This window comes from Anas acuta, chromosome 3, assembly GCF_963932015.1.
Source record: "Anas acuta chromosome 3, bAnaAcu1.1, whole genome shotgun sequence".
Classification (NCBI taxonomy): domain Eukaryota; kingdom Metazoa; phylum Chordata; class Aves; order Anseriformes; family Anatidae; genus Anas; species Anas acuta.
Window position 1 is genome coordinate 78,294,469 of NC_088981.1, and position 288,358 is coordinate 78,582,826.

General features: G+C 36.4%; 1 protein-coding gene across 8 annotated transcripts; it reads left to right on the top strand.

Moving 5' to 3' along the window:
• The first annotated feature begins 47,552 nt into the window (after nt 1-47,552).
• EPHA7 (EPH receptor A7) lies at nt 47,553-214,496 on the top strand. 8 transcript variants are annotated; one of them, XM_068677922.1, is made up of 17 exons: nt 47,554-47,944; nt 52,027-52,091; nt 56,370-57,039; nt 102,792-102,947; nt 103,828-104,163; nt 168,690-168,814; nt 172,437-172,605; nt 178,702-178,810; nt 179,503-179,558; nt 183,659-183,772; nt 187,962-188,147; nt 188,711-188,772; nt 189,756-189,965; nt 191,007-191,156; nt 195,809-196,002; nt 197,146-197,301; nt 210,678-214,496. In XM_068677922.1, the coding sequence occupies exons 1-17, from the start codon at nt 47,848-47,850 to the stop codon at nt 210,889-210,891; spliced, it is 3,069 nt and encodes a 1,022-aa protein (XP_068534023.1). In that variant the 5' UTR covers nt 47,554-47,847; the 3' UTR covers nt 210,892-214,496. The 8 variants fall into 8 exon arrangements, with proteins under 8 accessions (XP_068534030.1, XP_068534023.1, XP_068534029.1 ...); XM_068677921.1 differs by having other exon boundaries at nt 47,555-47,944; nt 183,647-183,772; XM_068677924.1 differs by lacking the exon at nt 210,678-214,496 and adding an exon at nt 198,474-210,362 and having other exon boundaries at nt 47,555-47,944.
• Nucleotides 214,497-288,358: the final 73,862 nt, after the last annotated feature.

Consider the following 288,358-nt stretch of genomic DNA (forward strand, 5'->3'; position numbering starts at 1 on the left):
ATTTGGTCTCCAATATAGGAAGGATAAATTGTCCTTTGGAAGTGCTCATCGCTGTTGCTAGTTACAAACTGTGCTTATCACACCTACAACATGGTGCTGAACTTCAGCAAATGTGAGGGATACAGATCCAGTGTTTTATTTCTGTGTTAGCAGTGAAACTTTCACAAAATTATCTTAAAATGCCATACAAATATTAATTAATTTAGGTCACAATATCTCTGTGAAAGAAGGAAATAAAGAACCCATCTGTTCTCCATCATAAAACAATGCTACTCAGCATTACAGGATAATAAATATTTTACGCTTAACTCAATATATGGACAGAATAGAGAATTATGAGATATTCAGAAAATGACCTGAAATAAAATTAAGAAGGCCTAAAATAAAATGTAATTATCATTCAAACTTTAACTTCTCTACTCTGAAAAATGTAATCTGTCATTTCTAATGCAAAATCATTTTGAGGATTTTTTTTTTTTTCTGCTGCTTTTTAAACTATGCAGTTTTAACACTGTACAGGCACTTAGTGTCTTAAAAAAAAAAATCTAACACCTGTAATTATTCATAGTTATTCATTCCTTGTCACTAATAAGACAGTTAGAAATTAACTGTTTTGGTGAAAACCTGCCTTCTTAATTCATGCATATATGGGAGACGTGTTCTATACCACCACCATCAATTTTTGCCATATCTGTATGATTATTATGGAACTCTTATGCCTCAGACATCACATTTTGATTTTCAGAAACAAAGAAAGAGAAAAGCGAAAGATTATATGTCTGAACATTATACATATAATTTTGTTATACTATATATGTATAACATATAATATATGTAACTATAAATATATAAATATTAACTATAAATGCTAACTAGAGAGAGAATTATATTTAGAACTATATATATATATAACTATTAAATATGTATATATATAAAACTATATATATAACTTATTTATATCTTTATTTATATTTATTTATATATATATCATATATATAAAGAACCATTTCTGAATACTTAGTATTAAAGACACTTGTGACGCACTATTCCATAAATAGGTAAAATATAATGTGTTGCATACTGCAAAACAATGCTTTCCAGCTTAGGACAATGTATTTGCTGCTGAGCATTATGAGACTACCTATATGAGAACCTAATTGTTGGTAGCTGTCTTACCCATGTTTTTATTAAAATATGCCACTTTTATCTGTTCTGTTGATTAAAGATGCTTTTGTAGGGCTCACTTTTAGGGATTGGATATTTACAGTAGAAATACATGTCCATCAGATAAATTCTATTTTCTATACAAGGACATATATAAAACATTTCACAGAAGAGGCCTCTGGTTATGTACTCAACATGTTCAAATCTTTTCTCATCCAGCTGAGTCCCAGTGGAACAGGTGGCAAGGAAGGTGAAGCATCTGATATTGTTAAGAGCGCAACTTTGGCTGTAGAATGTTTTAGAAAAGAATGCTCATTATGAATGGAAAGTCAGTATAGCCCAAATCCAGAGCAAAACCACTGCAATTTGCATTCTCTTCGGGAAAATGGTGAGATTAAGGAAAAGGGAAATCTTGACATAATCTCTTGAATTTCACCCTCAGGCAAAATGCTTCATAGTGTCAACAAAGTGTTGGTGTCTTTCACAGTGTACAGTAGAGTTTTATTTTTTAATTTATTATTATTATTATTATTATTATCTGTGCAAGGAGACCTTTTGGAACTTACTCTAACTTCCCCCCTTGCCCATGTACCATGGTTTCCACTACTGTCATTTCACCCATGCAGATATCAGAAAGTAGACATCCAACAGGCACTGACATTCCCTGCATGTATTCATATGTGTATTAGCAAAAAACATTTGTGAGTATCCTGAACTACCATAGCTAAGTGCACTAGAACTCATGAGTAAAAACTTTCCATCTCTATAAAATAAGATAATAAAAAAATCATGTTTCTGATGTGTTCTACAAGGCTCAATTAATTTTTGCAACGTTTGAGATACTATATTTTAAACAAAGATTAATATATTTTTTCACCAACTGTTATTATCTCAATGATTTTTTGTTTTAAATTTTATGTATGGTAATATTGTTTTATAACCCAAACACAAAATATATAAAAAATAGATCAAATATAATAAACTTTGAAAGATATAAAACCTAGTGGGTGTTCAGAACATCAAATGATGGCAGAATTTAGACCCTACAGCTTGAAGCTGATAAACATATGTACAGATTTTTAGAAGCAGGCTTCATATTTCAAAAAATAAAATTTAAAATAGAAAGAAAAAAAAATGAAAGAAAATAGATATAAAACCCAAATAAATGGAAAATAGAGTTAGCTGATCTGCACGCTGCAATCATGTATCTGAAATGGTATGTGCCTGTCCACCCACTATTGTACAGGCACTCAAGATACTAGTCATGAAACTATTTTTACCGGCATGAGCTTGGTCTTTTAACTACCCACATTTGTCTTTTAGGTTCTCACTTGTCAACAATGTAATTCGCACCTTTGCTTATGGCCCTGACCTAAAGCCAAGAATAATATGAAACTTGCAACATTTTTTTTTTAATTACTATTTTCTTATTTCTCTTTAGGATATATTGGCTTCTGTATTTTTCCAGGAATGCTTAAATGAAATTATTTCTTAAACAACTTTCTTAAGAAAACCAATATTTCTGAGAAAAAGAAAAAGAGATTATATTCAAAATATTCCTCTGGAAGTAAAATGAGTAAGTTTTATATTGATCTGCAGAAGGAAAGAAAACTGGTTATTATTATTACTATTATTATTATTATTATTATTATTATTGCTGTTTACAGCATGGTTCTTGCTTTACATTGATTCTGCATAGGTCCTCTTCAAGAATTAAAGTAGCTGTTCTACTGTGACGTGTCCATCTACCATTCAGTGCATGGTAACTATCAGGATCCTTTATTTACTTGTCTGAATTCATTTGCTGTCCAACTGATCCATTTTCAGAGTCTTTAGGAAAGCTTTCATGATCTACATGTTCAGATATCCTTTCCATAGCTGTTCGCCTATTTTACAAGTGGCTTGAATCCGTTAGCAGAGATGGGAAATTTTGGCAACATTTACACAAAGGTATCATTAATTCCCTCAATGTCCCAAGGGAAAGAGTTTTCTTAGAAAGAAGGCTACTTGATTACCATTCCCAGAATGATCCCTTGAAGTTTATCTTGGCCTTTCTCCAACACTGATATTGACATATTGATAAAGAACCACTGAGATTATCCAGTCTGGCTTTAAATTAGGAGTCTTCCATTAATTGTTTTTTAAACTATGACAGTGGCTAGTAACCACAGTCTGAGAAGTGTTACTGGTCAACCAGGCTAAATCAGTACATTAAATATGATTCTCAGAATATATATAATGTGTCAAACAAACAAACAAACTAACTAACAAATAAAAAATTGTGTACTGCAATATACAAGAAATTTTACACTTCACTAGAAAAGACTGGTAACTTGGTAACTTCTGGACCACAGTTTTTTGGTTGGTTGGTTCTTGTTGTTTTTTAAAGTCTTAAAGAATTCAGAGTTCGGTGACATCTACCATAAAATCAAATTAGTCCACTAATCAGTTATTTCATTGATTCTATTGCCATCACTGTTAAGAAAACTGTCTTGTTTCTAGAGTAACTGTATGTAGTTTAAACTTCCAGCCACAGGCAAAAAGCCCTAGTGAATTGTAATTATGTTAAATGTAGCAATCAGCTGTGAGCATGTTCATATATCTCAAAGGAATTAATTCAGGTGTTCTAGATGAACATGTACCATCTTCATTTTTGCTAAGTATGTGGGTAGTTTGTGTAGGACTGTAACATTTATCTCATTAATTTCTCTTACTATAAAACATTTTTAGCAGACTCCAGATTCTTTCTAGTTACTATAAAGATACAGACTGTGACTCTTACAAACTGTCTGAGGAAAGGACATTGTAGAAGAAGTTGCTCTCTGGTTTCTTAGTCTGCACTGTAGGCTCATAGCCTTCACAGTGGGTGGAGGCTCTATTGCTCATTTACATACATGCATAACAAGCATTAAATATCTTTTCCCTCCTATCCAATGTGTGCTAGTTCTAAGATAAATTCAAGCTTTTACGACCACCTTTCACATAGTATAAAATGTCCCATTACTACCCATAGCCTGCGGTTGAGTGATATTCATGAGAAACAATTCTTTAACTATACTACTTAGAGAGGAAACAACTTAGTTGCTATCTTGCAATTGTCAGACACAACATAGCTTTTAGAGTGGACAGCAATATGTCACAATACTAAAGTATTTCTGATAATACCTATGCAACCATTGAGGAGCTATATGCACCAATAGCAGCACAAGCACTTTGTCAATCACTGCATACAGAGTCATCCACAAATCTTGATGGTTCCATGTCAACAATGCTCCTTCAGAAAGGACATGTAAAGATTTGCTGTCACCATAAAAACACTTTTGCATGAATTACAAGCTATATGCTTGCTTACCAGTCACTCACTGCTGTCAGGTGATTTGAAGAGTCTGTCCTTTAAGACTGACATATTAAATAGAAGTACAGAAGGGAATAGTCCTAGAGAGTGTGTACAAATAACATAGTCACATACTCTGTTCATCAGGGCTTGTGATGTGGTTCCATACATGCTTATGGCAGAAATGATGTAGTGCATGTAGTGCACGTGAAATGTAATGTGTCAGTTTCAGTGCCTCTTGTGGCACTGAATATTTTGGGCTTTTAATACTAAGACACACATTCAAGATTCCATCAGAAAAGAAAAAAAAAAAAAAAAAGAGAGAGAGAATTTTCACCTTTTTCAACTACACAGCAATCCATTTCTAACACAGATAATGATACGAGATTGAAATTATATGTTACAATTACCTCAAAGGAGGTTACAGTGAGGTGGGGATCAGTCTCTTCTACCAGTCAACAAGCGACGGGACAAGAGGAAAAGGCCTCAAGTTGCACTAGGAGAAGTTTAGGTCAGATATTATTAAAAAAAAAATATTCTTCACTGAAAGGGCTGTGAAACATTGGAACAGACTGCACAGGGAATTGTTTGATATACCATCACTGGAGGCATTTAAAAGATGTGTGGTGCTTAGGGACATGTGATAGACTTGGCAGGGCTAGGTTAACAGTTGAACTTGATGATATTAGAGGTCTTTTCCAACCTAAATCATAGAATCATAGAATCTTTAAGGATGGAAAAGACCTCCAAGATAATTTGGTCCAACTATCCCCCAACCACCAATATTACCTGCTAAACCATCTCCCTAAGTACCACATCCAACCTTTCCTTCAACACTCCCAGGGATGGTGACTCCACCACACCCCTGGACAATCTGTTCCAATGCCTAACCATTCTGTTTAAGAAATTTCTCATAATTTCCAACCTGAACCTCCCCTGGTGCAACTTGAGGCCTTTCAGGTATTTGTAGAGAGCAATAAGGTCTCCACTGAGCCTCTTCTTCTCCAGACTACACAACCCCAGTTCCCTCAGAGGCTCCTCATAGGACTCGTGTTCCAGACCCTTCACTAGCTTTGCATGAGACTGTTGTGACCAAAATTCAGAGCCTGGCATTTAACCATGTTGAACCTTATCCCATTGGCCTCTGCCCATCAATACAACCTGTCCAGGTCCTTCTACAGGGCCTTCCTACCCTCCAGAAGATTGACACTGCCCTCAACTTGGTGTCATCTTCAAACTTCCTGAGGGTGCTCTCAATTCCCTCATCCAACTCATCAATGAAGATGTTAAAGAGGATGGACCCCAACACCGACCCCTGGGGAACACCACTTGTGGTGGTTTTACTCGGGTGGGCAGCTGAGTACCACCACAGCCACTCTCTCACTCCCCCTCCTCAAAGGGAAAGGGGGAGAAAATACAACACAAAGGGTTCAAGGGTTGAGATAAGGATGGGGAGATTGCTCAGCCATTATCATGACAGCAAAACAGGCACAGAGTAGGGAGACAGTAAAATTTTTTGCCTATTACTAACAAGCTAGAGAAGTAAGAAACAAAGGAAAGAAACCAAAAACACCTTCCCCTCCATCCGCCTTCTTCTACCTCCTCCCCATGAGAGGTGCAGGAGGTGCAGGGGAATAGGGGAATGGGGATTGCAGTCAGTCTATAGCACTTTGTCTCCACCGCTCCTTCTTGGACACTGTTCTCCTGCTCCAATATGGAGTCCCTCCCACAGGATGCCATCCTTCCCAAATGGATCCTGCATAGGCTTCCCACAGGCAGCAGCTCCTCAAGAACAGCTCCAAATATGGGTCCATACCATAGGGTCCATTCATCAGAAGCATGCTGCTCCAACCTGGTTCCCCTACAGGCAGCAGCTCCTGCCAGGTCACCTGTTCCTGCATAGGCTCCTCTCCACGGGCTGCAGCTTGGGCCCAGAGTCTGCTCCAGCAGGGGTCCTCCACAGGCCACAGCCTCCTTCAGTGCAAGTCTACCTTCAGTGCACCAGGGTCTCTTCCACAGACTGCAGTGTGGAAACCTGCTCCACCATGGTACTCCATGGGCTTCAGGGAGGCAACCTGCTTCACCATGGCCCTCACCACAGTCGCCAGGGTAACTTCTGCTATAGCACCTGGAGCACCTCTTTCTTCATTGACCATGGTGTCTGCAAGGCTCCCTGCTGCTGTTGAGCAGCAGCTGTTTTGTTTTGTTTTGTTTTTCCCTTTCTTAAATATGCTTTCTCACAGAGGTGTAAACAACATCGTTTATTGACCCAGCTCTGGCCAGTGGTTGGGCCCTTATATAACATGGATTCTTCCCAATGAATCCAGCCAAATGGCCCCCCACTACCAAAACCTTGCTATGTAAACCCTCTACACCACTCATAACCGGTAGCCATCTGGATTTAACTCGATTCAACACTACTCTCTGGGCCTGGCCATCCAGCCATTTTTTAAAGCAGCAAAGCGTATACCTGTCCAAGCCATGGTCTGCCAGCTTCTCCAGGAGAATAGTGTGGGAGACTGTGTCAAAGACTTTGCTGAAGTCTAGGTAGACTATGTCTACAGCCTTTCTCTCATCCACCCAGGCGAGTCACCTGGTCATAGAAGGAGATGCTATTGGTCAGGCGGGACTTGCTTTTCATGAACCCATGCTGTCTGGGTCTGATCCCCTGGTTGTCTTGCACATGTTGTATGATTGCTCTCAAGATGATCTGTTCCAGAACCTTCCCTGTCACTGAGGTCAGGCTGACAGACCTGTAGTTCCCTAGATCTTCCTTATGATCCTTCCCATAGATGGTTATCACATTAACAAGACTCCAGTCATATGGTACCTGTCCAGTTGACCATGACCGCTGATAGATGATGGACAGTGGCTCGGTAGTCATGTCCATCAGCTCTCTCAGCACCCTCTATGATTTTATTTTTTCAAAATCCATACCTCATCTAGCACGTGATCTTTAAGAACAACACAAGCAAACTGCAGTTAAAAACTCACAAAAATACATCCAGGTTGTATTTTAAACATGCCCGCTTACTGCATAAAGGGGAGCCCTAATAATATACTATTACATAGACATATATAGTTAATTATTTTGATCCCCTACAAGCCTATTAATTACCTCTCAGCATTCAAATGCTTTGCAGCTTCCCGCAACACCTTGCAGTTTCTCTATAGCACATTGCAGCATGAATGAATGTCTCCTTTGGCACCTTCCTCATCCTCACTCTGCAGCTCCCAGCCTGCTGCTACTGAAAGTTCTGCTCAAAAATGCTCCTCTTCCTTCATGGTCTGCCTTCACCACAGACACAGTCTAGGTCTTATTTCATTGAACTTTGCCTACAGTATAATCTACTCTTACCTAGTCAGTAAGGATTTTCCTAAGGTCAATGAGACATATAATCTGTTTAATAAAGACAGTGATATTAAGTCATCCTGGATCACCTACTGCCAATGCCACTTGAAACAATAGAGACTGGATGAGAAGGCTAAGGCTACAAGTATATCCGTTAAAAATAAAAAAATAAATAAAAATAATAAAAGGACATGGACTGCTTTCTGGCCTGATCCCAACTGTTATGTCACAGTGTGAGTCCTCCAGTCAATTACATACAGTCTTATGCTTGCCAAAAGAGGGTGGAATAGGGTGGTTGCACCCAAACTGAAACTGGAGTGGTACCTGGCTTAGGTTGTCTCCCACACAGTGCTTGGATATTGTCTGGAAAGTTAGGTTGAGAAAAAAGATGTGTCAGGATATGTGTTTACAGCTGGACACTATGGATGACTGCATGCCAGAGGTAAGACCCACATTCTGGTCTTCTGTAGTTTGCCAGTACAGGGGTAACTAAAGTACATATAAGTATCTAACCTTTACAGAGCTAAAAGGGAGACAAATGAATACACATTTTTGTCACTGAATATATTCTGTCCTCTTTGTCTAAGAGTATTAAGAGTTACTGTAAAAGAATTCTATTTTTTTTTCATGAAAAAAATGAAACCTCATTACCCATCACACTAAAGATATCACTTACAAAGCATTTGTCTAAAAGTTATATATTTGGATGTTGTTTACACCAGAAGAGCCTTTTTCAATGTAATCTTGCCAGTTACCAAGATAGGTACTGGTGGTACTGGTACCTAAATCTACTCTTTTGTGTAGATTTGGCTTTACTGACAAACAAAACTAAACTTAATGTCGTATATGCAGAACAAAATTTAGAAAGTTACTCAATAGAAGTAAGCTATTTGATTCTACATAAGGATTCTTACTTGAAAAATAAGTACTAAGATATATTTGTATGCAAAGGGTAATTGAGATACACCAGCAGTTATCACTATTTACATAATGTAATAATAATATTAAAAAAAAAGATTATTTTTTTCTCACACACACCTACCTTTTGAATTTTTTTTCCACTTCTCTTGAAACACTTATAGATCCCTTTTCTGAACAACAACTATGAAAATGATATTGTCTGATTAACAGCTGTGTAGCTTCCCAATAACCTAAGAGCTCCTTCTGTAATCACAGAAATAGTCTTTCTGAGTGCAATAGGGCTATTTGCATGAATAAAGACTTTCAGGCTAAGTCCCTAAATTTGTATTTATAGTATCTTAAAGTACAATAAAATTAAATTACAAATGAGTCACTGATTAAGTGTTCTTTCAAGTGCTATAAAATTTTGCATTGAACTCGATGTCACTACAGTTGCTGAGATAAATAAGTGTTCAGAAAGATAACACTAGAGGGTTTGGTAGGCATGTAGATGGTGGGATATGCTTTATTGCAGTTTTTGATAGAAAATGTCTTTCAGGGTCACATACCACCTGAAAATGTACCTGGGGGCACTAAATCTCAGTCTAGCTCCTCTTCAGGCATTGCAACTATGGCTTTGGAAATGGAGTCTGGGAGGATTTGAGGGGATGAATTCTCTTCTGGCACAAAATAGGGGACAGTTGGCCAAGCCACCAGCCCCAGAGAAAGAACAGTCTCTTGTCAGGACACCTTAGTGTGCTGACAGTAAGTCAGTTAGTTACAAAGAAATCTGGTAAGAAAGGAAAACTCCAAGGAGATTTGGAAGCTGTTGTGAAAATGTCCCAACAGAAAAACACAGGGTAGGCAGTGAGGACCTTGATACTGTGCTGGAAGTGCTCCTGTCAGTAACACCTTTGGTTATAGCACAGATACTCTTTAGTTTCCTCTTTCTATCCTATCATATTTCTCCCTCCGAATTTATCTGCATTTCCTGCTCTGAAAATAGTCTCCCATCCTGCCTACACGTGAGACATGGCATGTCTCTCATTTCATTTGTTCCACTCCAAAATACCTTTCTTTCTCCTCTCCCCTAATAGTAGGTATGAAGGGATTCTCTCCACCCCCCTCACCTCCCACTCCCCCTTTATCACCAAGCTTTTTTTCTCTGCCTCCCAGCTGAAGCAGGCTCTGGGGAGAAAGCATGTTTGAAGAAATGGTGTGTTTCATTCTTCTTACCCCCTGTCTTCTCCTGCTGGCTGATCATCTGTCCCACACCCCTTAAACAGTTCCCAGCTGAGAAAACACAGGCCAGTTATTTTATTTTTTATTTTTTAATTTTATTTTATTTTATTTTACTTTTTAATTTAATTTTATTTTATTTTACTTTTTTATTTTATTTTATTTTATTTTATTTTATTTTATTTTATTTTATTTTATTTTATTTATATTTAACACAAACCTGTAGAGTTCTTCTTTTTGTAGCCTTAAACTGTGGATCTGATTGGAACCAGCATTCAAAACACATCATGTTATATACAAACAAATGGAAAAAATACAATTTGCTCTTGATCTCAGTTTATCCATAGGAACATTTTTTTTTTTAATTATTTTTTTCCAGTGAATTAGGAAAATAATCAATTAGAAAAGTGATTAATTTAATATTAATCTCATAGTAATGGGTGGGGAAAAATATGCCTAATGATAAGAAAAAGATCTGTACAATACAGAAAAAATATGCGATGCATGCACAGAAAATATACATGGATATGTATATACAAGGCTGAACTTTATTCCCATTTTGATTATTATCTTACAGCTATAAGAATATAATTAATGCTAAGTTGAAATATTTAACTAGGATTTCTGGTTGGAAAGAGGGGCACAAACTTATGAAGCTCTTCCATAAGAATCCAATTCAAGGCCTGTCATTATCATTTCAGAGCCTGACAGCAGTTTTTGTGGTGTTTAGATCATGCTACAAGAGCAGGAATATTGTATTTTCTTGGTTCACTTCAGGCTGTTGTAGCAGATCACTCCTTTGATTGTACTAATGCTGCTAGACATGTATATATATATAAACACCATATCTCAGAAAGGACTGTGCAAGTAAACATTACTTGCTGAAAAAGTTCCACTGCCTTCAAAAATGACTTCTGTTATAGCAGTGCCCTGAGGTGTGAAGGGACTGCTCCCTAAGGGTAGCAGGAGTTAACACTTTGTTGGTTTTTAACAGGAAAAAGTAGGCAGGGAAGATTCAAAACTGATTTTCCTGTGGATGATAAGTGCTTTGCACTTCCCAAATTCAAGCAAGGTTAAAGTTAGAGTGAAAGCTGCTCAACATCTCACCTTAAGCTTTACCTTCAATCTTACTTCACTCCATCTTGGTATTGATGTGAACACAAGTAGATTAAACTTGTCTGGCTGAAGCAGCTGTTTCCTGCTATTATTCACCTTGCCTCTTGCAAAGGTGTCAAGTCTCACGGCTGGGAAGGTTGGTCACGCTGTTTCTTGACCAGAACAGCTTGCCACCAATATAGTAAGTCAAAAGGCCATCTGTAAAATGATGTCACTCAGGACTCACCTCATGCAGACACAGCTGTCCTAACCATGAGGACAGCACACTCAGATAAAAGGGTAAGGCAGAGTGCTCCAAACCACTTCAGCCACCTAAGTTTAATCATCCTGTATTTATGAGACAACATCCTTGATCACTCTGAGTATCTTTTAGACTTGTTGCTCTTATTAATTCATTTATGCATTGAGACATTTTCTGTGCCCTGCTCTGAAACCCCTTGCACATGTAATTTCTCTGTTTCCACTTTCAGCCTTAGCAGAGACCACAAAATTTACTCTACGTTATTTAGCACCTCAAGCTAGACAGCAACTTGGCCATAGAAAGGAACAGTCAGTGTTTTATTCACCATTAAACACAGACACCTCTTAAACTGTTCACAGTGCATTTTTATTAAACAAAAGGCATATTATTGGCATAGAGCCATTTTACATAAATATTTCTTGGTCAAGATCTAATAATGTAAAACATCCTGAATAACACTAAAAGAATCATATAACAAGATTTGTATGTCAGATCACATAAAACAGAGAAATTTAAGGTTGGTTAGTTGGAAATTATTGTACTATATGAACTGAATGTTGCTGAAATCTATACAAATTCTAACATGAATATATAAGCAAAAGTTCTAATATCTATTCCAGATGTATCATTTTAGTCTGTTTTCTTGGTGTGGAGAGGCTTATGCTACCATACTGTCTGTCCTAAAAATAACTTTTAAAGTCACTTACAAATTTCTGCCAATCTTATAAAGAATTTAATTTTTCAAAGTTCATATGATAACTGGAATCTGGATAGAGGAAAGAACCTCAGATTACTATCTCTCTTTGAGCAAAAGCAAACACTATTTATCCCTTTCCTCCCTTGAGAGGAATCAGACATTAGGCCATTTGGTATCTGTATACTTGCAAGCATCATCACAAAAATAACATCAAAACAAGTAATAAAAAACACCTAACTGAAGGGAAGGAAGAGGGAAATATTTTTTGTGACAAGAAGAAAGGAAAAATTCACAGGATAAAATTCACAGGAAAGAAGGCTTTGCTGCTTCCACTATCTGTTGAATAACTTTTCCCTTTAAAATCTAAACCTTTTGTTGCTGTTGTTGTTAAAGCCCATCAGCTCCTCTCCCATTTTTAATAAGGAAGAGGAGTTTACATTTACATGCTAGTAAACAGCCACTGTGAAATAAAATGTACTTCAGAGTCTCTCCTTCCTTCCTTCCTTCCTTCCTTCCTTCCTTCCTTCCTTCCTTCCTTCCTTCCTTCCTTCCTTCCTTCCTTCCTTCCTTCCTTCCTTCCTTCCTTCCTTCCTTTCTACCCCTGAATCTTGCTACAAATTGAGGGAAGATTTTAACATATGAAATAGCACAGTATTAGCACTGCAAACCAGAATGAGGTTCATTCAGAAAGTAGTTTGTGGATATACTGAAACAGGATTTGAAGTTTGTTGAATTTATCATGATTTGTTTGATTTAAAGGTTAACCAACTTCAAATGCAGAATATTTTTCTCATGAAGATTAAGAACAGAGAAGTTTTTTTAGTGTTTCAACAACCATGCAAGTTTGAGACACTTCCACAAATCACTCTCTGCAGTGATAATAGTAATCTCCTTCTCTTCACTGGCATAGGTACCAAATAACTTTTTATATTTTTTCCAGATAATATTGGGCATTTATTAGGTTTCATATGCTTTTAAGAATAGCTGATCTCCTTCATCTCCAGTGCCAGTAAAAGACCTCAACAAAGAAGGCAGTGAAATTGACCGGAGTGGGAATTGAGTTATTGGTCACCAAATGACCTGATTTTCCACAACGACTATGGTTCAAGGCAAAACTAATACTGGAAGATGTACTAGAAAGATGTACGTAGACACAGTTAGAGAAGCTAAGTGTAGTAATTAACAGCATAGTAGGATATGAATTTAAAACACATCAGTGTGCCACAAAACCATTCTGTGCAAACCTTTAGACTGTATCTACAGTATTAAATTCAGTCATGCCTGGGATTGTTTCCAGATGCTGGAACACAATTGTCTGTATGAGTAAATGCTTAAATGTTCCTTGGCACTATTTTGATTCATGCCAACTACCACAATCCAGACCTTTCTCAGAGATGGTTCATGAGCTTGTACAGGCTAGCTCATTTCCAATAAACAGTTTATATGAAACACCCTGCTCTGGCGGTAAGAATGTTTTCTAGCAGAGATGTGGGCAGCATAACGCCAGTTGGCTTCTGTGCCTAAAAATGTTCTCATGCACACTTAATTCACCGGTATAGACACAGCAGTCCTGGTTTCAGTTAGAACAGAGTTAATTTTCTTCCTAGTAGCTGATAGAATGCTATGTTTTGGCTTAGGATGAGAAGAGTGCTGATAACACCCCGATGTTTTAATTGTTGCAGAGCAGTGCTTATACTGCCAAGGACGTCTCAGCTTCTTGTTCTGTCCTGCCAATGGCCAGGCTGGGGGTGCAGCAAGAGCTGGGAGGGGACAGACCCAGGACAGGTGACCCAAACTAGCCAAAGGGGTATTCCATACCATCTGACGTCATGCTAAACAATATATAGGGGTGGCTAGCTGGGGGAGGGGGCCGGACTGCTCGGGGTTAGGCTGGGCATTGGTCAGCGGGTGGTGAGCAATTGCATTGTGCATCACTTGTTTGTACACATTACTAGTAGTAGTACTATTCTCATCATTGTTATTGTTATTATTATTATTATTGTTGTTATTATTGTTATTATTATTTTCCTGTCTTACTAAACTGTCTTTATCTCAACTCATTGGCTTCACTTTCCATTTCTCTCCCCCATCCCAGAGAGGGAGGGGGGAGGGTGAGCGAATGGCTGTGTTGTGTTTAGCTGCCGGCCAGGTTAAACCACATCAAGTGTGCACTACAAATAATGTTGTGTGTATTAGGAGCTACACCACCTTGAAGAGTGAGTAGTTGGTGCCAGACAGAAATTGTTGTGCATATCCTTAGTGGGAATCAATGAAAGGCAGATGCTATTATTATACCTGATTCTTGGTCTCTGACTTTTCTGTACATACAGGTCATAAACTGTGATGTCAGTGCACACAATTTAAACCATACATTCCAATGCAATTTCTTGTATTTCAGGAGAAAAGTAGTAATCAAGGATTTCTCACAGTAGTTTTTTAATGAAAACTTGAATATTCATTTAAAAATGATCTTTTCACTAGCAATCAGTAAACATGAAAAAATAAGGCTCATCCAGTAAATTAGTCAGTACAAATTATTCTTCCACTCTGGTTATTAATGACTCAACATCAGCTTGGCAGAAGATATTAAACTGGGTCTCTTAGGAATTTATTCTGGCTTCAATATCATTCAATATTTTCATTAATGACTTGGAGGCTAAAGTTGGGAATATGCTAATTGCATTTGTATATAAATACAGTGCTGAAAGTAATCAAACTATCCTGATGATACAACACAGATGTAAATGGCAGAGCCTGTGTCTACCTCATCAGTATAAGGTATTGCAAAAGGCTAATAACCATGACCAGGGATTCTGGGTATGACTGTCCTACCAATAATAATAATAAAAAAATCTATAATGATGATAAATGGGGTATAATTTCTGAAAATGAATACAGAATTCAGTAAGATTACATGAAGTATTCCTGAATATTTAGAAATAAACAACTAATATTTAGAAATAAACAACTAATGCATACATTCAGAATATGAGAATCAGTAACTTCACTGTTAAAGACAAGATTCTAGGTATTTTAGAAGATGATGAATTAAATGAGTCAAAACCATGACATATTTCAAATATAGTAAACGGTATCTGGGTTGTATTATTAGGAGTGTCATGTTAAACACTCTAGGCAATTATGCTGCATTGCTTAGCAGTACATCAGTGCACTTTGGAGTACTATTTTCAGTTCCAGTTATTTCTCAAAAAAGTGGAGGAAAAATTAAAAAAAAAAAAAAAGGAAAAAAAAAGGGGGGGGGGGGGGTGGGAGGGAGGAGAGAGATTAGAGCATTTTTCCTAAGCAACAATTTAATCAAGTTTGGAAGAAAATCTCAAATGATGGAGTTTGAAAATCTGTAAAATATACAGATTTAATAAATGTTAAGTTAAAGAAGATTGATTCTGTAAATACTACATGGCTCGACTACTTTTGCATATTAACCAGAATTAAAAATAACATTACAGGATAAATTTAAGGATTAAGACAGAAATCTGCCCAGAAATATTTTGTGAATCTTTGACTTTCAAAGTCACAATAGAAACAACCACCAGTATAGTCAATGAAAACACCAATCAGTGTCAGAAACTAGGCACATTATGTGGGGTTGACAGGAAAATCATTCCTTTACTATAGGACTTGGGAATCTGGAGACTATAAGCCAGATACATGTGTCTTTGGAAGAAGCCACAGATATTCCCAGCAGAAGGACTAGAATTGGTATTACCAGTAAATCTCATCACTATTGAAAGTGTCCCTGGAGGAAGTGCATTAACAGGTACAGGATTAATGAGAAAGGATTCAGATAATGTGTTTGTATATTATCTTTCTACAGGGTTATTTATTCAACTACAATTATCAATCTTTTTACCTTGCTATATAGAACAGAGAGCTCTGGAACAAATAATCAAACAGTGTGCTGCAATGTGAAACTATGTATGTAAACTCACCATATTTTCCCTTGCATCTGTTTTGAACATTATTCCTCTGACTGAGATTTATCTCAGATCTTTTTTTGTTGTCTACCAATTAGGTATCTATTCTTAGTCAGTTGTTTGGATCCCACTCCAGTCAACCAAAAAACACTCTCAGAGGACCTTCTCTTTCTCATTTTCTCTCTCTGTCTTTTTTTTTTTTTTTCCTCTCACTCTTTCATTTCTTCCTTCTTTATTACTTTTATCTGTCTTTCTGTGTTTCTTGTCTGGGAGAGTTTTCTGTTAACTGTGTGTTGAATTGACTCCAGAGGGATCTGATGAACATCGTAGCTGGGTACAGTTGCTGAGTGAGAAGTGAAGAAAAATGTCTACATTGGAGCCTTTCACCTGTCAGTGGTTTGAAGCTGTCAGGAGTCTACTGATAGCTACTCAACAGAAACTAATGATACCTCTATCTTAAGAAACCACAGACTGAGTATAAGTTCCTGATTTTTTCTTTAAACATTTCCCGAATACATGACCTCTGTCTTCTTTTACCAGAAGAACACATTTATTGTTTGTTTGTTGTTTTTGTTTTTCCTAATAGCATACTCTCTAGACTGGAAACTTTCTATCATAGACAGCTCACTAGGCGGCACATGTCTTGCACACATAATTATATGTTTTAATTAATACTAAAGGGATTTGCATTTGGAACTCTGTTTAATGTAAAGCTGGTAGGTTACTGAACGTCTCCTCCAATAAAACAAATGAACTATTTCAAGAAAAAAAAAAGGGAGGGGAGGGGGGTGTTTTCCTTTAATGTTAAAAACTTTTACTTACATTCCCCAACACAATAAGCTGTAATAAAGTAATGATTCTGTGAGGAAGAAAGGGACTTGGCTTCACTGAAGAACAAGTTATACTTGTGCATTTATTATCAAATGAGTGATGTTTTCTTTACATTTAAAAAAAAAAAAAAAGTGGAAAAATCTGATATCTGATTTACTAAGTGAATAAATATGTATTTGAAAAATCCTTATGATCTCCTAGAATATTTATTATTCTAATTTATTGCAATCAGAAATGTAATTCATTGCTTACAGTATTTAGAGGTCATAATATTGGAGAAGAAAGCAAAAGCAAGTTGACAAAAACATTGGTGTATTCAGAATACAAGGGTAACCTTGCATGTCACAGATTAACAGAAAGGATTACTAGATTATGCTGTATCATTTGATAACGTGTTTTCTATGCATTAAAATAATAATAATAAAATAATCTAGGTACCTTATGTGATGAATTGATGTAGCAATTTAGTTCTTCAGTGCTATGTGACTACTTATTTGGAGAAAAATGTTAAAATTCACAAGGGAAAAAGTGTTCTTATATTTTTCTTTTTATTGTTTGTTTGGCTGTTTTGTTGTGTTTTTTTTTTTTTTAAGTTAGAAACTGAAGATTAATCAAAAATATAAGTATGCTTAATAGGTGATAAATTCAGATGCTTAACAATTTTCGTAAGCAATCTGAATAGAGAGAATTACTCACATGGTTTAGGAATAAAGCTTACAAATTTTCTCTTACAAGTTTAAGAAAGAAATCAAGTCCTTTCTTGACTGATTATATGTTGAGATTTTTTAACCAGCATCTACTGGAAGCAACTGATTCTGAAAACTAACCTTATTGTATGTATCCCATTAAGCTACAAGAAGAAATTCTTGGATATATCACAGAAAGACCCAATTTATCAAGCTGTAGATGCATTATTAACTTTAATCACAGTACTCATACACAAATGTTTGCAAGATCAACACTCAATTAAGTATTTTAAACTACAAGGACAAAAGCCACATGATTTTCCAATACTAATTACTTTTCCATTTACAACCGTGGAATTCATATGTGATATTTTCTCAATTAATGTGGATAGGTCATTACACTGGAAAAAATGTTTGAAATGTCTTTCTCTTGTTAAAAGAAATATAAAGTAATTCAACTTTTGGAATTTCACTAAGCTTAATATATAAGTGACATGGGTAAATCACATCTGACATTTTACAGATGAAAGGATTTGCCAGAATGTGAATTGCAACTATAAATCTTCTATGTATGAATAGGATACTAGACACTGTTAGGTTCAGTTTTCTAAGCCATGATTTGTTGACAGTAATGGCCCTGATAATTAGCAGCAAGTTTTTATAATATTTAAGCAGCAAACTTCAGGGGTCACTGCTTTTAAATCATACCACAGGGTTATTTGGTTTACCTTGTGTAGTAGAATCAGAAGGCTGACACCTCATAAATCCTCTCATATTCTTAACTCGTCTTGACAAGACTCTGTTGCTGCATTACATGACTTCTGATTTTTGTATAGGAAATGCAGTACTTACTCTGGAAGTATTGCAGTACTGGAAATTCTCAGAGGGTGGCTTTATTGTATTAATAGAGCAATACAAATAGAGTTTAAATTGTCTATTGCCCTATAACTTGAAAAAGAGGAGCATGAAAGTGTGCTAAATGTTATGCATATATATATATATATACACATATATATATATGTAAAATGTGGAAAAAAAAAAAAAAAAAAAAAGCTTATTTTATGACTACAGTCTGACAGCTAGATCCTCTGTTATTAAAGCTACCCTTACAGCACATCAGAACCAAGTCAGGCAATTAAAACTTTTTTCTTTAATGTTTGCTATAAGCAGGAACTGCTTCTTTCTTACCCAGTCTTCTCATAGGAAGACTCATGGGAGGGGCTCATCCATGTTAACATCAGAGACAAAGACACTTCTGAAGAGGAGTGTTGAATATCTCTCTCTCCGATATCTGTTCCAAAATAAAATAAATGACCCTCTGAATGTAGCTGCTCTGCCCCTAAACTGGACTGGGAAAACACTTTTTCAACACACAGTTTTTTCTCTGTTTCCTCACTTTTGTGCCCCATATAGATACTAAGTGATATTCTCTCCAAAGATGGTAAAATATGGTTGTTGGGAGCATGCTCCCGTTTCAGGTCATGAACAGTGAACAAAAAATTGACCAATTGACCCATTTGTGGAACCTCCTCATCACTTTCCTGCTGGCTTTGGCTGTTCCTCATACCAGGAAAAAGATGCTGCATAAGGAAAGGAGGACAATTGAAGATTCTACTTCTGTCACCTTGTACTGTCCTATCTTCACAAATCATATTCACAGGCAATATTCATCCACTTCTTTGATGACTCTTTCAAAGACTAATGAGTGTTGTTGGAGGACTCAGTGTCTTCTGGTGTTTCTCCGTCCTATGTTTATGTTGTTTTTTTTGTCGCACTCTGTACTTTTCTCATTTTCCTCACTCATTCTACCAGCTCCAGAGGCTTATTTTTTCTTATGTTTGGGAACAGAAAACAGAATATGGGCTTGGTGGAAGACTTTCTTTTGGTCAGGCATGAGCTTATTCATAAGAAGAATGAATAGAAATGGTTCTTCAACTGTTAATTTATGCTAAGGGAAGGTTGCTAACGGAAGTATGCATCCCTTATGCTAAGGGACGTATGAACTTTCTTCTGGTGGTCTTTATTATTTCTTCTCTTGTCCCTAAGTTGCCTCTTCTACCAGCTGGATTCTGGCAGTCAAGTTAAGGGATTTTCAGACTTGACATCTGTGCTAGCAGGTTTAAAACTCTCAACTGATGTCTTCATTAATTTTTCTCAACCCATTTTTGATCAACCTTACACTTTCAACTCTACAATTGGATATAACAAAAAGTAATGCAATGTAACAATATGTTGTGGGGAAAAAAAAACATCTTCCTTCGCTTTGTTTGTTATCTGAATATTTCATTGAATTGTCCCTAACTGCTACATTGTAAGACTTGGAGAATAATAGTTTCTTATTTAATTCTGCTATATCATGCGTGATTTTAAGGCCTCCTTTAAATATACTTATTTATATAACATCCCCAATTCCTGTAATTTGTCTTCTAAATGAGAAGTTTAAAACTATTCAGTTTATTGCATATTGTAGTGATAGCTCAGGTTTATCCCCTCTCCCCCCACTCTACCTCCCAGGTAGGATAGAGTAGAAATTAATATGGTATTCATTTTGGAGTCTCACTATTTATTTTTTGCAACACATGAAGTGTCCTGTTTATTTTCTTACCATTTATGAATAATTATCTCTTTCTCATTCTAGCCTTTTCCCAAATCATCTCAATCACTATTAGTTGCTTGATTAACGTGAAGAGAGATGACCTTTCATATAATCACAGTCTATTGGTAGTGGTGGGCTAACTCTCCTATATAATTATGGCAAAATTATAAACAAAATAATTACAAATATTATAAACAAAATAATTCAGTGCCAGTGACCTATTCTAATTTACCTTTGAAGATATTCTTACCAAAAATTTTCTTTAGTTTCTTTTTGGTATGTCTTCTTCCTTTCACTTCTTTAGATTCTTACTCCATACCTGATTTGTCTCAGTTTACTCATGCCCATATTTTGCCAGATTTGCTCATAATGAGTTTTCATATTGGGTAAAATGTTACTGATCAGTCCTAGTAATATAATTCATTGGAGCACTCATGTCAGCATTCAAAACGGGATTTGATCTCCCTGTGTTGTAAGTTCTTGAACTCAAAGAAAGTATCTTACTCTGTTTTTGTTATTATATCAGCTTTCAGAAGTGTAAGAAATAATAAATAGCGTATTTAAAACAAACAAACAAAAATAATACTGAACAATGTTATCAATACAACTAAAGACTACTAGTATCATTAGTTTGTGTCGTAATGGTGTAAGAAAAGAAACATAAAATGAAACCATGATTTCTTCTCACAAGTCAAAAATTCATGAAGCAATACTACATCTCCTGAAAGAGTTTAGGAATGGCTGCATTCCTCGGGGGCATTGCAACTTCATACCACTTTCTTCCTCTGAGCTGTGCCTAAGTGGAATAATTGAACCCATAATTTGCAGTTACACTAGCGGGAATACAATTATAAAGATTCTCACTCCTAAAACACGTATTTTTTTCATTTGATTTAGGCACTTAGGAGTCTAATTCCTATCGACTTTCAAATGTGATTTGGACTCTTGTGCCAGATTTGTAAAGGTATTTAGGTTCCTAATTCCTGTAATCAATGGAAGATAGTAGCCTTTAAAAATCTGGCCCCAAGGTGCATAATTTCTATTGACTTTCCTAAGTGTTTAAGCCACTTTCAAACTTATGAGTCACGCAGGTGTTTTTGAAAAGTCACTAAATAGTGTCTATCAGACCCCTCCCCCAGTCACTGAGCTAGTAGTAACTGCAGCTACAGTGTGAATACTCTTAGCCTTTTATGGAGGGAGCTGAAACTGCCTGCAGTTAAAGAGATGGCACAGAACTAAGTGATTCATTGATTGGATTCAATTACTATATAAGGCACAACTCCCAAACTTATCTTGCTTGCATACCATGGTTGCCACTATTGCTGCTAGTGGCATTCATGTAAGCAGCAGCTTATACCCTTGTCTACACAGAAAACAGAACTGGACTTTTAAAGCACTAGTTACATAGCCCTTTGCTCTAGTAGATTTAGTTCTTTGATAGCAGTTATTTTCTATGCAAAATGTCGATTATTAGTCTGCCTGAAAGCTCAGTAAATATATATATATATATATATATATATATAAAAGAAGATATATATATATCTTTTCTTTTTATATATATATATTTATATATATATAAGAAGAAATCTTATATATATATAAGAAGAAATCTAAATCTTTCTGGAACATTATAGAGATCCAGGTGAAAATAAATAAAGGACATTTTCTAATCAAATTGATTACATCTTGCAGCTAACAGAAGTACAAAGCACAGGCCCTATGTGTGTGTCCATGTGTGTGTCTCTTAAGAAAAAAAAGTGTGGGTAGAACACTTGTTTTCCACAAACTGTGGACCATATGCTAGTTTCATTGCATGCACTTCTATTGATGTCAAATGGATTTTCTGATTCATATCTGAAGATATCTGTGGTTCTTTATATGCAAATGAGAATTGATTCTGTCCATTTTTTATATAAATTATGCCCAGATTGAGTTGGTATGCTTTGAAGCCATATGTGTCTTCAGGCATTGATTTACAGGCATATATTCCATAGCAATATGTTTGCAAGGTTCTGCACAGAGAGGTAGTGTGGATGGAAGGTTAGACTATTAGTCTTAGTAGGCTTAAACTGGGCCTATACTAAATATTTTATAATAACTGTGACTCTGAAAACTGAACAAAAAAAAAAAAAAAGTGTTTCAGACACATATTTCCTTTTCTCTAATGGATAAAAACAAACAAACAAACAACAAAATTGCATGCACCAGAAAACAGCTGTGATTTTTATAATGAAATTTTGCAGGCAATTAGCCTGGAATGTAAAATAATCAGCTTAAGTAATTTAAATTGGACAAGATGTTGTGGTTTTAAAGCAACTACTGCACATCTTCAGAAACCACTTGCCATTGGGATGTTTAGTTTACACTGAGTACTGCAGTTTCATAATATGCAATCTGTACTATTATTGCAACACAGTCTGTCCATGTTCAAAGGGGTCATTACCTTAATGCTGCAAAGCAACAAAAAGTAGTGATTGTTTTCCATATACATATAACATAAGCAATACAAATGGAATTAGTAAGCTTGTTCTGTAACTGCAGTAAGTATAGCAGAACTCCTGTAGCTATTTTGAATCGTTACGCATACACATTCATACATCTGATAATGACCCTTGGGAACAGCATGAAAATTATAGCTCTGTATTATAGAAAATATCAACATTGAGATGCCTGTAAACCCAATGCATTTTAGCAGAACATCCCCGTATTTTTTGTTGTTGTTGTATTTTCATGAAAAAAGAGAAAAAATAAACAATTAAAAATTACCCCCAAATCAGGTTAACATGTATGCCACATACACAAAGATAGAGAATAAAAAATACATAAATTATTTTAATGGGCTGTTTTCATAGTTTGTTATTCTGATTATACTAGGGCTGCCACATGTTCAGTTTTTTTTTTTTTTTTTTTTTTTTTTTTTCCTGACATCTTCCTTTTCATCCTAAAAATAGTGTCCAGGTGGAATTTCAGTATTTTGGACTTTTATTTTATTTATTTATTTATTTATTTATTTGAGAATTCCAGATTGCCTGGCAGCTCTGTTGGAGGAGCAGCAGATACATATTGGCTACATATGGGCAGGTCAATGCATCTGATTTTCTGTGCACATTCAGGCAATCTGTATAGCTCAGGCACAGCAAGACCATTGCTTCCTGGAAACATATAGATATATTTCTCCTGGAAAATCCTGCAGACAAAGAAGATAAGTCTAGAAACTACTTAGGCTGAAAGAATACCTCTATTTAAGTTAGAGAACTTCAGAATGAAGAACTCAGTCCCAGGCCTTGCTCTGGACTATTGCCATACTATACAGCTTTTCACCAAATAAAGTTCAAATTGTCATCTCTTGCAGTGCTGCCTCTGCAGTCCTACAGAGGTACTTAAGAAAATATGTAAAGCATAGTGCAAAGCCAAAAAAAAAAAAAAAAAGTTGACCTGTGTAAAGCAGCGGATAGCCTTTTTAAACCATCATATCACAAGGGCACAGCCTGAATAGAACTGTATATCAGGCATGGTTGAAGGCATACCCTTAACTGGTACTTCACTGTTTTGCTGCTTCACTGTACTAAGGCACTGTGGCAAAGACTCAATACAGTATACTACTATTCAAGACCACTTTAGTACTCAGTCAGAAGAGTGTGAGACAATTCTTTATTAACTATGACATCTTTAGTCTAAAGAAATGTAAGTCATGTTACATATAAAGCTAGGAATCTATTCGCCATTGACATCCCATACCAAATCTAGTTTGAACTTTAACTTTCCTGACTGTAGTGGGTTAAGTTAACACCAGCTTTACACAACTTTTTTAACTTAGTGATTTAATAATGCATGGGGTCTTCAGCTCCAAAATTAGTAACAGATGGTGAGGCGGGATTCATTCCCAGTCCTGAGGAGCACTTTGCTGCACTTTCTTTGCTTCAAAAGTGATTGAGAATGCAGGCCAGAAACATAGGTGTGCAGATTGCTTCTCATGGGGAAAGACTGGTTTCTGCAGAATACCCTTAACCATTGCTGTGCCTTACTATTTCCTAATGCATAAATCTAAGCTCATTAAAGTTAGGGATGATAAGTAAAGAGACAAACTCAAGGAAAGTTATATACTTCAATGTTTTAGCTACTTCTGTGTCAGAAGCATGCATTCTCAGTGTAGCCATAGCACTCTGAGAAACATTTCAGAACATTGCTGTGAATAAAACATTTTTTATGAATTAGCTGGCTGTGCCTGGCATATACATGTAAAATAGGGGGTAGATTTTTAGTTTCTCTTTTTTTTTTTTGTAGAATTTCCCCAAAAAACTTCATGGCACCATACAAGAAAATTTTTACAACCCAAGAGAATACTTTAAAATAACATATGTTTGAAGAAAATATATACATACATATATACATACATAAATTTGAATTTTATATATAGATTTGACTATCATTAATTTCTTCTAACAAAAGTCTGATAAAATGCTATGTGTTATCCTACCTACCCTTCTATCTATTATCCTGTCACAGAAGAAGCCCTTTTCTTCTGTTCACTGTTTGAATCATAAGTACCCTCCAGTCCCATAAACCTGTCATTCTTATTTGTTCCTTTCTGTTATCTGCAAGATCTCATATTCATATTTTTTTTCACCTAATGACACAAACATGATTTAATCTCCCCACTCAATAAAAATTAAAATTAAAAATAAAACAATAAAATTAATTTAAATTAAAAAATAATAATAATAAAAAGAGAGAGAGAGAAAAATCAATCTTTCTCTCCTCTGGTTTTAAGTTAAATGACCACTTTCTTAATAAAATCTGTCCTAAGTTTTTCTCTAATTTAAACTCTCTGTTTTCCATCTTCTTTTCTATGGACTATTAAACAATATTTATTTATTTATTTATTTATTTTCTGGTGCCCTGTTCTATCTTAATCTGTCAGCTCCGTTTGATAGAACTGACCTTACCTTAAATTTTATCTCATTTGGCTTCTTGAATCCAGAAAAGGTTCACAGAAACCAAAAGAGATCATTTTCTCTCTGCTTCTAAATGTCCTTTCAGCAAGTTTTCCAAAGGAGAACCTTCATCATCCTGCGGTAACAGGATGGTGGATACACACCCTGTGTTCTCAATGACCTTCTTTTTCTCTTCTTTTCTTTCTCTATACAATCTAATCACACTGATCATACACACTGATTTTATTCTGTCTCTGCTATGGCAAGTCACAGTCCTACTTTGCCCAGAACTGTCTTCTGTACAAATCAAAATATTGTTTCAACTCTCTGATACCTTCTTGAAGATATCAAGAAGTCTTGAGGATATCTTGAAGTCATCAGCTCAGACTCCATAAGGATGAAATAGGATCTTGTCCTTCTCCTTAAAGATTTCTTCCATTATTTCCTTTCTGTTGAAGAACGCAATCAGATTCCTGTCTGACAATCAGATCTATCACTCAGCTGTCATAGAAACTGGTATCAACAATTAAGGCTGAGCAGTCATTAATTAATAGTTAATTAAGATTAATAGATATTTTCAGAGCAATTTCGACTTTACTTTAAATCATTATTTCCAGATTGTCTCTAAATATTTTGAACTATCTCTAAGTTGCAGTCTTTTCTAACCTTTCTATCAATTTCAGTTCTTCTCATGTGGCATTCCAGTTTATGTCACATCCTTCAGGCCCTAAGATAGGTATTCTTTCTCTTTAAGTTCACTCAAAATGGTTTTGTAAAGATCACTTTGATAGTGTTAACTACCTCACTTTGTGTCTTCGCCTTGGGTTTCCTGTCTTTCTTGCACTGAACTCTAACTACCTGCTTACACATTCAAGGAAGGGTCTTCATGGTTTATATTAGGCATTTTCATTCTGTTAAGTGCAGCTACTTAATTTTTTAGTTAGTTCCTTTATGTGTTTTTTTTTTTTTTTTTTTTTTCTTGACCCACACTTGGAATGATATCCTTCTGAACATCTGCAAACCTAATTCAATACGTTCCTTTAAACGTTAAAATTCCCCCATTCCCCAGTGCTTTCAAAACACTTCCCAACTGTCTGGCTGCTAGTGCTGAGCCAATACTGACCAATATACCTTATTGTTTCCTTATTTTCCTATTGCAAAATAAATAAAAAAAATAAATAAATAAAAAAATAAAAAAAACACAGAGTTTAAACAATTTCTCTAATGGTGAATTCAGTTGTTAAAAGAGGTTAAAATTTCACAAAATGATATAGTCACTGTTAGGTGGAAGTGGTATAAACGTGGGATTTTATTTTTTTTTTTCAAATAAAAGAGATTTTAATAAAGCTTATCACCTATATGAAGATCATGTTTATTAAATAAAAAGATTGTAATAATGAGAGTTTTCCCAGATAAGTTGTTCTCTGGGAAAGAAGTGGAATCTCTGATTCCAGGGATGCCTCATCACTGGAAGTGTTTAAGGCCAGGTTAGATGCAGCTTTGAGCAACCTGGTCTAGTGGAAGATGTCCTTGAAGTGTGGTTGGAATTAGATGATATTTAACTTCTCTTCCATCTCAAGCCATTTTAAACTTATATGAAATTAAAAATCAATGAACCTAAACTAATAGTTCAAAAAAGGGGCCTGAATATTGAATAAAATGGTCTGAGATAATGGTCCAATCTGTAACCTCACTTACCAGAGCTTTGAAATGAAAATCTCTTCCTTTTGAATGGATTTAATAGTGAATCTGAAGAAAACAAACAAACAAACAAAATAAATAATAATAATAATAAACAACTTTTATTGTCTTTTGTTATTTTTATCATCGTTGTTATCAAGTCTTTTCCATTAAGAACTTTTGATCAAGATGTCTAAGGACACATGACCAGTAACTGATATGGTTACAGAGACTGTTACCAGACAAAACGACAAAATAGACATTCATCTTCTTGCACCCACTCAATGTATTTCTGTATTTTCCTCATATTCTTATTGCCCCGCTTTCTTTAAATAGTCTCTTCCTTTTGCTTTTCAATCCTGAAAGCTATTGTAATGGCAGCAGAAGAGGTAAAGCCCAGACACTTCAGCCTAGCCCTGGCATGAGCAATGATTGACATGTTACATGTCCCTCAGGTCCATGTCACAAAACATGCCTGAGTAGTTAACAAACATCTGGAGCAGAATCTATGATGTTACTGACTGACCATCTTGAAAACGTTTTGTGAAGACAGATCTCTAAAATATCTATTACATCTGCCTTTTATTGTCCCATTCCTATTTCCATTTATATCTTTTTTTTTTTAAATCCCACTTTTTTTTTAAAAAAAAAAAAAAAAGGAAAATAGGAATTATTACATTAATTAATTAAAAATTCACCAGCATTCACCAGTGGAGGTGTTTTCCTCTATGAGAGAATGAGGCTACGTCCCATTTGCTGAAGGTACTCACCCCAGAGAGCAATCCATGGCCTGAAAGCAAAGTCATGCAAAGTGCCTTATGTCCACATGGCTCAAAGCTAGCTTCCTCTAGAGTAGGCCGGTCTTGTTCACAGAGCATAACAGCCTGAATTTCCCATGGGTCTTATTTGGCCTACCTCAAAACAAACAGTGAAAAGACCATTATTTTCTTTTTGTGTGTATATATGTTGTGCATATATGTGTATATATATGTGTGTGTATATGTTGTGTATATGTATGTGTATATATGTTGTGGTTTTTTGTTTTGTTTTGTTTTGTTTTCTTTCTGGTGTTTATCTTTCAGTTCAAAGCACGTTCTTGCACTGGTGATTTTTTAATACAAATCAAGAGTGTTTTAGGCCTTTACTAAACATTAAGTGCTTGTTAGTAATTGGATTATGTTAACACATTTGATTCTCTGAGCCATTCATTCCTTTAAAATGAAACCAATGATTCCAGTGGGTATTATTTGCCATTCCATGGTTCTAGACTATAGCCTATAGTCTTTGAGGCACAGATTTTCACTTGTGATTGTGCAGTGCCTAACCAGGGAGGTCCTGCTCCATGATAACAATAATTGTTACAAATAGCAGCTAATGCTAGCATCTGGGCTTATTTATTCCTCTACAGGATTATTATTGTTATTGTCATCATGGGAACAGCTTCCTATTACAATCAGACCCTCTGTGTTTTTTTCTTTACAAACAGCTCCAAACCTCACCACAGAGAGCCAATACCTTCTTTGCTGAAAGATCCCTCCATCTCCCCACAGCAGGTACAGACACATATGCAAAGCCAAAGCTACAAAAGAACAAGCTGAAATAACTCTCTTGAGTGAAGCAGCCTCAGGTTAAGGAACAGGTGTTTCCAGGATTAGGAATTTGGGAATGGAGGAAGAGGTGAGCTCATTTCCATGAAGAGAGCTTGCCCCCAGGCAGTCCTGTAACTCACTGTTGAAGGCTTTCTCAGGGACTAGACATCTGTCTACATCTGACCTATACACTGAATAAGCCAGTCTGCCACACACTCATGCCTGTAGCCATTGAGGGATTGCTTATATAACCCAAAATATACCAATGCATCTGATTCATCATTACTCCTTGTCCAGAATAAAGACAAAACTTATGTTTCCAGACCACACTGAAGCCTCAAAATAGAAAAGACCATCATAATTTTATATATTGTCAAAGGTGTATAAATCTATTAATCATTCCTTGAATGTATTATTATGTTGTTATGTTTCTTGTATAACCTTGTTGTATAGTGTTGGGCATAATGTTAGATGGTTTCTATAGTTAACTGAATGCTAACACAATCAAATTTCAGAGATAAATTAACACTTAATTTGTTCTAGAACAAATACTTCCTTTAGAGTGTTTGGTAGAAATTTACCTTAACTCTTTTAAGTGTCCTAGAAAAATTCCTCTTCTTCAGTCATGGAGCTTTATTTTTTATGCCTCTTCTGGATTTGTTGCCCACTAGATATAAAATTAGCTATTCACTGGCCCACAGAGAGAAAAGGAGCTGCTAGACAAGGAGACACCCTAGTTGGGATTCAATTCAGCTAACCTTGGCCTACTTGCATAAAGACTTGTTTTAGACAATCATCTAAACTTCCGTTACCATCAACAGAGAGAGATTCACAGATCAATGTATGCTCAGATAGGTCTTAAAGCTGCTTTTCTGTCCTGGCAGAAATGCTAATTCTAACTTCATTCTAGTCTCTCCCTCTCTCTCTCTTTTTTTTTTTTTTTCTCCAGCAAAAACTATTTGTTAAACTTACTCCAAGTTCAAATATTTTTCAATGCTCTAAGGTTTTACTTTTTGTTTCAAAAAATGATCCACTAAAATACTTTCACCTCGCTCTGAAAATAAGTCTGCCAAATATAGCTGAAAGAGGACCAAAATATATTCTATCTTGGAGACATTCCATTCTCCATGTGAAAGTGTAGAGATTAAATCTAAGATTGTATCTGTCTTCCCCTCCCTTCAGAAAAAAAATAAAATAAAAAATTACCCTTAGTTTTACACAAACTGCTATTATCTTGGTTGTTAGTACTCTTTCCTACCTTTTGAACCACAGGAGTTTTTAAACTCATTTGATTCCCTTGTTTCTTTTATTGTCTATGAAGGAGTTTGAATTATTCCATATGCTTTCTTCCTTAGGTAAAAAACATTCTGGTAGCATATCGGATAGATGGACTAAAATGCTCGATAGTGCTAATAGAAAGCACAATATGAACTGCAATCTGTTTGATCATCCTCAGGAGAAGTAGACTGTGCTCTGATCCCTGCTCAAGGACCATTAGTTCAGCGATCCCAAATTTGGAATACCTTCTAAACTCTAGGCCTCAATCCTAATGTTCTCATAATCCTGCCATAATCCATCACAGCTAATTATACTAACTTTCTCCATTTTATGCTATATGCTTCACTATTTCTATAAGAGAAGTCAAGATTTCCAAAGGGCAGTCTCTTATTTAAGGTTGAATGTACTAAATCTTTTCATTTTGTCACTGCATCCCACTTAGCTTATCCACTTAATGGAATAGTCACATTGCCATCAGCAGATAACAGGAAGACTATTTTTTTCTTTCGTTTCTTCTTTGTCTTCTTTTGTAAGACTCAGTTAAACAATGTTTTCCCTTTCATAGCTGAGAATGCTGCGCAATGACATGGCTGAAGTTAAAACTAGTTGAAAGGGAGTGCAAGCTTTTGTTGGGATCTAGCTGTAAGTCATAGCTTAAAGGAAGGCAAAAGTGTTCCTACTTTTTCCACAAATACTTTACAAGGCAAGGAACTTTAAAGAGGAATGACAGCAAAAACTATTGGAAGATTAATGAGGATCCCTGCAGCCTGGTCTTTTATGGATCACCAGCTTTTCTTTCATCAGCTATATTTACTCAGCAAGTAAATCTACTGCTAAAAAATATGAAAAGCTCTTCCACAAGCCTGCTTAAAGGTAAGAGACCCTAAACAAAAGAGTTAACAACATTCTACCAACAAAGGAAGTCCTGAAGGAGGGGAGGGGGGACAAGCCCTTAGGGAAACCTTCGTTTTGCTTGTCAATTAGTCAGTTTGCTATTCACTGCCATGCAGCTCCTGAACTATCCTTTCTCACAAGCAGAAAGAAAGCAACACAGGGTGGTTAATCATATTACTGCATTGATCTTTTATTAAGCAATATGCTGAACCTCTTGGATTGTTATTAAAACTAAAATGCATTTATAAAATACAGCATGTAAATCTAGCCTTTTGGAGCAAAGTGTCTCCTGGCACTGTCACATACTAATGAGGGCAGTCGAGCCTAGCAAACTTTACATTTATCAGGGGAAACAAATTTGTGTATATTATACATTTTTAATCATTTGTCTCAGTCCTGATGTTAACTCATAATAAATTACATTTGTAACTTATTACAGCAAATGCAATTTGTAATGATACAAAATAGTCCATGGAAATAGCATTCTATTGACAGAATTTTCTCATGCATTTTTGCTGTATTCTTGATGACTTGTGGTGATTCACAGTCTATTAAAAATGATCATTCAGAACAGACCACTCGTATTTCAGGCCAAAAGCTATTTCCTGTACTCTGCTATAGCATCTCTGCCATAGTGATGCTCCTCAACATGAGGAAAGCTCTGTAATCACTGTGGATCAAAACTAGTAGCTAAGTTAAATCGGTACCAAAATTTTAGAAGCAATCTATTTGTTTTGCTACATCTTTGCTCAGAAACTAATCAGGACCAGGTCATGGCTTCAAGCAGGGAGCCATGATCATCTGTGATCTGTATCATACACACTTAAGTGCTAGCAGGGGCTCTGGGATAGTATTGGTCAGGGTCAGAATTTACTCAGGCTATGAAGGGATGAAGGAGTCAGCAGAAGCTGGTGAGGACACCCTGTTTCAGAAGATAAAAGAGACAAGCTATTTTTTTTGCCATGATTTCAGGAGTAAAGAACAGGCCACAGACCATTTAATTTATTAGTACACATGTAAATTTTTGAATTTTTGCCATACCCGAAAGCTACATACATAAATGGTGATCTTGCCTACTGTTTTAAATCACCTTTATGCCCATCTAATAATTATTTCTGTAGCACTTTCACTTTAATGTTTTAATATATAATTTGTGTTAGGATTTTTTTTTGAAACAAAAATTCTTTATAATAATTAATAAACAAGCAACAAAAATTTCTACTTAAAATGTTTCTCTTAAAGCAAAAAAAAATCTCATATCCCTGACAAAAAAAAAAAAAAAATCCAACCACCATCAAAATATATATATATATATATATATATTTTTTTTACAGAAAATATGAGAAAACTGGGAATGTGGAAGTGTTTTTTTTTTTTTTTTTTTGAAATATACAAATATATTTTAATAAAATTAATTTTCTGATCAGCACAAACTAAAGCTTGATCTTTGTGAACAACTACCAGAAGGATGTCTTGGGAGACAGAAAGTCATGTTGAGTACCAGCTTCTCTATGAATACATCATCATAATATTTAAAAGCTGCATTGGTGTTCAGGTCCCATGGTCTGGTACAGAGGACCTGCTATGATATTAGCAGAAAATGAGATAAAGTGAGGTAATCAAGCCAGCAAAGTTTATATCATAACATTTTCAGTTACATTACATGGCTGGTGAAACGTGGAAAAGCAGTGGCAGTTTGAAAGTTTTTTGTTCAAAACATGCACAGAAGGCACAGTCAGAGAATCTTCAGTATTTTCTTCAAAGGCACATCAGAGCTTTTCCTTCTTTCTTTTACTCTTTGTGCTACCTTTAGCCTGCACTGTACAGAATGGCATACTGATACATACAAGTGTGTATATGAGAGAAGAGTGGTAAATCAAGAGCAGCCTGCTAGTTATGCATCAAAACCAGCTGAAATCAGACATTCTCACAAGCTGATATCATACTTTCCTACCATCCCAAGCTACCCTATAGGGCTGTCCTCATTACAGTTTTGCTCCTAACTTTAGTCCTATTCATATGCAGGAAATTCTTTAACAGATGTTCATTGATGTTTTTAGTTTGAGGCAGCACGCTTGAGAAATGATACAGGCACAAATTCAAACCAACACAACTCAGCAGCAACTTATACAGTCAGGCTACGGACAACACAGTCAATTGTGGTTGTCTGCTAAATCTCCACTGTCTCCTAATTTTCTCTGAATGTCTATAAGAAAGAAGTAATATCTCCAATTCTATAGGCACACTTATGTTTCCATCCCCAAAGACTTACTATCACACACACCAAGTACTCAGCCAGTCCTGACAACTCATATGCAACTACTGCTTAATAATATACAGCTTGGATCAAGTTAAGCTCATTCAAAAAATGAAATAAATAAATAAATAAAAATAAAAAAATCAAATGCAGCACATTTAAATGAGCTCAGCAGTGAAAAAAAAAAAAAGAATTAAATGATCTTTTTGATAACGTTTTTGATGGCAAGGCATCAAGCAGCTGCAACGCTGAGAAGGAACATTTTTCAGTAATACCTCCTAATTTCTGTCATTTAAGTTATTGGTTAACAATAGTCTGCAAACTTTTAGATATGTTTTGACTAATGAATCACTAATTTCTTTTGTTAGAGTTTGGGTGGATCAATAATTTTTAGGCCAGAAGTGATGTGTGTGAACCTCAGCCAAGTTATGATGTTATTTCTATTAGTCAATAGTCAGTAACTTGTTAGTCACCTAAGTCCCACAGAATTGATTCTACTTCATGGCAGAAACAGTAGAAATAAGAGAATAAAGGGAAACAATTCTGTCTTTGGGAACACTTATATGTATTGAACCTGTAAAGAACCTTTGAAACCAGTAAGGATCTGCACAACTAATCTTTGAATTTTTCACTTATCAGATCTTCCAGTCTCAGAAATCATCTGCACATATTTACCTGTGAATGTGTATGAAACAAGGGAAATTTATTATTTGGCCACTGTTCTTCTGATTACCTACCAGACACAGAGTAGACCCACTGGATGCTGCAGTCAGGTCTGTACTCTGATTCTAGCTTTTACAGATGTATGGTAAGTTTATTTATTCAAAAAAACTATCATTGTTTAAATGTCATGAGAAGAAGAGGATAATTTCTAGAAAAAAAAAAAAAAAAAAAAAACTAAAAAACTATCAAATATTTATTGTTTTGTTCACTTGACTCACTTCACCTTATTACCATTCCAGTTGTTTTCATCTGTTTTCACTTCAGTTTTTGTATTCTCAGATTCATCATATTTTAATTTCTACTGTCCTCAGCATGGCCAATGTTGTATAAAGACAATTAAATAACAAACGGGAAAAAAAATAACAACATAATTACTCTCCTACTGGAGAAAAGGTTAAAGAAATATTAAGTAACTTATTCCTGAGTGAAATAGAAAGTTTTAATTTATTTTTCTCCACAATACCTTAAGCATCAGCTGTCCAACTAAATCAAGTTACCAGCTGAGACTTTAGCTCTAACAAATACTGTCTCCTAAATAAGGCAAAACACAAGAATAATCATTTTGTTATTCACATCTCCTGTCTTCTTCAAAACAAGAGGTTTGTAACTTTAAGTAGAACAGTAGAACATCATTAATAATAATTCCATTGAATACATCTCATCTTCAATTTTTAATACCTGGAAGTTGTTCACCACAGAAGTTGTTTCTTTAGAGGGCATATTCTAGCAATCTGACAAGTTTCTTAGTAAGCAGAAATTGATTTTTATTTTAGATAACCTAGAGTTTGGTCTGAATCTCTGCTTTCTAGTTTACATTTTCTTCTCCCTCCTTTTGCAAATTTTCTTTTTAATATCTTTCTTGCATGAACATTCTCTCTCTCTTTCTCTCTCTGTGTTTCTCTGTCTCTCCCTCTGTCTCTTTTCCCAACCTATTCTTGGTATTGTAGTTTGAATTTTGGTTCTCAGGATCTTATCTATCATCAGCCAGCGAAGCTTTCCAAACAATAGGAAGCAAGGGGTATGTTTAGTGGAAGCACGTGCCGTATTGTTGTACTCATAAAGTCACACAGGGAAGATAAAAAGGCCAGTTTTTTATTCAGTCTCTGAAAGGACTGTCTGGTTCATTTTCACTGTTTGGTAGGTTTTTATAGGTTCTTTTGGTATACTAGGTGGTAGGCAATGATCTTCACAGTACAAGGACGTTAAACTGTTGGAGAGTGTCCAGAGGAGGGCGACAAAGATGGTGAAGGGCCTAGAGGGGAAGACATATGAGGAGCGGCTGAGGGCACTGGGCCTGTTCAGCCTGGAGGAGGCTGAAGGGAGACCTCATTGCAGTCTACAACTTCCTTGCGAAGGGGAGTGTAGAGGCAGGTGACCTATTCTCTGTAAACACCAGTGACAGGACCCGAGAGGGTAGTTGCACACTGGAACAGGCTCCCCATGGATGTAGTCACTGCACCAAGCCTGTCTGAATTTAAAAGGCGATTGGACTGTGCACTTAGTCACGTGGTCTAAAATTTTGGGTAGACCTGTGTGGTGCGAGCAGTTGGACTCAATGATCCTTATGGGTCCCTTCCAACTCGGGATATTCTATGATTCTGAGATCTTTAATATTTGTCTAACTCTGTCAAAGACTACTATGAAAAGAATACAATCTCTCAGCAGCAGTAGCTGAAAAATTGTCTTATACTTCTCTTACGGACACCCAGCACAGACAGAGGAATATTGTAGCTCTCCTCAAATAGTGCCTTTGCTTTCTAATAAAACCATGAATTAGAACAGGTATATCATGTGTTTATTTCAGTGATGTCTATGCACTGGTCATGCAAGGCTACAAGCTATGCTTGTAATATGACCTTTACTAACATGAAGTACTAGAACTAGGAAACTGGATTCTCCCATTTGATGCTAGCAAACTTCGCCTTGATTTCACCTTTCAATTCAGTCAAAACTAGCCTCTACCCTCCTTCTGAGTTTGTGGGGCCCCAAAGTTTATGTCTGTATTAGTAAATAAAACAACACTGGAGAATTTTGTAAAACACTGATTATGTAATACTTCTAGGGCAGAATAGGGCCAAGACCAGCTAGTACTTTCCTGAACAACTTGTGGGCATGAGGAGATGCAATTCCCCATGGACAGCCTGGATGTGGCTGCCTAATTTGATGATTCAGACAGCTGAGGAGTTGGATACAGAATCTTCTCTACCGGATAATTAGTACCAGACAACAGTCACAAACACAACTTACTAAAACACACTTGGACAGTGGCAAAGAAAACTATGATAGAGCTGGAATCTCCTTACAGTGTTTTATGTAGTCCAACTTCATGAGTAGGGAAATTCAGGTTCAAATCAGTAACAGAGAACTACAGGATAACATCTAACATCCTCAGGTAGTCATGTAGTCATGAATCCCAAAACACATTTCTGATCTTCCTCGAAATGTACTTAAGGATTCTCTGTCAGAGAGTTCAAAAGCCTAATAGAACATCTAGCTTCCTGAGACATAACACTGAAGATCCACAACATTCTGAGCTTTATGCTTCTTGGACTTTCTAGAAACACTTATTTTGCACCACATATGAGAGCTTCAATTTTCAAAGGGGAAAAAGGGGATAAAGATTAAAAATAATAACAATAATACTTAAAATAAAATTAAAAAAAAAGGTTAATTTAATGAAACTAGTGAGAACTGCTAACTTTAGTTCAGATAATAAGTTCTGAAGAAATAGTAGAGGCTCTGCTGCCAACCTTTATACAATCCCTGTAGCAGAACATGTTCTGGGCTGGCATAAATTCAGGTGAGGTGGAAAACAGGTGTCAAAACCCTGATTAGTAATGAAATTGGAAGAAATGACCCGTAGGAATTAGAAGGGTAAGCAGAGAATTTCAGCAAGCCTGCTACAAGATTAACTAACACTAAAATACATGATCCTTTCAGGAATGGAAGAAAAAACAATGTGTGAGTTAGGCCCTCTTTATGATGTTGAATCTTCATTCTCATGATCCCTTTTTAAAGCTATACAGCAAAACAAAAAAGCCATCCTGAACTTCTCAATTCTGGTTCCTTTGTAGCCTTCCAGCTCAAAAAGGCAGCATGGATTTTCTTACAGTTTTGTGAGGAAAAAGTGATCCCAGGATGAACACATATGAACCCAGGCTTATTTTTTATAGCCTATTTATAAAACTTTGAAATATATGTTTGTAATGGAAATACTGACATACCCTTAGCAATAGTGCTGCTATAATAAGATTTGCCATTTATGATTAATTGAGGACACTCTTAAAACATCTTTTTTAAAGACATTGTCTTTCCATGTGCTTTATTTTCCATAAAGCTATATCATAAAAATAAGTCCTCCCAATTTTGCCAAGTGCCAGAAATATTCTGCATATTTACCCTTAATGATAATCCTGACATGATTCTGACATGTAATAATTTCCTGTGTTTTACTTCAATCAAAATATTTGTACTGAAAAACCACAAAAGCAGGTTTGAGGAACCTGCAGTTTTTTTAATAATGCGTTTCCAATTGCTATATTATTTTTAAATCTATAGAATACAACTAGATTTAAAATAGATGTTCCTAATTACATGATTAAAACAAGAATACAAAGCCAAAAAAATAATAAATCACTAGCTGAAGACTATTAAAAAAAAAAAAAAAATCATTCTAAATGTTTCAGTGAGTGCATTAATACAATTTTGTGAATGTAGTTCGTTTACTCTAGTGTAATTGAATTTGCTTGTTAATCTGTTTCCAAAAGGTGTTTAGAGATACAGCTGTACAAGCAAATAGAATCTTTCAAAAATGAATATTGATGAAGATCTACATTTCCTTATTCCCAAAGGAATGTTTAAATTTTACTTTAAATCTTTAAAAAGACTTTTTATCTTGCTTGTTGCATATATTAGTGATGTAGGCTGCTTATTAATCAATGTTTAACAATGTAATTACAGCTGGTTTTAGTCTTACCAGATAACACAGATTAATAAATGACCTACAACTAGTGAAGTGTGTAGAAAGGGTAATGAATTCCTTCCATCAGCACGTTAATTTATTAGTAATAAACAAAGAGTATGATGAATTAGAAGAATTTGTGGTGTTTCTGAATATTGCAACAAAATTTCCAGATGAAAGCATTTAATCATGTAGTTTTCATTCATTTATTTCACTTTGTGTGCCATACTGTGCTGGAATTTGCTTTTCTGAGCTGCATTAAGCAGTTCATTTGGGTTTTTAGAGTTTTGTATTTGTATACATTGATTCAGCTCATATTTCTACACACTGATTTTGCCTGTCATTGAAGGTGGTGTAAGTTTTATATGAACTAATTAAATTATTTCCATATAGCAAAACAGCTTAATATAGGTGAGCAGGGCAGTGCAGAATTAACCCTGTTTCTAAAATGTCCTTAACAGTGTGGAATTCCTTTTGAAAACAATATGAAATTGCAGGTAGAAAAAAAACAGTTAGAGATGTAGCCTGATTAATGTGACCTAACTGTCAGTTAAGTGGGGCTATCAAGCGCATCTGCATGCTAGGGAGACATAAAAGCTAAAGCCATAAGCAAATGTCACTTTTAAATAATCTTGTTATTTTAGCCTCCTTATGAACCCTTCTGGTTCTCCATCATTTGGATGCAGATAGACACCTTTAGAAATCAAAGTTGAATTTGAAAAGTAAAGTTAAAAAGCTCTTTTCTGAAAATTGGCTAATTCCCTAAGAATGGCAAAACTGAAGGTGAGAAAATAAGGCAAGACATGGATAACACAGATAACACAACATACCCAATGGCAACATCATAAATTATGTCAGACAGTAACAAAACCATTAGGTGACTATCACAGTATCCACAGAGATAACCTTATACATCTCTCTGCACAGCACAGCAGCCTACTCCTTTTGTGGCTTACCCCTGCTACTCTGCTTCCTTGAGCTGGCTTCCTCAGTTCAGCAGATGGGAGGTCAGGGGAAAGACAAGCTGTACTCCTCCTCTTCTATCACACCTCCCATTTCTTCATCACAGTCTTCAAACAGAGCCGTGAACATGTGGAGTCATGTAGACCTGCTTTGGCCTTGGGTAAGAGAGAGTGCTTTATGGGGACAGGCAGCACTGCATCTCAACAAAGATGGGCAGAAGATAGGTTCTGATAACCCTAGTCCCACTCTATGCTACCATCTCAGCTGCATGGCAGACATCCTTGGGAACAAGTCCCAGTCTCCTCACAAAAACAGAGTGGTGAGAAAGTGAAAAGCTGATGAGAGAAGAGGTGGAGAGAGGGACCTCCATGCCCACAAGATCCTACAGAAATCTTGTTTAAAAAAAAAAAAAGTATAAACAAGATACTTGGTATTATATATATATATTATTATTGTTATTGTTATTTTTAATACCCATAATATAAAAGTTTGAAATGGTATCATTCGTCATGAGATAGAAATTTTAACAGGTGCATAGGGTGTTCACGTCACGTAAGGCTGAGCTCACACTGCTTAGTAATGCGAAGCATCTGCAGATTAATATTAGAAGAGCTCAGAATCTACAGTGCTTTGACCAACATCCAGACCTATTGCATAACTACATTTAAATTCTGCACTGACTTTCTGTGAGAATTACATATATGGAGGAATTGCGAGAGTGACTCTTAAAGTGACACAGTGACAGAAGCATATCCGGGGGAATCTGAGGTCTTGTCTAAAGGGAATCTGCAAGCAGAAATTACTGGGACTGTACAAGCTATGTCTAAAAATATGCTTAGATTTCAGTAGGTTAGAATATGCTGTAATGAATTATGTAACCGGTGTGAATTCTTGCCAAAAAGCCCCAACTAGCATAACACTGTTGCAATTATGTCAATTCACAGGAGATAAGAAAGTAGCTCTCTGTAAGCAGTATTGAGTGCATGAAACTATATTATCTCTACATTCCATTTATCTAAGACTATTGAATTTATGAGCAAATTATATATGTAGACACATACATATGCATATTTTACAAATAAATGTACTGAAAAATCTCAGTCTGAACAGATACAGTTGCAGTACTTGTTTTGAAATCAAAGGATCTTAAAATAATCTTCTAGTGAATCCAAATTCAGATGAAGCTCTTGCCAGCTGACAGCAGTTACTCACAGGTACAGTAGAGGCAGTGCAGACTTAAAGCTATGTACTGATTTCAGCAGGAAGGAATGTGACAAACTATGCTATTTTGCTGAGCCTGATTAAGTACCTAAAATCCAGCTTAATTATGATACAGCTGGTTATATGCAAGGCATATTATATGGCAGGACAAAGGGACTGGAATGGTCATAAGGCCCTAAAATCACTGTTTCTGTCTGAGAGAAGAAATTCCATGCATAGATGTATTAAAAGACAACCTTCAAAGAAAACTGTAGCAAGGGATAAAGCTGGGGGAAGGAGTAGGTTGAGATAGGGCTGGAGAAGGCAAAGATTGAAATTGGTGCTACAGCCCACCAGGCACTTAGGAGTATGCCATCACTTATCCAGGCCCCCAGAGCACTTTTGGATACACTGAGGGCATTTTCAGCTCACAAAATCAGAAAGACAGGAAGGTGACTTAATGCTTTCTCAGGCTTCACTGTAAACTGTAAGAGGGCTCTGTAAGAGGGTGTTTTATGCAGCAACATTCATTGACAACTTTGCCCTTTTTGGGAAAAACAAAACTCCCACTATCTGTATGGGATGATTAGGAAGATATATATGTTAACACTGAAGAAGGAAAATGTAGGGTTTTTTGTTTGTTTGTTTGTTTGTTTTTCTCCTAGAATTCAGGGAGCTTCAATTCTGCTGATATGTCCTTGGCAGATGAGCTAATCTGGAAGACTACTTAAAACTATTTTTTTTTTCTCTTTTAACACGGCAAGTTCAATTAGGTAAGTTGATTTGTTATTGTGGGGCCTCCTACTATAGTAACACGGTAGTTACAGAATTTTCCCTGGTAATTTGTGTACTAATAATGTATGTGGAAAACAAAATAAAAAACTATTACCTCATAGACAACATAAATCTGAATGTTATGTTTTTAAGTTTCAGTCTGCCAGCTATACTAATTCATTTCATTTGCTTCTGTGTAATGTTTGAATATTTGGTTATATTAGTAAATGGGATAAAGAACAAATTAAAAAGAAAAGGGAAATAGAAGATGCTGTTAATTCATATATTAGAGTTTGGTTTTATTTTAAAGTTTTGGATCATTATTTAAAAGGGTAAAAATAAAATTTAAAATAAAATGATGTAAGATAATTTGTTGAGTCTCTCCAAAGATGACTGTTAAGACCTAAATAATTAAAGAGTATGAGGTAGACGTGTCAATAATTATATTCTGGCTATGAGATAGAAAACCAAGTGCATTAACAAGTAAGGGGCTGATTTCAACAGAAAAGAAAGAAAATTATAGGATGTTCCAAGATATGTACTAGAAGTAGTGAAGTTTAATATATTTATTACCTGCTGTAGAAGTGGCAGACAGTGATGTGGCAAAAGATTATTCAGGTTAGTCAGGATTAGGAAAGGTTATGCAGCAGATCAGAAACCCTAACTCTAAGAAACTGGGCAAGGTAATTACAGATGAATTACTGTAGACAGCTGCCATGTTTTCACAAGAAAGAAGAGTTTTTTTTGTTTGTTTTTAAGAAACAAAAAAAGGTTTTGAATAATATTCAGTCATACTGATGGACTTTAAATTTATTGCAACCACTTAAGAGAAAGACATAGATATCACTGGCAACACTACAGCTCAGTGACAACCAGTAATTGTGCCCTCACTTGGGGGAGAGGAACTAAAAACCCACAACCAAACAAAGTAATAAATAAAACCCCAAAACTATACAAACAAGCAAAATTGAAGTTATTATCTTGAGAAAAAAAAAAAAAAAAAGTATAAAAAAACACCCCGCATCCCATCAGTTAACCCTGCTTTCTGCTTACCATTCAAATCACCTCCTCAAAAAAAAAGATGTACAAAATGATAAATAAAGGATTTCTTGAAAAGAAATGTTTTCTCTGTGGAGAATCTTTAAAGATGCTTAGTGCTTACCTAAGAGTGTCACTCTCATTCAGCTTGAGTAGCACCTAACTCTCACCTAGATCAACGCAACCACTTTCAGGAGGAACACATTATCTAGATGGGGGCTTTAGACAGGAGACAAAGAAGAGATGACTGTCAGTGTATGCAAAATAATAAAAACAAACAAACAAACAAAACAGTTAGTAGTGACTGTTTGGGGTCAAATTCTCTGTTTTGTGATGAACATTACCATGGGAACATAGATAGCTAATCTGGTTGCATGAGGGACAGAAGTGTTCCAGAGGCAGTTTTGCAATACTATGATTTATTTCTCAGTCTGCATTTCCTGATGCAGGCAGGTTTTTTTGTTGTTGTTGGTGGTGGTTTTTTGTTTTGTTTTGTTTTGTTTTGCTGTTTTTTTTTCTCCATTATGCAGTTATGTAGCTTAATTTTACACAGGATTTGCAGCAACCCTGCATTTGTATTACATGATTACTGCCCTAGATAAACCAGAGTTGACTGCCTAAAGACAGTTGGTTAGGTGCTTCTATTAACCTTTGTTACAGTATAGCAAATATTAAAGAAATCACATCCTGAAACTACAGTTAGCAAATTCAGGCCAAAATTAAATGTGTTCTGAATAAAGCATTACTTACCTGTGAAACTCACTAACACATGAACTTCCACATTTGCAGGAGATAAAGCATTTAAGGTGTTGGGATTTGTCATATCCTCTAAACATAACTACCTTTAGCTAAAACAAACTACGACAAATCAGTATGTATATTAACTGTCAAGAATCTGGCTTAACTGCATTGGATAATGAGAGATGGATTTGGAGTGAGGATAAATATGCAGACCAGGATAGAAATGGCAGTATATAGGCATAGAATCATGACGGCATACGAGACATGAATGATTGCAGAAATTGATCTGAAGAGGGCTGTACTACTGGTGGATGCAATCCTGAAATTATTTCTCTTTAAGGAATAACTTCTCCTATGTACATTGGCAGCTTTCCTGTCAGTAGTGAAACTCCACATCACTGCACCTCCCAGATCTAGAGGTGAAAGTATGGGAACTCCTGCCATTGCAATCTGTAGTTTATCTTTCAGAACTAAATAAGGGTTATTACATCTGTTCTTTTATCCTCCCTCTCCTAACTCATAACACAGAAAGAGATTGAGAGTACAGGCTTTTTTTTTTCCTTTTTTTTTTTTTTTTTTCTTCCTTATTTGTGCTGTTTCTCAGAGCCATAAGGAGATTGAAACTTACAGCAAGAGAAGGTAATATCTGGAAACAGGAAATCTACCAGGTCTGATTTTTCACCTCAGCTGGGCTGAGAGAAAAGACTAGGACTGTCACAGATGGAAGTGATCAGATGTCACTTGCACTGAGGAAGAACAGAAGACTGGCTCCACTGGAGCATATACTGCTACAGTTTACCTACTACTCACAGTTCATTAACTACAATTAGAACTAGCTACTCTTATGAGTAGGTTTTTCTCTATGCAATTTTTAATATGACACATCTAGAAAACTGAAACTTTGAATCTTATAGAATATTGAAACCAAAAATGTGATTATGTATATGGTTATTCAATGTAGCACCTGGACACAAAGGCATTCCTTTAATTCATAGGCAAGCAATAGAAATTATCTTTTTTTTTTAAGATAACTCCAGATGCTATTGCTCCAGCTTGCCCTGCTCTGGCTTCCCAGGGGAAGATCCACAGCACAATGAGATATCAAACAGACTCTGAAGTGTGATCAACAGAGGGACAGTATGTGCCTTGTTCCTCAGTAAGTCAGTTTGCAAATTCAGATTTATCGAGAGAAAGAGTCCTACAGGATCCAGATGCAGGATATTCTTGGACCTTGTACAATTCTGCTACTGTGCCTTGGGAAAGGCAGGGGTATTTCATGTTCACATATGCATTTAACATGGATTTAATTTGTATTGTCCTATAGAATGTATTTTATTTCCATTAAATGACAAGATGACAGACCATCTTACCTCCATTTCTAGACAGGGATTTTCAAGTGTACTGAAAATATATAGATTTGAAAAACAGAACCTAAATATCTATTTAGCAGACTGTATAACCTTAAATCCCCAAGAGAAAATTTGTCAGTGAACTGCTACTACCATTCTGGCATATTTGAAGACTTCAAAGTGTGAAGCACTAGTTTTGATTTTTGTTAACTAAAAGAGTTAAAATTATAAATTTACTGAAATTTCAGCTAAAGAAAGAACTTTTTATATGAGCATGCCTTTCAAATCAGACAGTTTCAATTCATTACAATTTCCTTATGAACTAGTAGCATTTATTTTAATGCATTGACTTCATTACTATAATAGAGCTGTTCTGACTCATAAACCCATGAGAAGATCTGAAATTGCCACCATAAGGAAAATCCACCTCTGGACCAGATTTGGAATGTATGTGCCACTACATATGGAAGACTAAATACAACATTTCATATAATAATTTATGCACATATTACTTAAAAGTCAAATGTCACAGGCCCACTGCATTTTTGTAGTAAAAATCCCAGAAAAACATCTACAAAAACTGTACAAAAATGTATACTGAATAGAAAATCTTGTGCACAGATAAAGGATTGCTTAGATTATGACTATAACAAAACTTGACATTTAAATTTTATTTTATTTTTTTAATTACATAAGCTTGATTTTCACTTTCACCACTGTGAAACAGTTCAAATGTTTTTGCTTAGAACTGGCTTTAAATCATTCTTGTGTAGACAGACCGAAGATTCAATATCACTTTCACAACCTATGTATAAGGCAAACCTCCAACACCTTTGTGAAGCTATTCAGAATTTGTTTCAGCTTTCTACAAAGTAGCCAAGAAAGAAAGTTTTAATCCTGCAGAAAAGCAATTTTTGAAACAGAATTCATAGCTTCATTCAAGCCACAATCCTTTCCTTGCATCCACTTGTGCAGACTTAGAATTTAGCTCATATTTCTTGTATCACAATTTTGGACTGAGTTATGTGTTGGAGATAGAGTTAACCATTACTACATGGAAGTTAGGCTGGTATCAACATAGGAAAACTAGTATCAACCTACTGTTAGAAAAGACATTCTAAGTACACACATTTAAATAAAATGCAGAACCTGACCTACAGATTTTCAGCGAGGGAAAAAATAGAAAATAAATAAATAAATAACAGAACAAAGCAAAAAGGCCACATTACTATCATTGGTTTTATTGTTCCAGTTAAGCACTTACTTTGATGGTGTTGGAATTGTAACACATTGAGTTGAATAAAAATTCCAGTTTTTTTTTTTTCTCGTCTCAGAGATATAGGTGCCAAAACTGAATGCTATGGTCCATTTAGCTTGAGTATTTTGGTTTAGTTGTAATATTTTTATTTTCTGTTTTTGTTCACAAAAGATCCAACACTCAGCTGGATGAGATACAACAGAGGCTGCACCATCCTAAAGAATACAATAAAGTATTAGAAAACATAAGCTAGATGCAAAGAAAAAAGAAAAAAAAAATAGATTCACTAAAAAGAAGCTCAAGTTCTGAGTCAACTCCACAAAAATTTCACATGTAGGAAGCAAAATTAAAAAAAAAAATAAAATCCATAATATGACTGCTCAATGCATCTGAATTGTTCTTGTGTAAGTGTGAATATATCCACAGCCATTTTTAGGAAGAAGTATGTATAGCATGCCATTTTTAGCTCAAGTTATGATTATCAGGAAGACAGAGCATTTCAAATGAGTAGATCAGAAAGAGAAACACACACTTTTTTTTTTTTTTTTTAATCTATTTTTATAGACTCATACATTCTTTGTATGGTTAATATGTTTATGTAATTTTAAATATCCTTACTTAAGTACACACCCTCTACACATATTAGATTATACAATATTGCAGTATTTCTATATAAATGCAGATGAAGTTGAAAATAAGTGGCTGGCCTAAATTACATGCAGAGCATGAGTATGTCATTGCCACTCATGCTTTTCTCCTGTCATCTTGTTCACTTAGTGACTTCCTGTGTTTTTATGAAAAAAGTCTCAATATGAACCATTTTTAGAAAAAAAGATTACACTCTGTAGGCTGAAAATTGTCTTTTTGGCATAGTTGTCTAGTATTGAAATGCCTCCACTTTATGCTACAAAATTGTAGAGGACTAACTAGGTTACGGACTTCCTAGATTTGCTGTAATCACTGTTACAGCGTGTATCACATGAAAATAAGTTTTATCTATGAAAACTTCCAAAGAAAATGCAAAATACCTGTATGGAAATATTTAAAACAAAACAGTCTTTTAAAACAATAAATGCAAATTCACTGATCTGTACAGCTCCCTTTTCCGGGTATACTATGAGGGTGGGAATGAGAGATGAGCGAGGATGAGGGAATCAGGAGTGCCTATACTCATTGTGGCATCCAGTGTATCAAAAGAGCATTCCGACTGAAACGCACAGAAGTGTCACACTCTATGTAGTGAGCACTAATAGTTCGGCAAATGAAAAGAATACAGTACATTTTTAAGGCTACTTCTACACCATTCTCAGAAGTAATGAGCAGACCACAAGGAAAGTGCTTAAAGCCCGAAGAGTATGGTGGCTGCTTACCTGACAATGCTGAGCATATATTTAAAAAATAAATAAATAATAATAATAATTTAAAAAAAAAAAAAAACATTTTTTTTCTTTGTCTACCGAAAGATCCCATAAAGAACACCTCACAATTTAAATTTCCACCCATGCTTTCTTTTCTGTACCACCATCCCCATTTAGGCGAGGACTGTTTTCGATTCTCGCACCAGCTGGCCACCGCACCGCGACTGCACCCCCAGCGCTTCGGTATCTTCGCCTGCCTCCAAGACGAGCCCCAGTCCTCGGGTCTACCCAGCATTTCCATCCTCTGAAGGGGCACGGCTCTGCGCTTCCAACGGAGCCTTGCGGACCCGGTCCCGCGCCGTGCCGTGCCTTACTCCCAGGTAAAGGCGGCGGCCGGGCAGGGCAGGGGGGCAGCAGGAGGGGAGCGGAGGCGCGCGGGGCGCACTTTGGGAAGGCAGCGTTCGGGCCAAGCCCCGCCGAGGGGACGGGGCGGCCGCAGCGCCCCCCGCTCCGCAGCTCGGCCGGGGCTGCGGGAAGTTTTCGGGGCGCTTTCCCCGTTCCCTCTCCGAAGGGGCGAGGTTGGGCTGGGGGAAAGGGGAAATCGGTTCGAGGGACGGGGGCGCGGCGGATCCTCGGGAAAAGCAGCTCCGGGCGCGTAGGGTGAGCGCTGACAAAAGGCATTTGGCAAGTTTCTCTCCCCCCCTCTTTTTTTTTTTTTTTTTTTTCCTCCTTCCTCCTATTTAAAGCGTCTCATTGTTAGCGGATTACCCTCGCTTCAGGTTACACCCGACGGGAGGAAAAAAGAAAAAAAAAGAAAAAGAAAAGAAAAAGAAGAAACACCAGCCCCTTCCCCGTCCGCCCCACCTAGCAGTTACGACCGTTCAGCAGCTGTTAATATTTGGGGGAAAACCACGGGGAAAAGAAAGGAAACGACACGGCAGGGCAGGGCAGGGCAGGGCAAGGCAGGCAGCCCTCGCGGTGCTGAAGAAATTGACTTCAGGCACAGAAACGTCCTAGGTGCCACCGCGCCGCCCCAACCAAGTTTCCTCGGGGCAGCGGCAGCGCCCGTGGGCGCGACCGGCTCCGGGGCGGGACGGGACGGGACGGGACCCCCCCCCCATTGCTCCACACCCTGATGGCTGCGGGACCTGGACAGGGGGCGAGCACAGGGGGGACCCCCGAGCGCCTTCACCCGGCCCTGGTCCGGGTCCCGGTCCCAGCCCCGATGCCCCGCGCTCATCCCGCGGCTCCCCAACACCAGCGGCAACCCGACCCCGCCGCCCGCTCATTGGTCGACCCCTCCGGCCCCGCCCCTCCGCCCGCAGCCACTCGAGCGCCGGGCTCCGCCCGCCGGGCTCCGAGCCTCGCCGCTGGTTGGGCACCGCTGCGTGTCAATCAGGTTGAGGGACGGGCCGCCCCTCCGCCGCGGTCCCGCCCCCTCGCCCTAATTGATATTATCGGAGCGCGGCGCGGGCGGCCCGGCTGCAGTCGGGGCTCGCGGGCGGGCGGCCCGGTGCGGGACTGGGCAGCGGCGCGGAGGAGGAGGCGGGAGCAGCAGCAGCAGCGGCGGCGGCGGCGGCAGCAGCAGAGGCAGGAGGAGGAGGAGGAGAACGAGAAAGGCAGCCGGGAGGGAGGGAGCGCCGAGCAGAAGACGAGCAGAGCGAATTCTCCACCGTCCTCTAGTACCCAGCAAGCGGCGGCAGCGGCAGCGGCTAGGAATAGATAGGTAGAAATATCAAAACCGCCCCGCTCCTGCACCATGGTTCTGCGAAGTAGGCTCCCTTCTTGGATTATTTTGTGCTCCGTCTGGCTGTTCCGCTTTGCACACACGGGGGAGGCACAGGCTGCGAAAGAAGGTAAGGTGATGCGGGAAACAAAAAGTTTGGGCTTATTTATTGCTTTTCGCACGCCAAGTCTGTGCGGTGGCTTAGCGGAGGACCTGCCTGCCGCCGCGAGCTGCTTGTCAGCCCCCCCGTTAATTTCTTTTTATTTTAATTGCTGCTGGGGGGGGGGAGGAAAGAGCAAGACGTTTACTATGTATATGTGCATGTGAGAGAGAACAGGACAACTGCCTTTGCCCTGGGGATTGAGGTTTGGGAGGTATCTGCACGTGATAGAAAAGCGTGGGGCTGGGGAGACAGCCCCCGGGCTCGGGGATCCGCGCAGGGCAGCCCCGCTCCCCTCCGGCAGCCTTAATCCTCCGGGCGAGGTGCGGGGAGAGCGGCTCACCCCGCTGGTTCCCGGGCAGGGGCTGGGGGCTTCAGGGCTCGGGACGATCCGGGGGAGGCTGCGGGGCAGCCCCGTGCCGCTGCCCGCCGGGGGCCTTCAGCCCTCCGCCCCCCCGGGGCCGCGCACGGAGCGTGGGAAGGGAGCATCGGGGTGCAAAATTGGGGTCTGCATCTGTGGGGCACCCCGGCTGGGTATGCATTTGGAGGGTACAACCCGGCGTCGTGTTCCCGCAACGCGTGTGCTGTTCCCCGGCATCGCTGGAGAGAGGAAGAGGTTTCGGGATGGATGTTTTACACCATCTGCATATCACTACGGGGCTTCCTAATTTCCATTAAACCAACGCTGGGATCTGTAAGGCGAGCGCTGGACATTTGTCTCCCTCCCCCTCCCCTTTCTCTCCCTCTTCCCCCCCCCCCGCACGCAGACAAAACAGGCGATTTTCTATCGGAGACTACTGATGGAGGTGTTTAAAATCCAAGTCCATTCGGGGATCTCTTTTCTCACACTAGGAAAATACGAGATTATTTAAAAGGCGCCCCGGTCACGTTTGACAGCCGAAGGCGAAGGTCCGTCTCCATCTTCGGAGGGGAGAGGGGGGAATGGGGAGAGGTGAGGCAGGGACTTTGTCGGTGTCTGTGCGTATGAAGGTATTTGGAGTCCTACCCCTCCCACCCCAGTCGGATACGTCAGTATTTTCACCAAACAGTTGGCATGCAGTAAAATACCACTTCAAGCCTAAAAAGAACAACAACAACAAAAATCCCTCAATTAAAATGTCCTCTGCTCTCAACAGAAGAAGGAGATGGCGAGGCTAGAGAGGGAAAGAGGAGAGAGCTTTCCCTTGGCTGTGTCTCGAAAGTTTATTTGGAGGGGCTGGGATGCACAGAGCCCCCCACTCGGGGAGCAGTCAGGCGTGGCCGAGTGGCGAGAGGAGGGGTGCGGGCAGCTTGCCCCGCTCTGCCCCGGAGGGTCCGGGCGGCAGCCTGCCTCGTGGCTGCGTGTGCCGAGGCGTTTATGTATACATTTGTATACGGTGTGTGTGTGTGTGCAACGTGCGGGCGTTTGGGGAAAATCAGCCTAGCCACAGGAGGGTCAGGAGGGGGCGAGCGGCAGACAGGGATTGATAGCGGCTGTACCTGCCGCAAGCTCCGAAAACTCCCTCGGCAGAAAGAGACGGGATGGGGGTAGGGGGGAAATAACTTTGCGGCTTCACCCCGGCCTCCATTAAGCGCTAGTCGCGGCTGCAGCCCCTCGTGGTTCCCTTTGCTTCCCTCTGGGGACGACAGGGGATGCGGGGGGCGAGGTTGGAAAGTTTTCCGACTCTCCTTGCTGCAGCTCGATAAAAGATGCTGGAGAGGGGCTGGGCTCTCCGACACTGAGGGTGTCGGCGTTACCTGCCCTGGGCTGGTCCCGGGGCTGCCCCTGCGGACGCCTCCTCCCCAAACCGGCTGCTGGGAGGGGACCACGTTAGGGCCTCTCCGCTGCTGCCCGGAGCGGGTGCGCGGCCGCGGTTCCATGCGTAGACGAGAGGCCGCCGCTTCCCGAGTGCGCGGTATCCCGCGGAGCCCCTTCCTCGAGGCCGCGGGATTTACGACTCTTGCCGCTTTTTGTCCTGCAGAAGCGGGGAGAGGGCGTGTGGGGGGGGTGGCTGGGAGCTGCGCCTCCGCGGAGGGCTGGTCCGCGGGGAGTTGCGCGCTCCTGGGCAGAGGGTGCCCGATGCGCATCTCCCGCGGCTGCCGGGGGTGCACGGAGCGCGGCGCCGCCCCCCCCCGGCCGCCGCTTCGCACGCGGAGCCCCCGGCGGCGCCGCTCCTCCCGGGCTAGGAGTCGTGCACCAGCCGCCCGCCAGGGATGGTTGTTCCCAGTAACTTTCGGGGCGACGAGAAAGGCAGCGTCTTCCAGAGTATTTGCAGAGCAAGCTGTTTTTTTTTTTTTTCTTTCTTTCTTTTTTTTTTTTTTTTTCTTTTTTGTTTGTTTGTTTTGTGTGTCGTCTTTCTGGGATGTGCCTGCCCATTGCTAAGTGCTGGAGAACTGCTGCCAAATAAAAAGTGTAATGAATTGCAGCCGTGGGATTTTGTGCTGGTGCTGAAAAGGTTAAATTTTTCACGGTACCTTTTCTTCCAGGATCGTTAGAAATGTTCTTGTTTAACAAACCACCGCATACACCACCTGCTTTTCTATAGAAAATGTTACAAAGTAAAGCCCCTTGGATCCAAGCTTAATGAAATAAGCAGATAATCTTTCTAGAAAGAGACTATCAAACTTCTTTAATGAGTAGTTCGACTTTATTACTGAAATACAGGCCTGGATGCTACCGTTTGGAGTTCAACTAATATTTCAGATATTACTGGATGAACCTTTAAATACTTTTTTTTTTTTTTTTTAATGTCGTGCCATCTTTCTAGTAATCCAGTGAAGTTTTGTATTAAATTCTACCTGGATAAAGGGCTGAAAGCAGACTTGAAACCAATTCAAAAGACCTGATAAAAGTTGCTTCAAGTTATATATTGAATTTAATACAAATTATGTATTGAATTTAACTATTTAAATGTTGTGCATAAAGTTATAAATAGCTTCAAAGCTATAACCATACTGAATATATTTAAATTAGAGATGTGACATTTTATTTACCAAATAAAAGTATGAAGTTAAGTATGCAGTTTTGAAGAAGGAATCTTCAAAGTGCCAAGCCCAGATACATGGCTGATCACCATATAGCTTTGACTGTTTGAAAAGAAGTATTACAACAAATGATTTCATGTATTTTTTTTGGACATCACAGATTAATATATGTGTCACTTCAAAGTCTTTCAGAAAGTTATAATGATATGTTTAGAAAGAGGCATATAACTGTGATTGAAATATAAAGCTTGCATATAAATGTATATTTGGAGGTAATAGAACATCAGTAATATCCTCCAATATGTCCTGTAAAATAGTTAAGAGCTGGTTTACTAGTCTGTGATTAACCACTTTCTGAAGCAGGGTCACATTTAGCTGCAAATAATTGCACTGCTACTAAAATTGATGTCTTTTTGCAGAAGTGTCACTGGGGTATAATGACACGAAGATTTTAGTAAGCCATTGCTATAAAATGAGTTAGTCTGACTTTGTGTAAGTAGTATTTTGTATACGCAGTGTATGAGGTAATTGCAGAGTCTCTTACTTTCTGTATTCCTGTTTGTCATTTGTTTATGGAATTACTACTTAAAGGGCATGATTTTTTCTTTCTTACTCAAAAAGACCATTGCTTCTACAGTGCAACTCATGGTAAGATATAGACTAGACCTGTCTAAATCAGTTTGGATAAGTATTGAAATGCTGTTGTTTGTTTGTTTGTTTTTAAGCTCATTGTAAATTTCCCAGCATATGGGAAGTGTCCTCCTTATGAGGAGATGGGAAAGGGAACATGTATCTTAATGGCTGATTATTAATAATTTTAGGGCACTAGGAAATGCATTCAGCTTAGACTTAAGCAATGAAATTGTTAAGATCTGTTTATATATGGATGGTATAAAAGCATTTAATCATCTATGTTGTACATAGTTGTACTTGCATATTTTTTTCAATAATGTGAACAAAAATTAATTTGTACAGAAATATGTTTATTATTTTTAAAATTTAGACTTTGTTCTTTGATTTTATATTGCTGCATATTATATTTAACAAATGGTGGATTTTTTTTTTTCTTCATCTTCTTTCTTTTTTAGTAATATTGCTGGACTCTAAAGCACAACAGACAGAGTTGGAATGGATTTCCTCTCCTCCCAACGGGGTAAGTACTCCATGCAAAAATTAACTTCATGAAGATGAGTAGTTATTTTAGCAAAGCAATTGCAACACTTGCTTTAAACTAGCTCTCTCTCATATTTCTCTCATTAATTGTACCAAGTGTTTACGGCTCTTTCATTTTTAGAATGGAAAGAAGTGTACCTTGGGTTATAGTGTACAAACATAAGCTAATTAAAAGGAGTCTCCTCTTTGGAAGCTCACTTAAACATCCTCAGTAGCTTTTCCTTTTTACTGTAATCCTTTGTGGTGTACTAGAAAACTCTCTATATTTACAACAGAGTGTTTTAAATCACTTTTTTCTTTATCCTTTAGGAACAGCAGATATACTTCTGTGTGGAAACTTTCTAAAAATATGTTTTTCATTTTCTGTATAATGGGCAATCATAAATTTGTTTATGATGTTTTCTTTGTAACTGAATAGCACAGATTGAAGTGCTCTAAAATAAAAACATTTATACTGCAGATGTGTTTGAAATGACATTCCAAACTTGAAACATCCCCAAGTCTTGAGGATCTTGATATCTGGAACCAGGAACCAATTATGTGGTTAAGGCCACCTCCAGCTTGCTTACAAATTAATCTCATGGTATTCTGTTAAATGCACCATTGTATGGTAGTACATCATTATAAAAAACGAGAGATTTAGAAACATCTGTACTATTGTCTTATATATTTTAGAAATGCTGCTTTTATACTGAATTAAAAGTGGTATAAAACCTCTTCTTCCTCAAGTCTTAAGGAAGAAAGAATATTTTCAGAATGATACAGTGGGTATATTGTCCAACGTTAGCTCAGTCTGAGAAATAATAAATTATATGTCTCGTTCTTACTCATGGAAGCAGTCTTGCAGCATCCACTGTGACTCCTTGCATGAACAAGGACGTGGGGGATCAGGCCCTTAATCTTCGGCGCATTGAGAAATCTGGAGCCAGAAGAGCGTGAAGTGTGAGTGGGGATATAAAAGTGTAACAAATCCTTTAAATAAGAAGAATGAAAATCTGAAAGTGTCTTTCTTTAAAAGCAAGATCGTAAAATCAATACAAGCATAAACTGGAAACGAATGTAACAACTTCAGAAAGAATGTAATGTGAGCTCAACACTTATGGTGTCTAATAATGTCGGCATTAGTGTTTTACATTGATTGAAGCCTTTACCAGAGGTGTTTGAAAGATTAGGTTGGTGGCAATTACATTATGTTAACCTGTAGATAATGAAAGACATGTCAACACATTACACATGTCAGCATACTTAAAGATGAAAGTAGAGTCAAATTCAATAAATGGTAAAAGGGAACTTTAAGAGGTAGAAGGCAATTTCAATGAAACTAAAAATGAATGAAAACTAGTGACTGGATGTTTGTGTGAAAATGATCAGAAGTATCTGATCAGTCTGTGTATCAACATAGAAATACCATTTTAATAGTGTAATTTTGAAAAAAAAAAGTACTTTCACTTATTGTCTACTACACAAAGATTTCATGAGAATAAACACAGAGAACATATCTCTTGAGTGAAACTACCACTTCACTGTAGTATGGATTATATCACCCAGGCACTTGTTAAATACCTTATTCAACTGCAGATGTTACATCTAACACTGATCTCTTGTTAGTTTAAATACTATATATTGGAATCAATAGAAAGGATACATTTAAATAGGATGGCACGAATATCACCGTATGTAGCAGCAAGTTAAAGAAAAAATGAATTTCCTTCCTATAAAAGCCAACATGGAATTTATCACTTTAAAAATACTAATGAGGTATGATCTCAGGTGGTATATGTGAAGACTTATCCTGAAGTACTGATGTTTTTTTTTTTTTTTAGTTCCACAGAGAAGCAGGTATGCAATGGACTATTTGAAGTAATAGTTCTGTCATTACTGAATTAACTCCTAAGTCATAGTCCCATTTTTTTTTATTTTTTTTTTTAAGACGTGCATATTCCATGGATTCAGGAAAATGTGGAAAGCTAGATTTAAGCCCTCAGCTGAAGATAACGTAAAATAAGGCTTCTTATCTGAATTTAGTGTTTTGTATCCCCATACAATGAGCTCTTGCCTGTATGACAGCTCTTTTATGTCAAAGGAAAACAGTTTGATTTTTGTTAAATATATTTTTTTTTTTGACCAGGATGGGGACATATATCTATTTTGATGTGACAGAATCCCATCGATGCCCAGACTCTGATGAGTCAAATTCTGTTCTGTGTTGCATTAAAGCTGCTTGTGCTTCACGGAGATGATACTTTCCTTAACTGGACTGTCTTATTCCAGAATCTGTCTTGGTGTGTTCAGGGAGAACTGCTTACACAAGATGAAAATGTTCCATGTGATGTGAAACTGAAATTATAAAAATCAGTAAAATTTTAGGCTTCATGCCTTTTTTTGTCACGTTTGGATTGGTGCTTTATTTATTTATTTATTTATTTATTCATTCATTCATTCATCAGTGTGACGGTGCCAGAAACCCTGGTCCCTTTTTTATTTTTCCCTGTTCTTGTTAGTAGTGCTAGTTCTCAAGCACTACAAGCTTGGGGAGAATCTTACTCATTCAGATCTAATAAATTTATTATCAAAATAGTCTGACATGAATACAGGTCCATATGCATTCAGTTCAGTTGACTCCATATGCATTCAGTTGATTCCATGAGCATTTAATATTTCAATAATTTAATCCCATGTATATATATGTATAATACCATAGATGCCACATCTATATTAACTGTAGGTCTTTGAAATATACTTTGATATGTACAACTTCTGTGCATTTCAGCATCTGCAGTCATGATATATTTTGTGGTGATAACTTCCAGCATCAATCCAGCTACATCTGCTTTTTCTTGGAGCAGTAGGCCAACATTAAAATGATCTCATTTGCTGTCAAATAGTTTTGCAAAGTATTGTATACTGCATGGTCCCTAGTCTGGAAAACCAATGCCTTCCATGCTTGGTTACCAGTATGAGGAATGTCAGTGAGTGCTCTGTCCTGCAGAGGTGCTGAATATCCTAGTTCCGCAAAGCACTTAAGCACATGCTTACCATTAAGCTCATAAGTACTGTCATTGATCTTAAGCGTGAGCTTAAGTGCATTATTGACACACGGCCAGAGGGCTAAGTGCCATAAGAAGTCACGGTTGCCTATATCATTGGGTGAGGATAGCTCAAAAAAAACAAACCCTTAATTTATTACAGCTGCAGTTTCTGCAGTATGTTTAATGTTACAAGAAATACGAAAAGAAGTGTGAGATGTACGCTGTTTTGAATGTACCTGCACAGATTTGCCTGGCTGATTTCAGGGGAAGGTTTGCCGTTGCCGGAGGTGCACTTTTCAAAGACACCAAACTCTGTGAAAGACTGCAGGTCTGTTATACACTTCTGGGTTTGTTACACAGTTGTTATCCTAAGGAGGGAGTAACAACAAAAGCCAGTTCTCTGGCTTTGAACCAGAGAACTTTCAATCATGTGGGTTGTTCTTAACTGAATATTTAATCTAATATTTAAACTCCCAGCCAACTGAAATTAGTTTCTTTTAACATGGGTGCAGCCCCTGAACAAAAGGTGAGTTGAGGAGCATCCGCTTATATGTGTTGGTTTGTGAGTAGAATGGAACATGGAGTGAACAAAAAGAAAACTACCAAAGTGTTTTCTCACTTTCAGACTTTTAATTGTCCTTTGTTTCTCGTTGTCTCTCCATGCCACTTTAATCACATAGAAGTGAAAATTGTACACCTCATAAGTTTCAGGAGCCTTCTGCTTTCCATACAACTGAAAGCTCCACCCAATGTTTTTATGCACAAAGGCTGAAATTGCACACTAGGCAATTTCAGTTTCTAAGACTACACTGATTTTAGGTTTCTTCTGGAAATGAAGCTGCCTTTTGGTCTTTGCTTACCCAAAGCTATTATGACCTTAATAAAATGTGGGAGAACCCAGTGTGGAATTAGAGCTTGGTATGTTGAACAGCCTTTTCTAAAGTTTCCCCTTTAGAATTGTATCCATGATGTGAAAATGATTTTTAAATTTATTATTTTTTTTTTTTTTTTATATATGGGAAAGATATAGATGGGGGCAGATCTTCCAGTTGGATTAATATGTATTTTCTTTATTTGGATGTTTAAGAATATTTTAATAACATACTTTTTATGAAGCCTAACTGTTAAAAAGGAGTGAGACTTAAGTTGTGTGAAGCTTTTTTTTCAAATTCACAATAGTTACAATGTCATATTTGTTTTATATTACTAACTGCTTGTTATTATTTTAGTGGGAAGAAATTAGTGGACTGGATGAAAACTACACTCCTATACGAACATACCAGGTATGCCAGGTCATGGAATCAAACCAAAACAACTGGCTTCGGACTAACTGGATTGCAAAAAGCAATGCACAAAGGATTTTTGTAGAACTGAAATTCACTCTGAGGGATTGTAACAGTCTTCCTGGAGTTCTGGGAACTTGTAAAGAAACTTTTAACTTGTATTATTATGAAACAGACTACGACACTGGCAGGAATATCCGAGAAAACCAATATGTAAAAATAGACACTATTGCAGCAGATGAAAGTTTTACCCAGGGTGATCTGGGGGAAAGGAAAATGAAACTTAACACAGAGGTGAGAGAAATTGGACCTTTGTCCAAAAAAGGATTCTATCTTGCATTTCAGGATGTAGGGGCCTGCATTGCTTTGGTCTCTGTCAAAGTCTACTACAAGAAGTGCTGGTCCATCATTGAGAACTTAGCTATTTTTCCTGACACAGTGACTGGTTCAGAGTTTTCCTCTTTAGTTGAAGTACGAGGAACTTGCGTCAGCAGTGCAGAGGAGGAGGCTGAGAACTCTCCGAAGATGCACTGTAGTGCAGAGGGAGAATGGTTAGTGCCTATTGGAAAGTGTATCTGCAAAGCAGGATACCAGCAGAAAGGAGACACGTGTGAACGTAAGTAAACATACAGCTTGTTGTAATATGTGCAAATATGGGTTTATATTATACCATCTGATTATTTCTCTGCAACAGAAATGCATGATCAGTCTGCATCTTAAGTTTTCACATCCTCAGTCTGTAAACTTTACACTGGCCAGTCTAAAGCAGTCAGTTTTTCTAGGCATGGACATTGGCAGTTGTGTACTGCATTTAATTCTATTCTTGTTTACATTTAAAAACTTGTGCAAAGTATAAATAGTGATTCAGGGCTAAAACTCTGAGCAATTTAAGGGGACAGTCCTTATACTTCTTAGTACAGAACATTGTATTAATACCCCTGAGTGGTTAAAGAACTTGTTCTTTTATATGGTCTGTGACAATTACAAGGAAACTAAAACTGAGGAAATAAACTTAGAATGACATGTGGTTAGTAATAGAAATAATGCACACACAAAAACTGCATTACAGATTTGTGTCATGAGTGCATACAAATTGAGAATACTGTTTTAGGTCTTTCAAACAGAATATCAAGTTCCCAGGGTGAAGTATGTTTTCTTTTCTACAATATCTTATGCATAAAACTAACTTTAAATTTTGGTTTGCCAGGGGATCATGGTGATTAGTTTATAATACTAGCAAGTCAGAGACTATTGCATTGTACTTTCTAATTTGGGCTGATTCAGTTACACATTTTTAGAAAAATACTTACACTTAGCATGGCTGGGCTATATGCGTAAGAAGTTTCTGCTTTGTGTAAAAAAAAAGGATATATTACTGTCTCTGCTTACAGTAAAATCAAGACATATTTTCATATACATTTAAAACAAGTTATATATCATTCTTATCATAAGATAACACAACTAATTATTTATGGTCACATCTTTATCACATGATAGACATACATTAGTGAGAAATGTTGCATGTAAGTTGCACAGGTGTTGCATGTAACACCTCTAGCCCCCACTGCCCACAAATCTGTGAAGAGGAATAACCTACAGAATCTCAAAACCAAAGATGGCTGTGGTCAGTGAGTCTGAGATGTTTATGTAAGGATTTCAAAATCTACAGAGGATTAGGGTCACCCTAAAGGAAGGAAAGTAAATGTGCTCATTATTATTAAGTTGTCCTCAGGGAAAAACATGATTGTGTTCCTGATGAGTTTTTTTTACTAGTAAATTCTATATAAGGTGAAGTGAGTAGAATTGATCGGAGGCCTTTGTAGCCTCGCACAAATCTTTCATTGTTTTGTTGGGAAGGGATGAAGGCTTATACAGTACAGAGGGTGATCTCATTAGGAATAATCATGATGTGAAAAACTGCCCACATGAAACTGCTCAGCAGACTGTATTAAGGCTCTGTTAAAAATATTAAGCAGTATATCCTATTCTGAAACCTGTTCTGATGTTTTCAAATGTTTCTTTGGAGTGACTGTCTTTTTTCTTTTTTCCTTGATTAGGGACCTAGTCATGGCTGATACAATGAGTATACTAATTTTATTTGTCTTTCAATTGAGAAGAGAAAGTATCCAAAAAAGACAACAGTACATGTTGGGAAGTGAGTCGGGAAGAGGGGCGTTGGGGGTGTGGATAGATAGAGGAGAAATCCATGTTTGGTAACTGGAAGTCAAGTAACTTATGTATTAAACAGGCTTCTTAATTTCTAACCACACTGATGTTGACAAAAGAATTAAATGATAACTTGTACTTGAGTATAACAGTATGCTCATTTGCAAGAACACTTCTCACTTTTGGCTTGCTTCCAAAGCAATTGCTAAGAGAATACACTACTCTGGAAACAGTCCAGAGGATCATTTATGGTATCTTTTTTTTTTTTTTTTTTTTCTTTTCTTTCAGTGATCCTGTTAAGAGTTTGAAAACAAACTCTGGCTCCATATTGAGGCACGTTAATGTATTTGAGAGAGGAAAGGTGGGAGGCAGCTGCTTGCTGAATGTGCGCTGCTGGCAGCACAAAGTCAGGGTGATCTGAGTGACTGTGGCTCACAATAGTAATTGCAGCCTGTGACGCTTGTTAGCCATATCTGTGCTTGAGGATGTTATTAAGTATGATCAACTATGTAGTGACCGATAATACAGCTGGCACACTGATACAGCATCTGTTTTTTTGTGACAGATATTGAGAGAAACTTATCTGAGCATTGACACTAATGCAACTGGCTATCTGTTACTGTCAAGCTGTGTAACAGATCAAGCAGAAGCAAGTCGATATGTGCTTCCTTAACCCAGAGCTTTTATAGCCCTGTCTGAGGGCTCACTTCTGCAAGTACTTTGTACCTGGCATGCTGTGTGACTTCTTTGGGACTACTCGTGGTAGAAAGCATTGTGCTCTGTCAGGATGGGCAAAAGTCTGATTCCTGTCTCACACATACTATAGCTCAGCTGAATTAATTTAACACAATAGGAAGGCCTTTTAAAGATACAGAATAATGCCTTATCTGTCTGCATTGTATTAAAGGTAGGAGTAGATGGCCACATTGTAGTTCCAAATAGCTCTTCAAACTGTAACACAGTGGGGTTTTTCATTTGTATTAAGCTGGCTTGATTGGCTGACTGTGATTGAAGAATGTGATCCTTTTGCATATAGCTTCTCTCCTCTATGTGAAATTTATTGAGTTCAGATACTAAAACAATTGAATTTTGATTTATTTGAATTCTGCACTGGGTGTGCTGCCAGATGTGTTGTTGTTGCATGAATGTAAGTAACTAGCAGTGTTGGGAAGGATAAGGAAGGAAGCAGTCATGAGTAGTGAAACACATAACCTGGACATTGATCTCCCTTGTGTTTATTCTGCAGTGGTCAATCTTCTAAGTTGAATTCATCTCTTTTTCAGATGAACACTGATTACTTCTCAGTGGTCTAGTGGGATAATGAATAAGAGAGCCTAACTCCAGAGAGCTCACAGTCTTCATGTAAGGCAAAATCTTAAAGTTTGGTGAAACAAGCATGAGAAAACTAGATAAGCATGTGGAATTTGGATTGCAGAGTTGTTTTTTTTGTTTGTTTGGTTGTTTTTTTTTGGGGGGGAGGAGGGAGGGACATTACAAAGGACACTCTCCTCAGTATTGATCGTATGTCTGCTGGTGTGTGGCACTGAGTTGAGGCAGGGAAGTTCTACCTCTTAAAGTACTATACTGAAAAGTACCTAGCAAAGGTACCTGAAGGGTACTTAGCAAAGCTGTGTATCATGTACTGTGTGTCTGTTCCAGGGAAAAAAAAAAAAAAAAAAAAAAAAAAAAAAAAAAAAAAACAAACACCACCACCAAACCCGATGAAATTCTCACTATCTGTAGTAGACTCCCAAGAGATGTAACTGATTTCTTTCTCACAGTGGAGTCCAGTCGATATGTTGCACATGTAAAGACCACACTGGGGTCAGTGACTGGTATTTGAATGAGAAAATGATTCTTTGAGAACTAATTTAATGTATTTTCCATCTGTTTCATGTTAGTTGGGGGTGGGATGAGAGAATTATATTTACTCAATTGGAGCAGTAGAGAAGGTAGTTTCAGAAGGTAGGAAGCATCTCTTAATATGACTGAGCTGAAAAATTACATAGATGATTTGGTGCTAAGTCCAAACAACCGGAATTCAAGGCAAAGCCAAATGGGTACTTTTTACTGTTAAACATTTTATAACACCATATGCATTAACAGTTGTAGCAGTTGTCTTATTGGCCCCCAAAATGGGGAGGGTTTTAGAGCTATTTATACATTTTGTCTTGGTGAGGTAAAAAGGGAGCTAGAGGCTTTTCTTTCCAAACTTTGTTATGTGATATTCTTTGTGCCAGACTACAAGTTACATCTGTTCCTTTTTTTTTTCTTTTTTTTTTTTTTTTTTTTTTTGGGGGGGGGGAGGAGTGGGAGAATGATAAACTTTTGTATCTTGGCTTTGTGAAATATTACTTGATAACAGATGCCAAAACAGAATTTGCCTTATGTTTGTCATATTTGTGGTAAAGTGGTGTGTTTTTCTTTTCCTGTGTGTCTGTTTTTTTTTTGTTTGTTTGTTTTGTTTTTTTAATACTCAGGAACATGCAACATGTTTGCTAGCAAAGGGCAATGAATTGAGAGGGGAATGTGAATAAGATGTCATTAAAATAAAAGTTACCAAAGTTACTTCTCAAAGACACAGGATGCATGATTTGGTATAGAGTTTGGCCCAGGTGGTATGTCTCAAAGCCTGTGGGTAACCTGCTAATTGAATAGCTGTTTTTGACATTCCTGCATTTTCAATTTGAAAATAGTTTAGTGTGTGGAGAAGGAGCAAAATGGTAGACAACTTCATCAGTAGCATGTATATTATCAAGACTTTTTTTTTTTTTTATGAGAATTTACCTTTCCTCCATTTACTTCCAAAATTGCTCTTGTGAAGAGAATGTAATTATTTTCAGCAACTTGAACCAGTGCCAAGAATAAGGACATTTCTGACAGTTTTGCTATTTTCTATAAAGCCAGTGAAAGCTCAAAAGGAGAGTCCCTACCTCCTTCCCACCTCCACATAAGATATTCAGTAGTTTTTTTTGTCCTTTTTAAACAAATGCAATTGCGATCAGATGTTAGGTCCCAGACACAACCACATAGGAACTACTACATTTTTAAATACGTTGCGTAAGTATCTTTCCACAAAATTCAGAAAAATATAACATACTATCATGGTTCCACTCGAGTGGGCAGTCGAGTTCCACCACAGCCACTCTCTCACTCCCCCTCCTCAAAGAGAAATGGGGAGAAAATATGATGAAAAGGGCTCAAAGGTTGAGATAAGGACGAGAAGATCACGCAGTAATTATTGTAACACAGGTAGCTGTGGGGCCAAGAGAAGTTGTGCTTCTGTACCAATAACTTCTGAAGCGGCTTGAATCCCCTCATATGCTGTTAATATTTCTTTTTCAGTTGGAGTGTAATTAGCTTCTGGTCCTCGATAGCCCTGGCTCCAGAACCCCAGAGGTCGGCCTCGAGTTTCTCCTGGGGTCTTCTGCCAGAGGCTCCGGGTGAGCCCATGCTCCCCAGCTGCAGTGTAAAGTATGTTTTGCACAGCTGGTCTGGTACGGACAGGCCCAAGGGCTACTGCACGAGCTATTTCTTGTTTGAGTTGTTCCAAGGCCTGTTGTTGCTCGGGGCCCCACTCGAAAGAGTTCCTCTTTCAGGAGTCACTTGATATAGAGGACTCACAAGCTGACTATAGCCTGGCACATGCATTCTCCAAAATCCCACAAGGCCTAGGAAAGCTTGTGTTTCTTTTTTGCTAGTTGGCAGAGACATAACTGTTATTTTGTTGATCACATCCGTCGGAATGTGGCGACGTCCATCCTGCCATTTTACCCCCAAGAACTGGATTTCCTGTGCAGGTTCCTTGACCTTATTCTGTTTAATGGCAAAGCCAGCTTTCAGGAGAATTTGGATTATTTTCTTCCCTTTCTCAAAAACTTCTTCTGCTGTGTTACCCCATACGATGATATCATCGATGTACTGCAGGTGTTCAGGAGCATTCCCCTGTTCCAGTGTCGTCTGGATCAGTCCATGGCAAATGTTAGGGGCTGTGTTTCCACCCCTGGGGCAGTTGATTCCAAGTATACTGAATGCCCCTCCAAGTGAAAGCAAATTATGGCCTGAAAGACTGTTCGTCACTCCTCTCACTCTCCCAGCTGCTGTGTGGCACAGCGTTTTTTTCCCTGTCTTAAATATGCTCTCACAGAGGCGCAAAACAATATCGCTTATTGGCTCGGCTCTGGTCAGCAGTGGAGCAGCTTCTAGATCCTTCTCACAGAAACCACCCCTATGGCCCCCTGCTACCAAAACCTTGCCATGTAAACCCACTACACATACTTACAGATGAAAACTTTGAGCTAGATGGTCAAGAGTATTGAAGATGTTTAAATACTCTTCAAAACAAATGCAGAATTGTAATCTTTACTTTGATCCTCCTATGGAGTTTCTAGACAGTTAAGTGTCTTGTTTTCTTTCACCCTGGAGTCTTCTGACTACCCTTCTATGTCAGAGGGATGTGGTAAAAATTATTTTTATTATTAGTTTTATTTGCTATAGCTTTCTTTTAGAACAGTCTAGTCTTCATAAAGGAGGTTTTCACAAATTTGTCAGTCTCCTTAGGTCATTCTCGTTTCTTTGTTCATGTCATTCAACCTTATGATTGTATCAGCACAGAGATGAGAAGAACTCTCTCTACCATGATATGTATCTTAAGTTAAATAACAGAAAATGGCAGAATAATAATAAATAACAGAAATTAAATAACAGAAAATACCATGGGGTATCCTCTCAATCTCCTCTTCTCCAGGCTGAACTGAGTGGCTTCAGCTGCTCTTCACTCAGCAACTTCTCCTTTGGAAGCTCTCTAACAGTTTTATGTCCTTTTTACACTGTAGTGCCCAAAACTGAACGCAGTAGTCGAGGTGAGGCCACACCAGTGTATATACCAGGACAATCACTTCTCTCAGTAGGCTGCCAGGGCACACAGTCATCTCATATGCAACTTGATGTCAAACAGAACCCCCATTCTTCATAGCATTTGTTCCAGGTCTCTGTGTTGTGGTTCCTTTCAACCATAAAATACTTTTTTTATTTGTTTGTTTGTTTTGTTTTGTTTTTTTGATTGATTTTTTTTGTTTTGTAGTGTTCCTTTATATGAAGCATCTGAATCAACTTGATTACTGTAAATACAGACCATCATAGTCTTGGTAATGTAAGCCTTTCTCAAGTCTGACATGAAGATATATGACATGCTAGGTGATGTTAAGTTGAAGTGATCAAGAACCACATGGTGGAGGTAATTGCAACTGGATAGCTCTCATCCATGATGCCATCAATGCTCCCTAAAATGAATTAACTGGAAAGCTAATGTCAGAAGAGCTGACAGTGGTTGAAATAGTACATACAGGTGAGCAATCAGGAGCCCAGATCTCAGAAATATAAATAAACCATTAGTTGACATAGTTGAATGTTGAGCTTTTCCCTTCTCCAACCTCTCTTCTTTCCCTCTCCCTATTCCTCTTCACAAATTCTGTTGTCTCCAGGAATTAATTTTACTTTTGCATTTTGCTAGAGCTTTGAGTATCAATTTCTTAGACTCAGTTTGTTGTATTTTTTCCCCATCAGATTCACTGCTGATCATAAATTTTGAAAACAAAACAAAAAGCAAACAAAAAAAAACAGCAATGAAGTCAAACAGAACCTTAATAATTTCTCCTTCAGTTACAGAGGAGTTGTCTTTTTACAGGTCTGAAATACCACTCCTGAATTAGCTGTGGTTGCTCAACAGCTGGGCTGTTAACTCCTCAGCCAAAAAATCTGTTTCTTCTAAATAAAGCTTTAGCTGGTGTTTAGAATTGGAATCTCTTGGTGTCAAGTCTGTTGCCCAGAACCACACGTCTTGCTGCTGAAGCAAACTTTTCTGCTCAGAAAACTTTTGTGAGAAGTTGCAATAAACATGCAGTAGTTTTTGTTATCATTGTCTAAGTACAGAAGTTTCCAAGATGAGACAAAAAAAAAAAAAAAAAAGCAAATACCTTACTTGGAAGTTCTTTTTTTGTTGTTGTTATTGTTTTGTTTTGTTTAATTCTTTTTGTCCAGGGTTTCTGATGATCTCTGACAATGAAGGCACAAAAATAAATTTAAATATTCTTTCATTTCCAAGTCTAAATGGCAGAAGAGTGACACATAAACCTTGTCAGGTTGTATCTCAAGTGTACGTCCATTCCATCAAATTGGACTGTTTATTTTTTATTTGCTTAAAAAAATAAACAATAACCAATTAGGTGCCAGGAGAAAAAATGAGGATCAGCAGAATATGGGGAAGCTGAAAGCATAGAAAATTTAACAGAAGAGCTGATCAGAGAAAAGTGGGAGCATGTAAATATATGTTTAACATAATCTGCTTTAACAGTATCTGACATCTATATACAGATGGTAAAATGTTGACAAAGTTGTTCAAGCAAACTGTGCAGTTCAAAGTAGAAATTGTTCGCTGAAAACAAAGAGCCTTGTTTAAATGAATGAAGCTGAAGTTCTTATTAGAAAAGTGGGACAAACATACAGAGAGATCCATGTTTAGTACTGAAGTTAAAAGAAATGAAATTTATGTGAACAAAATATTTGCTTAATGAGATTAGATTTTGAATTTTGCTGGCCCCCAAACTTCATCCTTTCTCATGAAAATGTTTGTCTCCTCCTAATAGTTCATATATAATAAGCACTATTAAATCTTAAAACTATCTGTCTGTTTTTACTTAGGAAACTGTGGAGACAGTATTTTTTATTCCCTTTATGTGGCTTTTCAGCTGCTATCATCCTTATTACCGCTTGAACTACAATGTAAAAATTAATTGTTGGTTCTTGATTTCTCAGCATTAAATCTCAATGTTTTCCCTGCCCTGTGCAAGCTCTGTCTGCAATACTAATTGAGTTATTAAAAAGAGTAAGCTGTCCAAAGTTGGTGGATTAAGACTTTTTAATTTAAAACAAGTAAAAAATCTTCAATTAACAAAAACAAAGACAATATGGTTCTAAGTGGACTCAATTCTATAAATTACACATACTTTGTTTATGTTTTGCTTTTTTTTTTCCTTTTAGAAATACTGTAAATTGTACTTTGTTAATAAACACTTAAAGCTCTAACCAACTTGAGAATAGAACAGTTTGTAATGGGCTTTCTTAAAATAATTTAAAAAATATTTTAATGGAGTTCATTAAAAATGAAATATGGTTCATGAGGCAGTAAAAATATATTTTCTACTGTAGGCATTCACAGGATATTGTGGCATAAAGCAGAAAAAAGGCAGGTTCACTGTTTAATTTCATGAAGTGACCTCTCTTTATAGTGTGATGAAATATCTAATTCTTTCTATTACCCTGCCTTAATGAGAAAACAGCAGCAATAACATATATATATATATATATATATATAACATTATGAACATTTAAATTTTATGAAATATCCCGTTTACTTACAAAACCTTTTACCCGTGAACACTTTTTATTCTTTCCTTTGCACATATCTGTATCCATGAGTTGTTTCTCAGATTAATGACAAATGTATGGTATGTGTGAAAGTGAATAGTATCCTAACTAGTAGTTCACAGCAGAAATTATTTATTTTCTATGGGAATCATATTTAATTTCTTAATAAAAATCATAAAATATGCCTTTTTCTCAGACATATTGGTAATAGTTCAGTATTTTTTGAGTGTCTCAGGTGAAGGGATATTCTTGTGCACTTATCCACTGATGACAGTTTCTGACTTCACCAAGTCTAGTAAATAAACACAATAAGTCAACATACTGCAAAACAGCTGTTCAGTATTCAATACTTTTCTTTACTTCTGTTTTTCTCCTTTAAGAAGAGATTTTCCTTTTAGGAAAAATATTTTTAGAAGCTATATGCACTTTAGATAATTTGTTTTAATGTTAACCTAATTTATAGCTCAGAGTAACAAAGGCCACCACGTATAAAACTTGGGTGAGATAAGAATTAGGCTCAATTACTATAGTTCTAGAGTCCTGGTCTTGTCAATGTATGTACTTATATAGCCTTATTTAGCTGCATGGCCCCGCTGCGTATCCTAATGAGAATAAAGTTGCTCACATCTGTAAGAAACATCAGTTTTTGTTTTTCTTTGTTTGTTTGTTTGTTTGTGTGTGTGTTTTTTTTTTTTTTTTTTTAACAGTGGGTAAATTGATACTTTACCTTCCTAAATTTTATGGTTTAAATTAGTTACATGTGATTCTTAGCAAGATACAACTCTATTACAGTAATATCAAGCATTTTTCTAATAGAAGTCTAATTAACTGCAATTATTAGTATTTATGACACCTGACAGATCTCAAATGTCTGATTTATAAAAAGGAAGTACTTCATCAAGAAATATAATTACTGCTATTATTTCACAATATGTTCAATATATATAAATGTAGAACAGATCAGAGATTTTTATTTTTTTTTTTAAACTGTAATTGTGAAATAAGTCAAGGATACGATTATGAGAAGCTAGTGCAAATCTAGAGCACTAGCTTTCTGGTTAACTACTGATTTATGAGCAAAAGTATTTCTGATAGTATCTCTTACCATAAATAAGCATGCTTTAGAAAGTATATCCCTGAAACTGGGTTCCTATTTTTCAGGAGATCAGTTTATGACTAATTTAAGTAAGCAATGCCTCACACAGAAAACTATTTGTGTGACTGTGGGCTCAGGCTTAATCCCTAGAGCTAAATGGCAAGAATCCTATGAACTCCATCAGTGTAACACCGTACGTTAATACTTCCCTGTGGAGGAAAGTGCTGAAGTTTTAAGTAACGTATGCATAAACCTAAAGCTTTATGTTGATGGAATGTATTTAAATTAATTTTTGATTAGGAGTGTTTTTCTAAGTTGTAGGCGTTGTGTTGGTAGAAATGTGTTCAGAGAAGCAAATATACATGGGACTCAAAAAGTCTATGGATGGTACAAGAGATATATGAAATCTAGCATGATTAATGTATATAAATTGTTAAATTATTTCCTTACATTTATTGAATGTGAAATATCACCCAGCCTAGATGACTGGTGCTGATTTTCCAGTAGATTGAGCGCACAGTAGGCTGAGCTATGCTAGCCATTGAGTCATGTTCCTGGAACTTCTCCTGTCAGGTGGCTGATACGGTGACCTCAGCTAATATGCACATGACCAGCTCCATATTCCTTTCACTTTACCGTATATGTCCTCATGACTGAATTGCCAAGTGTCCAGTGACAGTTCATACATGTACCGTTTTCTACATGCATTTATTTCTCCACAGCGGTCTAACGCCCGAGTAAGACGTGCAGGTGTTATGAGTTCCTTGTCCACTTCTGCTCATGAAAAAACTAATGGTTGGCTGTTTATTATTATTATTATATTAATATGTTATATTAATATTATTACATATTGTTATATGTAATAATATTATTGACCCCATCCACTCCACCTGAAAAGTTAGTACTCTGTGTCATCCAACTCTCCAAATCTTTCTCTGTTTCTCACTTTAGCAAGCTTCATTTATGTATGATCTGTAAATGCAATATTCTTTTAACTTCCTGAATGTGCCATCTTTTTCAACACTAAATCATTTTATGGGTTTACAATATAAGATACGTAAGTAATGTATCTTATGAATGTCTATCTGGTGCCAATTTGAATTGAACCATTTGTGTCCACAGAGACACACAGTTGGTCTTGAGAACCTCATTAAATCACTAATTCAAACTCTTGAAACCCTTGCTTAGCTACTATGAAAGAGCTTGAAGAATGCTGACAATTGAGATGTAAAAGAAAAGTTTATTGTATTTCTAAAAGTATGGCAGTCTGTGTGCCAAACAGCTCAGCTCTGTTGGTGCTTAGTTTTTACATGTTAAAAAATAGATGTTCTCCAGCTTGTCTGTGGAACGTGGTTTTAGCGGGCAACATGTGTCTGTGATCACTGACCATATTTACATGATCTCATTCAACTCAAGTTTTCCAGACTTATGTCAATTATTTTTTCATGCAGAGGAGAATTTGAACTCGGATCTATTGCTTTAAATAGGGCGTGTCAATTAACCAACATGTAGTCAGCACTTGAAGGTTTTAATAACCCCTGCTAACGAAACTATTCTGCTTTCCATAGTGTAGCAGTTAAAACCATTTATGTGGAGGTATGGATTCCAATCTTTTTGGTTCTGAATTGTGTATATATGTGTGTGTGTACACATACACATGTGTACATTATGTGTACACATACATATATTTTAATATATAGAATTATATATATATAATTGTATTATATCTTTTAAATATATTAAAATTATATTTATATATGTATTTAGATCATCTTTGGTATTTCTTTTTGAATTGCTGACTGGAGGTAATTTTTGAGTACAACTGGAATTTGGCTGAAGACAGGGTATTATTGTTTGATTTTGTTGTGTTGCATAAGACCCATGATACGGTCTCCTAGCTAAAATCAAACATTTAATCTTGCATGTTTGAGGTCTTGTGTTTCAAAATGCTGGCTTTTTTTTTTTTTATTATTTTTTTCTTGATTGATTTATTTGCACAGTAAATAGTATAGATAACTCAACATTTTCATTTTTGTCCAAATTTATGTAATGAAAACTTGTTCTCTACCAGTAGCTCTTCAGTAAAAATTATTACTGATTGTTTTATTTCTTGAGTATAATTGTGGTATTGCTTTGTGCTTATTATATAAGGATAGTATGTTTATATAGACAAATGGAAATTTTTTACTATGTGTGCAGTTTTATTGACACTAGGTAGAAAAAGAAGTGCAGATCATGTCCCCCCCCCAAATGATACCTAGAAGGAAATGGGCATTGTTTTAGCTGTTATCAAATCCCAAAGCTCCATATTGTCACACAATTCCTTCATCTATGGAAGTCTCAGCCAGATTTAATCTGCAGCCTGCAGCTGGTAAAAGTGAAAGTATCAGGTCCTTAAAACCATAAGCAGGGTTGAAAAATGTCCCACAGTGCTCACTTATGAATATAGTATTCAGTCTGTGATCTGAGACTTTCTGTTCTGTTCACTTTCACTTATCATTATATGCATATCATTTAATTTTCTGATTAAAAGGAGGCAATTCTTTGGCTTTATCATGTGTATTCTCGTCTGTCTGCTTTAGTTTGTCAATTGAAATAAGACTCAATTTGGCCTATTAAAAAAAAAAAAAATCTAGTCAGTGGAATTGCTAGTGAATAATGGCAGTAAATGAGGGAAAGAAATAACACCTTTTTAAAACATCCCTTTTCCTGGATGAGTATGAGTATGAGAGAGTAGGATACAATGGCATACCTACTTCTGATCTTTGTATCTTAAAGATTTTCTGTCATAAATCTCCTTACCAGGAGATCTCTCTTTTTTTTTTTTTTTTTTTTTTTTTTTTTTGGTTTGTTTTTTTTTGTCCCAAGGAGCTCAGAACTGGACACAGTACTCCAGCTGAGGCCTAACCAGATTTCCCTGTCAACAGTGTATTTATATTCAGTGAAGCGAAGCCCCAGCTTGTAGCACTCTCACAAACTGTACTCACTCTCAGTGGCACTCTCACAGACTGTACGCTCTCACTCTCAGTGACTTGTACAGCCTCGAGAAGGGAGGAGACAGTGAAAGGCCAGCATTAAGGTCATGGAAAAGGGGAATATCATATGATTGGAACTCTCTATGATTACCCAAAGCAGGTAAAAACTCTTCTTCTGTAATGTAGTATGCATCTCTGTAGGTTAACAAATGGATATTTCTTGTCCTTTTTAAAACTTACATAGCTGTCTGCTTTGAAAAACATTGTGGTTCCACCCAACCCAGATGGAAGTACTACTGTGCTGCCAGAGATCCCTTGCCAATCTCTATCCCTGATAGCGGTTTATATCAGGGATATTTTTAGGCCCCTTGCTACAAGGGCATTGAGGTGCTGGAGCACATCCAAAGATGGGCAACAAAGCTGATGAAGGGTCTGGAGAGCCACTTATGAGGAGTGGCTGAGGAAGCTCTGGTTGTTCAGCCTCAAGAAAAGGAGGCTCAAAGAAGACCTTTTTGTGTAGTACAATTACACAATTTTTAACCCTGCTTATGATTTTAAGGACCTGATACTTTCACTTTTACCAGCTGCAGGCTGCAGATTAAATCTGGATGAGACTTCCATAGGTGAAGGAATTGTGTGACAATATGAAGCCTTGGGATTTGCTAACAGCTAAAACAATGCCCATTTCCTTCTAGGTATCATTTGGGAGGACATGATCTTTTTCTACCTAGTGTCAATAAAACTGTGCACATTGTGAAGTTTTCCTTTTGTTCTTAATGGAGGCTATAGTGACACGAGGATCAGTCTCTTGTCCCAGGCACCAAGTAATAGGACAAGAGAAAATGTCCTTAAGTTGTACCAGGGGAGGTTTAGGTTGGATATTAGGAAAAAAAAAATTACTGAAAGGGTTGTTAAGTATTGGAACAAGCTGCCCAAGGAAGTGGTTTAAGCCATCATTCCTGGAAGTCCTCGGAAAACATATAGATGTAGGGCTTGGTGATACGGTTTAATGTTGGACTTAACTAAGGATACTAAGTGCTAGGCTTAAGGTTGGACTAGATGTTATTGGAGGCCCTTTCCAACCTAAATGGTTCTATGATTCTGAAACATATTGGGAAAGTCTGTTGAGCACTGCTATCATTTCATGCTTACATGCCAGTTCTCTCTCTTTGCTCTTTCCAAGTACCTTCAACTGGAGTTAATGTTTCCTGCAGGGCTGATACAGCACACCAAAGAGGCAAAACTCCTTGCTTTTACCCAGTGGAGAAAGGGACTTGAAACATTTTTGTTGCAAAATAGCTTATTTTCCCTTGGGAAAAATCTTGCTTTATTCATAATAAATAAATAAATAGTCTCATGGGACTACTTGTGAGAGTAACAAAAACACGAATCAGCCCCATGTCATAACCATCTGTTACTAACACAAAGAGTAAGGGCTCAGCCTTGTGGCCCTTGCTAAAGGCAGTTTGTTTAATAGGAGTTACTACAGATATGAAAAATGTGTGTTTTCCTCATTATTGTTGCAATATCCCCACCAGTAGTGTTAAAAAACAAAAAAAAACAAAAAAAAAAAAAAAGGAAGGAATTAAAAAGACAAAAAGTCATCATGACCACTGCTGTATGATCACACAATTACATTATTTTATGTTGCGGTAGGCTGCAATAAACATCTAATTTCAAGAAATATTGCAGATTTTTTTAAATTTGCTTTAGCTACTTTCATGTATATATTTTGTAGTATCTCTTTTGGCTTTATGACTGAATTGTGACTGGGTTTTCTTTTCTACTGTTTTTTTTTTATGATTGAGGTAGACCTCCTTTTTGAACATGGCTAGTGTGAAAAAGGTGCAGCTTTTCCCTTCTCCCTCAGCAGGGAATGTTTGCCTTTTTACTTAGTTCTACTGCTCTCTGCCCTGCCAAATAATAACTACAGGTGTTATTAGAAAACGGAAATCATTTGATCCATACTTCCATGCTATTTCATAGCAGAAGGTTAGATTTGGTGGCTGATACTTCCATTTACTTCTTTGGCTGGACTGCCACACTGGATTGCATTTTTGTTCCCACCTTTGTGACCTCCCATGTGTTTGTCATTCCTATATCAGTATTTTAGGGAATCACTCTACAATACTTATTACAAAGCCTGTCATTCTGTAAAAAATCAATTTTGGTGCCCCCCACCTACTTTTATCATCAGCTTTTACATGCATCATTTTTAGATCTTCCTTAAGTCTTAGAGTTATGCCAAAGAAAGCATTTGAGCCATAGGTTTTAATAGGGGCATTAAGTCTGTGCTCTTTCACTTCTGGTTATAAATGTATGCTTACCATAGCAAGTGTTGTTATAATTCTGTGGATTGCATCTCAGTGGGAGGCCAGTTCCCTGGCTAGCTATACTGCCTTTAAGGGTGGCTATACACAATCATTTTGGCTCAGAGCACATGCAGTGCAGCCCAGAATCTGGGAATATATAAAACTTATGATAGGAGACTGGATGTTTCCATGGTATATGCAGGAAGACAGGAATTGCTGTACTGGATCAAACAAATGGCTTGTCAAATCCATTGCTCTTTTGCCAGCAATGCCCAATAACAGAGGTTTCTATTTTTTTTGTTGTTGTTTTGTTTTTTGTTTTGTTGTTTTGTTTTGTGTTTAAGATAAAAGAACATCAGTATTGTTTTTCTACAACCCCAAAGCATTCTACACAGCTCTGTTATGTTTCTTTTATATTCTTTCTCCAGTCATTTTCATTAAAATGTTAAAAATATCTGATTGTTTTGATTGTTTCCCTTCCATGTAATAGATATGTTCTCATACATTTTAAACCCATAATTCATTTCTGTGTTTTGTTAAGTTTGTGGCCTCAAATTTAAAGTTTGAAAATTCTACTGATGTTTATATTATTAACAATTAAAGCCTTATGATTTATAAAATGCAGATTTTGAACTTGACTGGAAATCCCCTTGAGGATCTAGCATAGAATTATAGACAGACAAAATTGATTTCTGTGCATTTAGAAATGTGCATTTTAAAAGGTTTATGACTGGAGAAATTAATTCATAGTTTGTTAACTGTATATATGACAAATGCACTGGAGTTTTATGACAGCAACTTCTTTTTCTGCATTTATAAACACTTTGAACTATCAAAGGGTTAAACCCTCCAGGCAAACAGCATATCGCTTTCCTTAAAATGCCTTTGGGAAACTGAGATAAATGGTGAAGCATTTTCTGTGTTGACATGATGTTCGCCTGTCCGATCGCATCCTTCCCAACAGACAGCAGAGAAGCAATTACAAAAAAAGACATCTGTGCCAAGGTTTGGCTAGCCAGTGAGGGCAAGCTCTTGTGTTTAAGAGGTAGAGAATCCAATCGATGAAAATGTCTGGGCCTGTTAGCACCAATAAAGCTGAAGGCCACTGGGAAGCTCAGAGAGGGTCTTTTGTTGCGGAGATAGAAAAGAGGCCAAAGCTGTGACACTTGGGGAGGAATAGGGTCAGCTAGTACCATCATCCATCTTCCTCAATGGCAGCTTTCTGTCAGTTTTTAACCCTGCTCAGCAGAGGAGCTAAACCTCTATTGTTGGCACCAGCCAATTCTCAGCCAAGTGTAAATGAAGTTAATATTCACTGACCTTATGCATAGCCAATGAAGGCCCTTGATGTCATCCTGGAAATAATGTTATCTGACACTTCAAAAAGCAGATGTTGGCAGGTTGTTTAGGGTTTTTTGCTGAGCCGGTATGCAAAGACGCATTGTTTAGCTACCTCACATTTAAACTGATTTCCATAATAACCACAAATAGGCCTTTTTGACCTTAAATTGACATAGTTATGGTTTTAGTTTGCATCTCATTATATGCTGCTCACAAAGCCATACTAACCTGCACTAAGTGATCTGGGAGAAGTAGCTTGGTTACTTAGATAAGAAATATATGGGTCAATGAACAAATTTTATTTATGCTGATAAAACAGTGAGTAATTAAAATAGTTCAAATAGTTCAGAAAAGACATTTTTAGAGCACAGTGAAGAATAGTGTTTATTTGCAACATACCTTCTTGAAAGGAAAATATATCACAAGAAGTAAAAAAAACATTTTTGCTTTCCTGGGTATGGTTTTTATTTGAAAGGCCTATTACAAGCAATGGTTAAAGTCTTCCTTTGTTTCCAGTAATACTTTGTAATGGTGAAACATTATTATTCTAATATTGTTTTAATTACAGAAAGTTAAACAGTTTTTATAGATTCTACTTTGCCAGAAGTTTATCTAAGACAGAAGTGCACTGGTGATAACTGCATATTTATACAGTGCATTTTGTCTAGATAGATCTCCAAACTTCCCTCAGACTTTTGCTAACACAATACATCCACACTCTTCTTGTGTCAAAGCCAGTGTCCAACATCTGTTGTAACTCCAGGGAGACACACTAGGGCTTTTTCTAATGTGCAGTGGTGTTTCGCAGCAGACTGTGGTTCTGATTCAAGGAAGCACATGAGTACATACCACACATGGAAGGTGAAAACTGCTTCGGTTTGTTTTTCTTCTTTTAAATTAGCTCAAACTCTCTCGCACGTGTGCTTACCTTATAAGAGATGAGCATAATGTATTATGGGAATAAAGTGCAGATGCAGGATAAGTAGTCATTGTTAATCAAAATTTTCAGCTGTATCCGGCAACGAACTTCTCAGGTTCATGTTTTTCCCACTGTGAGCAGAACACGACAGCAGACAGCAGAAAACTGTTATACTGCAGTGCTGGTTTATAAACTGGTTCTGGTTATAAAAACATTTGAATGATGGTTGTAGCGTAGTTAGCACATTTTCAGTTGCAATCCATACCTGTCCTTTTGAAAAAAGAGCTCAGTGTCATGGTTTCTTGTTCTTGCTTTGTTGTTGTCGTTAAAGAATGAGTTAATGGTTGAACTGAGAGTGCTTGATCAACGGTGTTGCTGGGGAGGCAATTATCTGACAAGCTGGCAAAGATGAGAAGTACCAGAACAGATCTGCATCTAACTGAAATCTCTCAGATCTGATCTTAAGATAAACAGTCCTAGGATTTTTGGAAACTATTTTATTGATTGTGTTCTCCCCATCAGTCGCATTTATTTGTACATGTTAAAGACGTGAGCAAGTTTCCTGGAGTAACAGATTTACTTGTGCAGCGGCTCATCAGCTCAAGATTTCTCTGTGTATGCCTTTGCTTGATATTAACTCACATCAAATGAAATTTAAAAAAAAAAAAAAAGTGAAAATCACCATTTCTGGATGAAATTTTAAGAAACCAATGATTTTTTTTTTTTTTTTTTTTTTTTGAAGTACAGCACCATATTTCATCAACTTCTGGTTATTTGTGTGCTGGCTGTGACATATGAAGGCTCAGTATCATAGCTCAAATGACTAAAAGGATACTTTCAGTTTGGACGAACTTTAATGGGGTGTCTGATAGGACTAATTAGTCCAAATAGATTAAGCAGATTTTTATCTTTATTTTTTATTTTCATCAGTCCTATATTAAGTCCTTTCTACAACCATTCTGAAATTACCTGAAGTTAGAAGAAAATTCCTGAACTACAGAAATACAGACAGCCACTGAACAGTGCAGGGAGAGCAATGAGCCAGAGAGCATTGAGAGCAATGGGGTATCTTACTGGGATTCTAACAAGCCCTAAGACTTCTAAGCAAGCAACTTAATTTGTTTAAGACTTAACAAAGACCCATTTCTTCTGTAAATTATATTGACTATTAACCAAATTCCGAGTCACTTTTTGGTTTTGCTACACAGCTGTAAATCCATTGATTTCTGGCTGAGTTTTGATAGCCTGTCCGTTTGCCAGGCTTTATATTATGAAAAGCATAGAATGAAAAAACATACAAACAAACAAAAACTAAAACTGACACAGTTCTGCCCTCTCCTCCATCAGAAATGGATACTGAAGTACAGAAGTTTATTTCCTGTTTCAGGGACGGGACTGTGAAAGAGAAATTTGCCTTTGTGAATTAAGACATGGTCATATTGATTCATTTCATCCTGTTGGTATTGAACATTGTGTTTTAGTTGAAAGCTTGCAAAATGCTAGCTTTCCATGGGCAGGCTGCTGAAGAAGTGATCCAAAAATAATGTAAATTGAAAGCGCTTGGTTTAATGTAGTTTCCTGTTTGTTTGCGTGTTTGTCTTAAACAAAACAGAACTAACCAAAACATTCTTTCGGACGAAATGTCAGCAGAAGATTCATTAGGGTGACTGTGACACCACTGGCTGTGAACTGCGGGGGTGTAGGGAGATAGGAGCTTCTGGCTCAATTGGTGTCTGAAGGCAGCAATAAGCTCGTCAGTATCAACAGCTGGATTGTTGGTGATACTGTTGCAGTGCCTACCTGTTCTAGAGGAAGCCTGTCCGGTGATAGGAATATGATGGTCTTGCTTGGAGCTAGTTTGATGTTACTTTTGATTAATCTCATCTGTAAGGGGTGAGGGCTTCAACAACAGATTTTTGAGGTTGGTTCTGTGTACAATAATAGACAATTTTTACCTCTGGACTTTGGGCTTCTGCAAAAATAGTCTGCATGGATCTGAGTTCATTTCGTATTGCGTTGTCAGCATAGCTGTGATTTTCTTTGACAGTTATATCAGTGGGGAAGAGAATGGGATTAGGTATGAAAAATTGCTTTGTTCTCTGGAGCTTCTAGAAAAGATCTTTGAAGCTTTACTGTGAAATCTCTAGCACATCTGCAGATGATTTATACTAATAAAGAATAACCAGTGAAATGGTGTTGGAGAAAATAACATTGGAGGAAAAAAAGCACAAAAAATCAATTGACTGAGGAGACAGAATATTCAGTACTGAGTCATCTTCCCTAATCAGTAGAAAAAATGAATTATATGACTAAGAAAGAATCACCTCAAAGAGAACAGTTAAATTATGTACCATTTTGCTGGACAGATCAGAATACACTAAATAACCTGCCAGTAATGAAGTATGTGATTTTACAACAAATGAAATTTGCTATATGGGGGAAAAAAAGTCTTAGTTAAATGTACTGCTTTACTCTTTTGTACATTAACAGACTGTCTAAGTGGCTTTTATTTCTATATTTTTAAAACTGGTAATAAAATTTACTCCACATACACAAAGCACTGAAGGACCTACTATCAAACTGAAGCCTTGAGGAGAGGGAAGGAAGGATGGGGAAGGAGTGTGGGCAGGCATGGGGATGTAATCTGAGGGCACGATTTTGGGCTTCGGGGTTGGAGGTGTTTCCCAGCTTCTACTTCATGCTTTGGAGCACCAGGATGCCCTGCTGCTGTGCAGGGGACTTCTAGACATATCAGTGTCCTCCCTGCCTTCCTCTGTTCCTTCCCTTTGTTTTCTTGGTTGCTCCCTGTTCACCTTTTCTGCTTCCCAGGCCTGGGGCTTCTGCTTGACTCTGCTGTTAGCAGGAGTGAGGTGAGCCAAGAGCAGAGGCAGCTTCTTCTGGGGTGTGGGGAGCACCTTAGCAAGCAACACTGTGGCAACCACTTGTTTGAAGAGTTGGGCTTTGGTTCTTCAGAGTAAAAGCTCTGCTGTATTGTGAGGAAAATGCGTGTTGCAACACTACTGCCCCACAGATTTATGGTGGATGTGTAAAGGGGTGAATGCAACTTTAAAGAAAGACATTTCACCTCTGTGGTAGGTGTATCATTCAACGGCTTGCATACCATAGCAAAGTGGTGTCTGAATGCTGCGCAAATAGCCAATGTCTCTGCCAGTGTCTCTGCTGGGAGCTGCCATTGCTAGCGACAACACAGGATTGTGCATGTATTCTTCGTTTGCACAATGTGTTCTTTACATAGGGCTTTGCCTTTGTTTCATAAAGTCAATAATGCAAATGCATAAGAATAAAGGTGAGGCCAGACCTTGGTCCCTTGAAGTGCCTGGGAGATCATCTTTCCTAACAGCTAAGGCCTACTTCCTGTTTTTATTTTCTTTTCATAAGAGTTTTCAAAATACTTTTCACATGCGCAAAACTAACAGTTTATTGTTTTTAAGTGATTAAATTTCAGTGGCAAAAGTTGAGGAAATAGGTTGCATAAATCAAAAGAGGAAGGACTCATTTCTAAGTGCAGCCATATTGTTATTTAGAGGAGGAGAATAAAGCGCATTCTTCTTCCCTGCTGCATGCTGCTCCTCTCTTCTCAAATGGCAGAGGGTGTGACAAAGGTTGGGCTTTGTGCAATCAATACAGAAGTCTTCACTGTGTTTTTTTTTTTGTTTGTTAGTGTTTTTTTTTTTTTTTTTTTTTTTTTTTTTTTTTTTTTTCCCACACAGCAAGAGAGGCAGAAACTGTGTAATATCATTTTAGGAAAAAAAAATAATAATTTGAATTTATGATCTGGGCCTGAGGCGATCGAGCTCTATGCTCAATCTATGCTAAGAGGCATTAAGTAGGCCAGAATGCCTCTTTTCTCTCTCCACCATCCCAAAGCACCTGCAAACATAGAAATTAAAAGATGAGTTCAGTTGAAAAAGAAGGGTTCTGAATATGAGAACTTGCACTTTTTTTTCCTCCTTTTTTAATTTCTTAATCTTTAGACAGGTTTGCATAGCTTGCTGAAATGTATTCTGTCCCCACAAAATCAGGATTGTTTGATTTCATTATTCTTTAATCTTTGTGTATGCATCTGTTCAGTCTCTGAAATATAATTATGTCATCTTTTCAAACTACGAGGACTGAAAGCATAATTTTCCTTAAGGTAGAGTTTAGATGCTCATTCAGAAACAACAGTTAACAACAGAATTGTGATTTTTAGAACTAAAATTTAAAACAGATTATCAATTAACTTAAAAATTAATTAAAAAAAAAAAGGAAAAGAAATTGGCACTTTATATGTTCAAGCTGACTTTGAATCTGAAGCTCACATGTTAAAATCCACAGTTCAGCAGCTGCAGAGTTTGTTTGCTTTTTTGGGATTCATTGGCTTTTTTAAAAAACAAACAAACAAACAACAACAAAAACATGCTTTTAGCCCTGATCAAGCGATGTAACTCAAAAGAGTAAGACAAGAATCCTAGTTCATCTCATATACCAGTGACAAGACTGATTATGAAGTTCTGCTAGAATAATCGTAACAACTTCTATTAGATTATACCTGTATAAAACCATCAAGGTCACAAAGATTTGGAGAAATGTAAGTATGTTTCATAGGTGTAATAGAGGATATAGCTAAAATTGTGGAATCACTGCTGACATTGATGAGGAAGAGAAGGAAGAAGCCTGTGGGGCTTTGAAAGTCTGTAAGTAGTGATTGAGGTTATATGGCTGGTGAATAGCAAAGACATCCTTTTTCTTGTAAGCTGGAGAATTTGCTGCAGAATTCACCCAGCAGACCATAAGCATGCTGTCTTTTTCCCATATGACCATTTGTAGAGGCCCTTTTGAAGTGAAATCTTGCTGCAGCCTCTGTGTGTAAAACACCCGCGATGGCCAGGCTGCAGAGGACACTGCGCACGAGTCTGGCCCTTTCACACCTCCTTCTACGCACTACAGGGAGTACAGGACTTGCATTCCAATGTGTAACTGGAGTCTCCCTATGGGCAAATTAAGAGCAAGGAAATACCCTTCCACATTGAGCATCAGCAGGTTCCTAGTCGGGGCACACCTGTTCCTTCATGCTCAAGAGTGCAGGATAGAACAGGAATCTAGTTTTAAAAGTGACTTAAACTAAACAGGAACAGGTCTTACTCTGTTAACATGGAACGTTAACATTTAATCAGGAACAACTGCATGTGAAGACCGCAGCAATCCTCAGCTTGCAAATCAGATGTTTTGCTATGAGCTGCCATGTCTGGTCTCTTTACCACTGCTAAATAGAAACAAATAGTTAGATATATAATACCAATATCATTATTTCAGGACTGTGTGCCACTGCATTTTCTACTTTGCATGCCATTTGTTACTTCCACTTAAGTAACACACAGTGCTCTACAGCCCTAGAAGCTTACAACCTTGCTCTGCTATATCATGGCACCTAACCATGGATTTACCGTTGCCTGCCCTGCTGTGTTAACCAAAACATTAGATTCTGTTGATACCCCATCAGTCACTTAATTCCTTTGTGATTCTGGGGAGAAATAGGGTAAATTTTAATTCTGTATTAAAAATGAAGTGCAGGAATTCAGTAAATCTACACTGGATTATAAAATTAGTCTGAATTTGCCACATCATGCAATTATATCTTTTAGTCTTATCATAAGCTCAATGTCTATTTGCTGCTGTACAATACCAGCTCCTGCAGAAATACGTTTCAGTTTTCTTTTCTTGATTTTTTCAAAAGGTAGGCTGTGCACATTTCTGATGTTTGGTAAATGCTAAGGATACTAAAAGAAGATAATAAGTGATAAGGGATGATCAAAAAAAGGAAAATGGAAATGGTCATACTTTAAAGTCCCCACTGCAAGTAAATATAGACCTCCTGTTACTAACTTTTTTGTCTGCCCATCATTCATAATGAGTGTTTTTTTGTTTGTTTGTTTGATTGTTTTTAAATGAGTTTTTCATATGTGAACTATTTGTTTGGAGCTGTGTAAGCGTACAAAGTAATCTGCTTGCTCTGGAGAGGAAGAAAGCAATGCATTCTAGGGAGTACTTTTTTAGGACTGAGATTGTCTTTCTATTTTTGTCACAAAGTTATCACCTTCAGTGCACTTCAGACCTGAAGGGGATCATCTGGACAGAGGAAAAAATGGTTGTTCTTTTATTAATAAAACACAATGTATTATGTTTGTGCCTGTGCATATCCTTGTTGCTGCACAGACACATTCCACTTAAAGTCACTAAAAACTTATTAATATATTTATTCTCACCACAATAACCAATAGTGTTCAAAGGCATTCGTATCTGGCTATTGTGCATTTACAAAAGTTGCATTGCTAGGACAGCACACATACTTGTTTTCTGTGATAAGTGAGCAATATTAACATATCAGGGCAGAAACAGATTAAAAATATGTATAGTGTCAGCTTTCTGTCTTACGTTTCAGTTATTTTTTTCCTCTTGCTAGAATTCTGAGCTAGGTGCTAAGTAGTGCATAATATAGGTATAGTAATTTTACATTATTATTTTCAATTTGAAGTAATGAATAAGCATAATTTTGACAAACTTACAAAAGTTATGTAGTAAAAGATAACCCTCTAGGAGTCTTATACTCCTTGCTGCCTCAGTACACGCACAGCATTAATTTATGTTATTATAACTCTTACAGCACAGTGGCAGAAATTCAGAACAAAACAAAATGATTTGTAATTCAGGGACAAACAAAAGTTATTTTCTGCCTATTTGTAGACTAGCTCTATTAATTTGGCTCCTGGAGCAACTAACAGCTTCCTAAAATCATAAGCTTTATGTGCTTTCTACATCACTTTCTACAAAATATTCAAATGTATGCATGGTTTTCCGCCACACAGATTATTTACATTAGATAGGTTCATCCATGTTTCCATGAAAACAAATGCCAAACCTCCCACTGAATTTATGTATCAAATCTTGCATTAAAAATAGACATGGGTTCAGCTATTCCCACTGGGCTTTTGTAGGCTGAAGTTAAAAGGTGAAATCTTGTCCTTGATGATGTGAATGGCCTGAATCTTAGTTTAATTGGACCATGAATTGACAGAAAGTATTCTGCTTATTATCTCATATTAATTTCTATGACAGCTAATTGTGATGTTACAAAGCAGAATGACTTCAGGTAAGATACCAAGATGAGAGAGATTTCTAAGCACCATAGATAATAATTTATTTAAATATATCCTGTAATGGAAGAAAATGAATGGTAAAAAATCAGTGATGCTCAGAAGTTTTTCACAACTTGCCATTAAAAGGAGTCAGTATTTTTATTGGGTAAGGACCAAAACTAGCATAAACATTATTGATTTCTTCATCAGTTTTAGCATAATTATAATGAATTTTACATGTGCCGCTTTGCTATACTAAATTTTGATCAATGTACAGAACACTGATTGCTACAGGATCATGGTTTCTTTTTCTGTTTTGATCCCAAATGCATTGTCCACTGTCACAGAAGAAGTGAACTTAATCAGACATGACTTGACTTTACATCTGCGCAGGAGGTTATCTCTTGTAAAAGGGTAGACTTGTGAATGAAACCTTTGTCTTCAGCTTCCTTGTAATCCTGCAGTACAGTCGAGCCTGTTAGCTCAGTTGGAATAATGTGCTGATTTTCTGAAGATGAAAAAGAACTTTAACCCCTTACCCCTTTTTAAGTTTTCCATTCTGTACTTCCTTAGATTTCATGTTACCTGCCTTGGTTTTAGCAGCCCTTATTTCAGTCTATCACCTCCCATGGCTAAATATAAAAAATGATATGCTGCTCTCCTTGAAGGAGAATATTCAAGAAATGCAATCCCAGTGAGAGTGCTGTTCTGTAGCAGCAGGGATTCTTTTTTCCTGTCATTTTCTTAATTCAGTCTCTGTTTCAAATCTTTATCAGCACCTGTCCTTTTAAGGAAACAGATTAACACGTCTGAGGGTAGATGGAGGACTGACTTGGTGTGAACGTACCCTTCTGTGCTTTTACAATACATGCAGTTATGAACAGGGATACCACATGCTTTGACATTCTTATTGCCTCTAACTGCTTGCTTAACTTTGTGCATGCTGATTTTAGTTCCCCTTGAAACATATCATGCATAAAGTGCATGCATATATTTGAAAATACTGTTTTTAGGAAAGGGAGAATATGAGGCCATTGCATGAAATGTTGGATCATTCGGGCAGTACTGGACAGGGGCTATCTGCTAGGAAACAATGGACATATAGAAGGAGTAAATACTTGGTTTAATAAAATGATAACAGTATTTTGAAATATTACAGAGTACATTGCTGTTGCTAAAATATATTGATGACTGTCTGACTAGGTTAGAGATAAAAGCAATAGACATGCATTTCGTCTGTTTGCTCTCATTTAATTTCATCATAGTGAGTCACATAGGCATCAAGATTTATATGTGTCTGATAAGTAGTTGGGATAGAGTGTGCTAATGATGGTTGTAATGCTTTCTGGAATTCTATTTCTTCTGACTTTGGTTGACATTGTGACTCTAAATACTGCAGAGTCTGTAAATTAGAAAGTGCAAGAAAGAAGGGGCGAGAACCTGCCTCAGAATTCACACCATATTCATCAATATTTAGTCATCCATAGGTTGATTTTTCTTCTGTGTCGCTGGACAGCCAGAATGCATGATTCTCCTCAGGGAAATTTATCATGAGAAGTTCAGGCAAAGTAGGGCATAAAACATTTTATTTGTATGTGTGTGTACATAAGGAACTTCTTACATTTACCTTTCAATTCAAAGAAAATCTTTTTCATCAGTGATCAGTGCCGAATGAAGGGAATTGGCTGAGTCTTACTGTTTCACATGGGATAACTGTCTCTTGCACAATCTGTTTATGTTGATGGCCCTAGTACTGACATGACAGATACTGGGAAAGCTGCTGTCTCTACTGCCACTGTTGTTGACATCATTACGAAGTCTTAAAGGCAAGTTGCAGTGAATTTTACTCTGGTTGAAAAAAAGACCCATAGGAAAACAAGGCAGACATTTACAGTCTATCCTATGGGTTTTCTCTTGCCATCATGTAGTTTTGGAAGGTCTTAACTAGAAGTATTGCAATTTTCAGCTCTGAAAGAAACTGCAGCATAAATTAATAGGAGAATCCAGAATACTGCAAAGTATTTATACATATCTTACTGTCTTCATTTATATGACTTGTCTGTCTGCTGCTGTTGCAGCAGTGGTTCTTGGTGTAACTCCTCCAGGACATGAACAAAGGCAGGAGTGACAGTATTACAGCCAGAAAAAAACATGGAAAAAGTTGTCTACAGGCAATTTCTGCGGCTTTTAATAAGTAGCAAGAGCAGAAATAGCACATAAAATCCGTAAAAGCCCCTTCCCTATCTACTCTCTTACTTTAACAACCCTCTCCTGAAATCCACTAAAAAACAGATGCAAATGTTTATCTTTGACATGCCTGTATGTTATGTATATCCCACAGTTGACAAGACTCTTTTTCACTTTATCATTTCATACGTGTTTTGGTGGAGGTGTACAGGAGTTGTCTCTTCAATTTCATTCTATTGGTTGATTAGATAGTATTCTCTAACGTAGAGATATTTTCCTTTGAGTATCTTAAGTTCCTCTGCAGCTGCACAGTTTTTACCAAAGACAATTGTTGCTGTTTAGTACTTTAATGCCCACAGAATTCCACCAGACTCAAAGAGAAGTATCAACTGATTCTGAGGTGCTACTGTCTATATGCTCAATGGGAATGTATGCTCATTTGCTCCTGTTCATTATTTTTCCAGAGAAGCCTGAGAAAACAAGAGAAAGGAAGTGAGTTGTCTGTTGCAATAAAGCTGTTAAGTGACTATGCAGTGAATGGACCCCAAATACAAGTTTTGACTTAGTATTCTTGTTACTGAACAATGCTACTTCTAAATAATTCTACTAAGCATACTACTTAGGTTGCAAAACGGGCCAAATGCTTACTGTAGTTAGCACAGTAGCAACATGAAATCTCAAAATAAAATAAAGTGTGGATTTTGTCCACTTCTGCTTTATAGTTCTTCATTGATTGGAACAGAGGTTAAAAAAAAAAACAAAACAACAACAAAAACAAACAAACAAACAAACAACAACAAAAAAAAAACGCCAATTCATTCACGCTATCCTGTACCTCATTGTGACTAACCCAAACTGAAACAAAGTAGTATGTCCATATTTTTGCAGCTCCTTCTGTGAGATCTGCTTTTATAGTTTGATGTATATTATTACCAAAAGGATACAAAAATCAATATTTGAATAAATTAATTTAAAGAACCATCAGTATTTGGAATTTTGCTCACATTTAAACATGTGCAACCAGCTGGAACAAAGGATGAAAGCATGACTAAACTTCTCTTTTTAGGTAATTTTTGTGATGTGATCGACGGATGTTATACATCTGGTGCTATTGTCTACTCGGCCACTTCAGAGTAAGGGCCTGTGATGAAGACAGATGCAGTGAAAAAGTATGTTGTGTCACCTAGAGAAGGAGTAGTCAATTAAAATTGACAGATAGGTTCAGTGGACTGAGTGCTAGGAAGTTAGGCTGAAGAAGATGAGGCAGCAAGATGCTGGAGAGTCTGGAACAGCTTATCTCTTTACTCTGTGAAGAACAATAAATGTTCTCTGACTTAAAAATGAGAAGCTAGAAGAGATAGGATAAATTATCATGATAACAAGTTACTGTGGTCATCTTCTTTCAGTGAATAGGTACCTAAAGGGAGAATTTACCCAAATTTATTGAAAATGTGAAATAATTTTCTTTATAGAGATATGGAGAATAAATAAGAAGACTTATAATAAGAAGGTTTAACCTGGTTTTGATGCCAAATGAAAGTCAAGGAGATAATGCAGATATATGAGGTAGCAAATATTATGTTATTCTTTTATACAGAAAAATTGCTTTTTTGCATTCCAGTGAAATATTTGAGCACAGTTACATCCCTAATAAAGTTAACCTAAAAATACTCACAGAATTAAGGTACTTCACCAGAAATTTTAGGAAGAAAAAGCAATAGAAGTTTCCATCACCTGTTTGACCTTCATGAGAACAGCAGTTCAATCAATCTTCTGAGTTGAACAGAACTGGTATAAAACTTGAGCAGGAGGCATAAATTTTTCTGCATATGCAAAGAGCTGCATGTAAATGGATTATATAACTGTCAAATCTTTAGCTGAACAATATAGACAGATATAACACTAAAAGTCAACCCTTTCGTCAAGTTTTTTGTTACTGGATTTCATTCACTAGTAAGACCACATAAGCCCTACATAATCTTCTTATATTGTGAGTCTGTCTGAGGTTTTTTTCTTTGACCCATGTTCATTTTCTCATTTGAAAGAAATGCTTCATTTTTATTTGCCGAGTCATCCATGCCAGGATGACTTGGCATTTGTTGTCTTCATTCTTAAGTTTTGTTGTTGTAGTTGTCATTTTAAGCAGAACACATGAACTCTATATTTCTACGCAAAATCTTTCAGTCTGCCAACCAGTTAGAGAATGTTACAAAGAGAAAAGGAATAATTTATTTTCATATGTCAATGGACATAAATAAAAATGCTATGTGCTTAAGCACTGTCAGAAACAATTTATACTAAGTTTTAGGACAATTGCTAAAAGATCGATGAGACTATGGGCTTTGCTGCCAAAGGATGTTGTAGAAACATCATCATGGAAAAGGTCAAGAATCTGTATTTCTAAATTGTACAGCAGGAGCCCTTAATTCTGTAAACCAGCTATGGCTGACGGAAAATTTTATATCAGCTTCACTACAAATAAAACACAGAAGATGTAAGTGGATTCAGTATTAAAAATAAATAAATAAATAAATAAATAAATCAGTAGAGCAACTCCAGCATTACCTATTTTCACATTAAATTCCATTTCTTTTTCTACTAGCTCCCATTTTCAGACTTTGATGAAACAGATTTTTATTTATTTATATTTTTTTAATTGCTAATCCACAATATGGGCTATGTTCGGGGCTGAAGGAGGATGTGTGAAAATCCAGTGCTAAGTATTGGCTCCTTGAAACCTCAGGTACTTTGAAGGTCTACATTCAGAGGACAGAGAAGATAGTATATTGGTTCAAGTCCATCCAAAGCTTCTTGTTGGAAATCTTACTGAGGGAAAATCATTATGTATTATGTTTTTTTATGCATTATGCAGTAATGCTTGGGCTCAGGCTTGCAGATATGTACACTGAAGTCACCCTGTGTGACTCTGTATTCACCCTGTGTGACACTGACATCAAATGTATGGGTACACTTAGTCAAAACCGAGAGGTTTGAGGAAGGTTTCAGGGAGATTTGTATTCCTTTTACATCTTAAACCCCCTTTCTCTGGAAGGCATTTTGTTTTGTTTTGGCAAAGTTATCAGTAACTATCAGATATCTTAAAAAGCTGCAGGTTAACTGCAGAGGAGAGTTTGGACCACATATGAACTTTTTGCAACAAAGGAACCAAAAGGGCATAACAGTGCACACAAGTCTCTTAAGGTCTTAACAGAAGATTTAATAGCTGGCACCCTTTGCAGTGCAAGTAATAGAATGCTAATTAGGGATTCCCAAATCTCTCAGAAGTATCCATAATTAATGCTTATTGTAGCTTCATGCATATAGTGGCAGAAAGCCCAATATAAGGCTTTTGCATCTGCTATTTTTGCAATGTCATATGTTAGCTCATTCCAAAGTCTGAAGAAAGGTGAATATAAAAAGAAAAGTAGATTTATTTATTTATTTATTATTCTTTCCCCCCACCTTCTTTTTTTTTTATTATTTTAAGTAGCTATTGGTACTAGATAAAGTCTTTAATAAGTGTTCTGGGGTCAGTAATAACCAAGAATGTTCACTTATTCTTAGCTTCACACCTAAAAAAAGTATTTGCTACTTCTACCATTCATGTTTGAACAAGTAATAGGACAGCAGAGAAGGTTATATCATTCAAATATGTTCTTAAGGCATGCACATGTGTACATACGTGCACATAAACACAGATGCACATGTTGTTCGTGTAGAATTAAGATTCTTCAAATGTGTTCTATCTATACTAGTGCTGTAATGCAGTAGATTGCCAGTTAATGTTTGCATTCATGCCAAACTAATTTTCATCATCTTCCATATAAATGTCGTAATAGCCTAGCATAATCATAAACAACTTAACTTCACTATTTTATCTTGAATTTTGATAACTAGTTACAGTACACCAGTTCTCTACTCTAAGGCTCAAATGTGCCAGCCTCAGCTTGATATCTCATCCCCTGTAGGCATACATTACTCATTTCAGTTCAGTCAGTGAAACTTTGTGTGACAAGCTATAAAAAGCTGTTCAACACTATGTGTATGGATCTATCTGGTGCTTGACAGAGGCAGTTCTGATACAGAGTTGTGGATAATCTACTGCTCCTATTTCTCATCACTACCCACCTATCATAGGATGCCACATAAATTGCTTGTGAAAGCAGGAGATACTTTGTAAAGCTGTGCAGATGGGTACACTCTGAGGATTAATGGTAATTCATGGGATTGGGTGCTTTCTGTGTTGTCATGCTAGGAAAAGTAACTGAAAGTTGGATTTGTTTTGAAGATTTCCCCTGGAGAGCCATTCCACTGACCATTTGCAAGAGGCTGATGTTACTTTCCTAAACATTGTCTAGTTTTGTTTCAGGTGGTGTATAGTATTTGTGGCATCTGTGTGGGAGTCACAGAAGACCTATACTCTTTTGGGCCTTCATCTCAGTACCTGGCAGGATAGCCCTTCCCAGACTGGACTGCACAAATGTGTTTAGGTAGCTCAGAATTGAGCCTTGGGTCTCCATAGTGAGAGCTCATTGCATGTGTAAACACTAACATATACACTGAAATTTAGGTGTTAAATCTTAACAATGAAGAAATCACGTCCTGTATACTTAGTCTGTGGCTGGTTGTCAGCTAGCCTGTGGACATTAAGGGATTATTTTGGGCAAATTCAGCTCTAAAATATCCCTTTTCTATATCACATTACCACAATTTCTGTTAATATTTCTTTCCCAACAGCCTTTCTTTCCTCCCCAAGTCCACAAGGCAGACTCAGGATGCCCAGGTCCCAGTCTGACTTTGAATTTAAATCCAGTGTCAGATCTGGCCAAGCTTTTTCCTTTGTGTAGCTTTCCGGTTGCAGTCTAAGAGGAGACCCATGTGAGATCAGTAGGTCTGTTGGACTAATGTGTTGGCTGCTGATAAGGAGCAATGCTATGAAGTGGAAATGATAATGTGTAATGGAAATTCATCTGGCTGAGCAATTAGAAAAAGTTGTGAAGAGAAGGGGAGGAGCTGAGCCTTGAGTGAAGACTGAATGCCTGTTTTGTTTCATACTGCTCAGCCCAATTTCTCTACTCCTAGTGGACCTCCAAAGCCACTCTACTCTGAATTTTTTCCAACTTTGTTTTTTGTATTAAATTAATTTGGATTAAGGTTTATTTTTATTCACAGGTTTAACATTAAAACAAAACAAAACAAAAACATTAATATTTAACTCAGAAAATTGCAATTATGGAGAAGGACAGTGGTACTAGAGGACCAGTCTGCTTTTGGGTAATGTAGCAGAACTGAAGACATAACTGTATTAGAGTCCAGAGAGATATCAAGGAATGCTTTTGATCAGTGACAATACGTGCCGTCCCCTGAGATATGTTTTATTTCTTCCTTGGCAGTCCATCCTTTTGAGAATAAAAAAATGATTTTTGAATAGAGCTGCCTAATCGAAATCTTTAAATTCCATCCTAAGTGGAAAAATGAATTCTGCCATGGGCTGTGAGGACAGTTCTCCAAAGTGAGAGTGCTTCTTCTGGGATCTGCACGTAGTATGTGAAAACAAACTGAACAAACTGGGCTCCATTACCTGTAACTGGACTTGATATAAATTTTCGCCCCTCCTTTGGGATGAGGCATAAATGCTGACAAAACCCAGCATTTTCCTTTCTCTGTCTTTCTTCCTTTCTTTATTTCTTCCTTCCTTTATTTCTTTCTGATTGTGACTGTAACAACTTGCTTCTATCATCATTTCTCTTTTGGTATCTTGATTTTGCTCTTTTATCAAAGAACTGTGCAGTTTCTTGAGCACTAAGAAACTAATATGTATAATTTTTTCTTTCTAACAAGTTACACAGAACTGTTTGAGTAGTTGTTTGCACAGGAAAAAAATAATTCTGAGATACAAATTGTTCACAGTTAGGATCCTGAGTCAATTCCAGGTATAAGATAACTCATATACTTATTCAAAATCAGCAATTAAAGATTCTCCCAATAAATAATTATTTTTTCTCTTCATTATGGTAATGAAGATCAGTAGTAATGAAGATCATCTAGTAATAAGCATGAAATAATAAGTGTGAATCTGTAGCGCAAAATAGTCCCAAAGGCCTTGGTAAATTATCTATTCATCTTGTGTTTTTGAAAGCCATGCAGAGTTCTCTACTGCTGCTGCATTTCTGTCATTATTACCCAGATTCAGTGTTGGTGTGGCTATATCTATGCAAGCTGCAGCTGTGTGAGGCATTGTGTGGAAACATGCACTAAATATACTTTTTTACTAAGGAATAAAACATGCTTTAACATCCAGGTAAATAGTCACCTGAATGAACTTTGGTAGTTTGAGAAAATATTTTGGCAAATTCACAAAAAGTTTGTCAGGGAAAACCAGGCAAAGAGCTGGAGATGGATGATTGATCAGGGTTGCTAGTGCCTGCACTTGGACACAGGTCCCCTCTGCATCTACCCTACACACAGGTAATGCTACTCAGTTCCCAGAAATGTGTAGAGAACTATGGCTGCACACAATTCCAGTGAACCTGGGCATTGTGTGTGCACAGAGCTGCTCTCTTAGGTTAAAGGATTAAATGTAATAGTACTGTACGCTGAAATGGGAAGTGTGATAAATCTCAATTAAAGAGCTTGATTAAGTGGCAGAAGCAGCACAGAAATTCATACTATTTGCACTGAAAAAAAAGTATTTAAATGGTTAGATGAATATCCTCTTGTCTTCTATTACAAAAAGAAAGTTTATATTTTAATATTACTCCATGCTGGCTCCATAAAGCTTCTTCGGGTATCTTAGCTCCTTTGTTTTGCAGTGGTGTTTAATCACTTGCAGAAAATGCTTGTTGTATCACACGCTCTTCAACCATGCACATTATCCCTTAATTATATACGACTAAGCCCCTCTTGACTATAAGACATGTTTGTTCAAACGCACTTACAAATCCATTTTCTTATCAGTCCTTTGCTGAACATTTACACAATGGGGTACTGTTTAAATATGAAAATAAACCTTTTTTCAAAAAAAAAAAAATGTTTGACCCACCCACCTGTCCTCCATCTGTGATTGTTCTGTCTCCACAATCTGTTGTCTGCTTTTCCTCAGCATGTTCTTTATCTTTTTGGATGACTGCTATCTGTGAGCTGCTTTATTGCCCCTCCCCGTTTTTTCTGTGCTTAGTAGAAAGTGACATTTCCAAATCATAAGGATCTGCCAGGCAGATTTGATACACTCTGCTGTAAGACACAGTTCTGCTCCAAGCATGCAATTAGTAAAGACAACTTCATTCCACTATATCACAACTCATGTTGTACTATTTGGAATTAAAGCATTGTGTGAATCTGGGAAATTTCTCATAAAAACTTGTACCAGATAACTGTCAGAGAATTAGCTGTGTTTTTTCTTAACACAGACATACTGAAGCAAATAAAGAAAAAAGTTTCTCCACATTTTATTCCTTTTTATGCCTTTTTTTTTTTTTTTAATTCTTCATTAAAGGGGAGCTGTGTGTTTGTAATCTCTTAATACACTGATACTCTTATTTTAGATGAAGAGGTTAAATCAATTTTTATTTTGAAAGATTATAGCTAAATACTTACAGGGAGAGTTTAAATGTGCACTGATAAAAATATTGCTGGCTTTATGAACCTGGAAGGGAATCCATTCTTAAAGAAATTAGAGTGTATTTTGCTTCCTTTTTAGAAGTATTTCTATTTCTTCCTCCTCCAAGCCAACTGTAACTGGGGATAACAGTTACTTTGTTTGTATAAATGTTCCTCCATAGGCATCACAGTGCATGTGCATGCATATAGGCATGATAATTTTTTCTGAGTAAGACAGTCAACATTAAATGTTAGAATATCTGAGACCAGCATATGCAACTAAAGTTATTTTTAGATTCAGTAGCACGGTTGTGCAGAAGTGGAGTTTTTTGCTCTTGAGGTTTCTTAGAAACTGGTCTTTTGTTTGGATGGATTTGTCTGCTCTATAATGATAGCCTTGAGGAATGTGTTACAGAAACCTGTGAAAAATTTCTGCTTGATTCAGGCCTGCAATGGTAATGGTAGGTCACTGTCCAAAGGAAACAAAAATGTGTTATTAAGTTATTTTAATTTAATTTGAATTGGAAAGCTTATAGAGATGTCTGCTTCTGTTCTATTTTATGAATAAGCCCTCTAGATTTATTTCTTGCCAGCCAATTATTAAGCACCATTAGAGTTAAATTAAATTAAACATCTCAATCAAGTTGGTTGTGTCAAAGCTTCAAAAGATGTACAGCAACAAATCTATTTCCCCCACTTCCTTTACAGATAACTTTATCCTTAACCTTTATGTTCCACCCAAAAACCTCAGTTATTTCATATGGGACAAAAAGGTTCTATGAAATGATTTCAGATTATTCTTAGGCCTTTATAGGAAATTATACCATTATATTTGTAACTGGATAGTTGTTGTAAGACAACTATATATTTTGGGGCATCAGGAGGGAGTCCTCTGTGTGAGGAGGGGATTGATGGCATAAAAGCAGACAGAATGAGCAAACATAGCACTGTTTTCTCCCTGTAAGTACAAGAAACTACTCAGGTTGTATTTTTGCTAACTTTACATTTTATTAATACCTCAGTAAAGCATTGCTGCTGAAATAAGGGGCTCTATCATTTCTCAGCCCCTTGCTCCTGTGCTATGCCTTCACAGACATTTGGTGGCTATAGACTAAACTAGAATGAGGAGCCAATATAACAACATGAAGTTATTTTTATTGTATGTCAGAAGGGTTTGTAAAAAAGGCTGTAGTGACATATGAACTATCGTGCCTATACCGTAAAGTATTTTTTATGTTTTGCATAACTATATTGCTGTTGAGGAACTCTTTGTCAGTGTAGTTGCATCTACATTGTACTTTGGACATCCAGCCTTTGAGCAACTCAGAGTGTCTGAGTGTATACACTTTTAGGAGTCAAGTGCTAAGTGAACTTCATCGACTCCTGCAAAGGAAAATTTGGCCTGAAAACCATCTGCTGAACAGAGCCACTACTGTTCCACCCACAATTGCCCATGGTTGGGATCAGGCAGACAGGCAGGTTTGCATGTCCTGGAAAGTTGTGGAGGGGCAGCCTGAAGGTAGCCTTGCTGCATGCATCCTTGGGCTGTGGGATTTGTACATCAGGTAACGGCTCTAAAGGATGAGAGGCAGGTTGGAAGTTTCATCCATGTCTCTTTGATCAGACCTTGTAGATATGATGGACGAAATCTTAGTTCTGTTTCCAGTCTTCTGATAATTTAGAAGCACCTCTACCAATAAAATAAAATAAAATAATAATAATAATAATAATTGTCACAAGTCTTCCCTTCACCAGCTACACCAGCTAATGTTTTTTCTCATGGAATTTTCAAAGTGTTGCTCCCAGAAAGGTAGGAAATATGCAACTAGGGTCTTAGCAAATATTGTGGAATGGCTTTTGTGGGAACTGGTGAAAAATACTGTGACTTCTTGATCAGAAAAGTCCAGCAGCTAAACTGTCAAGACTATAACTTGGGGGCTTAATAGGCATTAAAGAACGCCGTGTCAGGGGACAAGTCCACTGCTTCTTAAGAAAGGTTATTGTCTCATAGTTCCAGCAGTGCTGTGTAGTGATGTAGCTCTTTAGAGTGGGACAGTCTTTTTTTTTTTTTTTTCCTTTGAGTGAAGACAGTGACGACAGAAGATTCTTAAACAATGGAGTTGTTTAAAAAAAATCAGGAAAAAGGGAAAAAAAAATGCAGATCCTGCCTAGTAAGTACTACCTCATATTCTGTTGTACATACCTTTAATTTTTAATTTTTAATTTTTTTTCTTTCCATGAAATCCTCTTTACTTCATTGGAAGTTTAGATGAGGTGACTGTGGGAATCCTGTTGGCTTTAAATTAAAGATTTTTTTGCAAATTATTTTCATTTTCCAAGTAATTTATCAATCATTGTGCCTTACTGAATTTTTGTTCTGAAAACAAGCAAGACTGAAACAAAAACTCAGAATTTCATTATTTTCATTACTGCTTGGAGCTCTTTGTGACGTGTTTTGTTCTCTGTAGGAAACAACAGGGAACCTTCCCCAGGACATCTTTGCAGTCAAAAAGCCTGAATGTAAATTAAGAAACTCAAATAATTAAATTGTGTATGTTCTGACAAGGTATGGTTATATAGATCCTGTCTGAAGGCAGAGGAGTTGGGGGGTAGCGTTGCACTGCAAGAAGAGAATGGTGTATAAAGCAAGCTAGCTTGTAGACTATTAGGAATCGTTTGGTGTTTCGTTGTTTGAGCTACACCCAAACAATAGGTAAGCTAAAAAGTTAAAGAAAAAGCTCATTTTCTCACCAGTATTTTTTTCCCTTTCTTATGACTATTAGAATTGAATTTTATACAAGCTAAAATACATTAACAGAGGTTTGTTACATTTTTCACATGATTGTTTCATACATCTGTTTAGAAATGAAAGTAGTAATTTCAGTGAAGTTTGCATAGCTGATTTCTTTTTGTTGAAGTAATGTGTTTTCTGGTGATGCATGTAAGTGATGTGCTATTCCCCTAAGTTAATCATATAACTTTCCTATGAGAATACCCTTACTTCCATAGCATGTTTCAATAATAATTGCTATTCTTAGATTTGCTGAGTAGTAATTTTAACCATGTAATTTTTAATGAAAATATTAACTAAAAAGTTCATAACTATATATTACCATGTCAAAGATAAAAAAAAAAAAAATCCCCCAAATAAACAAAAAAAGACAACAAAAAAAACAAAGATGAAGAAGTTATTAATAAAACAAGGTAATTTTTCCATTAATTCTCCAATTGGTTGAGAACCTTCTGATGAAGACGATTAAAATTTCTACTGCTGACCAAACCGCACGCATGCATTCATTTTTATGATGAAATGTCCTGCAACGTGTGGAGTCTTTAGTCTCCCAATCTGCAGAACTGGTTGAGCTGTCACTTAACTCAGTGCAAAAGCTACTTCAGCACCTTGCAAGACTAATCTTAGGGTGGGCAAGGAGGAAGAAAAAGAGGGGAAAAAAAAAAAAGAGAGAAAAGAATGAAAAGGAAAGCCAAGGTATCATCCTTTCATTTCTCTAACCCACCTTTTACATTTGAATTCTGTGTTCCATAATGGAGTTCCAATCTGTCTGTGGTTTTGTATGTTTGTGTCTCTCAAGTTAATTTTCCCAAAATGTGGAGTGGCTTTGTATTTTTGTTTTCCAGGTAAGTTAATGAGAGGGAAATACTCAAATCCTTGCAAACTCTGAAAATGTAGAGAAACATTGTGTCACAGCCTCAGTACACAATGTTCAATATACTTATTAACTTCCGATACTTATTAATTCTGATCAAAACTGCATTACAGTTTCTTTAGTTGCCAAATGTAGTCTTTTATATACTTAGAATCTCTACATTCTAAATAATTTTGCTGTTACAGTATAGTGAGATTGGGTATTCTTTGATTTGTGGACTATGTACTTCAGCCTGATTGCTTTGTCCTTGTGTGTAAATTAGCCAACAAACCACCATAGAATAGTTCTTTGTGCCTATAAAATTTCTTTGCAACTAGGTAGGTTAAATAGGCGTACGTGATGACATACTCAGTAATTTTTTGAAGCAGATTTGTAGGGAGGTAGAGGATTCATTTCATCTGGTGAAAAAAGTGTGGGTAAGTTACTATTACATAGCAAGCATCCTATTTTGGGATCTTTATTGTGTGAATATAAGTATGGGAACATCTCTCAGAAGACATTAACAGGACTTTAGACAACAAGGGCATGTTAGGCTTGGGGAATGAATACAAGGTCTGTGAGATTCCTGACAGGCAACAGCAAACATTCAGTGGATGATGGTATGCAGCCACAGGACAGCCCTATTTAGATATGTCATTCACACTATAGCTGAGGCACCATTAAGAGTCTTGAGTTTACTCTGGCTAAACCATACAACATAACTCCTCGGTTCAAACATGAATAATCTTTAGATGCTATTGCAGTTTAAAAATCAAGCTAAAATAAACATCTTTTTTAGCTAGACATTTATCATTGCATAGTAGTTAGACAAATAAAATACTACAGTCTGAGATCCTTATAAAACAATATATATTAGGTGCCAGAGAAGGCATAACAGATGCCATCTCTGACTATAAAAGTAATTTACAGTTTCAAACATAGTCATGACTTGAATGTACACAAATTATTGGAAAAGGGGATCAGAGGTTATAAAGTCTGCTTTTGTAACTGGATTTCTTATGTCTACTATTTCACATTGAAATCCACATTTGGGAATTATTTTATAATGGTCTGCTTTCAGTTTATCTAAACTTTTCAGATATGTTGGCTTAAAGGACCTGTGGCTGATATTGTGATCTATCAGCCAAGTATGTCATGAGAGCAATACCCACCAAACGTTTCTCTTTCAAGATTTTTTTTGATACTGTGGAATATTAAGCATTTTGCATTTCTGGTGTCTCCCATGCCAAATTGTCATATGTTTGTAGCAGGTTAATACAAATCTTGCTATAATCACTACCCCATGTTGTTTTCATCCTCCCTGTCTGCTGCTCATTTTCATTGTGAAAAACCCCAATATATCAGTGACAGGAGGTCTGGATTTGTGGCTGACTGTTATAATTACTCCCACTGAGGCATTGTCAATAGGATTAAAATAAAGATTCCGGACCTGTCCATCGTAGATGAGGTCAGCAACACTAGCAGTGGGAGTACTGTTTCTGCAAGCTGTGCTTTCAGTCCTGAGTTATGGAACCATAGACATTAATACGAAGCAAATATTTGAAAGCTCCAGTGGAGAAAGACCAGCCTTTTTTCTGCATTAGCTAAAATATCCATCTGTAATAAATAATCTAACAGCATCCATCTATGTCCTGACTATACACGTATGTATATTAATTTTCAAATGTATCAGAGCCCCAGAGAGTTTCAATTACAGAACAATCCATTTTGCATTTTATAATTAATAAAGTCTTTGCAGCTGCATAACTTCATCCAGGAAACATCTGCACAAACTCCTTGTGTATACATATTTTCTGTGAAAAGGGGGGTTAGCTGAATTGTCTTTAATGTTCACAGGCATGGAAAGGGTATAACTGTAGGGAGTTGATTAAGATAACACAAAACAAATCACAAGAATGGAAGTTTATAACCACACAGTTATAAAACAGACTCTAGCCTATAAGAAAAAATGCAGTGTGTAGGACCACTTATACATATAGTCAACTTATTCAGTCGAACAGGAAGAATGCCTGAGCTCTCCTGAAGTGTGCAGTCATTTTGCCATGGTTCTGGGTAGGACAAGGGGAGAACCCCAACTTCGTATGTTGTTGAAACTCTGTGATTACATCTTTGCCATCCTTTGATGTTGACTTTGAAAATTTTTATCAGGTTTAAAACTTTAGTTTTGTCTTCTTCTGTGTGCATAAAGCTATGGCATATAGGCCACTAGAATTTACTTATGACAGCAAACGCAGTGAGTGGTGAGCAAACCAGAATAAACAGACAAGCTATCAATCTCATCATCAGCGTCATCTTTATTTTTCTCCTGTTGTGCCAGTCTACTTTTTATAATGGTATCAAAGAGTAATTAGTGCAGTCACCTCCTTTCAACTCATTATGTTTCCTTATTTTCATGTAAACTAAAAAATTATAGTCAAAAGCCATGTACAATCAAATGTCTAACATGCTGAAACGATTTTATGCCCTTAAAATCTTATGTTGATATACAAACTGCAAGCCTTGCACTTCTCTTACAAATTGAGATTTCTTTATTTGTTTGTAGTATTGTTGTAGCAAATAAGTTTCTTGACTAATGTGACATTGCAACTGTTTACTATTTCTCCTTTGTTTATAGAAACACCAGTTGTTACATGTCATTCTTAACCCTTACCGTATTTCCATCATCCCTCCCAATTTAAGTCCCCTAGCTCTCCTAGAAGCAAAATGAATCTCCATAGTGTTTATAGTGAATAGGTTACATTAAAAATAAGCAATATCTAACGTCTTTTTTTTTTTTTTTTTTTTTCCTGTCCCACAAGTGGGACTCCAGAATGCTGCTTGCTGCTCTCCACAGCTGCCTTTATCCTCTCTTCTTGGGAATTTGTTGGATTTTTTAAAATTTTATTTTATAAACATGAAAAGAAAAATATACATATTTAATTTCTGCCAGGCCACTAAGGCATGTGATGAGCTCACAGCAGAGAAGTTGCTATTTTTCTACATAAGCTGCAGTCAGCACCTCTAGTTACAATGGCTAATGCCTTGGTATGCCACAGAGGTGGCATCATAGTTCTCAGTAGTGTGTGTTTACATCTCAGTATTTACTTGTGGTTTTGCACTATTCCATTATTTACAGTATTTATGTAAGTCCTTAAATGACTCCAAAACACTTTGTCTCAAAATGTTTGTGATTACACTGACTGCAATGGCATATGCTAAATGCATCTTTGAATGGGTATCCTCCACTGGCACTGCAACTTTGCCCAGCCAGATCCTGCTGTCACAATACACTACTGTTACAGCTGAGTGCAACTTGATGTAGAAGAAAGCACTTCGGTAGAAGCCAAGAAATGTTGTTAGTATCATCTTCACTAGGATCTTTCATCATATGCAGACATAATAGTGTAGGTCTTTATCTAACGCTTTTAGACAAGAAAGTTTAAATATGAAATGACAATGCTCTGCTCAGTTTCAAACTTCAACTCTGCGGTGAAGAAGTCTCTTTCTCCATCTGGGGGCATTTCATGTAATCTTTGTATTTCATGGTGGAACTCTGCCAGCTTCTGAACAGAAGAAATCTCTTTGCTTTGTAGAGAAGGTGGGAAGATTTGCTCTGAGGAGCATCCGTGGCTGTCACAGGCAAATAAAGAAGTCTAAGATGCTGTGTAGTCCTGAGAGGTCATGGGTGATCAGTCCCTAGCAGCTGTAGGGCTGAGATAGTAAGAAAAAATTGTGACTTGTCTGAGGTACAACTCCCTCTTCGATGTATTGTTGGTTTTGTAATACATGGGGAAATAATTAGCAGCTACATTTTGAAGACTGTTTTACATTAGACCAGTAGGTTTTATTCTGCCTCTGTGCTGTCAGTAAAGTATGACTGCTTATGGTTTGAAACCATTTCCTGGAATGGGTAAGACTTTGGAGCAGGTGTTTGAACAAAATAGGAGCTTCAGCTGGGGAAAGCTGTAAATTACCAGCTGAAAATGACACATCACACTGAATGGAAGAAAATTTTGTGCTGGCATTCATTCCCTTTTCCCTCACACACCTTTTCCAGTACCCCAGAAGCCCTTCAGTAACAAAACCTCTCTTGGATCTTACCTTGCTTGGGTGAGAAGGATTGTGGCTACACCTCCACAGTTCTGCCTCACCAGGTACACGACAGCGTATCTCCCATCATTGCTTGATTTACAAGATAGACTCTTTATAGGGAAGAAGTGCTGCTGCTGAGCACTCTCCTGCACCACTGAATTGAAATGTTAAAATGAATAGTATGAAGTCGTATACAACTTGAGTTACCTCAAGTTTTTCCATTAGATACTTTTCTGAAACAGTACACACCTTTTATTTTTAGATTTATTTCCTTTAATTTGCATGTACAAAATTCCAAGTAATGTTTGCCTAATTATTATTATTCTTTTTACAATTAACATTTGTTTAATATTGCTTATGGAGGTAGTGGTGGATATTATACCACCTATCCTTATAATCTTAAAAATATTATGTAAAGAATTAAATTGGGTCAAATTAAGTGGATTTAAAATCGATTAGAGCAAACCAATATATTAAAATTATTTTTAATATCAAAAAAATCACCATGAGAATTTGGCAAAATAGGACAAAAGGAAAAAAAAAATAAAGTTACAAAAAAGATTTTAGAGGAGTTCTTTCCAACCTTTGATCCCCGGCAAGTCATCACACCTTGGTCAGTGGTCCATGCAACAGACTGTCTTGGTAAAGTTTTCAGTTGTAAAGGCAAGGACAATAATATATGTTGATATGATATACATTAAAAACAGTTGAAGATTCATCACACCCTCATTTATGAGCAATAGAAGTGGTCTACTACTAGGCTGAATATTTGTTTGTGATAAATTCAACTTGTGAAGCAAAATGGGAAAATAATTTAGTTGTATTCCTCTAATGAGTGCTTTTAATTATGATGTATACTCTTGCATACACTCCTTTCTAAAGAACTATAAAGTTTCTTAAATGCTTTTTAAAAGCACTCTTTCTACTGTTAACAATTTCAGTGCTGGAGTACTGGAGGATAATGGCAAAAAGGATAATGGAATCATAGCATGGTTTGACTGCCTAAACCTGCCGCCTCTGGTGTGCTTTGTGGGAGAATAAATGGCTTACGGTCATGCAAACTAGTTGCAGACATTCAAATCCTTTGAACTCTAATAAGAGATGCACACTTACTTTAAATAGTAAGTGACTAAGCATATAAATGTCTTGATCAAGCCATCAAAAAAAAAAAAAAAGGTGGGGGGTTCTATTTACGTTTTGTTATTTCTGTCTGAAATCTCTATTTTACTCTGTGTCTTTGCTTTGCAATGTTCCCTGCTGAGAAGGACAGACTGGAAACACAGTAGGGATCTTTGCCTTTTAAGTTGCTCTTTGCTTTTGCAGAGGGCTGTGTGCTGTAAGACCCAGTGTATTTGTCCAGTGTTTTGCTTGGCATGAGAGGAGCCTGACTATTTAAGAAAGGCAGGAAACTATTATTTGGTAATTTTAGCTACATTTCAATTGCAAGTACTGAAAGAGCAGACGGAAGTTTAAATATATGTCTTCAGGTACATGAATACAAATCAGTTCAGCTTTTGTGCTTTTTGTCTCTGACTGGGAAATTTTGAAACTATCTTGAATGAAGGAGCAAAAGGCTAATTCTGAGTTAAGTTTGCCACAATTATAATTTCACTCATTATGTTTATCTGAAGCGCTTCTCTAAGATTCTTTGTCTCCTTTTCTTAATGTTATATGTAACAGCTACTCTGGTAGAATCAAACCATAGCATGTTTTACAAGCAGAGCCTGATTTTTTCTAATGCAAACCCATGCCCCTTTGTCAAAGTCAAGGGATACATGCTTTGCATGCTGATTTTCTCTGCCAGGTAATTTAGCTTCCATTCACTGTTGTTTTTTTTCAGCATGACAAAGTAAATGATATGGCAATTTCTGTCCTTTAGACATGTTTTTTCTTTAGAAAGGCAATATATTTATAGAGAGTAGTACAGAGTCAGAATTTTGTTTTATCTTAGAATGGTGTGATCCAGTGTTGTTTAAACTAATTCATCAATTTTATCTATCTTACCTCCAAGTTTTTCTCTCAGTTTCATAAGATTCAACAGATTAACTAGAATCATGTGGCCACAACTGTGCTGTGAGTCTAGTCCAAATACTACTAAAGTAAAAGACACTCTTCATTGAATTCAGTGAGATTTAGATAAAGCTCATTGTTTTCTTGCTCTTTCTGTCACTGCAGTACCCGAAAACTGAAATAACTGCTCTAAATATCAGTGTCTTCAGATACTTTGCATTTCTGTTCTGAGAAAACATCCAAGCAAATATGAATATAACCAAAGTAAATTCTCTCTCTCTGAATTCAGAATGAGTATTTAACTAGCTTTAATATTTTGATATGCAATGCTAAGTGTCACCCACAGTCCATTTTCTTTACATATAGGTGGAGGCTTAGAAGAAGGTTAGACTGCCTATGAGGGATGGAAAAAAAAAAAAAAAGAACTTCAATAAAATAATATGGTTGAAAAAGTTTCTGTTTTATTAGAAAGTTCTGGAGGACTTTTGTGATCAGTTTTTCATGTCAGCAGTGTTTGTAAGTGTGCCCATAATCTCAATGCTGAAATGAAGTCTTAATCTGTTCCCAGTTTGAACATTGTGTGATCTTCATTTCCTTCTTCATTCTCCCCTAATGCCCACGTAGTTAAGCACTTCTGAAGCTGGCTTTCTAAGTTGCATTCCTCTGCTTGAGAGTGTTGTTATAGGCATGTTTCTGCTTTGGGAAGTGTGACAATAGCTGATAAAAAAATGTTTCTAAATATAAGTTTTGGAACACATCACATTTTTACTTTCATGGGTTCACAGCCCGCAATACAAAATATGAAATGATCTGGCATGCATATTTCCAGTTATCCACCTTCTAATTTTTCCTTGGAGGTTTTGTTAAATCTGGAACTATCTGTGAAACTGGAAAAAAAATAATGTGATTGTGCAGTTTATGATGTCTGCCCTCCCACTCTTTCTGCTTGTTCTATACCAGTGTTGCCTGTCCAACAAGTGTTCACACCTCATTCTTTTCTGGGGATCAGGGTTTGCTAGTGGTTTACAGCTTCTTTGGGTTTCTCAGATCAGGGAAGAGTAACCTTTGCTCCATTAATTCCAAATTAGCTGGTTCAGATACCCGAAATATTTTAGTAGCCTTAAATAAGAGCTTCTTCAGACATTTTTCCCTTGTGTTTCAAACCATTATTGTACTCTTCTTTGGTGAAAAATTATGCCTGTTATATTTCTGTGGCCTTTTGTGTTAAAACACTGTGCTGCTAACTGCTGAGGTTAGCATATGCTTGCATTCATAAAAATGCCACAAAATCATTAATAGCACCAACTGAAGAAAAAGAAATTCTGAATTCTTGACTTTGCCACTGTAATAGAGTGGGTAGTTTAGGTGTTCTCAGCAGCGTGTACTGCATATGACAGGGACAGAAAAAAAAATCAGAATAGTGGTCTGTGCAAATCTAAATCTTAATTTGTTTTGTTCTGCCTTAGCTTGTGGCCGTGGGTTCTACAAATCATCTTCACAAGATCTGCAGTGCTCCCGCTGCCCTACTCACAGCTTTTCTGACAAGGAAGGATCTTCAAGATGCGACTGTGAAGATAGCTATTACAGAGCACCTTCTGATCCACCATATGTCGCATGCACAAGTGAGTCAGTCATGAATTTAATAGTGAAGGACGTTGCTTAACCAACCAGGTGCAGCCATTTGTAGCTGGTAGTTTTGGTTGACTTTTCCTATATTTGAAAGGTACATTTACTACAGTAAATGAAATTGAAAGGCAGAGGGAAAAAAAAAAAAAAAGTTGACAGTGAATATGGAATCAGCATAAATGTAATTTTCACAATTGCTTGATGTAACATTGGAAAACACTACATGTTGGCTAAACGTGTAACTCATTGTAATAGCATACAGACATAGTTTTCCAATGGCTTTAAAATTGTTGTAGACAATACGCTTTATGTGATATAATACCAAAAAAGAGTAACATGAAAAGTAACCTGTGTGGATTTGAGCTTTGATTGAACTGTAATTGGATCTGGCTTAACCTTCCAACTGGAAATAGACTAGCCCGCACAGATTCGTGGTTCAAATAGTGGAAGTCTCCTAAATCCAAAGCAGCGCCAAATATCTATAAATCATATCAGAGCTCATAACAAAGAAATAGATGAAGTTGGTTCTGTATATTTAGAAGAAAGGAAAAAATCCTACACTAGGAAAACTATAAAAAGCAACCTTTAAGGTACATTAACCAATCTTTTTAATTGCACAGAAGAGAAACATCTCAAGTCAGTTGCAGTAAATACACAGACAATTGTTAGCCTGATGCCTTAATGGAAAATAAATAAGCTCTTGCCAAGTGAGTTCAAGGAAGCTTTTATACAGCTTGCAGTAAAAAATAATGAAATGTTTATGTGAAGAAAAATGCTTCAACTATTTTCTGTCTCAGGAATTAGAATGCTAGCTGCATGTCCCATGGTGGTTCTGCGCATGATGCTGGACTTTTTTTTTTTGTGTGTGTTACACAGGACCTCCATCTGCACCACAGAACCTCATTTTCAATATCAACCAGACTACTGTGAGTTTGGAGTGGAGTCCTCCTGCTGACAACGGGGGAAGAAATGATGTGACCTACCGCATTTTGTGCAAGAGGTGCAGCTGGGAGCAGGGCGAATGTGTTCCCTGTGGAAGTAACATTGGATATATGCCCCAGCAAACTGGATTAGTAGATAATTATGTCACTGTCATGGACCTGCTAGCTCATGCTAACTACACATTTGAAGTCGAAGCTGTGAATGGGGTTTCTGACTTAAGTCGTTCCCAGAGGCTTTTTGCAGCTGTCAGTATTACCACTGGTCAAGCAGGTAAGTTTTCATCACTTATGAATCTCAACACTAAGAGAAATTGGGAACACATAAACTGCAGATGCAGTAAATCAGGAACATGTTTGGTGTGTTCTGGCTCATTAGTCTTTTCACCTTGCCAACTAGTTAATTTGAGTTTATAGTATTTCATGATAATCTGTTCTGTTTATTGGCCTCAGGAATTACTTCAGAAAGCAGCATGAAAGACTCAAAGAAAACATATAGCTTTATTATTATTATGCAACATTTTTTTTTCTTATATTATTGTAGGTCATTTCCTAGTACTTGAAGAAAAAGTAGATGCAACGATCTTATGCAGGCTTCATTTCTGAATCTTTTAAACCTATATGGGAGTCCTGGGTCACTGGAAGATGTTTTGGATAACTGATAGTTTTTTTGGTGTTCATGTTTTCCCTCAGGATTACATTTCTTATTTATCTTATATTTCCAGATATTTGATTATGAGATTCAATGAGAATGTGATGATTATTCTTTGTTTCTTCTACTTATCATAATCTGACAGGTGAAATGTCAGGGAAAATAAAATCAAACTAGCGTATCACCCCAGGGGGAAAAGGGCTTTATTTGTCTGCATGCTGAGTTCTCTGATTTGGGTTTCTGAAATGATAGGTTGCTTCTTTTTAAAAATCATAGGCCTCTGGATCTGCTGTAGTTCACTGTAGGTTCTAAGAGAGGATATTAAAACTAAACTTTTGTATCTTTTTTATCTTAAACCAAACATTAATTGCAAGATCTTGCTTCCAAAGAAATGCCTTAAAAGAAAACATGAGCTGAATAACTGATGTTTGCTATAAGAACAGCTAACCAATGTTTAAAAGGATATTTCATAGTTACATCTGGGACAAATTTTTTATTGTGATCAAGCTATTCTTTTTTAACCATATATAATTTCTGGTAGAATTGTTCCCTTACAGTAATGCTTGGCACTAAGGACAAGCTTACCATACACGGACAATGAACGAACAGGGAAAGCTGTAGTTATTTAGCTACTTTAAAGATGGTCACTTAGAAAAAATAATTAAAAGGACAAGAAATTTACTTCAATTCACATTCCCCACTCCTCACCCACAAAAGCAGGATATTTTATGTATTTGTTAAAGTTATTCTGCAATATTTATGTGTTTTTTAACTTCCCCATAGTGCTTACCTGCATACGAAATCCACATTTCATATGATTTTGGAACCATTTCTGTGACTGAAAGGATTGTTCTCTGTGTTCGTTCAGTTCTTGAGGTTTCTGATGAGTTTTTGAGTACAGAGAACTTACCCTGAAACTATTCTTATTCCAAATATTATAGTACTTTAGCATCCCAACTCTTCATCTTTAAAATAATTCTCTGTAATTCTTCAAATGTGCACAGGTGGACAGTGTTCTGCTCTCTACAGCACTGCTACATAAAGAGGATTTGGACTTTTTCCTATTTAGCTAAATCAAATAGGCTTTACTTCATGTTCTTTGATGAGTCAGTGGCACACAGCATAAAGGAAGAGACAGTATAATTCAGTGCCTGGTATCATATCTTGGGAAGACGAAGTCTTATTCAGAACTTTGGCATGTTACCCCCAAGAAAATTCATAATAGTTAATTCCCCTGAGGTCTCGTAGTCATAGATGCATAGGGTTTTTAGAGGCAGGAGACGTGATATTGTTGTCCTGTGTTATGTTATACATGAGTTATATGATTTTACAAAATGATTCGTACGTCAAGTCCAGAGATGTTACTGAAACTATAACTTTCATAAGACATCTAAACTGGACATAGTGATTTCAAGTAATGGAATTCACCTACCTAGACAAGCTATATAAGAACATGCAGCAGGACACCTGACCCTGTTCACCCTGTTCTCTCCAATTTGCTGTGGGATTATGCACAGGCAAGCATTTCCCAATGCTGCAGAGTCTGAACACTGCCACTCTTGAGGAAAAGGGTCCTCGTACAGCTGAAGCTTTGTCTATTTAGCACTTCTGAATATCAGAATTTAAATGCTTCCAGTTGGGCATATAAAAGAAACATACATAAAAAATATGTTTTGAAAAAAGATTGGCTTTAAGTTTTCTTTGTTAGTTTTCTCTATTTCTATAATGAAGATAACCCTTATCTTTCTTCATTAAGTACTTTGAGATTTTCTGATTAAAAGTGCTGGATAAATGCAGCCTATTTAACCTGAATTACAAAATTAATGTTAAAGAAAATACGGTCTTTCAGAACAAATGCATTCACAAAAAGGAAAGACCTCTTTTACATTATTTTTTGTAACAGCTTGTTGTGGATCCTAATACTGATTTCTCTGGTTTCTCAAGGAGGAAAATATTTTAGGTGGAACAGATTGATGACTATAATTGAACAGAAAGAGACTGGTTGCTCAAAGGAGACTGTTATGCTTCTGTGCTTCTATTTTATTTTACCACAGAGAGAAGGAAAATGTTGGATTTATTTATAGCCAAGTAAACTAGAGTTCATGCAGCTCTCATTTGTTACTATGTGACTGTTCAATAGTTTTGGCAAAAATGACTTTTTCTTTGCCCATATTGCTTTTTATGTGTGTAAATGTGTCTAACTAAACCTTCTTCACATGTTATTATCCTAGCACAATAGGTGGCTATATATAATTACTAGGTTCACCAGTTGCACAGAGACTTGCAGTGAGATTTTCCCTTTGTAGTTTTGTTTTAATTGAATTGATGCTTTCTGGTCATATTCAAAACGTTCAAATAATTTTGTAATGATAATAGGAAATTAAATAATAGGAAATAAATAGGATAATAGGATAATAGGAAATAAAAGAATGGGGTTATGGGATATATTCAGTATTTTTTCACCCACATATAACAAGCTTCTGATGTGAGAAAGGGAACATGTCACAGAAAAGAACCAGATGGTTGATTTAAAAAAAAAACCAACAAACAACTATTTGTATTTGTAAAAATAACATAACGACTACAAGTAGGAAGGTAGCATTTCACACTGCTCACACACATACATACATATGACCTACCACTATTCATTTCCCTGTGTTAAAGTCTTTGTGACTAGGTTATCAGTTGTCATATGCCATATTTTTATGCTGCAGCCAAGAACTGTGAGGCTTTCACTTTTTTTTTTTTTTTTTTTTTTTTTTTTTAATTAACAAAAGCATGAAAAAAATGACCGACAATCAGGGTTAAAGTTTGAGTGCCCTAAGTCCCCAAGGAGTAAACCATCCTGTTTCGTATCTTGCTCATCCAGCATCATATAAAGAATACAGGATGTCATCCCAGTAATGCAAGCTGGTCTATGTGAACCCCTGCATCCTCACAGAATTCAGATTTAAATGTGACCAAGCCATAGTTACAACAGGGGGATGTACTGAAGAGCTGCAGCTGGTGAACAGCTGACAAACACAAGCTTTGCAAGCTTATTGAATGGTTGTTTACTGAAGATAAAATTTGCCACTTCCCTACTAGGATATTCATCTTCAGGTGGTACTGGAAGTTCCTTTGATCTATCAAATTTATTTCCAAATTTTACAGTTTTTCCATAAAACACTCAAAAGTCTAATGGAATTGTGTAGGTTTCATGGCAAATTAATATTTTTCAGATCTTGGCACTTACTCGTAAATCCTGAAAAAATGATTCAGTAATAATTGTGTATTTTTTCTCTTGACACTTTTGCAAAAATAATGTATTTTTAAAACCGTCTTTCGACATCCTTTCCTCTGAAAAGTAAATGGACAATGGACTGGTCTCTGGTAAGGGGTGATATTCATGCATCCTACCCTGATTCTGTAAAAGATTGAGATGGGTTGGATGAACCTTGTCATTCAGCAGGGTCTGAGAAAATTTAAAAAACCATACTGAGCCAGTTGTCTTTATTTGACATAATTGTCTTTACTAGAAAGAAAAAAGCATATCCAACCATTTCCAAGGAGACACTCATCATGTCTTCTTACTGTAACCAAACATGACAAACAAAAGTTAAAATGTCTGCTCCTAAGCCTGCTCTCTGTCCTTATGCAGGGAACACTTTCTAATGCTTGCTTCTTCACAGCAAGAGAGAAGTCCCCCACAGCACTGTTAGCTCATGCTGCCCTTTCAGATGCAGTTAATGCTGATAACTTGAAATGGTTGAAATGGTAAAAAAAAAAAAAAGGATTAATTCCATAATTGAAATATAGTCTTTAGTCTTAAGATCATTGTTTATAGTAACAACTTATTTTGCATATGCTGATTTCCTTTCCCTTTTTTTGACCGCTTAGAGTTCATATTTTCTGGCCTTTCCCTACACGAAGCAGATCCCAAATCTCACACAGATACAAAAAAAAAAAAAAAAGAAACCAAACAAGACACCTGTTGTATTATCCCAACAACTTAAAGAGAAAAACATGACATGCTATAAAATCACACCTATTAGCAAGAGTACCAGTATAAATATATGGCAAGAAGAAATGAATTAAAGCATGGGATGGATTCTGCTCTTCTTAGGTACTTCAAAAATCTGTCTGAACAGGAGAGATGCTTTGAATTTCCTCATACTCAGATTATCCTTTGCTCACTGCTGCTCATCATTTTTCTCTTTGCTTCTGTATTCATTTTCCTCAGCTCTCAATTATCTCTACTCATTTTTGAAAGTCTCCTATGTCACAGTCTCCACACTGTTGACCATCTGTTTCCTTGCTGTTCCCTGTCAGTCTCACTTAAGCTTGACTCACTTCAGCCATGTGCTAAAGCAGAGGCAGCAATCAAGAAGATTTATGCCTGTGGTTTTTCCAGTCACTTTGACCTCACTGTTCAGTGCTAGTCTCACTTTTCTCCTTTCCCCAGACCATTGTAGTGTCTTCCCATTCTGCCTCCATGATGTTTTAATCTATTTTCATCTATGCCTTCCATCCAATGTTCATGTCTGCTGGTACATGATGGCTTATTGTAAATAGCTTCAGTGTTCAACTGAACACTGTTGGTATGTTTTCCCATTTCAATGGACTTCCTTTGGCTTCAGGTTTCATTTGTTTTCCCGCTAGTGACTACTTTCTGAGCTATGCTTCATCTTCCAGCTTTCAATTGCAGATCAGCTTTCCCGTATTGATAGGATTAAATTATCTCCATATATACTTCAAACCATTGCTTCATTTAAAAATAGCTCCAATTATAAAAATCATGTTTTTCTTTTCTTTCTAATCAAACGTTTTCCTGGGAAAAAAATTTCCTATAGAAAGACACATTTTAAAACTAATTTTTCCTAACCACCTTCATTAAATTGAGGTTCTTAGAAACACATATGTTACAATGACTGTTCTTTGAGTTTCCGTTTTGCTTGGTTTATTTAATGGGAGCTACAAAGATATCAGTGCCTTTTATTAATAATATTTAAGATACTTTCTAATCTGTTTTGGCTTTTTTCTGAACAGACAACATAGTTCTACTGTACTCCATGTACTCCATGTACTCTGCACTCCATGGCCACCTATTTAAAGGGGTAAAATCAAAGTAAAAATGAACATGTGGTAGTTATTATTCCTCTAGTTTTTATATGTCCTTTTAATACATTTCAAAAATGGATTGGTTTATTTCTGTGTACTAAGACTGTCTGTTGGTTTCAAATCACATTACCCTAGGCTAATAATGCAGATATTTTGACAGGAGGTAGTAACTGAATTTTTGCCTGAATTAAGCTGATGGATAAAAACTTAGTAAAAGGTCCAGTCTCTGTATAGCAAATACCATCGGATTGGTGAAAATAGTTTGTTCATTCACTGGTTTTATCATGTCATATTTAATGCAGTGAAATCCACAAGGTTATAGAAATACTGTAGAATTGCTAGGTTTGGTGTTATTGTAAGATTAGTTCTTTTTATTATTATTATTATTTATTTGTTTTTTAGGATTTTCACAAAGAAGGAAACTGTTACATAGACTATAGTAAACTATGGCATATCTGATACCTAGTTTTGACAATTTTATGCATATATGTAATTAAATAATAAGCAATATGTATTTTTATAAAAAAAAAAAAAGTTTACCACATAATAGTCCATTGATAGTATGTGCTGTTTTTTAATACATTTAGTTCTAATTTTTTCTAATATTTTTCACTGAAAGATAGGAGAGAAAGCAAGAAAAAAAATGTTAGCTGTGTTGCTTAGGGTCTGATCCTGCACCACTGAAGTCAATGGAAGTTTTGTCATTGACTTCAATAGGAGCAGGATTTGAACCTTATGCTCTATCAGAACACAGGAACCAAAGCAATGGGCACTTTGTCATCCTGAAATGAAACTTCTTATCACATTTTGACTCTGACTGTAGCAGGTTTTTACACATCAGTTTGTAGCTGAATGACATTTGATTTTTTATTCAAGTATACTAGAAATGTGATTTAATTTGTTTTTCAAATGGGTATCAAAACTCCCCTGTCCAGATCTACCATAAAAGTTTTTAGAAACAGATATCATTTTTTTTTTTTGCCAAGATACTAAGAGTTCTAGTAGAGACTGTGAATTTTACAATATTTAGAAATAAACATAGTAGGAAGCTACAGTAGAGCTTTCAGCTATACGAAGACAAAGTAAAGCTTCAGCTTCACACAGCCCAAGCTCTGATTTAGGCATAGACAGATCAAGTTGCTAGGTATATTAAATGTTTTGTAACAACCTGCTGGGAAGAGCATAACAACCACAGGGCCGTTACTTTCCCGTGCACTGAACTATTGAAGTAGCAGGTTACATCATCACAGTCAAACATGTGCTACTAAAGCAGACTTCCACCAGTTACAAAACAAGTAACTGTGTACTTGAGGAAGAAAACGATAGTACAATCTATCCAAAGAAATGAGAGATTTGTTTGCCAGGGTGAAATAGGAGACTTGGAGACACTTTTTGTTCTAACATTACAAATATAGACTGAACATCTCCTCAGATGGACATCTTGTCAGTTACCCCAATTGTCTTTTTAAAAATAGTGATGAAAATCTAAACCTAATCCTGAAAAGAAAAATGTGTGTGGTAGCATCACATTTTCTATGACTGTTTCCAGAAAGGTGTGTGAAATAAGAGCTCTACTTCTGACTCCTGCTAGGTCAGTTTTTAGCCCTCTGCTTTTTCTTTCCTACATCCATAGTTAGATTGCATCTCATGGTGGTAGATCCTTTTAGAGTGAATGGGAGCTAAACAGTACTTGTGCTTTATTATACAATTTGTGTAATGTAATTTATTATATGGTTAGTTCTGTAAAGACCTGGACTAACTCAAAGACTTTCAAGATACAGTTCAAAAACAAGAAATTGCTTGATACATTTATATATGCTGATACACAGTAACAGTAACTAGTTATCTCATGTGCAAAGAAAGGTTAAACATAACTGATTTTGGCAGCAAAACTGCATCTCCAGATCTTCCTTTTTCCACTTCCTCTTAACAGTAGTATGATATCTGGATGAAGTATCAAGTGCTGAACACCACCAGTAGGATTTCATGAATGCAATGCTATTTATTTGGTACATTGGCCAAATATGTTGTTCCTTTTCCAAAATAATTTCATGTTGATGACTATGAAAAGGAGGTAAAGTTCTGAAACTTTAGAATTTCCTTAGGAATTTCTGTTAGGGAAAATAGTGGGATGATTATATATAAGCATAAGAATAGAGGAGAAGTACAGTGGAGACACTGGCAAAAGGGAAAGCCTGTTCTGATACTGTCATAAATGTTTTCAAAAATGTCTTTAGTTTGTTTGGTGGAGGTTCTTTTTTCTCATTTGTACCTAATAGTGATGCTTGCCTGTGATACTAATAGCTTGCCTCATAAAAGCATGGGGAGGATTTGTTTTTCAGTATTTACAAAATAGATCTGAACTCCTTCAATTAACAAAACTTAAATCATTATATCAGTACATCAGAACAATATAAACTGCTTAAATTAATCTAAAAAAAAACCTGCTGTACTGATGAGTTCTAAGAACGTATTTCAGTAATTTATTATTAAGATGTTTCATCTTTTTGTTATGTTGCCTAGACAGAATTCAAAGGATTCAAAGATCATAGTTGTTGTAGATCATAGACATTAGATATTTTGACCCTGCATTTCCTAATATTTGATGGTTTCTTTCAGACCTGTTGAAGAATTCCAGTCCCATTGTCACTAGAACAAACAAAATCCTCTAAGTGCACAGATACTTTTCAATGAGAAATGAACACTATTGAAAGGTGCTATTGCAAATGCATAAGTGCCATCATAACTGAAACGCTAATTGAGCTTGTATGTACTAAATTAAAAAATTCTTCAACTGTAACATCTCTGTAGAGTGAAACATTTGATGACAGCACGGCAATGAGCCAGCCCACTGTAATGATTCCTGTGGAAATCTGTAAAAGAGAAAATACAGCTTAACAACAGGGAGAGCTAAAGAAGTTTCTCCATTAAGCTTAAATTATAGAATAGCTAAGTGTGCAGCTTCTATCTAGATGGAGAGATTGCTCACATTGGTGCCATTTAATAGTTGAAAGATCTTTGTGGTGAATCTATGACAGCTAGTGTAGTTAGTATGCCAAAAATTTGCTGCGTGAAGTGGCAGTGAATGTCTCAAATCAAGAGCTTAAAGTAAGGTTCAGTCCACCACTTAGTGTTGAGGTTCAATCTCGTAATTAACTGTCTATCGAGAGATGCCAAGTAGATTTGTCCAGCATTTGAAGACAACGTATTTCCAGTCTGCTTTATGTATATATTCTAATTAGAAATATAGAGATTCTGCTGCTGCTCTTTCAGGACAGATCATATTTTATTCAGCTACTTACTTTTTATTTGTTGCATGTACCAGGAAGCCTTTTTTTTTTTTTTTTTTTTTTTTTTTAAGAAAAACACAGTCTTGGCTAAACTGGCTATTAGGTGAAAAAATACAAATCTTTCATTTCTGGTCCACGGCCTTCCAGCTGTTTTGGGGAGTATTGATAGCCCAAGAATGGGTGGTTCACTTCTGGCAGGCAAGGGTGAAGATAGCCAAGCTCATCTGGAAAGCTAGAGCAAAGTGAAGGTCCATGAAGAGCTGGGCTTGATCCTCCTAATGCTAGTGGGGTAGTAAGAAGAGAAGACATAATAGCGATAGCCATTGGTGACTTACATCTCCGTGTAAGCCATGACATCTCCACAGGCAGCAGCAGATTCTCTAGGTTCTGGAATAGTCCCAGAAATTAGTATGACTAGACAATTTTTGCCATCTCTGACATTTTGCTGCCCTGTGTAGTTTCTTTGGCTTTCTTTGTGATACAAACAGCCCTGGCTCCATGGGTACGTTCCTAATTGAACAGTTATATCTAATATTCTTTAGTTTATGAATTGTTTTGTGCAGTTTTTGTAGTTCTTTCCTAGTATAGTCAAAATATATTGTGTCTATTTCTAGAGGAAATTCGTAGGGCAATTTACTGAGTAAACCATGGTTGAAGCCTGCAGATTGACTACAATAAAAGTGTTGTCCTCAGTTCAATAGTTAACGCTAAGATAGGAGATGCTGATTATTTTTTTCTTTGCTTCGTTAGTGGTGAATAGAAGCAAATTTGATGCAGACAGCAGTCTGGTGGAATGATGCAGAGCTATCTATGAAAACACCTGTACTAATCCACCAATGCAGTAAATTATAGCTACAAGCAAAAGACATTGATCCAAGCGGATCATTAACAGCTTTAACCAACTGATCCAAGTAATAGGGTAAATGAAAGAATGTTATCAAGATCTGATTTTTACAGCTGTCAACTACAATTGTTAAAACATGGTAACCACTTTCTCTCAATTTCAACCATTTTATGACTTAAGTTTAGTATATGCTACTGTGGGCAGCCAACAAGGATCAATTAAGTGGTAAACTACACAGGAAAAAATTGCCCAGCTATCTTGCACTCCATTTACCAGGAGGTCAGTCACAAAGGGAGAGATAATTGCTGCAAGCCAGCAAAATTAATCGGGGATGAGCCAGAAAGGATGATGTATGTTCTGTGACAAAGTACGTGACAGAGATGTATGCACAAACCTGTAGCTGCTTGCCTTGTTGAGGACACAAGGACAAGAGAAGGAGACCTGTGAAAAACAATTAGCATGGCTTCAGAGTGAGCAATTCTTAATTATCCATAACATGTCGACATCAGATAATTAGTGTCCCAATTTTTAACAATATTTGGTCATTAACTACAGTAGAATAGAGAAGATAAAGAACAGAGCCATTTGTCTGAGCTATGTGTTACATAACTATGTCTGCCTGTGAACATAAGTCAACTAAATCATGCTCATGAAAATGATACAGAAATCTTATTGTTCAACCAATATAAATGTCCTAAATTCAAGCTTATAACAAACTGCATTTTATGTTTCCAGAAGGTAGTTTGTTAAGACTGTGATAGCAACCTACAAAATAAATCAGGCTTAAATAACAGCTGTAGTTTAAACCCCCAAACTTGCTTTTTTTTTCATCTGTACTCTTAATTTTTCAGGATAATCTACACAGCAAGCAGGATAATTCATATGACTTAGGCCATTTTAGTATTCATGCTAATATAGAAAAGGCTATTTTTAGTTCCGTTTCCTAAAGAGGCTGTGTGAGTGTGCTATCTGTGTATCTCTTTGGACAATTTTCTTTCATCTTTCAATAATTTTTGATCATTTTTAACTACATTTGACAGAACAGTAGAAATCTTAAAATCCTACTTGAAGTTAGCAGTCCAGTGAAGACCTGTACCTGAATGAGATAAATCCTGTATCAGGTGTAAGTGAATCTACTTGAAACACAGAAAACTGTAAGAAAATTATTCACAAAACTGCTGGAGTTTTTCTAATGTTAATGAAAGAAATCTGCAAAGTGCAAAATGGGATGTTTCTTATCTTTCTTCCATCTTCTTTCAGCTTTGTACAGGCACAAGAAGACAGGAGAAGAGGGGGAGATGCACATACATGCATACATGTATATTTGCAGCTTAATTTTATTTTTTTTTCTCTTTCTTCTACTGTGTTTTCCAGACTTTTTAAGCCAGATCTCACTTCCTCTGAACTGAGCTGTAACAGCAAGTCCTGCCATTGTTATTCATAGCTTTTCTTTTTAAGAATGGCTCTCCTAAACTTTTACCTATGCTTCAACAGTTCATAGTTGTACAGGATTGTCCACTGAATCCAGGGTTTCCACTCATGTTTGCATTTACAGAAGCAGATCCTCAAGTTCATGTATCTTCTTTCTCAGACTTGCTGATGGATGTGTCTAGCATCTCTCCTTTTGACAGTCTCTGTCATCTAAGTGTTTCTCCTTTTTGAGTACCGCATTTCCTACTGTGTCACAGAGTGCTCATTTTTCTTCACAGCACCCAAGCTCTTTTCATAGTAGCAGCTGAGTCAGCAGGCCAGATTCAGAGCCAGTAAACTCGGATGCTTATGCGGAGAAATGCCATTTACTTCGCTAAAGAGTCTATTTAAGTTCATAGAGCCTCTCATCAAGCCTGTGAAATGAGGAATTCAATGGTAATATTTCAGAGCCAATGCTCTAATGATCTGTCTCTGTGGACCTCCTGTGGAATTATTCCAAATATTCCCCTGTGTAGCTGAAATCAGAATTTCACCCTTAGTTCTAAGTATTCGTATTGCAGCTTAACTAGCAATGAAAAGGGAAACCTGTCATTGTGCTTTATATTGTGTAGATTTAATCTCATGAAATATTTTAGGGCTAAACATTCTGCTCTTTGATGTTGGCATTAAACATTAGCATTTAAATCTTTGGTGGATATTTACATTGTTGTAGTCAGTGGAGATTGATAGGTTTCTTTAGGGAGTGATTTGGAACAGAAGCCAAATTTAGGAATTGTGCATTGACTCATCCTTAATTACAGAGGAAGCTTTAGATTACCTTCCCTATTTAGTCACCTAAATTAACTGCCAAAAGTAAAATGCCTTGAATGCCCCCTTCGTCCCACCCCCATATATGCAAATTTTATTTTCTGCCACATTGTTAACAGTAAATATTTACATGATTCTTTTTATTTTCAATAAAATACTTAACAAGTACATTAAAATATAATTTCTTGTCTTCAGGATTTTAAGACTCCTTAAAAAATAGTTTGCTAGTTCTAATAGTAATTCATGTTACTACAACTGTTTGAAGATTTTTTACCATTGGCAGAATTAGCTGAGATATTTAGTGAGGATATGCACGTACAGTTGTGTCTTTAGGGTTATTTCCTTTGATTACAGTTTACAGCACTAATGCTAAAATGTTTCAAAAATATAAATTATTTATTCTATGTTTGCTTTCTACTTTAACAGCAGTTAAGAGCCCCCATTAGGTGGGATGCAGGTGCCTTACAGTTTATCTTACCTACAATAATGCAGTGATGACCACCCATCAGCATTATATACATTTGTGTAGGCAATAAATTAGCTCAGCCATGCAGTGGCACAGAATAATTACAAAGAGATAACCTTCCATGAGCAATAAATTAAAGTGAACTCCTTCACCATCCTCCTGGGAGCAGTTTTTCAACCTTTGCCCTAGAAGGTACCTCAGGCTCCCAGAATATTATCACAGTCGTAATGCTTTGGAGAGTAATTTCTAGATGCCAAAAAGGAAACTACCTTTCACACCTTTGCTGACTACAGCAGAAGTAAAGGATGGAGGTGATCTCTCAGTCAGAAAAGTCTCATCCTGCTTAGCAATTTATAGATCAAAACCAAGAGCTCAAATGCTCCTTGGATACTAGCAGACAGGCAGTGAAACCCTAAAGAAGCGTGCATTCCCTGTTTACAAAAGCTATGCCCACACAGATGAGGCCAGGGTCCATGGTCAGGGCTGATGCTTGCAAAGTTATACCTGTTTATCTTCCCAAATTGTGTCCACATTGAGGTTGCCCACCAGGGAAGAATCTTGGCCCATTCTAACTATAGACTCATGTCTGAACATTGCCTAGCAGGGAGGCAGCTAAGCTGTGCCCAACAGGCTAACCATGCTAATGAACTAACAGCATGAGCAACTCAACTCTACCACAGTTTAGTTTAACAGTTTAAGCTCACTAAGTTTACTGAGCTGTATTTATAGATTAAGAGGTCTATAAAATTTAACTTCTTGGGAAGTACTGTAATAGGCTAATCTTAAAGTGACAAAACTGTGTACAAAATCAGCAAAAACTCCTTTCCTGGGGGAAATACCACATCTGACAAGTATGGTGAAGATAGCGAATGGTTACCAAGCCTCTTTTCTTATAGACTCCTGTGAATACGGAATACTTACACAGATTGGGAATAGTAATGCTCAGTGCCACAAATTCTGTTTAGAAATTTGTTTATGGTTTAATATCGGCCATACAAAAAGGGTTTTGGTTTGGACTTCATATTTTTAAAGTTTACATTAGTTTTCAGTATTCATTTAAATTTTCATTTCAACAACTCACTATGAAGCCTAGGGAAGGGAAAATCAGAGGACACAACAAATAGTTTAGAAGTTATTTATGAAACATGCAGAATTGTTGTTTCAAAATCTGGGAAAACCTTAATTATATTTTGAAGAGAATAAATTAAGTAGAGGATTGCAAAGGTCTTCTTGCTTATTTGTGCTCTGACTCAAAGGCAGTTTTAGGTTTTCTTTAAACCTGGTAGGCTTCTAAGGCCTTCAAAATGGCTATTTACTGCTTTTAAAATAAAGAAAAGGATAGAATAAATTTTCTTTTCATTTAACTTCCACTGAAAAGTTAGATCACAGCCTAAAGAGTTGTGATCTCAAGAATCCATTGAGATAAGAAGGTAATTATTCAGTTATCCATTTTCACATATTTTAATCATCAAATGTTACATCCAGAGAAAGATAGTTTTGACATTTTCTCTAAAATCCGGAAAATACTTACTCATATCAATATTTCTTATTTTTTTTTTTTTTCAATTAGGGAATGAATACTTAGAAATTTGCACAAACAAGCAATAAAATCTGATTTGATCCTGTATTTTTTAGGTGCTCAGAAATGCATTTAATTGAATGTTTTCAACTTAATCAGTACATCTCAAGGGCACCTTTGGTGTAAAAGGAGTGCAGTTTGACCCGTTGCTTTAAAAAGTAAGAGTCACTGATTTCCATTAGACTGTGTATCCCACTGGGTAGTATCAGTTGCCCTTTTGTTATTGTAAGCTCTTTCTCTTACTTTTACTGTTTAAATAAATATATTGAAGTTAAAGAGTTAATGACAAATTCAGGAAGTCTTGACTTAACGGTGATGAAGTGAGACGTATTTTGTGCCATTCAATGTACACAATTTATAACCCCGTTTGATTACCGCAGCATGTCCTCCATCTATAAGGATTGCACCCGGGGGACTAGTCAACTTATTAATTCATCACTTGCTGCCTTTTATGGTTGCAATACTCCTTTATGGGATACAAGCAGAGAGGTCTAGTAATCCGAAAAGTGCCAGCTGACTGGTTCCACTCTAGCTGACCCTTTGTCTGCAGGCACAATGCTGATAATTTCTCTAAAGGTTCCTCTTTCTCAGAGGCTGCATTACAGTCCTGCCTTTTCTCTTACGATGGGAACAACATCGTGGAGCTGCACTCAGCGGCCATATTTGTAGCAACTGGGAGGGGAGAAAGGCCTTTCACAAGTTAACCTGTAGCTTTTTTTAAGTGCCTTTTGATTTATCTGTCACCTGATCCATCAGCAATGAATAATTTTCATGGAAGGTGCACTTTAATTACCTTCCCATTTGACTAGCATTATCATGCCCTATCTAGGTAATTAATCTCACAAAGTATCCAATTTCAGTCTTTATTGCTGGCAGGCAGGCCTTCTGAATTATATGTGCTTGAACGGGCATTGGGTCTGTTTTTAAACTGAATAGGCCATGAAACAAATCTTGGGTCTCTCTCTTTTTTTTTTTTTTTTTAATGTTGTGGTCTGATTGCTGTGGTTGGCGCATCTGAGATGCTGAGATTTGCACAATATAGAGCAGGAACAGGCACTGCTAGAAAATGGTGGCTAATAAAATAGCAAAGATCATAAAAGTCAATCAGTCTCTGAAGAAATAGTTATCATGTTGTGAAACTAGGTAACGAAAATAATTTTTCACTCTTGAATAATGTATAGCTTTTACAGTATGAACTCGGTATGCCAAAGTTTTTTTGTAGAGCTGGTGCATTCCTTCCATTATTAGAACAGGAATTTGCAATTGCATTCAGGTTTGTGTTTCATTGCTCTGTGGGTGAAAGACAGACCTTTAAAAATGTACTTTTGAATAAGCAGTTTAAATATCATGGTAATAAATTTGTAGAAGAAGTTATTTTTTTCTCGTGCCTGTCTCATTAAAAATGGTAAAGAGTTGAGGTATATGGAAAGCTGAACAAAAACTATCTCCATGAGTGAAAATAAATAATACTGTAGTGAGAATGTTTCATTCAGTTGCCTATACTTGATATACTATGTCTATTTTTGAACTTGCTTCGCAATTTTTCTGAAAGTGTCTTATCTCCTCTGTTTCCTTTCAGTTCTCTTCCCACCCAGCAAAGAACATTTTTTTGCAGGTTAAATTTTACAACGGTTTTGACAGAAACATCTTACCTCAAATACACTTGAGAATTCCATGTGAATTTTCACAGGTCCATTTCCTAGACTATGGAAATAAATGTACTCTACAGCAGAAGCTGATAAGAATGTGTGCTTTATTTAAGGCTCATTTATTGAGTACAGAACAGATTTGTTGAATTAGAAAAATGTTTTCCAATAGAATTAAGAAAGTATGTAAGAAAGTAATTTGTAAATTTAGAAAATTAAGAAAATTAAGAAAGTAATTTGTAAAGGAAATTATTAAATCTTAAGATAGCAAGATTTTTCCATCTTTACATCATTTTAAGTTAGCCAAAACAAGCTACTTGATATCCTTAACATCCTTACTAAAACCCCTTAAAATAAGCAGTTTTACAAAGGCAGTATTGACGTTGTAGCACTGCTTCTTCTTTACTGTTTGCAGGACTTCTTTAATATCAAAATTTGATTATCTACCAGAAAATTTGCTTTCACATTTAATTGTTGTTGTTATTACTACTACTACTAATAATAATAATAATTGTATTTTATATTAGTGATAATAATAATAATTATTATTATTATTATGTAATAATGTAATTATTATTATGTAATTATTATTATTTTGATAGTAAGTTTTCCACACATGAGAAAACTTAGTATATTTGTGTCTTATGCTTAGAAATATTTTAAGAGAAAAAAATCTGAAAATATTTAACTGGATGAAAAGCAGAGGCCATATAAGTCTTGCTTCTACCACTTTGAACTTCAGAAAATGAAAACAATGAACAGTATGGAGATTGATCCTGGAACCCAGAAACTTTCACCTTTAGGTCACTAATTCAAATGCAGTCAACCCAAGCAGTGACCAAAAATTGTTACCATATGACAGCTGTTTGTGAACTGTGTGGAATTTAAATGATGATCTCAGTTCATTTTCTTTTTCATAACATCATCATAAGCAGTGCTTTTGGAAGTCACCCAAAAGAGAAGGTAAGATTAAAGGAGTGTGACCTAGTAAACATTTCACTCCTGGTTATGATCCCTTCAGGTGAATGTAGTAGCTGGAGAATTTTACATTGCTGATGTACCATCAGAGATAATTTGTAATTGTACATATTCTCTGGGTAAAGAAAGAACAAACTACTTCAGTAGTTTATTCCTTAAATTCCATATTTTAATTAATTTGTATCCTTAGAGGCAGTTACTGACCCATTGTCCTAGAACGATTGCCAGTCTCATGCATATAAAAAGAAAAGAATCAACTTCCTTGTGTGTTTTTTTTTTTTTTTCTTTTTTCCAGCTTTTTTAATTTTTTTTCAGCTTAGCAAATGATAAACTGATCTCTTTAGTTTTGCTTGAGGTTTGCCAGGAAAGAACGTATTTTAGTACTCAAGTAATGGTTCTTGCCATATATATTTAGATTTCCATAATGCTATTATAGTAACTGTTTTCAGTCACAGGAATATAAAAGCCTTAAAAAGAAAACTCAAAAGGACTTTATTAAAGTATGGTCATTTGCAGAGCATGAGGGATCTTTGCCAGCTGCCAAGCTTTAGCTTTGCTTCTAACTTTGAAGAGAAATACAATATTTGGTCTGAAAATTATTTGTGTTCTTGAGTGTCACAGCTGATGTTGAGACAAGGTACAGGGTGCTTAATTAGCCTTTCTCCAAGACTGTGGTTTTAACAACTTTTAGAATGCTGATAGAGCAAAAAGCATGTACAAAATAGCCATTTTGAAAGGTCATTTAAGGTAACATACAGCAGGTCTGTCAGTTGAGACGAAGAATGGTCTACTGGTTAAAGCACTGGACTGGGGCTCTGGAGATCCATGATAAATTACACAGTCAGTCCCATAGGCATCTTGTGTTACTTTGGATAAATGACTTAATCTCTTCATGCTGCTGTTCTTCATAAGAAGAATGAGGATAATGGGACTTCCTTGCATCAAAGGAGCATTGTGAAGAAAAATCCATTTGTGTATAGATACTATTTTGCTAGTGGCTATAGAAGTGCTAAGATAGGTTGAAGTTATCAATCTTCCTGCTTTTTTTTTTTTTTTTCTTTTTTTTTCTTGTTATAATGTATAATGGAATTAAAACCTTCTTTTCATGTTAATCTAGAGCTGTTGGTCCTCTTTGTTCAGAAATGGCCAAATTCTCCTTGACTGGTATAAACTTCCCTTGACAGACTTTTTTGTCCCTCTATGTTTTCCCTGGGAACTGTAATGAGAGATTGTAAACAGGATGAGTACAGTATATCAACAGCTTTTTAAGAAACCTGGGTCTTGTGGAGTTTGGCTGGAGGATTCAGTGAGCAGGTAGCAGGATTAGCCCTTAAGAATATTTTAACAATATACATGTTTATTTAAAAATCCTGAGATAGTGACCTTTCTGAAATAGTTTGTTCTTGCTGGAACTTCACTTTTAATCACTAATCATTATGACATTTTATTGGCAACCTAATCCTTATGATTACTTATGCAATGTTCTAGATAAGCATCCCATGGGAAAAAAGCAGGTCTTTAATATAGCAGGTTTTAAACTGTAATATTGATGCATTCCTCCATTCCCTAATTGCACCTGGGAAGATGTGTTCTTGTTGCAGTTAATAAGCTGCTCACATAGTACTTGAAAATAACAAGACTGGTCACATTAAAGTTCTCTTTCATGGCTTATATTTTATCTCACCCCACAACTCCAAAGAAGAGAAATAATTTTATGGAAACCAGCACCATTGCTCTATATCTTCGTGTAGAAAAACCTTAGGATTTTTTTTTACTGCCAGTGTTCCAAAACTGAGGTGTCTCCTTTCTGCCACATCACAACACCATTAAAGCTCAAGAGGTTGAAGTGGTTGTTCAAAAATATGGGCATACAATTTTTATCTTTGTTATAATTGCTCCAGGGTAAACAATTTTAAATCTGATGGTCTTCTAAGATCAAACAAAAATATGTGCAAACAACAGACAATACTACATTCCGGGGACCAATTTTGTTATTTTTATTTTTCATTTGGAATACAGCTAAAGTCAGTTGTAGGCCAGAAATAAAACTGTAGACATTCAGCAAATTCAAACCTTTAATAAAAGTGGCTACTACAAAGTAAATTTTAGAGACAAACACTGAACACAGTTTCCCACAACCCCAGGTGATTATGAGCAAAGGCAGAACTATCAAGTATGGATAAAATTATTAAACGAATTCCTTGTCTACACATTCCAGAGATTTATGGCCAACTTTGCACTATCCTGTCACCATAGGACTAAGGGATCCTTACCCTTATATGGGCTAACCTTAAGTTTCAATTTTTTTTTTTTTTTTTTTTTTTTTTTCTAATCTTCTTTCCTTTCCCTTCTCCAGCCCCTCTCCTTGCTCCTTCTCTTCTCCCTCTTCTTGGCATTTTACAATTACTTAACTCATCAATATTGTATAGAAGTTAAAACATTGCAATTCACTTACATGTCAAATTCCAAAGGTTTTCAAAATTGCTCTTATAATTAAGGGGTTTAGCTTAGGGTTTAGTTATAAATAAGGGTTTTATTAATTAATATAGTTCATATTCTTATAAATCAATTAGGATTTGTATGGAATAGAGTTACATCTTCCACATGTTTTTTGAAACAGAGAGAACACATTTTACTAGTCCAGTAAATACTATGGTTGTTTTTTTTTTTTTGTTTGTTTGTTTGTTTGTTTTTTTACACCACTGTAGTAAGAAAATAGAGCAAAACCATTATTTTTTTAAAAAAAATAAGACAGAAAATGGAGCCTCTTTATCTTTTCCTGTGCAGCACAAAAATGTATTCAGTTTAATGTAATTCCATAATGCACTCCTGAACTGTCAGATTTCTAAATATGAGCCATACATCATGACAGTGCAGAACAATGTATTTTGTACCAAAGCAGTTCTATTAGGGAAGGTGAAAATATGTTAATCCTACCTCGATCATCGGGGGCCTGTATGGATTTGCATTACTCTTTTAACCTTGAAGTGAGTAGGTGATACCACTTCTGACTTAACTGTTCAACTACAAATATTATTTTCTGTTTGACAATATTATTCATGACTTCATAGAAATCAGTAGTTGTTATTTGCATGTATGCAAGCTACTAAAAATCTCAGAGAATCTTTTTTTTTCTTTTTTTTCTTTTTTTTTTTAATGGAAATTCTCTGATTTTTTTCTTTTTTTCTTTTTTCTTTTTTTTTTTTTTTCCCATAATTTGTATCCATTTCCAGTCAGAATAATAATTGTTATATTTTACTCTAGAAATTCTGGACATAAAACTGCTTACAGTTTCTTCTGCCCACATATTGCACTGAAATGCAGGCTAGTATAGGAAAACCTGCCATAAATCTGTTATGCTCATTTATAGATTATTGCACTGAATTATTTCAAATGCAATTTCACAATAAGAACACCTAAAATTACCATTATGAAGTATATTTTGACCTTTTGGGAAATGATCATGTTAGGTGACCAACACTAATTATATTATTAAATCCATTGTGGGGGGAGGGAGAGGGTAGAGGAAAAAAAAAAAAAAAAGTAAGGTAATTACAGCTTTTACACTGGATAAAAGCATTTATTATTATTATTATTATTTATTTAGTTATTTATTTATTTTTAGAGGTTATAAATTTGAAGTACTACCAGACAAATCTCTTACAGCAAAACATGCAAGTGGTTAGACTTTGGCATGAGGCTGTGAATTAAAAACTACTCGTGTACATATGAAGCATCTTGGGGAATTTTGATTTTTTTCTTTTTCTTTTGTCTTTTATTTTTTTTCTTGTCATGAGCATACATAGAAAATCTCAAGATAAACATGTTGGTGGTGCAGACTTAATATAGTGTAGTATCTGTGCAGATTACCTGTGAAAAAGTCGAATATATGAGGTTCAGACTCATAAGAGTTGAAAGTAACTTCTTCACTTTTGTGGCATTAGCTGCTGTATTTTTGTTCTTGCTTTACTGTCTTCCATTGCTCTTTGAAAAATAAAGAGAAACTTGAAACCAGAGGATTGGTAATGCGTTGATTAATGGCAATTGACTACAGATTAGTTGAGGTTTGGTTGGTTGGTTGGTTGGTTGTGTTTTTTTTGTTTGTTTGTTTTTTGTTTTTAATGGATATTTATACTTTAGCTTGAATTTCACAAAATAATTTGCTTAGATTTTACTTAAGAAATATGAAGTCATTTATATTTAAAGTTTAACAGAAGTCTTTGGTTATGAAAAGTCCAAGGTTAGCCACATGGAAAATAAAAATTAGTCTTCAGTGTGGGTACAATGTGGACTCCACCAAAGATGATCTTTACTGTGCTTCTTCAGCAGCGTGAGTCCGTGACAGCCTGGAGAAACCTCAAAGAGGTAGTTTAATTCTACATAAAAGTGCTAATTAGCTCCCTTATATAGGTGAAAAAGAAAAGAAACAGAGTGCTTGAAATAATCTGAGTGCTGAGTCCTGCACTCATAATGCAGGCACCAGTGTTCAGAAGGCAAGGGAATAGTTTTCTGCTACTCTGAAGCGTGGTTGTACAGTTCCTAGATCTCATGTAAAGGAAACAATGGGATAGTGTTGTTGTGAGCACAGGGGAAAATAGCTTTATCAGTAGCCCATATTTAGGAGGGAATACAAATAATATTAATTTTCACCCTCAGCTCCCTGTTTGTGGTGCTTGTAGAAAGTCAGGTGTCTCAGGAGTAGTGTTCAGAAGAAACATGCTAGAAGAAAAGCTGTTGGAGTTAGTTTGCTGAAAAGTAACATAAATCATTTCCTTCTGCCTTTAATTTGTTATTGGCATATACTGGGAGCCAAAAAAAAAAAATTGTTCAGAGGTGAGTGTGCCAGTATCCATGCTCTTTTAGAGAAAAGATCAGGCCCAGCTTTTTGTTAATGAGGTGTTATGGGTCACAAATGCTCCCCGTCTTATTTTGTAGCCTGTGATAGGGGAGTCAGGTTTGGTTCCCATCTTTAACTGACGGGTTTAACTGTGTTTCATTCATCCTTTCTCTAGGAATATCCTAGTTTTTAGGCCACAGAATCATGTGCCTAATGTGCACAGAATCATGTGCAGTGCCTAATTTTATTCCTCCCCTGTTCTTACCTTTCTTCGAAGTGACAGATTCAACAGGAACAGCAAAGGGAAACTCCTTGCTGCCACAGATTACTATTCACACCCCATTCAGACCCCATCAAATCTACTGAGAGGGAACGTGGGGAAAAATCACAAATGAAATGCCAGCTTAATTAAATGACTAGTAAAAGCAAGGGGTTGATTTAGTAACATGAGATATTTAGTCTGGAAATTTTAATTTTTCTAACCATCAGAGCAGGGAGATACTGGAGCAGTCTTTTGATGGGAGTAGTGGGAGATATAATTTGATTTTAAGATGGACCTTAGTCATTCTTTTGGAAGGAATTGTACCAGGTGGTTGACTGAGATGGCAGGTAAACTGACAGTGATCCCAAAATACCCTTCCACTTCTACATTTTTAATTAGGAAAATACTTTCTATTTTGTTATGTTCTCTGGTTTCTCAGTAATGTTTCATCTGTAATTTGATGGGGGAATTTTTTATTGCTTAAGAGAGGTTAGGCTAAAAAAGCAAAATCTTTTTGTTCAGATTGCGGGAGTTTAGAAAATGGTATGTGAACTGGAGATGATGAAATAGCTACGTGTAGGGCAAGAAACAAGGGGGACACTGTTCTCATTGAATCAGATGGAAAGGATGTATAAGCAGCGATGGCAGTTTTTTGTAGCTGTTGATATTGATGTCAGAAGTGATAAAGCATAGAGTCTGTGTTGTTTTATTGAATAACATATTTAGAAGGAGAGCAAGGGCTTATCACTGGTTTGTTTGCTTTAAATGAATGCTTTATTTGTTAACTTTTAAGAATCTGTAAATTCTGCATCAGTGATACTAAAAATACTGGCTGTATTCTGACTTCACCATTTTTAACCAAAACACTTATTTTTTTAACAATGCGTAGGAGGACAAATCATTTGATTATGTTTTAGTCAGTAAAAGGAGTACTCCAAAATACTACTTTAGAGTGGTACTAAAGTTAGAAGATTTAATTTTATTTATGTATTTATTTATTTAATCTTTATATTAACACATTAAAGATTTAGAATCATGTTCCCTCGGGCCCTGTTGCTGTCCCCAGAGAGCAGAGCTCAGCACCTGCCCCTCTGCTCCCCTCGTGAGGAAGCTGCAGGCAACCAGGAGGCTTCCCCTCAATCTACTCTTCTCCGGCCTGAACAAACCAAATGACTTCAGCCACTCCTCATATGTCTTCCCCTCTTCACCGTCTTTGTAGCCCTAAAACCATCAGAAAAATATATTGTCCTTATTAGTAACTCATTCTTACACTTATAATGTATTGTAAACAAATTTTGCCTTACTCTGTATTGCATAGGAACTAGATGATTTTCTGTTATATATAATAACAATAGCATAGTCTTAGCATAGTATCTTTAAATACAAGGTACTCCTTGGAAGATTGTGTTTGTCCTAGATTTTAATGTTATGTATCTAACATCTGAAAGGTTTCTACCTTTATATATTGTGCTGCTAATGACTCAGCAGCTTAATGGGAATGAAACAAGCAGCATGTCATTCATAATCAAGGTGCTAAAATGAAGTTTTGAATGCCATTATAAGGAGGTATTTTGCAGCGGGTCATTATCTTGTTCTATGTCATGAAACCCCTGGAGGAGGGTCTGTAAGGTTGCAGATTGTAAGTCATGACATAATTGCCTGTTAATGTAAAAATACAACCAAGGTTTAAAAATGTATTTTCTCTGAATGTTTCTGGTGCTGGATGCCCATGGCCTGATATTCCACAGTGATCTGTGGGGAATTGCTCCTTTCAAAAGCTTGGGCAGGAAACTGGCAATAGGACACAAGTTCACCTTGCACTGAGTTGAATCAGTCAGGGATGCAACAGAGCAGACACCAGCCAGACTTCTTGGCAAGGGTAGTTACCATAAAGCTGAAGTGTCATTGGACATGTAGACAATTAGCATCTCTGACAATCATGATTTTAGACACAGAAAATACAGAATTGAAAAGTAGAGGCTACTTCTGAAAAACGTGGATGTTAACACAAGTTGCTTATGTACATTAAATTACATATCATTCTTAAAGCTTAAATAGAAAAGCAAATGGAGTTCTCCATTGCTGCACATACTTAATGTGTCAAAAAGGTCGAGCTTGAAAGGAATTACCTTTTAAAATATTGTGGGTTTTCTATCCATTTTTCTTTCTTTAACAGATTGATCTGTCATTCTTGAAAGATCAGCAAAATCCCACAGAAATGTAGTAGGTTTCATACAGCATAAAATTGATTATTTATATGTGTGTGACTGTATATGAGTTTTAATAATCTGCATTAGTCTACTTATAGTTCCTATTTAAGCTTAAAGAAACAACCTAGAATTTTTCTGGGGTGTATTCTCCAATGTTCAACTCACTATGTCTTTTTATTTACTTAGCTAGTTAGCTGTCAGGATTAAATTACATGGATATTTGACTCACGCTCATTGTAGTTATACAACTTTAAGCTGTTTCTTTCCACTTATCAAACAGGATAAGGTTATGCTGAGTAACTACTTGAATGGGATACCTGCAGTGAGATCCAGATGTTGAAAGAAGTGCTAAGGATGATTCAGAAGATAGTTCTTTCTCACTGCATTATACTGAACCCATTGTCCCTTGCGGGAAAAAGAATTTTGTGGTTGGATTTGTTCCTTTTCAAATGAAATAAAAACCTGAAGTCCTGTCAGCTATAGCCTTGACACAATTTGCAAGAGGAGAGGTGTTAACCTCAGTGTTCTGAACAAATTCCAGTTTGAATAATTATGTCTCACATCCCTCTCATTCTCCCTGTAGCTTCAGTTGGATTAGCTATTCATTTCCTGTCTGAAACCTTTGTATAGCATTTCCATGTGCTTTATAACAGTTTCCACATTTCACCCTAGAGCTAACTGTAATCATCTCTTTTTGTCTGTCCTGATATACAGACACAGAATAATTGTCAAACTCTTTGCAGGCTCATAGAGAAGCTAGCCAAAGGCCAGCTGCATTACCTAAATTAAGATAAAATCCTAGATCCAGCAAAATCTGAATTTAAACTAGGGCAAAAAATGGCTATCCTGTCATGTGTAATAGGCAATCTACTCCTGCCAGTGCAGAGAGGACATACATTTATTCTCATCCCTTTAGACATATCTGAGTCATTTAACATGGTTGATCACAAGACAATACTTTCTTGCTTGAGAGAAGTAGCAGGATCCAAAGTAATTCACTAAAATGATTGGCATTCTTCCCAGATAAACACATCCAACAAGTAGACAGGGCAGACTGCCTTTCTGTTCTTCTTTCTGGTGTTCTTCAAGAATCAGTTTTATTGTTAGCTCTTTCTGGTATCTGTACTGAGCTACTGTGTGAACATCTTGGATAGTATGTTTGAAAAATATGCAGATCATATGCACTTCCTTTTATACTTTGTGACCTGTGACCATTCCTGTTTTACTATGGTGGCAACTGATTGAAAGAAAACAGCTCAGAGATGAAGAACAGTTAGTTGAAAGTAAACCCAGATGAGACCAAGATGGTACTAGTAAGAAGAAAACATGTCAGTGAGTTTCCAGGCCCAGTACAGTAGCTCTTAGTGAAGGGTACATATCCTCTTTTGATTACTGCAGTCCATAATTTAGGAGTACTTTTGTATTCAGTGTTGACACTAAAGCTTCCACCAGTAACATCTGGTAAATAAAGCTGTCCATCTTTCCTGTTTGGATAGGAGAGTCCACCTCATCCCAATGGATGTTGAACAGGCTTCATGCATTTACTGCTTCTCTGTTGGATAAGAGCTATACAGAGTAACTGAACGTGTTTTCATAGGGTAGGGAAAGTTATCTAATACAGAAGATTGTAACAACTCAGACTACCATGAGCACATCAGACATCGGCTTTTTAGAGAATTATTCTTAACTTCAGTCTCCGCTCTTATCTTCAAGACTCTCTGGTCTGGGTCCAGATATCTAAAAGGCTATCTCAAACCCTAGTGCTTTATAGCTTCACTGCTGGAAGTTCTCCAGTAGATTTCTTCACAGTAAATATAAGGCTTATCTGTAGGAGAGGGCATACAGCATTAGAGTTTGCATCAAAGTCTCTGAAATTAATTCCTGGAGGATCTGATGACTATCAAAATATTGCTTTATTTCTCTGTGTGATGCAAATTTCTTGAACTTGCCTCTGTCTTGATACACTTACATGTATAGTTAAAACAGAAAAGGCATTTCCAACTTGGATGGTATATTACTTTTTCCTCCAGTCCTTAAGAAAAGATGATAAACATGTATTATATTTTTATTGGAATGCTTCTGTGTTTGTAAAAATCCCCAGCTTTATAAACTAGTCCAACTCAAAGGACTAAAGTTAAAATATGCCACATTATAATCTATGAATATATAGATGGGAAGTCATTATTACAAGAACTTACTGGATTTTATGGCTCATAAGCTTTTCCTCAGACAGAGAGTTCCTCCACAGAACTTTTTATTCTGTTGTAAATAACAGATGTAGACAACAATGCAATATCTATACTGAAGCTAAATAACAAAATACTAAAATAAATACTACAAAATATGATTATTTTTAAAATATTGTTTCCTGTTAGCCAGAGGCCAGATATGTTAGATATTGCACAATAGTAAACCAAATTTATTTATATCCAATTCTGGATATTCATCTTTTCTTCTTCTTTTTTTTTTAAATGTATTTTTCTCTAATATTAATAAAATATTAATAATTATAATTACAATTAATAATTATTACGTAATAATATTAAACTAATGTAATTAATTTAGAATATTATATAAATAGTAAGTTATTAATAATGAATGTATAAATACTATAATGATAATAATGAATTGATAAATAATATTATTAATGATATTAAAGGAAAAAAAGAACATACTCCATTCTTCCATATTCTTTGACTATACTGTTTCCCTTTACTTCTTTTGGAGAGCCTCAAAATATAGAACATAGTAAAGTGGGTTTTGTACACATTATGTCTCCATACACACCTACATAGTAGTTAGCTTATTTTTGAGACTCTTGTCTCTCACAACTTGTGTTATTATTGAGATTCTTTATAATGTTTCTTCACTCAAAAAATTGAATACAATTGAATACTTGTAATAATGCAAGTTGTATTAACTTGTTATATTCCACAGCACTGAGTATTAGATTGTGATGTGTTCCATAGTAAGAGCTGTCAGGTGATAAAATTATTCAATGTAATATAATAACATTTACAAGCTGAAACTCTTTTTCTACTGATATATTTGTATTAGTGCAGATAGACAAGATATTGTTGATCGAACCGGAAGGATTCAGATGTAAATCTTTATGCAGAATTTGGACACCCTTCTCGTGACTGTTTTCATTTGTATTATTTAATTCCAGCATTTGGAAGAACTTTATGGATTTCCTGTCTACCAGAGTTTTGTAGTGAGAACAAACTCATAAAGATTTATGAATGCTCATATGAATGCTGAATCAAAAAGGCTCAGAATTTTCTAATGTAGAGTCTCAACTGTTGATTGCTTGTCATGTCGACTTGAAGCAATCCTGAAGCGACCTGACTGACATTTTTTTAATTAGAAAGAAATATTAGATGCAGTGTGATTTTTTTTTCTTTAATTTTCATAAGTAACATTCATAATAGTATAGAAGAATGTGGAAAAATACAATCAAACTTTTTAAAGCAGAAGTGTATTCAGTTTTCAAGGAGTACTTCAGAGCTAAATGTGTCTGATGTCTCTTTAGTATGAAAATTTTGGCAAAACTCACTTCAAAACATTCACTTCAATAAAATTACTCTTAGCTTTCATTAACGTAAGTTAGAGAAGCACCACATCTTTTCATCCCACTTGAGATTTCACTAGGATGCCTTTGAATTTTAAGCCATAGTGTCATCTACTTATCTACTGTTTTGTTGCTTTCTTAATTCTTATGTTACTGAAGGTGTTTAAAAGCCCTAACTGGAGTGGGGAATTGCTCAGTTTTTTCTTTTAAGATGACACCATATAAAACAAATGCCAGTCTGCATCAGCTGGTGGTTCAAGATAAGTAGACTTGTATTCATTATTTTTAAACTATTCATGAAAATGTAAGGTTAGCCTCCAGACTGTGTAGTCTGGAATGTGTAGTCAAGGACTCCCAGGAGGAGCAGTTTACAGGCCATGGCAGGTATAGCAAAAAAGTAAAATAAAAAAAAAATATATATATATATATATATATATATATATGTAGATAGATACAGAGAGAAAGAGAGAGAGAAAAGAAGAAGGAAAAAAAAGAAAGAAAACTTGGGCTTCTCAGGCCTCACGTGGCTAAGATTAGTCTTCTTCTGCTTAGCCACTGTGCTACCTGAGCTTCACAACAGATGCTCAGGCTTGCACACTGACACTGCCAGAGTCAGAGCAACCCAACACCTTTTGCTGGATTCCCAGCAGGGAAGGGGAAAGTGGAAAGCATTGGCTTAGTGCAGTTTAAACCTTGGTCCCTGTTTAGTCTTGATAGATCTGAGTTATTTTCCGAACTCAGAAGCAGGTACTATTCCCAGTACCCTCTCATTACCATGACAAACTTTATAACATGATTTTGAACATTCAAGCAAGAACCGAACTCACAGTGTTGTGTTGTTTACATTTTCTTGAGAACTCCCATTGCTTTTCTCAAGAAGATTTGAATATTCAAAAATGGGACACTAATTAATTATGGGACACTAATTAATAATGGGACACTAGTTAATTAGACCTCTATGTGATTCATCATTGAGGGTGCTCTCTTAGAAACGTCTCTGAAACACCACAGCTATCACATACTAAACTGATGATTTCAGCACTGGGTTTGAAACTGCAGCACTTTGAGAGCAGGCAGATGGACGCACCACCAGCCTTGTCTGCCCTGGGCAGAGGGGTGGGAACTATGCATAGCCACTGCTGCACAGTGGTCAGGTCACACAGTCATGAAGGCGTATGGGAGGAGCTCTACAAGACACAGAGTAAACGTTTACCAGCTCTGGATTTCTTTTTTGCTAATTTGTTCTTTTTGCACCAAATTCCTTCAGTTGGATTTTGTGGTTTTGAGGCAGGCTATAAATAGCTGGTTTTGTTTTTTTCTTTTGTTTTCTTCTAAATATATTCATCAGAGAAATAGAAAAGTGAAGGGCCACCTGGAGTTAAAATTTTAATATTTCAGTTGTTACAAACCAACTCCAAAAACAATATTTTTTTTCCCCGGCAGATTTGGTGTGAAAATGTTTAGTTGAGCAGATGGAGCCACAGCTGGTAGTGTACATGTTTATCGGGATAGTTGGCATTTAGCTGCATCCAAAACTGATGTCAGGCTCAAAGATGCTAAAAAGCAGCAATGACTGGAAGCTGAGATGATACTTCATTAGATCAGTTAAGAGCAAATTTCTTTAATTTTTAAAGCTTTGGCCTCATAGGGATCATTTTAATCCAGGGGTAAGTAAAACATTTAAAACTATAATAATTTTAAAAGAATTTCAAAATAGGTAAACATATTACTATGTTTTAATAAATAGTCTGAGGAGTGCAGAATATAACCCAGAATATATTGATGTTTAAGAACTAGTTAGCAAATAACACACATCTGCCGATGTTTAATTATCTTGTATGCTTTACTGGCAGATTTCAGAATCTGCATAGTTCATATTTACTGATGTAGTCTCTTATTTCACAGAGAACATTCAGCTGGAAGTTTGATAGAGGAGAGTGCAAATCAATAACAGTGAGGAACCAAAGGAATGGAACAATTTTGTGTAGATTATAGTGATTTTACAGTTGTGCCTAATGCACGCAATGAGGTTTGCTATCCCATGGCACTAGGCACTGCACAAACAGTGGGGGAAAGAGTCCTTGTGCTAGGAAGTCCAAAGGAAGAAGGCATATTCAGATACTGAAATTTCATTTCAAACAAGGATTTCAACTTAAAGCTTGATTTTTTGATTATTTTTTTTATTTATTTTATTTAAAAACAAAACAAAAACAAGCAAACAAACAAAAAACACCTCAGGGCCATCCTAATATATGCAAGTGACAGAAGTGTACTGAAATGTACTGTTTCTGTGGCCCAGACCATATAGCAATCTTCTGACAACATGGGATGTTACTCTATTTAGGTTAATAACATATCATACATTTATATCTGGGCTGAATATGGACCCCTGATTTCAACAATATTTCTGGAATTAGATATTTTTAGAAGATTAACAGTTTCAGATTTTTTTTTTTTTTTTCCCTCACAGAGGGATTATTCTTCCCAATATTCTTCCCATGTTCTTTTCATGCAAATTCCTCCCAAATATTTAAGGTCCAATTCATATTGGACCATGAAGAAAAATGGAGTGTGTTTCTCTTCATGCTCATAGGATACAACATTGGATAGTGCTGACACAACAGTGATCTGTACCAGGAGCCTTCCAGTAGTGTTGGGGTAATGTATAGGAAGTGAAGATTCATTTGTTTATATTCATTAAGCAGCAACAAATTTTTGTGTCATTTTTGTCATGTGAATTTCCAAAGCAGACTTCTTCATTTTTTGTCATTTCACAGGTAGCAAAGAAAAGTATCTCTCTGGGCATATAAAATGATTGTATTATAAATTACCATCTGAAGAGAACAAAACTGCTTTACTGGATGGCCTGTGATGCCTCCTGCCTCTTTGTTGGTGGGTTGTGAATGCACAGTGTACTAAAATGTAACAGTGCCTTTAATAACAAAATAACAGCATGAAGCATTGTGCAAACTCTAAGTAATTTTTCTTACCTTTGGGCATCCTTGGAGACTTTAATACAGAAAGCCCCCCTCAGCTATCATCTCCTGGGGCTCTTTCCAATTTCCATCATAGTCCACTCTTGGAAAAATTAAAATGTGCCAGAAAGGCACCTTAACAATAAGTGAGGTATCTTTTCAAAGCACATATCTGCTTATGTTAAAGCTCATATGCACTCATGCACTCCAATGGCAGGGCAAGAACATAAAATGAAGTTATAATTATGCAAGTTTAATGATGGTGAGACAATAATGCTTTATGAGATAAACAGCTGTGATGTTTTATTAGGCAGTGGGTTTGTCATACATTTGATTCTTTCTAATGCCACAGGATGGGAAATACAGTTTCCCTGATACAGTGTGTGGAGACATGTGGAACCCCTTAGGAGTAGGATTAGTTATGACCAAGTTCTTTTGGGGACGTATGAATCAGCTTATTGTTATCTTGCCTTTTGGGGCAAGAGCTTTACTTATTGTGTTGGAAAATACTGGCTCCAGAGCATTACTACAAGTATGCAAACTTTTGTTAAAAATATTTTTATGCTGCCATTTATGCAGTTTAGAATACTACAGATAAAGCAGATAACTGGAAAGGCAGTCCCGCTTTTTATCATTTTTCAATTTGTGCTTTATGTTAATCTTTCAAGAAAAAATATATATCATAGCACTTAATTATTAAAATTGTTACATGGCATCTAAATATAATGAAAATTTAAAGGATGTGTTCTCTTCTTGTGTAATGAAATTTGACAAAAATGATCCTTTCTATATAAAGTTACTAATGTAAAAAAAAAAAGAAAAAAAAATCTAATAAAACTGGTCTTCACCCTCAGGGCATGGTATAGAACTACAAAGCCCATCTTTTGGAACTCTACGTTTTCACTGAAATCGCTATATACTTTTACTAAAATTTCAGTATATTAAAAGCATACTTGATCTTCTTTTCTAATGAAATACAGTATTTAATAACCCAGTAGTTTTTAAGGGCAGGTGTGAAAGAAAGGCTTTTTCCAGTCTCAGCTGCATCTCTTTATTTCATTTTCACGGCAGATCATAGTTTACATCAAACCAAAATTTAGCAGATGGACTTTGAGCTAAATCCATATGTAGTTTTCACTAACAACTGGTGGTAAATATTAAAGTAGAAATGTACAGGAATATATATATATGAGTTTTAAGGTCATATCTTTCTTCATGCAAATTCATCTATACCATGCAGTTTTATGTATGTCAGCAGGATTTAGTCTTTTCAATAAGTTATCAAAATCAAAAGTGTATTCCAAAATTGTGCATGACAGAGATAATAAGAATTATCCAATTTAAGAAAGTTGTTATATTTCACTTAGGTTCTATAAATAGGTGGCCTGCTAGTGAGAAAAATGGACTAGTAGGGTGGAATGTTTAGCTGTTATAAACCGAGAAACAATAAATGTCCTTGCATAATCTGTTTGACATGATTATGAGCTGAAGATTAAAATTTAATATATCAATACATGATGAAATAATTAGCAATGTGTTCTGAAGAAGAAAATGTTTTACATAAAAAATATAATTGCAAAGATATTGTAGTTCTGCTGAGGACATAACAATTTCTATTACTTTTACAGATATATGCTGATATACTTGATATACTGCTATGGGAACATCAGGGAATCAACAATGGGCTATACTAGAAAATACAACGAAAGTCAGTTGATAAAATAGACCAGTCTATGAATTTAAATATAATAATAAATACCTGAACTTGTTGCTAATAAAACAAAACCTGCACATTTTCTCCCGTTGCTTGAACATTGAGACAGTTGTCTCCAGAGCCGCTGCTTTCTTCAAAGCAGACAGAGTTTGAGCATACTTCTTACGAATGCAGGAGATAGGCAAGTGTAGACCTTAAAGGAGGCTGTAGCGAGGTGGGGGTTGGCCTGTTCTCCCACGTGCCTGGTGACAGGACGAGGGGGAATGGGCTAAAGTTGCGCCAGGGGAGTTTTAGGTTAGATGTTAGGAAGAACTTCTTTACTGAAAGGGTTGTGAGGCACTGGAACAGGCTGCCCAGGGAGGTGGTGGAGTCACCATCCCTGGAAGTCTTCAAAAGACGTTTAGATGTAGAGCTTAGGGATATGGTTTAGTGGGGACTGTTAGTGTTAGGTTAGAGGTTGGACTCGATGATCTTGAGATCTCTTCCAACCTAGAAATTCTGTGATTCTGTGATTCTGTGATTCAGATCAGAATTGTGTATTCTCATGTTCTTGGACTTATAAATGCAAGACTGTGGTTGACTAGGGGTGTGCTTGTGTTTTGGGAAACCAAAATCATAGACAGTTTTAGGAAATTTAATGTTTTGTGTGATCGTTTTCTTTTTTTGTTATAGTTTTTGTTTATTCATTATCACTTCTCTCCATCTGCCAAATCAAAACTACTTCTTTATCTGCTTTGGGGATATTGGGAATAAAAAATAGATATTGATAAACATAAAAATGGAAAACCTTTGTTGTGTTTATTTTTGTTGTACAAAAAGCATAAGTCATTTTAAGGATATTTTAGACTGGTATTCCTATGTCAAATTTCTTCATTTTTGGCCCTGTCAGTTTAGCCTAATGAACATTTTGTTTCTTGTAACATTTTTATTGGACTGAATTTCAAACAAAGTATCTCTTGTTGTTGTTTTGTACACTCAGTTGTAAGATAAAGTATATTCAGCTACATAAAATGAAAGGTTAATGGTTGGTTGATTAAGTTGGGACAAAATTAAAGGAAGCCTATTCTGCATTCTTCTTAACATAGTTTGCTCTTTTTCAATAAACAAAGATTTTTATATTAGTAAGCAGCCTCTTCAGAACCTAACAATTGTGTCATGATGGATTCATTCATTTGCAGATTCTGGAACCAGCTGCTCCTATCTACTCTTGCTGCAATTAGAAAATCAATCAGTTTAAACATAATGAATTTAATAAATCTCATGCTTTCAGATTTATGTATTTATTATCTGCTAGTCATGATATAACCTATGGCTAATATAGAATCATAGAATCATAGAATATCCTGAGTTGGAAGGGACCCTTAAGGATCATCAAGTCCAACTCTTGACACCGCACAGGTCTACAGGTGACTAAGTGCACAGTCCAATCTCTTCTTAAATTCAGACAGGCTCGGTGCAGTGACCACTTCCCTGGGGAGCCTGTTCCAGTGTGCAACCACCCTCTCTGTGAAGAACCCCCTCCTGATGTCAAGCCTAAATTTCCCCTGCCTCAGCTTAACCCTGTTCCCGCGGGTCCTGTCACTGGTGTTAATGGAGAAAAGGTCTCCTGCCTCTCGACACCCCCTTACGAGGAAGTTGTAGACTGCGATGAGGTCTCCCCTCGGCCTCCTCTTCTCCAGGCTGAACAGGCCCAGTGCCCTCAGCCGTTCCTCGTACGTCTTCCCCTCCAGGCCTTTCACCATCTTCGTAGCCCTCCTCTGGACACTCTCCAACAGTTTCATGTCCTTTTTATACTGTGGTGCCCAGAACTGCACACAGTACTCGAGGTGAGGCCGCACCAGCACAGAGTAGAGCGGGACAATCACCTCCCTTGACCTACTAGCGATGCCGTGCTTGATGCACCCCAGGACACGGTTGGCCCTCCTGGCTGCCAGGGCACACTGCCGGCTCATATTCAACTTGCTGTCTACCACGACCCCCAGATCCCTCTCTTCTAGGCTGCTCTCCAGCGTCTCATCGCCCAGTCTGTACGTGCAGCCAGGGTTTCCCCGTCCCAGGTGCAGGACCCAGCACTTGCTCTTATTGAACTTCATGCGGTTGGTGATCGCCCAGCTCTCCAACCTATCCAGATCCCTCTGCAAGGCCTTTCCACCCTCATTCGAGTCCACAACTCCTCCAAGTTTGGTGTCATCAGCAAACTTGCTCAAAATACCTTCTATTCCTACATCCAGATCGTTTATAAAAATATTGAAAAGTACCGGCCCTAAAATGGAGCCTTGAGGGACCCCACTGGTGTCCGCCCACCAGCCTGACGCAACCCCATTCACCATAACCCTTTGGGCCCTGCCCGTTAGCCAATTGCTCACCCGTCGTATGATGTTTTTATTTAGCTGTATATAGTTTTTTTTCAAAAGCTAAATAATAATAATAAATAAATCATAAGGATGTCTTGTATTACAAGGCAAGTCTTTTTCATGGTTGTCACTTCTGGGAGAAGAAAAATTGTTGGTGAGTGTAAAGACGCAAGGATAATCTCACAGCCTCGCACACTGTTGCTAAATACAAATAGCAGTAATATATACAAAAATAGTAGTCTTATCTTTGCAGAAAAGTTCTTATTAAACAGCCAGAGCTGGGTCAGTGAACGACCTTTTTGTTTAATGCAATAATTGCACTATGTTTTCACAGAGATATGCCTTGTAGGTTCATGCCATAAGTACAGGAAAATTTCTGGGAAGATAAGATCTAGTGATTATTTTCTAATCTTAATATGCATCATAAATACGGACAAGAATTGCTATCTAATGTTAGAATAGAAATTTCTGATGAAAAGATGTTAAGTGTTACTTAAGATTTTAAATGAAATCATTGGCAGAGTGCAGGAATCCAAACATCTCAACTCCAACTTTTATTCCTTAATCTTTGGATCATACCAATTAACTATTGTGATCTTTGTAGCTAATTTATACTGTAATTACCTTTTCTTTTGACATTGTCATTGAAGTACACAGAAAAAAATGCGTTCATCTAAGCTGTTAGTTAAGGGGAAGGCAGTGTGACCGATAAATGGTTCATATTTTGACTAGAAATGCCTGGAAATGCCATACATTTTCTTTCAGCAAAAATCCCTTCATCACTATTCTCATTTTCCTTAATTCTATTCTCTATCTTCTGTCTCACCTGTTCTAAATTATTAATCTATGTGATGCTTCAAATAGTGAATCAAGAGCCACCTGTCAGCCAAGACCAAGGTCAAGATCAGGAAGGAAAAAGTTATGTGCACAACCAAAGCAGCATTGTTGCCCCATCACTGATGTCAGCAAATATTTGTTCTACTCATAGGGCATATTCTCCAAGGTAAACTTTCAGGGTTTGAACAATCTTCAGGAGTATACTGGCCACTTCAGTGCTGCAAGTGGCCCACGGTGCAGAAAGAGGGAACTGTAATTCACCTGGGTATGTTCCCTGTCTCTGCACGATTGGAAAAGCCCATGTTGCAGTAACCCAGGACAGTAAGAAGACAAACGGAGTGAAACTGCATTCACTTCTTTAGGATGTGTTACTTTAAATCTGCCTGCAGCAGAAATATGTCTATCAATGGGTTCTCCAGAAAGCAGTTTTATAAGAATACCTCTTTTGAGCCTGTATTTCATACTGCAGGGATTTGGATCTGGTAAAGAAGATAGAGTTCAGATTTTGAATGATACTGCTTCCTTCCCTTCCTTTCACTTCTATCTGCTTCCCTTTCACCACAGCATTTTCAGTGTCAGGCTTCCTAGGCAACAGTTCTCTCCCACTTAAATGTCTCTTCTACCTAAGTGATTGTTTAGTGCCTCCTCCCTGAACATTGTAGGGATTTTGGATATGTATATTTTGTCTCACCTTATAAGGAGAAATGGAAATAATCTTGCTTGTTTAGCAAGAGAAAGGTAAATAGAAAATGCGCATAAGGCAGCAATGCATGTGTGTCATTCTAGAGCAATCTTCCCATCAGAAAAGCAGCAAGCCCCTTGACTTTTTTTGGATCTTGTTATGCTGATTGCATGTTATTGCAATGTAGTTAGCAATAGTTATTGCAATGTAGTTAGCAGAGTATTAAGCTTGGTGACCCAGAGACTCTTTCAAATCACAGAACTGCAATGATTTGTCAGATAAGATATATTTATTAACTACTATAAATTCCTAAAACTGAGCATATTACCAAAGAGAGGAGGGACAGAAAAGATCTAGGAACTACATCAGGAAAACAGACACATCTTCAGATCATCTTAGCTTGTTCCATGGACAACTTAATAAATAAGAATTTAAGTCAAGCCGTGACTCTCAATGGAAGTGGCATTTCTTAAAATATTTATAGATTATAATCAGAAATGTCAACATTGACTGGATTTTAGAGGACATTAAAAAATAAAAATAAAAAAAATAAAAAGGGAGTAAAATCTATGTATAGTTCAGATGTTTGATATTTCAAATTAAATAATTTGGGATGAAGGACTAACCAAAGATTGCTAAGCATGTTAGTGAGTCAATGTGAACATGACAGAAAGAAAAGCTCACACCACAGATTATATGGTCTCAATAGAAGCTTCTGAGGCTTCTGAACAACTCGCTGATCTGAAGGATGCTTTCTCAAGAAACAAAAAAAGATGGTGGAGAAACTCAAAATCATGGTTGTGTGCTTGTACCAGCAGCAAGCAGGAGATAATGCAGGTTTGGTCATTTTGAAGCAGAAGGTTATCTCATTCAACATCATTTTGAGCAGGAATTTTAGCTTCTCAAGAGTTCCAGCCTCTAGAATAAATTTAACTTGGCTGTGCAACATTTCATGTTCTTTTTGATGCATTGTTTCAGCCCTCATACTTCTATAAGTTTTGTTCCATAAGTAACCATAATTGCAGCTATCTTCCTCCATCTGTGTTAGTTTTCAGCTCAGTCCACAAGCATTGCCACTGTTCTGGGTCTCCAGCTAAAATAGTCTTTCAAAACAGGCAGATAAGTTCCATTCCAGAGATGGAAAAAGCAGTATATGAAATTAATTTCTTTTTTTTTTTTTCTTCCTTTATTCGTATAGGATATTCTTTCTTTATCCTCATATCATAAAGGTATTCCTCACCCTACACTTCTTATCCTATATTCCTTATCTTATTTAGTTTTACAACAGAGGGAGACTTTCTGACAGTTTGAGAAAAGAAAGAATAAAGAAAACCAAAATAAGTCAGCAATAATAACAATCAATAAGCAAACCCCTAGAATGGGAGTCAGAAAAATCTTTTTACCAGATAGTTTGCAACAGAATAAAGAATGGAAGCAGAGCAGAATGGAAGGTCTTTAGCTGGTATAGGAAAGCAGGGTTTACCAGAGGAAATAGATTTGCAGAGAGAAGAAAGTACATATGCCCCAAGGGTCACTTTCACATAGATTTAAATTTCAGGATAACACCATAAATTTTCATGTGTTATTACAAAATATAAAATACAAGTTTAAGGAATACATCTTTTAAAGAATTATATTTCCTATAGCCACAAATTAAAATAAACTCAGTATCTTAATATAAAGGAGGATCTTAAATGCTGTCTTTTTTTCCTTTCCTAGCATCAGAGTAGTATTTTTTTTTTCTGTGCTCTCTACTTCTTTTCCTCATTTAAACTCTGTTTACTCCATAAGTAGTTTTTATTGGCAATCAAAGGAAAATAACTTTATTCCTAGCAATCTGACAATATCTTGAGCCTGTTATTCTCAAATATCACAGGACTCCAGACATAATGACATATATATATATTTTTCTGATATAGAACCATTCGTTCTTCCTGAGGAAATGTAACAATTTAAGGATGGGAACAACATGACTGCTTCTTCAAATGTTTGCATTATCTATAGCTTTTTGAATTAATAGTGCAGAAATTTGGACAGTTTTGGTACTTGAAATTACATTATGAGGTGGAGTAGTCTTCTGTCTGTAGAAAAGCATGGTGAAGTAATGGCGGGGAATACATGGTATGTACTACAGACAATTTCTGCAGTTCATGGAGTGCTACAGAGAACTAATACATGAGGGTTACTTCTCTTCAGTAAGCTGAACTTTGCCTGTTTTAAATATCCCTGAGGCTCTTTATTTGTCCCATTCACATTACTTGTAATGAATAAATGTATGATGGTGCAGCTATGAGTAGTCCCTGTTTCCTGAGGTGAATTTTTCAATGATAGTCAGATTCAAGTTTGGTAAGCTCTTATTTCATTCCTGAAAACATTCTGGGAACATTGAGGAGGAGGGGTAAAGGACTCCTAATTAGCAGTGGATAACCAGATCTCTGTGTTTAGTTAGTTCAGCCAGTGACTCATGTCTGCTGTGTGCAAACAACTGAAGACTCATCTTGCAAGAGGAAATCTGGCGTTTTAGCAGTTAAGCTTTTTCCTGTGAGAAACACAGAAAAAAGGATTTTGACAATTGAATTCCTTCTTGAATATCTTCTGTTCCACTCAAGAAAAAGGATGAGAGAATTTAAAGATTTTTCTGAATCTTTGTATCAACTCGGTCAAGCAGTTCTCAGGGGTGGGAGCCCTGTTATCTCTAGACAGGGTCTTCTTACATGCCATGTATACTGAATTAATGAAACTACAGTCTGCTACTTCAGGAATGTTCTTGTGTCTGTCCTTATTCCCCTATGAGTCCGAATGTCAGTTATGACTTCTAGTATGTAAAGGTCACTCAGAATAAAAGCCCAGAAGAGCACAATTGTGGACAAGTAATTTCATGTTATTTTTTTGTAGATGTTGATATACTTAAAACTAACCAAGTACAATAATTTATCTGTTGAATTAAACTAGAAACATTACTGACAGTTACAGGTGTGGGGCCTTATTATGATATCTGGACTTTGTTGCATATCTTGCTGGGGACAGTGTGTTATGATGCTGGAATAAATTGTCTATACCATGGCACAGAGGTCAGCTCCTATGGGGTTGATTTGACTTGGGGCCTGAGTATGAAAAAAACTCTTTATAAAATATATATAATTTTATATATATATAATATTATATAATATATATATGTTATATATATATAGCAGTTAGGAGTTATATTATAAACAAATATACATACAAACTATTTCTGAGTATGGTATTCAGGACAGGACAGGATCTGAGTGGTGCACTAAAAACCAACAGTTTTCACACTGGATAATTATGTCTCTGGAATGGTGAATGCGGAAACTGATCTTTTTCTTGTCTCAATGTGAGGAACATCTTTAATGTTAAAACCCTCAAAATTACTAGTCATTCTCTGGGAGTTTGTCACGGGAACTTGGACAATGCATTCCACCTCTTCATAAAGTCTATTTTCAAACCATATTTGAAGTATTGTGTTTAATGCTATTTCACATCTAAAAATCTGCATAGTCAAGAAAAAGGAAATGGAAAAGAGATAAATTTGATCACACCTTTGTGGACTTCGAACCCAGAAATCCCAATGGTCTGCATAAGGTAGAAGACTAACCCAAAAGATTTTCACAGCAAAGATCTGTTTCTGTAATTAATAATCATGTAGGTGAGCATTTATCTATCTGTACACATTCCTCTGTAGTTACTTTTGCTGTTGTGAAATTTAGTATAACTTCAGCTGAACTGTATCAAAAAGAGTCTGATTTTGACCAGAATCTGATTTTTTTTTTTTTTTTTTTTCTTAGTATATTCAGTCATCTAATTGAGACATGGAAACATGTATAGATGAAGTTTTCAAAATAATTAAGAAGCTGACTGAAAGTAGGAACAGTCCACTAATCTGATAGATCTAGTTAGAAACCTCTTGGACCTCATACAGACTGAAACTAAGATAATAAAATTAATACATATAGGTATATAAAATGAATATAAATATGAGCATAGATGTTCTCAACAATAAATATAAATTAATGAATCTGTGAAATCTTGATACTATATATGATTTTTCAGAATTGTCTGCATCTGTCTATGAAATACATACAGATCTTGGAGGATCCATAGGAGTGGTCTGCCAAGCTATATAGGGAATTACACAGAATGTCATTTCTTAGGCAGGATACATAAATTCAAAACTACTTTATGAAAAGCTAATATTAATCTAATTGTAGGATTTCTGGTATGACCTAAATATTCCTTCCAAGAACTTGTATGTAAAAATGAATGTGAAACTCCATTCTTCTTCCTTTCAAGGCTTGAAAGAGATTGCTAATGAAGGACCAACTTCATGAAAATTCACCTTGACGCTAATGTGGCAACAGGTGTATTTGTTTCTAGATGGGTTCCCACTGTACAGTTCCCTTTGCAGCATGTATGAAACTAATTAGACACAAAGCAAGCTACCAGAAATAGACTCTGAAAGGAAAAATGCACCAGAGTTCAGAAATGCCAGGAAGACCCCTGAAGGTTTCCACCAAGTGCTGTGTCAACTTCAAAAATAACTTCAGTGAGAATTCGGCTAAGCACTATCATCTAACATTTATTGTACACAGTTAAAGTAAAAATATGTTTTAATCTTTTTTTTTTTCCTTCCCAAAGCTTTGCGTTAAAAAGGACAATATATTTGTTTTTTTTTTTGTGTTCATTCTTTTTAAATGTTTAGTGAGAGTATGGGATTGTAGTGGAACACATTTAAAATAAGCAGTTGGCTACTTTTGGTTTATTTAGTTTGGACTTGGTCCCACAAAATACTCCATTTAACAAGATAGGTAGGCTAAAGTCAGCATATTCTTAAATCTCATTGACTTTAGTTGGCTGTTTGTTTAAAGGTAAGCACATGCTTTCAGTATTTAAAGAACTGAAGCTTGTCAAAGTATTCATTGACAGATGAGTGAGTTAAAAATCAGTTTACCTCTCCTACCTATTTTTTTGCATCGGATTAAACAATTTCACAACCAGAAAAAACTATTTGTTTAGAATTGGATAAATAAATTATTTATTTCCTACCAGTGATATCTTTTGTGAAGAAAATGGAAACAAACGGGGAAAAAAAAAAAAAGGGGGGGAGGGAGGAGGCATGGGGGCATGAAAAAAGCAGAAAACCCCTTATCTGGCTTTGTGACTCATTTCAGGTAAATGATTGATTCACAGTAGCACAGAATCAAATCTAGTATAACCTGGAGTTGTATCAGGGTGAATTTAGCTACAGAGAATCATTCATTCCTGGAAGCATGAGTAGCAAAGCAGTGATTTAACCAACAATCTCTGATATTTTTTATTAAAATTAACATTTCAGCAAAGTAATAAGATAAAAGTGTGGTTTGGAATTCATTTATTTTTTATTTGCTCATTTATTCTTTGCCCACAATAACCTGTGAGAGACAGTGAGCGTAAATCATCTTTCTCTTTGTGTATTCACTCTCACTTCGTTTGTTGAAATATGGAGCTAAAGCTGCTTTTTGGAGCAGCCCACATTTTAGCATATTGAAGACTCTCAGAAATTAGAGCTTTTCAAAATGTAATCTCTTCCAGGAGGCAGGGAGGTAAAGAATCTTGCCAGACGTTCATCTTGTTAAAGAATGACTGAATGATTTAAAAAGTAGCATGCAAACTGATTTCATTGTCGAGGTTGGAGCAGATCACATCCTGTATGTATTGCAATTTGGGCTATATTAATCTGCTGACCTGCATTCCCAGCTATAAGCTTTGCTGCTTCCTCTCTCTTAACTCCATTTTCCAATCCACCCTTCCTCTTTCTGCCCCCTCCCTCCCCCACTTTTTTTTTCCTTCAGCTTCAAAAAAGTGGAATCGTTTTGATTTAGTTTGGAGATGTAATAGAAATCATATTTTTCTTTCTAAAGCTTTCTGCTAATAAAGGGCAGTGCTTGCATAAGTCTTTCTTTGGTTTTATTCAAAGCTCTCACACTTGCCAGAGCAGGTGATGGAGTGTATGTGAGCTCCATACAGTGAGCCTCTGACAAATAAGTTGTAGTTCTTTAGTTTTCAGGAGCAGTAAAGGTTTGGAGTGGCTAGATCCTGAGATGAAGCTTTGAGTTATCATATGGCACATCACTCATTAGTGATTAAGCCTCAAAAGTTTCAAAACAGTGATCATTTCATGGAGTATAAAGAATATATTGTATACTTGCACCCTTTCAACTTTCTTTGTGCCTTCAATCTTGTTTTCTCATCTCTCCTTTAAAACAATATCTTTAGAGAGCTTCTCTCTCCCTTATTTTCACTACCTATTTATACTGTCTGAAATGAGATCCTACCCCCCACCCCCAATAAAAAATCGTCTTCCATTTTTATAAGGAAAAATGCTAAAATTTAAGAGCTAAGAAAAGGCTTTCAGCATTCCCATATGAATACAAAGGATCTTCAGCCTCTTCGAAAAAAATGTTCTCCTTCCCATATATCAAAATTTGCATAAATTTGCTTTCCAGAATGCATATCACTGATTGTAGATAACAAAAAATTAGTGAGATACCAGAAAGCTATATTATCTTTTTATAGCAGTAGAGTGTACAGTGTTTGTTTGAGTTGACTACCATGTCATTTCATTTGCAGTAGTAGTTTGGCAGTAGACATGGTATGTAAAACATAATTTACACATTTAATGTTACTTCAGTTATATTAATTTTGATATCCTAACACAGATTTCCTTCTCTTACTGTCTTGCTAGTATGGAAGCTCAGAGAAATGCTGAACATTTATCATATTTGAAGTGTCTAAATAAAGTGAGGAGACAATAATGTGTTTGTATGTGTATACATTATATAATATATATATATATATATATATATATATATATATTTATATATATATTTGTTTTTGTTTTCCCAATGGTATATACCTCTGGATGACATCCCTAGATGTCGTCCAGAGGTAAAGAGTACAAGAAAACATTTTAACTCCTCTAGGTTCCTGTGAAATAACTGCTTTCTAGTCTAAGTGCATACCTAAAATCTTTTACCCTAGCCTCAAAGCCTAGAAGGAAAGAGAGAGATACTGATCCACAGAGAGGTGACAGAGCCACAGTACTTCTTAGGTGTACTGCTGGAACACTTGAAGATTTTTCTTTGTTTAAAACTATGCCAGCATTTGAAATTTAGCTAATGTAAAGAGAATTCAGAAGCTGATAGCGTGCAGTGCTTCCCCTGTTAAGGGTTAATCATTATGCATCTTGCCTTGTACCATATGGTGGACTTTTGTTTGATCTAAAATACCTCTCCTTTCACCAGCCCTACAGATCAGCAAGTAAAGATCATTAGCTAACAACCGCTATCATTTCTATTTTTGATTTACATCGTGTTTTGTCATTTTACATACACTTGACTTATCATCAAGTATGACTAGATCCAGTTAATGACAATTTTAATTTATTTTGAATAGTTCTCTCAAAACTGTGGTAAGGCTTCTTTTTCTACGCTTTATGTACTAAGAAAAAAGTTGTTGTTGTTGTTGTTATTATTATTTATTTCTGTGCCCAATAGATGTATTTACAATTAATTAGACCATAGAGATGCATATCTTCAAATGACAAAGGTTTAAATCACTTGTTGCTGACAGATCAATGCCAAGCATCTCCCAGAAAATCTGATTTTATGAAGCTAGAGCTGCCTTAAACATTTAATTTCATGATAAATCTACCATAGATGTGTGTACAGATATAACCAAGATAAAGTAAGGTCAATAGCAGTACTTACAGTTTCTTAAGTATTTACATTCCAGCTCTTACATTTTTGGCTAAAATTTTTCAGACTGATGGGATATCTGTCTTTTTGCATAGTAGTTTGTGAAAGAAGAAAGTTGGACTTTCAAAATAAAATCATTAGTATTATGCGAATAGTGAAAGGGTAGATTTTTTTTAATGACTTACATATGCATACTTGTTTGAACCATACTTGCAGCATGCTTACAGCAATTGATATTTTAGCAAGGAAATTATTACTGATTATTAGTTGTTGTTGTTTTTTTTTTTTTTTTTTTTTTTTTAATATTCTGATGAAATTCAGTTTTGATCTGGCATAATCACATATCTTTGGACAGTACAGATCGTTCATGCACGTTTTACGAAGGTATGTTATTCATCATCATGTAGATGTTTATGAAAATAAGTGTTGATGAATTATGGCAACCAAAATAACAATAACTTTTAAATATTGCATGTATGTTACCACGTCCTTTATATTGTTTATACTATTTAAACCCATTTCAGGAACAATCATTATTGTAATATCAAATTACTCATTCCACTGGTATTGGCATTATCGCAGAAACATAGAATGGCTTGGGCTGAAAAGGACCTTAAAGGTCAACAGGTTCCAACTCCACTGCCATAAGGTGGCATGCCACCCATTAGATCAGGTTGGCCAAGCCCCCATCCAACTTGGCCTTGAACACTTCCAGGGATGAGATGGGACATTCACAACATCATGCATTACTGGTAATAAATATCACTGTCTGGATATACCACTGACATTGATTATGAATGGTAAATAAAAAAGAGAATTCTGTTAGTATATTATAAAAGTTCAAATAAATGAAATACAATTTCTAGTGGTATACTTGTACACAGTTTTAGAAATAATACGTTTATTGGAACTCACTTGTTATAATCATTTATCCCACTTGCTGCTTGATTTTTGTATTTTTCCAGATATTTCTATGCCTTTCCTGCCTGTGAGCCATCTTCTCCTGGCTTATTTTTCGAGGAATTTTTGCCTCAAAATCTTTGATAAGACCTGTTATACTGAATATTAGTCATGATTTCAGTAATCATCTTTATGACTTTTCTTCAAGAATGAGTCTTGCTAACCAAGGTGGAAATAGAGACAGCCTATCTTGTCTCACACAGCAATTTCTGGTAAAGGAAGAGAATGGCAAGGAGTGAAGAATAAAGCAAGGGAAAGTATAATTCCCTTATTTTTTGCTATTATTAAATCCATGTTATGCACAGTGGATTTTTCACCTTATTTTTGGAATGCTTAAATTAATCTCTCATCTGCAGGGATATATAAAACATCACTATGAAACTATCTGAAAGACGGTGTCATTATCAGTATTTTACCTATTGATTTTTTATCTTTTTTTTTTTTTCAGAGTAGTGTTGAAAGGCTTCCATCAGACTTCTGTCTGACTATAGTAGTCATTAGATACACATACAAAAATGCATCCTCTAACCCAAAAAGCTTTTACCCTAAATGACAATGGCATACTTTGTCAAGGACAAGGTGAAATGCTAATGCTGTGTTTACCACTTATTCTAACCTACTGCCTGGTGAAGCAGGAGAATGCCGTTAGTCTGAAGGACAGCTTTATGATTCTAATGTCTGGAACTTCCTGAGTAATTAGGACGTGCTCATTTATTATGGCAATTTACAACAGTTCTGTCTGGGAAACAATATAGATTCTTCAAATTTCTTTCCACCATTTTAGATTAAAATCTTCATCTGCTGGTTCAACACACATTTCTCATGTCTTCTTTCCTAAAACTCTTGCATAGACTTATTTATTTATTTATTTTCTTGTTAGGCATGGCAGGAAAAGCATTACACAGCTTTTTATATTTAGATTAAGAAAAGCAGTCAAAAGTTGTTTGGTTAACTGCAAGTTTATTTGAGGTAAATTTGTTATGTGTACTAAGTGAAATTTTGGGGACTTGGAAAAGTCTAATCCAGTATATTTTTGTGATCTAAAGTAATTAAGATATAATTTAGCTGAAGACTGATGATGTACACATTTACCCAGACTTGAGGTTAAAACCTTACAGTAAAAAAGCAGAGAAATATATTTGTGCTTTCTAAACAAGTCATTATACTGGTTATTTTCGATGACATTTTTGATTTTACTAGTCTTTTTTTTTTTTTTTAAGAAACATTTCTAATATTAGAAACCAATTTAATATTAAAATAATATAAATAATTGCCAGGGAAATATTCTTATGACAGTGAGAACTTTGCTGAAAACAAATATTTGTTGATTTTAATTGAATGGTCTTCCTGCTTTTGCCTTTTGCAGGAAGCTAAAACCAAAACATTTAGCACATAAATCATGAATAGAGATTTTTGTCAATGCAGTTGTTGCTTGATTATTCATTCCTGTATTTTACAGTTATATTATGCACTATCTGTAGTGTTTTATGTATTCTAAGTTAAATATAATACATCTGGGTAAGCTGGGTTACATACACTTTCTAAATAAGGCCTGTGGTGGTTTTAGTTGGGTGGGCAGCTGAGTTACACCATGGCCTCTCTCTCACTCCCCCTCCTCAAAGAGAAAGGGGGATAAAATACGACACAAAGAGCTCAAGGTTTGAGATAAGGATGATTTAATTAAAGGGAAAAGGGAGAAGGAAAAACAAACAAACAAAAAAACAAAGGCCACACATAAGCACAGAGAGAGAAAAGCAGTTACTCTCTACTTCCCATCAACGAGCAATGTTCGGCCACATCCTGGGAAGCAAGGCCTCAATACCTGTAGCAGTTGTTCAGGAGGACAGACACTTCCACAAAGCGAGCCCCCCTTCTCCTTACTCTTTCCCACATTTTATTGCTGAGTGTGACATCATATGGCATGGAATATCCCTTTGGTCGGTTTAGTTCAGCTGCCCTGGTGATGTCCCCTTCCCATCACTTGCCCACCTCTTCACATCACTTGCCCACCTCTTCACATCACTTGCCTGCTGGGAGCTTGGAGAGAGTCCTGATGTGATGCCAGTATTGTTCAGCAACAGACACAACACTGGTGTGGTATGTATATAGCTGGTCTAGGTACAAGTGCAGAGCACAGCACTGTATGGGCTGCTGCAGGGAAAGTTAGCCATCCCAGACAGACCCAGCACAAGGAAAATGGAAAAGGATTAAAACTGAGAGAACTGGGTTTGTTCCTCTCACAGGTTACTAGTGGTAGGACAAGAGGGAATGGCCTCAAGTTACGTCAGGGGAGGTTTAGGTTGGAAATTAGGAGATTTTTTTTCTCAGAAAGAGTGGTTAGGCATTGGAATGGGTTGTCCGGGGTGGTGATGGAGTCACCATCCCTGGGGATGTTTAAGGAAAGTTTGGACCTGACACTTAGGGACATGGGTTAGTGGCTGATATTGGTGGTAAGGGGATGGTTGGACCAGATGATCATGAAGGTCTTTTCCAACCTTAATGATTCTATGATTCTATATTTTCTGATCTGGAGTTACTGCTAGAAAATGAGGAACTCTGGCAGCCTGCAGCTGCTGATGATTATGGTACTTCAGTTTCTTTCTCATCTCCATTTTAGATAGAAATATTCATCATCTAACAAAACTGTATTTCTGTTAGTACTGAGTTTTCTTGCTACTTGCACGTTTTTAACCAACATGCTTCAAAAGTAGTGTTTCACAGAACACTGTGATAAATGTCAATAAACAATGCATAATTTAAATGGAATTTTGACTGAGCAAATGTAAATCTTTAAATGCAAAAACATTCAAATGAAAAAATGAAAAAACATTAATGAAAATGAAAATTTAATGAAAAAAGTTTAATGAAAAAACATTAAAATGAAAAAATAACTAAATAAAAAAAACTGTTTAAAATACATGCTTACATATGCATGCTTACATTGCAATACATACATAAAACACTTGCTCTGGTAGACCCTGGTTAATGTAAAAACTGTACTGCAAAGCTTGGTGGGATTGCAGTCAGGTGAGCATATTACTTTCTTTTTTTTTTTTTTGTTTTTTTTTTTGTTACAGAACCATAATGTAGTGATTTATTTTATTATCAACACCACTTTGTTAGATTTTGTATGCTTGTTGGTTTAGTGATTTTGATTTTTGTTGGGTTTGGGAATGATAATTATTCCAGCAAAGTTAGTTCAATTTTTTTTCCATAAATAAAAGAACGCAGAAATTGAAAGCTATGGTGTTTTCCCAAGAGCATTTGAATGTTCTTGGGAAATCAGAGATCTGTATCTAGCTCAAGACAGAATAGTATCCTCTCAAGGCACAAAGATTCTTTAATTGACAAAAATAAATATCCTGGCAAAATAAACATCCAGCAGCATTTATAAATATGTTGTCATTGCCTCAATAAAGATGTGATAATTGCAGGGTCATCAATTTAACACTTTTGTTTGTTTGTTTGTTTTTTGTCATTAATGCACAAGTCATTTTTATTACTGATTTTTTTTTGCTCTGGTGAGCCATTAAAAGAAAGCAGGAGTATTAGCTTCTATTCATGGCTAATGTTCCAGTGAATCAGGCCAGAAAATAAATAAACCAACAAAATAAAAACATTGTGAGGTGATGTATCTTGAATTAAAGCCCATAGTCTAACTTACATTGTGCAGAGAGTTTCAGTTAAAAAAAACATGTCCTGATGGGTACATATATGAGATTTTGTTTACCTCAGTGTTTTGAAATAATGCAAAAAGAAAAATAAACGTAGAAAAATAAAAAGAAAGGTGGAAATAGGCCAGTAAATAAACAAATAAGCCTTAAGAGAGAAATAATTTTACAGGGTACATTAAATAAACCATTGTTGGAGATGGCAATTTCAAAAGAACTAACTTGAAAAACAAATCTTTTAGGATTTAGGGAAAAAAAAAAAAGTGGAAAAAAAAGTTATTTATGCATTACTTAGAAGAAAACTGCATTTAAATACTACGTCAAAAGAGTCAGGTATTCAATATGGACAGAAGTTAATGTATCTATATACCTATTTTATTTTATTTTTTCAGATCTGTGATTTAACCTGAGTCCAGTCTTTAAAAGACATAATTTGGTTTCCCAGCCCTTGGCAGCATTCTGCTCTGGGGCCCCAGTCCAGTGGTACACACCACCTCCCTTCCATTCCTTTTTGGGGATACAAGCAGTAGTGTAGTTCACATTACTGGCAGGATTTAGGTCATGGTGCTGAAACTGTACTGTGTTTTGTTTATTATTTCAAAATTAATTTACCATTTAATGTTAAAGGTATGAAAGCAAACCATGGGATAACAAAAAGGGCTTAATTTCTGTTTAATTGTAGCAATCTCTGTATCAAAATATTCAACACCAGTATATCCCTGTTTTACTTATATTCCTTTTCATCCTCTTCTTCAGCTGCTATGGGCAAAGGTCACATAGAAAAGTCTTCTTAATGGAGTAAAAGTTTAAATTGTTCAAGTTCACTTAAATTACAGTTAAGTAAAAGTTTTCTGTAGTAATAGCAGAGGAGACCTGGAAGTGTAATTTCCTAAGGCCACTCTAAACCATATTTAACTTTGGGTCACCTCTCGTACTCATTCTTCAAGTGGCTTTACATGTATATAGCCTTCCTTGTAATACCACTAATTTTGCTGTATTATGTTTATCTTTTTCTTTCTTTTTGGTTCTTCTCTAGTAGAGACACAAAATATTTGTCCATTTTTAATATTTCAAAATCTATGGAATTTAATGTTTCATTAAACTCTACCTTTTTGTTATTCAATGTCCAAAACTTTTAAAAAAAAATAAATCTTTGAGTTCATTATGATCTAGATGCATAAAATATAACATGAATGATAGTTGAGTCAATGCTAGAAACACTTTTTACTTTTAATACAGACAAAACAAGGGAAGGAGGAATGAAGACAGAAAGTCTATAGATAAGAAAATCGGATCAGACTTATCACGCATTGAATTCACAGCAAAGAAATAATAAGATAACAGGCATATAGGATGGAGGCTGACCTTTCTTCCTCCTGTCTGTTTTATCTTGCAAAGAGAAAGAGGTGATTGTGCATATCACAGGATCACAGAATGTTAGAGATTAGAAGGGACCTTGAAAGATCATCAAGTCCAATCCCCCTGCCAGAGCAGGAACACCTAGATCAGATCACACAGGAACGTGTCCAAGTGGGTTTTGAATGTCTCCAGAGAAGATTATACAACCTCTCTGGGCAGCCTGTTCCAGTGTTCTGTCACCCTCACTGTGAAAAAGTTTCTTCTCAATCTCCAACCTCCATTAAGTGACTCTGTTCAAGAAAAGCTGGTACAGACCAGTGGATATTTTTGAACCACAAACTTATAAATTTGGTTCTCAAGTGAAATGATTCTCTTCCAAATTCATAGTTTCTGGAAAAGGGATCTTGCCGTGGAGACGAAAGAATAGAAATTTACTTTCAGGCCTGTAATGACTAGTGCAAAGGGTGCTGATTAAGCAAAAATAATCATTCCAAACCTGCTGTTACCTGGATAACCAGTGACAATCTGACAATCTGTATTTGGAGCAAATGCTGGGTGGTTGATCTACCTTTCACTCTGCTGATTAATAGCCTAATTAAGAGCATAGTGTGTTCCATTTATTTTGACATGAGTGTTGCTGTGCCATGTTATAAAGTGCCACTGATTAGACTATTCATTCCTGCTTGAAAACAATACTACAAATACAACAAAACAAAACAAAACAAAACAAAACAAAAAAGAAATGTACTGTCTTTGTAGCTGTTTTATTTTATTTTTTTATATTTTCTGTCTATGGGCTTTTTTTCTTTTAAGTGTAGAGTTAAAAATTAGTCGCCCATTAATGTGTTGAATGCTTTAGGTACCTAAATGAAAAGAACTAAATGAAAAGAACTAAAGAACACCTGCGATCTCTTAATAATAACCATCAAACTGTCAGAAGCAAAAATGATAACCAAAAATATTTGCAAGAAAAGAAAGGAGAAGAAAGACAATGCAAAAGGAAGCAAAATATATTTATAAAGCAGGTTGTAAAAGCAGTTAATGCTAAACATGTGATGTTTATGTCAATAGAATGAGTCAAATATGCTTCAAGTGAAATACTGTATTTTGAACTGCTTAATGTCACCAGCGCCTGCAGGGACAGTTTGCTAACTCCCCATGAACATACAGCCAGCTCTTCAAAGTAATTTCCGTTATGCAACAACTGAGCTTTAAAGACATCCTTCCTTATTGATCTTGTTTTTGCATGATTCAACTTGCTAAGAACAAGATAAAGTTCCTCTGATAAACATTGATATTCCATCAGTAAGGAGAATTTCTTCAGTCTAGCATACTTATTGTCATTGTTTGTATCTATGCAGACAGCTTAACCAGCTCTCCAATTGAGAAATCATTAAAATGTTTTGTAGTTGTTGTTTTTTCTTCCAACAGATAAGCTTCTTAAAACTCTAGACAACTGCTTACATTCCTAACTTCTTGTAGTACAAAACCTCTACTCAAGACCAGTCATGGCACTGCATGTGCAGTCAGGAACTGGGAAGGATTATTTTCTAGACTATGTGTTCATGTTAAAGCCAACGAGGCAGATTCCAGCATCTGAATTCTCAGAAGCACTGGTTGCAAAAACATACATTCCTCCCTCCCTTCCTTTTATTTCCTTCGCTTTCCTTTTCTGTCATCCTTCTTGTTTCATGAAAACTAACATAAAGGAGCAAATATGATAATTTCACACTAATTGAATCCATATTGTGCAATATTCCACAGACTTGGTTTTTGTTTCTCTTTCCTTCCTTCCTTCCTTCCTTCCTTCCTTCCTTCCTTCCTTCCTTCCTTCCTTCCTTCCTTCCTTCCTTCCTTCCTTCCTTCCTTCCTTCCTTCCTTCCTTCCTACCTTCCTTCCCTCCTTCCTCCCTTTCTTTCTTCCTTTGCTACTAAATATGTATATTAACATATTCTAAGTATTTTAAAATACCACATGGATGATCTCTTTTATTTTTATTTCCTTTAAATTCTTTTGCCAGCAGCTTACAACAGGGCTAAAAAAAAAAAAAAAAAAAAAAAAAAAAAAAAAAAAAAAAGAGAGAAGTATGTACTTAACACTAGAATATGTCATCTGGCTAGACTAGCTGTGCAAGAAAACATGTGAAAAACTGTTTCTAGCTGTGCAAGAAAACATTTCTATCCTGTTTAATCCGTACATGCAGTGCATCGATGAATTTCTGACTGGTTCTTGTAGGATACAAATGTTGTTAAAAAGGGGCCATGTGTATCTCATAAACCTTTAACGTAGTTTGGATTACAGAAATTCCAAGTTTGAAGAAAGAAAAACTCATCAAGTTCCAATTTAAAATAAGACATGCCCTTATAATTGTCAGCCTTATATTATGACTAATTCAATTACTGTTGGTCAATCAGAACATACATATATATACTTTTTATTAATATTTATTATTATACCCAAGTGTCTGTGCAATACAGCTTTGATTAGTAAATAACCTGGGTAATAGATTGATCAAGAGAGCAGTTTCTAAGAATTTTAGCATAGCTATTTTCTAAGGCAGGGTTTTTATATACACAGTTAAGAGAAAGTAATGAACATTCAGTATATATATTATATATATGCATGTATTTATATATATTATGTATTTATTATCATGCAAAATTCCCATACTGATATTTTTTTTTTTCATTTCATACTGTAAACAATGCTGAGACCATATACATTAAGGAAACAAGCTATAGATGTTCCTGATACTGATGTATATCTATTTTAATGCATGTATTATAATACACTCATGAGAATAAATAATTACACTGGAACATGTTCCAGTGTAATTATTTACAGGCAATAGACTAATATTAAGAGAATATAGGCCTATTTCTGATGCTGTCTAGATACCATGTAACCTTTAGATTCTGTTTTGCATGTTCTGGTATTAACACAGTGTCTAAATGGTCTCTAGCTAGTTTAAATATAAACTATATTTTATGATATTCTCATTCATGTAAATAGCTCTACTGGTGATATGCCTTAGAATCACTAAATTTTAGTCTTTTGATGTTGGTGGTGAATGCAATTTTTTCACTATAGTTACCAGGAGGTAGCAATAATTTTCTACTGCAGAGTTGGAGCCTCTTTCATAGAAAAACAGTAATTGAAAAATGATCTACGCACTCTGTGTAGGAAAATAGTTTTTGTTTTGTTTTGTTTTGTTTTGCTTTGTTTTGTTTTTTAACACAGTATAGTACTGTGGGTATGACTCAAGTTTCATTTCTCTTGTGTCATTCCAGTCTTACTTTTTTTTTTTTGTATCCTTTACAACCTTGAAAGACTCGTAAGATATGTAAACACTATTTTTCCATACTTTTATTTAACAGGACAGCACATACTATATAAAGTGTGAGAGACAGACCAACCTTGTTCTCTTTTTATATCTTCACTGTGAGTGATGGAATGGCATGTCATTTCTGAGTCAGTTCTGTTATTTGGGATAAATAAAACTGCAATAAACTGTTCAAGGATTATTTATACACTTTTGCTTATTTGGCCAATGTACTGAGTAATTCTGTAATTTAATAGAATGAACTTTCTCTCTCTCTCTTTTTTTTAACTTTAACACGTACAAAATTGTACATGGCCTTCTGTTACTCTGTTACTACAAAAATCTCCATTTTCAACTTTTTCACCCTGGATATTGATTAAAATTCTGGTAATTCACAGCAATCACACCGTTAAAAACTGAAAGAGAATCAAACCCTGAGTTAGCTAGTTTGAGTATCACCATATCTCCTCCTTCCAATGTTGCTTCATGCTTTAATCTTTTCAGCTTTAAATTCATTGCCTACAGTTCTGAAGTTTCAGTTAAATGAGTAGCTATGGTATTTAACCGGCAGCTTGCTGAACTACCTTTAAGCTCACTGAGAGTTAAACTTACACTGTTGCATGCAGAAAGATGGATCTTGCTAGATTTGCATGAGAGGTCAGTCAGAGTAGACCCTGGACTAATTTCCTTCAGAAGATTTAAGGATCAAGGAATCCTCTTTAAGTTTGCAAGGAATAAGAGTAAATTTTAGATGGTGTGTGAAAAATAAAGGGTCCACCTCTCATAAAAAAATATTTATGTGTGAGGCATCATGTTTACTTGGTGTGCCAGATATTCAGTTTCTCCTAAAATAAGTGCCTATATTCGCTGTGTATACAATGGAATAAGTTCTTCCCAGGTCTTAAAATGAAGATGTCAAATTTATGGGTCTCAGTTTAAACAGTCAGGATCTATTCTGGATCTCTCCAACACACTTACCACTCTGTCACAGGGAGTGAAACTATTTAGAGAATTTAAGCACTTAATCTAGGAGAGCTGTAGCTGCATAAAGGGTAGGTGCACCAAGTTGTCTAAGTTAAATTGTCTGGATCCCATCCAGAACTATTTCTGAAACAAAAAAGTAAAAAACCTATCTGTGAAATTGGCAAAGAAATCCAAAATCTTTTTGTTAAAAAAATAAAATAAAACCAATTAATTGTGTAGCAATGCTAGATGATCAGTTGTGTTAATTAAATTTTTAATTACTTTACCCTTAGGACCTGATTCTGATCTTATTTCCATTGATATAAAGCAAGGATAACTTAGCTAAAATCAATGTAGCTGAACTAAAATATAATTGATGAGAGGTCAGAATCAAGCCCTAAATGCTGGTCTAAAAGTAGAACTAATCAGAAAACTAAATGGGCTTATAATTTGCGCAATTGACATTTTCTTAATCTAACTTTCCAAGAAGTTAACCTTTGGATAAAGAACTTGGGTTCCCCTTAGAGCCTCCTAACATTCAGAGAAATTAAGCCACTAGAAAGTCTGTAAAAAGATGATGATTCTGTACAGCTTTTAAAACCACATAGTAAATTCTTTAATTTAAATGATTGATGTATTTCCAATTTAATTTATTCCTACATCAGACAAGTCTTTGTCTCTGTGCAAGGTTTTCAAGTGAGCAGAAGCCAGAGGCATGTTGAACTATAGTATGTTCTCAAATAACAAAATTAAACAACAACAACAACAAAATCAAAAGTGTTTCTGGTGTTTGTCCTGTGTGGAGCCAGGAGTAGGACCCAGTGATCCTCATGGGTCCCATCCAATGAAGGATATGTGAACCCTTCAATGCTGAGATTCTGTGATTTTTTGTTTTGTTTCGTTTTTGTTTATTTTGTTTAAAAAAAAAAAAAAAAAAAAAAGAAGGGGAATTAGGAACTAACATCTACCCAAAGGTCTTCTGGAAATAATATTTTGAATGTGCTTTTTGTGCAGTAGATAGTAGGGAGACAATTGTTTTAGAATTATGACAATTTATCATATAAATACAGTTACAGAAGTCCTACAAGTGCTTTGTTCCTGTTACATTTTTTAATATTATTTCTTGGGCGAAAAAAAAAAAAAAAAAAAAAAGAGAGACCAAATCTAAAGGAATCAAAGTTTTGTGCATTTTATTTTTAATGTGTGTGCATTTAAATGTGTGCATTATCTCTATAGTAATTCTACTGTTTAATAAGTAGGTGTTAATTTATGTTGTATATTCAGATCTAGTGAGCTTCAGCTAGCTTCACTTTACAAAATATTTTTCCTATGAGATAATGGATTTTCCTTCTGCTTTTGCATGATGCTAATTTCAACATTGTTTTAAATGTTCATTGTTTCCTCAGTTGTTGAAATGTTGAAATTTTTTATACTTTTAGAGAAATGTTGAATATTGTGTTTACATCAGTGGCAGTTCTCCACAGTAGTGACCCCGCTTTCATCAGTGAGACTGCGTCTTTGACAAGCCCTGACCAAGGGAGTCATGGACTGTTTGCTGTGTCTAACCTTCCTCTCACAGCCATGAGTTTCACTCCCATGCATACTCACTAACTTCAGGCTTGTTACTTCTACTGTTTATCACTGTAGTAGAGATTCCCAGATGGATATATAAAAATATGAGAGATGTAGCACTGTTTGGAAAAAAAAATACAGGTTTATAACTATACAAAATTGACAGCCATTTTTTTGAGGAATCTCACTCAAGCTGCTCTCAGAAATGCATCCATCCTTAGCAGTGCCATTATAATGCATTTCATGTGAATTTGGAAGGCTGAAACAGAAGTTGTGCATACACTTTAGGAATGTTACTAGAGCAATGTTTTTTCACCACTGAACAATTATATCTTTGAAAGCACCAGTTTGATCAAACCTGTGGCACAGTGATAATTATTGTTTTGTGATGACATCTTTGTAGAATATTTATATGCTTTTCCATTAATATTTGAAATTCTTTGTTATGGGGCTGGAATTTATTCAACTGTCTCTTGGACATCCTATGCTAAATAAATGTAATTGTACTGGTCCATAGGCCTCCGAAGTCACTACCTCATATAATATTTTATGGCTGCAAATGCAACTTTTACTTTTAGACAAATCAACTGGGATAACAATATTAGCTATACTGTAGCAAGAAGAATGTATTAAGGTAATTTTTTTTCTTTTCATGAACAACATCCTTGAAGCTGACATTTTTGTGACTGAATAGATGACAGCATGAAATTCAATTACAGCAAACAGTCTCAGTCATTACACCTGTCTGCTTCCAGAGGAAAGGATTTGTAAATTGTGCTTTATCCTTCCATTCCCTAAAACCTGTGTCTGTAATTGACACTTGCCAACAGAGATGACTGGAGACAGAAGGAGAACATAATATGTCTGAGTAGCCCACCAGGGAAAAGAGTATCCTCATCTTTTGGAGTTTTGTAGTGTTTTGTTTTCCTTAATGAAGAGTAATACCTATGTGTCAAGGATTTACTGCAAGGCTAGTGGCAGATGTTTCAGCTAAAAAAAAAAAAAAAAAAAAAAGTTATGAAAGATGAATCATACACACACACACACACACACAAAAAAAAAAGGCAGGACAAAAGAAAAATCTAATTAACATAGAAATATTTCTTCTGCAAAGGAAAACAAATGCTGCATGAGAACAAAAGCCTCTTTCTGTTATTTGTAAGGCTGGTTTGCTAGCTAGTCTAACACATTTGTAAGAATCACGTTTGTGTCTGACATGTCAAAACGTATTCACAAAGCAAGAGTTGTGGATACCTTGGGAGACGATGTTGTCACTTGTTACGCAACTCAGCATCCGTTCAGCACTGATTGATGCCCAAGTTGCCAGTTTGGGAAGAAATGGGATACAGACATGACAATAATATTTGTACCAAATGTCAGGCAAAAGAAACAGGGGAGTTCATAGAATGGGTCTAGACATAGACTTTGACCAGAAAAAGCAACAACAAAAACAAAAAACAACAACAACAAAAAAAAATGTGACAGACAGACTGTCAGCCCTTTCTAATCAGATCTTTCTAATGTATTTATTTATGTATTTAGTTTCTTTTTTTTTTTTTTTTTTTTGCTTTCCTCCAGATTTTGCCATAGTAGATAGTATATAAAACTGATCCAGCTGGCAAGATTGAGGGTGATGAAGGAATTACCAAAAACTAACTATTTAAAATGAATTGGTAAATTAACTTACTAAATGACTACGTATTGGATATTTTAAACTTAAGTTTTCTTAAAACTTTTCTAGTAATATTAGGGAAAATCAGAATCTATTCTTTTTTTCATTTTTGACTTCTATTTATTAATTGATTTGCAAAAGTATTCAGATATTTAGTATTTCTGTTGCTCTCCTTAAATCAGCAGGTAATTTAGGAGTTTCTCAACTACAAAAGCAATGGGAAAAAAATCAATGGAGTAATGCAGTCAAGTATTACTTGAGTATGTTGCCTGCTACCATATATTCCTGACATCCCCAAGTGCTTAGAGGGCCACATGTGCCTCGGTTCATGGCTTACAGAAAATTGTAAGCACTCTGTGTTATATTTATGAGCCGGAAAGTAAAGCGTGTCGGAAAGGAAGTTAAAATGGCTTCTCTGTAGGATATTGTTAGTGTAAAATATCTGATTTATTTGGGTCATTTTTTGAACACTGTAGCTTATAAACACAGTGGGGAATTTTGCTGTCATTGATCCAAAGCAATGGGTACTAATGGCATAATACAGTGGTACTCAATAACCTTTTATCATGGGCTTCTTTGTCATGTGGAGACTTAACTGAGGGCAGAGAAATATACTTTAACAAAAAAGAAAGTCTTATAAATTTCCATTTATCCGTTTAATAATGTTCAGCTTAAGAGCTACCATTCTCTTTTCTGATGTATGAATGTGTATCATGAAAAATAATATGAAAATTATTTTACATCTTAGTGTAAACATGGGGATTACATGTAGGAAAATTTTATCAAGCATTCAAAGGACCAGCTGTGGCTAGTCATGGCTTGAATAGCACTGACATGGTGCAATGCTATGAAATGTATATATTATTTTTTCTTTCACATAAATCTTTTGTATATTTATGGGAAATTGAATAACTGAATAAGAGAAATTAGTAAGGTCTTAAAATTTGCCCAGTACCTGCAAACCATTGTAAAGGTTTTGCTTTAGTTGATATCTATATTGCTCCTCAAAAGTGAGCATGTCCAGAGGCACATTGCTTCATACCAGCATAATACCCAGAGTGGTGCCCTATGCTAACCCCAGGTCTTTGACAACAACTGCTGCAATTCCTCAAGGTGTATAATCTCTTCACTTAAAGATCTTAAGATCTTATCTAGTAGTTTTGGCAATCCTGATGCATATGTTTCCCCTCAGAACAAACCAGAGCTCAGTGGGAGGCCAAGTTCTGCCTTAATTTACACTCCTTCTCTTGGGAGCAAATTAGTAAGCAGAGCAGTGTGGAAGGATGCCATTTGGGTAACAGTGGTATAGGAATGGTAACACAGTACAGGGAGTTTTGTATTCTCTTCCTGAACAACCATTGAAGAGCCAACAACAGTATAATTCTTTGCTACTGTTTTCATTATACACACATCTATATACATATATATGTGTTAATTTTGTGTTTATTGTCTGTAAGAAGCCAGGTGCCAATCTCAGTTAAAAGAGCTGGACAGGCAAAGCAACCCTTTTGCTTAAAGATTTCTGCCCAGAAAGGAGATAGTGATGACATTTTACAAAGAAATAATTGATTATGTTATAACTATTGAGATGCGTATATCTCTGTATTGCCATTATTTACTGCTGTTAGCAATGTCCCCTTCAGACCACATACTCAAAGCAACCATACCTGCTACCTTCCATTGCAGGAAACTGTTGTTAATGCTTCATGTAATGTAAAATGTATGTTGATACAGTTTTACAGGGATATAAAAAATTATATCATTGCTGCTGTGTGAAAAGCTAGTGCTTTTGAATACTTGCTACACATCTTTGGGATATGAAAAGGAAAGAGGTCAAAGGCTAGAATTTTTGACCTTCAGGAAGTACTACAGGGGTCCCGTGCAATGAGAACGAGTGTTACTGTTGATTTCAGCCAGTAGCAAGACAAAGTTCAGATTGCCATAAGCACACAACTGCTATTATAAAATAATATATATATATATATATATATATATATATATATGAAAAAATAGTTAAGGAAGGTTGATATATATATATATGAAAAAATAGTTAAGGAAGGTTGATAGCCCATTTTCTCTTTAGCCTTTCTATAATAAATCATGAAACCAGAGATGTAAACGAAGATTTGATTGCATTTATTAACATGGGCTCTGGTTCTGCACTGGGAGCATTTACTCACCTCCATTTGGGAAACTTTCTGCAGAATTGAAAACCCTCATTCCTGAGGGTTTTTAATAATTTGTTTTATAGACATGAATTACTAACAACTCAGAAATGCTGTTTCTAGAGAGACTTTTTTAAAAGTATCAGATGAAAAGTCTCCATGCTGCCAGATGAAATTGAGACACATTCATTATGCAGAGGTTGAATAAATCTCAGAAAAGAGAAATAGCTAAGTAGATTTCTTTTGTTGACAACTTTTTTTTTTCTTAATGAAAACATTGTTAGAGTTGATTTTGTGCTAGAAATCAGCACATAATACCTAGCTTCTCCTGTATGTGTAAGTCCAGTTTCACGTTTTCATTTTTCAGTTTATATGTCTTTGTTTTAGCATTTTGTAGTTTTTTTCTTCTTCTTCTTCTTCTTTTTTTTTCAGTTACAAATTGCAAAAAAAAAAAAATTAATTTTGCATCTGTCTTTGTCTTTTGGAAAGTACACTTCAAATAAAGAGAAATGTTAGGCATGAGAGCCAGAGAATAGTTAATGACAGAGCTAAGGCATGAGTAATATCATGTTAAAATATTTTCACAGAACTCTGGACTAAAAACAATGCCTTCTAAACAACACTGCAATTTTCTATGCATGTATTTTTGGTATATAATAATATACTATATGCTTGGCTTAGCAGTATGAATGCAGCACATCAGTCTACCAGACACAATATTCTCCCTGGAACGGGATATTTCCTTGGAATATCCTGCTCTTTTTGACACCTCAGTTTTAACTTCTTCTATAACTTGATCTGGAAATGATGACCAGCTTGAAATCTATATAACTTGAAGGCTTTATCAGTAAAGCCCAGCAGAGTTATATTTCTCTGTGGCTGTGATGTTGAAACCTGGTGAAAAATCAATTTTTCCTTTTGCTGAATGGTATATTTGAAGCATTTTAAAAAGGTGAACGAGTGTGCTGAGAACCTGTCATTCTAGAAGTACTTTCTTATGCAGCATGTGTAGGTACATCTGCCTGTTAGCCCTGAGAGGCTGCGTATGTTTGATGCATTGGATATTGTGTCAGCAGGAAGGAGTAAAGGAGGAGATGAGGTATATCAGAAAGAAAGTTGGTAGCAAATGGTGTTTTGAACAGCCTGTATCCCCTGGTGTAATATATTATGGAAATAATGATCCTGACAAGTGATGCTTCTTTGTTATCTGAAAAGATTCAGTAGGGATTATGCATGCTCAAATCACTCTGGACTGGATACTTAGTTGTCCACAAATTCTGTAAGTGTCTTCATCATGAACAACTTTGTTATAGTTGCAGTAGCAAAAATTAGATTACTAAAAAAAAAATAAATGTGTTTAACTTACTACTTTAGCTAGCAAAGGGAACAAAAAATGGTATTTTTAATTCTGTTTTTATAGATTTATCTTTTAATCTGGTTTAATACCAAATTTTAGTTTGTATTTAGGGTTGAATTGCAAACTTTAACTCATTTTCAAGCTTGCTGATAGTTGTTTCAAAATCATAAATTATTAATTAATTAACATGGGTAGGCAATGAGACATGGGCTAAAGGCTTAACATGAGGTATCAGGAAGCAAGAACAAATAAAATACAAATGCAAAACAGTCTGTAAGAAAGGTACAGAGAGTATACAGAGGAAATGATTTTACTAGAAAAAAAGAATAAAATGCTTCTGACCTGTATGCTTTCACTAAGCACAGAAATGCAACCAAAAAGGCAGGATAAAGATAGCATGTACACTTAACACATTTAACATGTACATTTAACATCAATAAATTGGCTTATGCAGTTGCTCTAGTTTACAGAGATTTTCTTCCAGTGGCAATAGGATGGTGTACTTTGCCAGGTGTACTTTGACACTCTGGCTTCAACCCATTCGACTATTCCCTTCTTCCCCGAACAAATGTCAGGGCTCTAAGTAGGACACAAAATAAGATTAGATAATTTAATGCATTTTAGGAATATCATCCATTATGGGAATTATATACAACCTTATCATTTTCAGAGCTTCAAAGACATACCTAGGTCAAAGACATATCTAGGTCAAAATTACCAACATTTTTGACCTGCAGTGAGTCTGAAGTGCTGGGCTCTTTCTTCCACCTTATGTGGGTTCTTCTACCATTGAAATACGGTAGAATGCTTTCAGCTAGGAAAAACAAACAAACAAACGAACAAAAACCTTTTAATCTCATCATTCTTGAAGGAAGAGAATATTAATTACCAGGAGATAAAGCTCATTTATTTAAGACTTTTTGCATATTAGCTTGCAATGCTGATAAATCATTCAGATTTTCTTTTTCATGGAAATCCCTTCAGAAAGGAATATGCCTGTTTGTGTATACTATGTGTGGATGTTATGTGGGAATCTTGTACAGTATATTTCACTTCCTCTATTCTGTTTCATCTTCCCCCTTCTCTGTTCCTCCTTCCCCACATTGCTGTTCCTTCCCCACATCTGCAGACTTCACTAATGCCAGAGGAAGTGAGTTTATTTTGCTTGAATGCTTAAAAAAGTGAATGCTATGACCAACAGAATGAAAAAATAATAATAAGGTAAAACAAAAGGCAGTGAATATTGAGAACAATTTCCAATGACCTATAAAATTATTTCATTAGAAGTATGAACATTAAGAATTTTGGATATCTAAAAATGTAAAACTAACAGTTTGAAAACATTAATCTGGATGAGATATAACATTATACATGAATCATAATGACCTCTCTGAAATTCAGCCAGGATACTGTGCTGCTCATTTAGACAAAGAAGACAACTAGTTAATCATGGTACAGAAAATTAGACAGAGTAAATTAGTTTGCTGCATTCCACACTCTTAGCTACAAAAGAAAAAAAAAGAGAAAGAGAAAGAGGAAGAGGAAGAGGAAGAGGAAGAAAAAAAGAAAAAGAAAAAGAAAAAGAAAAAGAAAAAGAAAAAGAAAAAGAAAAAGAAAAAGAAAAAGAAAAAGAAAAAGAAAAAGAAAAAGAGAAAAATAAAAAGAAAAAAAAAAAGAGAAAGAAAAAGAGAAAAAGCTAATTAGAGAGAAAAAATACTCTAAGCTTTTAGAAAGAGAATATAAGAAGAGATAGATCCTGGCTCTGAAATGCTTTATCACCCATGGTGTTTGCATAATTTCATGATTTTATCAGTTTGGCAGCCTACATTAAGGGGTCCTCAACTTTGATTATATTGAATAATAGATATAATAGTTTATAATGAAAATTATGCATGGCTTCTATCCTTAATTTTCATGGATTCCTGCCGTCTTTAATGAAATGTAAATGAATTTGATTTTAAAACCTATATAACTATATACGTTATAATACAAAAGGCTAGTAACATGATTAAAATATGAAGTTAACAATCAAATTTTAAGTTTACTAGAAGATTATCATGTTGGTTGTGCTTTAAAGATTTTTACTTTATCATTATAGTTTTATCTTGGCTAACAGAGATATGTGTTCTCATTGTTTTATTTCTGTATTCTTTAAATTAAGGAAAGCGGGTGTGCTAAAGAATATTAGAATGGGAATTAATTTAATTAGACTTTGAGATGAATGGTGAAAATGAAGGTGAAATTCACCTACTTGTTGCATCAAAATATCCTTGTTCTGTAAAATAATTTTATTGGTATGAAATCAATGGGAATAATTTTACTTAATGAAAGTTTTGTCTGCAGGTCTGAAAGAAAGCTGATCTTTTTTTTTTTTCTGCAAAAAAAGTATTAAATTTTCAGTATGTTTTTTTCAAAATAGTAGTTATAAATAAATTTATCTCTAACTTTTCTTTACTTTCCTGTCTATGAGTCTGCTCTCAAAATACAGTGAAATACATCTATTTCTTATACACATAAATGTCATAATCATTTTACTTTTGCCTAGATGCCTAAATGCCACGGCTCGAGGGGGGGGGGGGGGGGGAGAGAGGAGAGAGAATGTGCAATTGGGTCCTCTCTTTATGTGAGGACCCAATTGCACATTCTATGTCTTCTATGTGAGCAGTGTTAACACTCTTGAAAATAATTTAATTATTTCAAATAAACTGAAAAGGAACAAGACCAAGTTCTGCATAGATAGAGCTGATATAGCTGTTTCTTTGTTTGTTTGTTTTAAAGAGCTATAATTTCATAGGACTATTTCTGTGCTATGTTCATATATGCAGCATGTGGAGGAAAAGTGTAATGTTAGGTTTTCTTTGGAACTACCTACCAGCTGTAAATCCACTGTCTTTCTTTTTTGCTAAACACGAAGTAACCTGATCAGGAAAATTACTTTTTCAGTCACTCATTTTATTACGTTAATTCTTAACCATTTTTAAGTGAGAGCAATGTCTCTATAATGCTTATACACTGCTTTTTACAAATTTCAAATGATGTTTGGCTTTGTGTGTTGTTTATTAGGAAATTGTGCATATGTGTGTGTGTATGCGTAACTATGTGCAGTGAGGTGGAAGAAGAGAGTGACCCCTTTATTTCATAAGACCTGCTTCTTAAATTGTCTCAGATTTCCACAAAACACCAAGACCAAAGACGGAAACTTCAATACTAAAGACAGAATGTCCTGGAAAGTTTTGAGCAAATGCAAAAGAGGGGTTTTAGTCTCTCAACAAAGTTGTTTTCACCACTGAGTGATGATGTAATCAGATAATGCAACAGGTTATTTTTTAAAGAGAACTGGTAACTACATGAAATCAGCCTAAAATTCAATTTTGTTTCTAACACATTATTTTTCTTTTCATAATCATTTCTGAAACATATGCAATAAATACTCAGACTCTTAATTTACCACAGATCAATCTAAAAATATATTTTGTTCTCTTAATCAGAATTCACTTACCTAATTGTTATTCCCATCTGGGTTTTGGACTAACTTGAACAATTCCACTTTTTTGCTGTTTGCACTTTAATTTGATTTCCATTCTAAGTTTATGAACAGTAATAGGGTCCTGTTTGAATATTCATTAGCTTTGAATTGTGAGCTATGAAAAGGTGCTTTCTTTTACCTTAATGAAAGTGGCTCAGCATGGGGTGGATCAGTAATGACATTTGATTTTAGGCATCCAACAAATTTGCTTATTATTTATTGATACATCTTGTCCAAACAGCTCCCTCACAAGTTAGTGGAGTAATGAAAGAGAGAGTGCTGCAGAGAAGCGTGGAGCTTTCCTGGCAGGAACCAGAACATCCCAATGGAGTCATTACTGAATATGAAATCAAGTATTATGAGAAAGTAAGTGCTTAGATTATCTGTAATGTACAACAATGTGCTGTTTGCCTTGTGTTGGCTCACCAAATTGTGGAACAATGTTAAAACTATAGCTATACTACCAACTATCCCATTTTTTTCTGTCACAGTGATTTCACTCTCTTTTAATAACTAGTGATTCCCTGCAATTATTATTATCATATGTTCCATATATTGTATTTAGGTATCCTAGAAGTGAATTATCCACTCAAAATCAGCCTTTTTTATTTATTTTTTTAAAATTATTTTTTCCCACAGTATTTCTGTTATTAAGTTAGGCTGTGGAGATTTTACCATGAGATTTATCATTTTAAAGTTGCTCCTACATTGTTTTTAAGGCTTGTTTCATTTCCTTCTGTGTCACTGTGATTCCAGTCTTGAGATGAGACATCAAATACAACTCTTGACTTCATTTGGTATTATTTTATGAGTTGAGCAGCTCAGACTTGATGTCTGAAAACTTCCAGAACACTTCCTACAGTTTTAGTTGATAAGTATTCCTTATTTGTCCTTTTTAAAAAAAGTCCCAGGAACATGAGATTTATTTGTCACTCCTTTTCTCAATACAGTAATGAATTGAGGGCTGCTTTTCAATAGTAGATGATCTCTTTTTCTGTTCGAGTGAAATTGCACTGTTATTGATGTCAGTTAGAGTTTTGCCATTCCTTTCAGTGTGTCTAAGGCTTCATTCATGATAACTTTGAAGTACTCCAGAAGAAAAAAAAAAAGAAAACAAAACAAAACAAAACAAAAACCTGAAAAGCAACCATAAGCTGGATGAAAATGGGGTGAAAGGTTATGCATCTATAAGCTTGTCATGGGACCCAGACTAAGTGTGGCTCCTCCAGATTCCCTAGGAAATTTAATGCAGCATATAGCATATTGATATTTTTTATGAAGCATAGTGGGAGGAAAATTAAGAAAGAAAGAAAGAAAGAAAGAAAGAAAGAAAGAAAGAAAGAAAGAAAGAAAGAAGGAAAGAAAGAAAGAAGGAAAGAAAGAAAGAAAGAAAGAAAGAAAGAAAGAAAGAAAGAAAGAAAGAAAGAAAGAAAGAAAGAAAGAAAGAAAGAAAGAAAGAAAATACAAAGAAATGAACAAAGGACCTCTTTTGTGATCACTTGTGAGAACATCTCATCTGTGCAAACAGGGCAATAGTATCTCTATATCAAAAAGACCATATTAGCTTACTAGCTAACATACAATTAGATAAATTCAGACCAGATTGAACATAATATAATGTGTTGCATCTAATTTGCAGTGTTGAATTACACAAATATGCTTATCAATAGATATTTATATAGATTGGGAAGGGAATAAAATGTTTATTTGTTGTTTCTAAGTCCCACTTTAAGTTGTTCACTTTAATAACTCTTATGACAAAACTTAACAGATATGTACAGATAGCTAAACCTTTCTTTTCCAAAAATAATTTTACTAATTTTGGCAAGCAATTTTTCTCCCTCACACAATCATACAAATGAAGTCCATACACTACAAAAAATGCATATTTACCAAAAGCAGAACTGTCCTCTGCACACACAGATTAAAAAATATATATATATATGCCATTTTGCTTGCTTTTATATCCACGATAGTTTCTGTTCTATTAAAAAAAAAAAAAGTAAATACCATGAGGAAGATAACAGAAAAATGCCCAAGTACTAGACTTTTCATATGTAATAAATGTTAAATTATAACTTTTATTATTTTATCTACATATTAATGTTACTTTAAATAAGCAGTGGAATTTCATGGCCAGTTTCCTGTGTTTGCCAAGGCAAGAGCTGATGTCAAGTTATTTTTCTAAATGAAGGAAAGCCATTGGTATTCTATTTATTACGGTAAAATTAACAAAAGATAAGAAAAACCTCATCTCACGATCAGGCACAGATATAATGAAATAATTAATTTAAGCCTTAAATTCAGTGAGACTATTTTAAAACAAATACTTAAATACTTACTTTCCTTCCAAGGTAGTGCAGATCAGCTTGAAAAGTACTTCATAAGCTTCTTGCTCAGAACAAGAGAAGCAGTTAAGTTTTGTACCTGTTTTGTTATTTATCCCCTCTCACACTCCTGGAGTTTCAGCTCCTTTTAGAGCCAAATTAAATCAAACTATTAAATCAAATATTCTGAGAAGTGTGTTTTTTTTTTTTTTTTCTTCCACCTCATTTCTGGCTAGGGCTGGAATGGAAAATGCCCCAAATCTCCCAAGTAAGCCTGTACTCTGATATTTCTAGCTAAGGTTATCTTTACCTCTTTGTTGTTATTATTAAATATATATACATATATCTAAATTCAAGAACTGGCAATTCAAATAAGCCTCATTTATGCATCAAAACCCAAACTGAAATTCCATTGTGGCTTACAGTTGTGAACATATATGACTATTTACAGTGTTTCATTATTTATGTTTCTCCTCTGTCAAGCGTTCCTGTTTTTTCTCACATACCAATGTACATTCTACCGTGGTCCTCACTTACAGATGATTTACATTTTCTTGTATAAGATATGAAAAATTGTTGCTAGCTGAGCTGATGGGCTTGCTCAAATGACAGAGTGGGCAAGGCCCAGGAGAAGCCATTACTGAATCTATTGAAAAAGAAATCATATATGTTGTTTTGAACCCTGTGTTTCAGCAAAAGCCTTTGTTGCTTTGTTGACTGCAAAGGGAAAGGTTCTCCATCATTTTTAGCTGGTAAATTGAAATGAGTTACAGATTTATTCTTTCCCTCTGTATCCATCTCATTAACACTGTCTCGTATGGCTCATGCTTCTCTGATCATGTGGTGCATTCAGATGGTTAGTTAATTCATCTCTTCTGCCCTTCAAATCAGGGTTGCATCTGGCACCAAAAATCAACAGGGCTGCATATATCTCTGCAGAAACAATCTGGATCAATAAATGTGATGAACAAGTAGAGCTTGTTGAATATCATAAGGACCTATGGGCTTTTATAGCATTTGAAAGTGAGCAATTACTCGGCATCTATAATCGTACAGCTTCAGATTTGGGGGGTCTCATACTGAGCTTTTCTCCCTGGCTTCTTCTTGATGCCATAGAGTCAAAACCCAAGAAAAGCCAGAGAAAAGACTAAAAAGTTTTAGACAGAGACCTCAGAATTTGTGCAAGATCCAGTCATTGGCACTGTTATAATTTTTTAAAGTGTTGGAATGTAAGAAGAGAAAGGTTCTGACTATGAAATAACAGATTTCCCTGCCCCTAAACTGTTTAAGCCCTACATATCCCTTGGAAAGTTTTGTTTGAACTATTTTTTCATCAAAATTACTCCAAATCTAATCAGAGCCAAAGAAACAATCATTTTATGTCTAGATATTTTATGAGTAACAACATGAGCATCCCATTTGAATTTTATGTTACACTTAAGACCTCCTCGTTTCAATGACAGTGTTTTGTAATAAATACTCCACAGAGTATGCTTTATTTTTTATGTTGGGAAAAAAAAAAAAAAAAAAAAAAAAAAAAAAAAAACATTCAACAAATTGAAATAAACTACCCCCCAGGCAAGCTGTCAGTTGCTGATGTGCAACCATGATCAAATCTGACCTATAAATGTCATTTAAATCTTTTGTCTTATTGTTTCCAGGATCAAAGGGAGAGAACCTATTCAACAGTAAAAACAAAGTCCACTTCAGCTTCTATTAATAACCTAAAGCCAGGAACAGTGTATGTTTTCCAGATTCGTGCTTTTACTGCTGCTGGTTATGGAAATTATAGCCCTAGACTGGATGTTGCCACACTAGAAGAAGCCACAGGTAAACATTTAGATTTATGGGAAATTTGCATTTTCAGAAGTAATAAAAAAGCAAAAAATTAGTCATTAGAGGTAATGTTATTAAAATTAGGAAAAAAAAAAAAAGAAATTCTAAGTGAAGGTGAATTTTTGTCATTATATTTTGAGGGATGAACTTCAATTAGTTGTTTTACCATAGGACTATGAATTGTACTCTTATAATTAGCGGGGAAAAATGTAGCGTGTCGGGTTCTTCTCTGATGTCCTCTTCTAACACAAAGAAAAAAACTATTTTTTTTCACTTGAACACAAAAGAAGAGGCTAGTTAGTTAGAGGTTAGAAGAGGTTGAGCTGAATAACCCTACTAGGTTCTTCAGTAACTGAGGAGAGGAAGGAAGAGCAGATTTCAGCCGTTGGTGGCTTCTTTAGGTCTTTTATTTATTTATTTATTTATTATTGTTTTTTCCTGTGTGATTTCCTACTAAAAACAAACAAGCAAACAAATTTATATAGATTTGTTTACCTAAGTGTGTGTCTTGTTTCAGATGTACGTCCATTCCTGCTATCTTCTGGTTTCCTAGGCCAGTCAATTTTGTTTTTTAAAGTCTCAAAGACACCAGGTTTCTTCAGGGCTCAAAGTTGCAGGCTTTGTAAACTAAAACCAGCCTTCTGTAACCCTTGTAATGGAAAGTATGAAGCTGAAGCATGAACTTACTCAGTACAGTTCACTAGAGAATCTGGCTGTGACATTTCAGCAGGGGGATAACATTTTGGGAGAGTTTGTTTTTTCTTTGATGCTGAAACCAATCACGCATCCTTATTTGCCTAAAAATTACAGATACGTTTTTCACTACTGATAATGTTCATGCATACTTAGAGAAAATCTTCCAGATTTGGGGTCTTTGGAAATAAACTCTTGAACCAGTGAGAACTGTTAGTCATGAGTCAGCTCATGGAAACTCTCTGTATCCCTGGCAGCAAAATTTGGTCATTTGGGTTTGGGTCATTTGCTTCAGGTCAGCCTGATAAGTCAGCCAAGTTTGGAGCTGAGAATTCAAAACGTACAGTTTCAGAAGCCATGGGTACCAACTCTGCTCTCTGTGCTTTATGCAGCACATCTGAGGCACAGGCACACACAATTGCATCTTATTTAACTGCAGCCAGGTGTCGCCTGAAGAATTTGTGGGCATTCTTAAAAAAAAAACAACACAGTAGTTAGATCTTAATCTTGTTTCCACACAGAATATAAAAGCTTTCAATAACAAATAACAGCACACAGCTGATAGACATAATTAAAATAGTAATTGTCATAATAGCAACAATAAAATATTATTACCATTATTATTAGCTGTGTGTTTGATAGCATGCTTTTCATCTGCAGAGTTACTCTTTTTTATTTCTTACTTTGTAAAGACTGCTTTACAAAGGCAGTAAAATTCAACAGAATCCCTGAGATGCATCAGCATCCTGAGTTACAGACAGAAGTAATTTCGTATTTTGGATGAATTTCTGGAAAACAAATGAAAAGGCTTTAACAATCTGTAACATGTTCCTGCTAATTATCTAACTTATTGTCCATAGTAATCTAAAATTGTTAGACCAGAATGTTTTCCAAACATTTCATTCATTACACTAATATTTTTTTATATACTGCATGTAAGCATACTAAGCCACTAAGATGAGCAAAGACCATTTCTGAGGTAAACAGTCTTGACTGGAGTTTGATTAATTTGTGGAAAGTTAGGAAATCTTAGAATAAATGAATCACTGGCCCTTTTGCATCGTGTACCCTTTTTCTGACTCGGTGATGAAAATCTACATATAAACCAGTGACATTCTGAACCAGTATGCACAGCAGATATTTTGTCGCAGGCTAGCTTTGTGTTCTAACATTCCATGTGCAGTGCATTCACAAAAGAAAATTTCAAAAGCAACATATTTTCAATTGTATTGAGAGGAAATTGTAGGATGTAATTCCTATCAATGATAAACAACCCCAATTTTCCACATATAGTTTTCAGAAATAATTAAAATGTTTGTTAAAAGATAGTAAATTTAATTAAATTATTTTAAAATTCTCTTACCAAAAAAAAAAAAAGAATATTTGCGTCTCATATTTTATTTGTAGTACTATCAAATCATTCAGGTCAATAAAATTGTATTTGCGTTAGCATTTCATAAGAAATTTAGTAGATCATTTTTAGGAAATATACCTCAGATGAAGTATACAGGTGAGCAGAAAACCTGCTACAGTTAAGAGTCATTGGCATTATTCCAGTGGATTTCTGAATGTGACTTTCAAAACTATCAAAGTATTTTAAAATTAGATATAGTTGTAATGCTCAACCAGCAGTTAGATAGTCCTTTTGCCTACCTGAAATTCACCTGGAATTTCAACTGGTGCTGTTGATTTAGTAGATTTTTATATTATGTTCCAGTTTCTGTATTGTGATCAAAACTGCATGGCCACTTTCCCATATTTGAGGAACTCAAATTATGTATATGTCCATTATGTAATCTGATATGTAAAATATACATATTTAATACCTGTACTCACACATATTGTATGTGTTGGACAACATACATACATTTACATAAAAATAGTAAAATTACAAAGCAAAAATGCTTTATGAAGGTAGGATATTTATATTCCATGCTGTGTTTGTCACAGATCAAAGTAACTGAATTTTGTTGTTGGAAACATCATTTATCAGAGACAGAAATCCTCCTGGAAGAAAATATAAATTCAAAGAGTATCATTTAAGTGGTAATTTTACCTTTTTTGATCCACTGAATTATCTAAAAGATACCTTGAATTATTTGTAGCCAGTGAATCTAAAGAGGCTGCTGTGTTTTCTGTAATTCCAAAAGTATGGGAGATGTATTCTAGATATCAAGCAGAACAAACCAGAAGAATAAATGAAAACATTCAGTTTAAAAATGTTGGTGGCATTTTCTAATAAGAATTATTAGAAAATTGTGCAATTGCTTGTGAAAACTTTTTGTTTTTCAATGAGGACTAGAGGTATACAAACCAGAGTTAAAACTTCCCTAATGCAACCTCTCAGGGGACACACAGATTTCAGCGGTGCTCTCATCTGTTTTCCTGAAAGCCAGAAAGCCCTCCTGGATGTTCTCAGTCACAGCAAGACAAGTTGATTGTGTTATCTTTCAAAATAGGCCATCTTATTTACAATACTGCAACATTCCCTTCACCTTTGTACTGCCTAAAATCTCTGATGGGGAGTTTGCCACTTGTTACATGTCTTACTGGCAAAGTAGAAGGACTCAGTGCAACCTGGCAGGAATAAAATTTTGCCTTTTGCTTTTGCCATGAATAGCTTTAAATCAAGCAATGTTGAAGTAGCATGCAGATGTAAAATATATTTATGATGTCTGAAATAAACAACTGCTGCAAAATTTAATAGAAGACATAATATTATAAGAATAATAAGAATAAATATTATAAGAATAATATTTAAAAATGTGACATTTGGCCCGCATGATTCCAATATATTGTTGAAGCTTTCATGTACACTTCATCAGGAATTCTTCTCTGTAGCTGAGATTGCCTGCATGAAAAATTGTTGCTGGCGGAGCTGCACAGCTTTTATAGCTAATCTCCTCTTTTAAATGCTCCAGGGTTTTTGGGTATTCCCCATCCCTCCAGCCCTGTACATAGAAGGTAACCTTGACTCCTATAACCTAAACACTCTCTCATTCCTTTAGATAAGAAGATATCATAATGTCAGATTAGGTGTCACCTGTAGCTGGTCCCTGTACTGCCTTCAGAGCCTGAGCATGGCTTAACTGGAAATAAGGGCAGACTTCTCTGTCCTGCTGATGTTTCCCTACCACTACTACTGTGGCAACACGAATGACTGGCAACCATGTCATAGACTCCCTGAAAGGATCATCTGCACCCCAAAATCTTTCCTCTCAGGATACTCTTGCATCCTTATTTCGGTTAGATCACGTTCCAGAAGTTCGTAATTACACATAAGCCAAGTAACAGCCTGATTTCATCACACAGATGGGAGAAGCAGCACAGAGACAGTACAAGAACATAGGATTCTCACCAGACCAATCCCATAACCAGACCTTTTATTTATTTATTTATTTATTTTTAAGATGTAAAATTACATCATGAATTTCATCCCACCTATTTTACCAGTTGGGCAGTGTACTGTGCCCCCAGCATTTCAAGAGCTCAAATAACATCCTTGGATTGCCTCCAGACTGTACCAGTGTCCAAAATCTGTGAGGCAGTCATGCAGAGCAACCCAATCACATATGTCAACCTCTATGCACTCAACGTGGCTGCTAGATTAGGTGGCAAGCTTGGAAAAGTGTTTTTCCAAACTCTGTTAGATGGATAAAGCTTTGTACACTGGCCATTGGGACAAAATGCCACCTTGTCTTGACTCCCAGGTGAGGTTTGCACTTAAGTTCTAAGGAATAGAAATATTTTAGGAAATTTTACATAACTTCAACATTCTCATGTTTGAGGCCATCTAGTTTGATGGGCAGGTAGTTTTTCAAGAACTGAGTTGTATTACCTATGCCCCTTCCACTTATACCCCATTACTTATGCCCTTATGAAACAAGACAGTGACCACTAATTTCCTAAAGGTTGCACAAATGGGATATGTGCAGGCCTATAGCAATACCCCATTGACTGGGTATCTCAGAAAGTTGTAGTTAGTCAAAAAAAACACATTTGTTCTTTTCAGTTAAAGCCCAATAAGAATAATGAGACCTTCCTCACCTGCATTAGGTAGAATATATAAAAATTATAGTTTCTTTAGGAAATAAAATTGGGGGATGGGGGCTGCAGGAATTTCACCTCAATACAGAGGTGCTGTGTTATGCTGTGAAGCACAACAAAGGGGTTTTTATTTGGGGGTGGGGGTGGGGGGGTAAGTAATACAGTTCAGTGACAAAATAAATCATGTTGATTGGTTTACTTCTGCCAAGACACAGCAAAGAAAAGATTGGATGGTTTGTTTCTATGGGAACCTATGAAATCTGCACCCAGAAGATTCTGTGGAATTCATAAAATCTTCATCTTTAGGTAGCACGGCCAGGACTTAACCAGTTAACCATATTAACGTATCATCTACAGTTTAGTTAATCAGATGTCAGTATCTTTTTTTTTTTTTTTTTTGTGACTCATACTTCCACAGTCCCTTTCTCAGCATCACTGCCTGATGTTTCTTCCTTTATTCTCAGTCTCTTGGGCCAGATCCTCGTTACAAATCACTATAGCTCTGCAGAGTTCAGTAGAGTTGTGCTCATTTAATACAGCTGAGCATATGACCACCTTCATTAGCTGAGTGGCAAGCAATGTATTTAACAAACTTTGAGGGTTCTCAGGCTAAGTATTTACATCCTCAGTTTAAATTAATGTGACATGCAGACATTTGCATATATTAATAAAATTGGCATAAATGAATAAAAAGAATGATAGCGTGTAGATATTTTGGCATGTAAATCCTCTGAAGCATAGAGAATTCCATTTTGTGTATGTGGAAGCACCTTTTCATTGCTAACAGAAACAAATTTTAAGTGATAATATCAATTTACAATGATTAATAGCAGTAAGAGAGATAAATATGCTAAGAAGTCTGAGTTAATAGATAGTTAATGCTTCATCTTAAAAATTCATCTTACACTTAAGATACTACTTCATACTACCATTAAAGTCATACCAACCATTTTTAGCAGTGTGGCTAGGAGCAGGAACATTCTCCTACTGTACCTCTTTAAAGAGATGTCCTCCTCCCTTTTAGGAAGGGGTCAACCACTGAACAAAGCAGAAGACACTACACCAGAAGGCAGTTAAATTGGCTGGTGCTGGCTTTCAGCACATGGTTGTATGACTTTGACCAAGTTAATTTTGGCCTTTTTTATTCCCTGTATGTGATCAGTAACTCATCCGGCATTTGAGTGAATTTCTGATAGGGGCATTCCTTTAGATTAAATTCATCAAATTAATAATTGTAGGCAACTGAAAAAATAAACAGTCTGCAATTCGTGAAGGTTGATTTAATTTTTTTTGCAGCTCCTTTGTTGGGAATAATATTAAGCTAATCTCTGCTTTTTTCTCTATTTACAGCCACGGCTGTTTCCAGTGAACAGAATCCTGTTATAATCATAGCTGTGGTTGCTGTAGCAGGAACCATCATTCTGGTCTTCATGGTGTTTGGATTCATCATTGGGCGAAGGTATTCTGCCTTACATAAGCACATCTGACCCCACTTTTGTGAGTTCTTAAGGCATATTCTAATCTGGAATGGAAATTTGCAAAACTTATACACGGAACTCATGTTTTTTAAGGACAATTTTCATTCCAAATTCAAATCCAATTATCAATTATACAGTTTTCTGCTTACTTTAGCAAGACACACTTAAATCAAGATGTTCTTTCAGTCGTATGTAAATATGCTGTAAAACGAACCCTTAGCAAGCTCTTCACCTGTACTCCTCAAAGTTCCTCTTTCTGTTTAGTTTCTCTCACGTGGAGAAGCATGACACTTTATCTGATCAGCCTTTAAATGACTTTAAATTCAAGAAAAAGAGACACAGCAGTATGTTTAAGAATACCGTCATGTTAAATAGTGTTCTACTTTCAAGTTCTTTAATCCCCTGCTATATCCATAGAAGCTTTTCACAGGAACAAGGATCTTTAGGACCTGTCCCAACTCGTATTTGATACAAAAGCCTTTTGATTACAACTGCTCATGATTTATTTAAACCTCTGCTGTCAAGAGAATTATAGCTCAAACTTTCAAAGGGCCTACAGGAGCTAGGTGCTCATAGGCTGAAAATCCCAGCCTGAAAGACCAATGTTGTTAGGACTTTATATGTGAGGAAGTAAATCATTATTTACCAGTAAAACTGACGTATTTCTTTTTAGGCATTGCGGCTATAGCAAAGCTGATCAAGAGGGGGATGAAGAGCTTTACTTTCATTGTAAGTGTTTTGCTTTTTTCCCCTTTTCAAAAATCCTGAACTGCAGTACTGTAGACAATACTAAAATAACACACCATGAAATACAAAGTTGAATGAAATTTAAAAATTCTGTGTAAGTAGCAAGTGGGAAGTTAAACATTGTAAAAATGTGACCTACACAAAAAGAATGCAGATTAAAGTCAACATTGTCACAATTTTATTTCTATACATGTATACGATATACCATTGTTTTCATTCCACTTTTTTTTTTTTTAATTGTTTCCTTTGAATACATGTTTCACACCATCCTAATGATTCCTCTGAGATGAAGTATTTGAGAGGTCTTTGGCTAAGTGGCTGTATGATCGTTACCCCAGGCGAACTTCAGATTAAGAAAGCAACAGTCACTGTATCACCCTAGCAATGAAGTTGGTCTGCTCAAAAGCTGTTTTCTGCTACTGAGAGTACAATAGCATCAATATTATAAATAAATAAATAAATCCTTAAAATATTTAATATGAAAAGAAAGATCAGCTATTTCACAGGTTTTCTAGGTTTTCTTTTCTTTTTTTTCTAGAACAGAATCACTTGCCTAGTGAAAAATAGCACCCAAAAACTCTCTTTGTAAAATCCTAGGTACCACTTGAATTTTTAGAACCCTGGAAAAATTCAATAAAATGTCTTTCTTTGCTTAGTAACAAGAGAAAATTTAAGAAGAGAGGACAGCTTATGCAATAAAAGAGAAAGAATTGTTTCAGTTGTATCTGAAAGTTATTTTAAAAACTTTTTTTTAGCCCTTTCTTATTTTAGTTGTATTATCATTTCGACATGAGAGATTAACAATGTTTGAAATTGGTCTAAATCAGTCATTAACTCAGGAAATATGATGAAACTAAGTTGCAAAATGATTCTGTTCATCCAAAATTGAAAAATCACATAATAGAACTAAACTTACTACAACTTCTGATAATAAAAAAATAAAATAAAATAAAATAAAATAAAATAAAATAAAATAAAATAAAATAAAATAAAATAAAATAAGAAATAAGAAGCTTGGATTTCCAGTTTTTTCCCATATCTGGTAACTCACATATTGGTAAAAGGTGCCATGTAGTCATGCTATGCTGTATGCAGCCTTTGTTGTTCACCAATAATTGCAGTGGTAGTTTAAATCCATTAGATATTTTTTCTTTCTATGAAATCAATATAGTTTATCTTATTTTTGATTTGTTAAAATCAGGAGCTATTATCCGAATATGGAGAATGAAGAATCATATGGAGAATTAAGTAGCCACTAGTCACAAATTTATAGCATCTTCTCAGTGTGTGACTCTTTAAAGAAGTAGCTCTAGCCCAAAAGTCCAGTAGAAATCAGATCAAGGTTTCTGTTTCACCTTTCTGCCCTAGCAAAATCAGATCAGCTGGAATTTGTTCATGCTCCATTAATTTGGATTTGATCCTACCTAAATTTTTTAATTTAAATGCAGTGATTATTAAACCAAGTAGTGACATCATTGCAGCTTTTGTCAATCAGTTTATAATCTGTACAAGAAGGGTGGAAAATAATAATGGGACGAGAATTACTCATCATGCACTTTGCAGTGCAGCTGATTTTAAAGAAATCATTGAAAATCTGATCTAACTTAAATGTTTCTATTCTGGGAGTGATGGTTTAGAAATTTGCCTCTCACAGATACATTATAAGCTTTTCACATCCTCAGAAGAGCTACTGCTTTCACTTTCTAAGTCTCCATTATGTCCTTGAAGGAAAATATCGACTATATATTCTTGTATTTGAGTAGATAAACAAAGGGAATATGCTAGCTAAATAATGTCTTTCCTCATCTCCATTATCTGTGATTTTTTTTTTTTTTTTTTTTTTTGTGAACGTGTAAACAAATTAATATGAAAGCTGCTACTTAACATTTAATAGTTGATCCAGAAATAATGAAAAATGGTTCACTCAATGGTTTCTCTCATTTTACTTTCAAGAAATCTGGTTATCCAGAAAGTCAATCAGGACAGTTAGCATACACAGTCTTTTTAAAATTGTAGCACTTTTAAAAGTGTAAATCACTTTTTCCCAGGCTAGTTTTTCATCATCTGTTGATTGAAGGCTTAGTATTTAATTTTGTTTGATAACCATAGACAGAATAAGATGGAATACAGAGCTGTCGTCACCAGCCTGGTCACAGAGACATGAAAAACAGCGTGGTGTCTTTCTGCTCCAGGACCTCTAAGCAACCTTCTTACCTGTAGAGATACTAGATTGGATTTTCAAAAACTTAACTTACCACAAACACTTAGCACCAAAATTTACAAGTAACTATTTTTAAAGCAGCTTTTAAAGCACTGCATTTAGTATAATATCGTCTCTTTCATTTTTATACCTCTCAGCTCTCTGTGACCCCAAGTGCTATATTTAAAGATACAAAAACAATGGAGGGGTTTACTCAAGCAATTCAGATTTACATTTTAAATCCTCCTACCATTTTCTTCTAACAATGTCTTCAAATCTATGCCAGCACTATTTCACATTGGTATGCCGAGATAGCCATGGCCTGTCAAAACATTTTATGACAGCTTGAATAAAAAACCATCAGAGGCCGATTTGAGATTTGCAAGGTTACCTCCAATCCAGGCCTCTTATCACAAACACAACAAGGATGGCTCATTCTCCACCTTACTGCCTGAAAGCACTATTATAGGAGGGTAGCCTACTGGTTTCTTCCCCTTTGGTCTTTTTTGAACAAATGAATAAACATTTGTATGAATGTTTAATTAATAAATATTTAACTGTTCATTTAACAAAAACTTAACGAATAAACATTTATAATTTGAAAAATATATCAATACAATTGGAAGAAGCAGTAACATTTGGGTGAAGTCTTGAATAATTTTTATGTGTAAATTCATTAGATTTTTCTAACAATTTCTCTAACCTTTTCCTTCTTATAAGTTTTTTGTTTGTTTGTTTGTTTTTTGTCAGTAATGCAATCTGAAACGTAAAAACAAATGACTACTAAGCCATTTTTTAATACATTTTCAAGTTTAAAAGTTTAATTAAGAGATTACAAAGCAACCATAAACTGTGTTTTGTATTGACTTCTGATCCAATTCATGTATATCAGTGCATCAAATAGCACAGAAACATTATTGCTTTTTGATACTGGGTTTTAATTGACTGACTTAATTAAAACTCAGGTCTGTAATCCTTGAGAGCTAAATTAATTTAATAAAAATTGTTTGGTTAATAGATTTTCAGGATTCCTCTACTTCCATCATAAATTTCTGCTTTTGAAAGAAGAGAAAATAATTTTCCTGAATCAGCAGCAAACTAAGGGGAAAAAAAAAATACATGCTGGCCAGAATGCTTTGCTGCCTGAGTTACACAAAGAGCTATACTGGAAAATGAGCGAACAAAACCCAAGGTGCTGCATTTTATTCACTTAGGTGCTTGAGAAAGGAAATAATTGTTCCATGGCATCTTTTTTTTTTCCTGTGCCTTTGCTTGCTGACTACAAGTGTTTTTCATGTTTGTATTGTAGTGCAAGACATATACCTAACAATATAAATTCTAAACACGGTGAAAACTTTAGCTTGGCTATTGCCACAGTCTAGAAATATATTCAATAGTTTAAACAAATTAAAGTAGGTAGCAGATCCTTTTAAATCCCTCTAGAAGATAGGGAAAATGTAAAGAAATGCTTTTTACTCAGCCTGGGAAAGGAGAATAAGCTGTTCTTATACAGAAAAGAAAGTTTTACCTCCTTTATAGCCTCCCCCCATCTCACTTTACTTTTTCTCCCACCCGGCCCTTGCATTTTATTCCATTGAACATTATTTAATATATATTACTTCTTTAACTTAAAGGAATAGGTGCAAATGTTAATGTTAGTCATTTTTTAGAGACGGGATTGTGTACTTGTGTCAGCATGCTTGCAGATGACACATAAAACTAAAGTTGCCTCTCAGAGCGACTCTGACTCAGGTGGTGTTGGAAGCAGGTTCACTCTTCCAAGGAGCGCTCTGCATAATGAAATTCCTGGACTGACTGCACAATAAGTGCCTTTGCTTCATCACAGTCATGCTTTCTTACATCATTACAGTTAAATTTCCAGGCACCAAAACCTACATTGACCCTGAAACCTACGAGGACCCAAATAGAGCTGTCCATCAATTCGCCAAGGAGCTAGATGCCTCTTGTATTAAAATTGAGCGTGTGATTGGTGCAGGTAAGGCGGCCGTGGCTTCCTTATTCAACTGTTCCATTTAGCCAGGATCGAAACTCATACATCATAATGACAGGCAAATAATTATACCTTGACTATAGAAGAACTTTTTGCATTCACCAGAGTGGTTAAGAGCAATGAAATTGCACTCACTTCTAAAATGTAAAAATAAACAGGAAAAACACACACACACAGACTCAGACACACACATACTTACAAGAAGTAAATGAAGAATTTTGTTTGTCATTGAAAAGTTGCAGGTTTCTAATTTATATATCTACTGTTAAAAATTCTTTTTTTTTTTTTTTTCTTGTGGGGGAAGTAATTTTGCTTCCTATTCTTTACTGTCAGAGTAAAAGGGTTAGGCACAAGTGCAAATTCTGCTCACTTTCCTTTTGTAAGAAGGTTTTTTGTTCTCTGATTTTTTTTCTTGTGAATAAGGAAAAGTGTCTAGCTCAAAATCTTACATATAGACTGGGAAGGTCTTGTTTCTGTATAACAAAATTTTTCCTAAAGCTGTTTTTTCTTCTGCCATTTTCCTTTTTGATATTTTATGAATACAAAAAGTTATTGTTTAACTCCTCATGACTGATTGTAATTGCACCAGCATAACATTGCTTTTCTTCCTCTTGAACTGTCTACCACCTACTTAAGCTGTGGTGTTCATGCTCTAAAAAGGCAGTTTCATTTGTTTGCATTAATAAGATATGTGACATTTTTATTGCACTACTCCATGTAGTGAAATTAAGTTTCTGTGGGTAAGAAAAATATCAAATACTTTGGATTCCTGGAGGAAATGTTCTTTTGCTTTCCCGTTGTTTTATAAAAGTATTACTAAAATACTTTTAAATCACCCTGTAGTTTGGCATGCACTGTAAATTACATTGTATTATTTTGAAAAAGAAGAAAGATCTCTAAAATAAGCTGTTTTAACTGTAAAAAATCTTTACACTGAGAATTCACAATGACTTTTTAAAGTAACCTCACTCATGTTGAATCATGTCTTAATCAAGGAGTAACACTATTGTAATTAACAACATTGCTTGAGAAAATTATTGTTTCAGATGAGTAAGAGCATAAGAATCCAGCCCCTGCTAACTAGTAATTTTGTAATGCTAGAATGGCAGCGCCTCTTCTAATAAATATACAAGATTTAAAATCTAGATTAGCATAGAAAAATTATTGAGTTTTATCTTTTGTTTTGAATTAAAAAACTACCAGCATAGCAACAGTTCAGAGCATGAAGATGTATTCAGTTGGACTTTGCTGATGCCTTCTGGGCAAAATGCTGAAAATGCCTTGGTTGCAAAGAGGATGCAATTTAAGGCACAAGTATTTTCAATGTTATGGCAGAGGAAATAGTAATAATTTGGTTGGCTATAGATTAATTTATTCTTGATTTTAATGAGTATAACTGATAGCAAAAATCTAACTTGTGTCAGTAGTCATTCCTTAAGAAAGTTACTTAGAAGTACTATGATAAAGAATATTTTAGTCGTCTTTTTAACTTGTTGATGTAGACAGAGGCAAGAGTGAAATGAAATACAGTCCAAGTTCAACAGAATGTTAAAGACTAAAAGAAGCAGCTGAAACTCATACATCAAAGAAGAATACAGAATTTCTACTGGTGACAGCACCAGAAAAGCCACTTAGCAGTCTCAATGTGCACTAGTAATGCTGGCCACATCAGCTATTCAGTAGTGCCATGTCTCTCACAGACAAATAGGGTGCAAGTATGCTTGAGCTCAATTTGCATGAGGGATATGTGCTTTCCTTGCCAAGATTTTCATTACCACCCTGCTGTGGCCACCTGTCAGATACAGATTATTGTATCCACTATGTTGAGTCCTTGTTCATACCACAGATCCTTTGTTTTAGTCTCTTCATTGTTGACATGCTGAGCTCATGGCTGTTGGCTGTGCGATGTTCCCACTCTTGTTGTCATCTTTTCTGGTTCCTTTTTGGGCACCATTTCAGCTAAATATACTTTGTTGGGAATAAAAGTAGTCCTTTGGCTATTATCCTGGCCTGAAATGAATGATATACACATTCAAGTTTCTGGTTTGCCTGAGTATGAGTGATCTGCTTTTGGATATCAATCAAAATCATATCCCAGAGAGCTGGAAAGGAGTTAAGGCTTAGTGTCTTCTGTGCCAAGTACCCTAATTACCTGGCTCTGAAATATTACATACAAATACATACATATACTCACATCTTGTTCTCAGTGTGTGGGAAAAAAAAAAAAAAGATCTGGAAGGTATAGCGAGAGAAAATTGTTATACTAATTGTTCTACTTTAGTCAGCTGTTGTTGTGGCTAGGGGCTGTGATTAAGGTGAGTGGCGCATTCGTTAGTAGTCATCCGTATTGCTCATGAAGTGCAGGATGGAGGTTGAGGCACCAAGCTAAAGACATGAGCAGTCCAACAGCTGATCATTACCTATGTCTCTCATGATATTCACGACTATGACGTAGATTTTCATACCATAATGTCAGTGCTCAAGGATAGCTGGGGGTAATGTTCAGACAGGAATAATGCCTTCTGTCTGTCTGATTAGTACAATACTGTTAACAGAGGTATGTGGAGTTGATTGAAGCTAACCTGAACTTAAATTCTGTCGAACTGAGTGAGAGGAATTCAATTACATAGAGAGTAATCTCCTGTGAGATTTGTAAAACTGGCTGTGCTGAGTGAAGATTTGCCCAAAGCTTAGGAAATACTGTGGTCCACCCAAAGTTCTACCCTTCTGGGCTGGAGGGACAGTGTTTTAAACAAGATTTCTCAAAATTCATAAATTATGACAATTCGAAATCCACCTACCTCCTTAGGTAATTCCAAGGCACCCCTCTCTGCTGCCTTACCAGTGTGTATCTGCACTTAAATCCTAATCCCACCAGCTTTCTTAAGACCTCAGCCTACATCTCAAATGGATTCTATAATCAAACAGTCTACACTGCTGTTTCCTAATTCAATCATATTTTTTTTCAGCATTCATCCTAAAACATGTCTTAGATGTAGGTGTGTCTGCATACTTGTGTGTACTCAATAATTTAAAGACATTCTGTGGGTATGCAGGAGATAAATTTTAGACTTGATTGGATTTGGAGGAGGGACTTGGCTCTCTCTCTCTACCATATTCCAGGTAAATTTGCAATGTACCAGACTATTAAATATTCTGCAAAGTCTATTTTTTTTAAAGAGATGTTCCCCTCTATTCAGCATAAAATATGTTACCACCTACATCTTCTACATGTCCCAAGAAACCTTTTTTTTCTGGCTACAGAATGGGGGTTCTCTTTTTCTCCTTGCTGAAACTACTGTGACACAAGGGGCAGTCCCTTCAGTCTTCCACAATCTCAAAAATAGTGTGATAAATGTATTGCCATTCAGCTCCACATCTCATATATTTCAATGCTCTTTCTTGTCCAATGCAGTCCAATTACTTCTATCCCAAATTGTAGGAGGCCTTATTTATTTATTTATTTATTTATTTATTTATTTATTTATTTATTGGTATTCTTACTGGCTGTTTGGCCATTTTATTCACATGATTCTTCATGTTCCAATTATCTAATAATTTAGAAACTTTTTACAGAATTCCAACATTTGCTTGTGTTTGTTTAATGGAACAAAATTATTATAAATCACACCTTCCCTTTCCTAATCTGCAAAGTAAATTATCCTTCTTGAATGTGATAATGAAGTGCTTTTTAACGCTACAAAATTGTTAAATTAAAAGCAGCTTTGAAAGAGGTGCCTTTTGAAAGAAACAAAGAAAAAGAAACACATTGGATATAAAGATAGCAAGGAAACCATTTGAAACAGAATGACATTTTCACTTAGAAATAGTATTAGTATTTCAGTAACAGTATTTTCTTATGAAAACCATTTTTATTTCCTGTTTTTGAAAAAAAAAATGCAGCAAATTACTAACAAGTCTTTTACAAAGATTCAGATAATAGTCCTGTAGATTAGTTTAACTTCATTTGTTTGCTCCATAGGGTACTCATTCAGAAATTCATGTAGAGCACATTCCTTTCTTTGTGTTCTTAAGTAATCCATTTCAAATATGTATATTCATGTATTCAATTTAAATACATACATAGGCAGCTAGTTCAATCAAGGCAGCTAGTTCAAAACAGAGCATTGATATTACAGCCAGAGTAATTCAGTGTTGATCTATTTCATTTTAGGAGAGTTTGGTGAAGTGTGCAGTGGGCGTCTAAAGCTTCCTGGCAAGAGAGATGTTGCAGTAGCCATAAAAACTCTGAAGGTTGGCTACACTGAAAAGCAGAGGAGAGATTTCCTGTGTGAAGCAAGCATCATGGGACAATTTGATCACCCCAATGTTGTTCACTTAGAAGGGGTCGTTACCAGAGGTAAGCAGTGGCTTGATAACAAGTCAGATAACAACCTAATATCAGAAATTACTTTTGTTTATTCATGGTCAAAGATTCAAATTATAAACAGACTGTACACTCCTAATGGATTTTATACTGATGTGTAACTAACTGAAACAATATCTACTTTAAGCTACAACCTGAGGAAAAAATTAAGATGCATGCATAATTAAAAGATAAAGTACTTTGAAATATATTATTTTTCTAGTTTCATTTAGCCTCAAAGACCATGCAGAGAGATAAGGTTTCTTATGTCCTTTAATATTATCTGAAGTGTCATTATTCCAGAGTCCTGTTCACACAGCAGGAGTTAGGAGAACACACTGACATTTTGATTTGTACGGTTTAATTTTGTGGATCATGACCACGTTCCATGAAGACATTTAAGAACTTATTAGAGCTCGGTAATGGTGCTGGAGGCTTCAGAAATTCTCATGTCTCAACAATTCAGACCTTCAAAGGAATAACATGTGTTTTATCAAAAAAAAAGGCACTCCATTGTTTTACAGTTTCTCAAAGAAATGTGTCTTCATGTCTTTTAGGGAAACCAGTCATGATTGTAATAGAATACATGGAAAATGGGGCCTTAGATGCATTTCTTAGGGTGAGTAACAAAATGAAAACATAACATACATAATCATATTTTAAGTTACACATCTATGTATAGTTTTATATATAATGTTTAAAAATACATTGTTTTATATGTGCATTTATATATATTTATATGCAGACAGATGATATTAAAATAAAAGTCCTTTTCAGGCTGAAATGGAACTTGTCAAATACTAGCAATTCTCAGCAAAATCAGCTCAGAAATCAGAAGATCAGACAGGATCATATGGAAACATTCTAGGAATGTAAGTGGCAATTTTAAGTGGCATTTAAGGTGGCTCTTATTACTGCCACCAGCTGCATGGAGGTGGCTGATATCGAAGCCCAGTCTTCTGCCTCTCTGGAGCAGCATTTATTTTTTGAGCATGGTAGAAGTCAAAACACAAGAATCCCTAAATGAACTATTGTCACATTTAAGAGAAGAACAAAGCAAAAATAAAAATAAGTTCATAAGTATTTAGTGTTGTGTGTGTACTCTGAACTGGACAGTTCTTATGCTTTGCCTGGTGTACAGTATGAAATGATGTATAACACTCTATAGAGATGGGAAAGAGAGAGAGAGAAATTGCAAGCTATGAATAAAGTTCCTGGTAGCTTGGGTTGAAAAAGGAGACAGTTCTTATTATCTTGACAAATACAATTATTCTGAGAGAGGAAGAGCATAGAGGCAAATAATAAAGAGTTGGTTCATCAGGAAAGCTCTCTTGAAAAAGACTTCCCATGAGTTAGTCAGAATTTTATGGGGATTAGCAAGCTTTGTTACTTCTAGTACATTAGAAGTAACATGCATTTCTTAACTGGATGTACTGCTTTGTCTCTGAAACAAATAAAACTTGCTCTTGAAGTGTGTTTCTTTGCCCTAGGATGAATTGCCACACAAATTGTAAATAAGTAGAAACCTGAAGTTGTAAAACTAATTCTTATTTCTTTTCTCAGCTATACTAACAAGAATTACTGCTCCTTTCTCCCCTTTAGAAACATGACGGGCAATTTACAGTCATTCAGCTGGTGGGAATGCTGAGAGGAATTGCTGCTGGAATGAGATATTTGGCTGATATGGGATATGTACACAGGGATCTTGCAGCACGCAATATTCTTGTCAACAGCAACCTTGTTTGTAAAGTGTCAGACTTTGGTCTTTCCAGAGTTGTAGAAGATGATCCAGAGGCTGTCTACACTACTACTGTAAGAGAAATTGATATTTTTTAGTCATTTTGAAACGTGGTTATTAAGAAGAAGCATATCTTCTGGCAAGCAGAGAAAAAAGAAATACATTCATTGCTTGAGAAATGGTAACCAGTGAAAAGGGAAACAGTTTCTGCAGAAATCTGGCTCTAAGTAGAGTATGATATTTTTGTAACAGCATGCATTTTTAACTGGTAAAGTTCTAGATATTTTGTACAGTATCTTTATTCCCTTCCTCACGATTCTCTTTTTGAACAAATACAGAAGTTTTAATCATAATAAAGGTTAGTCATCTCACCTAGTATGAGCCAATTAAAATATTTGTAGGGTATTATTATTTTTCAGACTAGATTTTATCTCACCAAAAAGTTGACTAGCTTGAGGCTAGACTGTGACAAAGCTCAACTCCTGTGTTTTCCCTTGCTTTTGGGTGGGATGCTTTTCTTAAATAACCATTCATTGGGCACACTATGTTCTTTATTCTTTTGTTAAGCCAGCTCTCTTTTCCCACCCGTGGGGCCTCACTGTACCTATTTTCTCATGCTGAGGGAAGGAGGGGCCCCTGGAATCTGCTCCAACAGGCACAGGGATCTGGAAAGCACACAGGCATTCCACATTCATGGGTGTCACTCCTGCCACTTGGATCTAAGTGGGATTCCAATTTTAAAGTGCTAGACGGAGATTTCAGAGGAGTCATATGACAATTCAATGGAATTTATATGCACAGGATGAGATTCCTCTCACCTAGCTTGACACACCTTAAATGTTGAGCCTAAATCAGACAGCTAAGCAGCCCCTTAAAATCAATGAAGATAGAAACACCTGCAGAGAAATGCATCCAACTTAGCTCAGTTGCCTTACTTTCTACAGTCCTGGTGCTTAAGAGCTTAAGTTTAAGCTTACTTTTGAAAAAGCTGAAATTGGTAAACTACAATAGCTGATGTAAATTTTGATTTTTATAGAAATAATTATAAATGCACTCTAAGGAAGATGATGAGGAAATTCTGAGGTAGAAAAAAGATATATCTTTTTCTTCCATAGGGTGGAAAAATTCCAGTGAGATGGACAGCTCCAGAGGCAATCCAGTACCGCAAATTTACATCAGCCAGTGATGTATGGAGTTATGGAATAGTTATGTGGGAAGTAATGTCTTATGGAGAACGGCCTTACTGGGACATGTCAAATCAAGATGTAGGTTATCCTTTGTCTGTGAGCACACATGTATTAGAAAAACAAATATTACATACTTTAAATGTATACACATATTTCACTACATATGAATGTAATTTTGTTTTAGGAATAAGATATTCCAAAACGTGGTAAGGTTCTCAAAAATAGGAAAAGTTACAAAGCTTGCACTTTTTACCTACATCTCTAAATCCTTATTCTTCCACATGGTTGTTGTAGGTTTCTGTCCCAAGTATAAAGTAAAATTGGAATGTCCAAAATAGTAATATAGGCTCTTCACTTTATTATATTATTAGAATATATACTATTAGAAGGAACTAATTTTTTCAAATGAAAAATTAATTGTGAGGTTTCTGACCTCAGAGCAATGATTAATCAGTTGAAAAAAGTTGTTAAAAATCTGAGTGGCAGTTAATGACCTACTTTGGCACTTTAAAGTTAATTATGCTGATTTAACAATATCCTTGTTTGCATAAAATATGACCTAGAGCAACAGGTCAGCAGTAATAGAACATATGGGTGTTAATTTTGGTTTCTGACAAGAGTGTCTATTAACATAGAAAGTATACAGGGAAAAGCCATGCAGGTGAGAAAGATGTCAGAAAGATACACATTTAAAGTTCTTCAGGTCGAAGGCTTGGGATTCTTTTTTATTATCATCATTATTTTCTTTTTTGATTGAATGATCGACATCAGAGTTTAAAAAAATTACAGAAGTGTAAATGATGAGTCAGTTTGACACAGTGCAAAGTTGTTAATATTTGACAGGTTTCAGTGTCAAAGATTTCATGGACTGTCAAAATATGGGCAAACAAGTCCTTGGGGCAGAGAAAGAGAAATATTTACATTCCCTAGGCACCCAGTAGATTTTCATTTCTTTTGACACCTTCTTTCTGTACTAGATTCAAATATAGAAGAAATCTGACAGGAATATAAGAGGCAAACTTTACCTGTCTTTCAGGGAACAACAAGGAAAAACTTTTAAATAAAGGGGAAATTCCAATATCTTCATGCATCTTGATGGATTTTGAAAAGTATTCTCTTAATAGAAAGCTGCAAGTAAAGCACATGAATTAACCTTTCTCATAAAATAGCTTGTTACAATCTCTTGCACTTTAATATATTTTTAACATTTTACATAATAATCTTCAATAACACATAGATAAAAGATGCATCAATTGCTGAGTAAAATAAATTCAAATATTTTTGCATGCTGTGATCTTTTAGTGTGTCCTAAAATATACCCCCCAAAACCTGTGCACATACTATCAATTGCAGACAAATCCATGATGCAAAAATCATATGTTTATTTATTTATTCCCCTCCATGGTTATCAGTGTGAGTATTTAACTGGAAGTGAAAATGCTAAATGTGTCTCTTCTAATTTTCTATACACACCCAGGCAGCTTTTTTAATCTTAAATCCATCATTTTGCCTAAACGTGGATGTTGGTGTAGTCATGGACCAGATCAGATCTGAAGCATCTCTAAATTTTCAGCTTTGGATGGCACTTCTTTAATCCCACACCTCTTCCTATAAATTATTGTTTTAGATTCATAAAGGATAGATTTATGTTGCAGTGTCTCTTTAAGATTAATCTGTGTGCCTTCAAAGCTCTGTGCTTTACTATTTTCCAAAGTTTACTAGTTCTAGTAAACTAGTTTACTAGTGTTCATGTAGATCAGTTCTTCAGAAAATAGTAAGATTAGGTCTCCAGAATGGAGTAAGATTTTAGGTTTCCATGTTTTTATTGCTTTTGTTGTTGGTGTTTGTTTATTATTTCATTTCTGGACTCTTGCCTTTATTATTATTAAAATTTATACCTTATTATTGTTATTATTATTATTATACATGCAGAAGTGTGATAACCACAAAGGACATTACAATATCCTGATTCTCTTACTTAAGTTTTCTCTGATCTTTGTTAGCAACCACTATATACAGTTTACAGACCTGCTCTTCTAATCTTAGATAGCCAGATTATGAGAGAAGCATACCAGATTCTCAACAGTACTTTTTTTTCTCTTTTTTTTTTACTTCTTTTTTTACTTTTTTTTTTTCTTTTGTGTCAGAACTTAGGGATATGGTTTAGTGGGGACTGTCGGTGTTGGGTCAGAGGTTGGACTCGATGATCTTGAGGTCTCTTCCAACCTAGAAATTCTGTGATTCTGTGATTCTGTGTGAAAAGCTACACCACTTGAATTTGAAACAAATTTTGGCAATTGTAAATAGTATAAATAAATTCTATTAGTAAGAACTCCAGCTGAGTTCTCTTTGTAGCTTTGCTTATTCCAAAAACATATATATATATATATATATATGTTTCTGAATGATGACTTTGAACACCACCACCACCTTTCTTAGTGGAGTAGACACTCATATTATTATTCTTAAAATTATCTGAGTTCTGTAAAAAAATTAAAAACAACCCCTCCTCACACACAACTGTACTTATCAATATTTTGGAATGTTTTTACAGTTTTTGGATATTCCCAGCCATTCCATCCATCTCTAGATAACTCATTCATATATATTTTCAGGTTTCATTCTTCATGTTCACTTTTCTCAGAACATGTATCAAAGAAGCTGATTCCATGATATCTCCAAAGTCTTCTAAAAATATTGTCACCTTGTTTCCTACCTTTCTCAGATTTCTTTCCAAATCGTAGTAAGCATGGAAAAGTTGTGTTCCTGATTTCATTCATATTTTCACCACTAGAATAAAATCTTACCTAGATCATCTGTTATTTCCAAGTTTCTTAAATAATTTGGTTTTTATTTGCTCATGGTTTTATTTAGTTTTTCATTCCTCATTGATTGTTTTTGAATTCTGACTTCTTAAACAACTGCTTCACTTTTAACAAATAGTAGTTGCTATGCACAATGTATTTAAAACTTTTTATCCTGTATAAAAACTTTTCTTAGAAATTTCTGATTGACTTTTCAAAGCACACCAGTTTTTCTATGCACTGTAGCTTATTTTTGTTTTACTCCACTTTACTGCCTCTTTTGATTGTGCAGTGCTGTTATTTTGTTTTTCTTTTTAATACTGATCCAAAATATCTTACATTTTGCTTTTAATGTTTTCTTTCATATATAGTACTCTTTTTTGCAATTTTCCTGTTCTCCTTCTGCTGAAATCCTCTTTTCCCACTCTGTCTGACAAATAACTTCACTGTCTCTAAAAGGTCATCACACTCATTCTTCAAGGTGTGGATGTTACTGCAGGAACTGAATATTTCTCAGCCATTTTTAAGCTGCAGGACAGTATTGTTATTCTAAATCTATGGATAGAAAGCTGAGGCACAGGGAGATGAGGCAACCTCCCTGAGGTCAGAAGGACATCCTGTGACACAAATGTGCAGAAAGTGCTCTGCCTCTGGGTTATGCCTCTTCTTTTCACAAACTTCATTTCTTCAAAAAAGTTTTGATACAATCATGGAATTCAGCTAGATTTTTGAAGGTCATTTTGTATCCTTTGTATCCTTTGCTGTTCTGTCTACTGCTTTTTGCAGTCCACTGCTTTTGTGTTTTCTCACATAACCTATGAAATATTTTACATCTGAGGTTATTATTTTCACTAAACCCAGGATATTCACCTGGATATTCAGCTTCATGTATCATACCAGTTCTGTTTCCTAGGACTAAGTCCAGAACAAAGCTGTTTCTGTATTCTGTAAAAAACGAGGGAGAACACAGTCCTATGCACTACCCTTCAGAAACAAGCACCCTTCCTTAGCAATTCTAATATGCTGTGTCAGTCAATGTCAGTATACTTGAAATCCCCCATGACCAGTGGTTTAGCCCCTTTTCAAAAGCTTTTCTTATCTGCATTGCTTCCTGATGTGATTTCTTATCCTGCCCCCAAGGTTTGCAGCAGTTTTCTGTGATTTTACTTTAACCATTTTTCTTTCTCACTTAAATCCAAATGGACTTGGCTAAGGATATCAACAAGTGGATATAATTCTTGGTTCAGATATTTGTGATCTTTTTTAATCATATAATCATGTAGCAGCATCTCTTATTAAATCTAACTTTCTGTTTAGGTAAAATATTAAAATACCATTCAACCAGCTCTCCTTCACTCACATTTTTGCTTCTGTATCATTAATGTAACATGGCTAGACATAGAATACAACTTTTCTTTTTTTTTTTCCCGTAACAATTTCTGTCTGCTAAATATTTTTCTTGGATCCTTTTATAATATCTTCAGGGTTTTTGCATTTTATACGTGCATACATATATCCCTATCCATTTACAAGTCAGTTGCTTCTACCACACTTTCTCATAAAGACCTTGGGGCAAGTAATAATGCTTTATGAAATAACTCCATTTATCAATCTATCTGTTGCTCCCTCGGTAAATTTAATTGTTGTTCCCCACTGCTCACTTGACCAGGTACATGTAATAGAGCTATGTTCTGCACATATAGAATAATATGCCTAGTAAGCCCAAAGATAAAATCAGGAAACTATTTGAAGACATGAAGGCTAGTATAAAAACAACAGACTCATATTTTTACAATGCTGATGGCAAATTTTAGTTGATTTTATTTTGTTTATTACTATTACTATTTTGCTTTTCTTGCACTGGATAGCAAAATATATTACTTAAAAAGCTGTTGATGAAAAATGACTAACTATGTTGACTACTAGGTTATAAAAGCAATTGAAGAAGGCTATCGTTTGCCAGCACCCATGGATTGCCCAGCAGGATTACACCAGCTGATGCTAGACTGTTGGCAGAAAGAACGTGGTGAAAGGCCAAAGTTTGAGCAGATAGTTGGTATTCTGGACAAAATGATTAGGAACCCAAACAGCTTGAAAACCCCTCTGGGAACGTGTAGCAGGTAAGAAAAGCTTTAGAGAGTTCTTGTGTGATGGTGCGTGTGGCTGGATTCTGGATGTTGTGGTTGGTGGCTGGTTCCAGTTCACTCTTACTACATGTTTCTCTCAGTTCTTCCTTCTTCCTGTTCCCTCTTCTTCCCTTCCTTCATTCACCTTTCTTTTGTACTGTGCGGAACAAAACCAAAAGGGACTTTTCATAAAAAATAAACAAAATAAATAAAGTAAATGTTGTGGAACTAATACACTTCTCAGTAGCTACTAGCTACTTGTCACTCTTTCCACACTCACCACCAGCAGTCTTTGTTTTCTTTGTCTCTTAAAATTATTGTCTTGTTGGCAAGATCATCATCTATTGTATTTTTATATGATGCTTCCCTTGCCTACTAGGAACTGATACAGTAAAAACAATAATTAACAATAATACTCATGTTAAGCCAAAATACTTTGACATTGCTAAACTTGAGATTTTTAGATTTGTGTTTTGGCTTTATTTCCTTTCAGTGATTGCATATCATTGTATTTCATGGTGTAGCTTTTTATGATTTCTTCATTAAATTCAGGTGATTTATTTAATCACGGTAATCTTTTGATTCACAAGCTAGGTCAATGCACTAGGGAATCAGCTGGCCTGTGTTCTGCTTCCAGTTCTTCTACTGACTGATTTGCTGTGTGACCTTAAGCAACTTACTTTGTGTCTCTTCTCTTTCCATGTCTTTGTTTTGTCTCATCCAATTCAATAATGGGAATAGCTACTGCTATATTCTCTAAGAATATTATATTAAAGAATATTAAAGAGTAGTATCTTTATTTTATTCAGCAACTTCAGTTGCAGCTGCTGTCACACTAGATAATAAGGTTGATTTTCTGTTCGTAAAAATAGTCCATTAGGCTGATATTGCTCACTCTGACCTATCATCTTTTACGTGAATAATCTTAGGAAACATGTATTGTGAGCTACAGAGTAGTCAGAACTATTCACAGAGTAATCTAAACTGTGTAAAAAAAAAAAAAAGAAAAAAGGCCTAAAACTTTCTACTCTTGAAGTTTTTAATACCCCAAACTTATTTAACTCTTACCTTGCTAAATATTCCCTGATGTTTTACTCTCTTTGGAAACAACTTACTTTCCTTTTTCCTTCTCTGTAGACCAATTAGCCCTCTTCTGGACCAGAACACTCCCGATTTTACCACTTTCTGCTCCGTAGGCGAATGGTTACAAGCTATTAAGATGGAAAGATATAAGGATAATTTCACAGCAGCAGGCTACAACTCTCTTGAATCAGTTGCCAGGATGACTATTGAGTAAGTTAGTACTGGGCATGTTTAACTTGCATTTAGGGAACTTCTAGGTGAACTAATACACAATGTTCAACTCCAAAACTTTACCCTAAGTACAAACATGGTACTTGGGGTTAAGCCAGCAGGTTTAGCAATTCATGATGTTATATTACAGCATCCTTGAAAAGGCAACCTACCCTACTACCTATGTGTGGCAACACATTTTTCCATGATTTTGAGACCAATAATAACAAGGGGCTAGAATTTGAGGGAGAATGTAGCCCATTTCAGAGTAAGTATGTATAGGAAAATAACCTCTTTGTTTCCACTACCTAATTGGTACCTTTTCTATATGTGTGCTAGGAAGACGTAGAGCTTTCTTCTAATTGGCTGGGGTCTGTCTGTGCCCTGCAAGAAGTGACTTTGCATTGGGATGAAAGTCTATAGAAGCAAAAGAATTTTCTGAAGGCAATCATGGCCAGTATTGGCACTGCTATCTTAAGAAGGTCTTCTTGGCACCCTGAAAACAAAGTTCTTATCCTGGTAGTTGCCAAACACTTGTAATTCCTGTTACAGAGCAGTGGTTTTTTTTATATATAAAGAAAAAAAAAAAAGGCAAAACAACCCTTTGAAACAATATTCTCAGGCTTGCAGCCCCACTCTTATCTGCTTAGTATCACTGGGGGTCTCAGCCAATAGCTTGGGAACTGTTAACAGAGCCCAAAAACTTCTGGCAGGTAGTAGCTCTAGTAGTGGTGGAATCAAAACAGATGATTCTTTTTCATTTGCATGATGGATATGGGTCAATACGCAAAGACTTTCTTTAGGCATCTCTTTATGAAGCAGAATGTAATCCCCCAAATATTTCATTTATACCTAACTTAATCTTAAAAGCCTCCCTAAGTATTTTATAAGAGAAGCGTCTCTTCCTCTGGGCATCCTTAAAAGACACAATAAAAGATTATCATAGTATAATACAGTGTACTCCTTCTCAGATGTGGAGACACAGTGCAGTGTAATTACATGACACATGCCATGTAATTACAGTCCTCACTGAGGGTCTGTATGGACTTCACAGTACTGAGCTGAGATTCCTGTATAGCCCTGACCACTATGTAGCTTTAACTCACAGTTGATTACCATACAGTAGGAATCTAAGTTGAAAAATTAACAATGTACGCATTTATCTTCCCCAGGGATGTGATGAGTTTAGGGATCACGTTGGTTGGTCATCAAAAGAAAATCATGAGCAGCATTCAGACTATGAGAGCACAAATGCTACATTTACACGGCACTGGCATCCAAGTGTGATAGACATTTCTCCCTTATGAGGGAGGTGACAGACTGAGAGAACAGCACTGGCCTTCAGTATATATGAAGTGCTACTAGAAGACACTTGATTTCCTGGGTCCTTCCTGCAGTGAATAGAAGAGCTACAAGAAGCACCTACAGACTTGAACTCCTAAGTGCCACCAGAATTTATGAAAAGGGAATTAGGATCCACCAGTGGTGGCAAGGAAAACAGCAGTGACAATAAACAAAGTACTACCTGAATAAACATACAAACACCTTGAGCTCTCTAACCTCCTTTTTATCTAATAGACTTTTTAAATGTACATAAAAATTTAAAAAAGAATATATTTGTCAGATAAAATCATGATATTGTTGAATTCAACAAAATATTTTCCTTAAATATGTGATTTCTGAATCTTTTTTTAATCATTTGTGTTTATTCTTCATAAAGACTTTCTTTTAGTATGATGTTTATATCTTTGGACCTTTTTAGTGCTAATTCTATGACACATTACTACACTGGGTACCTCTGAAGGATTATTTGAATTCATAGATATTTAAGAAGCATGACCAAGCAATGTATATCTGTCCAAACTTTGGTATCCTTTTGTGCCATTTACTTTTGTTAAATCAACACCGTATCGACATGGCTAGCTAATTGGCAGGGAGTCAGGAAAATGCAAGTTGCCAAGAGCTCTGATATTTTTTACAGAATTTTTTAAGGTTACACATATACTATCTTTTAAAAGAAAATAAAAGACAAAAAAAATATATAAAAAAATAAAAAGAAAGAAAAGCAATAATGACCCCTAAGTAGTTCTAGGCACTTTTAGCAAATTGTTTGCAAGATGATTTTAATGGACTAGAGTTAAAGTGAAATATATTCTAAGATGTAGATGTACAACTGTAAACCTGCTGAGGCACTACATTGAATGGACAAGTGATTGTAGGAGTGTCTCAGAACATGGATGCAGTTCTCCAGTGTTACCTAAACCATGTAATCTGAGCACATCACATTTTTCTTCAATGCTCTGCATTAGCAAATTGAAAGAAATAGCTGGCATATATTTTATATTAGTTTAAGTTGAATTCAGTCCAACTGTGAGAATAAGGACAGAGATTTTATATTAGAACCATAGAGCATGAAGCAAGGGGCAGTTCAGAATTTTCATGTTTTTTACAGGCTTTTGCTGCTCTGAACAAATATGTGTGTGCTCACACAGACACAACGGTCATTCATCAGGAACACAGATGCAAGAGTATTTGCTCAATGGAATATCTTTGTATGCCATTTACTTATATATGTATTTTGTTAGATTAACCATAAGCAATAACAAAGCATGTCTTTACAGATATTGCAGGAATGTATATGAAGCAGAGAGAAATGCTTTAAAAAAATTTGAAAATTGTGAACTACCCCAACAGTGAAATGCTGTACTTCCAAAGAGAATTGGGCTGCTTCTATTGATTTTGATAGCGAAAGATCCCAGGGATCAGTCATAAATTGGACTTGTTTGATAATGTGGGCATCCACACAAAAAAAATAAAAACAAAAGAAAAACCCTGTAAATGTTCCTTTGTAAAACTTGTAAATTTTATTTATACTGTCTTGGTTTGTACACACATTTAAGTGTAGTGAGCTCTGAATACATTGAAAATGCACTATATTTTTCTATTTTACTTGCAGAGCATCACAAACAAACATATATATTCAGTGATACATAATGTGTTTTCCCACATTTAGGACCAAAGATAGTTATCAAAAACTTAAACACATCATTTTCCCCCCTCCTTTTTTGAACCGCTTTTTAAATCACTGTACAGTTATATTTGTCATTTTATTTATTTGTTTCATTAGAAAAAACAGTTTGGTTACACCAATTTTTGTCCCCTCACCTTTGTTGAACAAAATCTGTAAAAAGCTTTTAATTAGCATAATCCCGTTACATTGACACTTCCATTTGTAATCTTTGTAATAGACTGTAAATATATTTTTGGAACTATAATGCAATGTGCATAAGGGTTATTTTTCAGTGTCCATATATGATTGTTTATACAATTCACAGCACTTTACAGTCATGCTGAGAAGCCTAATTTATTGCCTGGATTTGGGCAGAGTAAGAAAATAAGGTGATTATTCTTATTTCATATTAGATTGTCAGTCAGTAGAAATTGAGTTATTTTCTGTATGTGGCTCAAGATGGTTTTTAGCTATTAAAATTAATTTTCAAAAATGCTATAGAAATAAGATGCAGAGTAGACTGCACACCCAACATTGAAATTAGTGCATGCAAGCACTCAGCTAACATACTTCCAGTAGCCATTGGAACACTAGTAATTAATAAGCATCCATTTTGTGTTATAACTAATGCTAAGTGCCTCACTACTGGGGTGAGCATCTGTGAGCAACTCCACAGGGTGCTTGTCAGTTTTGCTGCTGCTTTAGGCACCTAACTATGAATTTAGGAGTCTACGTTCAGACACCTGCTTCCTTACAAACTTTGGCTATTGTTCCTAAGGGCTTGGCGATTCCAGGTACAATACAGCAATGCTGGTATTGCTGAGAACCCACAGACCCTAAATGCAACAGAGTTGAGGCCAGGCTTCACCTTGAGGACCTGCTCAATGTTCTGAAGCACAGAGGCCTCAAAGCATGTGTGGTGACCTAGGCTCACACATGTAAAAGTGAGAGCCCTAATTTTATTTCTTCCTTATTTTTCCTTGTTTGATTTAAGCCATCTTCTTTGAATAGTAAATATATTTTATCATTCATCTATATACCTTGATTGCCTTAATGTTGCCACAGTTTCTTACACATTTGAAAGTGGTAGAGTAGAAAAGAAAGCACAATCAATACCAGTATCCCTATTGTATCTATCTATTCAGAACATTACTGCAGTTTAGATCACATGCATGATTTATATTTGGTAGAGCAGTAACATTGACGTTGGTTTTAGTTCTCCAGATTCCAGAAAAACATAATCCAATGTAACAAAAAAAAAGTGCCAGAGAAAGTTGGTGTTCATGAGAGGAACTGAAGAAAGAGTTGGGAGAAAGAATTAAAAGCTAAATGATGTAACAAAGAAATGAGCTCAGTTTTGGAAAGAAATGAGCTTAATTCCATTGAACTTAGGAATTATGCAACACTAGAGAAGACAATATCAGGCTGTCAGTGAGGTTAATCTTTCTTGACTTTATCCATCTACAGCAAGTATCTAAAGCATCTAAAAGAGAGATGCCTAAAACAAGCAGAATGAATCTCCCTCTGGGAATACTTATCTCCATTACCTGTAGAGGGAACCCAGATGATTAGCTTAGTTTAGGCATCTGATGTCTAGATATTTAAAACCAGATGATTCCTATTCTATATGTTCTTGGCTGCTACAGTTCCCCCCAAGCTGAGTGTCATAAAAAGACAGCTCTTCCGCTACTGGTACCTCCCAGAATGTATTTAAACTGGGCTTTATCACAAAGAGAGGTTTTGTTGTTATTATTTTGTGTGTGTGTGTGTGTGTGTGTGTGTGTGGCTGGCTTTTTTTTTTTTTTCCTTCACGGTTTTGTAACAGATCATCTAAACGCTTTTTGTATATGGGTATTAATTCTTGATACATTTTGTGATTGTTCTGAGGAAGACCTGCCTAGTAAATTACAGTTATTGAATATTTTAAGTAATCAGAAATATTTGCTGACATACTGCTTCAGTCCAGAGGTTATGTGATCAGATATGATGGTTGCTGTTTGCAAAACCATGTTTATCTAAAACTTGTCATGTAAAAATCTCCAGGAGGCAAAGATGCTTAAATGTGTCTAAAATTGAATGTTGCCCTTAATATCTCAATAATTGAGCTCTGTCTGTATTATTCTCCATTTAAAATGAGTTTTTAATATTTGTTTAAACTGGAGTCGTCTGGCATCCACTGAGGGAGTCTGAAAAATTATTTTAAATTAAATTTGCTTTTCTCCACTGATCGTAATATACGGTAAATAGTTTCCACTGTTTTGAATGTTTCAAAAACTATTGCTTTAATGTGGGGGATGAAGGGGTCTATTTTTGTTTTGTTGTTGGTATTTTTTTACATTTATGGGTTAGTAGTTGAAATAAAAATAATAATAATAATTTGTCCTTAACTTTCTAAATAATTCGTATGTAGCAATTTTAAGAATGATTTAAATTCTGTCACTTTTGGGTTACTACCAAGATAGTGATTGTGTCACTACAGCCATAATGCCAAGTGATACTGAGACACAGTTACAGGTTCAGCTGGCACTCTGTTGCCGAGTATTGACATGAAGCAGTCCACTGGTTGTGTGGGAAGCGTGAAGGTCAACTCAGTCAAAAAGGGTCATTCCACCTTCATATATATATATGTGTAATATTGGAGCTAACATTTACGTCCATAATTCATTATATCCCTGCATACAGTTATATAATGACTTGTTCAACATTTGTTTGGTGGTGGGGTTTTGTTTTGTTTTGTTTTGTTGATTTTGGACAACTATCATTTGTGCTGTTTCTGGAAGTTCCCAGATAGAATGGTTAAGAAAAGTAAAATAAAAATTCTTGCCTAACAGTAATTGTGACAGCTGGTGCTGCAGGACTATTCAGACAGTTGGAACAGTGATTTTTAGATAGCTGAGGTACTATCAAAATGGGATTTATGCAGGACCTGTTAGGATTGTACAATATGAATTTACTAATATGTAGAAATGAGTATTATTTTTTCCCGACTAACTTTGAATGGAATTCAAGATGATTAATTTGAGATTCAAAAAAAAAAATGCTCAAAAGTTCAACCTATCCAACAATTGTTTTTAAAAAGTGATCTTTATTATTTTCATAGTGCAGCCTTCTGTTTACTTGTCAATAGGTGGTCCTGTAATTAGTTAAATTTCCTGCAAAAAGGATGGGGTGGGGAAGAGTGGAGGGGGAAGAATACAAATATTTTATTTATTTATTTTAAAAACTTTTCTGGATTAGGTTTTGCAAGATTTTTAAGTTAAGATAATCAACACACATTTAGAGTAAAGCCTATTGAGACAACCCAAGGAACAAAATTAGTGTGTCTACAATATCCATAGAATTCTGAACACACATTTAGGATGGGAAAGGGTCAAGCAGTTTGGGAGAGAAAGGAACCATTTGGTGTTTATATGCTGTAGACACCATGTATGTTATGTCCAGCAAGATTATGAAAGATGAAAGGAATAATTTGGAGTTTATATGCTGTATATTATTTCCAATGATATTATGAAAGGTTAAAGGCTTAAGAGGAAAATGCTATGTTCACTTTTGTTCTTGGTGAAAAGTCAGAAGACAGGAGTGAATGGGAAGAGAAAGCTGTGAAGCCATTCAGCATGTCTAAACTGTAGGGTTCTGTAAGACATGATGGGAATGGAGTTGAGGAGTGCTGAGATTTTTGTTTAAGTAAAGAGATGCTGTTAATAAAATATACCTAATAATCTAGGGTGGAGTGGTTTCAGTATTCTGATTTTTCCTCAGGCCAGATTGGAATTTGTCAAAGAGACTAAATTGAGACAGATGGGAAAGCAACTGGTAATATGCAGCTCATTCAAGCAGACTTGAAAGAGACATGAAAGGAGAAATTTACATTAAAAGCCTGTAAATAAAACATAAAATGATGATATTTACTCTCAGTATGTTTTAGAATAGTTTTCTTTAAATCTAGGGTAATGACAGCAGATTTTAGCACTGATACTATAAAATTGGGTGAAATTATTGTTTGATTAGTGCCCAAAAAAAGAACCACAAGTCAAAAAATAGTTGATGTCTTGATAGCCTATGAAAAAAGATGAGATACAACCAAGCGAAACTTGTATAGCCAGCCAAATGAATCTTGGACAAAACAAGACATAATTCCTAGTGCCAGAATAGCTAAATCAGGAACAGGAAAACTATTCATCCACGGATCAAAGCTTCTGTATTTAATTGAACCAAATAATGAATTGTAGAACTGTGCTGCTAATAATAATTAATACCAATAATGAAAAACTACAACTTAGAGTTCATCTGATGAATTGTAATATGGACAGCATTGAAAAACACACTAAATGCTTAAATCTAAAGATTTATGTATGTTGGTGATATTAGAGTTTCTGGACTCTGAGCTATTTAAAACCAGTTATAAACCAGAGAACATAAAGCCCCAAGTCCTTAACTAAATCTTTCCTATTTTCTGCCAAAGGAAAAAAAATAAATAAAAGAAGAAATACTGAGGAGTCAGTAAGGTTAATCAAGTGCAATATCAATTATTTGCTAATTATTTCCTTAGAATTATCATGAAATACATGAGTTTATTTCATGTATTAAGAAACAAACATCTTGCTCCAAAGACTCAGTCTCACTGAGAGGAAAAATCATCCATTTGTTTTAATAGGGCATCAAAAATTTGCTTGAAAAGAGGCCAGACTGAAGACTTTATACACCTTGATCTCTCACATTTCATGTCTGTAGAGACATTGTTCAGGCAATTTCTTCACTATCATTCAACCTGTCTTACTATGCCAGCTTCCACTGGCTTCCTGAAGGGTTACATGTCTATTTTTAAGATGTTTGCTGGAAAATGTTTCAATTTTCTTTCCTCAGGGACCAACCATCTTATAACAAGAATGTATGTGTAGTTTCAGAATAGAAGGTTCAGCAATCTCAGATTCTCTCCAGAGCGTTCTTTTCAGTCATAGTTATAAAAAAATAAATGTGTTCTCCCATTGAGGTTGCACATAGTAAAAATCATGAGAAATCTGATTTTCATTGAATAAACTTAGAAAATGCATCCAGATACCTCCTGAAGACCAGAAATGAGGGTCTTTAGATAGTGGCTAGGGTTGTGTTCAGAAAGAACTGGGTCTATCTTCATAATACTACTGGGTAGTCTGTGTGTGTGGCTTTCCCCCATAAAATAGTCAAGCTACCAAATTATGGAGTGTTCTGGGTAGATGTCCTCTGTCACTGTCATTGAAACTAGACCACAAATGCAGAATGTACAAGTCCTTAAGAAAAGAAAAAAAAAATAATAAACTAATTCTGTAACAGAATTAGACCAAGATTTCTCTTTCATTTATTGAGTTTGACCTTGGCAACAGCAATGCTTCCATATCAGGTCAGTGGAATAATAAGATGATCAAGGCATTAGAAGATTGGTTGGGGTGATGGGGCTCCTTGTGTGGAAAAAAAGGGGCTGAAAAAAGGTGGTGGACCTGTGGGTGACTTTGGGCAGTCTTTATATTTCTCTTCCAGGATCTTTGCCATGTAGACCCCTTGTCCTTAGCCTGCCTCATCCCACGACCCCCTACTGTCTCTTTTAATCAAGTACCCCTTAAGTTCTCCCTTATATTACCCTACACAAAATAAAAGTATCTTCTTCCCTGGTTGACAGTGTTTGTGCCACCACAGGATGCTGGAGAAGATGCAAAGACAGTGTTAGGTTTAAATGCAATTCATTTGCCTACCTATGGAAGAAACTGGGTCAACAAGGCATGGAAGGGGATTATTAATGAAGATTCTTCTTTATATTGCTGGGTCTCAGTATTATAATTGGACAACTAATTCAATGCTATTCTGGAGATAAAGGATACACCTTATTATATAATTTCCCTGCATACTTCAGCTCATCCACTGCCAAAGGTAGGAGTTTGGAGGAATAAATAAGCAAATAAATAAATAAATAAATAAATCTTTCAGGTATTTCTTTGTAGTGCTCTTTTTAAGAGAAATAATTGAAATAATTGTTTCAATGCCTGAGTTCCCTAAACTTGTGCAAATACAAATCCTTTTTGATGTTTGGCAAAACTATCCCAGACAGACTGTGTGCTGTCTGTTGCAAACCTCAGTTTTTCCTATCTCATCACACTCCTTGCTTAGCATAGTGGTATGCATTCCAGTCCTCAGGGTGATATCTTCTTGTATTACAGCACTGAAACCCCTTTCCAAGTCTCCATACTTGTTGCCTTTGCCTTGTGCAGAGATGTCTCTGAATTTTGAGGATTATTTTTCCCAGCCATGAAGAGGGAAACTAATTTTGAAGTATGCTCTACTTCCAACTCTTCCCGTCTGAGTCATTAACACCTAGCAGCACCCACGCTTCACTGGGGGATGAGTGGAAGTGGGCAGTGAGGAATGGACATTTAGTGCCCCAGTGATGATAAATGCTGTTAGATAATTTACCAGGATTGAGTGTGCAGGTTTTCCGTATTCTTTCCTGTCATGCTCTCCCTCTTTAAAGCAACTACAAGCTGTGGGCATGTTTGGTACTGCTGCTAGGCTCCCTACATCTCTTTCTGTGATCAAAAATCTATGGGTTGGGGAGATCAATGCCACATTCTAAATGCAGAAGTCAATACTGTTGGTCAAAACAAAACTAAAAAAGTGGCAGGGGGTTGGGAGGTATACAGAAGAGGTGAATCAGCCAGGCTTACGAGTGAACTGCCCAGGAACACCAATGATATAAGCTAATGGAGTAAAATAATATCCAAATCTTCACATTGATAGAACAGTCTAAGTGTGGAGGGAGCTGAATGAGACAAATCAGACCACCTAGCAAGGGGACTGTTTCAGAGTAGGGGGGAGGAGAGATGAGGACTTCTTTATGAATTAATGAAACTCATACAGAAAGTCAAATGGAAATTAATATTTTACCTGTGTTACCTGCTTTTGAATTATTTGCTGAAGAAAAAATATGGTTTACACTAGAATTACATTTCTAACTTGGAAGTATTTCCTAGAAATACTACCCATTTTCAGCACGGGAAATTTGCTTAATAATTTTTTTGGAAAAAAAAAAAAAAAAGCTTATGAAGACAGACTTGATGTGCTTGATTGATGGTGCTTCACTTTAGATATCAAAACAGAAAGCATGTATGTTAGCAAACATCTGCATGTTTGTCATAGAGCTTTCATGGCATACATTTGCAGAACAGAATATTGTGTTTGGTAGAGATTAGACCACAAGTTCATTGTATTGTTGTTGTTTTCCTATTTAATGCCATTAGGTGATTGAAGTCCTTGTTAGCTAAGGTCAGTGAGTACTGGTGAGCACGTGAATATGATGTAAATTGGTAAAAGCCATTTCTTAAAAGTATGGAGATATCTCAGAGAGGTGATGTCTGGCGTTTATTAAATTCACTTTCTATCCTTGTTTACCACAACAGCCAAAGCAACAGGACAGACTGACTCCCTTCATGCTTATTAACAGATGAATTGTAACTACACACAGTTCAGGATACATAGCCGATGTAAATGTAACTCTTATCTGGCATCCTTTTACCTCTGTTTTCAGGAAGACTCATTATTTTTTGTGATTTGAGAAACGGCCTACTCCTTTTCTGAGGACACAGAGAAATTTTACACAGTTGTTTTACGCAGAAAGGCAAAATAAGTCTAAGACTGACCCTATAGCTTTGGGCTTTGGGAAGGTAAGAGAAAGGCAACATGTGGGAAGGGTGAGTGTCTGTAGATATGCACATACAGCCAAGCACTTTGAGCTGCATCTGCTGCCTGGAAAAAGGTTTATCAGGCTTAGCAAGATGCTCCACAGGCAGGCTTTATCTCCACAATTCTTTCCTGCACTTTCTTCCCTTCCTTAACCACATAAATACCTTCCCTCTTATTCTGAAATTGGTGTTTAGGCCACTTCTCTGGGAACAAGGAGCCTTATGTTTTAAGTAAATTCGACTTTTTTCATGCAAGAGGTTGAGTGGCCTGCCATGCTCCAGAAGAGCTAATATCTTGGTTTGTAGGTACCGCAGTGAATCTGGGCTTTCCCACATCATTCTGCCATTGCTCAATTATTAGATAAAATATTTATTATCTCTTTGATCTTTTATAATGTGTTTTCTGTTGAAAGGATGAATTTAGACATCTACTTTTAGAGAAGGTTTGAGGTTATGAATCCCTGAAAAATGTTCATCAGAGCACAAACAGATTTACTGCTGGGATGCATGCTGGCATACCCAGGACCCCCTTAAGTGTGCTGAGTACTAGTTCACACTGACTTTCCTTTCTATGGAGTTAGGGTGTGGCTGGTAGCTTATGCATGTGCTCTTTTTGTTCCGTTACTGAATACATGTATGGCCTTGGTATGCAGAACCTGGATAAATGAGTATTACTTTTGACCACACAGCTGACCGAAACAGGAAGTGAAGCCCCGTCCTCATTTCAGCATATCTTGTCTAGACAGCTTAGCCACTCTCTTTGTCCTTCAGTTTCTTGAATGTCCATTTCAGTTTTCTATATCTTCCCAGAGATATAGGCCTGGAATGACATTGAGCATCAGGGCAGCCTGACATGAAGCATTGATAATGAATAGCTAGGTCATACAGATGCAAAGAAATAATCAAATTGATTTATCATGTGTGACACAGGGACACTCTTGTCCCATTTGTTGATGTTTCATACTTGTTAGCTTGCACCTGGTCTCTGCTCTATAAAAGGCAGTAATTGGCAGTGACAACAAGATACACGCAGCCCAAAGTAAAGCCATGCCAGTGTCCAGGGTATACATACACTATACCATTAATCTCTTGATCGAAAGGCCTTCATCCTGGTGCTGACCAAAAAAAGTCAGTAGAGGCATTGCAAATAAAATATAACCTGAGGTTTTAAATACCTATATATCTAAGAGCTATCTCTGACTAACAGTTGCCTTTAGCTTTGCATAAATTCACATGTCAATCATTTTTACTAATTCAAAGACATACTTGCCTTCTAAATAATAAAAAAATGAGTCAAAAAAAAAAAAGTATTCTTTTTGGAAGGAATTTATTCTCAGAGTTCTCTCTTGCTGCTTTCTTTTCTCATGCATTCCATGAATTACTAAGGTTTCAAAGGGCAGGTGCAAATAAAAGCTAATAGAAGTGAGGTGTAGCTTAGTTGATTCCTTCCCTCATGCAAAATTACACTACACTAGAGATGAAGAAACGTTATGTCACTCCATCAGATTGCTTCCTTTAGCCATTTTTTTTTCCCTAAAACTCAAGTATTATGGCTATTAATATTGTCAGATCCTCTTCTCAGCTTATCATAAAACATCTGCTGCCATTTTGTCCAGTCTGGTGACAGAGATGTATGGCATGCTATAAAGTATTAATAGTGTTCTTTTTCTGAATAAGTATCTCCCCTCTGATTCACACTGTTAAATAATCTAATCTGTGTGCCAGAATAACATGCGCTGCTTTGGAATCAACTGTAAGAATATTGGTTGGTATGGTAGGGGGACATTCCTCTTCTGGTTTATTTTTCTTTAGTATTAGTACTACATTGACTTGTCTCAAAGTCTGTAATAGATTGCTTTTCTCTCGGGAATTTTCAAATAATTTAGCCAAGAGGTTGCTAACCATATTTATAATATATACATATATTTTTAAAATCCTGGCCTAAATCTATTAGTTCTAAAGCTATATTTCTTTAGAGATTCCATATGGCCAATCTGCCATTATTAAAAGTTTTTTTAAAAACTTAAAAAATATATATATATATTTTTTTTTTAGGCTTTTGCTTAACATTGCCTTGGGGTGCCTAATATCTTGTAATGACTAAGAAAAGTCAAAGTATTGTATAAGATTCTTCAACAATACTGATAATACCAGGCTAAAGAAGATTCTACCTGATTAGTTTATATGTTTATATTAGTTTATAGTTCATATGAATCTTTTTTTTTTTTAAATTAAGTATAGTTTAAACTGAATTTACACAGCCGTTCCACCCTTTTCTTGCTTCTCTGTATTAAAGAATTATCAACATCTTCTCCCTGTTCCTAATACCCAAACACCCATCCAAACAAACAAACAAACAAACAAAAAACACGGCACCTCATTAATTTACATCCTTTATTTTAAATACTACAATTGTCAATTATAACCTGCCTCATTAAGAAAAATGTGAAATACAGCTACATTTCCTTCATGGTAGAGTTGTTTGCTTGGGAGTCTTTGGGTTTATTGATGTTTACCTAGTGAATCAACAATATTTTTTGTCAAGTAATGGTGTATACATGGAGATGACAATGATAGTATAATTTGCCTCTATTACTTCCTGATATCAGGATTCTGCTGCACTGCCAATTTTATATCTGTTGTTATTGTTTGTTTGACAGAATCAAAAACATGCCAGGTGCTTTGCAAAACAGAGAACAAGAAAAATCCCTTTCCAGAAGAGATGACAGCCTGAATAGAAATGACATAATGGCAGGAGACAAAGGAAGCAGAAAGGGGAAGCAAAACAAGAGTTATAACAAAAACAAGAGTTATAACCATAAAATCATGAGATTGGTTTGGAGGCACAGTGAACGCTATGAGGCATTTTTTTAAAGCACATAAGGACTATAGTTGGGATTAGAGGATGGAAATGTAGAAAAGAAGCATGGAAAGGAATGGAGAAGAAGGGAGGAACAGACTGGCAACAGGAGGAAGAGTAAACAGAGGTGTATGGGAGAGGCCAGAACACACACCTGACAAACTGATGATTATGACTAATGCCAAGAATGAAAGACTACATCTGAAGAGCATGATGATTTCAGGATGGCGAAGCAGGACAAGGCGATGCTGCTAGGGAGAGAAGAGCCAGCAAAGCTGCCCTGGAAGCCTGCCCTGGAAGCTCCTCACACTAATATAACCCTGCTTCCCCATCTTTTTAGCTCCCCTCTTATACACAAAATACCCATATAAAAGAGCAAAGGAGAAGGAGAAGCAGCTAAATCAAACATTTGCAAAAGTACTGCTGAGGAAGAAGTTTAAATCAGGATGATATAGATTTACTGATGATGCAAGTGGCAGAGTTAGTCTTTTTCATTAACATAAATCAATGTGAATCTTTGCCACTACTTACAAATAGGTCTTGCTAAGAAACAGATTTTAATAATTTAACCAGTCCAGGACATTTTGAAATGTCCTTCATTCTAGATCACAAAGAAGCAGAAATCATAACATTTACAGTGAAAGAGGAACACAGAAGAAAAATATCAGAGACATTTTTCTTAGAGTTGAAAATAATTGTTTCAGTATAAAAAAAAAAAAAAAAGGAAAGGAAATGCTCATTGAAAATAATAAAAATAAATAAATTATAACTTTCAATGAAAAAATATAACATTGGAAATAATTTTAATTATGCTGAATTGGCTCTTTTTTTCTCCAAAAAAGTATCAACACTTTTTCAAAGTAAACTGGAAAACTGGCATTTTCAGAATGTCTGATGTTTTAAACTACACTGATTTCCAAGTTAACGGTTCTTCAGGAATAAGAAAGCTGCAAAATGGCCAGTCTAATCTCTTCCTCACCTCCTTCTCCTCTGCTACTGCGATATCAGGCATTTCTACTGATCAAGCTGCAAAGAGCAAAACCAGCTTCTATGTCTCCCTGAAAAAAGGCATATTGCCAACTTCTTGAAGAATTATTAAATTATTAATTAGATCTGCTTATGGGAAATACCTTTTTTTTTTTTTTTTTTTTTTTTTTATAGAGTATGTCTCCATTTAAACCCTCATCACAGCTCTTCCATTTTGCCTGGGAAAGTTTGTCAGAAAGCATGTTGGAAAGCCTCAGATGTTTCTGTAACCAATGAAACTGTTTTTAGTCATAGTTATAGTGTAGTAGATATACTGGGATGATAGCTGAGAGACTACTCCTTGTAATGGAGTACTCTACTACTTTGGCATATATAGACACTTTGCTTTGTACTTCTGACTTCAAAAGTTTGATGTTTAGGGTACTATAAATACTTGCAATTTGTATTTTTTCTTATAAGTTTTAGAAGGCAGCAATGGATATTTTGGTTATTGCAACACCTTATCAACATGATACATGGATTTAGTCTCTTCTAGCAATGGAATGATATAAACATTATTTATTGGGGACAATGGCCTCATTTAAGTCCATCTTGGCAACTCTAGATAGAATTAAAATAATTCATCTAGGTGAGCAGGAGACAACTGCTGAAAATCATACCTGAAAAGTTAGTAGTAATCCTTAACTAGTTGGGTTTGCTCATCATTTGCTTGAAGATTTTGATAACTGGTAACTTACTGGATTCTTAGATAGCAGCAATTGCCAAGCACTTTTTTTTTTTTTTTTTTTTTTTTTTTTTTTTTTTTAATTGCCTGCAATTTGAACTTTGCTTAAGTTAATTAAACTATTGTCACCTTAGGGTATCATTTTAACACTGAGTTTAACAGGACCTATTCTGTTAATGTAGGGATTTCAGCTATTAAAGAATACAACAGGTACAGAGAGTTAATGCATAGCAGTGCTTGTAGAATCAGGCCCACATCAGTTATGTCTCTCCTCCATTATTGAAGTAATATTGGATTTAAATCCATTGGGTAAGCTTACAAAATCTACCCAATATAAGTTCCTCTCTCCTTCAATCAAAAGTAGCTCTAAGGTTTATAATTCCATGTATGAATAAAAACAAACAAACAAACAGAAACAAAAAAAGCAAGTGTCATAAGTCATAGTATCTCTCTGTAATAAAGTAATAACATATTTTTTACATATCATTTTTACATATTTTCATACCAGTTACATATAACTTTTGCAATAATACATTCAGCATAAAGCAATATCAGAACGTAGTTATTATTTCTATTAATAATATTCATCCAAGCTCTGGATTTTGCTTAGTTTTCCCCCTGATTCTGGCATGGTAGCAGATCAGGTAGAAGTTATATGTACCTGTGCACTGGCACTGAGAAAAGATTCCGCTGTGTGACATCTTCCCTCCTTCTGCTACAAAAAATAAAAATAAAATAATAATAATAAAAAAAATAATCACCACCCTTTCATTCCCTATCATTTCAATTGGGAAAGGTGACATAACCTCTGGAAAACTGCAGTTTGACATGCCTTCCAAATTCAGACACTGATCTGGACACAAAGCTTGGGAAGGGATTTAGTACCAGCTATTTCAGTAGCAACGTGATATTACAGGGAAAAGGCTGAAAACAAACAAACAAACAAACAAAAAACATTATAATATATATTGAAAGTAAAGGAAAACATCACTATTTTTCTTTTTTTTTTCTTTTTTTCTTTTTTTTTTCTTAACTTAGCCTAAGTTTTTTTCCTGCAAATCCTTTCCTATTGTTATCTATCAGCTCTTCCGAGATACTTGGTTATGCATAAAGTAAGAATAGCTGCACTAACTCAATCCCAAAGTCCTTATAGCCCAGTGTGCCTGGCAGGTGTAGAGGTCCAGACCTGTTGTCAAAAGGCCTCTACTGTCCCCTAAAGATTGGGGACACCATCAACAGTCAACTTCAAAGCACCTTCAGGGCTCTTTTATCCAGTATGTATAGTTCAAATGCTTCCTAAATCAGGAGGTGCCCTATGTTTGATAGTCTGAATTTGTCCTAGATCTGGTGAATTTACTTTCTCCTTCTGTCTCTCTTTCCCTCTCTGTTTTGCCCTTCTTTCTTCTGAAATAGAATGACCAGGGCTGCATGAATTATTCAACATAAGCGTGTATGATGTATTTATACAATGATATAGCGATACAGTGTATTTATACAGTGATATATATATATATATATATATATGTTTCTATTTTGTTTACTTCTTTCTTAATCATCCAGATATCCTGTTTCACAATTTTACTTGATGCTGAGTGCTTGGCTTGGTGTTTTCAGAGAGCTAATATCAGTTCATGTATTTTTTTCTTCTTAAGCAATAGTGAATTTGGAGTCCCTGTCTGTGAATGTATAGGTAGACTTATTTTTTCCCTTATGCATTTCTTTGTGCTTTATCAAATTTAATCACCACTTTATTGCCAATAGCATTTAAATTTGTTAAATCACTTTGCAGTTCTTTACAGGCAGCTTTTGGGTTAACTTTTTAAAATCATTTTGTATCAAACTTTCTCATCTGACAGTTCTTAGATATCATATTTCCCTTTACTACTAATAAAAGTACTTTTGTTTAAATTCTTTGTTTTAATTCATGCTTCAGAATCCAAGAAGCTTTGCATACATTCAAATGCTATAATTTATGATTGTATTTTTCAGGAAGGGGGAAAGAGACCTTCAAGCTATTTTCCTTTATGTTTTATTAATTGGAAACCTTAAAAGTAGAATTTAAACTTTCTCTTTGCACACTGGTTATGACAGAGTGGTTATACAACATTCAGTGAAAAATTACTAAGGGCTAGATACATGAAATACATTTAAGAACAGTCTTTAGTCTCTTAGATATCCTGCCTCTTCTCAGAAGCTCTAAACCCGTGTTGGGCATCTCTCTCTCTACGTTTAAAGAGGACAGCTGGATGTTTAGCAAAAACATCCTCCAACCATAGCATACTAAGCAGGAAACAGGCTAAGCGAAATAGAGAAACAGCCAGAAGGGGGAAACAAAACAAGTGGATGATTCCCTGATATATTTTTCAGCACTGCCTTACTTCTGAGACTATATGATTTTGCAAGGTGAGACTCTCAACATCTCTCCCACTGCAGCTGTTCCTCTTGTTTTTGGCATTATTCCCTGCAGTGAATTCTAGCATCTGATGCAAATATCCAATTTACTGCACTGAGATGTCAGTCCCTCTTTTCCTCTCTATCCCAGTAAATATTGAACTTTGAGGATTAGGCAACAACTGAGTAGACTTTGGTGAACTACCCTGTCAGGGTAAGGACCCAAAACTGCATTTAGCCACTTCTGTTTCATTGCAGAAACTGGGGTCTGTGTTACAACACCAGTGAAACAGTGAGAATTATTTGAACCCTAACTTAGTAAACAGGTTAAACCTGTTTGTCACTTTTTTGTCCAACATGCTAACTTCCTAACTGAAATGTCATCATAATTCTCCAAAACCAATTCTGTGTCTACATCACAATTATGTTTAATCTTATATGAATACTGAAAGTATGTAGCTCTAGGCAGGTGAATAGACTGCACGAGTTACTAGTAGTATTAGTATTCATACTATATTAGAAATCTTATGAAGTGGGGGAAATAAGAGGGTGGTGATTGACATTTAGAGTTTCTCAAGCTGAGTTATATCTTGTATGTTTGAGAGAATAAATGAATATTTTATTTATTTGTTTGTTTTTAGAGACCTCTCCCTTTTTTCTACCTTAAATAATCCAGAAATATGTAGTACTGGGTTTAATTTTTTGTAGTTACAAAAGTAGTATTTCAAATGCTATAGATATATCTGAGAGGATGGTGACAAAAGAGAACAAGCTGCCAGAGGATTTATTTGATGTTCTGAGGGAATGTGTTATAAATTTATATCTGTTATAGTGTGGATGCTTATAAATCTTCCTCTGTCTGAAGGAGTAGAACTTTGGGAACTAATAAGCCAAAAATTAAGAGACTCCAAAAACTAGCAAATCAAACTGCCATATAGCATTTTAAAAATTAACAATAGCTGAATGACTTCTATATCTGTATCTAAGTATCTATACTGATACAGGCCAGTTCCTACATATGTAATTAAGTCCTTACTGTTTGAATTTATTAGTCATATATGTTGGACCAGTCTCCACTGCTTCAGTATTGTTTGCTGCATAGCTGATGTTAAATTTAGTGGGTTCTGCTTTTTAATTGACAGATATTAATTGAGTAACAATGGCAGGAAGTAATAAAATAAAGGAGTAGAAATTTGAGATTAAAGGTACATTCATAACAAATCCCAGGTCAACTAATCTTTCCTGGTATGTACTGGACAGGTATAGCCTTTGTTACATAAAATGCCAAAATATCAAGGAAAGTGAATTGTTATGCACTGATGCCAAACAACAATACAATAGATATTCCTAGAAGATATGTTCAGTGACACAAAGGAAGGAACTCATAGACAAGCTGCTATTTTAAAATTGGACAAAAAAATCAAAATAATAAAAATTATTATTGTTTATTATTATTATTATTATTTACTTTTTACCATTTCTGTCATTGTGTGTTTGCACCCTGCCATTAAGGAAAGTTTGCTTCTCATTCCCAGAACATCTCACCTGCCCATTCCAGCTCTTTCCTTTTCCTGTAGTCTGGTTTCAAATACTGGTCATCCAAACTCTTTTTTGCTACAGATTCTAACCCTTCTTTTGCCTTTACTTGGACTTGTTCTTGCATTTCTTCATTGGTTTATTTAAGATTTTTGTATTAATTTACTTTCAATTTAAATATAAACAATACTTACATTATTGAAAGATGGTCTTGGTTCAGTCTTTTGTTCTAATCCTACAGTACCCTACAGTACAGGAAGTAAGAATTTATTGATTCTTTAAAGAAAAATAATAAATAAATAAATAAGGATAATCTTCCCTAGTTCCATAAAAGCAAAAAACTTTTCCTGTCGTACACTTTTGTACCAATGTTTCCAAAAGTTTGGGAACTCAACTTGAAACCCTATATTGGAATCTAAATTTTTGTTTGTTTTTAATATGTATAAACACTGATTTTTCCAAGCCTCTGAAATGTAGGGATTCTCAGTTTATTCCAAACAGAATAAATATAAAAAGTAACTATTTAGAATAAAAGAAGCAGCCTAAGCCAATTTCTTTCCTTTGATATTTAGGGCCTTGATTTATTTTAGTGTGCTCAAGCTCTCCTTTTTCTTAGAAATGCATACATATTTATGTTTGTGAAGTACCTCTGCACTTTCCTGAATACCTAGGGCAGTCTCTCCATTTTAAAACTGGAAATGAACTTTTAACCAGTGGACAGAAATTCTATTCAAAGATGGAATATCAAGGAAAACAAATGACTGAGCTGGTGGAATGGGATGGGGAGCAGGATGTGGCCCTCACTATCCATGAAGAAATGGTTGGTGACCTGCTACGGCACTTGGATGTGCACAAGTCGATGGGGCCGGATGGGATCCACCCAAGGGTACTGAGAGAACTGGCAGAGGACCTGGCCAAGCCGCTTACCATTATTTATCAACAGTCCTGGCTATCGGGGGAGGTCCCAGTTGATTGGCGGCTAGCAAACATGACACCCATCTACAAGAAGGGCCGGAGGACTGACCCGGGAAACTACAGGCCTGTCAGTTTGACCTCAGTGCCAGGGAAGCTCATGGAGCAGATCCTCTTGAGAGTCATCATGCAGCACTTGCAGGGCAAGCAGGCGATCAGGCCCAGTCAGCATGGGTTTATGAAAGGCAGGTCCTGCTTGACGAACCTGATCTCCTTCTATGACAGAGTGACGCGCTGGGTGGATGAGGGAAAGGCTGTGGATGTGGTCTACCTTGACTTCAGCAAGGCTTTTGACACCGTCTCCCACAGCATTCTCCTCAAGAAACTGGCTGCTCTTGGCTTGGACTGGCGCATGCTTCGTTGGGTTAGAAACTGGCTGGATAGCCGGGCCCAAAGAGTCGTGGTAAATGGAGTCAAGTCCAGTTGGAGGCCAGTCACTAGTGGCATTCTCCAGGGTTCGGTACTGGGGCTGGGCCTCTTTAATATCTTCATCAATGATCTGGATGAGGGCATTGAGTGCACCCTCAGTAAGTTCGCAGATGACACCAAGTTAGCTGTGTGTGTCGATCTGCTCGAGGGTAGGAAGGCTCTGCAGAAGGATCTGGATAGGCTGCATCGATGGGCTGATGGGCATCAACTGCATGAAGTTCAACAAGGCCAAGTGCCGGGTCCTTCACCTGGGGCACAACAACCCCAAGCAGAGCTACAGGCTGGGAGATGAGTGGTTGGAGAGCTGCCAGGCAGAGAAGGACCTGGGAGTGATGGTTGATAGTTGGCTGAATATGAGCCAGCAGTGTGCTCAGGTGGCCAAGAAGGCCAACAGCATCCTGGCTTGCATAAGAAACAGTGTGACCAGCAGGGCTAGGGAGGTGATCGTCCCCCTGTACTCGGCTCTGGTGAGGCCGCACCTCGAGTACTGTGTTCAGTTTTGGGCCCCTCGCTACAAGAAGGGCATCGAGGTCCTTGAGCGAGTCCAGAGAAGGGCGACGAAGCTGGTGAGGCATCTGGAGAACAAGTCCTACGAGGAGCGGCTGAGGGAGCTGGGCTTGTTCAGCCTGGAGAAGGCTTAGGAGGTGACCTTATTGCTCTCTACAGGTACCTTAAAGGAGGCTGTAGTGAGGTGGGGGTTGGTCTGTTCTCCCATATGCCTGGTGACAGGACGCGAGGGAATGGGCTTAAGTTGCGCCAGGGGAGTTTTAGGTTGGATGTTAGGAAGAACTTCTTTACCGAAAGGGTTGTGAGGCATTGGTACGGGCTGCCCAGGGAAGTTGTGGAGTCACCATCCCTGGAGGTCTTTAAAAGACGTTTAGATGTAGAGCTTAGAGATAGGGTTTAGTGGAGGACTGTTAATGTTAGGTCAGAGGTTGGATTCGATGATCTTGAGGTCTCTTCCAACCTAGAAATTCTGTGATTCTGTGATTCTGTGAAATTGAGATGGACTATTCTGAGGCAGTTTTTCTAATGAATACAAAAGTTGGTTACATGTTGTGTGAATCTTTAAAAGAAGATGCAGTGTTGGCAAACACTGCTGTAGTCCACTGTTTATATACCTGTTTCCAGAAAAATAAGTGTTTCAAAATTGTATCCCAGTAAACAGATCCAGCAGAAGTTTCTTTAGACAGTTTAATAACAATAATTTTCTTACTGTAAATTATTTACATTGCCAAGAATAATCCAACTAATCTGTAAAAAATGTATGAGGCATATTTCTTTCTGAAAAAAAAAAAATAAATCATCATGTAGTGTTTTCTAATGTCTACTGAAAACTTATAGTTTAAGTATATATATACAGTTATATAAAAACATGCTTTAATGTAATAAAATCATCTCTCTCTTACTTTTGAAAATAGGTGACACTACTTCATCTACTTCCTTCCCCACTAAAGCTGTCCTCCTGTACATTTTTATACTGTAGCATTCCCAAGGGAGAAAGCAAGTTCTGAAACTCATATTTTTTAAATTTTATTATTATTATTTTATTTTATTTTATTTTATTTTTATCATGATTGTCAGTTGGAAAAGGTTTGGGAAGAAGAATGTAGGCAGGATTAAACATATCAAATTTTATTAGGTGACATCAAATGTAATGAAATCTAGAGGTCAGCTTAATTTTTTACCTCTTCTTATCTCTCTGACTCACAGCACTGCATCTCAATAGCTGCCACCAACAGCTACCACCAGAAATCTTGGCTAATTAGTAATCAGTCATGTCACTTAGTGTCATCTCATCTAGCCTGACTATTGAACCTGAGTACAACAAGAAAAAGGAAATTTGAAATTCTTAGCAATTTTGTTTAGTCCACCTATTTTCAGCAGCATTATGTTCCTACAGTTCAAGATTATTATGCTTATTATTATGCTACACTAATAGGCATAACTGAATTTGATGGTTTTAGTAGTTATTCATTTAGGAATATATGGCAGCACTAAGAAGCAAGGCCTTTAACTACCAAACAAATAATCCTAACAAATTCTAAAAGATAAGATTTCTTAGCAGTTCAATGGCATTAAGTTAGGAAAGAACTTTGTTAATAAAATTCCAGAGCACACATCCCTTCTTAGCAGTAACCGGTTCAACATAGGAAGTACCCATCATGGCTGAATCATAGAATCATTAAGGTTCATTAAGACGTTCAAGATTATCACCAATATCACCCACTGAAACATGTCCCTAAGCACCGTGTCCAACCTTTCCTTAAACATCCCCAGGGACAGTGCTTCCACCACCTCCCTGGGCAACCTGTTCCAATGCCTAACCACTCTCTCTGAGAAAAAATTTCTCAAAATTTCCAACTTAAACAACCCCTGCTGCAAATTGAGGTCATCCCCTTTGGTCCTATCAACAGTTATCAGTGAGAAGATGCCAAAGTCCAGCTTTGCCCTACTTCCTTTTAAGTAGTTGTAGAGAGCAATAAGGTCTCCCCTGAGCCTCCTCTTATGCAGATTAAACAACCCCAGTTCCCTCAGCAGCTCCTCATAAGACCTGTGTTGCAGATCCTTCACCAGCTTCAACCTTTGTAGCCCTTCTCTGGACATGCTCCATGGCCTCGTCCTTGTAGCGACGGGCCCAAAGCTGAACACAGTACTTGAGGTGTGGCCTCACCAGGGCTAAGTACAGGGGAACAATCACTTCCCTTGTCCTGCTGGCTACATTATTCCTGATAAAAACCAGGATTTTGTTGGCCCTCTTTTGTCACCTAGGCAAATGGACAGTTCATGTTCAGGCAAGCATTGACCAACACCCCCAGGTCATTTTCCTTTGCACATCTTTCCAGACCCTCTCCCCCAGGCCCGTAGCACTGCATAGGATTGTTGTGGCCAAAGTGCAGGACCCAGCACTTAGTCATGTACAACTTCATCCCAAGGGCCTCTGCCCATCTACCCATCCTGTCCAGGTCCCTCTGCAGGGCCTTACTACCCTCCGGCAGATCAACACTTTCCCCCAGCTTGGTGTCATCTGCAAACTTATCGAGGGTATACCCAATTCCCTCATCCAAATCATCCATGAAGATATTAAAGAGGATGGGCCCCAACACCAACCCCTGGGGAACACCACTCATGACCCATCGCCAGCTGGATTTCATTCCATTCACCTCTACTCTCTTAGCAATTTTTTAACCCAGCAGAGTGTACCTGTACAAACCATGGGATGCCAGCTTCTCCCAGAGAATTCTGTGGGAGACCATGTCAAATGAAACCAAGAACATGTCAATGAAGGGGCCAATGCAAGACCACTTAAGTCCACCTATAAGAACAAGAATATACCATCAAAGGTACAGTGATCATTCACATGACTAAAACTATACAGAAAGGTAGGTTCTTTTCTGTATGGGTAATGGGCATTTTAGATCAGCCTGTCATGGCAGTAGAAATATTTACCAGTCTTTTTTTAAGAGACAACATATAAATACAAATGCCTATCTTGCCTTTTGACTGCTAGACTTATGATAGCTTCAAATGTGAAAATCCTGCACGTTCAGTCATTACTTTTGCTCCTAAACTAAATAGTTGTTTGAAATAGCAATCATGAAGTGTTAATCTCTGCTACCAATAAACAAAGGTAAATCATAGCAGAAAACTTGTTCATGTGCAGTAATCTCTAGAGGATTAGGTTTTTCAAGGGATCAGATTTCCTAAAACTCCTCTTTCCTGATAACAGCCTCTGCTGTGAGGTGACACACTGATAGGCATACTTTATTGAGAGCTGCTGATAAGCAGAGGCCATTTGGGGGTTCTGAGTGCAATATAAATAGATGCAAAACAGTAGGGGGACTGGTGCTCATCACAAACCTCAAAAGGATTAGCAGTTCAAGCTCTGATTTCCTTGCTGTTGTTAGCTGTGATTTATTATCAGACAGTGACTGAGAGTCTCTCTTATCTGTGATAATTTAATGGCTTAATGGCAGTCCCTTTATCTGGGGGTCATAATTAAGCTTGTTTGATCAGGTTCCTAACAAGCACCTCACCTGTATTTTTAGCTATGCCTATTTTTTCCTTGGTGTAGAAGCATTTTTCTAATTAGTATTAACAGTGTTATTGTTAACAATTACTGGTAATGATAACAATCTTGTTTAAGGTTTCTGTTTATCTGGAGGAAAAATGAAAGCCAATAATAATAATAATAATAAATAATTAATAATAATAATAATAATAATAATAATAGTAAGTTTCAATGTTTTTTGAGTTTAAATACATTTACAGGAAATTTTAAGCTGTAGTGTCTCAGCAACTCTTTGGTAACTCAGATTCCAATCTAACTCAAATATAAAACTGAAAATAAAAAACCACTGCATAAAATCACTTTTAATAGACTCATTATCTCTGGTACAAAATTAACACCAATTTGAAAGTAAGCATGACTGCTATTTTACAGAGCATTTAGTGTCCCTCTTTATCATCTTACTAATGAGCTGTTTCTTCCACTGTCATGAAAATTTCCTTAACAAGAGATGAACTTTAAGATCTTATTACGGCTGTATAAGAACACGGGTGTCATCAAAGTTAATCTACTGTCAGGTTTTTTTTTTATTTTCTGTTAACATAACTGGAAAAATAAGTAAATTATATTTGTTAAATGTACATAATATTATAATTTTGAAAGGAAAATTTTCCAATTCCTTTTACTCAAATAAACAACTGGATGAAGTGAGTTAAATCTTTTTTTTTTATTATTATTTTTTTTTGTTGTTTTTGTTTCCTTTTAAGAGGAAAACAAACTAGAAAAGAAAACGTGTTCAGATTGACCACATTAATTTCTTAATTATTCTTGTAAGTTTCTGGGATACTTAGGAGGCCACAAAGAAAGGTGTATAGAATAGTTGCTGAGATTTAGAGAAACAGAATTACTGACTATAGAAAACTCTTCAGAAAAACATAATCAAACACATATACAGACACAGGAAGCATTGGTGTAGTATGTGTTTATACATGTATATGTGTTCAAAACTATGTCTATATGTATTTATGCATATGTGCCTATCCATGTGCATTTAAGCATTATATATTATATGTATAAGTTTGCTTTTAGTCATTGACACAACTTTATGCAATCACAGACTTATTGAAGTTTGTCTTTAGTTTAGGTCTTCTGGTTTTAAGAAAAAAAAAAATGGTGGTACAGAGAATCTATATGTCTAGTCTAAATTACTTATTTAGACAGTATAAATAATGTAGAAGGACGAAGGTCATTAGAAGGTAATTCATTCCACCTACCTATTTTAAAACCATTTAAAACTATTCTTATGGCTATGGAGAAACACCAGGTGACATGGTTAAGTTGGCTAAGTATGGCTAAAACTTAGATGAGATTAATTCCACACACATGAATGCAAGTAATTGTGAATTATAGAATGAGCAATAATTTCTTATTAAGAAAGTTACTTCCTTGTTCTTGGAAATTGGAAGGGCTGTCACAAAAGATATTTATATATGTGTATAAATATATACGTGTATATATATGCATATTTTTCCTGACACTTGTAGAGCAAAACTCACCTAAGACCCTTGAAACCAGCCATGCCTTCTGTATATTATCAAATAACCTCAATAAGTGGATGATTAAATACACAAAGACTTGCAGACAGCAGCAAAGAAGAAAAAAAAAAATCCGTTAATTCTCTCATTCAAGTAATGTGACTGGCTTTTTCTGAATTCTGCATTTAGGTCAGAAATGGCTTGTGTTGAGCTGTTTGGGTCTGGCAAGCAGGAATTTGATTTCGAGCTTGTTTCATAGCCAAAAGTATGCCAGATAAATCATAAATACTGGAATCATTACAGAATGAGCTTTGTTCCACACAAAAGCTTTCATCCAGATCCTGATGAGATCTGGATATGGATTCCATGGGAATATTTTCATTGACCTTGGTGGGATCAGAGTTGAGGTACCAGCGGCAGCATGCAGTTGCCTGGGAAGATGAAATTTTACTCAGATATGAAATAAGCAAAATGTGTGAAAGATAGAAATGACAATGGCCATTTGCCGAGGCGATCGGCTCCGGGGCAGACGCGTTCTGCAGCGGAGCGGGGGATCGGGCCAGGCAGGGCTAACTTTCCGGCATCGAGCCGACTTCAGGGAGCCGCCAGGAGCCGGCAGCCCTCGTGAGGGAGGCTGACGAGGCGAAGGCGGAGCCAGCAGCGCCCCCTCCCCGGCCGTTCAAAAGCTGCCCCTAGGGAGCGCGAGCGACCAGGAGCGCGGCGAACAGGGCGGGCAAACAGGGCGTGGCGCGTCAGAAGGGAGTGGCGCGGCAGTTAGCGCGGCAGTTAGCGCGGCAGTTAGCGCGGCAGTTAGCGCGGCAGTTAGCGCGGCAGTTCGCGCGGCAGTTCGCGCGGCAGTTCGCGCGGCAGTTCGCGCAGGCAGTTCGCGCGGCAGTTCGCGCGGCAGTTCGCGCAGGCAGGGCGAGCAGGAAGGGCGGAGAGGAACCCCCGCCCACACGAACGCCTGTTAACGACAGTCGTTAGCTAGGCGATAATGGTCTCCACCAGGCACGGAGCGCTCTGCAGGAGGTCGGTACACACCCAGACCGACTGCCCGCTAAAGAATGCAGCGGTTCAGGTCGCGGGATGCAGGGAGTGTCAGAGCCTGTTCCTGCCATCGGCAGGAGGCAGAGACGCTGCGTGTGTTAGGTGTGAGCAAGTGGATGACCTGATCCGCATGGTGGCGGAGCTCAAGGAGGAGGTGGAGAGGCTGAGGGCCATCAGGGAGTGTGAGCGGGAGATAGACTTCTGGAGCAACTCCCTGCAGGGCCTCAAGGAGAGGTACCGGGGTGAGACACCCCAAAAGGGGGTGGACACCCTGCCTAGTCGCCGTCGGGCAGAGGGAGGGGACCTGGGAGTTGAGGAGGAATGGAGACAGGTCCCCGCTCGACATCGCAGGCGATGCCCTCCTCTTCCGACCCCACCTTCCCAGGTGCCCTTACAAAACAGGTTTGAGGCCCTGGAGAATGAGAGATCAACAGCAACTGAGGAAGAGGTAGAAAGTGTTCCCAGGAGGATTCCTAGGGTGAGGAGGTCAACTCCACGCATCAGGACTGCCTCTACCAAAAACGAAAGAAGGGTGATTGTTGTGGGTGACTCTGTCCTTAGGGGAACAGAGGGCCCCATTTGTCGGCCTGACCCTACCCGTAGGGAGGTCTGCTGCCTCCCTGGGGCCAGGGTCAGGGACGTTGCCAAGAAGGTCAAGCGCCTGGTACGGCCCACTGACTACTACCCGCTATTGGTCTTTCAGGCTGGTAGCGATGAAGTAGCAAAGAGAAGCCCGAAGGCGATCAAAAGAGACTTTAGGGATTTGGGGCGACAACTTAGAGGTTCAGGCGCACAGGTTGTGTTTGCCTCTGTCCTTCCGATAGGGGGGATGGAAGCTGAAAGGTGCGCTGTTCGCATACACTCGTGGCTTCGTGACTGGTGTGACCGGCACAACTTTGGGTTTTTTGATCACGGGAAGGTCTATGCTACACCGGGCCTGATGGCACCGGATGGGATGGGCCTCTCTCGGAGAGGGGTAAGGATCTTGGGTCAGGAGTTGGCAGGGCTGATAGATAGGGCTTTAAACTAGGTAAGAAGGGGGATGGGGCTGAAACAAGGACTGTTGGGGCTGTGCCAGGGGGAACAATGGCAAGGCCGGAGGATAGGGTAAAGGCCCAGCTGAAGTGCATCTACACCAATGCACGCAGCATGGGTAATAAACAGGAGGAGCTGGAAGCCATCGTGCAGCAGGCAGGCTACGACTTGGTTGCCATCACGGAAACGTGGTGGGACCAGTCTCATGACTGGAGTGCTGCGATGCCTGGCTATAGGCTCTTCAGAAGGGACAGGCAGCACAGAAGGGGTGGCGGTGTGGCTCTCTATATTAGAGAGTCTTTCGATGTTGTAGAACTCGAGGCTAGGAATGACAAGATCGAGTCCCTTTGGGTTAGGATCGGCAGGGACAACAAGGCTAGTGTCCTGGTCGGGGTCTGCTATAGACCGCCGAACCAGGATGAGGAGACGGATGAGGAGTTCTACAGGCAGCTGACAGAAGTTGCGAAATCGTCAGCGCTTGTACTCGTGGGGGACTTCAACTTCCCTGACATATCCTGGAAGCGCAACACAGCCCAGAGGAAGCAGTCTAGGAGGTTTCTGGAGAAAGTGGAAGATAGCTTCCTGACGCAGCTGATTAGTGAACCTACCAGGGGTGGTGCCCTGCTAGACCTTCTCTTCACAAACAGAGAAGGACTGGTGGAGGATGTGATTGTCGGGAACAGTCTTGGGCAGAGTGACCACGAAATGGTGGAGTTCACTATTCTTGGCGGGGCCAGGAAGGGAACCAGTAAAACCACTGTATTGGACTTTCGGAGGGCAGACTTTGGGCTGCTCAGGACACTAGTTGGTGGAGTCCCATGGGAGGCGGTTCTGAAGGGCAGAGGGGTCCAGGAAGGCTGGGCGCTCTTTAAGAGGCAAATCCTAATGGCGCAGGAGCGGTCTATTCCCATGCGCCCAAAGATGAGCCAGCGGGGAAGAAGACCAGCCTGGCTCAACAGAGAATTGTGGCTTGAGCTTAGGAGAAAAAAGAGGGTTTATAATCTTTGGAAAATTGGGCAGGCCACTAAGGAGGACTATAAGGATGTAGCGAGGCTGTGCAGGGACAAGATTAGGAAGGCCAAAGCTCGTCTGGAGCTCAATCTGGCTACTGCCGTTAAAGATAATAAAAAACGCTTTTATAAATACATCAACACAAAAAGGAGGACTAGGGAGAATCTCCATCCTTTACTGGATGCAGGGGGAAACCTAGTTACAAGAGATGAGGAAAAGGCGGAGGTGCTCAATGCCTTCTTTGCCTCAGTCTTTAGCGGCAAAACCGGTTGCTCTCTGGATACCCGGTACCCAGAACTGGTGGAAGGGGACGGGGAGCAGGATGTGGCCCTCACCATCCACGAAGAACTGGTTGGTGACCTGCTACGGCACTTGGATGTCCACAAATCGATGGGGCCGGATGGGATCCACCCAAGGGTACTGAGAGAACTGGCAGAGGAGCTGGCCAAGCCCCTATCCATCATTTATCAGCAGTCCTGGCTATCGGGGGAGGTCCCAGCTGACTGGCGGCTAGCAAATGTGACGCCCATCTACAAGAAGGGCCGGAGGGCAGACCCGGGGAACTACAGGCCGGTCAGTTTGACCTCAGTACCAGGGAAGCTCATGGAGCAGATCCTCCTGGGAGTCATCATGCGGCACTTGAAGGGCAAGCAGGCGATCAGGCCCAGCCAGCATGGGTTTATGGAAGGCAGGTCCTGCTTGACAAACCTGATCTCCTTCTACAACAAAGTGACGCGCTGGGTGGACGAGGGAAAGGCTGTGGATGTGGTCTACCTTGACTTCAGCAAGGCTTTTGACACCGTCTCCCACAGCATTCTCCTCAAGAAACTGGCTGCTCTTGGCTTGGACTGGCGCACGCTTCGTTGGGTTAGAAACTGGCTGGATAGCCGGGCCCAAAGAGTTGTGGTGAATGGAGCCAAGTCCAGTTGGAGGCCAGTCACTAGTGGCGTCCCCCAGGGCTCGGTGCTGGGGCCGGTCCTCTTTAACATCTTCATCAATGATCTGGATGACGGCATTGAGTGCACCCTCAGTAAGTTTGCAGATGACACCAAGCTAGGTGCGTGTGTCGATCTGCTCGAGGGTAGGAAGGCTCTGCAGGAGGATCTGGATAGGCTGCACCGATGGGCTGAGGTCAACTGCATGAGGTTCAACAAGGCCAAGTGCCGGGTCCTGCACCTGGGGCGCAATAACCCGAAGCAGAACTACAGGCTGGGAGAGGAATGGTTGGAGAGCTGCCAGGCAGAGAAGGACCTGGGAGTGATGGTGGACAGTCGGCTGAATATGAGCCAGCAGTGTGCTCTGGTGGCCAAGAAGGCCAACGGCATCCTGGCTTGTATCAGAAACACTGTGACCAGCAGGGCTAGGGAGGTGATCGTCCCCCTGTACTCGGCTCTGGTGAGGCCGCACCTCGAGTACTGTGTTCAGTTTTGGGCCCCTCGCTACTAGAAGGACATCGAGGTGCTTGAGCGGGTCCAAAGAAGGGCGACGAAGCTGGTGAGGGGCCTGGAGAGCAAGTCCTACGAGGAGCGGCTGAAGGAGCTGGGCCTGTTCAGCCTAGAGAAGAGGAGGCTCAGGGGTGACCTTATTGCTCTGTATAAGTTCATTAAAGGAGGCTGTAGCGAGGTGGGGGTTGGCCTGTTCTCCCATGTGCCTGGTGACAGGACGAGGGGGAATGGGCTAAAGTTACGCCAGGGGAGTTTTAGGTTAGATGTTAGGAAGAATTTCTTTACTGAAAGGGTTGTGAGGCATTGGAACGGGCTGCCCAGGGAGGTGGTGGAGTCACCATCCCTGGAAGTCTTCAAAAGACGTTTAGATGTAGAGCTTAGGGATATGGTTTAGTGGGGACTGTTAGTTTTAGGTCAGAGGTTGGACTCGATGATCTTGAGGTCTCTTCCAACCTAGAAAATTCTGTGATTCTGTGATTCTGTGACAAGGTGTAAGGGAGCTTGCAATGTAACACACTGAAATCCTTGCCTAATATCTGCAGCCAAGGCCATTGACACTTGGGTGTTGAGCTGACTCTGGGAGGCCTTGATGAGATAAGCTCATACAATCACCGAGACGTCTGCTTTGCACATTTTACTTCACAGATAATTTTCCAAAACTAACATAACAGAAACATTTCTCAATGTACATTATTTTTGTTCTCATCAGTGTGACAAGTTTAGTAGATTTTTTCTACCACTAAAACAAATTTTTAGGGGTACCTAAAATAGGAATCTTTGTCCTGCACACAGTGAGAACAGAGACAGCATAATGTGGTCACCACTGTGCTATGCTGTTAGTTGTTCACCAGCTGGTGCCAGATATAATACAGCCAAATAAATCTTCAGGAAAAAAAAATAAATAAAAGTCATGAAGCTTGTGAAATGCTGTTTCTACTTTAGTTTTAAGTTTATGAGAGTTTTCAATGTATTTGTTGCTGTCAGTATATATATATATATATAAAGAAGAAAAAAAACTAACTAAATCAATAAATATTCTAAATATATCTCTTTGGTTTAATTTTGTCCATTACTTGCTGATCAAATGCTGTTTCTAAAAAGAAATTATAGATATTACAACTGCTCACATATCTGAAAACTGAAATAAATTTTCAGATTCAATACTGCACCTTAGTCTTTTCTGTCACTGTTCAGGACTGAATTAAATTTGCTCTTTTGATTTTGTGTAGTTTTGTTTGAAAGCTGTCATTGTCTTTCAGTCCCACTTTCAACATTTAACTTTAATAACATGATTTTATTGGTTGTATACATATATAAATATAAATGCTTGTATACACATACACAGGTACATAAAATCATAAATTTTCACTTGTCCTTATACGTGTAAACAAATTTCAAAGTTTTATGTTCACCCACAAGTAGGTATTATTACTGGAAAAGAGTCCTAATTGTTATTTGAATACTTCCATCAGAAGAATGAATTTTGTTCTCACTAATATATAAATGTTCTTATCACTAGTGTGGATCTACTTATGAATCTATAACAATCTCCATGTTTTTAAGACATTTTTTATTTCATTATGAAAATTTTGCATATTGTTTTCTCATCCTGAATTCTACTTTCAGATCTTCCACAGAAATACTATTTTATTATAGAGAAACCCTCTAATCTTCAGTTTACTTTTTAATCAATGTTTACAAAGCATTTTCAGACTTTGTAATGAAAAACAAGACAGAAGAAGTGATAAATATTCTTAGAGGGACTTTTTTTTTTTTTTTTTAGCCAGTTTTTGCACCAAGACTATGTATTATTGCTAAATTTAGGATTATATATCAACTCACACTTCAGAATCAGAATTTTTCAAAATATTATAGCACGAAGCATTTTCATATTCAAATCACCATTTGCACAAAAAGGTAAGATATTGTGGGCATGATACAGTTCTTGAAAATGAATCTTTTTCATGAATGAAATATTTTCTACAGTTTCATGATGCTTTTATTAAATTGTGAAACTTGAAAAACTTACAAGTATATTCACTGCGCATTGGGAGCTTGCTGTACAAGTGCCGAATCCTACTTGTAAATGGCTCAAAATGTTCATCAGAGATATCTATTGAAAAATCAGTTTTGGAACAGGCAATGTAATATGAGCGAGTCTGATGATAATACAAACCTGCATGCTATGGTTTGTATATACATGAATACATATTTATATATATAAAAGCAACATATAGCACTCTAGTTATGTAAAACAGTTTTTTTTTTTCTTTAAAAATATAACAGCCTTACAATATTCAAATGTATTTACATCTATTTATGAAGAAATCATTGAAATCATTCAATTTCACAATCAATTTCATAGTGAAGTAGCAATGCAGATGCAAACTTTCTTTTGGATTTGGTAGTCATCAGAAAAATAGGGAAGACAGTGACGTATTTGCAGGTTTGATCTTATTATTCCAGAGGGAGAGAAGTTGACTCTATTTTGGGTCTACTTTATATTCTGGAATAATACTTCTCCCATGGTGACCTAGTTGCAGGATACAACTGCCACTGATGCTGAGGACTGATATCTAATACTTAAGAACATAAGAACTTAAAAATGGACAAATCAATGAGACAGAGCTACATCTCATTATATTCTTATAAATGGTCCAGAAAATCTATTTTCTTGGGAAAATAAAAAATAATAATTAATAATTAAAAAAAAAAGTAGCATTATAATAGTGATCAGACTCATCAGACTCAATGGTCCTAACAATGGGTGGGGGTGGGAGGTGTCAACAAGGACACATTACCTTGTGTAATGGTCAGAAATGTTTTTTAGACTTCAAGTAATAACTTGCTATTAAGGAATACCACAGAAAAGATAATACTGTCTACAACTGTATTGTTAGTTCTTTAAAATTTCTATTGTGTTGATGAGGGGAGCAATCTCTTTCAGAGGGATTGATGGCAACAACAAGTTAGAGAGGATTATTAATTGCTAGTTACTATTCATGGGTTTTTCTATTTAAATGGGCGGAAATATGAGATTGGGAAGTGAAATCTCACGCAGCTGTGCAGAGTAGTATCACTGAAAATACATAATTTAGAGCACTTCTAACTTCAAGATTCTGCACGTCGTTTTAAATGGCTCATTTGACAAAATGACATGGGGAAGAACAAAATTATTAATTACTCCTAAATGAGAACCAGAGAGACACACTACTTCCATTTCCACAAAGATGGGCAGTGATAAAGCCGTGAAAAAATGAAGAATACAAATGAAGAATTCAAATTGTAAGTATACACTAAGAAATAAGTCACTAAAAAGAAAGTCAGTATAGTTAAGTTGGTAGGTGTCATCTACTCCATGTAACTCATAAACCCATGTTGACCTTTAAGTCCCTGAGTAAGGTATCCATGGTCAGAAGCACTTATTCACATGCTTACAAATCCAAACCCACCACTGTCAGAGAGTATCTCTCATATGATTTCTGTGACAAGTGAAATATTTTTCATGTCTTCACCACTGAAATTTCAATAGGTGGGAAACTGTTTTCATATTGCAAATCTTGACATTTTGCTCAGAAAATGTCCTGCCAGGGACAACGTGTGAAGCATTATAACTTACATTTTGAAAAAAGACAGATCATCAGGGAGAAGTGATGAAACTTTTCTCTCATCAAGATTCTCCCCCAAACACAAGAAAACAGATACACTGCTCTGAAAACTGTGGTTGTAAGTTAAAAGCACGGGTCAAAAAAACAATGCACAGAGTAGTTAAGCCTTTATCAAACCTTGGTACAAGGTATCAGAAACACTGGCATAAAAAATAAAAAATCTTCATGTTATTAAAAGGAGATAAAGATCAATCTTTACTGAAAAGCTTCACTGTGTGTTACTGGGGGAAAAATAGTTATTAGTTATTTAGTTATTGTCTCTTTTCTTATTGGTGTCATCAGTGGGTTTACCATTTTCACATTTGACAGACATCTCTAGCTTAATACTATTATTTAATTTGTAATAAGTTTCAGAATGCTGGCTAGACTGTTCTTCAACTCTGCAGAATAATACTTGTTTCCTACAGGCAGATAAGTCACTTTTAGTGACATAGCATGTTCATCTGGGTCACTGTTTGCACTGTTTCCTGTCCAAAAATAACTGATAAGGAACATTTGGTGGGTGATATTGGTGGTAGGGGGATGGTTGGACCAGATGATCCTGGGGGTCTTTTCCAACATTAATGATTCTATGATTATACCTGTACACTATTTCACTTGCACTGACTGAAAAATTTAATTACTTCTGTGCAAAGAGAGATACTAGTCATTTTTTCACCAAACCTATGGGTCTCTTGAAGGAAACAGACCCCTAATACTTAGCCTTGGTGGTTCTTTGCCTTTACTACATGTGTGTAAGCTGGAGTTGTGTTTACAGAGTCTTTTTCTCGCATTTCTACAGACTGAAAAAAAGATCTAAAGTTATTGAAGGCTGGTGGCAGCAACTAGTGGTGGTTTGTGCTTTGACGTGAAGGAGAAAATTGAGATCCTTCTCTCTGAGCTCAGATCTGTATTCCAATGTACACAAGTAGTTCATACATATGACATTCGGTGAAAATCTCATTGTATTTACAGCACTTTCCTCTTCTCTGCAAGAAAGGAAAAATTTATACCAAGTAGTAACATGGGTTACTACTGTCTGTAGAGCTGTCTGTGAAGTTCTCTGCAGTTGTTTCACAAGTGGTGTGTTTTGGAGGTAACTTTATCTGCTTATACTTACACTTGTCTGTATAGAGACTGTAGTATCATATACAAGAGAATATAGCTTCAGGACAGTTTTTTAAAGTAAGTATTGTTGCATACATTCTTGTCAAAATGTATACTCTTACATTGCTTCTTCTTTTCTATGCTTGGATTAGCAGTATTTGATAGTACAACTGAAAATAGAGCAAATGCTATTTGTACTAAAAATATTCTATAATCTGAAGAGCTGCTACATAAACTAAGTGTAAACCTGCTTTTGGTCTCCTGAGGGCTGTTTGGTACAAGCTGTCTTCCAAGTTTTGTTGCAATCAATTAGAGATTACCCATTTAATTTGACTGGAATACTGACATCTCCTTTTCAGAAAGATCAGAGAAGCCAATTAAGGATGACATGGAATCTTCTGTGGAGGAACAGTTCTGCCTGTTCTATGAATAGGCAAAAATGAAATCGGAACCTGTGAAAAAATGTCAAGAAAGAATAATTTTTCCATACATTGTCTTTTCATTCCTCTATGCCATTTTCAGGCTGATATCTTGGGTTGCATGTTTAGACATCAGTGTAGCAAGTGCAGCTTTGCAAATGCATGACACCTGCTAACTGTTCTCCTTCCCATCTCATACTTCTAATTTACCAACCTCTGTTAAGTGCTCCAGTGGGTTGACACAGCAAAATAAATGCCAAAAGACACTCTCTACAAGAGCAATAATAGCTTGACAGTATGAGCCAAGATTATTAAACTATATCCTAAGCAGTATCTGGGCTATTTGGAGATATAAATAAATAATGAGGAAAATATAGGAAATCTGTGTTCAAAAGAGATTAGTATTCAGATTGCTGAAGTTCAGAAAGTCCCAGGAGTTATATGATGTACAAAAGATACTATTTGTATATTAATTTTTCAAGATAACTTCTTAGATCTATCAGCAGAATTGCCTTGGTGAATAATACTGGAATATTTTATCAATAAACCAATCAAAGATCATATTACTATTCATGTCTGCTTTTGAAATTTTGCCCTATCCTATTAAAGCAGGTAATTCTTTTTACTACACTTCTACCAATTAAAACTATTTTCATGTATTCATGAAATCACTTCAGACACTTTGATAGTAAACCAAGCCATTGTCAACAAAATAATTACATTTGCACTGAGCGAACAACAAAATCTCCTACATAGGAGCAGTCTTAACAGCCATTTTGGTCATTCAAAAGTTGAGAATACTCACATTTTTTCTTTCCCTTTTTCTCTGGTAGCTAGGACACCCTTAAGAATATGGAGGTAAGTGATTGCTTGGACTTCCAAAGATTCAGAGGTGCTCTTATTATTGTGCTCTTTCTCTATAGGATATCTGAAGAAGATTATTCTTCCTTCCTGAAAGGGTAAGGATTTCAAATTATCTAGAATGTGTTACAAGGTCAGAGACATTATACAAATTATTCTTATGACACAATTGCTGTAGTAACATTTTTGAATGACAGCGGTGCCATATATTGCTTTTTCAATTACTGATCTTATGAAATTACTGGGGATATCATTGATGTTTATATTGTTAAATAGTTAAGTAGGTGACATGTAGGTGACATGTAGCACCTACAAGGTCGGAGTCCTGAGCTGGTGTGGTAAAAAGTAGGATGGCAAACATATAGATCTCAATACCTCAATACTGGAGATAAGAATTGTAAAATGGGTTCTCAGAAACTGGAACAGAGGAATTTCAGTCACTGAACTGAATTGGACTTCTAAATTTTACTCAAAATCTTCATTTGCCTAACATTGGTAATAAGTGTTAAGACATAGCAACCTTAAAACAAACAAACAAACAAACAAAAAAAAAAAAAAAAAAAAAAAAAAAGGAAAAAGAAAAAGGAGAAAGAAGAAAAAGAAGAAAAAGAAAAAAGAAAAAGAACAAGGCCATATGGCTACAGTGAAATACCGGTATGGGTGTAGGTGCTAACTCTGAAGTGTTCATTTCAACACTCAGGACTGAAGAGGGTGGTAAGTGATTCTGCCCGTAAGACTGACTTTCCTAATTCATTTGTTTTACTTCCTCAAAAGATTACAAATTCTCACTGCAGTTAATTTTGTTCTGCTGGGAAGTAGAAGGAAAGGGGGATGAATTAAAGTGTGTGTGCGTGTTAGGGGGGAGCACATAGGCAAGATTGATTTTGGAGACTGTAATGGCAGGTTTATTGATTGTGACTCATGAAGTATGAAGTATAGATTTCTGTGATGTTACAAAGCCAGCTACACAATGTTACACACTATCCAAATACTGGTCAATTAGTTTCTTGCTTTATATCTTTTGGATGTTTATGATACATTGTAGACATGATTTAACAGCTGGATCAGCAACCCAGCTTTTCTTTTTTAGTAGCAAACAGTATTCTGTACTCTATAAAAACAGGCACAAAGGATTTATGCAATTCTCCTAAAGACAAGACTTTAATATCAAAATTACAAAGAGAGATGGCAGTGCCATTTACACATTTTAAAATATTTTAGTTAAATGCAAATCAGTGGCTGTGAATGTATAATTTGCATTGCACCTATATTGAGTAAAATTATTATTTTACAGTAAGTAAAAAAACATTTGTACAGTTAGTTCCCTGTATACCAGTGAATTGTCTGGAAGATCAAATTTCAGGAACTAGGCATCTATCAGTATGCCAGCTAAAATGCCACGCCATACCAAGATTATTAAGAAATAAGTTTAAACAAAAGTCAAAAAGTCCTTACACAGGAAGAAATATATTGTAGGCAGCAATCAGATTTAAATATTCTTTGTTCTGTTCCAAAGGATTTGGGATTTTCATTCACCTCCAAATTACAGGAACAATCATGGAAACTTTCTTGATAGATCAGGCTGGCTGTCTCCACAAGGACTTAGAATATACTAAAGCCTTATATATACAGAGTTCTTTCTTGCAACAGCATTTCAGGGACACTAAACATGATAGATAGCACACAGTATAATTACATTCAGACCATTACTTGACATACAATTTGTAAGAAATTAATCTTTTTTTTTTTTTTTTTTTTTTTTTACAAGTATATTCCAGAAGTATTCAATTTAGTTGTTTGAACTCCATAGCTCTCCATGTGAAAACAAAAACATTAAAATTGTTTTCCAACATATTTTTGTGAAGGTTCATACCCATATCACTGATTTCCTTGCCCAGTGCAATCTCCCTTTTTAGGATAAAGCTAATAAGAACTACTTTTCATCAAAGATTTCTCACAGTTATAAAATTAAGAAATTCTAAGATTTTGGGGAGAATCATGTGGACATATTGACTAATTTGGATCAATAGATATTTCATTTTCTTAATCCAAATAAAGCAGAGTAGGTGGAACACACAAGGAGATCCAGAATCTTCTAAAATATATTTTTCAAATGAATCCAGATACCTTTCCAATTTTCAATTTGTCTCAAGAAAATGTGGAATAAAATTTAGGAACTCCTGTCTCTGCATCTGATGCTTGTTTCATTAGATTTCACTGTTCCTATATAGCAGTATCTGCGTCTGCAGGCATGCTTTTTTAATTGTTCCAAACACCAGTAAGGAGATTCTGAATAATTCTCATACATTCAGTTCTTTAGTTAATAGATTTGGGGGTCCCTTTTTCTTTTCTTTGCCATTTATGAATGAGAATGCATGGGAAAAAACAGAGATATTGTCTTGCAACTTTTATGCAGAAGCAACACAAGGGCAACACTTGCACATGTTCCATAGAATAAAATTTGCTCAAACCAGCTGTTGAATTTGTCTCTAGCTGTTAGTTGTGAAAACATAGATTAATGGAGAGAAGGGGGGGGGAGTGGGATGGCGACAGAGATGGGGGACAGGGGGCAGTCAACCTAGATTCTGATTTGCTATTTCATTCAGAAATCTCTATGATAATCACTCTTCAGTAGAACCTGGAAATTACAGGAAAAAACAAAGCTGAAGAAAGGTCTGGATAAAATTCTCTTTTCCAACTCTTTTTTATACATCTTTCCCAGGCCTGGTTCTCAAGTAGTGATATATGATGAGTATGATGAAGCTGAAGAAATTACCATTACATTCCTCCCTCTGTCCCTTCCTTCCTTCCTTCCTTCCTTCCTTCCTTCCTTCCTTCCTTCCTTCCTTCCTTCCTTCCTTCCTTCCTTCCTTCCTTCCTTCCTTCCTTCCTTCTTTTTTTTCTTCTTTTTTATTTCCTTTTTTTTTTCTTTTTTTCTTTTTTCTTTTTTTCTTTTCTGAATAAGTTAAATAAATGTCATGGATTGGACCCACAACTTGGGTAAATCAGCTTCACTTCACTGGTTTCAGTTCAGCTGAGAATCTGGCCCAGTGATTTTTAAGTTAAACAGCATAATCTGATTTACATGAAAAGTTAGATGCAAGAATGAACTGGGAAACATGACTTGGAATCCTTATATTCAGATTTTAATTACTTTTCTGTAATTCTAAAAGGCAGAGATTATTACATTTAGAGAACAATGTTTGATCCCCTTTGGTTAATTTAAATCTCATTTAAAAGTTCCCGTGGGAGGACTTTGGATCAAAATGTCTGACGCCACAACTCTGTTTCACCAACTACAGTAAAATTACTGAAGACATGTAAGATAGGATAAACAAATCCTGTTAAAAAAAAAAAAAATCAAAATATTTCTCAACATCAAGCTACACATATATATTTATTAATTTTCATCATAAAATTCTTATGAGGCAAATAAATACTTATCTCCAAATTACAGATGGGAAAACATGGAGAGGTTAAGTGAATCACCCTCTGCTACTGCAAAGGCACTTTCAGATGGAGGTTTGGAACTTAGGAGTTTTGGGCTATTAGCTATTCTGCCCCTCTTCTAATTAACTAGAGTTTTATTGCTGTTTTTTGTTTGTTTGTTTGTTTGTTTGTGGGTTTTATTTTTTTTTTCTCACTTAGCTAAAAAGAAGAAAATCTATTTTCCTCCATACTTTCATTTTCTCAACATTTCTATATTACTTCTCTGCACATCATTCTTTGGCTGTAAAAAGCTCTACTACTGTAAGCTTTCTCTCCCTCACCAGTACATCTTCCCCATCTTCTACAGCAAGCAAAAGATGATTACTCACAATCTGTTTTCAAAAATAGTTATTACTTCTTTCTTATTCACACATACACTTAATAACAAATGAAAGACCTTGTATGAAGACTAATAGGATGATTACAGATGTATTGATCTCTTTTAGTTAGTGGCTGACTTGCTGTGACAACTTTTTTTTTATTATTTAAGAGTTTATATACTGGTCATCTTAGGAGGCCATTGTGTATTTTGAAGTATGTGAAAATATAATCTTAAAGTATGTGCAAATATAATCTTAAGTATAATGTCTTATCTCCAATCTCTTCCTTCTTTTGCACCTTATGTCTGTTTTAGCCTATTTAACTTTCAGTGTTCTTTTACGCAACAAGTTTTATGTCCAGGTGATATTTTTTCAAATGTTGGATGACAGCCAGGAGAGTCCTTTATAATAAAAGAGATGAGTGCATTTTACTGGACTTACCCATTCTGTCAGTAACATCCTCCTAAATAGTTGTAGATATATAGCCTTATAATTAGCCAAATATTGCCATCGTGTTCAGGCATGTCTTGAGAAAAAAAAAAAAATCATTTAGAAGCTAGGTTTCTATAAAACATTGTCTGAAGAGATAAAGCGTAAAGGCATGTTGGAAACAGTCCCAAGAGGCAAGCCAAAGCTCAGAAAAAGATGAAATAACAGTGGACAAAAAGTAGAAAACAAAACCTCTGGAAATATTTTTAATACCTATAAGAATGTTTCAAGAATATGACAAAATTTTAGTGAGCAATTTCGTTCTTACTGAAGGTTACTACAGCTGATATTTTCCCACAAAGGATTCTCTCCCCAAAACAAAACAAAACAAAATAAAATAAATAAAATACTGAGCAGATAAGCTAGCATGGCTGGTGCCCAGGAACCTCTTGTGTGATTCTTTGATTTCATGAGTGTCCTGGTGTTCAACCAGGAAGATATTTACATAGGGATAGCCAAGAACAATATTACCCAACAGATTTGGAGATTACACAAAAAACCTCAGGTGGTCAGCTAAACAGAAAATGCTGTGCGGTACAATTCTGCCAGCAATCAGCAGGAAAAAGCTGCATAGGAGATTTCTATTAATAACACACTTTTAACATGATTCAACAGCAAAAAGGGAACAATATATACCTGTGTGAGTATCTGCGTACTCTATACCCAGTGCCATGATGGAGACAATGGAGAAATTCTTTAGGTAGTATTCATTTTCAGAATAAGACACCTAAATGTAGGTGTCTACATTAAGATCTCTGCATCAATTGTAGACCATGAGATCCTACTGCATGTAATGGAAATCTTGTCAATACACTTAGTGAAGCTGAATTATTTAGACAACTTTAGATTAGATTCCTAGGTGTTACAGAAACACAGGTGTCTGGAAGTACTTTAGTAGCACTGGAAAAAACTAGCATCTAACTGGTCAAGGAGGAAGACAATGTGTCACATCTTGTGTCACATCTGCTAGCCTGTACAAATAGTACACATAGTACATTATTCTTTCATAGCTGAGACAGTTACATGCACTAGCAGATCTAACACAGGATCCATAACACATGCTCTCCTGCAGTAGCAGCTGGAGGCTGGGCAGGAGCAAGAGAATGTCTTCTCAAATGGTTCTGAATGCTTTTGTGCTGGCAAGCGCTCCATGCCCTTCCAGTCAGCTTTCATTGCACTTGCTTGTTTTGCCAAACAGTGTCATTGCCACCACCAATGTCAGGAGTGAAGTGAAGGGATGGCAATGTCTACGCACATCTTTATTCTCAGGAACTGCTCTATGGTTATGTTCTTTTGTGTTTTCACCACAATGTCTTCCTAGGCTATGCGTTCAGTTTTAGAGTTATGCAGTCCTTTCCAGTCCATTAAAAATATATCAGAAAACCATTCTCCTCCAGGTCTGCCATCCAGTCTCTCTTCTAACTTTCTCATTAATATATTTTTACACATTATTTTAAAGCCTTTTGTCAGGCTTTCTGCAAATAGAAATAATTAGATAATATTTAACACTTGTATAGAAATTTACAAACATCAGCTAACTATGATCCTGACACCCCTGTTCAGATATAATTAAAAAGTCTACAGTTTAGGTACAAGAGCTAAACAGTTTTTAAAGAGTTTTTTATTCTAAACACAAGCAACATCTTCTAGCTAGTGCAAGTAAATATTTAATTTTCAATTATATATTTTATTTCTTTATTCCTGCTTTAAAGGTGAAGACAGAGGTTTTAAAACACAGAGATATAAAACTAGTTTCTATGTTAGTGGGAACACATCATTCAAAATTTATTCAGGGTGAGGGAGGGAAATTTTTTTTGTTGTTATTGTTTGTGAAGATAGAAAAAATACAGTACAATTATCTATTTAGGCTTGGCTGGAAACATTTTTACCTTTTTACTCAGCAAAGGATATCAAAAACACATAAGTGAAAGAAAAAAAAAAAAAAAAAAACACGTTAAGAATGAAAACAAATTTTCTATGTAAAATTAGCAGCCGGAGAGTTAGAACTAGGCTTAATATTAGTGAATTGTTTATTGGTTGTAATGCTAGTAGCATTCCCAAAGCATCAACTGTAATCAGAGATATGTTAACAAAGGTAATTCATTCAATTCATTCTTTTCTTCTCTTTCTCATTAAAAAAATAAATAAAAAATGAAAAACAAAAACAAAAAAGAAAGCTTTCTCTGTCACAGTTCTTAAGTCTTACTGATAAACCTGTGACTGAAAATAAATAAAGAAAGAAAGATAGAATGAAAGGAAAGGAAAGGAAAGGAAAGGAAAGGAAAGGAAAGGAAAGGAAAGGAAAGGAAAGGAAAGGAAAGGAAAGGAAAGGAAAGGAAAGGAAAGGAAAGGAAAGGAAAGGAAAGGAAAGGAAAGGAAAGGAAAGGAAAGGAAAGGAAAGGAAAGGAAAGGAAAGGAAAGGAAAGGAAAGGAAAGGAAAGGAAAGGAAAGGAAAGGAAAGGAAAGAAAGGAAAAGAAAAGAAAAGAAAAGAAAAGAAAAGAAAAGAAAAGAAAAGAAAAGAAAAGAAAAGAAAAGAAAAGAAAAGAAAAGAAAAGAAAAGAAAAGAAAAGAAAAGAAAAGAAAAGAAAAGAAAAGAAAAGAAAAGAAAAGAAAAACATAGACTTTTATACTGGTTACTTTTCATTTAGAACACACACACAAAAAGAAACCAAAACAGCTATTTCAAGCTCCAGAAATGCTTACGATTATTATTCTATTATAATTTCACCACAGAAGTATTTGGCAAAAAATATGTAAAATGCAAATTCATAACACCAAAATGAGTAGGTAGCATTGTGGGAATGAGTATTCCTCTGTTCTTTGCTCTTTTTGTCTCCTTATCACACTCCTAACTTCTTATATAGTCCAGAATTCTTAAGCTCAAAATTAAACTGAACTACAAGGGTAAGTATGCCAACAGAACACATTATCTGAAACCATCTTCTCAACATTCAAGAAGGGAATATAAAGTTAACAGCAGGGAATGGGATTAAGACCAATGGTACAAGTAATGAAAGAAGTGCATATACAAGCATCAATCAGCTTTTAACTTCTCCAGTGAGCTATGAAGGCATGCTTGCATTGATGAGAGACTTGCATTGATGATCATTTAAAGTCCAAAGTGTGTAGCTGTGTCATGACTTGCAGTGAAATATGAGATTAGAGTCCTTTTCTCCACAGGCGTTCCTATGTTTGACCGTTTCCCAAGCTGGAAAGCAGAAGCTGCATCTAGAACTTGTCTTACTGACAGTCTGTAGCGAAAAAGCTAGCAAAAACAAGAGCAGAATAATTATGCATAGGTTGATGGCTGATGCATGGATGAGCCAACACTGGGAAGGACAGAAAAACTAACAGCAGCCTGTGGGGAAATGTAATTTTACAGCCATGTAAAGAGACAAAATAGACATCAAGGACTCAACTATAAAAACTAGAAACATAACTTAGAAACATAGGTTTCTAAGGCCATTTGAGACTATTTGAGGTATACACTATGGATAGAGCGTAGCTCAGCTGAGGACTGGCAGATATAACATACAGTTATGAGTGCCCAATGTTCTACTGGAGTTGCACTTGGGAGCAGGTACGTCTCCTATATTACTAATCATTTGTAGTTATGCATTGGAATTAAACTCTAAATCAGGGGTATTTGCATTAGCTACCTATCTTAAAGGTTTCATTATGCTTATATGTGGAACCTAGGCTTTCTTGTTGCTTATTTGATCAAAATAAGTTTAGCATGATTCAGAATAGTTCCAGTAGACATTCACAAAATTGCTATGACAGTGGTCTGCTGTCTTGTCCTGCTTAGCCAGGCAGGAGATAGGTTTGAATCTGTCAATTGGAGGGCAAGACAAAATAAGTCTTTCAGGATTTTAACAAGGATAAACTTTGACTGATAATTTACTGAGGAATTATTAGAGGCTTAGCAAAAGCACTTTTATTCAAAATAATAAAATAAAATAAAATAAAATAAAATAAAATAAAATAAAATAAAATAAAATAAAATAAAATAAAATAAAATAAAATAAAATAAAATAAAATAAAATAAAAGGAGAGATAAATGGAGATAAAGATAGATATATCACCACCTGTGAATCATGTGTTGTTTTGTCCTCTTCAGGCTCTTGAGTGGTGGATGCACACCCAGACGCTCTAGTGTCAGGGTTTTTAAAGGTTAGTCCCTGCTTCTTTGGGCAGGTTCAGCAGTCCTATGCAACCCTTTTCCCTGGCATGTGTGTTTCATATCAGGGAATTTTTGATAAATGAGTCTAGGGTAGTTCCAGTGTCAATGATATTTTTTTGCCCCTACCCATTACCCACTTATTTTGGGCACAGGCACAGTCAGCCAGCATACTTTGCTGACATGGTGAAATGGGGAAGAAGGTTGAGCGGTTGAGAGAGACACTGCCCTGCCTTCACAAGGCGCACTCCCTCAACTTTGCTCCTTTTCAAGGCAGATGGTTAAGACATAATGAAAACTTTGTGTAATGAAAGCATAATGAAAGCATTGTGGATGCTCAGAGGTGTACTCCACAACTGTCTTCCCTTACTGACTATGTAGATAGGCTGGATGTCCTGACTCACTGTGAAGACATACAAGCAAGACACTCACTTTTAAGTGTTTTCTCTCTCTCTCTCTTTTTTTTTCTTTTTTTTTCTTTTTTTTTTTTTTTTTTTTTTTAGGGAAAGGGAGGCAAGATGAAGAAGCTATGGACCAGTTATTATATACCGATGACTGATTTGCTTGAAACATAGGCTTTGACACCACACCACTAGGCTGACTGTGAAGATCAAGCTTTGTTCCAAAAAGGAAACTTTGTGACCTTCAGGAAAACATATTGCAATACTGGAGTTCACCAAAATCAATTCAATAGCTAGGGTGAAACAGGTAGAGGGACAACGCCTGACTTCAATATATATATATGTAATGCCTTCAAGGATAAAGGTACAGTTGTCTGTTATTTTTCAGATCCATTTCTGCATTCTATATCCAAGAAAGGTTTATCAGATGGAATAAATCACAGCCTTTTAGCTGATCTTACAGGAGATTGCTTTCTTCCATTTGAATGTCTAGTGATTGGTGAACAAGCCTTTGCAGTTCAGCAGAGAATCCTCAAGTAGATTCTGCTGCTATTATGCTGGTATTAAGACTGGGGCATTACAGAATGATATGTTGGGCTTTTTCTCAGATCTTCCTTTCTTTCTGAGGGAAAGATTTTTTTTATTTTTTTTTTCTGAGTTGGAATAAGTCTTTTAACTTAGAATACAACCTGTCCAAAGGAATCTCTCCATATTTTTTTTTTTTTCAGCTTTGAATGTACGCATATTAAGTAGAGTTGCAGTAATTTTCAGTGACTGCATCTGGCATTATGAATTTCTCTTTCTGAGAAAGCAAAGCACTTTTCATCAAAGAAGTTGCATGGCAGTTTATTATACATTAAATCAGAGTGTTTGTTTCAAATAATTCAACTATTGTCATATTTGTCTTCATAATAGTATTCAATGACTACTTCCAAACAAAGCTCGAGATGGTCAGCAATATCTTTCAGTAAATGTGTGTATAAAGTGACTTGATAATTATCTAAGATAGAAATATTATGTGATTTGAATCAAAAAGGGTAAATGTGTTTAATTAATTAAAGTTCTGATCAACAGAACTGTATACTTCAGAGAATGCAGAAGTTGCTGTCATTTTCTTTTAAAACCTAGCTGTGAAAGGTAAAAACCTGTGGGGCAACCTTATTACAGTAGCCTTCTGCAGAGTAGCCAGGACATACATCTGAACATCATAGAATCATAGAATGGTTCAGGTTGGAAGAGACCTTAAAGGTCAACTAGTTCCAATGCCCTGGCCGTGGGCAGGGATGCCACCTGCTAGACAATGTTGTCAAGGGCCCTGTCCAACCTGACCTTGAACAATTCCAGGGATGGGGCATCCACAGCTTCCTGGGGAAACCTGTTCCTATGCCTCACCACCCTCTGAGTGAAGAATTTCCCCCTAACTTAAATCTTCCCTTATCTAACTTAAATCTCTCCTCTTTTAGTTTAAAAACATTCTCCCTTACACTATCACTATCTATTTAAAAAGTTGTTCTCCATCTTTTTTATAAGCCCCCTTTAAGTACTGAAAAGCTGCAATGAGGTCACTCTGGAGCCTTCTCTTCATTAGGCTGAACAGCTCCATTTTTCTCAGCCTTTCTTCATATGAGGGATGTTCTAGCCCTCTGATGATCTTCATGGCCCTCCTCTGGACCCATTATATCAGATCAACATCCTTTTTGTGCTGAGGTCCCTAGACCTGGACATGACTGGCAAAATGTTAGAGAGTCCACCTAGGCAAGATACAAACTGAAAGCAGGTACTTTAGCTTCTATTTAAGAATTTATTAGCTTCTTATATTACATAGTCATTCTTTAAAGTATATAATACTTCTTTGTAAATGTATTGGACTCCAGGTATCCCTAACCTGAAGCCTTAAGGATTAGACTGCAGACCACAATCTTTGTCTCGCTCTCTGAATCATTAATTCTTACAGTCTATACACTAGAGTATCCCAGGTCCAACAGGGGAATGCAGACAAAGTTGTTCCTCCCTCACTTTGAGGCATAAGTCACTCTCCTGGTTGTCGGCATTGTAGATCTGATGTCTCTAGTGGTACCGAAGCTCTAGAATCCACATCCATATCTTTCCACATAAGAATATGAATTATCAGAACTAATTGCAATGAGATTCTTCATCTGTCTGTAGCTTTTAATTAAAACTCTAGACTGTCTGTGTTTATTGTCTTCCTAAGATTATATTTTACAGATTGGGAATTTTAAATGAGTAGCTTCTTCTCAGCCCATCTGTGAATCACAAAGGGGGTTAGGTGGGAACCAGGTGCCACTTTCAAACATATGTTAGAATGTAGGTTTAAGCATATAATGAACTATATCTTCCAAACTGAAGGTGTACAGATGTAACAGACCAGAGAATTATGTAACAGATGTAACAGACCATTATAAAATTTAATATATTTATTATTAAAAATAAATGCCTAAAATTCTATCTGAATATCAGGTTAGATGGAATTTTGTAGTCTAATTATCAACATGTATGATACATACATACATTTTTTAATGTTTTTATCGCACTACATAATATTTTTAGACACCTTTAAATGTCTTTATTATTATTATTTTTTTTATTTTGCTTCAGACAGCAATGAAAAATAATATATAATTAGGGAAATACTTCCTTTCTGTTCTGTTCCTAAAGCAATTAAATACTTCTCTAATCAGATGAACAATTAATGAAAGACGATAAATTTATACTGAGATAGCAGTGAAAATCTGCAGTCTTCCTCATATTTAAACATGTAAACCTCTACAAACCTGTAAAACTCTTTCATCCTACATAAGAAAAAATGGAAAGAATAATGAAGAAAAATCTGGGTTAACCTGTCAATAACTACACACACTGCACCCATGAGTATGTGGTGATGAAGTTCAGAAGCAGTGTCATCTTGGCCCTGATACAGCCCCATTCTTAGAAGAATATCTGAATATCTGTATCTAAAAGATTGCCATCTCCATTAGAGGTTACAAAATTTATTCTTGTATTTCATTGGCAATACCTTAACTGTAGAATCATCATACATGGGTGGCATGCAAAGGAGGTATAGTACAATCTAAATAAATGGCTAGAAAATATTTCCTTTCTATAGTAAGCTACACCTGACTCTTATGACACAGCAAATGAATATACAAATGAAGATTTTGTCTCTGTTTAACAGAGACTATACTGTAAATATTTCCCTGGAAACGTTAAGTGTCAACAGGGATGTATTTTCTACTAAATTATTATTTCATTTTTATGGAAGACAGAGCTTTTTTTTTTTATTTTTTTTATTTTTTTATTTTTTTATTTGTTTATTTTTTTTTATTTTTTTATTTTAAATCTACATTTAGGAAAAATGTATATGAATTTATATGTTAATATATGTATATTAACAAAAGATTATGACACTGTACTGTCCCTGTGCAAACTTAGGGCATGTTCTTTCTCTCTCTTCCTCTCTACACACATACCACACACGTGCATGTATATACAAAGATAAAGACATTATAAATAGCAGATAAAAGCTAGATAAAAATACATATAAACAGTGTCCTGGTGAAAATTCCTAGAAGCACTGGTTGTATCTATATAGATATCCCATAAAGTTTTCAAGCTTTTCAGGTTTCAAGTGCACTAATTTTGTGTTCACACTATGTATCTTACTGGCCAAAGGGTAGGTGTTTTTTTTTTTATTGATCAGAACAATTTTGTGTCTAGTTAAATGCAAAGGGATACACCTAACCTAGTATGTCAGATTTGCCCCCACTATGAAGTGGCAAAATATTCTCAAGCCTATATAATTACATGACCTTTTGTAACCACTTCAAGAAGTCAGAATAACTTTTTAAATAAGGTCTCATAGGATACAAAATTGTCTCCTATTTGTTGTTACACTCACTATTTTTTGTTTTATATTTTTGGAGATGATTGGTAATATCTAGATATGGGAGAGTATGCTGTCTCTCTAGCAAGCACTTGGAAAGTTTATGAGTACAGGAAGCTCCAGTTTTCCCTGGCTGCTGTCAGCAGATGTACTTGCCAATGAAACAAGAATGAATAATGAGTTGCTATTACTTGTCAGAGGCTTGGAGACATCCAAAGAGAAAAGTTTTAGGAAAAAGATTTCAGTCTTAACAATGCAAGCTCTGAGTCGATGAGGGCAAATGGCAAAACTATTTGTTTATTAAAGTATGGCTTCTAAAAATGAGTGGTATGCAAGCATATAATTGACTGGGAGATATTTCTGGTTTGGTCTTGACACTTGGCAACTTTTTACCTGCATATGGCTTGATTAACAAATAAGTACTGTCTGCCAGTATTCCTGGAGAGTTCAAAACGAGCTTGAGGCTTTTTTGTTTGGACACAGATAATATATAGGTCTTTAGGATGGGTTAAGTTGTCTCAGGCAACCTGCTGAAATGGATAGAAACAATTCATTACACAACTGCACTAATAACAGTAATAGGAAATACCTTTCCAACTAGATTCCCCGCTGCCTCTTTCCTCAAATCTTCGTTCACTCAATCTCTACTCCCAAAATCTTCCAGCAAGATATCATTCAAACTTTTTAATTCACACTTTGGTATTCTGATCTTCATCTTGTTCATAAAAGGCCAATTATGTTAACCAGACCCAATAAAAATGCATACATGGCTAAATGCAAACCTTATTTTTCTATCATCATACAAACATCCATATTTTTGGACATTTCATGAAGAATTGCATAGTATTCCTTGCTCTACAAAGTGAGGAAGGTTATAATTTTCTCATAAACCTAAAAACATTAATGTCATATTTCAAAGAACATAGCAGAAATTGTATATACACAACTGTTCAATCATTGCTGAAAAGAAGGTAGTAGAAGTCATGTGCTTATTCTGGGTTGGCAATGCTGATGAATGAAGAATAAGGTATAGTTTAACTAAATTTCCAGATTAATAAATTTGCATTTGCCAATCATTATTTATTTATTTGGGTTGAAATATTTCTAATATGCAATTTTTTTTTTTTTTATATTTTTTTTTAATAAGATTCAAAACCAGAAAACTGGGAACATTAGAAACCAGTTAAAACCTACTGAAGTTTTGGATGGGATCTGCTGTGCAATTGAAAAGACTGAAGGACAAAGCTCTTTCAGAGGAAACTCTGTTTTGACAATGTAAGATAATTTTCATGCCACATACATTTTTGCCACCAGAAGAATAAAAGACATTGATACGTATTGTCAGGTATTGCCCATCTATCAAACACAGTTGAAATGCACAAATTCTAACAATGTTTTACAGGTGAAAGTCTGAGAATGTTATACAAAAATGTTAACATGAAACTGTTTTGCAAGATGCCAACATTTTCAAGACGAGTTCAATATAAAATCAGATAGTTTTCAAGTAATCCTACTATTCTAAAAGAAAGAAAGAAAGAAAGAATAAATAAGAATATTTTATAACTGTCTTTATGCCCTATTTTTGAACAACCACAATATGCATTATAACTAGCATATGGATGTGTCGGTACATCAATATGTGACGTATTTCTAGGGATAGCAAGCTGGGAGGTCAGAAACTATAATTTTCAATGCAATCCTATCACCATCAGAGTTAATATTTTTTTTTATTAATACTGTGTTAACAGAAGTAGGAAATAAAAGAAGTCACAGACACAGGCAAGCAATGTTAGCACATTTACCAATATTTCAATGACAAAAAGATCAGTTTTGTGACTATTTTTATTTCCTGAGGTCTAGACCTAGTAAATCCTAATTTGATGATCAGTTTGAAGAAAAAAGAATTAAGTACTATTAGATACTTGTTATTAAGTAATACTAGCTACATTGTAGCTAATTAAAAAAAAAAAAAAGTTACAATTTTTACAAAAGCAGTACAGTGAACCTGTAAGTGAGAGCAATACTCATGTGAATTTGATCTATTTTTCATTATCTGATTAGGAACATACAGAGAAACATTTTTGCAAAATAAAGCTGTGAACTTTAATTATATATATATACATATTTGGGTTCTTATCAGTACATTATATTTCTTCCTAATCTAAGTCAATGTCTTACAAATATAGTTATAAAGCCAAGCAGGTTATCACAAATATTTATCAGTTCACAAGCCATAACACTTTCAAGAAGTCTTTGTTTCCTTCACAGCCTAAATAGATCTTTACAGAATAAATCATTATTTTCACCAGTAAATTATTGTATTTATAAATACAATGCCCAATGAAGCCAGTGCATTGCAAGCAATGAAGCTGAAAATGAAATACTCTTGTCCAAGAAGCTGAATGAGTAATATTAAATTATTTCAATGTTCTGTAATGGAGTATCAATTCAAGATGGGCATATTTCTGCAAGGAGATTTTAAGAGGGAGAGAGAGAAAGAGAGAGAGTAGGAAATCATATTTCTGTAAGTACAAGAAAAAATAAATAAAAAAAAAAAAAACAGTCTTCACATATATTTAGTAAAACCTGAGGTTGTCAGAGATGCCATTAATTTTAATGTGATCTCTGGTGGAAAAGAAGTATTCTCAATGTGAAATGAAATCATTAAGTGATATTAGACATTGTGCTTTTGTTACTGTAAATACATTTAATACATGAAAGTTAATTGTTATGAATACCAGAAAGCCTTGTGCAGATGCAATTGGTGTTGGCTGTACACACAGAAGGGCATGTGTTTGCATAAGAGTTGGACCAACTTACTTTTCAGTAACATTTCAAATCAGGATATGTGAGAACATTGTTTGTTGTTTTTTTTTTTTTTTTTTTATTATTATTATTATTTTCTATAAAGGTATTAAGACACAGTTTCAGCAACATTAAAATTGAATATCATGTTATACTCATGACATCAAGTATTCTGGTAAACAGCTGGCATAATCCTGGATTGCACATCTGGTAGGTGTGTATGGAACTCATTAGAATAATTCTTCCATAAATAATGTGCCAAAGCTTTGATATAACAAGTGCTTATGCCTGATGGCAGCCATTTACTATTTGCCAGTTCAAATGTGCTTCCAGTGTTGGAATTCATCCACACTGGCACTTGAAATATTGAGAATGAGCTCACTACAGTTTAGAGATGAAAGCTGAAGTACTGGGCCCATATCCTCAGCTGCTATGAACTACAGCAGCTCCAGGGAAGGGAAAAGAAGCACCCTTCTTAGAGCTGAAATTTTGGCCTACATACTTCCGTTTTCAACCAGCTTAGAGTTATTTTAAGGCAATTAATCATGGCGCACGTTCTAGAGAAGTGACCTTGAAGAGACGTCCCTTAAGAGAAAAGCCTAAAACAACAAGAGAGGAAAGACTCGTATTATCAAGTAACAACAGAAGATAGATCTGGAAAGAACCTTGAGGAGTCACCTACACTATCTTTCTGTTCCAAATGTATTTACTCCATTCCCAATGGGTGCTTGACTAATCTGTTCCATTAATCATTTATCATTAATCCCAGCCCAACATCACCAGCAGCAGAAAGTAGTATACATTGCTCCCCTGTGTCCCTTACCCCAGATGCAGGGAAATGTCTGACATTTTTTCTTTTGATAGGGTATGTAAGCAAATGATTATCATCCTTGCTGTTTGCAGACACAATGGAAATACTCAGCTGAACTGCTGACAAGTGTTTGGGATATTTAAATCTGACCATGAGGCTAATGAAAGAGGACTACAAAATAACAATTCAAATATATTTATTGGCTATTCAGAGGATAAATTGATCTAAAAATTGATCAAATGGAAGCATCATTCCCTCCAGACATTTTATTATCATGTATTCCTATTATTTTTATTTTATTTTACACATGCTGCCTTTGTTGCAAAGATCTGTTCTTCTTTGTTGTCAAATACATAAAAATTCATTTCCAAGTGCTGTTAAATCTCTGTTATATTTGCGCTGGCAATAACAAAAGGAGTATAGAATTCAGTACTTTGGTCCCAGTATGGGTTTTATTATATTTAAATTACATTATAAATATATATATTTGTATATTATATATATATATAAGATCTGAACTGAAATACATAACAAGCACATAAAAGGTACTGACAACACTCCTGGGTAACATTTTCAGATGTATGTAGGTTGTTTAGCAGCATAAGCCAAGAGATTTAGGTTTGTAGGTGACTTGGGTACTTCAAAAAAATTAATTTCACAGAAAAATCTTGAGAGAATAATTTTGTCTCTCAAATGAAATACTTAGATTAGATTTTATATGAATTATAATCAATGATCAAGGTTTTACCCAACTGATTGCTCTTCTTAAAAGGATTTCACATTATCTATATCTCTACAGAGTAATTTCTTTTTATGCCTTTATGCCCTATCGAGCCACAGCTGATCAGAACATTTTTACCTGTGTAAGTGAACTGGAAAGCATTAAAATGTCACCCTTCATTACACATTAAAAAAAAAAAAAAAAGTAGCTCTATATTTTTCCTTCTTTTATTTTTGTTGTTTTTGATAAGGATTCTATATACATTTTATTCTTAAATTTCTTATTTTCATATCACAGTCTTTATTGGGATGACCTGGGACCAGAACTGACTTAAAAGGCACACATTCATTTAGCAAAATGAGAGCAGCAAAAAAGAAAAAGTTCACAAACATTGAGTAAATTTTATTCATTGACAATAATTGCTTATAAAAATTGGCAAGAATAATAAATCAAATGTTCTAATAATTTTACTGAGACATCAGAAAATTACTGGAGGAGCACAGGAAAAAATGCCTGGCCTAGAAAACGTGTGAAATCCAAAGCTGTGTGGAATAGTAAGAAAATGTAATATAATGCAAACTTCAGGGGAAGAGGGCAATGTTTTTCTCTTGGCTCATATAATCAGTCATAAATTATCTTTAAAAGTGTTTGTCTTTCTTCTCTCACAGTGACAAGCTCTGTTATTACCTTCTCTGTCTAGAAGAACCATAGAGAGCAGAGAAAAAGTTAAAGTGTTTTTGAATTAGTGGTGATAACTTTCTCTGTTTCCTTCCACTTAAGACTCAAAGAAAAAGGAAATACTTTCTGGCACTTACAGCAATAGTGGTTTCCACCTCAAAGGAAAATTCTGTAATTACCAGTTTATATTTGTGTTGCCATCATATCACAACTCCCTTGTTCCTTTCAAGTCAATAAGTACTCTTATTACAGTTAGTCATCATTTCCCTCTAATACTGTTATTTAATACCATACAGTTCAAAAATAAGAAGGATACTGAAGAGATACTGTTTAAGATTATTAAAAAACATTTGGCATCAATGTGAAGATACTGCCAATCATATCAATAGCACAACTTCGATTGATTTCAAAGGAACCAGAGTTAGGTCAATGCCATAATGCACTTTAGAAAGCCCTGGCCATCATGCTTTGTCTTCATTATTTTGAATCCTCTGCACAGTGACAATGCTTACAAACACAGCAAAGATTTAGCAAACCTAATGATGTGATAAGTCAGCTGTAGCTCAAACTGTGATCTGATGCTGAATGTGGAAAACTTGATGCAATGAAAAGAGCAAGCATCCAACATTTCACAAAATACAGACCTTTGCTTGCATTATGGCTATCTCTGTTGTTATAGATAACAATTGTCTGTAGATTACAGACAAAAAGATTTTATATGTGAGCAAAGAGATGCAGGATTTTATGAATTTATTTCTGGCTTGGGAAAATAAAACCTTAGTATTTGTCTATTACAGCTACTCAAATACAGATTACCTAGATATTATTAAAAAACAACAACAACAACAAAAAACAACAAAACAACTCATCTAGTTCAACAATATGTTCATAATATTATGACTTTGTCACAAATATTATGACTTTTAGAAGCATATCTTAACCATTTTTGTCTTAAATACATATCTAAAAGAATAAGAGATTAATAAGAGGTTAACAAAAATTAAGCCAGGAGAACATTAGATCATCTAACTTTACTCATTTATTACATTTATTAAATTTCATCCTTTACCCCCGCGCTGAAGCCAACAGTCTGTGTTTGACTAAAACAAGACTTGTATTTAGTAAAAGCATAGCTTCCTAAAAGGTCTCCTCTCCTGATTTGAAGATGTTGAGAGACAGATAATTCATTTATTTGCTGGGTTGTTCCATTCATTAATCACCTTCACTAGTTTTTTTTTTTTTTTTTTTTTTAAAAAAAAAAAAAGCTTCATCCCTAATTTAAAATTTTCTGGCTTCTTCTTGCAGACATAAATCTTGTTACGGCTTTCTTGCCTAGATTATAAATTCTTCAATACTCTGTATTTTCCATGTATGATGAGATCTGTAAGTAAGCTGAAAATTACTTTTTTTTTTTTTCATTTGAGCAGATGAAACCATTTACATATCTCACTGTAAGACATTTTCTCTAGACTGCAAATCATTTCTGAGCTTTCCTCATCTCCAATTCTTAAATTCCTTTCAAAGTTGTGAACACTGGAATTGCACATAGGATTTTCTAATATCAGTTTTACCGATTGTGTATGTGGACATAAGCTTAGAGATCTTTATCTTCTATTTCCTTTTTTTAGATATCAATATAAATAAATAAATATATAAATAAATAAATACATGAACAAAACTCAGAAATGTTGGTCAATTCACCTGTTTCATAGAATCATATAATCATAGGATAGTTTAGGTGGGAAGGGACCTTAAAGATAATCTACTTCCAACCCCCTGTTTAGTGATACCTCTCACTAAATCAGGTTGTACTGATTCAAAGCCCTATCCAACCTAGCCTTGATTGGGCATCCTCTGGGCAAACTGTTCCAGTAACTTGCTACCCTCAGAGTAAACAATTTCCTCCTTATATCAAATCTAAACCTACTCTCTTTTAGTTTAAAACCATTACTCTTTGTCCTATCACTGGAATCCTATCACTGTAATCCTTGACAAACTATTCCCCCCCTCACTCCCCTCCCCAATTTTCCTGTAGACCCCCTTTTTGGGTATTGGAAAGTCGCTATAAGGTCTCCCTGGAGCCTTCTCTTCCCCAGGCTGAACAACCACACATCTATGACAAAGTGACACGCTTAGTGGATGAGGGTAAGGCTCTGGATGTGGTCTACCTTGACTTCAGTAAGGCTTTTGACACTGTTTCCCACAGCATTCTCCTCAAGAAACTGGCTGCTCACGGCTTGGACTGGCATACGCTTCGTTGGGTTAAAAACTGGCTGTGTAGCTGGGTCCGAAGAGTTGTGGTGAATGAAGTTAAATCCAGTTGGAGGCTGGTCACTAGTGGTGTCCCCCAGGGCTCAGTATTACAGCCAATTCTCTTCAGTATGTTTATGAATGATCTAGTTGAGGGCATTGAGTGCACCCTCAGTAAGTTCGCAGATGACGCCAAGTTAGCTGTGTGTGTCGATCTGCTCGAGGGTAGGAAGGCTCTGCAGAAGGATCTGGATAGGCTGGACCGATGGGCTGAGGCCAACTGCATGAAGTTCAACAAGGCCAAGTGTCAGGTCCTGCACTTGGGGCACAACAACCCCAAACAGTGCTACAGGCAGGGAGATGAGTGGCTGGAAAGCTGCCTGGCATAGAAGGACCTGGGGGTATTGGTTGACAGTTGTCTGAACATGAGTCAGAAGTGTGCTCAGGTGGCCAAGAAGTCCAATGGCATCCTGGCTTGTATAAGAAACAGTGTGGCCAGCAGGACTAGGGAGGTGATTGTTCCCCTGTACTCGGCTCTGGTGAGGCCACACCTTGAGTACTATGTTCAGTTTTGGGGCCCTCACTGCAGGAAAGACATCGAAGTGCTGGAGCATGTCCAGAGAAGGGCAGTGAGGCTGATGAGGGGTCTAGAGAACAAGTCTTAACGAGGAGCAGCTGAGGGAGCTGGGGTTATTTAGTCTGGAGAAGAGGAGACTCAGAGACAACATGATTGATGTTATAGGTGCCTTAAAGGAGGTTGCAGCAAGGTGGGGGTTGGTCTATTCTCCCACATGGCTGGTGACAGGATGAGGGGGAATGGGCTTAAGTTGCACCAGGGGAGTTTTAGGTTGGATGTTAGGAAGAACTTCTTTACCAGAGGGGTTGTGAGGCATTGGAATGGGCTGTCCAGGGAAGTGGTGGAGTCACCATCCCTGGAGGTCTTTAAAAGACGTTTAGATGTAGAGCTTAGAGATATGGTTTAGTGGAGGACTTGGTAGTGTTAGGTCAGAGGTTGGACTCGATGATCTTGGAGGTCTCTTCCAACCAAAATTATTCTGTGATTCTGTGAACTCCCTCAGCCTGTCTTTGTTTTAGAGGTGCTACAGCCCCTTGATAATATTTGTGGCCCTCCTCTGGACTTGTTTTAATAGGTCCATGTCCTTCTTGTGCTGGGGGCCCTAGAGCTGAACACAGTACTCTAGGTGGGGTCTCATTAGAGCAGAGCAGAGGGGGAGAATCACCTCCCTTGACCTGCTGACCACTCCTCTTTTGATGCAGCCCAGGATACACTTGGCCTTCTGGACTTCAAGCGCACATTGTTGTATCATGTTGAGCTTCTTGTCAAACAACATCTCCAGGTCCATCTCCTCAGGACTGCTTTTAATACGTTATCTGCCTAGCCTGTATTTGTACTTGGGATTGCTCCGACCCAGGTGCAGTACCTTGCACTTGCTCTTGTTAAACCCATTTAATATTTAAGCAGTTTACAACATAAAACTCAAACCACTAAGAAACATTCCACAGGTGAAAAACATCAAAATAGTCAAACAAGTCTGTTCAGAAATATGATTATAAGCATAATTTAATTCCTGCAGATTTTATGAGGCAGAATTCCCTTAAGGAGAAGATAGACTATTTGCCTACCATAGCTACATTGTTCAGAAATGCATTAGCTATGGGAAGAACCAACAGTCATTCAGCCATAGCAACAGAGGAATCATTCAGGTTAAGTTTCCTACTTTTCTTTAACATGTAGATTCTTTGTTAGGCAGAGGAGGTCTTAGATAAAACAGGGAACTCTGCTCTGACTGCAGTTGATAATGTATTTTCCTTGGAAACCAAGACTTTTCATCACTGAAGGATTTTGGTCAAAATATTGGTATTTATTCTTAGGTCAGCAGAAACAGGTTCTTTAAAAGTTCTGAGATGGATGCTGAAATTCACCTGACGAAACAGTTCAGGTAATCAGCAGTAGATTCAATAGAATCTTTTAAGATTATCAATTTCCTTTTGGCTCTTGTATTGTTGCAAATAAAGTAGATAGCTATACCTCTGTAATGAACAGTTTGGGCCTGTACCAGTCGTGACCAGATTTTTTCAGGTGACAAAGACAGAAGCTCTTTGTCTTGCTTTAAAATTCTATAGCAATGGAGTCCATTTAATTAAATGGAAAAACAAAAAGCAAACACGGAATCTATTCTCCCCTCTCAAGTTCTGCTGTATGTCACTTTTCTATACTAAGGCACTAATGCTGTCAATCACAGGAATGAGCCTGCTGCAATGAAACAGACACATAATTTCGATGTGGCAAAGTGTAGCATCTCTCTTATTAGCATTAATTCTGCTTCTCATTTCGTCACAGGAAAAAATCTCCCTTGTCAAAGAAATGCTGTAAAACTTGCAAATAACTGACTTCAAACTGAGAGGAGCTTAGCACAGCTATTAGTAGAAGGCTCCCTTTTGACTCACTTGGTAAACCTGCTTTTCTATACACCCCCAGGGTTCTGGTTCAAGGACTGGCTGAGTGCACTCACAGCAAGTTCAGTTATCGGATTTAATCTGTCAGATGCAAACAGCTGTCATATCCATCTGTGGGACATGCTGAAAGGGTGGAGAGATCAAATCCTGAGATTCCCTGTGAGTTTCCAGGATTAACAATCCCTGAAGTACCACAAATCTAGATAAATTTTTAGTGAGCACAGGGTGAATCCAGGTAATTTGACAGGTCTGAGGCAGGCGTATGTCAGGAAATATAGCAGTGCAACAATAACATTTATTCTTTTCTTTCAAATCTGATCGTGAAAGATGTTCTTTTTCCAATTGTGCTTTCTGTTCACCTTCAGCAACTGCCAAGGCAGTTGTCTTGGTGTCACTGCTGTTGTGCTGCAGCATCCATTGGAATGCTGCTTGGCAGCATTCCTTTGACCATCTCTGACATTTTTGTCATAAAGAATACCCAGTCCCTCCCTTCTGTTGCTAAGCTAATTCATGCAGCACGGATAAGACTGAGATTTATCCTCTGCCTCATTTCCTTCATATCTGACTGCTGAGCTTTCAGCCAACCTTGTCAGCATCTCAACTTGGGTGCATGATTAAGTTGCTACCTTACAATTTTTACTGTGAGGAAGAAGCCTTATATTGCCATTCATTTAGCATTTGCATTCAGATGGACCAATGTTTGTTTAATTTTCATGATTTCAGATAGGGCTGAGTTAGTGCATAATGTCTGAAAAGGTGGGTCATAGAGCTTTTTTTTTTTTTTTTTTTTCCTGAATTTTACATGGTTGGAAGCCTTAATCTGCAATGAAGTAATAATATGCATATTGAGACAGCTCCCAGTCCAATATTTAAAGATACAATTCTAGTTAAATTTATATTTGAAGAGAACACAGTATGTTTGTATAGCTGAGTTGCAGTTTCTCTGAAACTACTGAAGACTTTTCAAACATGACCAATACAAAAAGGGGAAAAAATATGCACAACATGTATTGTCTGAGGTAATTGCTGTATACATTTATGCAACAGAAAAATAAATGGTAAAAAGTGACTTTATACTTGAAAATGATTTTAAAGAGGTAACAGAGACTGAATCTTCAAAAGCAGCCCTTCATTTCATAGGCACAAGCAAGACACTAGACATCATACTATGTATAAAATCCTAATCATATCAGTATCTGCAAATGCATGAAACATACTTGAATTTAACTGCAGACCAACAAGGAAACAAAATTAAAAGAAAAAATAAATAAATGAAGCCACAGCTATGCAAGGTCAAATGCTTCAACTGAGAAACTTCTAATAAATCAAATGCACAACATTTTAATCTTCAAGGATTCTTTGTCAGTTATTTGCAATCTTAATCATCCTTTCTTCAAAAAAAATTTTTTTTGAAAGTTTTAAACAATGACACAAAATTAAGACTGTGATGAGCAGTTCCCCAGAGTTTTGATTTTCATTCAGAAAGTCCTTCAAAACTTGCAATCTAATTAGAACTCCTATGGAAGCAACATTCTTCTGTGGATAGCAATTGGTATATCAGTCACAAAAGCAAGGGTAATATGTTATAAGCATAATTAAGTTAGCTTTAAACAGGGTAGCGCAGGCACCTCTATTAGTTTAACCAAAGCAATAAAGAGGCTATTGTGAGCTTCGTGTAATGATTTATGGGCAGTTTTGAAGCCCACACTCATTTTTTTTGTTGATGTGGCTTCTGACATTTTAATCAGTATTAAACTAGTCAGTGAATATGTACCTGATCTTGCTGCAACCTACACTTTGGATTTAGTTTTGAATTGTACTTTAGTTCTACCATTTGGACTTGAAAAATAAGTGTTTTTCTCCACACCTCCCTTTCGCCATCTTAGACTAGGAACAATAATATCCCTTCTAAAATCACTTGAAAGACTATGGATATAAATGATGATAGAATATTCTCAGAACAATCAATGTACAAATAAGATTTTCTAGCACGAGAAACAAACACGGTTGGGTTTGGCCTATGTTGTGTACATATATTTCAGCCAGTCAGTCATTGTTATTCTATCTACTCCTGCCTTAATTAGGCCTTATTGAGAACAACATGAAGTGCTCTGCAAGCATTCAAGGCATTTTAGCCAGTTTAATTTTTTCAGTGTACAGCAGGCTCCTGATGCATAAAGCAATCACGTCTAAGCCAAAGATATTAATTGTACTTATAAAAAAAAAAAAACTGTAAGACTAAAATGAGTTCTGAATCAGTCTTGTTAAACCACACATTAACAAAACATTAGGTCATAAGTACTCTATGCTTTGTGTGCATGTATGCTATACATTTGAAAAGGAGTCACAGAAGGCAAATACAGCACTTGTCAGGCAAGAATCTTACTCATTTTCATTGGCTTGGTATCCAAGACTTCCTGCTTTTCTCTCATCTGCCCTCAACCAACACAAACAAAAGGACAGACTAATATTTATGTTCTTCAGCCCACTAAAACAGACCAAACAAAACCCCACAACCACCCCTGTACAGACATTTTATAGAGCACAGCAGATGTCCAAAACAGCTGACAAGACAGGAAAATGTTAACAGCAACACTGTAACAAGTCCAGCAGAATTTTGCTGGTCACAGGCTGCTCAGTAAGCAAATTCAGGGAGTTAACAGCAAAACTGCTGCATATATTTAAACTTTGCACAGTGGGTCATGTAAACATTCCTTTAATGGAAACTGTGCTGGAATGTAGAAACTCTCTAACCCTGCCATGTCTTTCCTATAAGGTTTATCATAATGCTGTGACATAACTACATATTGTACCTGTCAAAAAGATGACATCATGCTGTTTAAGAAAACCAAAGTCACGTTTATCAGTGGAATCTGGAGAAAAACAATAATGCAGTCCTGTGCTATTGGAAACATTTTTATTGATTTTGACATTTTAAAAACAAATTATCATTTGTAAGTGAATGTAAACTATAAGGCTGTAACAGCTCTTTTCTAATAATAATAAAAACAGTTATAGAATTGAATAGGCATATACATTCTTGAGGAGTTTAAATCTCAGTTAAATATCTCAGATGTAAGAGATATTTAAGAGACTTCCCTCATACAATTAGGAAAAGAAACGGCAATGCTTAATTGTAAATATAATTTCTTTGCTTCTTTCCTATTTTTCAGTGGCAGGAAAATTGGAGATTATACTATAGCAGTCTAGTCATTTCACTGCAGTCCTAAAGTGGTATGTCATTCATTGTCAGACACTTTATCTGTCACTTGCATTCTTGCCTGTAGACAGCAGTAGCCTTCTGGGAGATTTCATGTTGACTTTTTTTTTTTTTTTTTTTTTGCCAGGCTGTAGCAGGTGTGAAGTCACCACAATTCTATTAGCTCCACTGTGGTAATGAAAGCACATTATTATAATAGAATTGGATGTCTACTCATTACTAGGGAAGCAACTTGCTTCAGGATTTGCCCTTTTTCTGTGTTAGGCCATACTTTCCTGCCAGCTCCTTTTTCAGAAGAGGCCTCAAAAATGAAGACATCAAACACTCAGCTGGAATCCAACCACATTCCACCCTGTCATCCTCACAGACTGGACCTGAAAAGCCCATCTTCTCTTATTTCAGTCTTGACAAAAGCAGGACAATGGGTGGCTATTGGTAAAGTCTTTTTTTTTTTTTTTTTTTTTTTCAGTTAAGAGCCATCAGCATTATCCCAGGAATCTCCATTCACATGAAGATAATGCACAGTCACTCTCTCCTTGTTTAGACTACAGCTCAGCGTATCTCAGACCATCTCTTATTTTCTTGCTTGCTTTTTAATCCCGGGCTTTACCTACTGAGCTATCCAACAACTGAACAAACTAAATAGGAAAATAATTGTGGTAAGTCTAAGTGCATCGAAGCCTTAGACAAAGATGCCTTGCCTTTTCCCCCTCATTTTCTAAGCTATATTGGTGGGAAGGAACTTCTAAACAGACATGTTTAAGACCACTGAATGAGCTTCTGGAGTCTGGAAGGGGTCAATGTATTCTGGGGAGAATCATGTGTGTAAATGGAATTGATCACAGATCTTAGCACTCAGCTTCTTAATGGGCTTTCTGCACACTAGTCTGCTTTTACACATGAGGTTGTTACTATTAAAAAAGTCCTTTTGTATTCCTTTTGTATTGTTTAAGAATTTCAACTTTTTTTTTTTTTTTTTCCTAATAAGGATGAAGAGTATATGAGAAGGTTCAGAAGTAAACTTCCTTTTTGCTGAGTTTTTCTGTGAAAGTGTTACAGAAAAGTCAAGCTTGCTTGCTTGAAAAAAAAAAAAAAAAAAAAAAAAAAGCTTTTCTGTTTATAAACTATGTAGAATATATATCTGAGAGATGTTTTATTTTCACATCTTTAAATTAAACAAATATCTTAGTATTGTTTTCCTGTACTGATTCATCTGTTCCTTCCAGCCTCTGTTCTATTGTCAGTAACAACAAGAAACAAGTACTGAACGGACTGAAGATTCATTTAACTTAATACTTTGGATCATATTCCAGAGACTGAACCTTGCAGATGTTTACTTCCTATCTCTACTCCATTCCCCATGTTTCTGTGCCTTATGCCACTACTTTGGAAGGCTTGTGTTTCCCTGTCACCTGGATTTGATTAAGTCCCATTCTCTTATTCACACCTGAAATGGTCCTAGGATTTACCAGCTTTCCATAAGTATCCATATGATTCAGTAGTCATTGAAATAATTAAATGTCTAAAATCTCTTCTGTGATTCTAACTCTAATATGTTGCCAGTCGCATCCAAGAAGTTATTCTTACATGTCCTTAAAACTGGCTATACAGAAGTACATGTACCAGGTAAATCAGAAATAGATCATGTTATTCACTGTAGATAATTCATTACAGCTGTTGTATCCTGCTTAGACACTTACTCAGACTTAGTACAATACCTGAGCAATATCTATAAGTTCAATAAGTTGGAAATCACCTTTGTTTTGCTGTCTGCCTCTCAAGAACAAAACTATGCAGGAACATTTTCCCAATTTATTAGGTATATTATCAATACATTATGTTATATGATTATGTTAAGACAGAGAAGAAGTGGGTTTTCATTCCCATGGGAAGGTGTTTTAGTAAACTTATTTTGAATAATAATTACAGAAATTAAAATGATCAGCTCTGTTAAAGTTGTGTCTCTCTAAGAGAGGACAATTTTCTTTCTGGAGATTTTTGTCTTGTCATGAGGTTTCGTATTGTCAGCAGTGATGTACCTCTTGAAGAAGAGCTATCCTAGATATGGAGCATTTAGCATTTTAAAGGTATGAATGGACGGCAAGATCCGAAACAAGATTTAGACCTCTGAGTTTGTAAAACTACCACTTATCCTATACAGAGATTATATTTTTGCCTTACAATTTTTTTAGACACCAAAGGTACAGCTACAAATCAGTACCTGAAGCACTTACCTCTTATCTGATATATCTAGGTGCTCACCATCTGCCTAAACTGCCAAAAATCTTCACTCTTCAGGCTTGGGCCCAGCATGGTCCCTGAACTACATGCTTTAGGAAACTCAGGCATGACTAAATACTCCAGTGACGCAAAATACAGTAGACATAGTAAAATCACTGGAAGACCAGAGGAAGAAACACAATGTCAGTGTATGAGCACTGTGTAACTGTTTAGTAGCTGGCACATTCCTTCAGGAGGTAGTACTAGGTCAGCTCCCTTCTTGGTACATGGGCTTCCAAATTCATAGAATCATAGAATGGTTCAGGTTGGAAGGAACCTTAAAGGTCATCTAGTTCCAACCCCTCTGCCATGGGCAGGGATGCCACCCATTAGATCAGGTTGTTCAGGGCCTCGGCCATCCTGGCCTTGAACACCTCCAGGGATGGGACATCCACAACCTCTCTGGGCAACCTGTTCCAGTGCCTCACCACCCTCTGAGTGAAGAATTTCCTCCTAACATCTAATCTAAATCTCCCCTCTTTTAGTTTAAAGCCATTCCCCTTTGTCCTGTCATTGTCTGCCTGAGCAAAAAGTTGCTTTCCATCTTTTTTTGTAAGCCACCTTTGAGTATTGAAAAGCTGCAAAAAAGTCACCCCGGAGCTTTATTTTCTTTATGTTGAACATCCCCAACTCTCTCAGTCTTTCTTCATATTTTCATAGGAGAGGTGCTCAAGCCCTCTTATCATCTTCATGTCTTTCCACTTCCTTTTTGTGCTGGGGGCTCCAAACCTGGAAACAGTACTCCAGGTGGGGGGTTCATGAGGGCTGAGCAGAGGGGGACAACCACCTCCCTCGACCTGTTGGCCACCCCTCTGTTGATGAAGCCCAGGATGCACTTGGTCTTCTGGGCTGCAAGCATGCATTGCTGGCTAATGTCAAGCTTTTCATCCACCAGAACTCCCAATTTCTGCAGGGCTACTCTCAGTGAGTTCTTCTCCCAGTCTGTACACCTGTCAGGGATTGCCCCAATCCTAGCACAACAGCTTGCACTTAAATTCGCAGCTTTCCCTTTCTAGAAACATGCACTGGAGCTGCAGAATAGCCCAACAGTGGGGACAACTAATCTTTCAGTCTAAACTGAACTGTACTGCCATACCAAAGATGGTATAAGAAGGTCAGGGTAGCAATGCAGCCCTAGACCCAGGCACCTTCCTGGGGCTGGGCCAAAGCTGGGCTGGGAGGCACACCTGTGGAGGACTGGGCTTGCACAAGGCCCATGGCTGGGCATCAGAGGGCTGTGTAGAGCTGGAGATGGGCCCGCCCTCACTGGGGCGGGTGTCTATGGCCTTAGGCCTTAGGTCCTTGGGCAGGTCAGGGGAGCCCAGAGCTTGGGCAGGGACAGTAAGACCTGTTAGTGCTGTCAGGTTGATGACACTATGCAATATCTACAACACAATGCATGGACAGGTAAGGAACAACGTTCTATCTATCTATTTATTTATTTTTAAGGAGCATTTCTGAGAGGTCTCTGCTGTGAGAGTCCTGATTATGGGAATGCAAAACCATGTCCTTTCTCACTACTCCCAGGACTCTTTCTTGGCATTAGTAGGCAGCAGACAGAGTATGTTCAGCTAGATAGCATACATGTATACTAGATGGTCCTTTTGCAGTTTGTCACATGTCCTTGAGCCAAGCAGTGAACAACATTTTGATTTTGTGCTTTTACAATAAAATTTCTCTATATTCACCTGACACTCTGCTACTCCCATCTTTTGTTATTCTGTTTTTCTATTAGAAGTAGGGACTGTTCAACACTGTCCAATGGCATGACTTAGGTTAGAAGACATTCTTAGCTGAGAAGACATTAGTGGTTTCAGAATGGACTTTCAGTTTTCCATGGGTGTTTTACTAAACTCTAAAGTTAAGAAAGGGACTAGCAAAGAGAGAATTTTAGATGTGGCCTTAATGTCTCACCTAGCCATTTCTCTGCTTAGCATATCATCAGCTGCATTTTTCATTCACAGTTACACAGCAATTATTGTAATCCTACAATATGTAGGTAACTTGGGTGCCTAACTTGGTACTAACAATTTGAGGTATTTAACTGTTAGGTGTCACAGCCCTCAGTGCTGTCCAAGCATGTTCTTAATCTCTCAATATTCATGTTTTGCTGCAGTTTTAGTGCTGTTTTTAGAAAGCAAAACCAAAACAGTCTTCCCGTAGCCCTGGATGAATATTACAGGATGTTTTTTGAATATATGAAATTATTTGCACTCCCCCCCTCCCCCCCTTTTTTTTTTTCAATATGTTAGACCTGGAAATAATAGACTCTTGCTAATAGACTCATAGTGAGTACTATGAAAACATCCTGCAAAATTTTAACCAAGCTTATTCAAACTTTAATTCCTGTGCTGTGGTTTAACCCAGCAAGCAGCTAAACACAGTTTGAAAGAATTGAGAAAGGTAGAAGAGTGAGAACATGTCACTTGAAATAAGGACTGTTTAGTAAGAAAAAAAAAAAAGTAAAAAAAAAAAAAAGAAACAAAAAGATAATAACAAAATACGTAGAAAAAGAGTAATAATAAAACAAGTTATGTACAACAAAATTGCTCACCGCTAGCCAAAAAATGTCCAGCTAGTCCCAGGCAATGGTAGCACCTCTGGACCACTCCTCCCAGTTTTATTGCTGAGGATGATGCCATATGGTATGGGACATCCCTTTGGACAGTTTGGGTCAGCTGTCTCGGCTGTGTCCCCTCCCATCTCCTGGTGCAGTCCCAGTCTCCTCACTGGCAGCGCAGCATGAGAAGCAGAAAAGTCCTTGGCTATATGTAAACACTGCTCTGCTACAACTAAAACATCAGTGTGTCATGAACATTATTTTTATCCTAAAAAACACAGCACCATAAGTGCTACTATGAAGAACGTGAACTCCATACCAGGAAAACCCAGGATATCCTGAAATCAGATTTATATCAAACAGTCAGAGACAGGACATATTATGAATGTAGTCAGCAGAACTGAAAGCTAACAGGTATTTCCAAGTGAGTTAATTTGAGCTGGATTTAACTGGTGAATTTTTAAAATGTCATTAATCTGTAAAACAGGTTTTAAAATGTGAAAGAGCAAACACATGGGGAAATCTTGATTCTTATAACTTTGTATCTCTGCTCATTTTTAGACATAGAAAAGGTGAGAGTTCTACAACAGTCTGGAAACAAAAAGTCAAGTTTGAATGAACTGCAATTGGTATTAGACTTGTGTGAATAATGGAGATATTAAATGAAATATTTTGTTTACATTATGAACTTTAGCATAAGAAATATCTAACAAACAAAAATTTTTGAAGGATATGTAACTGAATAACTTTAGAAAGGATGTGTTTTGCTTATTAAAGGGTGTTTTTGATTCCACTTTCAGGAGAATCACAAGGAAATGAATCTAAGGTCTTCATTCATAAACATATGTCAGAGACATTGGAGAAAAGGCACTTCTTCTTTCCATTTCCATTCCTTGTTTTGAGATGATCTGTTATTTATTTAATCTGGATGGCATAAACTGGCTGGGATGAAGATCCTATTACTCACTCCTTATAACAACCCTGAACAGTAGAAAGATACATTGCTTCAACTAAAAGTACTCGTCCTTCAACATATTATCAAAATAATGGAATGCTTTGTAGCATTGTATTGCCTTCATGGGGAAGGCAATCATCTGTTTCAGCAATGCGTATTCAAACCATAGCAGTAGCTGGAATTAAAGAACTGTGTATTACTGTACTTTCTGTTATAAGAATTCTATAAAATTGAATATTCAGGAATGTTCCTGTCCTATATTTTTCATCTTTACTGTTACTCATTTATCTACTTTCTTTTCTTGTTTGCATTACTTTAGAGCTACATGCTACAGATTTGATATTATACACTGAGGCAATAATAGCCAAAGTCATTCAGTTCACACGATATTATTGATGCATTCCTCCCCAGCCTCTCTTTTTTTTGTGTGCATGTGTATGGATATTAGTTCTTGGATTATTTTGCTTGGATTTAGTGCACAAGACTCAAAAGTCCTCTTGGCGTCTAAATATTCCAATGCTAGATATTAATACTTACTGTTAATAAAGGGAATTAATATTGAAAACAAGGAAAGCAAAATTTCAAAGAAATCAAGTAATAATAGCAGTGTGTCCATTTTCCAAAGAAAAGGCAAGCTGCTGTTTTCTTATATAGCCCATTACTGGATATCACCAGATCAAAGAATAAGGTAATTTTCATTTTAGTGAAACCGCATGAACATTACAAAAATTTGATGTTAACATCTTGACTTTTTAATAATCATTAAATAGTCATTTCACTTAACCTGAATAATGACTGGCATCTGGATCTCAAAGTCATCAAGCATAATCATCCAGCAAATATATCAGGCAAGGAACTGAAAGCCTTATTAAGGAACTTGCTCATTTAGCTACATTTCTAAAGTGTTATGGACATTTTCAAAGGACTCCGGTTGATAGAATTCTGTCACAGGCCAAGAACGATTCAGAGTGCTCAGGGAGGTCTGGTCCACCTTTTGCAACTTGCTTTCCTTCAGATCAGTGGCTGTTATGGCATGTCTAATTTATCTATTTAATTTGATGAAGTCAAATAACAGTGGCAAGATGACTGATTTTACTTTCATTTGCATGTGTAAAGGAAGCAAGTATGTAGTTTTTTTTTTAGACGTTAAGATGTCTTAATACCTTTGTGCTTTTAGTAGGTGTTCACATGTTTCAATCACGTTAATCAGCGAAGACTTTATTAAAATGATATGGCTTTAAAGAATCCCTTTGTTTGAAAGCGATTTCTTTGTAGCTGTGGCTATTAAAATTACAGTTATGCCTATGTCTACAGGTCAAATGAAATGCACTGTAGGAAAAATGATAATTGTGAGTAAAGAATTTTGAGAAAAATACAATATTGCCAGCAAAGAATTTCATTAATGACATAATATTAATAACAATACATTTGAAAAGTTCACTTTTAATTTGTTTGCATTGGATTAGAAACCCATTTCCTCTTAGCCTTTTTTAATGAAAAGCCTGGCTTAATTTAAGAAAAGGAATGAATTATAACAACATTAACACTCAGAGTCCTAAAGTACCCATGAGAAATATATACTTATTTAAGCAGTCAGAATTAAAAAATTGTTTAAAAAAATTATAAGTAGTCCTTCTGTTCATTGGCATACCTCTTGGAAATGCAAATGCAATGTTTTTATCACCAAAAGATCCATTTCAAATCCATATTATTGTGTATAATTAATGTGTGTACCAGATTTCAAAAACATGGAAATAGAGCACCCTGCAAGTCATTCCTTGAATGCTGTACTGAGAAGAATATGGTGTACTTCAGCATGGGACATTTTTGCAGATAATATCAGCATTGTACTTTAGATGTACATTTTCAATGTTTAATCAATTGCAAAAATATGTGCTACTGTTTTCAGAACTTAGCTATTATCATAACCTGTTTGAAGCTTAGACATCCTGTGACAGTAAAACTGTTATAAGGCCAGAGGTGGTTGCAGCTTACTGTTCCTGGCAATTATTTCTACAACACAGAAATCAAATGAGTATGTAGAAGTATCTAATTTAACTTACTAAAAATATCAATACAAATATGTATTTATACTTTCAGAGTTACACATCTGCCTTTGCAACAATAAAGAGAATGAGATGCAACAATGTTTCTCCACTAGTATTTGCCCTCTGAGTATTTGTTGAAGCATAGGTCTTAAATACTAGAGGCAAATTATTTATTTATTAAAAACACAATATGGATCAATACTAAGGTTATTCCACTGTCTTCCATTGCACTTACTTACTTATTCTGCCATTATCTGTTTGAAATTTTGTTTAAAGAGAGAAAAAATTGTCATCAGATGTTTAGCAATAAAGCCTTTCAGATTGTGCCTCCTCATATAGTGGATCACCTATTCAAGACACATTTATCTACCTCTATTATTCATTGTATTTACTTTGATTTAGAAACAAAACAATCACAAAGGCTAGAAGGATGAATATTCCTGACCTGAGCTTCCTCCCTCACCTTAAATATCAGAGTAACATCGAAATGATCACTTTGAAAAAGCTCAGCAAACCATCTACTGACAGAAAGTCCTTTCCACCCTTTCACTGGCTAGTAACATAAGGCATTTTTCATACTCTTTCCTAGTGTTATCTTAGGGTCATCAAGGTTACTGTCTCTGTAGGCATTCCTTGTTTTCTATACTAACAATATTAGACATTCTGAATTAGTTAATAGCATAAAAATGGTATTTATGTTAATTTTACATGCATGCACATACACATAGATAATAGCTAGGCAGCCGGTATGCATCACTGCTTATCATGCTGATTATAATCATCTCATTGCTACCTTATTCTTCCTCCATCTGTTTGTTGCATCCATCTGTTGTCTATGGCATTATAATGAGATTGCAAGTTCTTTGCAGTGGGGAGAATTTTCTTGTTTGCATGCAATTAAGAAGAAAGGTTTGATGTTTCAAGGTGTTACTGTGTATTTGATTATAGTAATAAGGATGATCTAAATAACTTTTATTATTATTATTATTTATTTATGTATTTATTCCTCTCAGAAGAGCTTAAGGAAAAGATTCAGAGTGAGTAATTTTAATATAGATGTGGTAACATGACCAGTAGTGAATTGTTGTTAGGAATGGCTACTTCGAAAAAATCACAGAATTACAGAATATCCAAGGTTGGTAGGGGCTTCTAAAGACCATTTACTTCAACTCCATGGATCAGCTACAGCATGTTGTGCAGGGTGGCATACAGGCAGATTTTGAGTATCTCCAGAGAAGGAGACTCCACATCCTCTCTGGGGTTCCAGTGCTCTGCCACCCTTCCAGTCAAGAATTGCCCTCTCATATTCAGATGGAACCTTCTGTCCTTCAGATTGTGCCTGTTGCCTCTTGTCCTGTTGCTGGGCACAACTGAAAAGAATCTGGTTCTATCCTCTTGACAAACTCCCCTCAGATATTTATACACATTGATGAGGTGTCTACTCTTTTCCAGGCTAAACAGGCCCAGTTCTCAGGTCCAGAGCTCTCAGCCTGTCCTCTTATGACAAGTGCTCCAGTCCTCTAATCATCTTTGTAGCCCTCCTCTGAACTCACTCCAGAATTTCTGACTCTCTTGTACTGGGGAGCCCAGAACTGGACACAATACTTAAGGTCTGGCCTCGGCAGGGCTGAGTAGGATCACCTCCCTTGATCTGCTGGCAACACTCTTCCGAATGCAGCCTATGATACCGTTGCCCTTTTTGGCCACAAGGGCACATTGCTGGCTCGTGGTCAGCCTGCTGTCCACCAGGACTCCCAGGTCCCTCTCTGCAGAGCCGCTCTCCAGTAGGTCAGCCCCCAGCCTGTACTGGTGCTTGGGGTTATTCCTCCCTAGGTGCAGGACCCTGCACTTGCCATTGTTGAACTTCATGAAGTTCTTCTCAGCCTATCTCTCCAGCCTGTCGAGGTCCCTCTGAATGGCAGCACTGCCCTCTGGGGTATCAGTCACTCCTCCTCCCAGCTTTGTGTCATCATCAGACTTGCTGAGGTGCACTCTTCCATCTTACAGATCATTGATGAATATGTTAAACAACACTGGACCTAGTACTGAGCCCTGGGAGACAGCTAGCCCTAGATTCTGCACCACTGATTCTGCACCCTCTGAGTTCAGCATCCAGCCAATTGCCAATCCACCTCACTGTCCACTCCTCTAGGCTGCACTTCCTGAGCTTGTCTATGAGGATATTATGGGAGACAGTGTCAAAAGCTTTATTGAAGTCAAGGTAGGTCACATCCACCGCTCTCCCTTCATCTACCCAGTTAGTCATCTCATCATAGAAAGACACTTTTAAAATAATTTTCCCATCTTTTAAAGTGTTTTTTTTTGTTTGTTTGTTTGTTTGTTTTGTTTTGTTTTGTTTTCTCTTTATAGGAAAAAGGAAAATTTAGCATGCATATAAAACCTTTGAAATTCTTTTACTTCAGTATGTGCAGCAGATGTTACTCAGATGACACAAAGAAATTTCAATTTTTTTCTATTGTGATGGAAACCTGAAAGATGAACGGTAAAGAAAAAAATATTTTTCATGTTGGTTAAACCCATTTTGCCCCATTAAGATAAGAATATATTTATTTATTAATTAATTTATTATTCATTTAAAATTGTCTATAATGTAAAAGGGGGTTTTGGCTTAGGGACGTACTAGAATAAAAAGATTTTCTTGGAATTTTTTATTTCTTCATTTAAATATTCACTTTTACTTATTACATTTTAAACTAGAAATGTGGAAGTTGTTGCAATGAAGAGAAACTCAGATGAGTTGTACTCTTACTCTCTGTCACTTTCCTTATTCTCTGCTCTTACCTTGCCTCAAGCAAGGTGAGTAACAATTAAACCCAGACAGAATTGTATATTGCCCTGAAAACGCCTTGGAATCATGGAGAGGATGGGTAACTTAAAATTTCTCTATAGCTACTGGCATTGACCCAAACTTAATTCTCACCTACTCTGCTGTCAGCCTCAAAATAAGATCCAAGTTATTTCCCCTTTAAAACTTCTTGACCTGCTGCAAATGCTATATGGAGATTAAACAACAGTATGCAAATGCCAGTGAGACTGCATCTTAATTACTTATAAGAGCACACAGCAAATTTATACCTTGTAGATTATCAAGTGACAAAGAAGGGAAGTTAACTTTTAAACAGCCTTATGAATAAGCTGTTACAGACTTCAAAACTTTTTATTTTAGAATTAATAGTTCTCTGGGAAAAGACCATTTTCTTCATGTTAAAATAGCTGCCTACTGCTGATACTGATGAATTTTATAAGGAATTTCAGAATCTTGGATAATTAGTTAATGGGATCCTAATAACTGTCATTCACATCATATTCATTAGCCCATGAAATAAAAACTGACTTTTTACTTCTCATCCATTATGATGTATTTAATAGATCATGAGCTCAACTTTAAATTTATTAAATGAAAAATAGTGAAAACCATCACTGTAACTCAAAATTAGTGACATTATATCTGATCTTTTGTTCTCTAGAAATTGATGTTTGTCTGGTAAAGGTAGATAGATAGATGGCTGGATAGAAGATAGATTTTCTAGACTTCTTTGCTGTTACCTGCCTGTAATATATTGATCGTCAAAAATCTGTGTTATATTATATATTTTTATGTCATTACAGAGAACAGGAAAATGTGTGCAATATAACATATCCTCCATGAATACAGTGTGTATGCTGAGGAGCAAATTCTTACACGAGAATGGGCTTTGACACTACTTTTTCACATAGCTTTTATATTGAAACAGCCTGTACTGCAAAGACATCAACAAGCAAGCCAGTCTATTGTTGGCAAGCCTCTGAAGTCCATGTGTCAAATATGTTTGTGTGTGTGTATGTGTGCACATGTGCAAGCTGCCCATGAGTGATACAGGTACCACGAGTGAGGAAGACGGGATACAATGGGAAACCAGAGAGCTGTTTTTAACTGCCCCATCAGGAACAATCTGTGAATTTATAGACTCAATTAAACTGTTCCAGCATAGCCTTGATGTTGGCAATAAGCCTGCTCAGATCATGAGTGAAGTGTGTGTTCCCTCAGTCATGCCACAGTGCTGGGCAAGTGTATAGAGAAGTCAAATGAGCAGTGTTCAGCTGCATGGGTGATGCTTGTTATGCTAAATACTGGCCTACTCTAAGTTAAGGGCAAATTGTCACACATGAGAAAGCAAATGAACTGCCTTTCATCTTTAATGTAAATTAATTTGGGCAAAATACCATATTTTCCCTTCTTTATTGATGCTTGTAGAAAATAGTAATACATGGAGGACTGAGGATGATCAATGGTGGTGGAGAAGGCTATGGTAGGTGGGAACAGCAGGCAGCCATCAGAGGAGGTGGAAACTGTAAAGTTGCTCACTTCTTAGATACATCTGCAAGGAGGGTTAAAGAGAGGCTGGTAGTTTGATCAGAGGAGTACTGAATTTTCAGGTGGCTGCAGAAGTCTCAAGTTGGTACTGTGGATGTGTGCTTTTCACTCTTCACAGCTCTCTTGTCATATTTTTTAATAAGTTAGTTAATTTATTGTCTTATTTTTAGCAATTAATGACCATTTTTTTCAGACAGTTGTATTAATGTCAAAAGTCTTAAATTTTACATAAATACACTTGTTCTATTTTTGTTTGTATGTTTTTCTAAGTTAAGGATGAGTGTATAGTGCATTTTAATATTTATGCTTATATCCTGCATTTGATTTACCAGAAAGGCTACAGAGGAAATTAAATATTAATTAACTATCTGAATTGAAATATCCACACCTTTGCGTGAATGGGTATGCTGTGCTGCATCAATCTCTTATGTCTATAGTTTCTGTCTCTTTCATGTAGGAATAACACAGCAAGATAAGAAAGCAAAATTAGAAAGATATAGAAATACATTTGGTATATAGGCAATTACAAAGATACAATCAGCATGTGGTTCTCCTTGTAATGTTGACATCTGGAAGAAGATAACTGCATTTCTGAGAAGAAATGCACCTTTAGTTTCTGCAACTGGCTGTGTATTCACATACATATTCACTTTACACAGACATTTGCTGTGAGCCCTAAAATGACATATTCTGTGGCTCATAAGTGCATTATTTTATTTCATAAAAGTGCAATTAATGGTGGCTTTGAAATTTGATCGTCTTTCGACTTATCTAGCCAATCACATTGAAGAAACAAGTTTATTTTCACTTTCAAGTCCAAAATATCACTTGACCAGAATAAGTAAAGTCTACACAAAAAAAAAAAAAAAAAGAAAAAGCTAAGCTTACATCTCAAACATGAGGATCAGAGATCTAATATTTAATATTTGTGTTGACTAACATTGCTGAATTTTAGACTCTGTAAAACATGAGTGCAGTTAGTAAGATTTAAGAGAATTTATTCAGACAGGAGAACTGACAAATTAAAAGATTAAAAAAAAAAAAAAAGGCAGTTGGATGTTTATATGCAGGCAAGTTATTGCAAAAACAAGTTAGACCTCTATCAGTAAGATCCCTTAACTGTGTATCCAATATATTCTTATTTATTGTTGCTGTTAAGCGATGATTGAGAATTCAAAGAAAAATGTTTTACAGTTTATCACTGCAGCAACCATGGTAGCTGATAAACAAGAACTTAATTTGTACTGAAAAGGATCATTTTTAATTTGCAAGTTTATAACCGCTTGCTGTTTGATACGAATACTACGTTTAATCATACTTTTCATTCAACCATTGTTTATGGGTACATTATTCATGGGAAGTGGAAAATTTTATGAAAGAAAAAGTTGTATAAATTAATAGATGTGTAATATCTCAAACACTTTGTTGTGTGTTTTCAGTCACTAATAGCATAAGTTTTAATGGGAGAATAAAAGTGTAGGTAATGTCTTGACTTTTGCTGTTTTTTTGATGTTCATTTTCACATGACCTCTTTAGGGTAGGGCTAAATTCTAAGGAGTTTTACAAACAAGGCAAACTAAAGTGAGAAGCGCAGGAGAAAAGCAGAAGTACAAACAAGGGTGCAAATGAGAGGAGGACATTTGAATCTGAACAGCCAGTTAATGATTCAATTAGTTTTTCACTTTGTTAAACTATGATAATCCATCTTTACTAGCTCTCCATATTGGAGCCTGTTGAAAGAAAGAATGCAAAAGATCTTAAGAAAATTCTAAGAAAAAACATAAATCTTTTTGTAAACCACTGCTGATTTCCAACAAAATGTTGCTTATGAACAACAATGTGGATGCAAGACAGGTGTTTTCCTGAGTCCAAGATTTTGAACAGATTTTTATTCATTTATTATGAATAAAAGCTATCAATATGAAGTGATTTCTTAAGTTATGTAGTTTGATTGACATGTAAGGCTGGCTTTAGGATTGATGAGAACCTAATAAATCATACTTGCTGTGACTTATCTCTTCATTCTTTCCTATTCTCATCACTTTATCTTTCCACCATACACTTTAACTTCTTTTTCCCTTCGTGCTCTTTTTCCCTTTCCTCCCTTTATTTGGAATCTTCCATAAGGCAGGTTAGATAAACCTTCTCCATTTTGCAGAGGTACAGAAACAGAGATTTCAAAAATACACATATATAAGCACACATATGTATGGATGGATATGTGAATATAGGGGTGTACTACTGAAAAGTGAAGGTAGGAATGACATGTGATTTGTGATTTCCGGTTTCTAAAAGATGGCTGTGCTTATAGTTGACTGAGACTGTTGTGACTGGTGCTAGTGTGTAAAAAGGTACTGATTAACATATACAAAGTCTGACATCTGGCACTAAGGCAGCACAGCACTCCCCGCCCTTTAAACATTGCTCTGAAATTAAGTGATGGTTACATGGAGTCAAATAACTGTTAAGTAATGGCTTACATTAATGGATTACTTTAAATCCCGAGAAGTTATCTGATTACTTTACAGGCTAACAAATAATGCTATTTGCTTAAATACTTTTCTTGGCAATCCTGTCATTCTCAACCACAGCGTGAATGATTATTAATGATATCATGGTAGTTATGGTATTCAGTATGGCCTCAGCTTCATTAAATAATTTGAATGCCTCATGCAAACAGAATTAGACACTTGTGATCTATTGCTTCTATGAGAAAGTAATCATGGGCAGACAGTTGATTACCATTTTTGGGTCCTGTAATTTATCTTAACCACTTTCAGCAAGAAACAAGGTGGTGTCTACATATAACCTTTCAGCAAAAATAGATGTTTATGCTAGTATAGTGTAAGACTTGTGTACTATGTATTCCTCAAACTAAACCAGAATAAAAATTTATTCTGATAAGAATTAGGCTTAAAAAAAAAAATCAAATAAATGTTTTAAACTGATTTATGTTAATTACTTGCAATGTCATAATATAAACCATAAGTAGAAAGAAAGGAGGAAGTAAATTTCCTCATGTAGGGAATGGGCTGAGCAAGTGGAGTTATGGAAGCTGGCCTTCCTCTCATTTGACCTTGCCCAGACATACATATATAGTCTTCCATATCACAGTGTTTCACCTGGCATAGTCATGTTGATTACCTTATGAACCTCTCCTCCTTCCCTCATTTCAGTTTTGTCTAAGGCTATATCAACAACATTGGACTGTCTGCTTTAGACTGGAGAGTCATATAAGTTATATCATGTGCCTGTAAATGCTACCAGACCATAACACAAATATTTAGCAAACATTTTTCACTTATTAAGTGAATTTTCTCCCATATATAGGGTTGAAAAGGAAACTAGAACAAGAAATTTGTAAATAAATTAGGATGAAACTAACATTGGAACAAAGGACTACACAACTCTTTTTAACACTTAAAATATGTTTTTAAAAAGATGTGTGTAGGTGTTCTGCATCAGCTTGAATTTCACATATAAAAAAATCCAAATGTCAGTAAAGCTATAATTATGTTCCAAAATATCTTTTTGACATGATGCTTTGTGTTTTTAATACAATGTATCGAGTGTTCTCAATTAAATAACAAATGTATTATGCAATTGTATAATTATGTGAGCTGATGGGTCCATTCTACTGTGGTGGTACATTCTACTACCCTGGCTAGGCAGAAACATTTCTCTTTAAAACAATAAGCATAACTTGTCACTTCTCTCAACTTCAGAAGTAAATGGGATGCTTTTTTTCTTTTTTTTTTTTTTTTCTCCATTTTTTTTTCTTAAGAAACTAATTTTAACCACCGAAGCAGATCTTTGTATTTAGCTCAGCAATGCAATAAATGCAATTCATTTCCAACATTATTAGCATTTCAAAATAAGATTCATCACATTTTTTATCAGCTTTATTGTCTGACTTACTATGTTTATCTACTTGTAAGTGTAGTAACTTGTCTTGATTAGATCAAATTAGAAGGAACATCTTTGGCTTGGGGTAAAGAGCTTGACCTCAGTTCCTCTCCTTCTTCCCTTGCATTGTATGTATATGTAAGCAAGTATTAGTACAGATGTGACAAAGTGATGCACTGGGTGGACGAGGGAAAGGCTGTGGATGTGGTCTACCTTGACTTCAGTAAGGCTTTTGACACTGTTTCCCACAGCATTCTCCTCAAGAAACTGGCTGCTCTTGGCTTGGACTGGCACACGCTTTGTTGGGTTAGAAACTGGCTGGATAGCCGGGCCCAAAGAGTCGTGGTAAATGGAGTCAAATCCAGTTGGAGGCCAGTCACTAGTGGCGTTCCCAAGGCCCGGTACTGAGGCCAGTCCTCCTTAATATCTTTATCAATGATCTGGATGAGGGGATTGAGTGCACCCTCAGTAAGTTCGCAGATGACACCAAGTTAAGTGCGTCTGCTCGAGGGTAGGAAGGCTCTGCAGGAGGATCTAGATAGACTGGCCCCATGGGCTGAGGCCAACTGTATGAAGTTCAACAAGGCCAAGTGCTGGATCCTGCACCTGGGGCGCAATAACCCCAAGCAGAGCTACAAGCAGAGAGAGGAATGGTTGGAAAGCTGCCAGGCAGAGAAAGACCTGGGAGTATTGGGAGTATATAGTCGGCTGAATATAAGCCAGCAGTGTGCTCAGGTGGCCAAGGTGGCCAAGAAGGCCAACGGCATCCTGGCTTGTATCAGAAGCAGTGTGGCCAGCAGGTCTAGGGAAGTGATTGTCCCCCTGTACTCAATTGTGGTGAGGCCGCACCTCGAGTACTGTGTTCTGTTTTGGGCCTCTTACTACAAAAAGGACATGGAGGTGCTCAAGGAAGTCCAGAGAAGGGCGATCGAAGCTGGTGAGGCATCTGGAGAACAAGTCCTACGAGGAGCGGCTGAGGGAGTTGGGCTTGTTCAGCCTGGAGAAGAGGAGGCTCAGGGGCTCTTTATCGCTCTTTATAAGTACATTAAAGGAGGCTGTAGCAAGGTGGGGTTGGTCTATTCTCCCATGTGCCTGGTGCTAAAGTTACGCCAGGGGTGTTTTAGGTTGGATATTAGGAAGAACTTCTTTACCGAAAGGGTTGTGAGGCATTGGAATGGGCTGCCCAGGGAAGTGGTGGAATCACGGTCCCTGGAGGTCTTTAAAAGGTGTTTAGAAGTTGAACTTAGCGATATGGTTTAGTGGAGGACTTGTTAGTGTTAGGTCAGAGGTTGGATTCGATGATCTTGTGGTCTTTTCCAACCTAGACAATTCTGTGATTCTGTGATTCTGTGAAAACAAAAAAGCCTTCCCCTGATCCACTCTCTTCCACCTCCTCCCCCTGAGTGGTGCAGGGGAACGGGGGAAGGGGGGTTGTGGTCAGTCTATAACACTTTGTCTCCACCGCTCCTTCACAGTCTCTCTCTGCCCCTGCTCCAACATGGGGTCCCTCCCCCAGGATGCCATCCTTCCTGAACTTATCCTTCATGGGCTTCCCACAGGCAACAGCTCTTCAAGAACTGCTCCAGATATGGGTCCATACCACTGGGTCCATCCATTAGGAGCACATTGCTCTATCCTGTGTTCCCCACAGGCAGCAGCTCCTGCCAGGCCACCTGCTTGCCCACAGGCTACAGGTCTAGCTCGGCATCTGCTCTGGTGGGGGTCCTTCACAGGCCACAGCCTCCATCAGTGCAGGTCCACCTGCTCCACCGTGGTCTCTTCCACGGGTTGCAACGTGAAATCCTGCTCCACTGTGGTACTCCATGGGCTGCAGGGGGCAGCCTGCTTCACCATGGTCCTCACCACAGGATGCAGGGGACTTCTGCTTTGGCACCTGGAGCACCTCTTCCCCTGCTTCTTCACTGACCTTGGTGCCTGCAAGGCTGTTCCTCACTCCTCTCTCTCTCCCAACTGCTTTTCCACAGCAGTTTTTTCTTTTTCTTTTCTTTTTTTTTTTTTTTTTTTTTCCTCCCTTTCTTAAATGTGTTCTCACAGAGGTGCAAACAACATCACTTATTGGCTTGGCTCTGGCCAGTAGCAGGACCCTTAACAAACATGGGGCAGTTTCTGGATTCTTCTCACAGAAGTCACCCCTATGGCCCCATGCTACCAAAACCTTGCCACATAAACCCACTATACCTTTCAGCCAAGATGAAGTCAACTAAGAATAGTATCTAAAATACTGTCTTATTACAATACAAACTCATATCCAGTGGAGGAGAAAGTCAACAAAATCAAAACATTTCTAGGAAAGACATCAGGAGAAGCAATATAAGAACTATGTACTTAATAGGAAACAAATTGTCAAATACTGTTTTTCCACACTAGCATTCAGACATCAGATTACTTCTGTTCCTTAATCTAAACTCTTACTGCATTTTCCTTAAATGTACTTCAAAATAAATAAAGAAAGAAAGAAAGCATTTTAGCACCTTTTCATTGCCAGGGACAGAGGGATAACTGAGGTGTATGTAATATTGTAGATATATGATTACAATGTCCAGAGCACAGTGTAACATCAGGAAAGTTAGACATAGGAATTAAAATGAAAAAATTAAAATATTATAAGAAAGGAAAAAAAAAAAATCTGAAGTTGTTGTTCTGTGCAAGTAAAATAAATGTAGAGATGCACAAGGGAAAAGAAATAAAAAATACAAAAATAGTTTTTACAGAAAGTGATAATCCTCCAATTAGAAATATAGTAAAGAAGGAGTCATCTTTACCAGACTCTTAAATAGGTTTCATTTCTTAATGTGTGAGGGCTCATGTAATACAGCCAGAGTGTTAATAGTTCTATTAGTAAAGAAAATAACAATAAAATATATATTTGTTTATTTATTGCTTTTAATTTCTTATTTATTTTTGTTTAAGTCCTGAAATCCACTGGCACAGCCTGACTATATTCTCATGTGAAAAGAAAGTGTTTGCATGCCTGTTGACAGGCTAATTTCTGAAACATGCCTGGAAATAGTTTCAGAGATCTTGTTGTCCCAGGACAAAAACAAGGTAGGGATCACTTCGGAAAAGTAACAGGGCAAATGAACAGACATTAGTATGATTCCAAACCCAGGGAATATTTCCTGATCCAAATTAATTTGTTAACAATATTTAGACAGAATGAAAGCAGTGAGGGAGTGGAAAGTTTAAAACAAGGACATAATGAATTCTCCTTCAGGTTTCTACTATGTTCTTCTGACATCCTTTCTTCCTGGATGGAAGATATGATGGATATGATATGATACCCATTCAGCATCTCTGTCAGTGTAATCAGTATAAGTCTAATCAGTAATAACTAAGTAATAACTGATTAGCCAGACTAATTAGTATAAATCTTTTACTGAATAGGAGATTTCATAGAATTATTGCATTGCCTATTCATCAGTAACCACAGTTTCTTTCTTTTCTTTCTTTGTGCTCTTCAGTGTGCTATTAAAAAATTAAAAAAATAAAAATAAAAATAAAAATAATAATAATATATTAGATATGTGATATGGATTTGATAGTAAATAATCGGTGCCTTTTAAAAAGAGGAATTGGCTTGCTCTATGTTTTAAGAAAGAATTAACTAAATGAGAATATCTATTTTTTTTCAGCTTTTTTTTTTTTTGGGGGGGGGCGGGACAACACTCATTTGTGACTGTGTTTCAAGCTATTCAAATCCTGTGCTGCTTTTCCTGTTTGTAAATACCTCATTCATGTTAGTATATGAGGGCTGCAGATTAGAGCACCTGGAGACTAATATGAAAATACTGATATAACAGTGAAAAATGAAAAAATTAAAATGCTGATATAAATGAATTTGAAAAGAAAAAAATGACGAATAAGAAAGGAAGGTCTGGAAGGTATTATGACTTACTATAATAATTAAAGTTAATATTTACTACTTAATATGATTCATGAGCCATATTTAGGATTCCTTAAGATGTATTTAGTTATTTTTTTTTCACAGATTGGGAAAATAGGATAAGGCAGTGAGATGACTTGTTCAATGTTGTTAAATTATTGTGCACATAACTTGGAAATAGAAGCCAGGTTTTGAATCCTAACTTAGTGTAGCTTTATAAAAAATACATAGAAACTTCATGACTATCACAAAATTAAATAAACATATAAACAGAGTGGATGGACACCAAAGCACACATTTCTTTGGATTTTTGGAGTGCACAAGTATTAAAGAGATCATATTGCTGTAATTTAGATAATCAGAACACATAAGATTAGGTAATTTACATACTTTAATAATGTTTAGCTTTTTGGTATCACCAGGGAAACCTGAATTGAGACAAGGATAATTCTTCAGGCTTCTCTGAAGTGTAGCTGGGATTTATTACTATTAAACCAGACACATAACATTGAAGAGAAAGGTCATATCAACTTGGGAAATCATTTATGACAATGAGTAGAACTTTAGTCTGTGTGTATTTTCTGTCTTAAAAAAATATAAGTGCCTGATTTTTAATAAAAAGATATTTTGTGTGCACCCCAAAATTGCTTAAAAATAAATTATAGTCTTTTATAGGTGGAATAAGACTGAAAATTACTACACAAATTTTAAGGTTGCAGACCAAAAGTTAAATCTTTTTTTTTTTTTCAAGGTAAATTACTACATTTTGTTCTTATGGATAAGAACACAGCTTAATTAGTGGAAGATACTCTGTAAAGGTAAAGTTATAAATAAATTAAGAGACCTTCTACAAAAAGAAATGAAGTGAGAATCCTACTGAACCACAGTTTCCCCACAGCAGTCCATGCAGTGCTCTACACTTGTAGGTAGAACAGCTCTGGTATCACACCAATATTTTGTCTATTGCTGAGCAGTGCTGGCACAGCACTAAGATTCTCTCCAGCCTCCTCAGAACCAGTGGGTTCTGAGGCCAAGAGGTGGGGTGGGGCATAGCCAGGGCAGCTGACCTAACCTGAGAGAGGGATATCCTGTGAGGTCAAACTCAGCAATAAAAGGTGAAAAAGGGGAAGGAGACGTGGAACTCTTGTTTGGAAAATGTGTGTCCTTCTGAAAAACTACTACCTGTATTGAGTGAGACCCTGCTTCCCAAGACATGGCCAAATGTCTCTCATTAACGTGAAGTAGAGAATAATTTTTTTTTCTCTCTGTTTTTGATTTTGAGCAGCCTTTTCTTTTTTGTTTGTTTGTTTGTTTGTTTGTTTTTAACTGTTGGTGGTGGTGTTTTGTGTTGGTGTTTGGTGTTATTTGTGTTTTGTTTTTCTCTGTCTTTTTCATTTATTATTTAAATTATTTTTATCTCAAGCCATGAGCCTTTTTCTTTTCCATCACACTTTCTTCCCAACATGAGAGGAGAAGTTAGAGAGCAGTTGTGGTGGAATTTAGCTGTCCATCAGGGTGAAACCACCACACTTAATTAAACTCAAATACCTAATTTTATGTTGCCCTGATTTACTAATACTTTATGATAGTCATTTTACTCAGTTCTCTTGGTACATATTAGAGAAACACCTGTGCTTTTGAAGCTACATTTTTTTTTCCCACTTTTGAAATTCATTCATAGTACATGCTGCTCACGTGCTGATGGTTACAAATGTTATTAAATGAAGACTTAATATTTCTCTTTTTGGAGTCTTTAAACATCCTACATTTGGGAAACTATATCTCTTAGTAGAAAAGCCAAAATATAAAGCTCATTCACACAAATATTATTTCTTTTATTAAAATATTTCATTTATATGGAGGAATAACATTTATTTTTATTTTTATTTTTAATTTTGATTTTTATTTTATTTTTATTTTTATTTTTTTCCCGGGTAACATCTCTTCACCCCTACTCTCACAAAAAAAGTAACTAGTAACTGTTTTGTAGCAAGATATGTCTTGCTGATTTGTCTAAATCAATTATTACCACGTGTGGCAAAAAATGTGCTTCTTAACACATAATAGAAGGAGATTTCTTTCATCAAGCTATTTATTTTTGCTGAGTTACAACTAACAGCATAATAAGAATTCAAAAGGAATAAATCCACTTAATATTCCAGTGGACAGTGGTTCAGTCTTAAATTAGGCCTATGTACTGGCAGAACCAATAAACTGCTGTGGATAAGAAATTGTTTTATCTAAGCAATAAATGGATAATTTCCTTCATTAACATTAGTATTTTTGACAATAAACAAATAAATAAATAAATAAATAAAATTATCAGTGGCCTAAAGCCTAGGTCTTGTGAAGAATTGTTATGGCCTGTCTTGTTTTTAACACACAAAGATACATTCTGATGGTAAATACAGATTTTAAATTAACATGTTTCCATAGATTTGAAATGTATGTGTGCATGTTATGATTCTGTTAAAAGGTAAATAACACTCCAAGACAAATGTATCAAATATAAATTAATATTCTACCTACTATATAATAAGTTTATGGTCGTTAGTGGCTTTTAAATAGGCCATTTCTTTTTATTTAGTTGTTTAATATTCAGTTTTCAAATCTGAAAATTCTGAGTCTCACACATAGAAAGCATGTATATATTTATATTTAATAAACCACAATGGAAGATATTTCTTTAAACAATGCATATAAAATTCAAAACAACAGCAGAGAAATTACATGATATATGGCAAGTTAATGAGCCATAAAGCTCCCAGATTTCCAAAGCTAAAGTTGATTTGCAAGGAAGGACTTCTAGATTAATATGTGCATTTCTGCTTATAACTCTTCTTGAGTTGTTTTGAGTATATATGCCTTCTTCTTCACCTTACAACACAGAAAAAAGAGCAAAAAGAGAGAACGCATCCTAGCTTTCCTTTGTTTTAATGCTTTACATGTAGAGCACTGAATGGATTGTATACAAATTTAATCATCCATACACAGAAGCTATTTATATCCACTCAGAATTTACCCTGAATAAGCATGTCTGCCATAGTCATGGTGGAGTGTTGTGCAATGACCTCTGTGCTATCTTTGGGCAACCTGGTGAAGGGCCCAGTAGAGCATAGCTCAAAGATTGCCAGCAGGTGTGATGTCATTAGTACAGAACCCAGTGCAGACGTGTTTGCCTTGTTATTCTCCTTTTGTTCATGCCTCTCTCTGCAAACACCTCCACCCACCTACACTTATTTTCAGGACAAAAGATATCAAACTGGCAGTAAACTTGAATCAAAACCTGAAGTTTGCCTACCCTTAGAGTTCAACTGGACACATGAAAATGCCATAAACATTTGGGTCTGAATCTTAATAATTTATTTATGTATTTATTTTTAATGAGTAGTGAAATTATTCATAGAGTTCAGGCCTGGTATAATTCAAAGGCTTGTGAGGAGTACTGAACCAGCTAAATCAGACTAAGTAACTGACACAGATATTAAATACCTTACATCCTGAGGTAAAGATGATCCTCAGTCATAAGTTTTATTATCAGAGAGAGACTCAGGGGACCAGCTGAGTTGGAGGTTGTCCAGTTGTGCACACACGGACACCAAGTGCCATTTAGGATGCCTGCAGCTACACTTCCAGAAGGTCTCTTGTATCCCACAGGTTTACGCCATATCTGACCCTTCTGTGCAGGTGTCTCAAACACTTTGAAAAATCTAAAATGACATTAGATATCTGTCTGTAGTCATCACAGACAACTGAATAATGGCCAAACTGTCTGCAATAAACATCTGTAACACTTCTAGATGTCTAGAAGGATAAAATTTAATTCAAGATTAAACTTTCTAAATTTAGGTGTCCACATGCAGATGTCCCAAATTGCAATAAGTGGGTATGTGTACACAACTCAACCAAATCTCAGTTACTTAGTGTTTGTCATTTCCATGGGAAGGCTCCTCTAGATTCTCAGTATCTTGAAAGTCACAACTGATGCCTAAACTTTTAATTTTCAGCCTAAACTTGCAACAAATGCTAGGATAATAACTCCTGTAAATTGTTAATCGATCAGATTTTCTTCATCTTGTGAAATAATATTTTCAGTCCCAGTCACTCCTTTGCTGAGCTGAAATAAAATTATCTTCCCTATGAAGAAAGGCTGAGAGACCTGGGTCTGTTCAGCCTGGAGAAGGCTGAGAGGGGGTCTCCTCAATGTATATAAATATCTGAGGGGTGGGGGGACAGAAGAATGTAGCCAACCTCTTCTCAGTGGTTTGTGGGGATAGGACAAGGGGCAATGGCTGCAAGTTAGAGCACAGGAAGTTCCACACTGACATGTGAAAGAATTTCTTTTTGGTGAGGGTGACGGAGCATTGGAACAGGCTGCCTAGGGAGGTTGTGGAGTCTCCTTCTCTGGAGATATTCAAGGCCTGTCTGGATGCCTACCTGGGCAGCCTGCTCTGAGGAATCTGCTTTGGCAGGGGGGCTGGACCCGATGATCTTTCAAGATCCCTTCCAACCCCTATAGTTCTGTGATTCTGTGAAAACTGGAGTATTCAAGCAGGATTTCCTCTTTCAGGTGTATGTGAATGTGTGTAGGTGTTAAGGAAGGAGGGGGCAGTCAAAAGAGAACTGAAGCACACTTTCATTAAGACAAAATGCCACTGAAATATATGGTTCCATCCCATACTAATCTTCAAAGCAAAGATTTAAAAAGATTCTCATGCTAGAATAAATAGAACAGAAGCCTTCACCTGATCCTGTGTAAGTAACTAAAACAAATGGGTAACAAAGCATCAAATGGAAGTTTCTCAGGAACTAGAATTAGTTTAATTAGTTTGTTGTTGTTGTTGTTTTCTCTCCACAGTTGTTACGTTTGAGAATTGGATATTTGTTAGCTAAATGCACATGTAATACCAATAAGTGAATTATCATGCAATTTAGGATATGCACAGGAAAAATGTGCTATATATTTTATTAGGGTCTTTGCGTTCTGTAGTAACCATTCCTCACTGAAGGTAAGGAGAGACACCAATGAACTCATAGGAGGCTCTTATAGAGCAGATAATGTATTTCACAATGTAATGAGAGAAATCATTCTGTGATTGCATCTGGAGGGGCTTCTGTGGTGATTCCTGGTTCCAGGTTTGGATCTCCTCAACTCTCCAGTGCAAATGTGGATCAGCTCAAGGTGAGCGCAGTGACCTTGAGTCTACACTGAGGTCAAAATATTCCCGTTTTTAAAACATTGGCTTCTGAAAAGCACTTTAAAATGATAGTTTTCCTTACACATCTTATCTCATATTTTTAATTACATCAAATCCTGTTGTCTATAAAGCTGAAAGAGAACACATGCGATCCACTCTATGCACTCTTTAATACTTAGTTATCCAGAAGATTTACCTTTCCAGCTTAAAGACTGGAATGCACAGCTTTCTTCAAATCTTAGTCTATTGTACTTCTCAGTGGAGTTCAAGTTAATGACCTCTATAGCCTCCATTAATTGAAAGTAAGTTATTTGGATTTCACTCACTTTGTGTCAAGAGTTGCAGCTCTCTGGAAAGCTGACAGTATAATATTCCTAGTGAAATAGTTCCAGATGAAAAATATCGTTGACTTCTTTACTGATTCTTCCAATTTCTCTCTCTTAATCCTTTCATACTCAATGTGAAAATATTTTTTTTTCTTTACTCTGAACTTTATTTTGAGTCAGGGAGCTGAATTACAAAAGGAATGGTACACTAGGTTTACATGGTGAAGTGATATATGATTGTAATGAAGTAGTGTGGTACAAAGTACAGGAATGAGAAGTATCACAGAATCACAGAATCACAGAATTTTCTAGGTTGGAAGAGACCTCAAGATCATCGAGTCCAACCTCTGACCTAACACTAACAGTCCCCACTAAACCATATCCCTAAGCTCTACATCTAAACGTCTTTTGAAGACTTCCAGGGATGGTGACTCCACCACCTCCCTGGGCAGCCCGTTCCAATGCCTCACAACCCTTTCAGTAAAGAAATTCTTCCTAACATCTAACCTAAAACTCCCCTGGCGTAACTTTAGCCCATTCCCCCTCGTCCTGTCACCAGGCACATGGGAGAACAGGCCAACCCCCACCTCGCTACAGCCTCCTTTAATGTACTTATACAGAGCAATAAGGTCACCCCTGAGCCTCCTCTTCTCTAGGCTGAACAAGCCCAGCTCCTTCAGCCGCTCCTCATAGGACTTGCTCTCCAGGCCCCTCACCAGCTTCGTCGCCCTTCTTTGGACCCGCTCAAGCACCTCGATGTCCTTCTTGTAGCGAGGGGCCCAAAACTGAACATAGTACTCGAGGTGCGGCCTCACCAGAGCCGAGTACAGGGGGACGATCACCTCCCTAGCCCTGCTGGTCACACTGTTTCTGATACAAGCCAGGATGCCGTTGGCCTTCTTGGCCACCTGAGCACACTGCTGGCTCATATTCAGCCGACTGTCCACCATCACTCCCAGGTCCTTCTCTGCCTGGCAGCTCTCCAACCATTCCTCTCCCAGCCTGTAGTTCTGCTTGGGGTTATTGCGCCCCAGGTGCAGGACCCGGCACTTGGCCTTGTTGAACTTCATACAGTTGACCTCAGCCCATCGGTGCAGCCTATCCAGATCCTCCTGCAGAGCCTTCTTACCCTCCAGCAGATCGACACACGCACCTAGCTTGGTGTCATCTGCAAACTTACTGAGGGTGCACTCAATGCCGTCATCCAGATCATTGATGAAGATGTTAAAGAGGACCGGCCCCAGCACCGAGCCCTGGGGGACGCCACTAGTGACTGGCCTCCAACTGGACTTGACTCCATTCACCACAACTCTTTGGGCCCGGCTATCCAGCCAGTTTCTAACCCAACGAAGCGTGCGCCAGTCCAAGCCAAGAGCAGCCAGTTTCTTGAGGAGAATGCTGTGGGAGACGGTGTCAAAAGCCTTGCTGAAGTCAAGGTAGACCACATCCACAGCCTTTCCCTCGTCCACCCAGCGCGTCACTTTGTCGTAGAAGGAGATCAGGTTCGTCAAGCAGGACCTGCCTTCCATAAACCCATGCTGGCTGGGCCTGATCGCCTGCTTGCCCTTCAAGTGCCGCATGATGACTCCCAAGAGGATCTGCTCCATGAGCTTCCCTGGTACTGAGGTCAAACTGACCGGCCTGTAGTTCCCCGGGTCTGCCCTCCGGCCCTTCTTGTAGATGGGCGTCACATTTGCTAGCCGCCAGTCAGCTGGGACCTCCCCCGATAGCCAGGACTGCTGATAAATGATGGATAGGGGCTTGGCCAGCTCATCTGCCAGTTCTCTCAGTACCCTTGGGTGGATCCCATCCGGCCCCATCGATTTGTGGACATCCAAGTGCCGTAGCAGGTCACCAACCAGTTCTTCGTGGATGGTGAGGGCCACATCCTGCTCCCCATCCCCTTCCACCAGTTCTGGGTACTGGGTATCCAGAGAGCAACCGGTTTTGCCGCTAAAGACTGAGGCAAAGAAGGCATTGAGCACCTCCGCCTTTTCCTCATCTCTTGTAACTAAGTTTCCCCCTGCATCCAGTAAAGGATGGAGATTCTCCCTAGTCCTCCTTTTTGTGTTGATGTATTTATAAAAGCGTTTTTTATTATCTTTAACGGCAGTAGCCAGATTGAGCTCCAGACGAGCTTTGGCCTTCCTAATCTTGTCCCTGCACAGCCTCGCTACATCCTTATAGTCCTCCTTAGTGGCCTGCCCAATTTTCCAAAGATTATAAACCCTCTTTTTTCTCCTAAGCTCAAGCCACAATTCTCTGTTGAGCCAGGCTGGTCTTCTTCCCCGCTGGCTCATCTTTGGGCGCATGGGAATAGACCGCTCCTGCGCCATTAGGATTTGCCTCTTAAAGAGCGCCCAGCCTTTCTGGACCCCTCTGCCCTTCAGAACCGCCTCCCATGGGACTCCACCAACTAGTGTCCTGAGCAGCCCAAAGTCATCCCTCCGAAAGTCCAATACAGTGGTTTTACTGGTTCCCTTCCTGGCCCCGCCAAGAATAGTGAACTCCACCATTTCGTGGTCACTCTGCCCAAGACTGTTCCCGACAATCACATCCTCCACCAGTCCTTCTCTGTTTGTGAAGAGAAGGTCTAGCAGGGCACCACCCCTGGTAGGTTCACTAATCAGCTGCGTCAGGAAGCTATCTTCCACTTTCTCCAGAAACCTCCTAGACTGCTTCCTCTGGGCTGTGTTGTGCTTCCAGGATATGTCAGGGAAGTTGAAGTCCCCCACGAGTACAAGCGCTGACGATTTCGCAACTTCTGTCAGCTGCCTGTAGAACTCCTCATCCGTCTCCTCATCCTGGTTCGGCGGTCTATAGCAGACCCCGACCAGGACACTAGCCTTGTTGTCCCTGCCGATCCTAACCCAAAGGGACAATGTATGTGTGAATTGATTTGGGTTACATGCAATGCAGAGTTCTGAATGGACACTACTTAGAATAAATCACACCTGGGAATTATTAGGAAACATATTTTGTGCTCATGACTTGTATATTGAAAATTTCTTTCTGGTATTGTGTTAAATG

What these genes read in the sequence shown, in the direction of transcription:
- EPHA7 (XM_068677921.1), top strand. Translation starts at nt 47,848, where the DNA reads ATGGTTCTGCGAAGTAGGCTCCCTTCTTGGATTATTTTGTGCTCCGTC. An exon ending in TTTCCTCTCCTCCCAACGGG is followed by an intron (nt 52,092 to 56,369) that starts GTAAGTACTCCA and finishes TTATTATTTTAG; the next exon opens with TGGGAAGAAATTAGTGGACT. An exon ending in TGAAGAGCTTTACTTTCATT is followed by an intron (nt 179,559 to 183,646) that starts GTAAGTGTTTTG and finishes ACATCATTACAG; the next exon opens with TTAAATTTCCAGGCACCAAA.